This window comes from Lissotriton vulgaris, chromosome 2_1 (assembly GCF_964263255.1).
Source record: "Lissotriton vulgaris chromosome 2_1, aLisVul1.2, whole genome shotgun sequence".
NCBI lineage: Eukaryota > Metazoa > Chordata > Amphibia > Caudata > Salamandridae > Lissotriton > Lissotriton vulgaris.
In genome coordinates, this window is record NC_141687.1 from 1,672,093,670 (window position 1) to 1,672,382,027 (window position 288,358).

Here is a 288,358-nt window from a genome sequence, read left to right on the forward strand (position 1 = left end):
ATATCAGCAAGGTTCATAATAGTAGCATCCACAAGTTGGGATAACTCCTTGTAATAACCTGCCGGATTTTTCCGGGGGTCAGGCAAAGATTGTTTCACCTGCAAAACTTCCGATCGCTTCCATGGGAGGTGTATCCAAACTCTCTGGAAGTGTGGCAAAATTGCAGGGTTAGCAGCAGCATTATGTGGCATCCACACTGGGGGAACTTCTCGCATGGGATACTGACCAGCTTGTGCTTTCGAGTCATCGGAGTCGTCGTCAAATGACACTCGAGGAGGCACTGTAGATCTAAAAGCTAACAAACGCTCTAATGCACGTCGTACATCACAGCCTACAATCATACCGTTCGAAAACTGATTCTGAAGTTCAGTCGTATCGGGCGGTACATTATCTACCTCATCATTATCCCATTCTTCTCTCAAAGATTTACACATTTCCTCAAACACGAATCTTTGTGTGGGCTCATTGAACTGGGAAAACGTATCGAACACTATGCGCGGAGTGTACTTAGCAGGATGTCTAATCCACCTACGTGCCATAGTGACTAGCGTCTCACTCTCTCTACCTCCAGGCATTTGACTTCGTCTCTGAGAGACATCAGAGGCATCGGACTCAAGTAATGATCCGAAAAGCGGAGAATAGAGATTAGCAACAGCATTAGGTATACGACTACGAACAGAAGGAAAAGTACAGGAGCAACAATATTAGAAGTAAACATAGGAACAGTAGGAGTAGCCAAGATAGCAGGAGTAGAAGTAACAATAGACTGAGAAGGTACAGACAAAGCAGCAGTAGGAAGAAGAGCGGGTAAGGGAGCAGGGACAACTTGAGGAACAAGAGGATTCGGAGGAACAGGACCAACGACAGGCTGACCAGCAGCCGCCGGAACAACAGGTGGAGGAACAGGAGGAACTACAGAGGCTGTAGTACCCTGTGCATAAGGAGGTGGTGATTTTAATAAATAGGATAACAAAGGATCCTCTGTCGATTCCTCTCCCTTCTTATCGGAACTTGACTAGACTTCATAACATCGGTCTAGGGGGGACGGTGCTCAACTGGTTTCGTTCCTTTCTGGCCAACCGCCGGCAGACGGTCTGGGTCCCACCCGGGTCCGCCGAGATGCCGCCATTGGGAGTCGGAGTGCCTCAGGGCTCTGTACTGAGCCCCACTCTATTTAACATCCTTATGACCCCTCTGGCGACACTGGCGGAGTCCTACGGGGCCCGGATCGTCTCTTATGCTGACGACACCCAGCTTCTATTCACCTGTCGTAAGAGCGAAGAGTTCGATGGAGAAAGGATCTGCGAGTGCCTTGGGGCTGTCTTTAGCTGGTTTTCACACAACAGCCTCAAATGCAACTCGGACAAATCCGAAATACTATTCTTCGGATGCCCATCAGAACCAGATTGGCAGGGATGGTGGCCTGCTGACATGTTCCCTCCCACTCAGTCCTCTAAGTGGGCTAAGAACCTGGGGGTTAAAATTGACAACGAGCTCTCGCTCAAATCCCAGGTTTCCACTCTTACGGGAACATGCTTTGGGATACTCAGAATGTTGCGCAAGTTCTTTCCCCTTCTCTCGGAGGAACATCGGAGGATCACTGTTCAGGCACTCATAGGGTCCAGATTGGACTATGCAAATGTCCTATATCTGGGTCTGCCTGAATACCTCCTCCAGCGTTTGCAGGTTACTCAGAACGCTGCTGCTCGTGCAATTTTTGGCCTGCACCGCCGCACCAGTGCCTCCAATCTCCTCGTATCCCTTCACTGGCTTCCGGTGCGGAAGAGGATACTTTTCAAGGCCATGACTCTCGCCCATAAGGCCTTGCATGGCAATGGTGCCAAATATCTTCAGAGGAGGCTGGACTTCTATCGACCTGTACGATCCCTCAGGTCAGAAGCTTTGGCTTTGGCTCGGGTGCCACGCATCAAAAGGGCTCGGCTAGGCGGCCGGTCCTTTAGCTTTCTTGCTCCGCAGCTATGAAATTCCTTACCGGTGTCCTTGCGAAACACCGCTAACCTGCTTGCCTTCAGAAAAGACTTAAAAACCTGGCTGTTCACTGGATAATCTGCCCCCTCTTTAGGCCCCTGCTCTTTTTACTGTTATGTTTTCCAGCTCTTTCTTTGGTCTGGAGCACAAAAGCGCCGGGACACTCCTTTGGAGTAGCCGTTGCGCTATAAAAGTCCCATTTAACATAACATAACATAACTGTAAAACCGGATAACATTTATCCACCGCCATACGATGCAATCTAGTAAAAACTTCCTTTTCCTTCTCGTCTTTGTCTCGCTGATATTGTTCTGCACTTTGCATCATCGTAATGATACCGTCTCTTATTTTTCTTTATCTGCTTAATTTCTTTCTGTTTGGCCTCTTTTCGCCATAACCGAAAGGAATCAAACATGGCCGGCCTAGCTTTCTTTTTAAACAATTGTTCTTCGAGATTATCTAAAATCTCAGTTTCAAAACTACCATGGGGTGGCCAACTAAGGACACCATCGTTTTTAGTATAACGGATTCAATATTCATTATATACAATAGTGCCCACTCCGTGTCGACTATAGAGCTCATAAATCGGAGTTCCAACTGGAGGTATCGGACACGAGTCCTCCAACCGGGAATCCGTGCGGCAACAGTTAAGAAAACCAAACAAAGTACTACGGCCAGGCATCGTGCACACTAACCGAGTTTACAAACTTCAAGGGTTATCAGATTACGATATCCTCGCAAAAATACGAGACCCTCGGTTTTTGGCAATTGCAATCGTCAAAGAAAACCCAACAACTAAGAACCAACAACTAAGAACCACAAATGCAATGGAACCATGCAACAACCAAGTTTCAACAACAACAAGCAAGGATTCTGGGAGCGACCCACAAATACTTAACTGAAAGAACAATGGTGTCACCAGGAAGGCCCGTCTATCGTCTCGCCTTACAAAGGACTACGCCAGGCTCCAAAACAGGTCGACAGTCAGGGCATCAGTCCGTCGCAGCCGTCAGGAGGCGGGAATCTTCGCGGGAAAAATCTTCGGACCACTTATTTTGACAACAGGATGGATGAAGCGGGGTGCACCTTCCCTCGGAGATTTCACACGAAGTTCCTCAAGATCGTCAGGCTTTGGACCGGTACCGCTGATGTCGCCCCACGTTGGGCGCCAACTGAAGGACTGGGCTATTCTATATCTACCTATACCACCCAGCTTCAGCGGTTAGGCAGAGAAGTAGACACTGTGGTAGGTGCTGTATTCTGAATGCTGTGGGATAGTTGCTTTAGGTCGTTGTAGGCTTGGAAGTAGAAGATCACCTTGAATGCCCTGCTTGCAGTTGCTGGCACTTTACAGCTGTTGGTATGTGGATACACAGTGCTCTTGTGTAGCAGCCACAGAATAACTGATGGAATGGCAGCCAAAGCAGGCTTGCGGTGCCAAAGGCGATGAAGAGATGGAGGGGTGGGCAGATTGGCAGCAAGGCACAGGGAGGGCTATAGTGGTCAGGAGACATAGTGTATAGACAGAGTCAGGCAAACAAATGAGTCTAGGTGAACCAGATAAAACCAGGTGGGGACCACAGCCTGCTTATTAGCCCGCTTAATGGCTTCCTGAAGGACTGGGCTATTCTAAGGCCCAGCGGTGCCAGGGGACAACACCTGAAACCTTCGTGGGTTACCTGTTCCGGCGTACAAATCACAGAGACACGGGACACTTCCTTCGGCGTCAAAGATCAGCGTTTATTTACTGCAGGGATACAGAGATCGCAAGAAGTACAACGAAGTGTAGGTTCTGAGAGTCTGCTTCGAATTGCAAAAGTGGATCGCTCCTTTTATACACATTTTCGTCATTGCACAACATGGCGAACAAAAGGTTACAACTCAGTTCCCACAGTAAACTTCAAAAGGGTTGCATTCATGTTTTCAGAAGCCCGGAACATAATTACAGTAGCATTGCCGGTTCCCAACTGTAAAAGCACATTATCTGTCCATTAGGCACATTCCATTCTAGCTGTAAACGAGCTAAAAGAAGAGACAGAAACAGGTGCAAGGAAGACAAAGACAGACAACAGATTGAAAAGAGTGTAGGGGCAATATCGGAAGCGTGATCGCAGGATCAAAGGATTCGAGCCTAACACATGCAAGGCTGAATTAATAGACCGACACGGCAAGATGAGCCTCGAGCGGAGCCATCTGCCTTTGCCGTGTCATCCACCTAGTCATAAAGACACACTCAAAGGATATGCATCTTCCGCAAGAGCTTGGGAAACCCAGGGTCATGAAGCGGACATTGTCCGTTAGCCGGCTACGTGAGGGCAAGAAACAAAATGGATGCCATATCTAAAATGGAACCCGTGGGTTCAGATGGAGAAACCCACGAATAAGACGAACGCTGCAAAGTAGCGTAGCGAAAACGCGTACACCCACTAAACTCGTCATTTGCGGTTCATAGATACCAAACTCGTCCATATTCGAAGAAGCCCTAAACGTCATTACGATTATCACGGAACCTCATTCCTTAGCTGGTTATTGGCTTTTTACAGTCTGTCTATCAGCCTACTTGATGGCTTTATTAAAAGTCTATTGTGGGTGAATAGTGCCATATTAGTCTTGATAGTAGAGACGGGCACTTCATGGCCTATCAGCCCAGGCAACGGGGATTGCACTGTCAGTGAGGAATAGTACAGGCATAATTATGGTGGTTGTACCCTCAAAGCCCCAGTCTCGGTCAGAGAAACGGGTGCATCAGGGCCTATCAGCATAGGCCGTGGAGTTTGCTTTCCCGGCACTGCCACAATGGTCACATGTGTAGATCAGTGGGCAGGAATAGCACTGTTAAGGCGTAAAAGAAGGCTCGCGGGGTGGACATAGCACATTGGTCCAACAAGGTCGCTGAAAAGGCAAGGTCTGTAGTGCTCGCTGAATACTCAATAGGATAGGGTATGCGGATGGCTCACACACACTCCAGTCTGGTTGCTGATCAAGTAGCCGATGTTGCCATCTTAGCAGGTGTAGCGGTTTCACATGGCTCGTTGGGGAAGCACACTTCTCGGGGTCCTGGAGCGTCAAAACTCTCAAATAAGGTGCTCCTTCATAATGGGGTGCGGGGCCTTACAGCAGGATTATTTAAAATTGGTGAGGGCCGGGGGAGTCGGGCTGCGAAGCCGCGGACTCAGAAAAGAGCAGCCATCTTGAATGGACTCTAAGCCACACCCTCCAAAGCTTGTATTCTCAAATGGACTGGAAGGGCACGAAGGATGGAGTGTAATCGGTGTAGAACAGAATTAAACAAGAAGCATAAGCAGCAGGTTAATGTTGTTAAAATGTAATTGAATGTAGAAACAGCTAATGGGCAAAAAAAACATTAAGGAAGGTTGCAAGTGGAACAGAAAGTTGGAGAGGGCGTGGTCTTCCAGATGGACAACAGTTGTGTATTGTGGTTGTTTTCAAATAACACTGTCAGCAGGCTCCAAACTCTTCACAGGGGCAGTATTGAAGCTAGTACCAATCGCCCACCAGCCAGTGTCTCCGCTGCAAGAGCAAAGTACACCAGCCGGCGGGAAAGAGGAAGTGGAAGAGAAAGAAGAGACACCTTGAATCCACGGCCACCTGCACTGGCTGTTGGACTGCGGGTTGACTTCTGCTGACTGTCCAATGGAGTACCTAATGCACAGAAGGGAGAAATAAACAACTACCCACCTATTCTCACTATACTCTATAGTAAATAAAGAGCTGGTCCTACCAGTGGGCTTCAAGGCAATTGCAACTCTTCATGATAAGTGGAGATAGTTCTGCAGGAACCTTCTTTCTAGGGTTTTAAAGAAAACTAACATTACTCTCTTATCCTATTAATTCTATTGCACTAGTTAGAGCTAAAGAGATTTCTAAATACCTGAAAAGGCTTCTGCTCTTGTTAGGTAATGGGGTTCTGTGAAGAATGTCGCTGAATTGAATTAGACTATTAATCAGTCTTGAAAGTTCTTCAATCCTCTCGAAGCGTGCAAAAAGGAACAAGGTAGGTGCAGGGGGAAAAGGAAAGGATAGGAGAAGCGCAGGTTAACTCAAACGCTGCAATATTCCAGGAAATGCGCAGTCTTACTGTCTGACTCTCTGCTGATATCTTCTGTAGTTCCTCAGCTGACAGTTCTGAACAAAGGACAACTGTTACACTGTAGGCTGTAGACTCGACTCCTCCGTCGACGCTAAGCAAGGGAAGCTCTGGAGGGCTGAAAGCTCACTGTTCTGGAAAGGTAACTATGAAATTGAGTCCCGCAACTCCCGTCAGGAAAACTTGACGCGGAGCGGCGGACTTCAGCTGCGGCTTCACGAAAATCCGTCGTTGAAGTGCGCAGTTTCAAACTCGCACTCCCTCCACATACACTAGACAGCAAGAGCGCTCTAGAATTGAAAACTGCCACAGCAGCGGCCATCTTAAGAGAAGGTCTCAGATTATTCTAACGGGGATAATGGCAAAGATATCGAGCACAATTACAGGGTATAAATAAAAGGGAAAATTCAAGGGGAGTTAAAGGCTGAAGATAACTGGCAATATTTACAAGTAATACAAGGATCTTTTACAGTGGGCAAGGATACCAAACATTTACCCGATTGGGTTTTGGATTGGTTCGAGTACTAGACCGCTGCTTGGAGGAACATAAAGCAGCAATTCTGTGAATCCTGACAGTACCCCCTCTCAAAGACCGATTTATCGGTCCAGGCTTGAGCGGGTGCCGAACATGGAATCTCTTAATCAGTTGGGGAGCGTGAATGTGAGATACTGGTTCCCAAGATCTGTCTTCGGGCCATAACCTTTCCAATCCACTAAATATTGCAGTTTCCCTTTCTTAAATTTGGAATCGAGGATGTCCTTAACTTCATACTCAGAATGGCCTTGAATATTAAGGGAATCTGGAGGTTTACTCAAACGCATCTGAGGTTTAGTCTTTTTCAATAAGGACACGTGAAAGACCGGGTGGATACATATTTTGGTTGGTAATTTCAATCTCACTGTCACTGGACCCAAGACTTTCTCTACTGAATAGGGACCCACAAACCTAGGCTGAAACTTCCTATTTCCCTTCAAATGCAAATTCTTTGTAGAAAGCCAAACCTGATCTCCCACCCGATATTGTGGAGCGGGTTTACTATGTCGATCTGCAAATTTCTTATAAGAGTTCTTAGCCTTTATTAGATTTTGTTCTGCAGATTTATGTAGGGAGACTATATCTGTAATCAAATCTTTAACTGCAGGAACCTCTAAATCTTCCTGAGTAACAAAGAGATTAGGATGTCGCCCTAGATTCAAATAAAAGGGTGAGTAACCAGTAGATGAACTCTTAGCATTGTTACTAGCAAACTCAGCCATCCACAACCTGTCTGACCAGTCACCTCCCTGATCCATGAGAAACAGACGGAGATATTGTTCCAACTCTTGATTGATTCGTTCGGTCTGACCATCAGACTCAGGGTGGTAACTGGTGGACAATCTACCCTCAATTCCTAGACCCTTTAGGAAAGCCTGCCAAAAGCGAGAAATAAATTGAGGACCTCTGTCAGAAACCACAATTTTGGGAACTCCATTAACCTTACTATATTTTCACTGAAGGCTCTGGCTAACTCAGAAGCAGTAGGATTACCAGATATTGGAATAAAATGACTCATCTTAGTGAACGTATCCACAATCACCAAAATAGTGTCAAAACCTTTGCTGATAGGCAACTCTACAATGAGGTCCATAGAAATGGTGTGCCAAGGATGAGTATGAGTAGGATGGGGCTGCAATAACCCCTGAGGAGACTTCTATTTGGTTTACTTTGTGCACATAACTCACACGACTGCACACATTGTTTGACATGAGAGGACAACCCAGGCCACCAAAAATAACGCTGCACCAAATCCAAGGTCTTGGCAATGTCTTTATGGCCAGCTAGAGGATGATCATGACAATCTTGTATAGCCTTCTGTTGGAGAGTTGACATGGGTAGATATAAGGCTTCCTTCAGATAAGGTAATTGTTGAAAACAACGTCTTCCTTCTCCCAATTGAACCCATTCCTGAATTTCCTCCGGAGACAAACTCTTTCTAACCTCTTCTTGAAAATTGTCTACAGAAAGAGTGCAAACAATCTTTGTTTCAGGAATAATTGGTTGAGGATTCACCAGATGTTCATACTCCTCCGTATTTAATCGGGACAAGGCGTCCGCTTTTCCATTCTTGGTTCCTGGGCGATAAGTAATCACGAAATCAAAGTCTGCAAAATATAAAGACCAACGCAATTGTTGTGGAGTTGAGGTCTTGGCTGTCTTTTAAAAACTGCAGATTCTTGTGATCTGAAAACACAGTAACAGTGTGTTTGGCTCCCAGCAAATAATGTCTCCAATCTTCAAAGGAGTCTTTTACAGCTAACAGTTCTTTTTCCGTGATAGTGTAATTCAACTCTGCTGGATTGAGCTTCCTAGAACGGTATGCCACCAGATGAAGTTGGCCGGTCTTTGGATGTCGCTGGATGTTCCTTCCTCATCAGGGACTGTGGTTCAACTTTTTCCCCTGACTATTTTTCGAATAAATGTCTATCATATGATGTGTAATATATTCGAGAAATTCGTTTGAACACTTTTGTATGTACACGAAAAAACTCATAAATATATGCTAACAAATAAGAAAAAATAAAAGATTGATTCAAAGATACAGATGACTAAAAAAGTGGTCTTTTGAATTGAGTGAAGGATACCTCAATTTCTAACTTGCTAACTAGTGTGCGCAGTACTGGCAGTCTTTTTTGGTAACATTCATAGACTTTAAAGCAGTAACCCTCTTGCGGTGGCTTTAGACATGAAATGGTGCGTTTGTTTGAAATAATGTCTGAACGACTGTCCAGCTAGAGCTTGTTATTTTGCTTGAACATCCACACAAAAATGTTTTGTAAATTTATGTGGCTTCATTCATGTTGCTGCTTTGCAAATGTTACTAAGATGGATATTTCCCAAAAAGGTCGTGGTTGCCCCTTTGTTCCTTGTCGAATGAGGCCATGACATAGTGGTTAATGTTAGTTTTGCTTTAGGTGACAAATACATATGACAATCCATCTAGCTATACTTTCTTATGAAATAGCCTTTCCTTTATGTGGATTTGTAAACTAAACATATAGTTGTTGTGCTTTCCTGAAGGGTTTTAGACGCTCCAAGTAGTACAGAAGTGCCTGTTTAACATCCAGTGTATGTAATGCACTATCTGCGACAGTCTCTGGTTTTAGAACAAAAGCTGGTAACTAAAGTTTGATTTAAATGGAAAGGAGATACAACTTTAGGTAAGTACTTTGGATTTGTGCTTAAACGCACATGGTCTGGAAACACTTGGAAATATGGGTCTTCCAAAGTGTGCCCATGTATTTCACTAGCCCTTGGAGATGAATGAGTGGGAGAGGAGGAAAAGCGTAAGCAAATATCCCCGACTAGTTCATCCAAAGAACGTTCCCTTTGGATAATGGGTGGTGTGGGTACTGGATGCAAAGCTTTGCATTTTGAGTTTTTGGCGGCGGTGAACAGGTCTATTGCAGGGGTTTCCTACCGTTGGAATTATTCTTTCAGTAATGCAGTGTGTATTGCCCACTCGTGAACTTCTTGTTGTGTCTTGCTGAGCAGGTGTGCAATAGAGTTCTCCTGCCCCGTTTCAGGATGTAATGCATTGCAGTCATATTGTCTGTTCATAGGACAGCTTTCCCTGCAATGTTGGTTTTGAGAGCCATGTAGATGGCTAGAAGCTCCAGCATGTTGATGAGCATCGTCTGTTGTTGTGAGGTCCAGTGTCTCTAAACCGTAATGTCTTTTATATGAGTACCCTACCCCATGAGTGTTGCATCGGTTGTGATGATCACTTGCAAGATTGGGTCCCTGAATGCTCTTCCCTTTAATATGTTTGAGATGTTCCCATGGACGTCATTTAGAGGTCACCAGAGATTGCAGTTGCAACCCATAGCTTATGCCTTGCTACTCCTGGCACTGCCATTGCAACACCTGGCCTCAGAGATGAAAGAATCAGTGCCAAGTACACAGGAGTGTCTTGCATGATCTGAATCAGGCTCGAACCTTGTTTTCAGCTCATTATTATTACATTAATAGTGAATAATATTTTTTTATTCAAAAGGAGTGTAATAACAAGTGGAGCAGCAAAATCTGGACCTTCACTGGCATTTTAGATAAGAAAAATGAAATGGTTTTAATGTAGGTTGTGTGCGTGCTTGTGGGAGAGAGTGTGTATATGTGTAAGCATGTATGTTTGTAGATGGGACAGTGGATATGTGTGTGTCAAAATGAGTGTGTCAAGGAGAGTGATTGAGTGATTCAGGGTGAGAGTGAGTGAACAAGAGTAGGTGAAAGTGAATGAGTGCAAATCAGTGCTAATGATACAATAAGTGTGAATAAGTGAATGTATGTGAGCAGGTGGTGTTATCCTTGCAGATCCGCTGTTGAAGCTGGCATGCTTCTTGGCCTATAGAAGCACCCTTGACAAAATATTGGCAATAGAGGCAATACTTGCATATGGGATACCCTCTGCAAGATGCTTACTGCTGTCACTCTGTAGGTAAATTTTGGCATTGAGCACCCATGACAAAATGCCAGTGCTGGTCTCCTGGAGGAAATCCTTTGAATAGTTGACACCTGTGGCTACTTGCTGCTGATGGCACATTGGAGGAAATGCTTGGCATATGAAGAAACAACTGTAGCGAGGGCATGGAGCCATCCATGACAAAATTAGGTCCTTGACATATTAGACATAATCTTTGAGATAAGGGACCTCCATAGTGCAAGAGAAACCTTATTGGGAACATTCTGGCACTGGCATATTGTATGTCATGTTTGGGCAAAAGTTGCCACCATGTCAAAATGCTGGTCCTAGAAATGGCAATGAAAGTACTTTTTTTTACCCAAGGGGGCACCCATAGGACATTATAAAAACATAATTTAGTGAACTTAAGGGGTCTGTCAGAATTCAGTAGCTTGGCACACCATGAAATGACTTGAATAGTTAGTGAGTTTTTTATAAGAGCCTATGGCTTTTTAGCAAATTTATGTTAAAATAGGCATTAAAATGATGCACCAGAAAAGCCCATTTTTTCAAACTTTTTTTTCAGAGGAGAAACCCAATGCTTTGTTCTCCCCCAGAAGAATATATAATATTAATTATACAATGATGTAAATTCAGCTATGTGAAATATTGTGATGTGATCAGGATTAAGGGTATGTGACTCACTTTTTGATTCGATGCAGGGTCAAAGGTCATCGGAGGTCACTTCCTGTGACATTAAGACCAAAGGGTATATGATGTCACTTCCACTACCCCAAGAATTTTGGTAAATCGAAGTCAATGGGTGTTCCGCCATTGTAGCGCTTGAAGGACCTTGGGTGAAACCAACACTACACCTTCCATGTGTCTCCCTCCCCCTCCGGTAACAATTCCAATGTTAAACACTCTTGTAGGGGTCTCATGTGCAGTCGTTCATGTGGCACTATTGCTATGCATGATGTCATCCCTAGTAGGCGCATCACTATTTTGACTGGGAGGTGATGATATGGCTGAAAAAGACCCAGTTGGTTCTGGAGATAGAGAACTCTTTGGGGATTGGGGTAAGCTGTTCCCGATACTGAATTAAGTATCCTACTAGGTAAGGTTGCACCTGGAGTGGTTGGAGATGTGATTTTGTTGCGTTGATGGTGAAGTAGGTGGATTGCTTTATGAGTGTCTACTAGACATTCGGCTTTGGTGGACTTTTGATCCCCCAGTAGTCACAATAGAGGGAAGACATTTATGTTTTCTCTTCTTAATTTTGCTGCTAATGCGAAGCATTTTGTGAACACCCTTGGGGCTGTTGTTACTTCAAACTGTAGCACAATATCTACTTGCCACAAATCGTAGGTATTTGTAGTGCGCTGGATGGATTGGTATCTGGAAGTATGCGTCCTTCATGTCTAATGCAGTCATGAATTCTCCCTATTGTAGTAGTGGCATTACATCTTGCAATGTGATCATATGAAGTGTTCCGATAGTATGCATCAATTGAGCAGTTGCAGTTCCAGAATGGGCCATGGTGAGTCTTCTTCATTTGGTACGAGGAAATAAAGGGAGTAGCCTCCTTTGTTGTGATGTGTTGTAATCTAATTTATCTTAGTACATCCTCTTAGACAGCTGCTCAGCAAGGATGAATGAGTTGTGTGTGTAGAATGTTAGAATGCCTGATGTCAGTGTGTTTGGAATGCGTGAGAGTGCTTGCTTGTGTGGGAGAATGACAGTTGGAGAGAGTGGGCTGAGCAGCGGTCATGCAGCTCCTGGTGGGATTCCCTTTACCAACTAAGTTACCTTCTTAAGATCTTCTATGAAACAACTATGGACTACAAATAAACCTCTACATGATTATACCACTTGGCTACACCTTGTCATCTATCCAGATTTAACTTTCAACATGATGTTTGAGTGGGACTAGTTCTATGGCCCCTTATAGTATTAACGCCTTTACTTCTTCTTTTAGCAGATGTAGATGGTGTGGATTTAACATCTGCCTGATTATTTGTAGTACCCATTGATCGGATGTTGTGGTGTTTGGACACAAGTGGTGGAATTGTTGAAGCCTTCCTCCCACATGTGTTTTGTGTTCGGGTAGGGGGTTGGGTGGGTGGGGGGGGTAAGTGTGGGCAAGTCATTTACTTGGTGGTGCCATTGTTGGGAGTACCTTTACCTTGGCCCCTAGTTTTGTAGCCTGCACGATAGAATCCATGCCCTTGCTGGGGATGTTGCAGGAGCGGATATGTATTGCTTTCTGGGGTAGAGACTTTTGCTGCCCCATGTCCCTGATAACACCGAAAGGGCTGTTTGTTTTGAGGTGTTGTCTATAAGTCATCCATGGATTTGGCTTTGTCTGTGTCATTTTCTATTTGTTCTAACTGTATGCTCACACTGGGCCCAGAAAGGTTTTCTCCATTGAATGGGGTATTAAGAATATGCTGCTGCACCTCTGGTTTCAACCCTGATATGGAAAGCCAAGCATGTCTATGGAGCATGAATGATGTATTAATGCACCTTGAAGCAGTGTCAGTTCCATCTACTGCAAATTTGATTGTTGCATTTGATATCTGCCTTCTTTCATTTACCAGGTCTTCCCCTCATTCTTTTGTATTCATCTGGGAGATGTTGCATCAGGTCGTGCATCTCATCCCAGATAGCCCTAATGTACCGGGAAAGTAGGCCGACTGGCACTCTTCCAGCGGTTTGTGTGCCCCACTGCTATTCTTTACCTGCTGCATCAATTATTTAGCCTCTTTGTCTGGAGGAAGCGACTCTCCAGTATCTTGCGCTCCACTCTTTTCGTGACTGTGGTGACAAGGGAATCTGCTGGGGGATGTCCCTGTATGTAAATAGAGTAACTTGGAGATTGCCTATATAAATATATATTTCTTTTCGATGAATCAGTTAGGACACTGATTTGACTGGGCCTTTGGATACATTGAGGACGGATCCATTCAATGGCAGATATTGAATTGTGTGCTATGTTCATGAAAGGTTTTCCACTAGGAAGTCATTTGGCTCCTCTGTAGTGTGCATGGGAATTTGTGGTACTCTACTGCTCTTTGGATACTGTGGTGTCAGTATGTCTCATCTGGCGGAGACGCATTAGTAGGTACTGGTAGCTCCATGTTTGGGTCGGGCAGGACCACATCATAATCATCCCATGGGTCAGGGGTATAGTGGGTGTCCTGTGTTCTTGGGAATCTGTGTTTTGTATCTCCCCTCTTACTTCTCCTGTAGAGAAGAGAAGTGTGTTTGTGGGGACTCTGGGGGGCTAAAAGTCATTGGCTTGTGGCCTTGTGCCACTATTTTTGGTGGAGGCTGTTGCAAGGATTGCTCCTAAGCTTGTGTCTTGGCATTTTCCTTACGTTTTTCCTTCGTAAATTGTTGCAGTCCTTCAAAAATGCCTTGGTCTTCACCAGCTGTTTATGTTGGGGTCTTATTTCTTTGAAGCTGGTGGTGTGTACTCAGAAACTGTGTGTGTCTTTGGAACCCGAGAGATGAGACTTTTCTTCTGGCTAGAAGAGTGTCCGTATTGTTTTTCAGTCCTCAGAACAGAGGACTGTTTCAATTCTGATGCGCCTGAGCTAAAGCATTTTTTCAGATCCCTAGATTTTTTTTCAGATTCACAGCCTGCTTGGCATCCTTTGGTGCCGATCTGTGTGCCCATGCAGACTTTTGCTTTGGTGCTAGTGGCTCAGACTTGTGCTTAGGTGTTGGTGCCTAAGCCGTCCCCATGCTGTGGCCTTATAGCCCGATTGGGATGGAGTACATTCTCATCCCTTCTGAATTTTGAGGTGTGCTCACTGTGTTGGCCTGAGCCCGAGGGCTGTGGCACACCTTCGCATGGCAGGGGTGGGGGTGAGTGTTTGATCTTCTTTACATAGTCGACAATTCTCACAATACATGGTGTCGGCCTGGTCCTAGGCCTAGATCCAGGGATCAGCCTCAACGATATGGGCACCCCATCCTGCACTTGTGAATGTTCTTCCCCAGAGGATGAATCAGAAGCAACACAGTGGGAGCTGGCAACAACCACTCCCCATATCAGAGCAGCTGCTCTGTTGTCCACATTACTGTTAGGCGAGAACTCCACCTGGGCCGCCAGTTCCATAGTTCATACCTGTAGTGATCGACGCCTGGTTCAAAGTGTTTTTTTTTTTTTTAACATTGTGCAAGCTGTGCACTCATCATCTTTTTGCTTCGGTGATGGGCACAATTTACACACCTTTTGTATGTCAGTGTGTGCATTCGGCCCTGCACTGAGGGCACAGTTGGGAGATTTTCTTTTTTACCTCCATCACCCAGAGACGGTCATTCTTGACAGGCGTGTGTGTATTAGACACCAGGTAAGTGGTCACCATCTCCTAGAACCCATGGATGTGGTCTACTGGATCTCTGGTCGCATCCTTTTGTGATCTCAGGCCGCTTAGGGGTCGAACCTGAGCTTGATGGCAGAAAACAACGTTATAACAAAGGAGCAGTTGAACATGCGCAATACCTCGAGGGGGAGGAGAAAAGCTGCTGATCATAAAACTTCCTCGAGAAAAACAATTTCTAGGGTCCGTGCCCATCACCAGATGACGGGAGCATGAATAACGTGTATTGCAGCCAACACATGCTACCAATTGTAGGTTTTTGGTCGATGTCACAGTGAGTCATAGAAACTCCGCACATTCTTATGCCCACCACGGAAGTAGAAAATGCTTTGTAATCCAGCACATCAGTACCAAATCGCCATTTGGTGGACTAATGCACAGCACGTGAACCTAGACAAGAAAATACAGGTTTTTAGGAACAGAATGTGGAGATGAGAAGACTCGGACACTGAATTTTAAATATGGAAGGTGAAACAGCAATGGAGGTACCAATAATCTTTATTTTCGAAGACAAAAGAAACAATTCAAGTTTTTATAGTCCTGGTTAGAAAACAGGCAAAGATCTACACCTGCTGCTGCCATCCTGCAGGCGGAAGGTCGCACATTGATGTTGCTGTAACAGCCATGACCTAAGGACCAGCAGAATTTGCACTTATACAAAAGTAAACAAAAAGGTACAAAGGAACCCTCTTCCTCCCTCCATCACAAAACTTTCAAGCATTGGACACAAACTTTGGTTTCTAGCAATAAACACAATACATTCTTTAGTCTCCATACTACATTCTTTTTGCTGTTTTATTCTCTGAATTTTGCACCGTTTGGGGATCTCACGATCCTTAGCCTGGGTTCTCGTTTGACTGTCCTCAGAACAAAGACGGAATTCACCATGTCCTGAGCAGCAAGGTCAGAGGTCAGCTTCCCTGAGATGCAGATGGAGAGTGTTTTGCACCCCAATTCTGCAGAGCCCACCCCTGGACTCTCAACTTTGATACCATTTTCTGCCACGTTTAATGTAACGTTATTGGTCTCACCCAACCAACCCCTGGGCCAGAAGCAGGAAATGATTGTTGAGTTCGCGAGATGCTCCTTACGATTGTCGTAGTACTGGTTCCCTGGTTTAAAAAAATTAGCACAACTACATACAATTATCACAAGAATGTGTTTTCTTTTCCTGGTGTCACGGCTAAGTCAGTGGTCACTTTAGAACAATTAGTTGAAGTGTTGGGTGGTTTAATTACCAGTGGGAACGTGTTAGTCTGCAGCTAGCCCAAGTGTTGTGTGCATCATAGTGATTTCGGCCTAGTCTGTCGGTAGGATCTGATCAATACTGGTGACTGAACATAGATTATACATTGAAGGGAACTAGACTTGCATAGCTAGAGCCAAGCCTATACCAATAGGATTTGGTCTCTATTGGTTCGATCTAAATCGGTACTGGTTACGAGAGCCAGACTTTGTATTGGTAGAGGCAGATATGTATTGTTGGAACATAGTCTCCACTGATCTGATTACATCTGTAATAGTGATACAACTTCGAATTGGTTATGCTTTCGACAACCACAAAAATAATTATAGGTGTGGCCCGGCTAACATCTGTGCATTGTATTGTTCGTTTGCCAGCAAAAACAAGAAGAAAAAATAAAATCAATAGATGCTCTACCACGACATACAGCATAACCAGAAGGAATAAGCCACGCGAGTCCACATTTAAGGGCTGATCTCTCCAGTGCAATTTTTTTCTTTAAATAATACAAAAAATGTTTTGTGTTTTTGGCAAATTATTCTACAAATCTGTAAACACTTGAGTCGGAGGTCAACAAAGCTAGGAATACAAGACATACTGTTAGAACTGTAGCTGCCAGCTGCTCATTCAGAAAAATTCAACACTCATCCATTCTCTCGACAGACATTAAACTAAGCGGGACAGTCGGTTCTTTATGGCGACGAGAGGGCAGTTTGGGACTGTAGGACACCCAGTGCTTGAGAGCACATGACCGATCCCCACCCCCAATGAGGTAGATTTGTACAGATTGCAGAGTAATTTATGGAGCGTTTGTTGCCCTTTCGAAGCCATACAAGGACCAATCATGTGCTGATGAGAGCACAAAAAAGAGGAGGAGCTTCTAATGTATGAAATCTGGTGACTTGATATCAATAGAGAAGGCGCTGTGAAGGGGTGATAGGAAAAAAATAGGCACTACAGAGGTGTCCCACTAAGCACTGGTGCCGCTACAGAAACACTCTGACCCATCGGCGCTCTCTGGTCACAGGGTCTTGGACATCTTTAAAGTACCTCTTGAGCCTGGTTCTGCTTTACCTCAAATTCTCCTCTTTGTTTCATGCTCTGCCACAGTCACTTGAGACAGCCTATACATACCACAACTATGCAGTCAAGCCGTCCCTGGGGGGTACACAAATTACAACACTTGGAGGGAAGGGGTCTTCACATCTATATATGGATGGCGTTGCACCTACCTAGATATAAGATTGAGAAGGAAGCATCAAGTCACAGTACAGAGGGAGACTACCCATGTCTAGCCACTTACTTCTGTTCATGGTTTCACTAAGCGTCAGCGCACATCAAGCTGCAGAAAACCTCTTCAATTGCGGTACGCAGAATAAGTAAAGGCGGACCAGCAGATAGTAATAGTTGGCCTTGTGAATGTGAAGAGGTGGGAGTCATGGAGTGGGGGCCTAGTGACTGTGGGCTTCAACTGAACTTTTTGACATGAGGGACCCCAGTCAAAATTGTATATGGCCTCTAGGTTTCCACAGGTCGAGATCTTTAAGTGTGGACAATTCAGGCGGTGATTGTGTCAAGAAAAGGTCGCCTTATTTGGGGCTGACGGTGCTGGACAAGTGCTGTAAATGGAGAGCAAGCATACTGTTGCTTCAAGTGGGATGCTAAGCTTTCTTTGGGGCAGGACTTTGGTCGTTTTGTAGTTGGCAGTCCTACTTGCATGGAACTCAATTTCAGATTTCACTTGGTGCAAAACCTTCTGGAATGCTCTGTTCAGTTTGAATCATCATAGTAGACAGCCACACTAGGGCCATAGCTATCCTAATAAATAATGCACCAGCTTTGCAGTCGGAGTCTCCTTGCCCAAAATGTTTTTCAAGCTACACACTGTGGGAAGATCCAACAATTGCATGCAGTAAGGGGTGTAACAGGGTTCTGATCCATGTCATAAGTGGTCAGGTTACAGGCACTTACTTCAAATCAACATTGACAGTTAACTATATTCTACTTCTAAAGTAATCAGATTGCAGGCTTAAAAATAGTAACATGTGTTGCAAAACTTGTTTAGACCTCCTGTAAGTATCAAGTTGAGCAGAGGGAGGATCCTGTGTGCCTATGGAGTGATCACTGCGACCGCAGAGCAAGGTGATCTTGGTGCACAGCTGTGCGAGGATCAGGGTGTGAGGGGATTTTTTAACCAGACCAGTGAGCCATGTACCCATCTAATCCATGGCTACATGAAAGCAAAGGGCTGTGTGTGACCTGCCTCAGAAAAACGTACTGCGACTCTGTTGATGCCTTCAAAGTACCCTAGGCAACCTTAAGGAATATGTATAAGTACCCTCTCTTCTCTCAATCACACACACACACACACACACACACACAAACACACACACACACACACACACACACACACACACACAAACACAAACACACACGCACGTAAAACGCAAAGTCCCTCAAACCAGCCATACATAAAGCCACTCATCCCGCCAACAACAAAACAGCCTGCGTCCCTAAATTCTGCATATGCATCCAGTGCTAGGCAGCGGCCGGGCAAACCTCCTAAGGGGTTGCGGTCAAAACACTGCTCCCTGAGATCATCCAATAACCTGAGAATACATTGCGGGATAGATGTCCCTTTGATTAAAATATACAAAAATAAAAGATGTAATATTTATACTTAAAAATATACAAAATAAAATGCAGGCCTTCAGTACGCTTTGTGTGTTCTGGCATTAGCAGGTTGGCCCTTCCACTAGAAACCGGACTGAAAGGGCTACAGAACATCAAATAAGTTAAGAGGGCAGGAGAAGTCAAATGGTTCAGGGGGCCGCACCTGGGCAAAGATTTCAACGAATATTCATAATTCAGAGGTCACACTTGGGCCCTGTGTGGGAAAACATTAAGGATAGTTAGAGACCCTGGGATGAGAAGCCTCAGATAAAGCCTTGGTAGAAAAAAGTAAATTAAAAAAAAATTTATAACAAGTACAGTTATATCTGCAATACATGGGCCCTTATAGTAGAAATAACTTAAGATAGTCAGAAATTACCACACCTGCACTCTCAGCATAAACATTTCCGGCCATTTGTAAGAAAAAAAGAATCAACAAATAAATTAGAAGAAGCAGGGCGAGGTAAAGGGGTCACGCATTGACCCCTAGAGGGAATGCTTTGGATAATGTTAGTTAGAATGTCCCGATATGGGCCCTAAAACAATATTAGTAACCAGACAGGGGGCACACCTAGGCCTTAGGTAAGAAGAGAGTCTGTTCTAGTGTTCTTGTAAGCAAAGAGATTATGGCCACAAGTAGCAGCCTCCGGGATGAGTGGTGGCTTAAATAACCTTAGAAAGGAAGTCAGGGACACTGTGGAGCTTGTGGGGAAAGCTCGGATGGAAGTGGCAAGGAAGCAGCACACAGACCCACGGGAAATGTGTTGCGCAAGAAGAAAATCGAGCTGTACATGAGCACTTTCAGTAAACATCTCAGATGTTAGTAAGGATGTAGCTGCCCTTTCAAATGATTTTCAACGTAATTTAAGGACACACCAGTGCTCTCTGAGGATACTGTTAGTAAGGGCCACATTTAGTTACTCAAAGCGTGACCTTTGAATATCTTCAAAGGATATGAGGGAGAACACATTGGCATTTAAAGGAAAGTCCTCACAGCTTTCTAGGAACACATGAGTTGTGTTTGAACTTCAACAAAGTCCTTAGAATCTTCATGGGAAGAAGCTGTGGCCACAGTGAGTGCCCGAGAGGAATTCTGTGGCAGTTACAGGGATCCATGGGCCAACAAAAGGTCCCTTAGAGTCCACAGGAGATGCCAGAGACCCATGGGGAAAGCCTGGCTCTCTTAGAGGAATTCAGTGTCCTGCCTTCTCCACACAAGTCCCCAGGAGGGAACAGCCCTCACCAATATCAAAGGAGGCGGCAGCAGCAATGATTGATGCAAAATAAAACCAGAACAGGGCAAGACCTTCAATAAACTATAAAAATCTGTTTTAAATTAAATAAAAGCAATTTTTAAAAAAGCAATGTGCAGGACTTTCCTATGAGGTTTCACAGGATGGGGCAGACTCACGTCACAGCATTAGGTCTGCGCACATAGATAATAGGGGTTCGGGGGCCATGCGGGAATCTTCCAGTGTCTTATCACGAACACAGAAAGTGCAAGGTTGTGGGGATGAGGGCATATATTTTCTTAGCCAAGGAAAACATAGGTGAGGCCTGGAATACAGTTTCTGGATTTCAGTACTTGCTTCCCTTGCGCAGACTTGCTTACAGATGTCGGAAGCAGCAGTTCCGGATCTTCAGTCTCATCATTAAGCGCTCCCCTCCCTCCTTTGTGGTTAAATATTGGAAGGGTTGGGCACATATCTTGGTGTCCTTGTGGTTGCTGCCGCCTTCACCAGATCTGACACCAATGATCTCGAAATAGACATCTGCTACTCCGCTTACCTTGTATTAAGCCGCCATAGACACGCCTGTGCAGTCCCCACCCTTCCAGTTCACATGGTCATGCCTGGGAAATTTGGACAGTTTTCCTTTGCCTAATTAATATGGGTATCTCAATGTAAGAGAAAATTTCACGCAATCTTCAGCCAAGGATCATCGAAAATGCAATTCCTTCCTAGACACTCACTAGCCTTCCAAGTTAGGGCACTAATGCCGACACTGTGGCAGGCAATCTTTGTGGCTAAAGCTTCTTAACAAAAGCTTTCTCCCCCCCCCTAAGATTACAACACTATTAGTAGAGTCTGGCAAATTATCAAAGATTCTTACTTGCATTGAAATTTCACGGTGGTAAAGGCCACAGCCCATTCCCAGAACTATGAAAAATTCCCTAAGAAATTAGCCCCTGAAAAAGGCAAGGGCCACCCCAGCCTGGGAAATCTGTTTTGAAAGATAAATCATACAAAGAAACAGAAGCTGCAAGGACAAATGAAATGTCGATTTCGAAAGAGCACAGGAAGGAAACTTTTCCCACAAATCCTTCACCAACATCTCAGAACATAGCCTGATTCAAAGTATCTATTTTTGCCAAAGGCACACACCTTGCATCACTTGCCCTGGCAACAAGTTAACTTTACATTTCCACAGCTACTGGGCATGACTAGCAGAGGCCACCTCTCCTTGGATGTCCTCTGTCGTTCTAGCTTCCGGTACTGCACAGCTAAACTAGCAGCTGATAGCTCGGCAGCCTAAAGCCCCTCCATTGATCATGGCTATTTCCAATGTGAGAAGCACAGCTGCCAGCTTAGATTAGCTGTTTATGAGAACAACGTAACCTGGGTTAGTGGCCACAGTGGAGTTTGTAAGGTTCTGGAATGAAGTATAAAAGGCAGTGGCAAGAGACATTGTAGGCATGGGAGTAGTGTAAGACAGAGCAAACCTGAGATTTTTTTTAAACAAAATTAAGGAGGAATTCCCTAGAGTCACTTAGTCTGGGAAGGAGCAGCCATCTTCTCATGCCCTCAAAAACACTTCTCTTCGGGCGTTATTCACCCGTCACGGTGTGGTCCACGAGCCTCTCCCTATGTAGATCTTCCTCCTTTGGCGGTGAAGTGGGAGTTTGTGGAGAGCCAGGCATGAGTTGGGCCTTGCTTGGGCAATTTACCACCATGTGATTGAGGCTTTGGCAAAAATGGCACTTCTTGGGTTGCGGTGGGAGCTTGCATTCTTTGGCATGATGGTCGAGTCCCCCACAGTTATAACACCTTGAGAAGAAGATGACAAAGAGACCAAAGGTTAATTCTCATCACAAACTAAATATTGTTATTTCAGTTTACAAGACAGGTGATAATCTATGCACGCTACAATAATTACCAAGTCCTCTTTCAGCTTCTGGCACTATGAGGCAATGTTCTGGCACAATTGACCCATTCTTGATGCCCTCCCTAATATGCACTGTAATTTAGTTACATATAAGGAAAAGGATTCTTCTATGTAAGAAATGGTTTGCAGCTTGAGCCTGGTTTTAATCCATCATCATTCTTTAGCTCACTCCGCCACCCCCAGTTCCGACATGGCCATATGCAAATTGTGTCGAAAATAACTATGTTATGCATAGTGCTTTATAGTGTGTTTTCCAAAAGTATTGAAAGATGAGGAATGGATTTCTTACTTGTAAATATAGTTTTGCAGCTTGAATCTTCTCTAGATTTGCATGCTGTACATTATCCGCCCATGTAGTGGTCTTCCTAGTCCATCTGACCCCCTTCGTTTTCAATCATTTCATGGCTAGCCCATACTCCTGAGAAGTCAGAGGTATGCCCTGGAAGCCCCTATATGTGGTCGCCATCTTCAGATTCTTCTTTCACCTTGGTGAGTTCTATAGTTTTTAGGTCTCGCCTAGCATGCAGCGCGCATGCGCTGCTCGCGCTGCAAGACATTGTGAGAGAGGACATTTTAGAAGGAGGCATTTTCAATGGATGGTGTTATCGGTTCTGGTAAATGGTGGCCTCTCATTGAAAATGAGGCTTCTTTGTTACCGCCCTTTCTCCTTTTGGGCCGGCCCATCCAGACTGGATCGTTTGCTTCACTGCGGTCGTAAAGCAATTTCTTATCTAAAGGAGGTGTGTTATCTAAACAAGCTGTGAAGCAAAGGATTCAGTCTGGATGAGCTGTCCCAAAAGGAGGAAGGGTGCAGGCAGGCACAACAGGCATGGCACGCTTTCACTTTCCAATTCCGTTGTGTGGCAACTGCATTTTCCAAATGTTCTAAGTGAGGAACGTAAGTTTTCGTGGTATTGGCCTGGGACGGTCACTCAGTCTACCACGATGTCGGGCACAAATACCTCTCACACTGTTACCAGTCACCCCTTCATCCTGCCTTCAACCTCCTTTCCTCCCAGACTCCTTTAACCCCTTCCATTATGTTGCCCTCACATCCTGCCAGCCCGCAGACACCAAAGTCCAGCTGCCCACAAGCCACTATTGCTCGGTCTATTGAAATATTTCAGATCTGGCAAAGACCACTCCAGCCACAAGAAGACTCCGCTTTCATTCCCTTCATTTGTCTCTCTTCTCCCAGTCTAAGTCATGGTTACCCATTTGGCTTGTTCCCCTTAGTGCGGTCAGCGTTCTTATGGCAGTGTAAAGCACTATACAAATAAGACCCTGGCAGCCATGACACACCTGGAGCGCAAGCTCAACTTCCCCGATTGCCTCGTGGCAGCCCACAGCTTTGTTACGAAAAACGCACTTTCAAATACCATTGCATGGCGACAGCTTGTTCCAAATGCTTCAAGTGAGGAGCGTAAGTTTTCTTTGGATTGGCCTGGGACGGAAGAGAAACATGGTCACGTGATTCAAGGACACAAACGCTAATTCTAGGCATTTTAGCTGTAATGCACTCTGCTCCTCTGCTGCTATACATTTGGTTTTACAGCTGTCTGAAACCAGATCCCCTGAGTCCAGGTCCGGTTAGTGAGGGCTTCAGACTTGTGGCCGCGGAAGTTTCAGAGGTGGCTAGTCTATGGAGTGCCCGAGCGAACGACAAACCCCGGCCAAGTGAGCCTCGCTCAGTGGAACCCTTGCTACATTGCTGTATTCTCAGAGTTAGCCTAGGAGTCAAATGAATCCAAGAATATTCAAGCAAACCCGCATTTAATCAAGCAATAATCCATGACGGTCTGCGTCTTGACCACACACAAAGTTCCATGGCTAAGATATGTAAAGAAATAGATCGAATTTTTAGGGACAGCAGACTGCTTTCACAATCGCAACTTCTTACCGCCATCACCAACATCAGTTAAAACACAATCTTTAAACTACACTTAAAGAGCAAAGAGAACGTGCACAGGTGGGCAAGAAGAGAGTGGCAGAATACCTCCCCCTAGTAACTACTGAATGCATTGAACCTTACCTTTTGTTCCCCATAACCGCTTTGCCGCGGCAGACATTCCGCCGGGGTGTGGCCGAATCAGACGTTTGCGCAGATCGGACGGACCCCTGGCCGTCTGACGCATCAAAAAGGTTAAACCATACGCAAAGGTATTACCTGACAAGGTTCAGGTTCAGTATAGCTCATTTCCTGGTTTCCTATCCCAGTAATGTATATCATGACTCCCTTCCTGAACCCTGCCCATGTGACTAAACTTCCATCCAGAATATGCTGCATTTTTTTCTTTTTTTTGTTGATTATACATTGAACCGCAGAAAGAATTCATAATCCTACTCCTAAAGACCTAAAACATCAGAAGATGTAGGCCAGCATTCAATCAGAGTTGGCACAGTACGCCTGACTCCAAAATGGTGGCACGGGGGACAATGCGAACAGAGAGAGTGCAGTGCTGCTAATTTGAAGTAGCTTGTTTTACTCAGTAATTGTTTCTTCCTATCACATGCCTTCGCTATAGTTCTTGGATTTTTTTTTCATTTGGCATCTCTATATCTATTACTCTACATCCTCCATATATGTCTCTATGCCTTCCTCATACTGTCTTCTCTGTGCCTTATTTCCCTATCTTGCATGTCTAGTCATTTCTTCTTCTCTCTCTGCATTGTAAATGCTTGTTTGAGTTTCCTGCTTCTTTGTACATACCGTCTCTAACCCATAATTCCAAATCACCTCATTTATTGAGGAGGCTGGAGGCTCGTATGCGAATCCAGAAAATTCTTCAAGCTGCAAAACTATTCCCAGAGGTAAGTAATAACGAATAGTTTCTAACCTGTCGGTGTAGTTTTGCAGCTTGAAGATTTTTCTGGATTCACTATGCTGTGCATTATTCCGCGGTCTAGTGGTTGGGTCCGGAATCGTAGTCTTTTCTTTGTTTTTGTTTTTTTCGTAGCCCAGGTGGGCGTCGACGTCCCACCTTTTGGTGTCCGTCCTGTGACGTCGGCATGCTTCCTGCGGAAGCTCCCACCCTTGGGCGCCATCTTCGGATTCTTTTCCGTTTGTGTTCTGTTTCCGAATTGTATGGCAATGCTTTAATCTTATTCTCTTTCAGCACTGTTTTCCTTGAAGTTCCATGAAGTATTAATTATACATTTTTTTTTTGTTAACCACCTCTTTTCTCCAGCCTCATCTTTCTGGCGGAGTTGGGTGGGTTCGCTAGTGAATCCAGAAAGATCTTCAAGCTGCAAAACTACATCGACAGGGAAGAAACGATTAGTTTTGCAGCGTGAATCTTTCTGGATTCACTATGCTGTGCATAGACTTCGTAGCGGTTTGTTGTTATTGTGGCGGCTGGGTGGAAGAGGAGCTTGTGTTCTTGAATATGTGCTGAAGCACTTTCTGTCCCACTTGTGCTTCCTTGTTCCTTTGTATGTCCACACAGTAGTGTTTTGTGAACGTGTGCACAGAAGCCCATGTTGCCGCCAGGCATACGTCCTGAATGGGAGTGTTTGCCAAGAAGGCTATTGTAGCTCCCTTCTTTCTTGTTGAATGGGCCCTTGGCCCCTCTACTAGTTCTTGTCCAGCTTGTTTGTGGCAGAATTGTATAGTTTGCGCGATCCATCGTGCAATTGTTCCTTTAGTAACAGCTTTCCCCATGAAACTTTCAGCAAAGGAGACAAAAACTGTTCTGTTTTTCTGTGATCTTTAGTTCTCTCTATGTAATGCATGACCGCACGTCTCGCATCCAGAGTGTGCAGTGCCCTTTCTGCTTTTGTTGTTTCTATTTTGGGTGATATAAACCGTGACCTATGTATTACTGCTGTTCGATATTTATACGCACTCCCACAGATATTGGTTTGCTCTTCTTTTCTCCTTGGTGTTTCTTTCATGTGTACTTTATATTATTTTATGGAACCTAATAATGGTACTATACTTGGTTACTTTCTAGTCTCTCTTTCTTTTCTAGTGCTAATAACACTGGTAGTGCTATGCGACTTTCTCACTACTCACAACTTTTGGGTTTCCTCTACACTTTGATCTTAGTGTGGAATGATCACTGACTGGTTATGGTTGGTTGAGAATCATGATCAGTGCTTATACTCTGGCATTGGTTTTTCCATTGGCTATGTTGATGTGAATTTGATGAATACTGACGAAGAATTCTCTGATGTGTGACGAGAAAAGATAAAGGAAAATAAAAAAGGAATTAACTTTTTGGACTATTGAAAGTACATTTCTTTTCTCTAAAGACTCTATGAAGACTTTTTGTGCTCGGGAACTATCTACTCTTTGTCTTTGAATCCTCTGATTCCACAGAAGATTCCCCTTGGGGACGCAGGTGGCCGCTTTCCCCTGTTCCCTTGAGCCATCTCACTTGGAAAATACTATATTGGTTGCAATTGCGCAAACACTACCCAGCCACCCTTTGTTCTGTACTGCTTTTGTTGTTGGTTTTTGAAAACAACTCTGTATTTGAATCGTCTGGTTGATGTGGAACTTGGACACCACCTTTGTCATAAAGTGTGGGTCCGTTCTCATCACCACCCTGTCGTTGTGAATTTGTATGTAAGGTTCCTGTAGTGTTAACGCCGGCAGCTCGCTTACTCTGCGTAGCGAGGTGATAGGCTGCTAGGTGTACCCTTAGCGATGATGAGCTCAGGTTAGTCTCGAGCAGGTGTGTAAGGTACTTAAGGACTGTAGAGTCTCTTTTCATCTTGTTGTGCAGACCCTCCTTTTTGCACCATAATGTGAACCTCTTCCATTTGGCCAAGTAGCATTTGGCCAAGTAGCACTTACGTGTGCTTGGTCTTCTTGCCTCTCGAAGTACCCTTAGGGTTTTCTCAGGTAGCTTTAGGTGCGCAAACTATGTCCTCAGGAGCAAGGCTGCTAGGCTGAGATTTTCTAGCTCTGGATGCAACACCTCTCCGTTTTGCATGGAGAGTAGGTCTTTCCTTCTCCCAAATTTGTGAGGTGCACTCTGTGTCATTTCCATAATCTGCGAGTACCATATTTGTCTGGCCCACTGGGGTGCGACCAGTATGAGGGTCATGTTGCTTGTCCTGCACTTGCTGAGTACCTTGTGTATCAGGGGAATCGGCGGAAAAGCGTAGGCAAATGTCTTTGACCAGCTTATCCATAGGGCATTCCCCAGGGACCCCTCCCCTGGTTGCCTCGATGTGAAGTGTTGGCATTTCGCATTCTGGTTTGTTGCAAACAGGTCTATTGACGGTGTTTCCCACCTGTCAAACAGTCTTTGTTTCTTGTGCAGTCAGCTCCCATTCGTGCGAGGTCGATGTCTGTCTGCTGAGCCAGTCCACTTCCACGTTGTCTTTTCCTGGCAGATGTTTCGCCAGTAGATCTATTTTCAATGGTATTGCCCATTTCCATATTTCTTGCGCTAGCTCTGACAGCGGTGCGGATTGTGTTCCTCCCTGTTTGTTTATGTAGAACATCGCTGTTGTGTTGTCCGTCTGGATCAGCACTGTTTGATTGTACAACTTTGTCTGGAAGGCTTTCATAGCTAGGAGAACGGTCTTTAGTTCTAGGCAATTGATGTGTTTTACCGCAACTGCTTGTGTCCATAAGCCCCTCACGCGTAGTTTTTCCATGTGTGCTCCCCATCCCTTTTGGGATGCGTCCGTGGTGATGGTCACTGTTGGTGTTGGTGGGGTTAGAAGTTTCCCTTTTGTTATGTTTTCTTTGTTCCACCATGATATCTCCTCTTGCACTGCGTGCGTTACAACCACTAGGTCCTCCCAAACCCCGTCGCTTGTGACCATTGGTCCTGCAGCCACTCCTGGAGTGGTCTCATGTGTAGTCGGACATTTGGTATTATGTGGATGCATGAGGCCATCATGCCCATCATTTTGCTCACCGTCCTCACTGTCAGAGCTTGCCCCTTCTGGTAGAGGCGCGCCTCCTTCAACAATGCCGTTGTTCTCTTCTCGCTGGGGAACACCTTCCCCTGAACGGTGTCGATTTGTGCCCCCAGAAATATCTTGACCTGTTGTGGGTTTATGGAGGATTTCATCCAGTGAATGGAGAAACCTAGGGCGATTAGTGTGTCTGTCACTCTCTGAGCGTGCTGTTTGCAAGTGTTGTATGACTTTGCCTTTATGAGGCAATCGTCTAGGTAAGGGTTTACGTGTATCCCCTCCCTCCTTGAGCTAATCGTCTAGGTAAGGGTATACGTGTATCCCCTCCCTCCTTAAGTGGGCTGCGACTGCTGCTAGACACTTTGTGAACACCCTTGGTGCTGATTTTAGTCCGAAGGCCAATGCCGTGAATTGGTAGTGGTATGAGTGGATTGCAAATCGTAGCAGAAGCTTGAGCCGTCTGTTCATTGGAATGTGTAGGTAGGCATCCTTTAGGTCTATGGTGACCATGAAGTCCCCTGTTAGAATCTGTGGGAGTACTTCTTGCAGGGATGTCATTTTGAATTTGTGTTTTTATGAATTTGTTGAGGAACCTTAGGTCCAGGATGGGTCTCATTGTTTCGTCTACTTTGGGTACTAGGAAGTACATAGAGTACACCCCCTTGTTCCTTTCCATGGGAGGTACAGGCTCGATAGCCTCCTTTAGTAGCGGTTCCTCTGCTTCCCTCTGAAGAAGCTCTAGTTCTTTTTTGTTAGTGCTCTTTTCTTTGGTCTTCTGCTTGGTGGTGTTTTTTCTAACTCTATGCAGTACCCATACTGAATTGTGTTGATGATCCATTTGTCCGTTGAAATGTTTCTCCACTCCTGGAGGAAGAGTTTTAATCTTCCTCCCACTGGTGTTACGTGCTCGTGGTGTTTCGGTGCGTGAGACTCCTGTTTTTTGTTTCTGTGCTCCACCCTTGGAGTTTTTTGTAGGGTGTGCACTGTCAATGAGGCCGAGTCACTTGGAGGTGGTTTGCTGTCCACCCCTCCTGGTGTTTCCACATCCAACCACTCTCCCGCGAAAGGACTGGCCCCTATGTTGGTATTGCCATTGTTGTTTTTGATGGCCATGTTGTGTATGGGTGTCGCTTTGGTGGGAATGTTGGAAGGACTGATGCAACGTTCCCGGCTGGTTCCCACCTCTCCCGTGTGGTCTCCTTGACAGGGTCCCTCTCTTCGCTTCCCTGAATTGCAAGGCCCCCATGGATCTTGCGGTGTCATTATCCTTTTTGAGCTGTGAGAGCTTGTCGTCCACTATTGCACCGAACAGTGTCTTACCGTTGAACGGAGTGTTCAGGATGTGTTGCACCTCTGGTTTAAAGCCTGATATTCTGAGCCAGGCTTGTCTTCTTTCTGTGATGCCCAGCATCATAAGCCTGCTGGCCGTGTCTGCCCCGTCCAGTGCTGTTTTTAGGCAAGAGTTTGCCAAGTTCTTCCCCTACTAGGTGCGAAGCCCTTTGTTGGTGCTCCTGAGGGAGGTGTTTCACCAACTGCCCCAGTTCCTCCATGATCTGGTAATCAGACCCTCCAGTTTATCGCGATTTCGCGATTCACGAAAAAATCGCGAAATCGGCAGATTACCGCGATGGCCGCGATAATAACCGTATTGGCCGCGAAATTTACAAAAAAGTGTCTCTCAGCAAAACAAACAATGGCTGTTATTGGCTGGCTGTGAGCCGCGCCCCCCCCCCCCCTCACCCCCCTCACTCGTGTGTGTCAGCAGCTTCCCGGGACACACACAGACAGTCAGTTTTCGAGCTGCCGGCCGCCGAGTACTTCACAGGTCATTCAAAGACCTTTCAGTTGTTAATGAGGCTTTCTTTTTCAACCCTCTTTGACCCCTCTGCCTAGGGCTGGAATAATTAGCCACCCCCCGTAACTGAAAAGCTCATGGCACACACCCATTCTGAAGACGAGATCAGCTTTTATCTCGGGTTTGTTTTTTTCAACAGCGATCTGTGAGCCATTATATCACGCATTTAATTTATACCAGCCTAAGAAACCTGCACGATTCAGATGAAGAATCTACCAACAGTCATTCAAGTGAGAGGGTTTAAATGCAGCAGAAAAAAATCCTGGAGGGCACTACATACATTAACTCAAGTATGATACGAGGATTTTTTAAAAGATCATTACTCCCGACCGGCAGTCCCCCGGATGTAAACATCTAATAACACTGTTCTGTATTCCCACATCTTACAAAAACTTTTATTAGTTAGTGGAGTTGTACCATAATACTTTTACGGTTCAATTTCTATGAATAACACCTCTCCTGTACATTTCTGTGAATAATACTATACCTGAAAATATCCGTGATTAAATCTAGACATTTTTAATTTATGCTGCACACTTCATTAAACAGATGTGTTGGAGGCACGTGTAAATCGTGTTTTTAAGGAACTGGTACGTATTTGAAAAGTTTGTTAATGGCGCAGAGTGCATCTTTCGACATCTGCGTGCAAATAATGGTAACTCTGCCGCCGGAAAGTTTATAGTCTCATTTTAGTAGGCGCTCATATATTTAAACATTAATATTCATTTGTTTTAATGCCCTTCTGCTATTTTCACTCATTTGCTGATCGTCATTTGTTTTTAACATATGATAAATTCTCCAGGAACAGGAAGGAGACAGCATAGGCTAATCCCAGGCACTGACGCCACGTTCCAAGAGATATGTCAAAGTCTCCAAGTCTTGCGTCGTCTGTGTGAAAAGTCACATCCCGGACTACGGAAAGGTGGGCCTTTTCGAGTTATTAGTTGCTCCTTTAGTTTCACATTGCCTTTGGTCCTTATCAGCCTGAATTCGGGAGTGCTTACAAACGTGCAAAAGGCTTTTAAAAGGGAACATATGTATTGCATTGAAAAAATGCCACAGGTGAGATGCACACAAATATAATACACTCTCGAAATACTGTTATAAATCTATGGTCTACATCTCTTGTGTGTTATCAAATACAAGTCTAGAAAGGGGGCTGGACAGGCAAATTGGCAGATTATATGGTTTACGCTAGGCACTCCAGGTGCACTGCTGGCATATTGTAACCATAAATGAGTTGACATTATCACTGAATTAGGTTAGCCAGGATGGACAGAAACATTCAGTAAATTATAACAGCAACATTTACAAAAAATTCGCGTAGGGGAGCAACGCAAGTCTTTTTGATTCGCTGCATTACGCCGCCAGCCCATGAAGACATGTCAGGCCGGGTTGACACACACGACGGGGGGGCTAAAGCCCCGTGCGCCCAATGGGTGTTGCGCGCCTGACCGTCCATCACGACGAGGCATAAGTAGGGCCGTGAGCCAAAGGGTGTGCATCACGGTGGACTCGGGTGAACTCTGCATTTGACATCTCGCTCGGTCACGCCATCACCTACTCCAGGTCTGGTTCGACAACAAGCAGAGCACGCACTTCAAGAGACCAATGGTGCGGACTGTCCAATGACGTCACGCCCCTGGAATACTTCACCACTTCATTTCCCCACGACCAGCACCAGGATTTGACACGTTGAGAATTCCCAAACCATATCCAGAGATACACTCGAATATCTGTACATGCTTTTCGAGGGAAACAAAGTGTCTACATAGTAAATAAACCAAATATACATAGCTTCATATTGTTAAATAACTAAAAAAACTAAGATATCTGTGTTTGTTGTAGGAAAAATGGCCAAATAAAATGCCGCAAAATTGCCGCTAAATTTCCATATTTGTGCCGCTAAATTTCCATTTTTGTGCCGCTAAATTTGCTAATCCATGCCGCTATATCCTGGGGGGTCTGGGTAATGGTGTCTGTTGAGTAGTGCATTGGAATTAGCCATTGGAATTAGCCATGCGCCAGTGCATAGCGGCATTCCTTTCGATCTTCCTTCCTGTTAGGTCCATCCTTCTGCTCTCTTTATCAGGGGGTGGACCCGAAGTAGTTGGCACATTGGCCCTTCTTACGGTTGCCGTGATGATAGAGTCAGCAGTGACCGTCCCCTGTATGTAGGCTGGGTCCTTTGAAGAGTGCTTGTATTTTTTTCTCCGTCCTTGGCGTGACAGGTTTACAAGTAGCAGGCTCCTTGAATGCCTCTCTTCCTTGCCCTTTGATGCTTTCAAGCATTGGCAGGTACTGGCTCCTAGTGTGCATTGAAAGTAGTGTCTCTACTAGGAATTCCCCTTTCGGCACCTCCTCTTCGAGCTTGACCCTGAACGCTGTTGCAGCGTTCTTGGTGCATTCATTATAGAGCCCAATGTCGTCCGGTGGCGAGGGCCTCGCTGGAGCCGTGTCCTGTGTATCAGAGTATGTTGATTCTTGGTACACCGTCTGTTCGTCATCTCTGTCCTCCTCGTAATAGGCATTATCATCTTCCTGATATGCCAGATCTTCCAAGCTCTCAGACGCTTGTTCTACTTCGCAATCTTCCTCTTCTTATTCGACCACATGTACTTCTGGTGACTTTGGCCTTGAGGGAATTGTGTAAGATTTCATTTTTTCTTCGAAATCTTTCTTTCGCTGCAGAATGTTCTCCATCTCTGCTTCCAGTCTCCTCTTCTTTCTTTCCATCCCCGCCGCCTGTTCGGCGTCGAGTGGTTGTGCCGGTCTCTATGGCGCGCTAGCTGGCGCCGAGATGGGTTTCGGCGTCAAGAGTCGTTTCGGCGGCGACGCTGTTTTCGGCGTCGAGGCTGGTCTTGCGTCTTTCGTCGTCGACTTCGAAGATGTTTTCGTAGTCGAGCGCTCCTTTTCTTGGAGGCTTTTCGACGACTTTGGTTGGTCGCCGTCCCTCGGCGCCTTCTGAGAGGATCCGCTGGGCCTGGATGTCGCTGCGGGCGCCGAAGTTCTCGGCGTCTACGCTTTCGGGTTCCTGGCCGCGTATTTGAGAGTCTTGGGTGGACTTTCGAGAGTCTTTCGGGCCTTTTTGGGGCGTCGATTCTCCTACCTTTTCAGTAGTCTTCTTATTATCGTCTCTGCGACCGTGTAGCCGATGTCTTCTTCGGCCACGTAATCCTCCTCATCGGTCGAGAGTCCCAGGTCTCGGAGGGACGGAGGTTGGCCCTTGCCCTGCATGGTGTAGTTTGCAATTCTTTGCCTCTCTCACTCGAAGGGTCTTCGGGGTGAATGCGGAGCAGGCGTTGCAATCTCTGCTTTCGCGTTTGACCAGCAGGCAGAGGTTACAAACTGGGTGTTGGTCCTTCTGCGTGTACTTATGATGGCAGTTGCAGCAGAATTTGAATGGTGTGTTGTCCATGCCCTGCGTTCAGGGGGCCCCCTGATTGCGCATTCTCCTCTGGACGTCGAAGACTCTCGAAATTTTCCCCTTTCTTAGTCTTCCTTTCGATGGTGTAGTCTTCCTTCGTCTTTTCCAATGTTTTTTCTCCAAAAACTCGAGTCTTGCATCTTCTTTTCTCCAAATCTCTGGAGCCCTCTCGGGAACGATCCAGACCCAACGGCGGAAAAAAGAATCTGAAGATGGCGCCCAAGGGTGGGAGCTTCCGCAGGAAGCATGCCGATGTCACAGGACTGACACCAAAAGGTGAGACGCCGACGCCCACCTGGGCTACGAAAAAAAACCCAAAAAAAAACCACAAAGAAAAGACTACGATTCCGGACCCAACCACTACACCGCGGAATAATGCACAGCATAGTGAATCCAGAAAGATTCACACTGCAAAAATTTGTTTTGCAGTGTGAATCTTTTCTGGATTCACACCCAGGGTATTGATTTTGTAGCAGGATTCCCACTCCTTGGAAGGCTTGGTTGAGAGGAGTGTGTATTCACGTACAGATATTTAAGTACCTGCTGTCACACTTGTGCCTCCTTGTTGGACAGAATATACTTATAATAGTGTTTTGTGAAACTATGTACGATGACCATGTAGCCACCATACACAGGGTGCTTATGGAAACGTTAGCCAAGAATGTCAGTGTTGCTCCTTTTTAGGTCGAGGACCGAGAAGGCTGCGCTTGCGCAGTCTCTGGGAGGAGAATTAATGCTTCTTAGTATGGCTGTAGAACCCGCCTCCCTGCCCAGTTTCTCCTCCATTGGCTGGCTTCCTAAACGGAGGCCAGCCATTGGAGGAGAGAGCCGTCACTCAGATTTAGCCCCGTCTTTTTCGGATTCGTGGGCGTACGTTTTGCTGTTCTTTAGACAGTGACGTCAACACAAACAGCAAAACACGCCCCCGAATGCGAAAATTACCATGCTTTCTCCGAGGCATTTCTGCTTTGCCTCGGAGAAAGACGGTGGTGGTTTCCAGAGCTGCTCCGCTCGTCCCCCCTCCCTCCGCAGCTCTCCTTCGTCCCGCTCCCACCCCCCTCCCTCCGCTTTGCTTGGAAAAAAAGACTATTTTCTAGGGTTTCCACCTTGGACAAGCTTTTAATTTCACTCGTTTCCACAGACTTGCAAGGAGAGAACCCCAGCTGGTAAGACAGGCGCGAGGACGCATTCATGTTTTCTATTTTGAATAATACATGCCGCGCATTATTTCCTGGGGCAGAGCTCGGCAGCGGCGGACCCGTGATAGCAAAGCATGCCCCACAATGTACGAAGGCTATCCGGTAACAGGACTTGGTGTGACAGGGTGGGTGAGTGATGGGCGCGGGAATGCTCATGTCTTGTAACATTGCACATCATGTTGGCAGTGCCGTGTTTCCTTTCAAGTGCCTAATTGTACCGGAATAGTTGAATACAATGTTATCTGGTTCGCGGACAGCCTAATTAGGAAGCTCAGCTGCACTTAGCTCGCAGGCGGGCAGGAAATGTTATTGTGTGTGCAGTTGCAGGCAGAGAGACTCACCCGTGTCTCTCTTGATTGTTTACTTTAGCCCTGGAAGCTGCTTTCCTCAGCAGCATTCTGCTTTCTCTCTCACACTTACAATTACTTAAACGGCGCACGGCTCACTTCACAGGCCTGGACGCGCTGTGTGGCTTTAGTCAGCAGGCGCAGCTGAGAAGAAGTAATTTGATACCAATGCAAGAGTGCAGCCTTCTTCCAGGCCTCCCCTTGCGCCCCTTCCCCCCATATATCTGTATTTTTCCGAGATGCCTGCATACACTGCCCAGTTATTCTAAATATAGCGGTGTCAAGGGGAAGGCGATGCAACGGAGCGCACTCCGCTGTGACTTTCTCGGAGCTTCCTTCCAACAGATGGATCCGGCCTGGAAGGGCACTGGTGGGAAGTGGCAGGGCAGCGGAGGAAGGGGCCCCGGGAAGGAAGGGTCACTGCAGTTATATAAAGCAGGACACGTTTGAATCTTCTCACAACCGGATCCATTTTGAAGTAAACACGCGGGGGTTACCTGCCAAATGGCCCCATACCATCATGCGTGTGCCTTCAGCCAGTTCTGCCTTTTCAACCAAGTACATCTGCATACTGCAGATGTTCAGACTTTCTTGTGGCAATGCCGTAAGCAACAACTAAAAGCGGCAGGCAGCGGCTGTAGAGTGCTGGCTGAAAAGCCGCAAGTGGCTCAAGGTGTCACACATGACAAGGTGACACTTGGCTGCCATCACGATATCTCCCTTCCGGTAGTCTGCAGTAACCAGTGCCACTAATTGTGGATTGGTGCCATTTTCCACAAACTCCACAATCTGCTGTATAAATTGCAGATTTCACAAAAAAAGTTTGTTTTACCTCAAACCGAGCAAAAGTTACTAAACATAAAGGTCCAGGCGTCGTTCCGTGCAATGGCACAAAGATAGCATGGGTTAACTGGTTCCCATTCAGTTGCAGATTGTTATATTCAGGTGTTAAACTGGTACTGAGAGTTTTGCCCAGACTGTCTGAATGGTTGTTTAAATGACAAAACGACAAATGTGCCTTTTCTTGCCACATAATTGTGTGAACGCTGCTACATAATGTTGTCCTTTACTCCCAGTGGCCCTAATAATAAGCCGCAGAATGCAATGAATTATGAAAAAAATGCCAAGCTGTAAACAAGGTATCCGTGTGAGAGAGAGGTCCGAAGTTCTGGGAGGTATAGTACACGTATCAAACCTACAAGTGCCTGAATACAGTGGAAACGGCAATGACTGTAGACCCAGAGGTAGACAACAAGAGCAGACCAGATGGGAAGTTGTCCTGTACCACGCACAAGACAGCTTGAAACAGTTTATTTGTTCTCGTGAAGGCACGTGAAAAGTCAATTTTCAAAGCCGTACCACTTATCATTTGTGACCTAGGCATCTTATTTCTATGTACTAGTGGAACTCGTGTTTCAAACAAAGCGTGTATGTATATATATATATATATATATATATATATATATATATATATATATATATATATATATATATATATATATATATATATATATATATATATATATATATATATATATATATGAATTTAATTGTGTTCTCAACATACTCCTTACCGCCTGAGAGTAATTTAACGAGCTGTTTTTCCCTCTCATTCTGCTGTTTGTTTTTCCTTTGGCAAGCTTTTGGCAGGAGAATCGTTCCAGTGTTGCAATTTCCCATTGATGTTTCTAGTTCGTCTATATTTTAAAATTAAACCTTGGTTGTTCTTTTGAAGAAGTTGTTTAAGGTGAACTTTCTTACTTTCATAGTTTATGTACTTACTTACCCCATCAAAATGTTTTTCACAAACACGGTAGAAGCAGTGTGAACATTCCCACCAAATAGTTCTGCCTTTGAAATCAACAAGTGTAGCTATTGGCATTGTAAATGACAATGCCATTTATTTACATATATTAAGCTATTGGCAATCTAAATGACAGTGCAATTTATGATTTAAAAAAAAAAAAAGAAATGTCATGAGCAATGCCAATAGCTCTACCTTTAATGATGCCGAGACCATTGCATTGTAAATGCTTGTTTTACATTTGGAGTGTGCTCTGGGTTTTTTACCAGCAGTGCTATTCTAGCAGTCTTGTAGCATGGGTGGATTGTGTGCACTATCTATCTTGCAATGGCCACTTTAGTTAGTGGCAAGCCTTTATTTGCAGTTGCAAAGGAAAAAAACGAATTTACTCCCCTTCTTGATTCCTTTTGTTTCCTACAAGTAATACTTGATTGCTTTCCTTATGTATAATGCATTTGGGGCCCTTTCTACCCGCATTTTTAGATGTTGGCTAAATGCAGACAATTATAAGACAAAATTGACATGGAAGTGCAAGATGACTTCTTGAAGAAACAGTGGGCTTGTCCTCATGGCTACTCTGTCCTTGTGTATTTCTACATATGGCTCTTGTATTCAGAGTGATTTAAAATTTGCTAGCCCTACATATTGACATGATGGTGATCGAAATGGCTATCTGGAGCGCATTTCAGCCCTGCTTTATATATAGGTTCAAAGGTTGTTTTTATTCCCTTAGCTTAGTCGCTGGCGCAAATGAGATAACTAATTGGTTGGTCTTCCTCATCAGTTTTCTTTCATGCATATAATGCATCACAGACCTCCTGAAGTCCAGAGTGTTTACAGCACGCTGTGCTTGCAAATTGGAGCGTTGGAAAATGCTCCAGAAGACGTATTGATTGGTTCACATGAAAACGTGACATGAAAATTTGATACAACTTGGACAGAAGTTTGGATTGGTTCTCATTGCTATCCTGTCCTGCCTAGTCATAGTTGCCAAGGTTTCAAATTGCTGTGTGTGACATTTTAAAAATTGTAGTGTAATTATGAGTGACATTTCAACTAATATGAGTGACACTTATTTGCGAGCAAAATCGGGCAATGAAGATGAGGGAAACATATAAATATAAAAAATTATACTAAAATTATGAAAATGTCACACATAGGAATCTGAAACCTTGGCAGCTGTCTAATAAAACTCTGACCTTAGCATGAACATTTAAAATGTCAGCAGCTTTTATTTTTTACTCTTTCCAAGTTTAACGAGTCACAGTGCGGCAGCTGGAGATATAAAGACTGCTGACCATGGGTCCCGCAGGCTCTCGGAGTCTGTCACACTCCTTGGCTGCAGATAGCTGATGGCAATCGGGATAAATTTCCCATAGTGATGACGGTGAAATAATCTGCTAAATGGCACTGCTGTCTCGAGAGCTGTGGTTGTTGCGCTTTTTAAATACACGCAGCACCTGCTCTCAGACTCACGCTGTGTGGGACATAACTTTCAGGGATCCCCCATGACAGAGGCTAAAAAGGCAGGAAGTGTCGAGGTCAGGAAGTGACAAGCTGAACACCGGCCTCCTCCTGTAATTATCTAACTCGTCACAGGCACAGCAATGAACTCTTGGAGGCCAGGCGAGCAGGAAATTCTGATTTAAAAAGTGAGTGTGTCATAGGAGGTAAATACATGGACCATACTTTAAATCACAGAGCGAGCGCCATCATCACTGTACAGTCCGGTAAGGTCAGATTCATGCTGCCCGCATTCTCAAGAGGTATAGTATAGTTGCAGGCACTGAATCAAACGGGCTGTGGCACACTCAAGGAAGTTGTATATTTTACTGACACCACAGTGCACAACACAAACGGTGCGAACTGTACAGCGGCAGGACTTACTTGCTGCTACCAAACTGAACATAACTGGCTTCAACCTGGCTGCCTTTAAGTGCCCTATCTCGGCTGCGCGGCCATCTGGCAAATCAGGCCTTTAAGTGGGATGAAAAAACTGGGTGGTGTCTCTCAAAGGGGCGTGACCAATGTAATTAAGGGCGTGGCCAATGTAATTAAGGGCGTGGCTTAAAACACGTAAGCTAAAAATCTGTGCTTAGCATAGTGTGCTGCCCGACTTGTATTTTGCTATTCCTATCATTGCATCCAGATGTATGATACAACAAGTAACCTCATACCTACAAGAAGTCAGGACTATTGGCTTTGTCAATGGTTGTTAGGTGCATAAGATAAATAGGCAGCAACTATGGCTTGTATATAATATTGAAAAAGCTTGGACTTAAAGCCCCGATGACACCACGACAATGCTACTGCTCCAGAGTTTCAAAAAGAGATGGGAAATCCTGAGAGAAAATTACTCTTTACAGGATTTCCCTTGCCATACAATGCTCACCTGGCATGACGTCATGCCGTAACTTCTCCACTAGTGAGAAGTGAGCATGCGCACATCGATGTGCCTGCTGTCCTTGCAGTCCTGAAAAATCCAGACTGCAAGTGCCAGGGCACAAACAGCGCCCGATCGAGAGCCATTTCGAGGCCCCCTTTAAAAAGCTGCCGGTGCTCAGCACCGGTGAGACCCGGCCCAAATCAATGCAGCCATTTGCCTGACGTGCGCACCTCACGTGATCCAAAATGCTGAGGGTGAATGTATCTCTGCAGCTGAGCCGGCCCCCAGCAGCAAGCAGTGCGGACTGGCGTTGACCCTAGCTTTGCTCAGAGTACTAATTATAATACTGCAGTCCTCCAGCCTTGACAACAGAGTGCGCGAGGTGCTATATGCGTGATATTATTTTTTATGCTGCAATGCAGGGACTAGCCTTCAAATGGGTTGGACTAACGCATGATGCGTGACACTTGACATGACTGCCTAGTAGTGATGTTATGGCTACCAGGAAGACTGTTTCTAAGTACCTGATGAACAATTTTCGAGTTAGACGCAGTTAACCGGAATCTAAGGGGGAGGCGTAAAAAAATGTTTTTGTAGCAATAGGAAGGATCATCAAATAACACCAAGAACTGACTCTGCAAGGCGCTACCGCAAAAGTGAACAAAAACCTGAGAAATTGCATTAATCCATGCTAAAAGGATTACGGGATACTGCATACATGAGAAATCCAAGAGGGTTTGAAAGTTCCGCTGTAAATAAGAAACCATTTTGATACTTTTAGTCACCGTTTCCTAGCACGCCACGAGGTGGCAGCAGATTACAAATATCAGAATCTATTAATGCGGCACTCGGCAGAACAACGTACATCGGCGCCTCAAAGTCGAATTAATTGACAACAAATTTTTAAAATGCATTTATTAAACACTAATATGATAATCATTTCAATAGAATTTTTTTAACGTTTTTAAACATTTAAACAAATAACAAATTCGTCAGGCGGTGATTTAAGAAGCGAAATCAAACCTTGTACTGAAGTACTTTTGCATCTAGTTTGGATTAATTTAACGTACCGATTTCTGGCCTCAACTAATGTCGAATTAGGGCATACAAACAAAACATGCTGCAAATCTTGCACTTCTCCATTTCAGAGATCACAAATACTAGTGGCATTTTTTTTATCTAGAAGTCAATGATTTAAGGGGGGAATCCAAAGCCGTAAAAAAATAATTCATCGCCACCTAAAACACGTAATTTATCAGCAGCTCACATGAACGAAATCATTTTTTTTCTTGCCCCTTTCCCGTCACGTTGCGCTGAGCCATGATCGACCGACAACCATACCAGTGCCAGAAAAAAAGCGATGCATCAAAGTCTTTCAGACACCCGTCTGTGGTGAGCTTGACATGTGACTGCGACGGGGAGTCTACTGAACACACAAACCCTTATTGATGCTCACATAGCAATGTAAAGCCCAATGAAGGAAGTGGTCAGGATCAATAGGCTTGCAAGATGTCGATACCATACCCGCAAATATAGAAGCCTTTTTGTGCACATCATGACTGTCGTTTAGTTTACCTGCTGCAAAGCTCCCGCTTTGGCCACATACATGCACAGTTTACAGCATGGGTACTCGCAAACATTATACCATGGGCATAAAAGTATTGTCTGTAGTGTGCTCGAGAATCGCACTGATGCTGGAGTGGGGATCAAAAGGGTGAGGGGTTGGGAGGGTGGGTGGTAAAAGGAGTGTAAGTGGTAAATGAGTGTAAGTGGGAACGAACCTCCCAAATAGCGTGGACTGTGCATTGGAGTTGTTCACACTGCCCCCTCTAAAATAAGCCCCAAGTATCTAGAAAAGATATAGGTTTAAAAAGGTTTGTCAGTACTGTGTTACCCGTTATCTGAGTTGGCATCTCTCGTCCTGGATTAAGACTGGTCTACTTGATATTGCCATCTTTGGCGAGTTCGTTGTAAAAAGGAAGTCAGTTGATTAATTAATTAGAAGGAAATAGAATCTTCAGCCCAATAAAAAAAAAAATCTTCAACCTTCACCTGTCATTTTCAGGTGTTTTTAGAAACAGGATCAGTTAAGGTACTGAGTATAAAAAAAAAATCCTTACAAAGATCCTCTCAAAAAGGCGTACAATGCACTGAAGGTTGGCAGATACAATCACCCATTGTACAGTAGGAAAGTTTCAGCTATGGCATTAGGAGACCATTTTTATTATTAATCTTGGTCTTACCACTTTGCCAAAATAGGCTCTCTGTGAACTCTATAAAAAAAAATCTGGGCAGGGCCACAATACTGTGGCAAATCTTCAGTGAGAGTAGTCAGAGTCTCACCATCGGAATCCCCTACCTCCTAGTTGTTGCGTAACACGCAAGTTGAAACTATGGGACAAGACACAATTTTTATTAATCCTGGCTTCTCTGGAGATAAATTTGGTGTTCATTTTTTTCTCAGAAATAGTAAGAACTAAAACGAAACTAAAACATTGGGGGTGCATGCGATTACACAACAGGACTGAATCCCAACAAGCATTTTTTCTGATAGATACTTCTAACCACAGATTCTAAGCTTATGAATATCCCCGGGCTCCAGAAACTCAGAAAGCACTGTTCCTGTGTGCCGATAGGGTTTGCCGTGCAACTCTGTGCTGATGTAATATCTTTTCCCCACCTTCAGATGCATATTTAGAGCTCCATTCACTGCAAGCTCATCCGCAATCGTGGAGGAGCGACAGCAGCCAGGCGGGAGACACCCCACTGACCCCATGATCTTTCCTGCCAACTCAGGCCAATCCCCATGCTGCTCTGCAGCACATGGATTGGCTAGGAGGCTGTCCCATGGGCTGCTGGAATCCAGGAAGAGGCCAGAAGGAGTGACGCGACGCAGGAGTCGGCGTCAGGTACGTTTTTTTAATCAACATTTCTTCAACGCACCCCTCCCTCCCGACTCACCAGCCTTTGTTAATAGTGGCCACCACTGGCTCCATTTCGCTTTTACCTTCATTTCTTAAAGAGAATTACTCTTTTAAAATTCTACTGGTGTCTAAGGGAGCAGGTCACCCCTAAGACTACAAGGTTTAAACCTTGTTGGGACTGTCACAAACAGATGTCTGTGATAGATCCCCATGTGGTGTGCCTCTGGTATTTGGGCATGGTGTTTTGACTACAAGGGCTGTGATGACAGTACCTAGAAAAATCCAAAATCTATCCGAGAAAGTGAACCGAATGTCTAGATTGCAGAATACCACAAGACTCCACGCAGGTCCTGCTTCCGAAGTAATTCTTGCAGCAGATCTTCTTTCTAGCAAAATCTTCAGGAAAGTCCATAAACAAACACAAGAAGTCCAAGTTGGACTTGGTCCCTTTCCGTCACTCTCTTCATCCAGAGATGGAGCGAGGGAGTCACAGTGTTTTTAGATCTCGCTCCAGCTTAAACGAGTAGCTCATTCCAATTTTGATCACAATGAACCCAGAGTTTATTGGTTTTAATGACATCACAACAGGTCGATCGATGCCTTTTGAGAGCCAGCACCTTCAGGACACTTCTGGCTCCCTCTGGTGCGCATCTGGGCCCCAGGGACTTGCAGGGGCCTCAAGTTAGGTTACTGCTAACAGATCCATCCTCTGTGCTGTCTGTGCCCTCAAACACCCTTCAGGTTACACATACATGCAGACGCTGGGTCTGGAGCGGAGCTCTGCGCAATCCGTTGAACGTTAATGCCAGCACAGACACTGCAGGATGAGGATCCACAACCTAGCAGTGTGTCTGACTGAGTCAAATTTATCTTAATCATGACTGCACCCAGATCCAGATATGGTACAGCCAATACTTAATCCCCGATTCCTACACCATTACACCATACCACTACCGAACATTTACACCCAGACCTTCCATCAACTTTTTGGTTCGTACTCTGACCAAAGTCAACCCTATGGAGATGACGGTGGGGGGTTTTGGGGACGAGCTTACCCCACCCTACGATGATGACAACTGGTACATGGACCTAGAGGATGCCTGTGGATTGGATACCACACCAGATATTGGTTTGATGCCACCCTGGTCTAGCAACAGAAGAAAGCATGTCCTTTGTGACAGTAATTAGATAAGCTGGTGAAGGCCCCGACTGGTGTGTATTGAGGTCCTTTAGCCCAGCCAGGAACAGACTGAACCCCTTCTACCTTTTAATGAGGCTCTCACTGATACGCTCATCCACACTTTAATAAAGCTAGGTTCTAAACTGCAGTATAACCTATTAAATCAAACTTCAAATGTTGTACAGTGCACATCCAGAGTAGATTCCTTGGTAGTGTTCTTTTCTTTCAACTTCCTCCAAGGATTGCTTTTTCAATAGCTTTTTATCTACGGATGTAGATTTTCAATTATTGTCCTTTTAAGCTCTTACCGTGGCTTTACATTCAGTAATATATACTGTAGTTCTATACAGTATCAATATTGTATTATGCTTTCCATTTATCAGGGGTTATTTCTCTCTACTCCTGGAGAACCCACTTAATCTGCCCCCTACAGGTGTTACAGGGCCTTCTTTCCCAGAATCACTTCTTGGCTGTGGCCATCTTTGCTGGGGTGGCCGTACCCTCTGTCTCGGATGGGCTGTTTCTGCTAAAGCTGATTCTGCCATGCCGTGCTTGACCCCTCTTTGGTACTGACTGAAAGGGACTATATTTGTTGTGCGGCCAGTTGGAATCCGCTCCTGCTCAGATGGGTGTCAAAGGTACCACTAAACTTAGAATTATATATTTTATTGTTTGATTAATAAAAATCATTACAATAGTGGACATACAACAATAAAACATATCAAAAATAAATACAGCCCTTAGTTTATTAATAGGATCACATTGAAATAGCAAGTCATAAGGAGTTGTGATAGTTAACGATAAAAATAGTTAGTTTGAGGCCTAATCAGTACCCATTAAAAGTTTTGTAATCTCTCTAAATTTATGCTATGTGAATTTGGACTGCATTGGGGCAAAGCCCATTTAGTTTAATCATGGTTACATAGCTATAATAATTCATTTAGTTTTAATATCTTACTAAAAAGAATAGATAAGACACTAAACATTACTGGACACCTACTGACAGTTCCATTAGCAATACATTTCAGTGTGTAAATGTCTAAACCCCAGTGGGGAATGAGAAGAAACTAAGGTGGTATCACAAGGTTTGGCTCTGCAGCTATCGGAGGGTGTAGTAAAGTGAGCAGATTAGTGTCTCAATTGTGTTAGAGCAGCCCTGTACTAGTGGGCCGTTAACTCACTGGGTCTCACATTGGGGCAGCCTTTTTGCCACTCCTATAACAAACTTATTGAACCAGACTTAAGCATTGCATTATCTGGGTTCATGGATGTAAGAATGGCTTGTCGACCGGTACGGACGCCAAGTTTGTTACACTCGCCCCGTAACAGAGTCTTCCGGTCTTTAAGAAACGCAGGGCCGGGACATACCACGTGCTCTATTAATTCCTTACTGTTCCCGCACCCCCTACACATTGTGTTATAATTTGTGCAGCACCAGCCTGGTAAATGGTGCAAGAAAGGCCATTCTACCATTTTGGGGGCCAGAAATATTTTTTTTCCAAAACACCGCATAAGTACATGACAGGTATGGCGCTGCAGTCCCTGGCTTAAATCCGGATAAAGCTGTAAAGGCGTGCCTGTGTTGTGCCAATTGTGCTCTGTCCGAGTGGAAGGACCAGGAACGGACAATCCTTTTGATATATATTTTGAGTCTGCTGGGATGGACTGGAGCTCCATATTTCTTCTGCTTCCAGAAGTTGTAGAGAATCTGGTAGATAGCGTTGGTGTGGTCGTCCCAGCTGACTAGTTGATATTTCCTGCCACAAGATAGCCGCCAGGTTTGCGTCTCTAGACATGCGTAGATAAATGCTCCGACCCCAACCACCCTATGATCTTGGAGACCAAACTCAAGTTGTATTTGGTCAGGGGATGAGGTTTTTGGTTAACTCAGCACTAGCTTAAAAATTCTTTTTATTTCATTCACCAGGCTGTTATTTTCCCCAGCATTATCTCCTGACCGTAGGAAAGGTAGCTAGAGATTTTTGCCTTCATAACGGTTATTAAAGGAATCTGGCTTGGGTCGGACAGCTGCCTTGCGAGTTTCATAAGTGCTACCTGAATGGTCAGAGCTTTATCTTCAACCTCATCTCTGTGTTTTGTAAACGTGCCCCTTCTGTCCATGTGGACCCCTAAGTATTTATAGGAGTCAGTCCTTTCAATACTTTTGCCATTATAATGCCAAACATCACTTTGATATTTCCTAGACCCATAGGTGATGACCTTTATGACCTTTGTCTTTAATAGATTGAATTCCAACTCATTTTTAGTGGTATAAAAGGACAACCAGTCAAGTAGTCTCTGTAAGCCAAACCCAGTATGGCCGAGCAGGACGAGATCGTCTGTGTTCAATAAATTGCTGATTTGGCTCAGCCGAGTTTTGGGGAATGGGAGTTAACATCTTCAAGTAGCTGCGATAGATCCAGGATAAAAAGGAGGGGCGCCAGCACAAACCCTCGTTTTTCTCCACTTTATATTTGTATTTTTCTAGACATGTGAGATCAATGTCCCAGTTCTAAGCCGATCCATGTGTTTGTGTGTAACTGGATTATAGCTTTTAAGAGTGAAGACTGAATCCCCATTTCTGCAGCTTGAACGAATAGTTTCTTACCTGTCGGTGTAGTTTTGCAGCTTGAAGATCTTTCTGGATTCACTATGCTGTGCATATTCCGCGGTCTTGTGGTTGGGTCCGGATTCGTAGTCTTTTCTTTGTTTTTTTTGTTTTTTTTTCGTAGCCCTTGTTGGCGTCGGCGTCACACCTCCTCGGGTGCATTTCCGGTGACGTCGGCATGCTTCCTGCGGAAGCTCCCACTCTTGGGCGCCATCTTCGGATTCTTTTTTCCGTGTTTCTTTCTTTTCCGAAGCAATGGCAATGTTCTATTCAGGTGATAATTTCTTTACCACTTGTCCTTATATTCTCTTACTTCTCCTCCTATTTTCCTTTTTTTTTTTTTTTGACCACCTCTTCTCTCTCCAGCCTCATCTTTCTGGCGGAGGTGGGTGGGTTCGCTAGTGAATCCAGAAAGATCTTCAAGCTGCAAAACTACACCGACAGGTAAGAAACTATTCGTTTTGCAGCGTGAATCTTTCTGGATTCACTATGCTGTGCATAGATTTCGTAGCGGTTTCTCATTTCCGTGGCGGCTGGGTGGAAGATGAGCTCTGGTTTCTGAATATATGCTGGAGCACCCTTTGTCCGACTTGTGCTTCTTTGTTCATCTGAACATCCACGCAATAGTGCTTCGTGAATGTGTGCACCGAAGCCCATGTTGCCGCCAGGCATATGTCTTGTATGGGTGTATTGGCCAGGAAGGCTATTGTAGCCCCCTTTTTTCTAGTGGAATGGGCGCGTGCCCCCTCTGCCAGTTCTTCTCCTGCCCTTTTGTGGCAGAGTTGGATTGTTTGCGCGATCCATCGTGCAATAGTGGTCTTAGTCACTGCCTTGCCCATGTAACTGTTGGCGAACGACACAAAGAACGGTTTCGCTTTCCTGTGTCCTTTTGTCCTTTCAATGTAATGCATGACCGCCCTTCTGGCGTCCAGGGTGTGCAGAGCTCGCTCTGCGCTAGTGGTTGGTGTTTGGAAAAAACTTGGTATCTGTATGGACTGGTTCATGTGGAACTTGGACACCACCTTCGGCATGAAGTGTGGGTCGGTCCTCATCACCACCCTGTCATTGTGTATTTGTAAGTAGGGCTCCTGTAGCGTTAGCGCTTGCAGCTCGCTCACTCTGCGTAAGGACGTAATAGCAACCAGGAAAGCAGTTTTCATAGTTAGCATCTTCAAGGAGGCCTTGTGAAGCGGCTCGAAGGGCTCCTTCATGAGTTCCGTCAGGACCACGTTTAGGTTCCATGCCGGTGGTGGCACCCGCTTGGGTGGTGCAATCCTTTTTGCTCCTTCCAGGAACCTCTTTACAACTTGTGATGTGAAGAAGCTTCTGCCCATCTCACCCCTTGTGTATGCCACTATAGCCGCCAGGTGAACTCTCAAGGAGGACGAGCTGAGGTTTTTCTCCAGTAAGTGTGTCAGGTACTTCAGTACCGTGGAGTCCTTTCTCATTTTATTGTGGAGTCTCTCCCTCCTGCACCACATCGTGAATCTTTTCCACTTTGCGACATAGCACTTCCTTGTGCTGGGCCTTCGTGCCTCCCTAAGGACCCTGAGGGTGCTCTCTGGCAGTCTCAAATGTGCGAACTCTATGTCCTCAGGAGCCATGCTACTAGGCTCATGCTCTCTGGTTCTGGGTGCAGCACCTCTCCGTTCTGCATGGAGAGCAGGTCTTTTCTTCTGCCGAATCTGTGGGGTGCACACTGCGCCATCTCCATGATCTGCGAGTACCATGTCTGCCTCGCCCACTGTGGCGCGACCAGTATCAGGGTCATGGTGCTCGCTCTGCACTTGCTCAGTACTCTGTGTATCAGTGGTATCGGGGGAAAAGCGTACGCAAATTTCCCGGACCAATCTATCCATAGGGCATTCCCAAGGGACCCTTCTTCGTGTTGTCTGGATGCGAAGTTTCGGCATTTCGCATTCTGGCGTGTTGCAAACAGGTCCACTGATGGCGTTCCCCACCTGTTGAACAGCCTCCTTGTCTCCTGAGCATTGAGCTCCCACTCGTGGGTTGCCGAGGTCTGTCTGCTCAGTCAGTCTGCCTGAATGTTCTCCTTCCCTGGTAGGTGTATGGCTAGCAGGTCTATCTGGAGAGGGATGGCCCACCTCCATATCTCCTGCGCCAGCGTCGAAAGCGTTGTTGACTGTGTTCCACCCTGTATGTTGATGTAGAACATCGCCGTGGTGTTGTCTGTCTGTAGCAACACCCTTTGCCTGTACAGTCTTGTCTGGAAGGCTTTCAGTGCAAGGAAGATTGTCTTCAATTCGAGGTAATTGATGTGCTTTGTCGCATCTGCTGGCGTCCAAAGACCCCTCACTTTGAGTTCTTCCATGTGAGCGCCCCATCCCTTCAGGGATGCGTCCGTGGTGATGGTCACTGTCGGAGTTGGGAGTGTTAGAGGCTGTCCCCTTGTTAAGTTGTCCAAGGTCCACCATGTCATCTCCTTCTGCACTGCGTGCGTCACCACCACAAGATCCTCCCAACTGCCAGAAGCCTGTGACCATTGTTCCTGGAGCCATTCTTGCATGGGTCTCATGTGGAGCCGCACATTCGGCACTAGGTGGATGCACGATGCCATCATCCCCATGATCTTGCTCGCAGTCCTCACTGTCCGAGCTTGTCCCTTCCGGTAGAGGAGAGTTTCCTTGACCAGTGCCCTTGCTCTCTTCTCGCTGGGGAACACTTTGCCCTGTAAAGTGTTGATCTCTGCCCCCAGGAAGATCTTCACTTGCTCCGGCTCCATTGATGATTTCTTCCAATGGACGGAGAACCCCAGGTTTAGGAGTGTGCTCGTCACTGTATGTGCATGCTGCTTGCACTTCTGGTACGAGTTTGCTTTCACCAGCCAGTCGTCCAGGTAAGGGTATACGTGTATCCCCTGTCTTCATAAGTGCGCTGCGACTGTCGCGAGGCACTTCGTGAATACCCTTGGTGCTGATTTCAGTCCGAAGGCCAGCGTTGTGAACTGATAGTGGCCTCCTCCGATTGCGAACCTGAGCATATGCTTGTGCTTCTCGTTCATCGGTATGTGTAAGTAGGCGTCCTTGAGGTCTATCGTGACCATGAAGTCTCCGACCTGCAATTGTGGCAGCACCTCCTGCAGGGAGGTCATTTTGAACTTTTGTGTTCTTATGAATTTGTTGAGGAACCTTAGGTCTAGGATGGGTCTCATCTTGTCGTCGACCTTTGGTACTAGGAAGTACGTTGAGTATATTCCCTTGTTCCTTTCCCATAAGGGAACTCTTTCTATGGCCTGTTTTTGTAGAAGTTCTTGCACTTCTTCCTGAAGCCTCGCCAGCTGTTCTCTTGCTGATGGCTTCCCCCTTGGTTTTCTGTTTGTTAGCTTTCTCTCCAACTCCTAGCAGTATCCGAATTGGATGATGTTTAGGATCCATTTGTCTGATGTTATTTCTCTCCATTCTTGGAGATAGAACTTTAATCTTCCTCCCACTGGTGTCATGTGGTCGTAGGTCTTTAGATCGTCCTGACCCCTTTGTACGAGGTGCCCACTGGGATCTTTTCTGTGGTCGGGCACCCGGAGGTGTCTGAAGTCACTTCGAGGTGGGCTGCTGCCCCCCTCTTCTATTCTGGCCACGGCCATTTCTCCCTCGAAAGGACTCACCTCTTGGCTGGTATTGCCAGGACTGCTTCTGGTGACCTTGCTGAGCCTGCGAGTCTGCCTGGTGCGTCTGCTGGAAGGCTTGGTGCGATGTACCTGGCTGGTTTCCACCTCTCCCGCCAGGCCTCCGTGCCGGGGTGCCTCTTCTGTTGCCTCTGAACTGCAATGCCTCCATGGATCTTGCCGTCTCGTTATCTTTTTTGAGTTGGCATAGTTTCTCGTCAACTGTTCAACGGCGGAACGCTTTTCGGAGCAACAGTGTGTTCAGGATACTGTGTTGTACCTCGGGTTTGAACCCTGAGATCCTGAGCCAGGCGTGTCTCCTTTCCGTGACACCCATCATCATGAGCCTGCTGGCGGTGTCTGCCCCGTCCAGGGCCGTCTTAAGGCAAGAATTTGCCGAGTTTTCCCCTTCTTCGATCAATTTTTCGGCCTTCTGCCTGGCATCCTGGGGTAGGTCCTTCACCAACTGCCCCAGCCCCTCCATGATCTGGTACATGTGCCTGTTTAACAGGGCGTTGGAATTAGCCATGCGCCAGTGGGTTGCGGCATTTCGCTCGATCCTTCTCCCCACCAGATCCATCCTCTTGCTCTCCTTATCCAGTGGTGGGCCCGAGGTAGTGGATACGCTCGCCCTCTTCCTAGCTGTGGCCGTGATAATGGAGTCAGCGGAGACCTCGCCTCGAATGTAGGCCGGGTCCTTTGAGGAGTGTTTGTATTTTTTCTCTGTTCTGGGAGTTACCGCCTTGCATGTTGCGGGCTCTTTGAACGCTTCCTTTCCCTGAGCCAAGACGCTCTCGAGCATTGGAAGGAACTGGCTTCTCGTTTGTGTTGGGAGCAATGTCTCTAGCAGGAAGTCTGCTTTCTTCTTTTCCCCGTCGAGCTTTAGCTTGAATGCAGTTGCGGCAGATTGTATCGCCGAGTTGTATGCCCCGATGTGGTCCGGCGGCGAGGGTCTCGAGGGGTATGAGTCACCGCCTCTTCCGGGCTCTCGGTGTCGACGTCTAGGTAATCCTCCTCGCGTGGGTCAGAGGTGGCCGACTCGGCGTCCAACCTATTGCCCTCATCGTCCTCATAGCTGTAATCCTCGTAGGGATTCTCTTCACCTTCCTGGTGGTCGACCATCTCGTCGCTAGGCACATGGTAGTCGACATGTTCTTCTTCCTCTTCGACCAGATCTAGCACGGCGTGCTTGGTCTTGTGTGGAATATTGAAGGCACTCATCTCGGCGGCGGCATCTTTTCTCCGCTGCAAGAGGCTCACCATTTCGGCTTCTAGCTGACGTCTTTTCCTTTCCATCTCGGCCGCGTTTTCGGCTTCGGAACGCTCGGCCATTCTCTTCGTCGCCTGGTTCGGCGGCGAGATTTTCGGCGTCGACGGCTTGGACGTCAAACTGGTTTTCGGGTCCTTGGACGGTGCCGAGGCTTTAGGGTCTTTCTCCCTAGACGTCGATCGGTCCCTTTCGGCGACGATCTTCGACGCTTTCTGCTGGTCAACAGCTTTTGGCGCCAGGGACTCCTTCTCCGAGGATCCGCTGGGCCTGCTTGTGGTCGCGGACGGCAGATGTCGCTGCGTCGGCGCCTTCGGGCTCTTGGCCTCGTACTTTCGAGACTCAGGGTCTCTCGTGTTCTTGTGGGACGTCGAGTCTCCTACCTTATCAGGTGTCTTCTTGTAATCGGTCTCTACGACCGTGTAGCTGTCTTCGGCGGCAGCGTTGTCCTCCTCCTCTGAGGACATCCCCAGCTCGTACAGCGATGGCGTCGGGGATTTTCCTTTGAGGGTGGCGTGTGCTACCCTCTGTCTCTTCCTCACACGAAGGGTCTTCTGAGCGAAGACGGCGCAGGCGCTGCAGTCCTCGCTTCTGTGTTCTACCGGTAGGCAAAGGTTGCAAACCGGGTGCTGGTCTTTCTGCGCGTACTTGTGTCTGCAGTTCGGGCAGAACTTGAACGGCGTGTTGTCCATCCTCGTGCGTTCAGGCATCCCTGACCGCGTGGACGTCGACAATCGTCGAAGTTCTCGAGGTTTTCACCTTCTTATCTCCTCGTCAATGTTCTGTGAAGTCTTCTTTAGTCTTCTTCTTCCAATATCTCCTCCAACTTCCACTCTTTTCAGTACTTTCTCCAAAAATGTCTGGAGCCCAACGGGAACGATCCAGACCCGACCGCGGAAAAAAAGAATCTGAAGATGGCGCCCAAGAGTGGGAGCTTCCGCAGGAAGCATGCCGACGTCACCGGAAATGCACCCGAGGAGGTGTGACGCCGACGCCCACAAGGGCTACGAAAAAAAAAAAAAAAAAAAAAAGAGAAAAGACTACGAATCCGGACCCAACCACAAGACCGCGGAATATGCACAGCATAGTGAATCCAGAAAGATTCACGCTGCAAACCCATAGTTGTCCCCTGGGCACACGGTCGAAAGCAGCCTTGAAGTCAACAAAGCAGCAGTGAGTTATTCCAGAGGCCGCTGCTTTGTTCAACATGGCTGATATTGTATGCAGGTTTATTATGGTTCATGATTTTGCCACAAATCCTGTCTGATTAAAAGGCAGAATATGTTTTTTTATGGCCCACAATGACAGGTCTTGAAGCAACAAACTGGCAGAATATTTTGATTCAACATCCAGGAGGGCAATCATCCTGTCGTTTTTGGGGTCTGATCGCTTGCCACCTTTGTGTATTGGATGAACGCTTGCTCTGCACCAGGATTCGGGGTTGAGCTGGTTAGACCAGCAGTAACTAAATAAGGGTGCCAGGTGTTTAGCCCATAGATCAGTATCCTGTTCATACAGAGCCTGGGGAAGCCCGTTTAGGCCGGGTGCCTCATCTGAAAGGTCTTTGGTTATAATTCATGCTGTTCGAGTCGTCAATGCTTATAATGTTTTTGATACCGGTTAAGGGGTCACATCTTGCTCGAGCAGCGATTTGGTTTCAGTTGCTGGTGACAATAGGATTACCAGGTCTTCACGTTGCTCAGATATCCCAGCTTGAGTAGTGCCAAGGGGGAACTGCAATTGACTTGAATTGATCTGTACGCCAGATGTTGAAAATTTGGCCAATGGGCCATCTTCCTTTTCTGAGGTTTTGAAACGAGCAGTTAAGAAAGATCCATTCATCTTCATGGATATTTGCTTTGCTTGGTTCTCCTTGATTATATGTTCCCCCATTCACAAGAGACCAAAATGTCTTGGAGTTATAATTTTTGCTTGCATGGACTAATTTTATCCAAAACTGTTTGTACCTTTTTTTCCCTCTAGAGATATTGCTTGCCTAAGTACGTTTTGGGCTTGCTTGTAGATGTTAAGTAGCAAGTCATCCATTGTACACCTCCGTACTTGTCTAAGTGAGGAGTTGGGTAAGGTTTTTAATTTCCTCAGTTGTTATAGTGTGGTTACCTACTTTGTTTTTTCACAGAGTATATGAGCAATGGACTTGAAAAAAATTTCCCATGATGGGTAGGCGGAGTATCATCAAGACTCCTTGTGTCAAGTTGCGCTCTACATTTTGTCATTATTTTCGATATTGTAGCGTCTGACCATTTTAGCCTTTTAAGGTTCTCTGTGTGGATTCCTCTTGTTGTCCAAATGTTCACAGCATGCCATGCTACTCAAAAGATCATGGTGATAAGTTGAGGTCGATGGTTGCTGTCTCCACGTGTAACAATGTTGTAGTTTTCAATCAATGGGAACATTTCCTTATTACATATGGTGTAGTCTAAAAAGGAGTTGGTGTAGTCTAAAAAGGAGTGGGTGCAGCCATTTCTTCTTGTACAGTTTGGGGGTTTCCGTGAGAAAACGTCCATTCAAGATGATGTAGCCTAGGACACTGAGCTGTAGCACCAGGTGTTCGCAAAGTTTACTATATCTGTTACCAATAGGCTTTGTTTGTGCCGGAGTGTATTGATATATTGAGTCGTACTCCTCAGGGAGTTTTTGGAGAAGGTTTGTGTTAAAATCACCAGATATTAAACAGACTAGGTTTCCTTGATCCCTTAATAGATTACAAATGATCCAGGTCAGATGATCCAACTTGGACCTTTTCTCCCTGGCACTTGGTGAAATATATACATTGATCAGAAGCAGTTGTTCAAAGGGTTTCTGACTTTTATGCCGGTAATCCAGTCTCCCTCAAATGTTAATTGGTCAAGATTCACATTTAGCTTGCTGGCTACATAAATTGAGAGTCCTTCACTTGGTCTGCCGAACTTGTGCGATCTCTTGGCTGGAGACCTGTATTCCAAGTATCCGTCTATTGGGAGACTGACCTCTGACCATGTTTCCAGTGAGTGTGACCTCATGATTTTTTTAAGAACTTTATCACATCTTGTGACTGAAGTTTCGTAATGAGGCCATTATATTCCATGAACACACTGAGAAATCGGGTTGAGCACTGGTTCAATTGGGATTTCTACCAGAGAGGGCAGCTGGCAGCCAAACTCAGTCAGCCTTAAAAGCTTTAGACTTCTCTGTTGCCAATTGATTGGTTCCTGCGGGGGCTCGACTTTGAGCAGATTATAATATTGATTTTGGTGGATTTCTGGTGTTATCTAGGGCAGCCATGGATTTGGCAAGTACTGACTGGTACAGAGGCTCTGTTGAGGTAACTAGGTTGATACCCCATTTGTTAAATTGATCAATCCTTGATATTACTAGCTGTTTAATTGCTAGGGATGCTAGGGTGATTAACGTTGGTTCAGTGGTTTGTTTACCTGCAGTAGATATGAATTCAATGGATGTAATGTTGCTGGATTCAACACGATGTGGGTCAGGAATAAATGTGAACAGTTTGAAGATGTTCCCTTTGTTAAAAATGTCATGTGGTCCTTGGGTGATATATTCCGGGATGAATTGCAATTTGGATATTGAATTTGTTGTAATCCGGTCCTGACCAGGGACCATATGGATGCTCTTATCCTTTATCTTATCCTTGATCTCTAAAAACGTTACTGTTCCCTTAAATCTGGCCTGACACTTCTTTTGCCATTACTGCAAGCACTGGGATGCCTCCGGGTAGCAATGTGCTATAGAAATACTACTCAATTTCAATCAGGCTTGGTCGACCCTCCTTTGAATGATAGTTACCACTAAATTGTAGGCTCTCATTTCTTTAGATGTCTCACGGTCTTTCTTCAGTTGCTGTAATATTTAATCTACTTGCAGATCCAAATAGACTTCCCCCAGTAAAGCACATATTAATAAGGGAGGCTTGAGTATCTTGTTTGAATCCCAAGACGCTCAGCTGTACAGGTCTCCTAAGCTTACTGTCTATGCACATTTCTCTGCGGGCTGTCTGCTGCATTCACTGCTGATTTAGACCTATTTGTAATGTTCTTGCCTTCCAGTTCATGGTTTGTGCACTTTTCTTGCATTGGTCTAGGAAATTTAGCATTTAATCCTAAATCTCCTCCCACTGCATTGGCCTTATATCGTTAAGTAGGCATTTTAATTTACTATTCGCCATTGTGTTGCAGCAGCTCTCTCCATTTTCCTTTCCACAATATCTATTGTTTTACTTTTCATATATACAAGTGGTGCACCTACGGAGTTAGAGATTATAAAATCTGCTGGAGCATCACTCTTAATATGTGCTGGATCTCCTGTGGAGGGTTTGTATTTTTATTTTTTAACTGGGCATTACCACTCGTGAGGAGTCCGGCTCTTTAAAGGCTTCCTTGCCCTGATCTGTGAGGTTATGCAGTATTGAGCATTGAATATATATATATATATATATATATATATATATATATATATATATATATATATATATATATATTCGTTCCACCAATCTCCACAATAAAGAAGAACACAGGACGCCCAGAGCTTCCGTTCAGGAATTTATTACGGCAGATGAAGTCTCCATGACGCGTTTCGCCAATAAGGCTTATATATTTTTTGTCAGGAGTAGGGTCTTTAGAATGAAACCTAACTCTGTGTATTCCTCAGTCCCTTACCTGTGATTGGTAGGCACCCAGGCTCCCCATAGCCAATCAACGCTGCAATGCAGCGTGTGATTGGTCTGAGCACCGTGGTTTGGCACTCCGATGGGGAATGGAAGCCTCAGCATGTTCTCTACCCACGCTGCAATGCAGCCTGGGTGCAGATCATGCTAAGCATGCATGAATGTCTGGCTGGCCCCAGTGGGCACTCACCCCCCCTGTGCAGCCCTGCCCCACCCCACAAAACAGCCCCAGCACAGAAAAGTAAAACTATAATAACATCGTGTCATTATAATTTTATTTCTCCTTTTTAGCTGTGCTGGAAGGCAGTGGGGCGACACTCCTCTGTCTTAGCGGAGGAGCCGCCCCTGGTATTCCTCTTGCAATTATAGTCACCAAGTAGCAGCTTCTATTTGTTATGATCACTGCATTATATACAGAGCTGTCATCTGGTGGTGGTGGCGGCCTCGAGAGTGAATAGTCACTACAGTCCTCTGGGGAATTGTACTTAAGTCTTTACAACCAGTCGGCAGCATGTTGTTTCTAATATAGGTTTGTAATGTTCTTCAGTTGTCTTAGAAGTGTTCGGGTTTCTCCTCTTGACATTCTTAAGATATTGGGCTACAAGTCTATCTATTCTTCTACCGCCTGTGTTCTAGGCAGTTGACAGAAAATATTAAATAAATTGTTTAATTGTCGAACTCCTTCTGTAATATAGCTGCCATCCACTTTTTTTCCCTCTCTACTTTGAGCGCACGCTGTTTGGCATCTAAGGAGTTTTTATTTTCTTGGACAACTTAGCTTTTCCTTCAATTCCTTATCTTTACACCTATCTCTATCTCCTGCCACAATTCAGTCGGATTTTTAAAGTCTGTCCCCAACTGGACTGTTTGGTCTCATCGTTCCCGTCAGTTGCTGGTGGTTTTGAGGGATGTTTTCCGATCTTCACGTCTAAAGATTTTGGCTCGGTTCCTGAGCAACCCAGAGGCATTGGGGCATTTGTCTTTTAGTATGAGGGTGTCCTTTGGCCCTTCCTCCATTTCAAGGGTGACATTTTTCACCGACGTAGGACACTTACCCTGAGCTACCTCAGTTACTCGAGCATTTACAGTAGTGCGACAAACTAATCTCCATAAGCGATTCCAGTTAAGTCTGCGTCTGCTTTCTGACATAGTGTTCCCACCCTTGTTTTCCCCCTTACCTTAGAAGTTCTAGGAAAGAAGTTGTTGCAGGTCATGCATGCCTCAGACTTATGGTCCATGGGTAGGAAAGCAAAGGTTGCACATCTTGCACCCGTTCTTTTGAACAAGTGCGTGGTGCCAATTAGGAAAGAATATTTGTATTGTCCATCTTTTAAATAAAATAAAAAATAAAAAGTACAGCCAATCACTGACAATATATTCTCCATCCTAGGTGGTGGTGGCAGTGGTCGAACCCTAAACGAAAAAACTTGGTTTTCCACCCTTTTCTTTTTCTGTATTTTTCAGCACCTTTTGATGTCTGCTGTCAATCTTGAAGGAAGTTTACTCTGCTTCTGTCAGTGACTGTTTAGTGCTTTGGATCTTGCTTCCAGTAGTGGCTGGTATCAGAGGAAAGTGGTGTGGGGTGGAGGGCAGCGGAGGGGGGGGGGGGGCGGGGGGGACGACAACAACATCAAAAGAAAAAAAAAAGAAAAAAAAAAAAGAACTTACCTGCCGCCCGCCACATAGCAGGTCTTCTGCTCCTTTTGTGGCTCCATTGCGGGCACAGGTGCCCAGACTCCCCTGTGGCAAATCCTGAAGCTGCTCTCATACAGGAGAGCAGCTTCAGGATTGGCCTGACCGCCCTAGATGTGCGCTCTCAGGGAGACTGAGAACCTGTGCTTGCTGTCTCCAACTTGGTAACGCAGCTCGGGTTGGAGACAGCTTCAGTGCGCATGCCAGTTTGTCCGGTCTAAGATAGTGGGCCAAACCGATATGCGCACTGATAGCAGTGCATACCACTCCCCTTCAGTGCCTGTCACCCCCACGGCCCGCCCCCAATACTCTGCCAGGAAACAAAATAAAAAGATAATAAACTTGTGTTTATTATCAAGGGTGGAGGGGGTGGTACACTGCTCTCAGTCGTGGCCAGCGGGGATGTTAATTTAATTAAAAGAAAAAATAAAAGATAATTAAATGTACCGTCCCAGGTCTTCTATGTTGTCCTCCTCTCTAGTACCAGGAAGTAGAAGCAGGCAGCCAGGCTCTCTCCCTCTCCTAAACCAATCGCAATGCTGCTCAAGCAGCGTTGCGATTGGTCGGGACTCCTACCAGCCAGAGGCTAATGAGGCCATTTTCTCCATGTAGGCTGCTACATGGAGAATTGGCAGAGTGTGCATGACCCGTCGGCCCCCTGGGGCCGTCCAAACCAAACAGTCTTTGCACACTCTGGAGTGGGCAGGCACACCACTCCTCCCCTCCTCTCGGAGCAGCCCCGCTCACCCGCCCGCAACCAAACATAAAATGATAATAACGGGAAGTTATTACCATTTTATGTTTCTGCTTCTCGCACTGCAGGGAGGCGACGCTACTCCGCACTAGTGGAGGAGCTGCCCCTGGCTGCTCTGCCACAGCAGAGGAGACGCCACTGCTTGTTTCCAAAGCAAATAGCAAATAACACGAAAAAAACGCAAATGTGGAGACCATGCATCTTGGGCGTCTGTCTGACATCCTGGGGGTAGGCAGCGATTAGACACATAAGAGTGGTCCAAAACAAGATGCAATTCTGAACCCAGCCACTAGATGGGAGAATAATGCAAAGTTTGCGGATCCAGAAGAAATGTAGGTCACAAAGCTAAACCCACTAAAAGTACGCAGTTCTCTTTCTTTAGCATTTTTGGGGGATATTAATGTTATTGCAACTTTGAACCACACACCAAGCAGTTTCTATCTCAAAAGATTCCAAGAATGCTCAGCTAGAGTTGGCACATCTGCTGGGGGGAAAAAAAAATACCAGCCGTAAAAATCAGACGAGTTACAGTACCTATTTGCACCAGGGGAGCAACATGGAGATGACGCTTTGTTTGCTGGCAGCAGAAGAACTGGCATCGCACAGACGAGGTATTCACTTCCCACGTCCCAGCACTCGAGCCAATCCAGTGTTGTCAGACCACAACACAGAGATGAGAACCCCAAAATCAATTTGATGTCAACACAGATAGCTTCCGATGCAGGCAGAGAGCTCCCCAACTCTGTAGGAATCTTGTCCTAACTGCACCCATGCAAGTGTTTGCATCTCAGAGTTCTACTCCCTGAAACCATGTCTACTCTTTATCCTCACCGGTCTCCCTTGGATCTTCTCTTCTGCTGGCTCTTGCCCTCGATGCACGTGGAGAGCTCCCCAGACTCTGCAGGGGTCTTGCCCCGTCAGCACCCCTTGCAGGTGTCTGCAGTTCTACTCCCTGCAACCTTTGCTTCCTTGTCCTCACCTGTCTCTCTTGATTCTTCTCTTATGTTAGCTCTAGCCCCTAGGCCTTCTCTCGCTTCCGATGCAAGTAGAGAGCTCCCCAGACTCTGCACCCCTTGCAAGTGCCCAACTTGCCCTGACAGCACACCTTGCAAGTGTCTGCACCTCACAGTTCTACTCCCAGCAACCCTTGCTTCCCTGTTCTCACCTGTCTCCCTTGGTTCTTCTCTTCTGTTGGCTCTAGCCCCTAGGCCTTCTCTCGCTTCCGATGCAAGTAGAGAGCTCCTTAGACTCTGCAGGGGTCTTGCCCTGACAGCACACCTTGCAAGTGTCTGCACCTCACAGTTCTACTCCCAGCAACCCTTGCTTCCTTGTCCTCACCGGTCTCCCTTGGTTCTTCACTTCTGTTGGCTCTAGCCCCTGGACCTTCTCTCGCTTCCGATGCAAGTAGAGAGCTCCTTAGACTCTGCAGGGGTCTTGCCCTGACAGCACACCTTGCAAGTGTCTGCACCTCACAGTTCTACTCCCAGCAACCCTTGCTTCCTTGTCCTCACCGGTCTCCCTTGGTTCTTCACTTCTGTTGGCTCTAGCCCCTGGACCTTCTCTCGCTTCCGATGCAAGTAGAGAGCTCCTTAGACTCTGCAGGGGTCTTGCCCTGACAGCACACCTTGCAAGTTTCTGCACCTCACAGTTCTACTCCCAGCAACCCTTGCTTCCTTGTCCTCACCGGTCTCCCTTGGTTCTTCACTTCTGTTGGCTCTAGCCCCTGGACCTTCTCTCGCTTCCGATGCAAGTAGAGAGCTCCTTAGACTCTGCAGGGGTCTTGCCCTGACAGCACACCTTGCAAGTGTCTGCACCTCACAGTTCAACTCCCAGCAACCCTTGCTTCCTTGTCCTCACCGGTCTCCCTTGGTTCTTCACTTCTGTTGGCTCTAGCCCCTGGACCTTCTCTCGCTTCCGATGCAAGTAGAGAGCTCCTTAGACTCTGCAGGGGTCTTGCCCTGACAGCACACCTTGCAAGTGTCTGCACCTCAGGGATCTACTCCTTGCAACCTTTTCTTTTTTGTCCTCACCTGTCTCCCTTGGATCTTCTCTTCTGCTGGATCTTGCCCTCGATGCAGGTAGAGAGCTCCCCAGACTCTGCAGGGGTCTTGCCCTGACAGCACCCCTTGCAAGTGTCGGCACCTCAGGGATCTACTCCTTGCAACCTCTTCCTTTTTGTCCTCACCTGTCTCCCTTGGATCTTCTCTTCTGCACGCTCTTGCCCTTGGGCCTTCTCTCGCTTCCGATGCAGGTAGCTCCCCCTGGTCCCGTCACACGCAGAGACTCCAAACCTTTGGCAGATTTCTTGAAGGTGAACTCCACCTGCTCGCCTTCCTTCAGGCTGCGGAAGCCATCCATGTGCAACTTACTCTGAAAGAGATGGAGTGGATGTCAGCTTTACACCAACAAAAAAGCAGCATGGCATGAGCAGCAGTAAGCAAGGCAACATTTACACATGCTGAATATGCACAGCAGGGAAAGTAGCCATGCAAGCTTTCCTCGCAGCACAGATAGGTACAGCACAGACAGCAGTGCAACATGGATGTCAATTCACCAAAATAAAAGCAGTAGACAACCTTTGTCTACCAATCACCCCAGAGAGCTGGCATTTTCTCCCACCCACAACCACTTCTCCACCAGCCTCCTATTTACTACTGGGTGGCTGGGAGGATAATGAGTGGAAAGTGGAGAAAGTAAACAGTACTTCCTTTATAGCAGTTTAGTTTCTGTCACTACTTTCAATTACCCCCTCCTTCCCACAGCTCTGATGCCTACGGGTCAAGATTGTACTTAATAAAACGCTCTATAAAATAAAAATTACCCCGGAGACAGAGGTCGGTGCCAAATGAGCCACCCGCCACACACATGAAGGGTAGAACATGCGCCGCAGCAGTGCAGGCTACACTCAGCAGAGGCAGACTGTGTCAAAAGTTGGCTTATTTAAACCAAGAACACGTGGCACCCCTTATGTGAGACGAATAAATCAGTATTAGTAAATATTAAAATCCAGTAAGATTTTATATCTAGGCTTTTTGCTTTAAAAACAATTGTAATGATTCATATAAAAAAAATTGACAAATGCATTTCAAGACTTTTCTTGTCCCTCTATCAGTTTCTAGAGTTATTAATTTGGGAGGGTGTCGCCCCTACCAACATAATATATCCCCCCCGGCCAGGTCAAAATACAGTTAAGAGAGGATCTTGCCTCCGCAACAAGCAGCTATAGTTCAAGCAGCAGGCAATCTCCAGAGAAGTGTGAGCTATGTTCAAGCAGTACCAATAATTTTTATGTTAAGAACACAACACAATAAAATTCCCAAACCAATTTAGAGATGGTCTTACATCTCTTCTATGCCCTGTACGAACAGTGATTAATCCCTCCATAATTTACTGTCACTGCAATGCTTAATACAGTGCTCCATATCTAAATAGGATCATATGCTTCTTCCACGCTTGTTATTCAAAGCCTTGTACTGTGCTGTGAAACCTAGAAAGGTTTGAGATTGTGCAACAGAAAAGAAACTGGTTACTCATCTATAACAGCGGTTTCACAGTGTACATTATTCCGCCCTCTAATGGTTGGGTCCAGAAGTACTGACTTAGTAAATGTTTTCATTACTGGGCATCAACCATAAGTGAGGTCTAAGATGTTGAGCGTTTGCCCACAATACCCCAGGGCACTAACTTCATGTTCTTTTTTTAAAAACTCCATTCTGTCCTATATTTTTCACCTTCCTCCTTGGCCAGGGGAACAAGGTTATACAGATAGATTGGTAAACACTGTGTGAAAGCAAGGCAGGAACAATAATAGGGAAGCCTTACTAGGCTGGTACCCACAAGAATCAGAACCCAGGATGACCTGTGCCACCAAACTTTCGACACTTATAAGATACAATATATTTAAAACATTGGTACATTGTACAAAAGGACCCCAATGTATCCAAACCACTGTTCTATGTCAAAACAAGCATTTGCAATGTAATAGGTCTCGCATTATTAAAGTTAGAGCTATTGGCATTGTAAATGGCAATGCCTTTTATTTATGTTTTTGCTTTTAAAACATAAATAAAAGGCATTGTCATTTACAATGCTAATAGCTTAAACTTTCGCAAAAGTGAGACCTATTGCATTGCAAATGCTTGTTTAAAGGACGCCCCAGACACTTCTTCCCCAACCTGCCAACCTTCAGCGATAGGACAAAACTGCAAGCTTATCTTAGCAAGTCCATACCTGAATACAGCGTGCTTCGAAGAGCAGCACATGCGCTGCTCAGGATCAACCTAAAAAGTCTCTGTTTTAATAGCATTATACAATATGCTCGGGTATACAGGAAAGAGTTGGCAGTGTTGGATAGTTTCAGGGGCTATTCATTCGTTTTTGTGTTAAGCGCTACACATGGAACATTGTTTAATGTAATTGATACCTAGTGTTAATTTGTTCTTTTTTTCAGTGACTTTGCGTGCGTGTGCATATATGTGTGTGTGTGTGTGTGTGTGTGTGTGTGTGTGTTTATGTGTTTGTGTGTGTTTGTATGTACGTATGTGTGTATGTATGTATGTGTGTGTATGTATGTGTGTGTGTGTGTGTGTGTGTGTGTGTGTGTGTGTATGTATGTATGTATGTATGTGTGTGTGTGTGTGTGTGTGTGTGTGTGTTTCTCTGCAGATTATAGGTTCACATCTCTGCTGGGCAGCCTCTGCCTTTCATCTTTGGTGTCATTCTCCCTCTGACACGTCATTGGTTTCACACGAGTCTCACTGTGGTGAGAGTTCTGCAGGAGAGTATCAGGGGTACTGGGTCTCTGGATGACAGTTTGTGTGGAATAATGTTTTTACTAGAAAAGTGCTTTAGACCGATGACCCCAGAGCCTGCTCCGTTCCAGTGTGTGGTGAGATTTTTAGGATGTGGGGGCTCTGAAGCGACAAGTTTTATAGTGCTTGGGAGCGCTGTATTCACCTGCCTAGCGCTTGGGAGCGCTTCATTTCCCTGAAGTGCCTGGGAGCGCTTTGTTGCAGGAGGCCAGTGCCCACCCGGCATTGGCCGCGGGATTTGCCTCCTTAGCGCTTGAGAGCGCTGTGTTTGCCGTTGAAGCGCGTGGTGCTCCAAGCCGGTGCCTACCCGGCATTTGCCCCAAATTGCGGCGTATTTCCACTTGTAGCGAGTGTCACCTCGCTTTATAATTAAATTCTGGAGGGAGCCTACCCCTGTGTTCCCCCGCATCACCGCCGCAGCCCGGTACAAACCGAACATCGCCGCCGGCCTGCGACCAGGAAGTCAGGCAGGCCGGGCGGGACAACTGGAAACCGGAAGTAGGAGGGCGGGAGCCTACCCCGCCTCCCACGAAAGAGCCGCGGCTGTTTTGAGCACCGGAGCAGGTAGGAGCCTACCCTGCGCACCGGTGCACTCGCCCTTAGAAGGAGGGAGGAAGAGTCCTGCTGCCAGCGCCTTCCACGAGGCTCCCAGGAGTGAGGGAGAGCCCGTGGTAACCGGCATAGAGGAGCCCTGCAGCTGCCGATGAGAGGAGAGCCGCCGCACCAAGGAAGCCGGTGAGTGGGGCTTCGCCTTGTTGCTGAGCTGCGAGGGCGGGGGGCATGTGTGTGCGCGTGCGGCTGCGGGGGGCTGTGTATGTGTGTGAGCGTGCGTGTGTGTGTGTGTATGTGTCTTGGATTCTGTGTGTATGCGTGTGTGTATGCGTGTGCGTTTAAACGAGGCCGATGACTGTGGGGGGGGGGGGAGGGGGTGAGCGAGCGTCTGTCTGTCTGTGTGTGTATATGCGCGCGCATGTGTGCCAACTTCAAGAAATCGGAGGGATGTGCACGGCGCGGCGCGGGACAGAACGTGCGCGTTTGTGCACCCAAATCCGGAAGAAAAGCTCGTAACACCCTCTTGTCCCTAATTCCCCCGAGACGGGCGGCTATACGTCTCCAGCTGGACGCATCCTTCAAATGCTATTCCAGCGAGACGTAAAAAGGAAGAACCACCATGATGTGGTGCCACTCACCAGACAATGGGTGAGACCAAAAACAGAGATCCAAAAGCAAATGAGAACTATTGTAAAGGACGCCTCAGAGCCCTCAAACAGTGAAATAAACAGCACTGAGTCTTGTGTCAGTGCTTTCGTGGTTTTATTTTCTCCTACATTTCTTTATGGATCCTCTAGAAAACGTGTTCATCCTTGAAAGTATGTGCCATCGGCTTCATCAGGGCTATATGTTACAATGTTGAATCAGAAGTACGTTTTCAAAAGAAGATCGATAGCGGACAGTGTGCCCTTTCTCCTTACTATATAAACTTCAGATAGTCCATTGTGTAGACATCATGGGATAAGAGGGTCCATTGTTTCCAGACGAGTACTTAATACACATTGATGGCCAGTCAATTGCAGAGGGAAAGCAGACCTTCCTCTACTCAATCTGGTGTTGCCCCAGGTCCAGCCAGGGAGGAGCTGAGCTAAGTCTTTCCTACTTCAAGCCAGAACTGCTACACCAAGGAGGGTTGCAGGAGGTCTTTGTGACACCAGCCACATACCACTCCATTTCTCACGACAGGCGAACAGGGTGTGAAGTACAACAGGGAAGATACTGGCACCTAGGCCCTCTGCACCACAAGAGTGAGGACTTTCCTTCACGCGAGGAGAATACCTTTTATAGAAAGATAGTTACTACTTCACCAAAGGAATAAGCCATTTTTCTTGCTACCTTGTAAGTCAAAAGGGGTTTCTCGTTATTTTTTCAGATTATACACACATACATGGTTGTGAATGTGAATAAATCCTATACACCGTCTCCACAGCCTGCATGATTTCCGACAGAGATACAAAGTTCAATTTCTGGCCTTTTTGTTGCGTGACAAAAGGACTGCCCAGCATGACTAGGCCTGAACTATTATGGGACGGATTACAAGCCAGGCGGAATTAAATTAAATGCATGCTTGCTTCTTATTATCTATGGTTAGGTTTCGGAAGAACCCGACCAGATTTTTCCAGCTGAAAAAAACAAGTTGCATGAGACTCCAGCTGCAAGTCTAATTACTTTTAATTCGTATCAGGGGAAGCACAAAGTGGCTCCACCCACTTCAACAATAAATAAATAAATAAATCCTACCTCTTTCACTTCCATTTACCACTTCCTAGAGGAGGCAGTAAATGTATGCAGTAAAGCATGGTTTTATGGCCAAGTAGGAAAAAAATTAAAGAAATCCACCCCGTACGGCAGTTCCCCATTCCATGCATGGCCTTCAACTTGGGGCTCAACTGGGATCCCTGGCTTGCACTTCACCTAGCTCTGCTCGATGACTTCCCCCTTCATTCTGGGATTGATGTCCAGTGCTCTCCCTCCATCCTCATGTAAACTCTTGTATGGCCCCTTTTGGCCCAAACTCAATTCTTGGAGCCATCTGTGCTGGCATTTTGACGGCTAGCCTTCCTAGACACTCAAACACCAACCAAGAGATGAGGAGTGATGGAACAGTTACACCTCCAAAGGGTAGAAGTCAGACACTCCTGCTAGGCACAATGATGGTATGTTTGATTATTCACTATTTATTACTATGAGTCTAAGCAGGTGGTTGCTGTTGGATTTGTGGATTGCAGACTACACCCTCTCACATTAACATAATTTAAATTACTCTGGTGTAATTTACTTGTCTTTCATAGCAACAGTATTATGTCTTGCAAAGCTACGCATCCTAGTCCACCGTATTCTTTGAACAGAACATAGCACATACACCGATTACAATACAGGCATGTTTTAAATAACTGATAGTAAGAGGAACCCATTAGTAGGTGGGGAGAAAGAGGGAAGATATATGGAAAAGGGAAAAAAGAAGAAAAACGTTATACCTTTAGTCCTCTACAGAAAGTAGAGGGTAAATAAACAAATGTGGATTTGTTCAACCCATTAAAGTCACCAACATGTTTCTGCCTAATGGACTCTGGGAAGCACATTACTAGGAATTCATTGGGACCAACTTACCTCATCAGCCAATCAACAGCAATTGCTGAAATGAACAACAAGTCAAAATAAAAGACAGCCGGTCATCTATTAATTGAATCACATACTGGCTGTTCTTCAGGACTCACTTTTTTGGGTTAAGACGCCCCTACTCAGCGCACACGGTCAACACAAACGGGCACCCAGGCTGGGACTGGTTTCAAGTATCCTGCCATGCCGAGGAGACTTTGTATTTTCTCACACTTATTAGTCAGACTGATAGGGTCTTAGATGCAAGAGTGGCGAGAACCACTAGACAAGGTAAACTTGTCTTCAAGATAAGCAGCAGCGGTTCCTGTGGGTGTGTTGGGCAGAAAGCGTCAGAAATGAAATGGTAGCAAAATGATGTTATTACCATTTTAGGTTTTACACTTTTTGCCAGTAAACAGAGTGCGAGGATAGGGCGGGGTCAGTGCTTCACTGCTGCCAATGATTGGCAGCAGTGAGGAGGGACCACATAGGTTTGCATTGCGCATGCTGGTTTGGCCCGCTACCTTGCCACAGCCAAACTGACATGCACAATTCAAAGCTCTCCAACCTGGCTATCTTGGACAACTGGCTTGGAGAGCAGGCACAGGCATACTGTGCCTTTTGGAGCGTAGAGCCAGCCCGCTCCAGCCAATCAAGATGCTTTACAACAGGTTCTTGAATGTATGAGAGAGTTGGCTGTGGGCTTCGCACTCGGAAGATGTACTGCAGAACAACGACATACTGCAGATCAAGTGGCAGTGAAAGGTAAGTGATGTTTTATGTGTATACTATTGTGTATTTGTTATGTTGTATGTGTTATGTGCATTGGTGTATTATGTGTACTTATGTGCATTTTCTTTGCACCCCCCCCCCCAATGTGATTTGCCACCAACCATCACTGAAGATAAGTGGGTATGTTGGTCGAGGTGGCTTTGTAAATGATGAAGCTTCATAAGCTGATGTGGGCTGGCAATGGGAGCCAGAGGAGTTTTATGAAGATGTGGGTCATATGATATTTCTTTAAGCCAAAGACGAGCATGCTGCAGCATGTAAGATGCCCTTAATGGGTGCCACGGTGGAGTCTGCAAGACCATGGAGGAGGGTGTTCTTAACATCTATATGCAAGATAATAAGGGCTTGAACAGCAATTATTAAGTAGCTTTCTGGAAGAAACAGCTTCAGTATCTTTAGAAGCAAGAGCCGACACCAGGCTGTCTGTTTTTGTAATATGTTCCTTAAGGGGGAGGTTGTTGTCCAGGATGAATCAGAGTGACTTGGCATTCAGTGAAAGTTGGGGGTCCATGATAACTGATCACTGATATCAGCTATCACACTGTTTTGGTTATTTTAATAATCTTCAAGCTATTGTTTAATTTTGCAATGTTTATTTTTTCTGAATTGCACGATAGTGGGTTGATTTTACTAGCACTTTATTTCTTAAAGATGACCATGAGGACTAACAGAACAATAGAGGGAGCTCCGGGACACAGTTTATATGAAGAAATTCCCCAAAAAGTTTATAAAATCTGCCAGCAACACTTAATTTTGCCCACCAGAGTATCAATTACATTCGAGGGAACAAAACAGGGTACCCATGCATTCATTTGTTGCACAGTAAATGCCTTCTAATCAAGACAGAAGGGTCCAGATCTCTTTTCTAGTTGTACGTGATGTATGCAGCGCCCTATGCCACTTAGATGTGGGGTTCCTCAGGGTTCATCCTTGAGGCCCACTCTTTTGAATGTTTACATGAGCCCCTTGGCTGAGGCTGTCAAACCCTTTGGCATTCAGTTTATCACCTATGTTGATGAAACTCAGCCGATTGTCTCCTCCAACCAAATGGACAAAGCTGAATCTGATCTATCGGGCTGTCTTGAAAGGGTGTCAGCCTGGATGGAAGGCTGTTACCTTAAACTTAATGGGGCTAAAACAGAGCTGATTTTCTTGGGTAAAGCCTCCCCCTGAAGGTTAGCTCATTCTGGCCCAGTTGTCTGGGTCCAAAGTCCCCTTCCAAAGAACAGATCAAGAGCGTTGGTGTATGGCTGGACCACAATCTAAACTTCAAGGAGCAGGCACGGAAGGTGGCAGGTAGTTATGGGATTTTGATGATGATCAGGAAAATCCTTCCCCTAATGCCTTTCAATGCCAGGAGACTGTTGGTTTAAGCGTCCATTCTCTCAGCTTGATTACGCCAATGACCTATATCTAGGATCTCCGTAGTCAACTATAAAAAAACTGCACACTGTACAAAATTGTGCTGCACGCCTTGTTATGCAGGCCCCTAAATAGGGAATCCGCAAAGCCTTCTATTGCCACCCTTCATTGGCTCCTGGTTGTGGAAAGAGTCCAGTTTAAAGCATTGTGAATTGCTCATAAGACTAGGTCATCCAAGGGGCCACCCATTATACGGTCTATTATCTCCCCTACTGTCCCAATAGGTCCTTGTACTCCGGTATAAGTACCTGGCAGTAGTTCCCAGGACAAAAAGGTCCTGGAGTGGGGGCAGTCTGTTTTCTTATAATGTTGCGAAACTGTGGAACCAGCTTCCCAATCATATTAGTCTTGAGGGCAACTATTTGACTTTTCGAAAACTTCTGAAAACTTTTCCGTTTCCTTGAAGACCGTTTTGAAGTTCTACGATGACACCGCTTAAAGCGCTGGGATGCCTTTGGGTAGCCATGTGCTTTAGAAATGCAGATTCATTCATTCAGGTTTGTTTCACTGGTTCTGGGTGACTTCCTCATGCCCTGACTGAGCTATACTTCTGATGAGCTGTCATGAGAGGCAAACCCATGCTTTATTTGACTATAGATGGGCAAGTAGTGCAGATTACCAATGCTTACTGTGCAAACAATGTATTGCAGTTTAAAGTCAATTTCTGGCTCAAGATGGAGTGCATTTTGCAAATTCAAAATCTCAAGGCTGAGCCAGTAAACTGGTGGGCAAAATCTTTTGCAGGAATTCTACCCTCTTCATCTAAAATGGTAGCTTTAAAGTTTGCATGATTTATTCCACATCCCATGCCTCCGATCAGTTTGCTTTAATAAGGAGGAGCAAAGATGCACAAGAGTACCTGAATACATTTGTTCTGCTAATTAAGCATACAGATGGGAGAAGGAATTCTCAAAATAAGATGTGTTGCCAATGTTGGATCTATGCATGTGACGGAGCATATTCGGCATTTGTTTGTATACACTTAAATTCTGCAGCATATTGAGCATAGGGATAGCTAAAACAGAATTACCCCTCTCCCTTAAACATTTTTAGGTCACGCCTGAGCCAACGCATGCTAGCCTGGCAAGACTTTTAGTAAGGCTTTAAAAAATGCTGTCATGGCCGGACTAGAGCTTGAGTGCATGTGAGCGGGCTTTGAGTGCCTCTCTCCATGACTCAATTACATTAAATGTAAAGTGCCGGTGCCGCGATTGTAGCAAAAGTAAAGAAAAAGAAACTTTAAATCTTTACATTTCCTATAATCGTGGCACCCGCGCTTTACTTTTAACATCAAAAGTAAAGCGCGGGTTCCACGATCATAGCTAAAGTAAAGAAAAAGAAAAAAACATCTATTTCTGTACTTTTGCTATAATCGCGGCACCCTCCTTCAATGTTAAAAGTTAAGCGCGGGTGCCCCTATTATAAAAATAATTAAAGAAATAATCTATTTCTTTACTTTTGCTATAATCGCAGTACCCGTGCTTTACTTTCAACATTAAAAGTAATACGCGGAGCCGTGATTATAGCAAAAGAAAAGAAATAGAAAAAAACATCTATTTCTTTACTTTTCCTACAATCGCGGCACCCGTGCATCACTTTTAATGTTAAAAGTAAAGCGCCGCTGCCAAAAGCGAGACCTATTGGCTATGCCAATTCTTGTTGGCATAAGCTGATAAAACTTGAAATGGAGACCTATTTTTAGGTTTTGCTTCCACAGTGTTTGCGAAATCTCTTGTATTTGAAAAAATAAAAAACAAATAAAACAACCTAAAAGGGGGTTAGAGCCCACCCATTACTTACCTTTATATACCCTTGGCTAGATCCCACATGGCTCCCACGTCATGCTCGTAAATTATACTATTCATAATATTGCAGCTCCATCTAGTGCTAGTCGATCTAATGAATTGCGTTGCAAAAGGTACTGTGTTCTCAACGTGGTCGTTGTAACAACCACATTGTTATGGAACGAGATGTAATATTCATCAGAGACTCCTTCATGCCTCAGTGTTCCTCCTGGGCTTTGAGTCTTGGTCCAGCGATGGAACCTGGATCAAGTACTTCTTGCACTGACCAGTTTCCTTCCATTGCAAGCTCCTGAAGCTACTCTTTTTTTCTTTCTAACAAACCCCTGTCTGTTTTGACCCCCCCCCCCCCCCCCCACTCCTCCTGCAGTCTGCTTGGTTTCCTGCCACTGACATCCCTTGTATCTTTTATGGAGGGTTTCCTTTCCCCACCCACCCTTGCGTGGGTGGGGAAAGGAAACCCTCCATAAAAGATACAAGGGATGTCGGTGTACACTATCCACTGCCAACAACGTTGACCCCACTGGATGGGAGTAGGGTGTATCAGCAAGATGCGGGTAAAGTTGTTCTGACACCAGAGGGTTATGCTGAGGAGCCCGCAGTGTCTTAAATTCCCTGTCATCCTGTGTTGCCTGTGAGAAGCGGGTGCAAAGAGCCCAGTGCTTTGGCATGGACAGGTCTTGCACATCCCTGCAGTATTGGGCCGGTGTGTGCCCGAAAAGCAGGGAACTTTCACTGCTCCTCATCTGCTTGGTCTTTAGAGGTAGAAATTCTCATGTAAACAATATCTTATCCCTTGTGGTTCCAACAATTTGGCATTTTTTTATTCAGTTGGACAGTAGTAAACATGCATGTCTACGTCTCACAACACTTTTATTGTGTGCTCTTTTGTGCACAGTAGCGGCTGCTACCAGACCTGGGTGGTGAGGCGGGTGGGGGTGGAGGTGGAGGGGCGGGACAGACATTTTTCTTTAAAAGACCCCCCCCTCCTGTAATGGCATGCCACCGCCTCTCCTCTTATTTTCCTTATTTCTGCAGTCCCGGTCAGCAGCAGGAAGCACCCGGCTCCGAAGCTCCCCTGAGCCAATCACAATGCTGCAATGCAGCGTTGCAATTGGTCTCGGTGTCGTGGTTTGGTGATCAGACAGGGAATGGGAAGCTTTGCATGTTCCTCACCAGACTGCGCAGATGCAAAGTGCGCAGGACTGTTTGGCCGGCCCAAAAGGGATTGCCAAGCAGTCATGCGCACTTAGGGCGTGTAAACCACTTCTCCATCTGCTCTGGCCAGCCCCACCCCGAAAGCCACTGACAAATAGGAAAAATCAAATGAGAATAACAGTAGTCATTTTATTTTTCCTGTTGTTTAGTGGGGCTATGCTCCTTTTGGTGAGGAGACGCTACTGTTTGTGCATATGAAAACACCATGAATGCTACAATCCTGCCTTCGCATGTGCGGTGTATTTGACGCCTCTGTTCTCTTTGTGTAAATGCCCGTCAACAAATATTATGCAAGCACAATAGTGCATAAACAACTTAAAAAAACAGATCATGTTTGTGCAAAACCAGTAGCACCTCAGAGCCAATCATTAGAGACTTGTACCTAAAATCCGGGATGCTTCTTATGTACAATCTTTTGTAAACACAGTGACCCTCAGAAAAAGCTTCCTGAAATGACATTTTCCCAACAAATATGAAAAGCCCCGGTTAGCGGACATATGCCACGTTTTGAAAAAGATAGATTTTTTTTTAATCATAAAATTTTCACCGACTAAAATTAGAACTGCTATTTAGAATGCAATTTTGCATCATGGTGTGGAAGAGTCACTATTCTCAACGCCTCATAAATATCCCTCATTTTAAGGTTTCGCCTGTGAAGCACTTGGAAAATCGCTTGTAACAGAAACAAGCATTGGCAAAGCCAAAAGGTTTTGCCTCTGCAAAATCTATAGGTTTCATCTAGCCTTTCATTCTTAAAGGTAGTTGGGGTTGGGCAAGGCTAACTTTCATTTTCACAAAAGGTGGTGGAAGGATGCTTGCTACAAGTCTAACCAGGTAGCGGTTCAATTTTAGATCCACTGACGTTACATTTACCTTTTTTTTTTTAATAGAAGGCATAGTTCCTACGGCAGCAACTTATGTCAAAGATACTATCCACTTCATCAATATCATTAAGATGGAAACCTTCATTCCTGAAACCGAGTTCTTTGTTACTCTAGACATACAGTCATTGTAAACAGATATACCCCAAGACGGAGGTATACAGGTCATAAGAGACCATCTAAATTCCACAACAATGCCCACTGCAGTCCGAAACAGACTTTATAATCCCTCTACTTTAAATTGCCTTAACCTGAAACTACTTTTTGTTTGGAAAGGGATGTTACCGCTAACAAAAAGGGATTGTTTTTACTTCCGACTTTGCAATACTGTTTGTTGACAACATTGAAACCAAATACATTCTTAATATGACAAACCGCTTCATGCACAAGATACGCATTTGGAAAAGATATATTTATTAGGTCCTTATGACCTGGTAAGGCTCTGAACCAGAAATGATACTTTTCTGTGAAAGGCTTAATAAATGCCATCCAGATTTGACATGTACAAAACACGACTGCAATACGGAAATGGACTACCTTGATGTCACAGTGAAAACAAGTGACAACTAACTGTAAACTAAATTATTCAGAAAACCAACTGAAAGGAACACTTGATTACAGTATTCCAGCTGCCACACACACCCAAGAGCTCGAAGAGATGGCCTCCCCTAAGGACAGTTCCTACGTATTCGCTGGAACTGCAAATAGAAGGAAGACTTATTTAGAGAGGCGGAGATCTTTTCTACCAAACTTATGGAAAGAGATTACCGTAGGAGGCGTATCAAACGCTCTCTGAAACGTGCATGGAACGCACGCACCCACACACACACACACACACACACCTACTTCTTGAAACTAATAACAAAAATCCATTAAACAGAATTATGTGTCACGACCTTCTGCCCAATCACCAAGAAAGTATCCAAAAGTATTTAAAAAAAAACATTGAAATATTCTATCCACTACTAGTTTTCCCACTGATGCACTACTTTTCTCTTTCAGGAGGTGACATAATATCAAAGATAATTTGTTAAGAGCCCATAAGGCCGCACCAAAAGACAATACAATCATAGGCCGACCCCCCATGTAGAGCCTTCATAAATGTGGTACCGGTCTCGTGTGCAATCAAACAGCAAACACCAAAACGTTTGACCATGAGAATGTCCGCCAGACCCGGACTTTTTTCTTCAATTGCAATACCGCCAAAGCTGTGCATTGTATTCGGTGTATATGCAATCGAATATACACTGGGCAAACTACCGAAAAGGTTAAGTCATGCATTTTTCAACACAAAAGCAGAATTTGCTGCAAAGTCACAACTGCGCCACTTCTCGAACACTTCATAGAACAAGCATTGGCGTAGCCAGTAGGTCTCGCCTTTGGGGCGTTATAAGTGTTTAGCTATTGGTTTTGTTAACGTTTTTAATATGTGTTGTAGAGCTTTGTGAATGTTGTGCAGCATGTTGACAATTTAGAAGTTATAATAAAAAGTGTTAACTATTTCTGTCACCTTATATCTAACCGACAAAACATTATATACAACTGAAGTATTGTACTAAAACCAAAATTAATACAAAAAAATGTGTTCTTATTTATTTGTATATGCAATCCATATAGTTTAGACTGGCATAGAGTGGCGTGGAATTGAGTGTCAGGGACTGGTGTAGATTAGAGCAGCGTAGAGTGGAGTGGCAAAGATAGGAATAGAATGGACTGGCATAGAGTGGGGTGGAGTACAGTAGAGTGGCGTGGTGTAGAGTGAAGTGGAGTAGAGTAGAGCCGAGCGGAGCAAGTAAAGAGGGAAAGCTCCAGGGAATGGACAATATTAGCAATTGAATAAGAAGTCAGCAAATGACAGTGAAAGCCAACCAATGGTAATCAATGGGAGGACTTTAAGCCCACTGTAAATTCACGGGAAGCTGGGTCTTTTGCACCTTCATGGGTATGGGTGACATCAGAGACCACTCAAACGCTGCTCCCTCTGTCTACGTGATGCCACTCAGAACCCCCAGATGAAAAACATTCCCATATGCCCATCTATGATTCTATATGTTGCATCTTATCTGCTTTTAAATTAATGACTTGTGTTTTGTAATAATGGGGCTAACCGGTGTGCAAAAACACAAACCGTAGTTACTCTTATTGTTTTCTTTTTGTACATTCTAGCATGAGTGGAAACGGAGCCGACTGTCAAGTTTTTGTAGCCTAAGTCAGCTCTGTGGAATTTAAAGCGGTGATTAGACACCTCCATGGCAAACGCTCAACCAGCTGAGCTAGCCTGGTCAGGCTTAATCGTCCGTGTTCTTTGCATTTTACAGTTCTTTGCATTTTACAGGTCTCCACTGTCTCCCACGGCCTCAATACATCGCCAACTGGAGTAAAGGGATTGATATCACGTGACTAGCGTTGCAGAGGGCTGATAGCGTAAGCGCAAACCAGAAGATGTCAAATTTCTATTGAGTGGTACCCCTGAGCATTATTAAGAAAAGCTCCGCTCGCCCAGGAGCCATCTTGAAGTTATTACACTGGATACAACCCATACTGCTACAGCCACTCCGAATAAAAGGGGACTTTCAGTACTACAAGAGAGTCCGACCTGTAGACATATGTAAAGACAGAAGGGCCTTTGTGCTGTGTATTTTTCTAGGTAGTGAACATACATTGGTTACTGAACAGTTGTGACTAGCCGCTGAGTGGGAGACAGCTTACACGGGCGGAAACCACTTGCTCTCCAAGTCAAGACAAAGGACATGCCAGTCCATGGCTTTCTTTTCACTCAATGTTGTTTTTCAGAAGAACCAATATCATAATTCATTAGCGTGATAAATGTAAGTCAGGGACAGGTCTTTGGTGATATGTAACACATGGTAACGTTGATGGTAAATTACTTTTAGTCTGATTTACGGCCCTATGTTAAGGATTAAGAGTTGGGTATGATCTCTTTCCCACCCAAAAGGTCCCACAGATGTTACAGATTTGCTGTTGTTTCGGTAACATAACAATCACTATAACAACTGAAGATGGTGCCAGAGATGCTGCCACGGTCTGTGAAACTCAAGTTAAACAAGTATTTGCAATGCAATAGGTCTCGCATTAGGAAAGTTTGAGCTATTGGTCTTGTAAATGACAATTTTTTTTATTTATGTCTTGTTTTTGAAAATAGCTAAATTAATAGCTTTGTCATTTACTTTTTTTTTTTTTGTTTTTGTTTTTGTAAGACCTTTATTTCACATTTGTCCATCATCATACAGGGTGCATTGCATGGCCCACAGAGGGGCTAATCAAATAGTCAAGAAACAGAGTGATACGGCATGAATGACACAGCCATTGAGCTGGCAACCCGGGGGTCCAGCGGCAGTATACATGATGGAATCAGCATTGTCATTTGGAATTGCCCATAATAAATGATCAGTCTAATTTTCTCTTTTTTTTTTTTGTAACAGTAGAAATGTGTCATTCAGGCAAGCATCGCGGTCGTCGCAGCTTGTTCCCCGGGACCTCACCTAGGTGTGTGTAGAGCTGTATAAGTGCATAGCAATGCGTGGGTCTCAGGGTGGTTGTAGGTATGGCTCGCATTTGCAATGCTCTACCGTGCATGACAATCAGTGTGTGGTATAGCTCACTGAGGCATAAGACTACCGGTGAAGGCTCGCGAGTCCAGGTCGCAGCCCTAAAAGCGATGTCCACATGTGCGGCAGCAGGGCATGCACACCAATCCTCAGGTCCCAGGCGCAGCGGTCAGTCAGTGTTAGGACAGGTTCACTTCGCCTTGCCGCATGTATGTTCACTGCGTGCGCCGGAGCCCCAAGCGTCAGTACCTCTTCGTACTCCAGGTGTAGCATGCGTTTCGTAGTGTGCTGCCGCCTAGTGTTCGCTCTATCCTCAGTGTCCATATCGAGAGCTAAGTGTAAGTCTGGTCGGGGAACTTGACCAGCGGTGAAACTATCCCCCACGCGTCATAACGGCAGGGGAGAACTGGGGTCGGGTAATGTATCGCGGTCAAGGAGTGGGTGGAGGGGGGGCATGAAGGAGATCGTGTGGTGTAGCGGGGGGGTAAGCAGCCAGAGGGACCAGGGCTAGGAGGACAGAAGCTGTGTGTGGGGGGGTGCGGGGGGAGGGGAGATGGTGCACTTCCGGGCAAGGTCTCGGCATGTGAGTGCGCCCAGCGCGTCTATGAGGCAGGCGGTGGTCGCCTTAGGTCATCTCATGTTCCTGGCAGGCCTCCTGATACGTCTGGCGGAGATCGTCCCAGAGCTGGGCGATGGGGAACTTGCGTAGTCCCGCCGTTTCCTCCCTCAGGAGCACAGCACTTTCCGCTCGCGCCCAGTTAGTGAAGGACGTTCGCCAGTGCTGTGTGTGGGGAGGGGTAGCAGATTTCCAATGCTTGGTGAGCAGGCGTTTGGCTGTGATGAGGCCCATGTCCCAAAAGCGCGCTTGCACTTTGTTGGACTTAGTGCGATGGTATAACCCCAGAACGCACGCTTTCCAGGTGTGTGGTAGCCTCTCTTCAGCTCCATGTGAGAGGAGTTTCAGGACTACTTCCCAGTATTCCCTCACCTCAGAGCAGTGCCACAGCATGTGTAGCAAGTCCGCTCCCGGTAGAGAGCAGCGCTGGCAGGCCGCATCCGCAAGCGGGAAGTACCTATTGATTTTATCCGGCGTGAGGTATGCGCGCTGGAGCAAATAGTACTGTATAATCTTAAAGCGGGAGTTTCTAGGGATGTTGGTCGGTCCCGCCAAGACCATCGCCCACTCCTTATCGGTCCAGTCCCGGCCCCTGTCCGCCGCCCATTTGTCACGCAGCGGCTGTGTAGAAGGTTGCGAGTGTGTCTGTAACGCCTGCGCCAGCCAGTGTATGATGTGCGATCCGTTGCCCATGACATGCAGGTACTGGATATAGCAATGCATCGGGAGTTCTTCCGTCACTTCACCCCAGGAGGCTGTGAGCGTGCGCAGTAGCGACGCGTGCTGCAAGAACTGCCCAGCCGGGAGATCTGCGCTGTCAGCCAGGGCTGCGAAGGTAAGCAATTCTCCTTCAGCGTACAGGTCGCTCAGCGTGTCCACCCCCGCCCGTGCCCATGCTTCCAAGCGCGTTTCCGTGAGGATCCCCGCCGGGGTCGGTGTGCCCAGCAGTGGTATGACCGGGGCATACGGCTTGGTCGCTCTGGTAAGGCGTAGGCACCTCAGGAAACATTCCCGTGCCACCGCCACGTGCAGCTGGGAGGGGCATCGTGCTTGGGTGAGCGGGTGAAACAGTGTATTAATCTGCGTTTGCGTCCATGCAGCCTCGTTTTCCGAGGCCGTATCCTCAAGATATTGGCCACTCAGCCAGTACGCCACCCATTGCGTCTGTGCCGCAAGGTAATACAGCTCTAGGTTGGGAACTGACAATCCTCCCGAGTCAGTTGGCATGTACATCTTCGTCAGTGCTACTCGTGGGCGGCCGCTGTTCCATATAAGGTCGCGGAGTAGCACCTCTAGGTCTCTAAATATCCTGGTTGGGACATAAGTGGGTATGTTCGCGAAATAGAGTAGCCGGGGCAACACAATCATTTTAGACAGAGCTATGCGGCTTGGGACATTAAGTGGGAGGGTATTCCAAAAGCGGACTTGCGCCCGTATCGAGGCGATCGTCTAAACGAGGTTCCCCTCCAAGATATCCAGCGGGTTCCGATAAATCTGTATTCCCAGATAGTGAAAGGAGGTGGGGTACCACTGTAATCTGCCTCCGCCCAGTTGCACGTCACACTCGGGCGTGTCTGGGCCAAAGGGGTAGGCCCCAGATTTGGACCAGTTGACCCTGAGGCCCGACATCTCCTCAAATGCAGCAAAGACGGCAGTGAGAGAGGTGGGGATTGCGGTTATGTCCCTGACGTATAGGAGCAGGTCGTCTGCATACAACGACACCGCATGTAGACCATCCGCCAGTGGGATGCCCCAATCTGGCCCCTGTGCTCTAAGAATCGTGGCTAGAGGTTCCATGGCCAGGGAAAACAGCAGCGGGGACAGAGGACAGCCCTGTCTAGTGCCTCTGCGCACCCGGATGGCATTGGAGTGTAGTTGGCCCGTGCGTACCCTGACCAATGGTTTGTCGTACAACAAGTCCACCATGGCCTCGTATCCTTCTCCCAGTTGGAACTTCTCCGTGACCGCTCGCAGGTATGGCCACTCCACGGAGTCAAAGGCCTTCTCCAGATCGAGAATGAGGCAGCCCGCTCTGGGCCACTGCCGGATGGCATATTCCTGCACTCGGAAGAGGCGACGGATGTTGTGGGAGGTGTGGCGCTTTGGGACAAAGTCATTCTGATCTTGATGCACCAAATGAGGCACATGGGGAGCCAGCCTTCGGGCCAGTGTGGAAGCCAGTATTTTGTAGTCCGTGTTAAGCAACGCCAGGGGGCGGTATGAGCCCACTCTGGTGCCGTCTTTGTCCGGCTTCAGGATGGAGATCAGATTAGCCTCGTTCAGCGTCGGGGGCAGGATGGAGTCCTCCGCTGCTGCATTGTACATCTTTAGAAGCTCTGGAATAAGAATATCCGAGCCGGCCTTGTAAAACTCCGCCGGGAGTCCATCAGGGCCCGGTGCTTTGCCGTTGGACAGGTGGAAGATTGCCTCACGGAGTTCGTCCGCCGCAAGAGGGGCCCCTAGTTCGTTCTGTTGCGCCACTGTCAAGTGTGGCATCTGTAAAGGGGCAAGGTAGCCGGCAATGTCTGGGTGCGGGATTGGCAGTCTGGAGCGGTACAGCAAGGTATAATGCGCAACAAAGGTGTCGTGTATGCGGCGCTGTGTGTACACAGTAGTCCCGCCCGCCTCCTGTATGGCCGTCACAGGGGCCGCGCGGTCCTCCTGAGAAATCAGCCAGGCCAAGAGCCTACCAGGCCTGTCACTAAGGTGATGTGTCCTCGATGAGTGTGCAGCATAATTGATGTGTTTGAGGCGTTCCAGCAGCGCCGCGTGCTCTGCGCGCGCCTCCAGCAGTGGAGCCTCGTCACCCCCCACCGCGTCTCCCTCCCTGGCAAGCAAGCCTGTTTCTAGTCCGGTAAGGTCATGTTCCAGTTGGTGCTTAATCTGGCCCTGTGTCCGCAAGCAGTGTCCGCGCACCACCACCTTAAACGCATCCCATTCCACTTGGGGAGAGGACGCCGTGCCTGTGTTGTCCTCAAAGTACTGAGCAGTGCATGCGAGTAGGGAGTCGCGGAAGGGTGCATCCATTAGCAGCGCGGGCTGCATTCGCTAGGTGGGCACAGGGGGCAGCGGCTGCTCCCAAGTGATAAATAGAAGAAGGTGAGGGTTGTGGTCGGAGTGAGTGCGGCCCATGTAGTATGTGTCCGTCACGTGGGGCAGTATGTCAGTGGACGCCATGAACCTATCAAGGCGGACGTGGAGGCCATGCGCGCCTGAATAATACGAGTACACCCTCGCGCCTGGGTTGCGTGTTCTCCAGATATCATGTAGGTCCCATCGCGTCGCCCACTCTAGTAGGTCTTTCGTGGCATTTCTCGTAGGGGCATGTAGTGGGGGGGGGGGGGGCAGGGAGCGGTCTAATGTCATGTCCAAGGTGCAGTTGTAGTCGCCACCCAACACCCATGAAGACTCCCGCCAGATCGCCATCGTTTGCGATTGGCGGTCCAGGAAGCCACCCTGATCAACATTAGGGGAGTATAGAGATACCAGCGCTACCTGATGCCCATCTAGCCTGCCCCGCATGGCTGCAAATCTGCCCTCGTCGTCAATCGCAGCTTCCTCGCACACCCAAGGAGTCCCCGGGCGGACCCATATCAGCGCCCCTCGCGCGTACGAGGAATACTCCGTGGCGTACAGTTTCCCCCGCCATCTACGGTGTAGTGCCCTCACTTCTGTCCCGTTCAGATGCGTTTCCTGTAGCAGCGCGACGTTAATCTTGTGACGTTTCAGGTATGAGTATATGTGGTAACGCCTAGCCGGTGTGTGCATTCCCCTAACATTCCAGGTACATATCTGTATGCTAGCCATCTGTGTCGTGGTAGCCAGGGTCTTTAGTGTCCGCCCCACACCGCCCCCACAACAGTCCATCCCGCCCGCCGCTATGCATCACCCCCGCTTCTAAAATGTAGTCGATGTCTCTCGTACTGTGCCTTAGCCTCCAGCAAGGTATGGGGACAGGGAAGAAAGGGAAAACATATAGCCACAACATGGCAACAGGGAATGTAATTCCAAAAGGTCGGCTGCACAACATGTCGCCGTCCAAACACTAATGAGCTCGCAAACTATACAGTCCTGGGGGGTAAAAAGTGACTTGTAACTAGCAACAGGTACAGCATTGTAGTCCCTATGGGAGCCATGTGTCCCTCCCGGGCAAGGTATGGAGCCCGCTGCGGATCAGGAGCTGCCCAGTGACCGTCACCCAACGCGGCGTTAGCGGCCCGCCCCAGCAGCCACAGCAGGGGCTATAGTTCCATAAGGGGGGGCGCCTCTCCCACGAGCGGCTCCTGTTGTGGCAAATGTTCGAAGCAGTTCCGCAAGCCAATTGTTCAAGTCTGCGCTGAGGGCAATCCGATCATGCGCATAAAAACGAAAATAGTACTTACAGTGCCTGGTGTCTCCCCCAGTGGCAGCAGCAATCTCTCTCACCATTCAAGGGGTCCGTAATCCACCCAGTAAGGAGTCAGATCAGCCAAGCGGTGGGTCGTACAGCGTCACATCTCGTGGTGAGCAGGAGGGGACAATTCTGATCACATGTTAACCAAAGAGGTCCGCCGTTTGGGGTGTGACGTCCGGGGGTCCCCCCGATTGCTGGGTGTCTGGGATGCCGTAGATCGCCTCGTCGTCCGTCAGTGATGCAGCTGGGCTTGTGCCAGGGTGCGGCGATTGCGCAGGGGAGATGTTAAGTTCCGCAGCTCTGCGTAGCGCATCCCGTTGCTCCTGCAAAATAAGGTCCACGGACGGGGAGTGGGTCGAGGCGGATCCGGGCTGCAGCGGCGTCGGAGTCTTGCGGCGGCGCCGACGTCGAGGTCCTCGGTTCTTCTCCATGGTAGAGGTCCCCTGCGCTCTCCGCGGAGCCTCAGGCATACCCCCATCCAGCCAGGCCTCCACCTCATCGGGACTCGTGAAGAAGTGCGTCTTGTCCTGTGCCACCACTCTCAGTTTGGCAGGGAATAGGAGCGAATATTTCAGGTTCACTTGGCGCAGTCGCTTTTTCACCGCCAGGAAGTTGTGTCTCTGTCTCTGGACCTGCACTGTGTAGTCCGGGAAGAACATCACAGTGGCGTTCTCAATGGTAACGTCTCCCATCTTCCTGGCTTCACGAAGTATGGCGTCGCGGTCCCTGTAGTTGAGGACGCAAAGGATGAATGGTCTAGGATTGGAGCCAGGGGGCAGGGGTCTCGTGGGAACACGATGGGCTCTCTCCACCACAAAGTAAGACGAAAGTGTACCTTCCGGCAGCAGATCTCTCAACCAGTCTTCCACATGTCGGGCTGGGTCTGTCCCTTCCCACTTCTCCGGAATACCCACTATGCGAATGTTGTTTCGTCGCGCCCTTCCTTCCGCATCCTCCGCACGGTCCTCCAGGAACTCCACTCTGTTTAGGAGATCTTGTACTTGCCTGTCCACCTGTGTGACCTTGGGCTCAACGGTTGCCATCGTGCCTTCCAGCGCCGAAGTGCGGTCCTGTAGCTTCTTGTGGTCGCCCCTGAGGTGAGTGAGATATATCGCCACTCCATCTATCCTAGCCTCCAGGGAGGTGCGTGTCTGCTGGAGTGAGTTTTCCATGCATTCAATGGCGGCTAGGACACTGTCAAGCTTCGACGCCACCTGGTCCGCATCCATCTTGGCCGTCGCCTTCGTCTGCTTCCCCTTCGTTTGCGTGTTGCCTGCTCCGGTACGTGTTTTCACGCCTCCAGACATGAGCCAGGCAGTGCTTGTGTCGTCGACCCTCCTGTCTCCGTGAGGGGCAGAGTGTCCGGGCCTGGTGCAACGGCGGAAGGGCGACGGGGAGCGCCGGGTCCCTATGCAGTTGCTGCTCCCCTTTCGCACAGCGAGCGCGGCGGCTTCTCAGAGGACCTGTGTCACAGCCGTGGGGCAGCGCCTGTGTGTTGGGAGGGCCCCGTGGGCGTCCCCGGCAGCGTGGAACGGCCTCCTCGGCTCCGCAGGTCAAAGGTCCGGTATGTGCGCCCCCGGTCCACTCCTGGCGGGCGCCTTTCCCGTCCTCCTCCGACCCCTGCAGGGCCAACTCGGGTTAGGGACGCAGTCGGAGCGGTCAGATCAGCAGGGCGGTGGGGGGAGGGGAGTGTAGTAGGTTATTCAGGCCAATCATTCATTACCCTCAGGTTCATTAGGTCCGAGTGCGTCCCAGGCGCTCCAAGTACTGTTAAGTGTGCCTCCCAGCAGGGGCTGCAGCCACGTGTTGCGCCGCCTGGTTCCGATGGTGGACGTCGCCTAGTCCGCCAGGTGCACAGTCCAGAGATGCAGCCTGGCCACTACAAGTGTCCGAGCAGGCACAGACCTCCCGCCCTACCATCAGTCCCGAGGCAGCGTCTGTTTCCGCCCCGCAGGGAGTCGCCCCGGGGCAGCGGCGCGGCAGTCGGGCCGAACCGCCCGGCGTCGCAGCCGTAGAGGCAGTGGGCAGTAGCTCGGGGCCAGGTCCACCAGGCGCCGCGTCAGTACTCGCGGTCACACTGATCGTAGATGCCGGGAGTCGGGCGGCCCCGCCCGTGTGGGCCAGTCTGGAGGCAACCTCCAAGTTGTGCGTTGCTGGGCCCCGCTAGTGTGTCTCTTCGGGCTGCCTGTGGGGCTCCAGGTGGTCTCCGGTCCGCCGATGGGCCCGGGTAGTGTCTGGCAGTTGCGCGGAGCCTCCGCCGCCGCGCTTCCTCCGATAATCTCCCTCACGGGGCCTCCTCAGGAAGGTGAAGCCCCGGCCTCTTGTGATTCCTCTACCCGGCAGGGTCCAGGGCCGGGCGGCCACAGTCTCTCGGCAGATCGCGGTGCAGAGCCCCGCCTCCAAAGTCCTCAATAAGCCAGCAGGGCCCCAGGCGGTCCCCAGCCTGTAGGCAGGTGTCAGGTAGCCGTTCGGCGCCTCCGTCTCCGCGCCGCTACCAGCAGGTCTCCCCACGGGGCCCTCACAGGGGAGTGAAGCCGCGGCCTCGCGTGATCTCGCCTCCCGGCAGGGTCTAAGCTCGGGCGGCAGCTGGTACCCGGGAAATCACGGTGCGGAGCCCCGTGTCCAACTTCCTCGAAATTCGCACAGCTTGTGCCCGTGGGTCATGGGCAGGTCCGCCTGCAGTTTCGGGGCTGCAGCGGCAGAATTGGCGGAGAAATGGCCCAGTATAGGGAGGCTCAAACCGGAGCTCTACCCAGGCACGTCCTGCAGCATCGCGTGTCAAGCCACGCCCCCAATAGCTTTGTCATTTACAATGCCAATAGTTATAACTTTTGCAAATGTGACACCTATAGCATTTGTAATGCAACATGTTTTGTATTTACGTGACTTAGATGTATTGATATTACAAATATCAATGGCTTTTAATTTTTTTAAATAATACTTAAATAAAAGTGATTGTAATTTATAATGGCAATAGCTTAAACTTTTGTTAACAACTTTTGTGAAGATTATGTTCAGTGTATTTTATTGTGACGAAAATCCAAGAACAGAAGTGAAATATTAACATCTTTTTGTGACATTTGTAATAAAGCTTGCAACATTGAGAGAACATAAATGAACCAGTGATGCTGTGGTTGCGCTGAGTGATGCTGTGGTTGCGCTGAGTGGTACTGCTGTGGTGCAGAGTGGTACTGCTGTGGTGCAGAGTGGTACTGCTGTGGTGCAGAGTGGTACTGCTGTGGTGCAGAGTGGTACTGCTGTGGTGCAGAGTGGTACTGCTGTGGTGCAGAGTGGTACTGCTGTGGTGCAGAGTGGTACTGCTGTGGTGCAGAGTGGTACTGCTGTGGTTGCGCTGAGTGGTACTGCTGTGGTTGCGCTGAGTGGTACTGCTGTGGTGCAGAGTGGTACTGCTGTGGTGCAGAGTGGTACTGCTGTGGTGCAGAGTGGTACTGCTGTGGTGCAGAGTGGTACTGCTGTGGTGCAGAGTGGTACTGCTGTGGTGCAGAGTGGTACTGCTGTGGTGCAGAGTGGTACTGCTGTGGTGCAGAGTGGTACTGCTGTGGTGCAGAGTGGTACTGCTGTGGTGCAGAGTGGTACTGCTGTGGTTGCGCTGAGTGGTACTGCTGTGGTGCAGAGTGGTACTGCTGTGGTGCAGAGTGGTACTGCTGTGGTGCAGAGTGGTACTGCTGTGGTGCAGAGTGGTACTGCTGTGGTGCAGAGTGGTACTGCTGTGGTGCAGAGTGGTACTGCTGTGGTGCAGAGTGGTACTGCTGTGGTGCAGAGTGGTACTGCTGTGGTGCAGAGTGGTACTGCTGTGGTGCAGAGTGGTACTGCTGTGGTGCAGAGTGGTACTGCTGTGGTGCAGAGTGGTACTGCTGTGGTGCAGAGTGGTACTGCTGTGGTGCAGAGTGGTACTGCTGTGGTGCAGAGTGGTACTGCTGTGGTGCAGAGTGGTACTGCTGTGGTGCAGAGTGGTACTGCTGTGGTGCAGAGTGGTACTGCTGTGGTGCAGAGTGGTACTGCTGTGGTGCAGAGTGGTACTGCTGTGGTGCAGAGTGGTACTGCTGTGGTGCAGAGTGGTACTGCTGTGGTGCCGAGTGGTACTGCTGTGGTGCAGAGTGGTACTGCTGTGGTGCAGAGTGGTACTGCTGTGGTGCAGAGTGGTACTGCTGTGGTGCAGAGTGGTACTGCTGTGGTGCAGAGTGGTACTGCTGTGGTGCAGAGTGGTACTGCTGTGGTGCAGAGTGGTACTGCTGTGGTGCAGAGTGGTACTGCTGTGGTGCAGAGTGGTACTGCTGTGGTGCAGAGTGGTACTGCTGTGGTGCAGAGTGGTACTGCGGTGTAGAGTGATAATGCGGTGGTGCAGAGTGATAATGTGGTGGTGCCGAGTGGTGCTGCAGAGTGATAATGTGGTGGTGCCGAGTGGTGCTGCAGAGTGATAATGTGGTGGTGCCGAGTGGTGCTGCAGAGTGATAATGTGGTGGTGCCGAGTGGTGCTGCAGAGGGATAATGTGGTGGTGCCGAGGGATAATGTGGTGGTGCCGAGGGATAATGTGGTGGTGCCGAGGGATAATGTGGTGGTGCCGAGGGATAATGTGGTGGTGCCGAGGGATAATGTGGTGGTGCCGAGGGATAATGTGGTGGTGCCGAGGGATAATGTGGTGGTGCCGAGGGATAATGTGGTGGTGCCGAGGGATAATGTGGTGGTGCCGAGGGATAATGTGGTGGTGCCGAGGGATAATGTGGTGGTGCCGAGGGATAATGTGGTGGTGCCGAGGGATAATGTGGTGGTGCCGAGGGATAATGTGGTGGTGCCGAGGGATAATGTGGTGGTGCCGAGGGATAATGTGGTGGTGCCGAGGGATAATGTGGTGGTGCCGAGGGATAATGTGGTGGTGCCGAGGGATAATGTGGTGGTGCCGAGGGATAATGTGGTGGTGCCGAGGGATAATGTGGTGGTGCCGAGGGATAATGTGGTGGTGCCGAGGGATAATGTGGTGGTGCCGAGGGATAATGTGGTGGTGCCGAGGGATAATGTGGTGGTGCCGAGGGATAATGTGGTGGTGCCGAGGGATAATGTGGTGGTGCCGAGGGATAATGTGGTGGTGCCGAGGGATAATGGGGTGGTGCCGAGTGATAATGGGGTGGTGCCGAGTGATAATGGGGTGGTGCCGAGTGATAATGGGGTGGTGCCGAGTGATAATGGGGTGGTGCTGAGTGATAATGGGGTGGTGCTGAGTGATAATGGGGTGGTGCTGAGTGATGCTGGGGTAGCGCCGAGTGATGATGTGGTGATGCAGAGGGCAGACTGGCACAAACATGGGAAGTAAAGTCCCCAGCAGTGCGGCAGGGCTCACTCCACCACTGGCAGCAACAATCAGGATGCAGGAAGAGTTGGCAGCTTATTATTACACATATAATTTCATTCCAGGATGGTAACTCTTTGCAGTGTTTAACTTTTTTACTTTATTATTTGATAGCAAGCATACCCATGCCAATACACTTATTGAGTTTGTATGTGTTGTTAATGGGTGAGTAAGCTGAGGTAACAATGCGTCAGTGGGCAGATGAATGGGTGTATGAGTGCAAGGATGAATGGCAGAGGGCATTGTATGAGGAGTTGAGTGCCTAAATTCACCAGTGCCTGAAGCGGTATTTCAGCCTATAAACGATTTACGAAGCTCGTTTCGGACCCTTTTACATATTGAACCTTGCCTGTGGAGGGGCCATGGAATCGACGGTGGGTGGCTGCAAAGAAAAGTTGGGATTGAGATCAATTTACAATAAAGGGGCGCTCTGGGCTGGGGTGAACAGAAGGGTTCATCCCAGCCACTGCAGCGCGTGAAGCCAGGGCACATAACGTAAATATTAGCGGGTGTGAAAGAAAGTTCAGGAGAAATGTGTCTCAATTCATACCATATGTAGCTCTGACCCCAGGGCCTCCCAACAATCGGAGAACTGAAAACAACGCCTGGAACAGATGCAGAGGGAAGTACGAGAACTACATGTTCATCGTCGGCACTTTTGGCTCAGATTCATTTTTAAAACTATCCATAGTGATGGGAAAACTGCTTATTATTTACTAAAACCATCCAGGAGTTAGGACTAGTTCTCTATTTTTGTGGGACTAGTGAACCAGCAGATGGAGAAAGTGTGACAGGGATAATATAAACCCCCAGGCAACGGTGGAAAACCAGAGCGAAAGGCGGGCGGGGAGCACCAATTGTCGAAGGAAAGTCAGAGTGGGTGAAAAGGACGGGAGTGCGAAGGGAAGCTGCGCGGAGATAGGAGGAAAGCGGAGACCAGATGGCTGGAGTGCAGACGGCCCATTCACGAAATGCAGTTTGCTAAACAAATTGTGCAAATGACTCCAAAGATGCTGCACCCATCTTTAATCAAATTAGACATGCGAAGAGTATTAAAATAACAACATGAGTGAAAACAGTACAGTAGCATCTTAATGACATAGTGAAAATGATGGGAGTGTTGGACAGAGATAATGGCCAATATTGTTCGTTGCATATAGTGCGGTCGTGGTGTCTGATGGCCACTTCAAAGCACTAAGAGACAGTGTAGGTTTTATTGCTAAGGGTTGCTTGAGTGGCTTTGCGCATTTTGCATCATGCCCACGGGAGTTTGAAAAGGAAGTAACTTGAAGAAATGCTGCGAGTTACTTTGCGCCAGTCTGGGGCAGCTGAGTTACGTGTGCCGAGCTGGTTTACGAACAGAAGAAGCTGGTGGGGGAAGCGGAGACGGGGAGAAAGAGAGAAGAAAGCTGCGCAGGGAGGATTTAGGAAAACAGAGTGGGGAGAAACGGATGAGAGGCTGCGGTATGGAAAGAGGAGGGAGGCATGGTCCGACAGGAGAGGAGGAGAGCGAAAAAAAAACCAAGCTCTGCTCCTAACAAAGCATCCGAAAGCGGCCGAAAGGGGAGAAAGGAGGGGTGTATGTAAGCTGAGGTGACTATAAGGGCTGCTGTGGAGGGGACGGGTGAGCAAGACAGAGGCAGAGCAAGCCAGCGATGTGGAGGAGGACGGGGGTGCGAAGGGAAGCTGCGAGGAGAAAGGAGGGAAGCGGAGCCCAGATGGCTGGAGTGCAGACGGCCCATTCACGAAATGCAGTTTGCTAAACAAATTGTGCAAATGACTTCAAAGATGGTGCGCCCATCTTTAATCAAATTAGACATGCGAAGAGTATTAAAATAACAACATGAGTGAAAACAGTACAGTAGCATCTTAATGACATAGTGAAAATGATGGGAGCATTGGACAGAGATAATGGCCAATATTGTTCGTTGTATATAGTGCTGTTGTGGTGCCTGATGGCCACTTCAAAGCACTCTGAGACAGTGTAGGTTTAATGCCAAGGGTTGCTTGAGTGGCTTTGCGCACTTTTGCATCATGCCCCCGGGAGTTTGAAAAGGAAGTAACTTGAAGCAATGCTGTGCGTTACTTCGCGCCAGTCCGGGGCAGCTGAGTTGTGTGTGCTGAGCTTGTTTACGAACAGGAGAAGCTGGTGGGGGAAGCGGAGACGGGGAGAAAGAGAGAAGAAAGCTGAGCAGGGAGGGTTTAGGAAAACAGAGTGGAGGAGTGGGGAGAAACGGACGAGAGTCTGCGGTACGGAAGGAGAGGAGGGAGGCATGGTCCGACAGGAGAGGAGGAGAGCGAAAATAAAATTGAAAGCAGGGGGAGAAATGTGAGACACGGCCTGGCGGCCGTGAAAGTGAAAGTAATTAGGGGGGGCGAGCGCATGCTGGGGGAAGCTTCAGATGCCTGTGGGGGGTGGGGGGAGGCTGATTGCTTTGATGTGGACTCGTGTTCCGCCCGAGTGCACCACACGAACTGTAGGAAATCCGCAATGGTTTCAGACCTTGGTTTGGCCTCTATACTCTTGTCCTATTATCCCTTGCAAAATAGGCGAGACCTAAAAAGTTGTAACTCACAGTGAACTACTATCAGATATAATGCATGTTTTGATGCCATCTTGTGGCCACTTTTAATATTGCAAGCATCGGTATAAACACACTGGCATATTGTGCTTGTGCTGGCATCCAACGACATCCGGGCAGTCACTAGTTTTGAACCTGGACACGGACAGGGGTCGAAACTTCAAGGCCGGCCTGAGCAGGGGGCATCAGTGTTACTGGATGCTGCTGTGACTGTGGGTAAAGCACAACAGTGGTTTTAAAGTATTTTGAGGGGTCGAGTTGTTCATCATTACAACCCCATAACAAAGTGTTTTGATATGAAAATATTTGTCTTTGACCCTATGTACATTTATTGCTTATACAAAGTTTGTGCGTGCATTTTTGTGTCTCCTGGCTGGATAAAACTCAGAGATGGATTTCCCTGTGAACCATTGTTTATATAAACATATTCACATACATTTAGAGAACCTGGGGAAATTGGTTACCCTTTTTTTCTTATACAAAATTCTAACCACTGGCAATTTCTCGGAGTAGCAGTCCAACCCATCATTCTTTTGGCCACCATGCCACCTCAGATTATGCCATGTGCAAATCAGTCTTGAGCCTGCTCCAAAGGGAACAATCTAGGCTGAACTGCCAAGCCAGGTCCTCTCTGAACCGAAATACAAGCAACCCAAGATCCTAAGTACCTCAGATGTGGGTGCATTGCTTATTGTGCCGTTGGAACCAAGCTGTAAAAAAAATGTTTTAATCAATATTTGTAAAGCGCAAACTACTCACCCCTACGGGTCTCAAGGCGCTGGGGGCCGTTGTGGAAATTAAGTGAGCTATTGCCCAGAGTCACATGGTGCTGAGCTGCCACCAGAGCCGGGGATCGAACCCTGTGCTCCAAAGTGAGCTGCCCTGGCCGCTGCACCACACCTCTCTGTACATGAGGAATGACCCCTAATCAGGGCAAAACAGGTCCTAGGTTGCTCGTGTTCCAATTAAGGGAGGACCTGGCCTGGCAGTTCGGGCTAATCAGTTCCTAGTGGAGCACGGCCAAGACAAATTTACATATGGCAGGGTCCAAAACAAAGTGGTGCGATGGGCAAAAAAACATGGACTGGAATTCGGCCCGAGTGATTGGCAGTGGCGGAGATTAAATTTAAGCATTCCATCCACAACCTTGTTGTTGCCCTTGACTTTATTTTTAAGAATAGAGAAAATCAAGTTAGTGGTGCGAGCAGAATAAACAGAGTCTATAATATGTAAATTAAGTTCAACACACTTGAGACACGCAAGATCATGCACACCACATCTGCTTACATTACACTATATGCAGGGCCAGTAGAATCATGCAGTTCACTTTATTTTCTGCATCATAATGGATTTGCCGCATTTACCACATAATCCTATGTAATCAGCATAATTTGCAGATGTTAACCAAAACATGTTTCCGATTCAAACAGATCAAAAGTGACTAAAATTGCAACTGCGTGTGATGCAGCACAGTGGCAGGCCACCTTCAGTTTCTGATGGCTGCATTTAGGTGTTCAATTTGAGGCGTAACCTTTGCGCATACAGTGCTAACGTGCAAAAAAGGAAACGACTAAAGAGAAGAAATACTGCTTCAAAAGGTATCGCGGTATTCGCATGTTCCTGCCGCATACATTAGGAACTCCTGCTGCATTATTTGGTCCGCCCTTGCCGCATACTTCCAAAGACCCTGGCTGTGTTCACGGTGCTCGCAGGGCTGTGCAGTGCACAGCATCTAGTACAGCAAAGGTGTGGCAGGGCTTGCTTCCCGGGTGGAATTACGGATGGGACGGCCCCCTCCAGCAGCCCTAAAAATAACAGTCCGTCTTTACACTACCAGGATGCTGCGACATTCCTGCAATTCCAGAGCAGAGGTGGTGGAGGGGGGTAGGGCGGCACAGACTTGTAACTGGAAATCCGAGGAGGTCGGACATTTACAACCCCATAATTGAAACACTTCCTCCTCTACTTGCCACCCAAAACAATCCCCCACTGACCTGTGTGGCCGCGGACGTCCTGCTCCCCTCGCCCACTCTCAGATCGAGGTAAAGTCATATCCGGAGGTACGTTTATCATAGCGTTGTAGCGTGGGGCAAGGTTGGCGCGGCACTAAAGTTAGATTGATCATGCCGCACCTCCTTGGGCGGCCCGCACTTACCTGCCGTCTCGGGGCGGCAACGCCCCCCCCCCCCCTCCTACAATGCGGCCGTGGCGGGACGGCAACCGGCGGAACCTCGCCACTGCCAGCACCCAACTCTTCAATGTGACCACGTATGTGCCAATGGACTCAATGACCCACGGACACAACAAACTGAGCCACATATGTGCCCATGGACACAACAAACTGAATGGCATCTGTGCCCACAAACATAACTAACTGAATCACATCTGTTCTCACGAAAACACCAGAAGAGACAAACTGGGTCACAAGGGTTCCCAATCCCATTGACACAACAAACGGAGCCGCATCTGCACCAGTGGACACAACGAACTGAGCCACATATATGCCAATGGGCACCATACAGGGTGACCTGATTTTGAGAAGTACAAACCGAGACAGGCAGACACACAAGTAGGACTAAACGCTGATAATTATCAAGTTATAAATTTGGTCTGTCTCCGTTTTGGCATAGCCTCATTATATTATATAAATATATATACATACATACATACACACACACAAATATACAAATATACACACACACACACACACACACCCATTATATATACACACACACACACACATATATACATACATACATACTCCTCTTGCAAAGCTGAAAAAGAGAATTGAGGGTATGCTCGGCGCATGTAAAGCGGATAATGTTTATATATGTTATTATCCTTCAGGGACCACCTGAGCAGCCATCATGTTTCTCTGGAGAGGTGAGGCACAGGAGAGCACAAGGCGGGAGTGGGGGGCGCGAAAGGGGGGCAGGGTTGACCCCCTGGCCCTTCTCGGGGGGTCCCGGGGGGACCACCAAGTGCAAAAAAAAAGATTATTTTTTTTAATCGCGGGGTACGCGCAAAGTACGCGCACCGTACGCGTGCGGTGTGCGTACCCCTCGATTTTTTTTCTTGAATTTTTTTTGCTCTTGGGGGTCCTTCTGGGACCCCCTGAGAAGGGCTAGAGGGTTGGGGGGTCTCTACCCTGCCCCCTTTTCGTGTTTTCCACTTTTGTTTTGGGCTCTCTTGTGCCTCAGTTCTCCTGAAAAACAAGATGGTGGCCAACACTTCCTGGTTTGGACAGTTTGGAATGTTGACAGTCGACTGCCAGCCAATCAGAAACCCGCTCGCGCACGTAAGGGTACGCGCACGTACGCGTACAGTACGCGTAAAGTGCACGTACGGTGAGCGCATATAGATATATAATTTGCTCAAATTCAATTTTCTCAACAACTACTGGAGGGATTCTCACCAAATATAGAAAAGGCACTACTGCATACCTGTCCCTACCATTTTGCCAAGTTTGGTGTAATTCCGTTCAGCCGTTCGGGCTGTAGCCATGTCTAAAGGTCCAATGGAAAATGCCATTTGAAAAATTCCAAATTAAATTTTCTCAAGAACTACTGGAGGGATTTTCACCAAACATAGCAAAGGCACATGTGCATACCAGGCCCTACCATTTTGCCAAGTTTAGTGTAATTCCATTCAGCCGTTCGGGCTGTAGCCGTCTCTAAAGGTCCCTATGGAAATTAACATGGGGAAAACACGTTTTGGGACCCCCCTTTCGGCCCCCGCTTGACAAATCCCCCCGAAACTTTCAGGGAAGGAGCAGAGCGGAGCTGGCCAAAATTCTGGAAAATTACACGCAGATTCCTCAATTGGCGCCAAAGTTATTCCCAATAGAATGTTGAGCACATATAGATATATAATTTGCTCAAATTCAATTTTCTCAACAACTACTGGAGGGATTTTCACCAAATGAAGAAAAGGCACTACTGCATACCTGTCCCTACCATTTTGCCAAGTTTGGTGTAATTCCGTTCAGCCGTTCGAGCTATAGCCTTGTCAGAATGTCCCTATGGAAATTAACATGGGGAAAACACGTTTTGGGACCCCCCTTTTTTCTTGGCCCCCGCCAAAGTTATTCCCAATAGAATGTTCGAAATTTCCTATGGTAACTAGGTCCTGACTATATATACACCTACTGGTGACTGCCAGTAGGTAATATATATATATATATATATTCACTGAAAAAACCATAGGTTTCACACCAGTTATAGTTAGCTGGAAATTTTACTGATATAAAACCATTGAAATTCCCACGTTATAGTTAGTTGGACTCACTATAACTTGCGCGCCTGCAATGCACTGCTGATGACGTCACATATTACATCACTCATGACATGGTCAGTGACATCACTCATGACATCACTGATGACACCATCCAAAGAATGTGTGTCTTTCTGAAAAAATAAATATGTTTTATATATGAGTGTGTATACATATGTTTTATTCTAGTATATGGAGTATTGATTTATATAAGTGAGTAAATGTGAGAGTGAGAGATTGTAAGAGTTCCTGTTTAAATAAGTATGTGATTCTATAAGTGATTGTTTAAGAGAGTAAGTATGTGTAAGTTTCCTTAGGAATAAGGTGGTAGTGTGTGTATAGCTGTATATGCAAATAAATGGATGTTCAATAGTTTTTTTGCATGTGTGAGTATATGTGTGAGTAACTTTTGGAAGACTGTCGGTGTGTTAACGGATGTAAAGGTGTTTCACTACATATGATAAGTGAGTATATGTATGAATGACTATATAGAACTGTTGGTGAATGAGTAAATGTGTATATAAATGGTTGAATTACTGAATTGGTTGTTGTAACTGGTATAGGTATCGCCACTTTTTTGTAAATGTTAGTTTCTATTTTTGAATATGTGTTTCAGGGGTTACATTACACTGAAAGGAGGTCAGTCACTCTGTCACAGGGATGGTGTCATCAGTGATGTCATGAGTGATGTCACTGACCATGTCATGAGTGATGTAATATGTGACGTCATCAGCAGTGCATTGCAGGCGCGCAAGTTATAGTGAGTCCAACTAACTATAACGTGGGAATTTCAATGGTTTTATATCAGTAAAATTTCCAGCTAACTATAACTGGTGTGAAACCTATGGTTTTTTCAGTGAATTTAATAGGTTTTTTAAATGCTAATTCCTAACTATAACTGGTGTGAAACCTATGGTTTTTTCAGTGAATTTCATAGGTTTTTTAAATGCTAATTCCTAACTATAACTGGTGTGAAACCTATGGTTTTTTCAGTGAATTTCATAGTTTTTTAAATGCTAATTCCTTTGTATATCGAGTTTCTAACCTTTTTTTTTTTTACAATTTGCTGTTTTTTTTAAAGTATTTATTTTTTTTTATATTTTTTTTCTTTTGCGCTCTGGGTGCGCGCTCCGGGAAGCTTTCAGCTAAGCTCTCCTGTAAGCTTCTCCGAGAGCTCATCTGAAAGCGCACCCAGAGCGCAACTGTCGTTCGTGATAAAAAATATGAATGAAAAGTTAATAATAATGCAAAACATTTCGTACCATACAAATAAAATTTGTTTTTTTTAATATGGAAAATGATTATGCATTTCTATAAAAGATTGATGACGTCACTTCGGCGCGCAACGTAAGTGCCCTCGGAAGCGCATACGTGCGCGGCGCATAAACGCACGGAAAAGCGCCTACGATCGCGCCACGTTTGCGACCCGGAAGCGCCTACGATCGCGCTGCGTAAACGCACCCGGAAGTGCTCCGGAGCGCGCAGCGTAAACGCATCGGGTCATGTGACCCTAAAATAACACTTTTCATTGGTTGCTAACAGTTTTTTTTTACAATGAATGAAATCCCCACCCATTTCCTTCACTTCTTCTTTCACTTTTGTGACTGAAAGACCTGCCTTTTTTGCTGCTCCATATTCCTGGATTCATCATGGCTGCCAGACTATCCAGCAGTGAAGATGATTTCATTGATGAAGAGCCTCCTACCCCAAAGGTGAAGGAACATTTCATCTGGAAATTTTTTAAGTTTCCAGAAGGCCAGAAGAAGGTGAATGCACCAAAAGTAGAGTGCAGGATCTGCAAACAGGTCCTGTCACGGGGTAACCCCCAAAAAAAATACTCTTTTGGCAACTTCACCATGATTCGCCATGTGGAGAGGAGGCACCCCCAGAATTTTGCCCGGGAAAGTGTCAGGGCTCTGGCACAGGAGGTTCCCAGAGATGGGGCCTCTACATCAACAGGAGGAGCAACTTCTTCTGGAAGAGAACAATCTCAGGGGCAGGTAGCAAACATTCAACCTGCATTCAACCATGGGGTCGTCAGATGCAGATACTGCAATCAACTCCTCACCTATGGGGAGCAAAGTGTCCTGCTCATGGTTCGGGCATTGGAGAACCATCACTGCCCTTCCCACCCCTAATTTTTTTCTTTTCTTTTTGCTCCTGTTGAGCAGTTTCTATTCCCTGTTTTTGTTCCTCTTCAGTTAAAAGAAGAAAACCAAAAGTTCTTTTCAGAACTACCTCCAATTCTCATCAAAGAGCTATATTCTTAAAAAATGAAGAGTAAGTGAAATATAGTGCATTGATAATTGAAAGGAGAATGAGTAAGAAAGAACAGAAAGGTATGAGAGGTGAAAGGAAGTGAAGTAGGAGGACTGAAAGAAGGTGAGTGTTAGAAAAGAAAGTTATGACACAGTGAATAAACTGGAGGCCTCATTTCTGAAAAGTGACGCATCGCTACGTGAAAATAGCGATGCGTCACTTTTCTGGACGCACTCCTTATGACATTCCAGATATGTCATATTTAATATATGACTAATCAATTCGCAAGGAGTTACAGATATGTCAGTATTTCTGACATATCTGTAAACACAAAAGTAACGCATTGCAGGAGTGCGTCACAAAAGTGACGCAACTCCAATAATGTGTCCTTTCACATGGAAAAAGCACCATGTGAAAGGTTTGCTGTGAAGCAGGCGCAAGATTTTGGCGCAACTGCATCCTAAAAGTGACGCACTGCGTCATTATTACCAAGCTTTTTGCAAGGAACACCCCCTCTGCATGCATTATACCTGACACTATTTTTTAAAAAGTGACGCATCTAGGTACATGGGTCACTTTTTAAAACTCTGCGCCATATTGTATCTGCATCAGGTATAATGTATGCAGAGGGGGCAATCCCTCGCAAAAAGCTTGGTAATAACAACGTACTGAAATCTATGAGATTTCCCTGCGTCACTTTTAGGATGCTATTGCGTCAAAATTTTGCGCCGGCCTCGCATCACTTTTATGTTTACACATATGTCAGAAATACTGACGTATCTGTAACTCCTTGCAACATGATTCGTCATACATTAAATATGACACATCTGGAATGTCATAAGGACTGTGGACAGAAAAGTGACGCATCACACCAGCAGTGTAATAAAATGTGCCTCGTTGCACTATATTTAAAGGATGCAACAGCATCCTAAAAGTGACGCAGTGAAATCTCAAACATTTCACTGCGTCGCTATTACAAAGCTTTTAGTGGGAGAACACCCCCTCTGCATGCATTATACCTCACGCAGATATAATGTGGCGCTTGATTTTAAAAAGTGACCCATCTACCTAGATACCTCACTTTTTAAATATAACGCAACGCAACACATTTTTTTACACTACTGGTGCAATGCGTCACTTTTCTGTGCGCACTCCTTATGACATTCCAAGTAACGCATTGCTGGAGTGCGTCACAAAAGTGACGCAACTCCAGTAATGTGTCCTTTCAAATGGGGAAAGCAGCATATGAAAGGTCTTGCCTCAGTCTAACACCTGCTGTAAAGCAGGCACAAGATTTTGACGCAACAGCATCCTAAAACTGACGCAGTGAAATCTCAAAGATTTCACTGCGTCGCTATTACAAAGCTTTTTGCGGGAGAACACCCCCTCTGCATGCATTATACCTGACGCTATTTTTAAAAAGTGACGCATCTAGGTACATGGGTCACTTTTTAAAACTCTGCGCCATATTGTATCTGCAACATGATTCGTCATACATTAAATATGACACATCTGGAATGTCATAAGGAGTGCGCACAGAAAAGTGACGCATAACACCAGCAGTGTAATAAAATGTACCTCGTTGCACTATATTTAAAAAGTGACGCATCTAGATAGATGCGTCACTTTTTAAATATTGCATAACAATGCGCATTTTTTTACACCGCTGGTGCGTCACAAAAATTGACGCACAGGAAGCGCAAAACTAACAGCGCAAGGCCTTCATAAATATGGTCCTGGATTTTCCCCGTGCTTCGCCGGTGCGCGTACCATGCGCTTCCCCCGCGCAAAACGAAAAAAAAATGTTAATGCCCTGCAGGACCCTATTTTAGTCCCTACATCAAACCTAAGGGGTCAGAGGGGGTCTACTCTTCCCCCTTATGGTCATTTGCCCCTTTTTTTTTCAAACCCCTTGTGTCTCGATTTTACCGAGACACAAGATGGCGGCCGCTCCGCACTGTTTAGAATGTTTACAGACAACTGAGATCCAATCAGCTTCCTGCGCGCAAGTCGCGTGTCGCGCCTGGAGCGCACTCCGGTGCGCGCACGGGAGAGCGCCTATAGATATATATATTTTTTTGAACCTAAATTACTCAAAATCCACTGGAGCACATATCTTGAGACATAGCAAAGGCACATCGGGCTACCAGTCCCTACAATTTTGCCAAGTTTGGTGGAAATCCATTCAGCCGTTCGGGCTAAAAGTGAAATCGACCGCCCTATGGAAATTAACATGGGGAAAACGCGTTTTGGGACCCCCCTTTTATCTCGGCCCCCGCTTGACGAATCCCCCCCAAACTTTCAGGGAAGGACCGGACCGCCATGAGACCATTTTCCTGAAAATTTCAGGCAGATTCGTCAACCGGCGCCAAAGTTATTCAAAATAGAATGTTGAGATTTAACATTGAAAATTATCCTAACTATAACTACCTACTGGCGACCGCCAGTAGGTAATATATATATATATATATATATATATATATATATATATATATATATAGTCCCGCAGGGATCATCATTAAGCCCGACGCTATTTGACGTCTATATGAGGCCGCTGGCTGAGATCGTCCGCCCGTTTGGTATTAAGATCGTTACCTACGCGGACGATACTCAGCTGGTGGTCTCCCTGGCACAGGCAGATGGTCCCTCGGTGAATGTAGATCTCGCAGGTTGCCTGGAGATGGTCAAGAGCTGGATGACCAAGTCTTGTCTCAAACTAAATGGAGACAAGACCGAGCTCATGCTCCTGGGTCACACTGTACCATCTACCATAGACACTCTCTGGCCCCCCAGCTTAGGTCCTGCCCCAGCTCCCAAAGACGCCATTAAGAGCCTTGGTGTCTGGCTCGACAGGTCCCTGTCCTTCGACCAACAGGCAACTAAACTCTCTGCCACCTGTTTCGGTATCCTGAGAGTCATCAGGAAGATCCTGCCTCTACTTCCCTTTGAAGCAAGAAAAACCGTGGTTCTGGGCCTGATCCAATCGCGGCTGGACTATGGAAATGCATTGTATCTCGGAGCCCCTGACTTCACCCTACGCAAACTGCAACTAATACAGAACTGCGCAGCCAGAACGCTTTTACAAATCCCCCGCAGATCCTCAGTAAAGCCCGGACTAAGGAAACTGCACTGGCTCCCGTAAGGGAAAGAGTATATTTTAAATCACTCTGCATTGCACACCAGACCCTCTGGTCTTTAGGTCCGGCAATCAATCTCCCTCTCATCACACCCTACCTCCCCACAAGACAGTTGCGCTCCACTTCTGCAAATCTAGCCATGGTGCCGCAAATAAAGAAATCAAGGTCCGGAGGCCGTTCCTTCTCCTACAATGTGGCTAGGAGGTGAAACGCCCTGCCTCAACATCTCAGATCTAACCCTGATATTCTTTCCTTCCGCAAAGAGCTGAAAACCCTCCTGTTCACCATATAACTATGGAGCGGAATCTGCCTTTTCCTAACTCGAACTTCAGTTGGTATGTTCAGCGCTTGGACGCCTCAGGGCAGCTACCTGCGCTTTAGAAATCTGAATTTATATATATATATATATATATATATATATATATATATATATATATATATATATATATATATATATATATATATAACTTCCAATCCTGGATCCGAAAATACAAACAGACGCTGACACCGTGGGATCTTAACATCGGTCGTATCCCCCTGTGCGTGGTAGCAATATGCGACCGTGGGCTGCCATAGGAGGTGAACCAATATTGGCATAGCAGCCAACGCGCATCCAGCGGGCTGCCCACGCCATCCAACAGGGTTCTGTATGTACGGCGAAAACCATGCTCGGTGGAAGTTAGCATAGAGCCTCTGCAAACAGGCAAAGCAATATTCTGGGAGACAGCCCCTACTTCTCCCCAGCCTCCTGCCTATCCTGCGGCCCTCTCTCAGGCTGTCGGGCATGCCTCCCGTCCGGCTGCCGCTCTGGGGGCCTCTGCCACTTCCGTTTTGCCCTGTGGTCCTGCAACATGCCGGATCTCCTGGATCACCAGCTGCCGTGTGTTGTGTGTAGCCCCCGATCGGCAACAATCGCCTGACTCCAATATGGCGTCCATTGTTGAAAACGGCCGACGGAGCCGATCCTGGATATCTGGGGGTGTACAGCACCATCGGGACAGAGGTGAGCAGCGGACCACGCGCTTCCAGGGACAAACCTAAAGGGATTTTCTCTCTCTGCAGCAAGGACATAATTAACACACGAGGGTAATCACCCAACCGTTGCTTTGGACTGCCTTTCTCCCCCCGGACTTGCAGCACTCTTCCTGGACTTTCAGACTTGGACCTCTGTGTTCCCCGCCATTTTCTCTCTATGACTCACTTCTTCTTCTACCTTTCTACTCCGCCTTTTTAGCGATCTCTCACCTCCCCCTCTCTGTCCTAGTGACCTCTCTATTGTCTCTCCTGATGCCTACTTGTGACTATCTGCTTCCCTCTCTGGTTTGTCTCACTTTCCTGCCCTTCTCTGTCCCTCCCTTGGTGATGTGACTTTAAAACCAGTCTTACCCCCTCCCTATGTATATAGAGATAACTCTAATCACTAGTATATACAGTTGATGTGACTTTTAGAGTATATCCATGTGTATCCGTCATGACTTCAAACAAATTAGTTGTAAAGGGGCAGCTGAAATTCCAGGAGCCTAGTCCCGACAGCTCGACGACTTCGGAGGGCTGGATGTGGTCCCCCGCTACACGGCGGAGGAGGGCACTGGACATCGAATGCTGTCTTATGTAAAGCGCTTTGATAACCTAATCGGTTCAAGATCCTGAAATGTGCAACGTAACTGATTCTATGTAAACTGCTGTGATAACATGTAACGGAACTGGTGTTATGTAAAGCGCTCTGATAACCTAATCGGTTCAAGTTCGCGCTATAGAAAACTCTAAAAATAAATAAATAAATGTTATCTTGTTCATTCATGCAGCTATGGAGGAGGTCAGATGTCAACATCATAGCCTTCTAAATGAGCGCATCTCTACAGATTTAGAAGGATTTATTAACATTACATATGGCAGGACCTCCACCTTCAACACCCCGCCTGGAACTGACCTACTGCGCTGCTTGAAACAAAAAATACAATTACAAAAGTTATTTCAGACTTTTGCGGCCGCGAGCATACCTCTCACTTCTCCTTTTCGGGGTGAGATGACATTTGCCGCAAAAACTGGGACATCTATTCAAAATTAAGAAAAGCGTCACGACGCCAGGACAGTCATCAGAAGACAGGCACTATCCGGGGAAACCCGGGACATCAGGTCACCATAGAAGACACGAGGTCCCAAACTGAACCCCTCTGTGTCATTGGACACAATAGAAGACACGAACTGAGACCACAGACAACGACCTGAACCCCATCTCTGCATATAAAGTCAACAAACTGAGCCCAAACACGACGAACTGAACCACTTCAGTATCCAGTGACACAACAGAAAACCTAAACAGAGCCACATATGTGGGACCCATGTCATTTTAAGCGACAGACAAGTGGTATGAAGAGCAACTCTACCAAGCTATAAATGCCAGGTGTTCACTGCTGAGCTAACAGGAACACAAGTCAAATACACAGATACAAGGTTTCTTCTTTAAGATCCTGTTCTTTGGACTGGTCCAGGATTCTGTGCATACAACCACGTCTGCAGTGGGGAGATAGGGCAGTGCCTTGTCCTTGACTGTCCAGTGGCAGCTGTGGATGCCCAGCTATGGGCCAGCTCCGTGGGAAGCAGAGAATCACAACTAATGGTCAATGCCGAACCAGAGGCTTGCTTTTAACAAGCATTGGCATAGCACATAGGTCTCGCCTTGGGCACCTTATAAGTGTTTATCCATGCAACAGTTGATGTTGTTGCACCAAGGATATTGTGCTGCATAACTAAACACTTATAAGGTTCCAAAAGCGAGACCTATTGGCTATGCCAATGCTTGTTTACTGTTAGTGCCCATTTTGTAACCATTAGGGTTTTCATAGAATGTTTTTGGACGGCCTGGGGGGGTGATGCAGGGGGGGGGGGTTGCACGTCGTTCGCAATTTAAAAATACATTGGCTGAAAGCAAAAGTATTATTTCACATAGCACACATTACCATACTAGTCCCTGGCAGTGAAGGAAATACTTTGCATGCGAAAGTAAGAGAGAAAGCAGAAGAGTGACATGAAATAAAAGCGAACAACGTCTTCAAATAAAGAGCAGATGGGGGACCATGAAATAGCACTTCGTAATGATACAGAAGCAGCATCTAGAATGGCTAAGCAAGAAAGTACGTACACTAAAACTGAGCAGACAAAAGACACTGAGCATAGGACTGAATGAAAGTGCACCAAAGTGATGGGGGAGATCATTGTGGAAATATGTGATAGAGCAGGGAGGGGACATTTGCACCTGGGAAAATGGAGACTGAAAGAGCCAGTGCTCCCGACGGGGGAGAGCATCTAGTTAGCTTAGAGCTGTATTTGTAAGCTCTCCTCTGAGTATGGAGGGGGGTGGGGGGGAGAGACGAAACCGACGGGGGAGATCATCTAGTTAGAACAGGGGCCTTTTTGAAAGGGAGAGGGCATTTACAGCACAGTTTGAATGCTTTAAGGAAAAAAACGGGACGTTTAAAAGACCGGTAGTGGGAGTTCACAGCTCGGGCAATGGCTGACTGTCATTTGTAATCGGTAGTCGTTGTTGCCTGCTGCTCTCAGTAGACGAGTCTTTGCTTGATTTTCTTTCAGCGCTGGTCTGTATTTGCCCCTCAAAGCAGAGGTGACGAGAAGGGCGGGGGTAGAAGGGTGGAGATAGTGCAAGCAGAGGAGCCTGAATAAAGCGGATGAGGAGGTAGGGGGAGAAGGGAGGGGGGGGGGGGAGAGTGCGAACAGAGGAGCCATCAGAACAAGGCTTAATGAGATAAGAAAGGCAGATGGCGGCTGCGCGTGTTCACACTCACATGCACGCAAGCTTTAGGCCAGGAAAAGCTTGTGGGTAGCACTTTGAAAAGCCCCTTACTAAAAGTCGAATGCGCTGCTCTAGGCTCGACCTAAAAAGAGATACATTTTACTATATGTTTACAGGATAATAACTGGTTAAAGGATGCCCTAAAGCTCTCTTCCCCACACGGGTCCCAAAATCACAACCCTAGCAAGCATCGCACACAAGTCGCCCTCTGCCTCACCAGCTTCGGGAAGAGAGGACCTACGTATGGAAGCATACTGTGATGACAGGAGGTGTGGGAAGAGGATATACAGGCAGGGGGGGTCTACGATGAGAAACTGTTAGTGCCTTGGTATGTAAGGCAGGCAGCCAGTCCTAATGTTACTCACCTGAACATGCTGTAATAACCGCGCAGTTCGACAGTCCTCTGCAGAGGTTTCACTTCCAGCAAGAGCGCAGTCACTGAAGAGCTGCCAAGTTGGTCGTAGGCGGAGGCCGGTGTCGCTCATCGCGGATATATCCTTGTCTTGCTGGGTCTACCTGGGAGGGGAGACCAGCACCACTCAGGCACACACTCAGAAAAGCGATGATCAGTTCTCCGGGAAAGTACATTTTCAAAGACCTAATTACAGGGGTCCTGTGGTGGGAGCGCCATTTTGATTTACAGAACCACAATCCAGCGCCCAAACGCAAATATAACTTTGCTAAGTCTCAAATGTCTTGAGTGACCTGGGCTTAGAGCGTTTTCATGGGCTTCCAGCCTGGGTAGACTTTCTAGAGACAGCTTGGTGTCAAGGGATGCATTTCTTCCAGCCAAACTGGGCAGGAGAAAATGGCTCCTTTTAAGAGCTTCTATGTTGGAATAAGGATATTTGTAGACTATCATGATCTCTCTCGAGCGAGTATCTGAGTCATGAATGTTTCATAGGTCTCCCTTTACACTCTAGTACTATCAAGACCTCATTAACTGGGATTGCCTGGGCTTTACACTTATGAACCTGGGGGTGGGTAGGGGTAGGGGTGGGGGTGGGGAGGGTAGGGTTATAGACCTTATTCTCATGGCACCGAAAAAAGCTGTACTCCAAATAATTAGATGAAGGCATTCAGAAACATGACATTTATTAAGTGCATCTGAATTTGGTTTTCTTTTGGTTCAGTCAACGCGTTTACGTAGCGAGAATGTAAATAAGCATTTGCTATGCAACAGGTCTCACATTAGTTAGAGTTATTGGGGTTGTAATTACATCTCGCTTAATGGTTTTGTTTGGAGAGTAGTGAATGTATTTCACATGGAAGCAAGGAAATTGCAGAAAGCCACTCCTGGACAGGTTTCCTAGTCAGCATACTCCCGCCAACCGGGGACACTTCCGACAGCGGCTTGAAACCCGTACAGTGCCACTAGCGCTTCCAAAGATGCACCACAGTACGGTGAGAGCACAGCCAAAGATATGGGTTTCCTAGGGTCCTGCAACTTAGAGGAGACGCACTGGACATCTGGGGTTATGACAGAAATCTGACACTTCACACCACCATATGTGCCAGATATGAATAGTGCACCGTTCCAGGGGGCTCCTGTCCTCGCGTCGTGGCACCAGTCTGTGCATCACTATCGGAACGACAACACTGCAGAGTTTTACACTGATTATAAAAGGTGTCCCCTTGAAAAACCTATTATGAAAAATACACTAAAAATAAATAATCTACAAAATTGCCTCTGACACCAGACGCACTGCTGCTTCAATTAAAAGAGCGAGAGGCTGACCGTATGAACAGGATGTTGTGCATATTCCCAGTGTTAAGCGCACAGTGCACACCTGCAAGCACTAGCATCCCACAATTATTTTCTAACTTGCAGGACCCAACTGACTAGGTCAGCAGATATTCTCCAAGCCATTTCCCCTGAGTTTTTGCTTTCTTCCATCCAGGTTTTGACTCGGTTTTTGCTGGTGTAGTGTTTCTGCACACTTTTTGCATTGCTTATCAGTGGTAAAGTGCACGTGCTCCTGTGGTAAAGTAGGTTATGGATTGGTGTTTCCATGATTGGCTGTTTGGTTTTCTTGTCAGCCCCTAGTAAAGTGCACGGAGTGGGCCTGGGAGTAAAGTGCACAGAGTGGGCCTGGGAGTGAAGTGCTATGCGTGGGCCTGTGCACACACTGGCAAGTCCCTAACCTTCCCTTTTCTTACATGTCAGGCACCTCTAAAGTAGGCCCCCAAAGTACCCCTGTGGGCAGGGTGCAGTGTATGTGAAAGGTAGGACATGCCCTGGTGTGTGTGGCATGTCCCGATAGTGAATTACAGCCCATTTTGTTTTTCACTATTGCAAGGCTACCTGTTCCCTCTAGGACAGAATGGGAAGTTTGTTTAGAACATCTTATAAACCTTACTGGCCCTGGGAACTAGGTGGGAAAATATCATTTAGAATGCCTGAACTCAGAATCTAACAATGCATCTTTTAGTGAGGTGATTTTTACTTCTGCGTTTGAAAATACCACTTTTAGGAAGTAGGCATTTTCTTGCTCAGCCATCCCGTGTACCTCTGCTGGAATGTGGATTGCCTGTCTGGGTTTTGGACGCCAGATGGCTGGTAAGCAAGGGTGGCTCCCGATAGTCTAGGTAGGTCAGGAAAGGACTGAATAGACCTGGGCTGCGAAGGGGGAAGAGGAAGGAGATTTCCTTGCACCTCAAGGGGCCCGGTCTACCTCTGACAATGCCGTCTCCACCCCCTGCCGGGAAATCACACCAGAGATGGCAGAACTGGTTCTGGCTGGGCACAGACACCCTCTGCCTAGAGATCAAAGTATTTTTGGATACAAATACTGGGGCCCAGACCCCTGAACTTTAGAACTCTATTTGATCAAGAAGACTGCCAAGAAAAAAAGAGCCGGAGAAGCGGTGAGGAGGGACTACCACTTTGCTGTGGGCTTTGCTGTGTTGACCTACAATGGCTGCTTCGGTCTTGGGCAGTGAAAGGACTGGACTGAACTTCCTGCAATCTACTATTGCGAGTTTCTCCAAGGGCTTGAGGTAGAGCTTGCCCCCTGTTCAAGAAGTCTCAGGAACAGCAAAGACTTCAAGCTCTTCTGTCCTCAGCACTGGGAACAGTGAGTTTTGTGTTGCGACAGAAGAAAAGAAACTCGATGAAGTCTATGATGCCGCTGCTGACTCCATGTCCTGAAGGCACCACAGAGGGCACCGCCGCACCGCGACCCTGTTCTCACCAACGACACATGCTGATGCCGCCACCAAGTTGCTGCTCGCACCTCGACCTGTGGTCACCATAGTCCGCACCGCCCTGCTTCACACTGAAGCCTGGGCACCACAGAGAGCTCCGCCGCAAAGCTGCACAGCGACCCTGGTCTCCCAGATGATGCCTGCTGATGCCGCCACAGAGCAGTTGCTCGCACCGCGACCTCGGAGCACCGTACTCCGCCTCGCCTCACGGCGATGCCTTGGCCTCCCCGATCCTGCCGCTCCATGCAGAAATCGACACGGCTGCTTGCACCATGGTTCGAGGGAACACCTCGTAAAGTTACACAGTGCACTGCCCTCATCCCGCACCGCAGCCTTGGCCTACTGACGCCGGCACCATCGACTCCTGTGCATCAGCCGACGACAGCGCTTCAGCACGACAACGCCGATGCATGGACTGTGACCTGCCAGCACGGTGACGAGCACTGCCTTCACCTCACACTACGACCCTGGTCTCAACGTCTACGCCATTTGATGCAGCCACTCCTCGCACTGCGACCTGAGGGCACTGCAAGCTGCACCGCAGCACTCGACGCCTGCCTACGCCAGCGCTCCTGATCCCAACAGAAAGGAGCTCGACCTTCAAGGGCCTCGGCGCCCTGCATCTCTAACCGGTACTGTTTGCGGGTCTACCCGACACTGTAGCTGGTCCGCGACCAGCCTGAACTGTTTGGATTGTTTGTTCACACGTGATAGCCCGGGACGGAGCCATCGACATCAAGGAACTGTTTTTAAAGCGTATTTTGATAACTGTAAATTTGTAAGTACTGTATTGTGGATTCTTATAGTTTTTGGTCTTGTATATAAAAATATTGGCTATTTTTCTAAACTGGTGTAGTGTCCTTTTGTAGTGCTTACACTGAATTACTGTAGTTTATGCGCTAATGTTTAACACACTGACTCTAAGATAAGCCTGACTGCTCGTGCCAAGCTACCAAGGGGGTGAGCAGGGGTTATTTTAGGAGTGTAACTCTTCTCCTGACTAGGAAGAGGGGTCCCTACTTGGACAAAGGTGCAAGCCCTTGCAAACTAGAGACCACCATTTCTAACAATTGCCTTCAGCATATGGCGGAATATAGGGGCTAAATGAGAAACCCTGCCCCCCTCGCCGCTGCTTCATACAGCTTCCAGGGCTAACAATAATATCGCAAAACAATGCTTAGCAAACCTCTCCATCAGCCTTGTTCTCTAGAATCCCTTTAAAGCACACAGGAGTCTAGCCTCCCGGAGTTTGCAGTTCAAACTGTTAGTAAAAATGGCCAAAAACATCGCTGCAGCAGTGGGAGTCCGTGAAAGCCAAGGCAGGGAGTTGTTACCATAGGTGCAGTTACAGCACAGCCTCAGGAGCAGCAGGATCTGCATCTCAGACTCCCTGGAGCGGCCTGGGGCTCTCACCTGCGTGTGCATCTCACTGCGCTCTGTCTATAGCACGCGCCGGGCTCTGACCAGCACCGGCACACAATAGAGGGGGTAGGGGCCCGAAAAAGGGAGGGAAGGAGTGAGCGAGGGACGAATGGGCTCCAAATTTGAAAGAGGGGATTGTATGGAAGTGTTTCTTCAGCAGCAGCACAAAGAATCTGTGTCTTAAGGTGCCACATGAGCGAGAAGAAGGAAATAGAGGAAAGCAAGGAATGCCAGACTGGGGATGAGAGAATACCACAGGAAAGAAAGTGAAAGCATGCAATGCACGCATTGTGCCTCACACATAGTACTACAGAGACGCCCTGTGCGTGCACATCTGCTGTCTGGGCAGGCACGGCAAACAGGAGACAGGGAGGGAACAAACTTGCCTCCCTTCCAATCAAAAGCGTGCCAATGCAAAGCATGGGTGGAGCTTCCACCCCGATTCGGAGGCAAAAACAATGACAATAGATCTCGCAAGCGAGCAGCGCATGCGCTGCGACACTAGGCGAGACCTAAAAATTAACAAATGATGAATCAGGTTTTTAAAGGAGGGGGGACATGAATAATCTTAGAAAAAACCCTCTACCGTAGGAAATCCACCCACAGGCTTTGTAAAACTTTGTTGTTGGGACTATATTTTTACACACCCATCAAATATATGATTAAACTACCCAGGCTATCACCTTATTAGGATGGAGCAAGGTTACCATCTTAGGGAACAAACCAGATAGCACTTGTGCCACCACTTGTCAAACAGCATCCCCAAGTACTGCTGGACCCCACCAAGAGTTGGCAATGTCGCGATGTGGTGCTTACTGGGTAAAAATAATAAACACATGCATGCCAGTTCCCAAAGTATGCAGGCAGAGCTGTTGAATTCCAGGTTATCACCATCACGTTCTCAGCACGTTTTCCTGATTTCCTAGATGTCTACAAGGTGGTGTAACTCCACGATACGCTTATTTCATTAATACACTTGAACAGTCATTTTCAAGAGGTTCCCTAGCATCTTTAAAAACATGCTTTGTTTGTATGCAAAGACAGAAAGGGTCTCTCAAGTACCCAGCATATCATTTTTAGGTATTGGCTGTAGATGGCGTGCATGAGCCGTCTTGGACCAAGACATGCTGTATCTACTGTTGTGAGCTTCAACGCACCCGTAGGCTTGACATTTTCTGGCTACCACATCATTCAGTTATTCCTTCTCCTCATTGGACCATGGCATGCATGAGTCATGCCTCTTCCTGACTTTAGCCATCTCTGAGCGCAACAACCAAGTACTGCTAAACATATGCAGTGGTCATTTTAGGGCATTGCTTAGGGACTCCTATTTCCACTATGCACAACACATTTCAGCATCTCACAGTTCCACTCTACACAATTCGCCACAACATTCTACTGGATGCCACATAATTACAATAAAACATCTTCTACTCCACATATTTCCACTGTGCGCCATGCCACATAATTCCACTTTCACTTTATACCACTCCATGTAACATATTCACACTTCACATAATTACACTCCACGTAAACAATTCAACTCCAGATAATTTGACTACACAATTCCACTTCAAGCTACATAATTGCAATTCACATATATACTCTCAGCTGCAAAACACAATTACACTCCATAAAATTCAGCTGCACACCATGGCACATAATTCAACTCCACACCACTTAATTCCACACAACACCGCACAATTCAGCGCCACACAATTCCACACCACTCAACATAATTCTACTCCGCACAATACCACTCCAAAGAATTCAACTCCACATAAATACACTTAACACCATGCCATATAATTCAATCCAACATAATTCCACTCAACACCACAACACAAAATTAAACTCCACACAATTACACACCAACCCACAAAATCCCACTCCACATCAAATAATTGGAATCCACACAATATAAGTCATGACACATAATTGCACTCCACTCCATGCCAACCCACACAATGCACTCTACGTAAATCCACACCATACAACTTAATTCCACTCCACATAATTCCACTCCGTGCCATGCAACATATTTACATTACACATATTTCAACTACACACCACATACATCCACTCCACAACACATGGCTAAAAGACATTGACAATGCCAATAGCGCTCGGTTTGCCGAGACCTATTGGCTTTGCCAATGCTCGAAGGGTTTGAGATGTCTGGAGAATGCATTCGTATGGATGCTTATGAGGTAATGGCAAAACATGAAAGTAATTTGAGTTGTGGATATGTTAGTCAGTTATTTGGATTGAGAAGGGTTGGGGAGGGGTAGAAAGGGGCAAAAGGTTTGCATTTATATAGTGCTGGTAACCCTGATGTTGTGTTGAAATGCTTTATTGGCGAGTAGCACGCTACTCTGGAACCCATAAAGGATTAGTGGTGAATTAGTATAGTGGAATATGGAATTTGGGAAGTGAACATGTTAGTATATTATTATGATTGAAAAGGATAGTGGAGGGACAGAAGAGTGAAAGATTTTTTTTGAGGTCATAGCAGTAAGAGGAGGCTTTTGGATGAGTAAAAAGGGGTTTTTGAGGGGAAGAGTTAGAAGGAAGAGTTTAGAAAGGTTTGTTTTGAGGGATCGGTATAATAAAAGGTGTCAGATAATTCAAGGAGGGGTAGAGCAGGAGAGAGTCTAGAAAGGGTTATTTTGAGGATCATAGTAGTGGTATGGGGTTTGGGATAAATGAGAGTGTGCACGTAGAGGATATATTGATAGATGTATATGGTGAGAGATAGGGTAGTGCATTGGAAAGAGTAGTAGAAAGAATTTTGAGAGGAGTCAGAAGGTTGGGCTAAAAGATATATTGAGAGAAGTATAGGCTGGGAAATATGGTAGGGCATTTGATATGCTAAATTAGAAGAAAGTGATACATATATAGATCCATAAGTACATTGAAAATATACAGATGCATAAAGGAGGTAAGTATTTGTAGATTAAAGATACTGATAGAGGTACAGGATGAGAAATAGGGTAGTACATTGAATATGCTTTTTCAGGAGAAAAGTAACAGACCCACAGACCCAAGTACATGGAAGGTACATAGATGCACAATGGAAGTAAGTACATGTAGACCAAATATGATTTTTATTTATTTATTTATTTTCAACAACATAATTAGTCTACCTGTTTATACAAAGCAATACACAAAGATAGGTACATATCTATAGTGAAATTAAATGCTTATATACAGAGGAATATGTTGTAAATTTCGGTTTGCGTATGGTGCCTATGCAGCATTGCTATTTTTCCATTACCTCAACCAGGTATAAATTGAGATGTATAGTATTCCCAGAACAAATCATAAAGCACAGCACAATGTAATAATGAAATCATAAACAAGTTACCAAATGCAAAATTATAAAAACACACACGATCAGCGACACGAAGCAGCAAAAAATGTAAAGAATTGGTTCTAGCTGGGATTGTATGGGTTTGTAGAGGTCACATCAATTGCGATCCACTCAAAGTAGGACACAACCAGCAAATAATATCACAGGCGAGTAACCCTGGTTAATATGGAGAAAATTAAGGAGGCAGACTCTATTGTTCGGATCAAATGCATGTTAAAATGTTTAATATTTTCTACATACTGTTTGGGGCAGATGCACACACAAGCATTAGCAAAGCCAACAGGTCTCAACAAGCATAAATATTCACTGAAAAATACCCACAAAGTTTAATGTAACCTTATAGTTAGGTGAATTTGTCAGTGACAGCATTTTAAAAAATGTTTTTTATATAGCGTGAACTAGAACCGAATCGGATATCAGAGCGCTTTACATAGCACCAGTTGTGTTACATGAGGACACACATTCATTTTAGGCACAGGGAGATTAAGTGATTTGTCCAGAATCACAGGAGGTTTTGGCGTCGTTACCGAGACTTGAACCCAGATCCCCAGGTCCGAGGTCGAGCGCCCTAGCCGTTAGGCCAACTCCATTAATGTTCTGAACTGAACTTCACCAGTTATCGTTTGCAGAGCTAACTATAACTTGCGCCCCGCCATACACTGCTTATGACCTCACATATTACACCACTCATAATATGTTTTATGACCTCATTTATGACATCACTAATGACATCATCCATGCTTTTTTGGTACACATTGCTTTATAAACTGGTATAGCAGAGCTCTGAAAGAAAGTACAAAAAAAGCTCAGAAGAATATGAGGCACCATTAATGTAATCACAGAAACAACTCCCTTAGGCGTAGAAAGCATTGGGTATGTGCCACATCGACCCTATACCATACATTTCACGGGTAGCGTAGTTCACACCAACAATCAACCACAGATTTTTTATTTAAACATCTGTTTGAGTTTTTTGTAAATAAGCACCTGCTTACATATTACATATATAAAATATACACAATTCTACAGGATCTTAACAGCCTTGATGTACAAGCACTAGTTATAACTGTTTTATCGTCTCCTGTCCTCTAGCTGATCATATTGTGCATTACATTAGTATGTTTCTCGGGGATTCTCACTGGAGTCCAATAGCCTGAGCTTTGCTAAGACCACTGATTCAAATCTGCTACACAATGTTTAATGTGCCTACACCCCAGTGGTCTGAGCATACTAAAAGGATAACATTAGGTTTGATGTTCCCCCTTGAGCTTATGCAATACTGTGGTAACAATGCAGAAACAATCAACCACAGATATATGGGAAGCAATCTTTGCATATTGCATTCAATCTGTATACAATTGTTTAGGAAAAGCCAAGTTACAGAAAAAAAATAAAACTGAATTTCCTTCCAAAATGAATGCCCTACTACAGACAGCTTTAATCTGTATCAAACCCCGGACAGTCACCAAACCTACTTTGAGAAATGAAGTTGGTATGAGAAGAGAGGTGGGTACTGTAAACAGTATACACTACAGAGAGTGTTTACCCTGTATCCCACTGTGCGAAGACAGTAAAACTCATGAGAAATACACTAGAGTATGAAAAAGTATCTACTAAGAACAGTGTACACTCTGCAACACTAGTATACACTATTTGATTCAAGTAAGCAACGCCTCGAGGTGCTCAAAATTATACTACCTGCATTCTTTATACTGTGGCAAACACTTTACAGAAAATAAGCACATGTACTTTTTTTTTTTTTTCTAAATATATTTTTATTGCAGGAATTACCCAAAGTTACATGCCGGTCCAAGACACATCACCAGTACCAATTAAAAGAAAGAAACCCCAATAATGACATACTTCCACCACACAACCATTCAGCCCACATCCCGGAGGCTGGGCGGCGTTTACGTTGAACCCATGTATGAGGGTCTTGCGGTCTTCTGGTGTCGACCTAAATAATTGAAAAGTCCTCTTCTGCTTTTCTAAACAACTTGAAAACACCACTCTCCTCCCACCCAACCTAACCCCCCAGAGGTCCATGGGCCAACCATACAGTATGAAGATCTTCGATGCCAGTGGAAGCTTACTCCGTGACCCTCAGCCTCTATCCACCAAAACCCCCCTCCCACCCCGCCATCGGTGCACTATTGTGTGTGTCGAGAGCTTGTGGTAGGAAACCCTCCCTTCTATATGGAAGATCGTTTCGGAGTATTTCTACAGGGACGGAGGCTGTTCACCGTCATCACTATCGGATTCACTGGAAGTGCTGTAATCGCGCAGGGTCTGCACCAAAGTCTCCCACTCCTGTGCTGTCTCTAATGCCTTCTCGTTCTGCTGCCGCCTCGCCAGTTGGTATCTCAGGGTGCTCTCTCCCGTAGCCCATTTTAGAAGTTCATTGCGCCATTTAGTGCCTGTTGGACCAACCAGTGCTTTCCAATGCCTAGTTATCTCCCGCTTTGCCAGTATGAGCCCCAGGTCAATAAACTTACTGGAGAGTTTGTTCTTCAAGCGCTGCGAGGCCCTAGGGCGGTTATGCGCTATACAAATGCAATTTTTCATTTCATTTCAGGAGTGTGAGGGAACCAATGCAGGATCCCAACCGCAGCGTCAAATATTAGGGTCCTCCCAGTAACCCCATTAAGAGTGTCTCCTATCAGCGACCAATATGAGGACAGCGCAGGGCAGGACCATAACATGTGTATAAGGTCAGCCGCGGGCGTCAGGCATCTGGGGCAGGCCGCCGTGTCTGAGGCAAAGTATTTCTGTATTTTCTCCGGGGTCAAGTAGGCCCGATGAAGTATAAAAAAGTGAACCAACTGAAATCGAGCGTGATGCGTTCCCTTCCAGGCTCGGCGCATCAGGTGTGCCCACGTAGTCTCCGGTATGTCTTTTCCAATGTCAGCCTCCCACCGAGTCCTGAGTGTATCTAGCGGGGGTAGCCCCTCATTGATCATTCTGGAATACAAGCACGTTACTGCTTTGACCGTCCCCGACGACATCATGATATATTGGCACGCTGCCGACGTCGGTGGTTCCTCCAGACCCTTTTGCCAGTGCGTCTGGATCGCCCTCGTGACCGGCGCGTGAAGCAGGAAATCACCTCGGGGGATATGAAAGCGGTCCAGAATCTCTTGAAAGGGCAACAACACTCCATCCTCATAGAGGTCACCCACCAGTTGTAGCCCCACGTCTTCCCAATGCCTCAATCGTGACCATTCAGAAAAGGGGGTGGTGATGAACAGAGTGTCTGAATTAAGCAGACCACTCTTACCCAGTCCAAAGATCAGGGCTTGATCCATCACCGTTATTTATCTCACTGCACCATCCCAGCTCAGAACCTGGCTATATGCAAATCAGTCTGTCCCTGGCCCAGTGCATCATGGGAACAGGGCAGACTAAACTACCAAGCCAATTCTTCACCAGAAAGGAGACAAGCTACCGGGGACCGGTTTCTGGCATTTCAGCCTTCTTCGGCCCGGCTTGCTTGAATCCTGATGGTGCAGTGAGAAAGGGACTCATGTCTGAGTATACCCTGCCACACCTATAGTGGCCAAAAACGATTCAGAAAAGGGGGTGGTGATGAACAGAGTGTCTGAATTAAGCAGACCACTCTTACCCAGTCCAAAGATCAGGGCTTGATCCATCACCGTTATTTATCTCACTGCACCATCCCAGCTCAGAACCTGGCTATATGCAAATCAGTCTGTCCCTGGCCCAGTGCATCATGGGAACAGGGCAGACTAAACTACCAAGCCAATTCTTCACCAGAAAGGAGACAAGCTACCGGGGACCGGTTTCTGGCATTTCAGCCTTCTTCGGCCCGGCTTGCTTGAATCCTGATGGTGCAGTGAGAAAGGGACTCATGTCGGAGTATACCCTGCCACACCTATAGTGGCCAAAAACGATTCAGAAAAGGGGGTGGTGATGAACAGAGTGTCTGAATTAAGCAGACCACTCTTACCAGGACAGGAACAGACTAATTTGCATATAGCCAGGTTCTGAGCTGGGATGGTGCAGTGAGCTAAAAAACGGTGTTGGATCTAGCCCTGATCTCTTGACTGGGTGAGAGTATTCTGCTTAATTCAGAAACTCTGTCCATCACCACCCCTTGTTGTTAAATCAATCATGACCAATCGCCACCGTGTGGCAAGGCAGTGAGCATCCCCAATGGGATCTCCGGAGCATACGGGCGTTTCAGCTCCGCCCGGCCATGTACTCTGTTCCAGCGCGACCGTATGGTGCGTTCTTCGTGCGTGAGGTCCCTCAGGGCTAACCTTTGTTGTAGTGCGATGTAGGATATAATATGTCTGGGCATGCCACGCCCCCTCTCCTCCTCCGGGCCTCGAAACTCCTGCGCCACAGCCTGGGTGTAAACCTGCAACTGGGCAGCCAAATAGTATTTTTCCAAGTCGGGCACCGTCAGCCCCCCCTCCGATTTCGGCCTCATCAGGGTCTTGAGCGCTACTCTGCGGCGGCCCGATCCACAGAGGAATGTCACTAGCATGGAATTCAAGGTCCGGAAGGTGGCCGGCGGGACCCAGACCGGGAGCGTCCTAAAGTAATATAGCAGCCAGGGGAGCGCCACCATTTTCAGCAGTGCGATGCGTCCTGCCACCGATAGCGGTAGGGTGGCCCAAAAGCCCATACTGCCCTTCAGTGCTCGAACACAACGGGCGATATTGCCATTGAGGATATCAGCAGGGTCGTGATATACGTACACCCCTAGGTATTTGAGGCAGCTAGGCTCCCATCTAATCCCTCTGGCTGTGTCAGGTCGGGGCTCCCCCCTTCGTACCGGGAACAGGCAGGTTTTGGCCCAGTTCACTCTAAGGCCCGAGAGTTCCCTGAATGTCGTAAGTGCTGTGTCAGCCCCGGCCAAGGCTTCGCCTGCATCCTCAAGAAAGAGCAACAGGTCGTCGGCGTAGAGGGAGATGTGCTGGTGCCCCGTCGAAGTTCGCAACCCCTTGAAGTGGGCCCCAGTACGAATCGATAGCGCCAGGGGTTCTACAGCGAGCGCAAAGAGCAGGGGGGGGACAACGAGCATCCCTGCCTCGTACCACGTTCCACTGGGTATTGTTGGGAAATCAGTGGGCCCAATCTCACTCAGGCCATCGCCGAAGCATATAGTACCGTGGTCCACCGCAGAAACCCCTCCCCAGACCGAAGTGTACGAGCACTCTACGGAGGTATTCCCACTCCAAGCTGTCGAAAGCCTTTTCTAGGTCAATCGAGAGGATTAAGGGGCATGGGTTTCCTCCAGTAGGCGGAACAGGCGGTCGGATATTCATTGTCGTGTTACGTTTGGGGATGAATCCCGCCTGATCGTCATGCACCAAGGCGCTCATGTGACCCAACAATCTCGATGCTAGTATGCTGCTCAAAATCTTGTAGTCAACCGTGAGCATCGAAAGCGGTCGGTAAGATGCCGGGTCATTGCCCTCCCTGTCAGGTTTGAGTAGGGGGACCACCAAGGCCTCGCGCATCGAACCGGGGAGGCGTCCCAGGCGCTTCGCTTCCTTATACACCACCAATAGTCGGGGGCCAGGAGGTCCGCATAGGTGGAGTAAAACTCCACCGGAAGGCCGTCTAGGCCTGGAGTCTTGTTTCTCGCCATCCCTTTTATGGCGCTGCGGATTTCCCCTAGCTCCACGCCTCTTCCCAAATCTTTTGCCTGTTCAGGCTCTAGAGCGGGGATCGACAGGCCCTGCAAGTATTCATCGATCGGGGCAACGTCCTGCGTTAGTCTACTGCGGTATAGCCTTTCATAGTAGCGCAGGTAGCAATCAAGGATCTCGGGTTGGGTACATACCTCGTTGCCCTCCGCGGTACTCATGGCCGTCGTAGGGGTAGTACGCCTCGTGGGGTTGGCCAGCCAAGCCAGGAGCGCTCCTGATTTATCCCCCTCCGCTAGTGACCTGGTCAAGTAGGCCTTATAGTCGAAGCTACGTAGTCGTTCGACCTCCACAGCTACCACTTCCCTCGCTGCCGAGGCCTGCCCCTGAAGTTCCAGGTGGCCAGGGCGAAGAAGCTCCATCTCACGGAGTCTCCGGTCAGCGTTAGCCAGGTCGTCCAGAATGACTCGCCGCATCCCCACCTTCTTTGTTATGCAATATCCCCTAACCACTACTTTAAATGCATCCCATTCCGTGGCCCTCGTCCCAGCCGTGCCCTCATTCTCCGCGAAGTACTCAGCGATTTTATCTTCCAGATCCGTCTTAAACACCAGATCTTCCAATATCGTGGGCGCAGCTTCCAAGTGGGCACACTAGGGGCGCCTGGAAACCATCTAAAATCTGCTAGTAGGGGATTGTAATCAGGAGATGGTCCTCGTCAGGTACTCAGATCTCACGGTCACGGACAGTAGTTCCGCCGATCCCAACAGCCCATCCAGCCGCACGTGCAGCTCATGCATGCCAGAAAAGTGAGAGTAGTCTCGGATGTGCGGGTGTTGTGCTCGCCAAATGTCCGTCAGTCCCCACTGAACCTGCCACTCCCTCCTACCTTTGGCCACTCGGCGGACCGGCGAGTCCGGAAGGGGGGATGCGATCGGTCGAGATCGACATCCACCACCGAATTAAAGTCTCCCCCTAACAAGAGGGGTCCCGATAAATAGTGGGCCAGGGAGCCCGACAGCGCGGTCAGGAAAGCGAGTTGGTCCACGTTAGGCGCGTAGATGCAGCAAATGTTCAGAGCTCTGCCCCCTAGTTTACCGGCAATTGCCACGAATCGTCCCTCCGGAGCCACCACGGATTTAGTACCCCCGCCCGCACTCAGATCAACACGCCTCTCGCATAAGCTGAATATGTGGTGCAGTATACCTGCCCTCTCCACCTACGCTGCAGCGCCAATCCTTCTAACTTAGTGAGGTGTGTCTCCTGTAGCAGCGCAATCTGTACCCCTCTGCGCACTAGGTAAGCGTGGATCTTATGGCGCCTGGACATGGTGTGAAGGCCTCGCACTTTCCAAGTGATACATTTCAAATTGGTTAAATCAGCCATTGTCCCATAGTGTCTCATCTAGTTTCCCCCAACAATGCTCAAGTACGATCAATCCCACTGTTAGTCCCACACCAATGGCAGTTCCCCCTCCCAACAACAGCAGAACTCCCCCCAACCCCTTACTCCCCCCCACCCTCCCCAGAACAGGTCCCAAATAGTACCATCTAGTTCCCATCCAAACCTTACCCTCAGAAAAACCACCCCTCCCAACTAACCTGACGGTAGCCACCGCAGGTGTGCCTTAAGGGCTGAGTGGGGGGGTGGGGGGGGGGGTGGGGTCGAGCGTCGATAGGGGACCTCCACACCTCGATGCTACAGAGCCTTGACCGAGCCCCAGGTCATAAAGGTCGGGAAGAAGGTGCGACCCCCCCAACCCACCCGGTGATCAGTTATCCAACAGCTCCCACCAGGGTCCCCCCCACTCCCGCCACCCCCCCCCTCTGACCAGAACCGGCTCACCCGGGTTCATCCCTGTCCATCCAACAGGCCCTCCGCCGAATCAGGGGTAATCACAGGTAAGTTCACACTGTCAGTCTCAGAGTCTTCAGTGTCTGATTGGCCCCCACCTCCACCAGTTTCGGAGTCTTCCGTGATGGGTCCGCCTTGGGAGCCAGATATGTTGGAGACCATCTCCAGCACCCCTTGTCGCTCCGCCGCAGTCTCCACCGTCGAGGGTTTGCCCGATCTACCACGGCGGCTCCGGATTCTCTTAGATCTCTGCTGATGGCCAATTTCCGATGTGGATTGGAAGGAGGAACCAAAGCCGTCTTTCCCAGCTCTGTATAGCTCAAGCCAACTGCATACGTCCTCCGGATTATCGAAAAATTTGGTCGTGTCGTCCAGGATGATGCGGAGTTTCACCGGAAACAGCAAGGAGTACTGAATGCTCTCACTCCGCAGTTCCCGTTTGATCGCCAGGAAGGAGGCCCGCTTTCTCTGGGTTTCGTAGGTGTAGTCCGGAAAAATGTTCACTTGACTGTTCGCCACCTGGTACGGGTCCATTTTGCCTGGCGGCGTTGAGGAGATCCCGGTCACGGAAATGCAGTAGCCTCGCCACCACCGGGCGTGGGGATCGGCCCTGTTGTGGTGGTCTGGCCGGCACCCTGTGTGCCCGCTCCAAGGTGTAGAAGGAGGCGAGCCCCTCGGGCGCTACCACAGTTCGAAGCCAGTCCTCTAGGTAGGCCACCATGTCGCCATTTTCAATCTTCGCCGGTAGGCCCACCACGCGAATGTTATTCCTCCTATTCCGCCCCTCCGCGTCCTCCGCTCGTCTCTCCAGGTCCCCAATGCGGGATAGGGCATCCTTCATGGCAGCGGCCAGGAACTTTTGCGCGGGCTCCAAGATTCCCACCGAGCTCTCCACTTCCTTGACTCTGTCCGAGAGCTTACGGTGATCCGCTCTGAGCAGGCCCAGACTTGTCGCGACCTGAGCAATGTCCTGTTGCAGGGCCGATCGTGTGTCTGCAATCGCCTCCAAGATTCTATCGAATTGTTGCTGTAGGTGCGGGCCCCCCCGATTTCTCTGGATCTAGCCGGTCGTCTTTGTCAGGAGCCTCTGTGTCTGAGACGGCCTGAGTGCCACCCTTAGCACCCTTTGGTTTCTCCATGTCGGTCGAGTTCTCCAATTGGGAGCCTAGCAGGCGCCCAGCCGGAAAGGGGGTCCGGCAAAGTGTCTCCAATCACTGGTCGTGGGTCTGTGTCGCCGTGGGTTATTGACCGGATCCCAACGCAGTGGTGCGAGATTCCCCCACCAATCGGTCACCCAGTTGTCTGCAGCGATTTCGTCTCCGGGAGCAAGCAGAGGAGGGGGAGGGGGGGGGGGGGGGGAACGGCCGCCGCCGGACAACAGAGTCCCGCCGGGGTCGGCCAAGGCCTCCAGGCACCGTTGTCTCCGTCTCCAGCCACCGATCCCGCCGAACTCCCAGCAAGTGTGTCCAAATAGTATTCAGCCACTCACGGTGTCCCTCAGGTCTCGGGGGGGGGGGGGTCCGAATTCCCCCCAACTCAATGGCACTGAGCACGTCCGCCGTCAGCCTCGGGAGCAAGACTGAGTAGGTCCGCTCCGGGAAGCTCGGCGCGGCCAACTACGGCCCACGTCGCACAGGGCCTTCGCAGTGCCGATGGAGCGGGCAGCGACCCCAGCAGACGCCGCCCGGAGGGTTACCCGGTGTCCGTGGCCGCCCAGGCGGTCCGCCGCAACGTTGCTTCTCCGATGGGGAAAGCGGAGAGAGAAAAGGTCCGGAGCCGGCGGCCTCCCCAGGCCCGTAGCGCTCCCTGGGGCTACGGAGACGGAGCGGGCGCCATCTTGAGCTCCGCTCCGCTCGCCTCGTAGTTTCGTATTCTCCCTCTGCCAGTTGGTTTTCAGGTCTCTCCAGGCGTCCCCCCCCCCCCCCCCCCCCCCCCCCCCGAGTCAGCCCCCGCGGCGCTCCTCCGTTTGGGGGGGGTCGGGCGCCTGTGTCCCCCGGGAATCAGGATAATTGCGGGCTCGGTCTCGGAGCAGAGCGTTCAGGCGACCACCGCCATCGGCGCCCAAGCCACGCCCCGAAAATAAGCACATGTACATAGCTTAATTTGTGGTGCACATAGTCTTCAATGCTAAATAGAAATTGTCATGCTGGGATGATTGGGTCGAATAACTTAAGGCTGCTTACAATACTTAAATGTTTTAGGTAGAATCTTTGCCCCGTTGCAAACTTTCTGCAGAGCCTAATAACGTGTGTGGAACATGCTGGACACAAGTTGTCAACTGTCACCTGCACACAGGGTTTCTCTTCAATGCAAACATGTATAACATGTTCAATACCTCTACACACCTATGATGCATTAGGAGGACATGCGTTTTGTAAACACACCCATCAGCTGGACACAGGCTGTACAAAATTAGTGACGGGTAGCTACCATATTACTTTTGTACCTATGTCAACTGTAATTCAAACTAACACTCATTGAATTATCTCCTCAGTGAGGTCATTTGAAATATCATCAGTAATGTCACAGAACAGTTTATGAGTGACGTAATATGTAAGGTCATAAACAGTGCATGGGGGTGCGCAAGTTATAGTTAGCTCTGCTAATTGTAACTGGTGAGTTTGTGTTTTTTTCCCTTTTATGATCACAACGTTAAGGTCACTGACAAATTTACCCAACTAGAACGTCCTATGTTTTTTTCCCCAGTAAATTTATAAAGTCTTTTTTTCGGTTGTGTTTTTTTTTTTAAATAATGCAAAAACTTTCACAGCTTACTATCTTACTTTAACCTTTGTTTTTTCCAGTGAGATATATATATTACATATATACACACACACACACACACACGTAAACAAACATGCTCATACATTTAGGTGCTACACCTATTTAGACATAGCTATAGGGTATAGCTGAAACGCGTCAAGTACCGGTTTGCAAAAAACTCAACCCCTGCTCTTTGGCTGCCCTTCAAAGTGCCAGTGTCTTTCTTTAATGTGGAAGGCTTGTGTTGGAGCTGGTTAATCATATATATGTTACCATGTGCACACATATGAAAACCCAAAACATTTTAACCTTAAAAAATTAAGTTTCGGTTGTAATCTAATTATGTGGCATCTGTGGAACTCCTGGTCAATCTCCTACTGCCCACTGCAGACCTCCTCCCATCCATGTGAGAGTCACCCACGTGTTTTATCAAACACCACCGCATCTAGTAAATGTGTGTCTCCATGTTTTTTAAAAATATTGCCAGGTGGCATTTTGTTAGACATTGAAAAATGCTTCCGTTCAGAATGGTAAAGTTAAGATTGTAGACCACCGTTAAGGATTTTTAAATGTGGTGTCAAAGGCAATGTTTATTTAGTAATAATTCACAAAACAGGATTGGCTTTAAAATAAAACGTCCGCTACGCCAAGTTGGCGCTTGCGAGATGCATTGCTTCGATCTCCCGACGTAGAAGCAGCCATTAAATCAACCATCCTGGAATATATATAGCGATTAATGATCAAAAGATATGCCACTTTCCGCGGTTTGGGAGGCGCTTAAACTGGTGGTGCAAGGGGTTCTTATAGCGAAGGCAGTCTTCGAGAATAAAACTAGACAAACGAAACGTTAATTGCTAGAGGCATCAGTACAGGAACTCTAGGCCATACACAAGAGCACAGGAACCCCCCCTCCCACCCCCGAGTCTGGCGGCAATTAGAGAGGGAGAGACTCCAGCTCCGTTGCCTAGACCGAGCAGAACACGCTGTGGTCCATTTAAAGTACACATTTTTTGTGGGCTCCAACAAAGGTGGCCGTATGCTAGCCCATTGTCTTCATAGCCAGCAGGAAGCCTATGCTGTGAAGACGCTCCGCGACAGTAGTGGCCGATTTATCTCTGGTTCCGCCGATATCGTCTCGACATTTCGAGATTTTTACATCTCTCTCTACACAGCTGATCCTTCCTGATGTCATGATCCTTCTTTCTACCTCGGTGGTGCTGCGGTGACACCTCTGACAGCGGGAGAGTCCACTGCCTTGGACTCGCCCATCCGCATAGAAGAAGTAATTTCTGCAATTGTGCTTCTGAAGTTGCAGAAAGCCCCAGGGCCTAACGGCTTCAGTGCCCTTTTTTGTAGGACTTATTGTGTCAAACTCTCCCCATTACTTACCCGTTTAACTCATTCGCAGAAACCGGGTCCCACACCCCATCCATGTTGCAAGCGTCTATCTCCGTCATCCTCAAGCCGCGCAAAGATCCGGAACTTTGTAGTTCCTATAGTCCAATCTCACTCTTAAACATTGATGCCAAACTTTTTTCTAGCATCTTGGTGCACAGACTTGACCGCATATGCCGGGTCTTGTGGACCCGGATCAATCCGGTTTCAACCTGGGCGGCACTGTGGGGACAACACCAAGTGTATATGTCACCTGATTGATAAAGTGCACTGATCAAAAGAAGAAGCCCCTCTGTTGGCAATTGACGCAGAGAAGGCATTTCATTGTGTGCATTGGCCTTACTTCTTTGCCACATTAGAGCTTTTTGGTCTGGGTCCGCGGTTCCGGAGCTGGGTAGGGAGTATCTATAGTGCGCCCCAGGCGTCGGTACGGGTCAATGGAGTCCGCTCTGACCAGTTTAGCGTTGGGCGCGGTACGAGACAAGGCTGTCCCCTCTCGCCCCTACTTCTCGCCCTCTATATCGAGCCATTGGCCCAACGACTCCGCGACCACCCTCTTGCACGAGGCATTCCCTTTGGCCTCGACCACCACCTTATTAGCTTATACGCAGACTACCTCATCTTTTCGGTGGCACACCCGCTGACCTCTCTGCCGGCTATCGTGGACGACCTCCAGCTGTTTAGTCAGTTCTCAGTCTTTCAAATCAATATGATGAAATCACAAATACTCAATCTAACGGCCTCGCAGCAGACGGTGAGGGTACTCCGCAATCGCTTTACTTTTGAGTGGGTGACGGAAGGCATTACCTACTTGGGGCTGGTCCTCCACGGAAGCTTGGCTCAGACGGCGGATCGTAATTACTCGATCTTTTTTAAACGGATTCGCGAGGATATGACTCGTTGGTGCCGTCTTCCTCTGACTTGGTTTGGGAGACTGGCTGCGGTTAAAATGAAGGTGGTTCCACGGGCACTGTTTTTGTTCCAAACGCTGCCACTGGAATCCCACCTCGCACGCACTGGTGCAGATGCAGTCAGCAATTGAGGAATTTGTCTGGGGCTCAACCACACCACGTCTGCGGAAAACTCAGCTTCAACGTCCTAAGAAATATGGTGGCCTAGCCTTCCCTAATATTTCACAATATTTACAGGCTTCGAAATTACTTTGACAGAGAAATATTGGGTCTTTGTGGACCAGTCGGTAGCTGGTCACCACATTTGGTGTGACGCATGGCTGCCAAGACAGGATCGGGCTTGGGGCCTGTACTCCTCCCAGTTTACAAGCCCCACACTGCGTGCTTTGGACAAGGTCTCCCATAAGGAAACTTGACCACATTTCCATCTCCCATGATGCCGCTTTTCATGAACCCGGCTTTTCAACCGGGGGTGAATAACAGTGCTACCTCCTGATGGAGTGAAGGGGGCTGTAAACGATTGGGGCACCTCTTAGACCTCTGTGGCCTCATCCCCTTCAAGGAACTTCAGACTACAACTTGCCTGCAACCCATCTGTACTTGCATTCCCAAATGACTCACTGAATCTCTGACTCTGCGACGCACTCCGTAGCGTTTCGCCTGTTGCCCTTCGAGAAATGGCTGATGACCAAGAAAGACGACAAACACCTTATCTCTGAAATGTATTCCTGCCTTTCCTCCGCCCTCCCTCGCCATTGCACTGCGGGTCCGAATTGGAGCGCGAGCTTTCAGACAAGGAATGGGAGGACATTTTCTACTGCGCACACCACACAACGTTTTCCTCGAGCCTCACACAAACTGCCTACAAGTATGCAACATATTGGTATTATACCCCCAATAGGCTTAACTGGCAACCCCACTGCGATGGCCTCTGCTGATGTGGTAGTCCGGGGACACAGATTCATTTCCTTTGGCATTGCCCCAAACTGACCAGCTATTGGGAACAGATCCTGGATGATATTGACGCTGCCTTTGATACCTTTATCCCCTGGCGTACAGACTTAGGCCTTCCAAACGCAATCACCTTTCCTCAGCGCTCGCTTAGGGGGGAGACAAATGGTGCTGGCACTGAACGCTGCATTACGGGTTATTTTGGTGAGGTAATCAAACAGAGTCCCGGAGCACATTCACTGGGTGCATCAACTCTGGAGCCTCCTGGCCATGGAGAAGCTCTCTATGACAGCTACTGGGAAGAGCGAAACCTTTGCCAAAACCTGGGCTCCCTTTCTATCTATTCTCACCACTGAATTTCGAGAGCTGTCCCGTCCACAATATCGCCGTATTTTGAAACTGGTCCCTGAGAACATCTCTGTACTCCCTTGAGATCACGCGGCACACGTCCATTTCCATTTCCCTCGGGGATAGACCCCGAACCATTCCACAGAGCACGGGCTGTTGATTTCCCCTTTCCCTCTGGTGTGTTTTTTTTTTTCTTCCCTGGATTAGCTCACTGAGGAGGCGGGGGGGGGGGGCATCATTGGGTTCCGGGTTGTTCTCAGGTTGTTGGTTTTTGTAGTTTCTATGTTGATGATTTATCTGGGGCTTATCCCAAAGTGCCCGACGCCCTTCGGGTTCCTTTCACAGCTCCAGAACAGCCTTGACTATCACCCGCTCTCTAGATAAGCCTTTAACACAGGACATTGGATACTGCATTCTTTCAGACGCGGCCGGCCCTGTTGGGTTGTAGGTGGCTGGCTGTGTTTAACATTCGATATTCATGCTCACATTGTCCCTTGATTTGCCTATCCTGTCAATGCTTTGCCGGCCCACTGTGTTGTAGGCACCCCAATCTTGTTTTTCGCGCAATAAGCCATCAATAAAAAAGATTTAATACTAAAATAAAATGTCCATCCATCATGGGTGGATTACATTTATTTTTATGCGAGTGGGGGGAAAAAAGGGCAATGACAGCAGCTGTTGCCAATTGTGTAATTCTGTAGATGCATGCATGCTTGCATGCATGGAACTACAGAATGAGGCCGGCGCCCTTTACCACTCCTTTATTTACTGACTACCGATGGTGCACACCACTTGAATAAATACCCTCCCCCCAAAAAAAAGTATTTTCTGCACAAATGGGCAAAGTAAATCTATTAAAGCATTGGCAATGCCAAAAGGTCTTTTGTGTCAGATGGTTTTAGGCACTCAATAAACCATCATATATGCACTCTGCCACTAACCTTCGCAATCATGCATTCATTCGCTCATCCTCCAATTCATTCCAGCACTCATCCTCAGACACAACCACAATAAGAACACACAAACTCAACAACATATGGAAGATACATTAGAATAAAAGTAGAAAAAAGAAAACATGCTGCAGTCTAAACATAGTGGACATATACTTGCAATAACGAAACTAGCAAATGTCTGTCTTGCAGAGACATTGTAAACCACCCAACAGCTGTTTTAAACTTAGAGATGAGTGAGCCAACAAATGAACAGGGAGAGCCGAGCCGAGGGTACGACTCAGATCTTGGAGGTCCTTCTGAACCTTTAAAATATTTTCTAAATAAATTGCACAACAAACGTGACATATGGTAGAGTCTCATCAAAATTCAATAAAATGTGCATTTCTTTATCATGTGGAAGCTAAAACATTAATAAGATCTATTACAACACTGCACTGAGAAGTACATAATAAAATGGTATTTTAGTACAACTTGTAGTCTGAACTCACATATTTGAGAGTACTTTCATACGTGATAATGAAGAAAGAACAAAAAAATGTTTTGCTTAAAATCATCTGAAGGATGCAGAGGGAAGTAACTCGCCACCCTCACGCGTCCTGTAGCCTTACTTTTAACCGCTGGTGACGGCCCAGTTATTAAAATTTAATTTACCCTCGGGCACTGGGACCACCACCAAGCCGTTTTAAATCACAACTCACCCAACCTCACTCCACTCTCAGCAATATACCAGCTCCGCTGTAATCAGGCGTCGTAGCACACCCGGGACATACTAGGTGTCACTGGGTGGGCCCGATGATGAAGCATGCCACCAACTAGGTTGGTGGGTGAGGGCTTCATGAATACACCAACAAGGTGCCCGTGACAGAACTAATTTGAGTACTGTAACACTTTGGTCAACTTAAGCTAGTCCTCTTTGTTTGATAATAAATTAGCAACATGAAGTTGTGACTTTTTAAATGTACTTTCTCTGGACAATACTGAACCGCATTGTTTTAAGTTGACACTAACTATAACAATAAACTACAACAAATGTCTGTTTAAATTAACCAAATGAACATTTGTTTCAGGTAAATGCTATCGTTCCAGCTAACGCGCTAAATAACAATTAGTGGCAGGAACATACCGCAGGCGCTTGAAAACAGAAACGTGGAGCATGCCGACAATTCAGTGAAACAAGCCCTGTACACACCGCATTTCCTCACCAGTGCCATTTCCCCGGGTGATTTTTGAGAAATTCAGTGCACGATTACTAAATGTAACCAGTTGCACCTTGACATTTAAACATGGAATGATACTAAATTGTGACTGCGTCTTTTTGAAGAGGAAGGTATCATTGTATTCACACATAAGGAACACAAGGGTCAGATTTATAAAAGTTTTACTCCGAGCGCTACAATCCGTTTCAAACACACACTGAGCCCAGACACTGTAGAGTGGTAACCTCCCCCATAACGCTGGCAGGGATAACGCTTTGAAGAGAATGGCAGAATAGCTCAAAGATCAAAACGAACAGCATATTTGTGGCAACTCAAGCGGCTAGAAAAGACGACGCACCAACTTTAATTAGCCGCATATATCGTCGCAGGTGTTTGTTCGGTCGTAGAATAATATAGCCGACACTGCTCCCAAAAACAACGAGCCATTTTAGCGCACAACACAGAAAACAAGAAACAAGAAAAAACGGCACACAAAAAAAAAAAAATGCCGGCCGCAAACATCCGAAAATTTCGGATTTGGGGGCGTGTTTTTGCCGTTCTGAGTGACGGGTGACGTCACAGTCGAAAGAACGCAACCCCCACCGCCCCCCGAATCCGAAAGAGACGGGGCTTCATTGGAGTGAGGCCCCTCTCCACCAATGGCTGTCCTCCGTTTAGGAAGCCAGCCAATGGAGGAGACAGGAGGAGAGAGGCGGGTTCAAGCCCCCATACTCCAAAACATTAAATCTCCTCCCGGAGACTGCGCAAGCGCAGCCTTCGGTCCTCGACCTAAAAACACAGGAAGACAGTGGAACCTGTTCTTCTGCCCAATAAGAAGCAAGGAAATCAGAGTGAATTGAATGCCAACCAATTGTAAGTGATGGATGGGCTTTACGCCCTTTTTAAGTTTTTTGTTTACAAGAGATTTCGCAAGCATTCTGCAGGCATACACTGAAAAGAGGAGAAGCAAAGAAATCAAAGTAGAAGTATAAAAGGAGAGCATTGAAAACTAATGGACTGGCCAATTAGCCCAGACTCTAAAGTGCATTCATTTTCAGGTGGATGTACATGTGGTCATTCACAGGGGAAGAGAACGAATGATAGATGTGGGCTGAACTATTACTCCAGGAAGTAAGCAAGCAGTCATGGATGGAAGCATCACTCAACCAAAACCCTCCCACCCTCTCATTGGACCCAAACCAAGCGGCCACCAATCTCGGGCAATGGATCACCCACAGTGCTGACGAATTAGCACCCCTGAAAAAACACCAGATCAAATCAGACAGCAAAAAGGCTCCCTGGTTCAACGATGACCTTAAAAAAAAAATCAAAGAAGCTATGCCGCACCCTGGAGAAAACATGGAGAAAAAACCCAACCACCGACAACATGTCCACCCTCAAGGCTGCCACCCGCAAACACCACCAACTGATTCGATCCGCTAAGAAATCAGCATTCAAGGATCGTCTTGACAACAACAATCACAACAGCAAGGAACTTTTCAACATCGTCAAAGATTTCACCAACCCCACCGCAGCATCTAACGACATCAATCCCTCCCAAGACCTCTGCAATGCGTTATCCTCCTTCTACAACAAAATTGCCGACATCCACAACAGCTTCGAGAATACTCCCAGCTTTCAACACCCCCCCCCTCCCCCACCCCCCTCAGATCCTACTCCGCCAACTAACAACCTCACCGCCTGGAACCCAATCACCACTGAAGACACCCTCCGCCTAATGAACTCCATCCACTCTGCCTCGCCAACCGACCCCTGCCCCCACCACATCTTCAACAAAGCGAACTCCATCATCGCACCCCATCTCCGTGATGTCATCTACTGCTCATTCAACTCTGCCACCTTTCCAGAAAGCTGGAAACACGCCGAACTCAGCGCCCTTCTGAAGAAACCCACAGCAGACCCCTCTGAACTTAAAAACTACTGACCCATATCCCTCCTCCCATTCCCGGCCAAAGTCATCGAGAAAGCCGTCAACAACCAGCTCGCCGCCTTCCTTGAATCAAACAACTCCCTCGATCCATCTCAATCCGGATTCCGAGCCAAACACAGCACCGAAACCGCCCTCATTGCAGCAACAGACGACATCCGAACACTACTGGAGAACGGTGAAACTGTGGCCCTCATTCTACTCGACCTCTCCGCCGCTTCCGACACAGTCTGCCACAGCACCCTTATACAGCGCCTCAGCAACATCGGAATACAAGGAAAAGCATTGGACTGGATCACCTCATTCCTCGCTGGGAGAACTCAAAGAGTCCGACTTCCCCCATTCAACTCTGAGGCCACTGAAGTCATCTGTGGAGTTCCACAAGGATCTTCACTCAGTCCCACCCTCTTCAACGTGTACATGAGTCCACTCGCCTCCATCGCGCGTCAACACAACCTTAACATCATCTCTTACGCCGATGACACCCAGTTAATCCTCTCCCTCACCAAAGACCCTAACACTGCCAAAACCAATCTCCACGAAGGCATGAAAGAAGTAGCCGAATGGATGAAACATAGCCGTCTAAAACTCAACTCGGACAAAACGGAGGTGCTCATCCTAGGATCTTTCCCCTCTGCCTGGGACGACTCCTGGTGGCCTTCCGCCCTGGGCACAGCACCCACAGACCATGCACGTAACCTTGGCTTCATCCTAGACTCCTCTCTCTCGATGTCCAGACAAGTCAACGCAGTCTCATCATCCTGCTTCAACGTACTTCGCATTCTCAAAAAGATCTTCCGTTGGATCCCCCTCGAGACAAGAAAGACTGTCACCCACGCACTGGTCACGAGTCGACTGGACTATGGTAACACACTATACGCCGGAATCACAGCAAAATTACAGAAAAAACCCCAACGCATCCAAAACGCATCAGCGAGACTCATATTAGACATCCCTCGCCAAGATCACATCACCGGACACCTAAAAGACCTCCACTGGCTTCCCGTCAACAAAAGAATTACATTCTGCCTTCTCACCCACGCACACAAAGCCCTCTACAATCTAGGACCCGAATGCCTCAACACTCGACTGTCCTTCTACAAACCCACCCGCCAACTAAGATCGTCCAATCAAGCCCTCGCCGCTGTCCCGCGCATCCGAAAATCCACCATGGGTGGCAGATCCTTCTCCTTCCTTGCTGCCAAGAACTGGAACTCACTCCCCACTCACCTCCGCCTTACCCAGAACCACATCTCCTTCAGAAAAGAACTTAAAACCTGGCTATTCGACAAATAATGAACCCCCTACCCAAGCGCCTTGAGACGCTCTGGGTGAGCAGTGCGCTATACAAATACCTGAACTTGAACTTGAACTAGAGTGCAACTGACATACAGACAAACTGGTGGCAGAAAAGAGCTGAACAAAAGGCCCTCTATGTTTCCCTATGGAAATATATTAAAGTATGAATTTATCTTTCGAGTACAAGATCTGGCATAACGCCAAGAAGAGATTCTAGCAAAAATCATTACAGCACATTTTTTCTACCCCTGCTTTTTGTCGGAGGCAGCAACCAACACCAAAGTGCTTCCCTACAGAGGTAATGTGTGACATTTCATGCATCACAATACCCATCTGTATACTTTAATAAAGAAAAATAACAATCACCCCTTAAATGCTTGTTGATTTTAAAACCTATGCCTTTCACAGTCAATAGGTCAGGATTAATTTGTTTATATAAACTTTTGATGCTAACTAAACAAATAAGACCTGTGGCATCAGACATAGTATTTTCTTGGTGAACCTATCAGTCCTCTGTTATCATTGCTGTGTCTCCATAACAAGCTGAGGCCTCCTGTACTGAGCTTAGCCTTTCCCGCAAGGCTACCATCAGGCACACAATGCTAAAATTACAAATATGTACAAAATAACGTTTTTAAAATAATACATAATCCTAACTATTAGAGCCTAATAAGGATTACCATAGTGCCGATTGTCTATGGCCGAGGTTTGTTCAGGTGGGGTACCAACACTAAAACCATTGCATACTTCGGTAATCTGTGAGATTGCATGTAACAAAATACCAGCCTAAAGACTTTAGCACCGTATAATAACCATTACCCTTAAAGGCCTATTGTATTTAACAAGTGTTTTTCACAATAAGCAAGGCCAACTTGTTTTCTCATACCTTTTCATTATTAGCAGGTCACACCCCAGAAATAACACACACATTTTCCTAGTGAACTGATAAGGCCTCTGACAATTACCAATGACTTGGTACTATATCTGATACCCGCGGTCTAGCCAGCTCTATATAAAAAAATAATAATTATATTATATTATATATATATATACACACACACACACACACACATACACACACATATATACACACACAACACACAGGCCGACTGAAGTGTGCAAAAGCTGGCAGCCATCAGACATGCATTTATAAAATTACAAATGGATACAAAATTACTGTTGCCAAATGAATATATAACTCTACTTAATAGGGCTTAACAAGAGTTACCACAGTGACATTCTACATACAGGGTTTTCAGAAAGGGTGACCAACACCAAAACCCTTGCCTAATATGTTAATGTGTGGGATTACATGTAATCAAAACTTTGCTTCAGTCTGTAACATAATATGATAACAATCTACTGTTAGGGGCCGATTGGCTTTACCATATGCTTGTCAAAATAAAGGAAATCTGGCCTACTGCCTTTGTAATAACACGTCATAATGAACCCGACCTATGGCATCTGGCAGAACATTCCCCTGCACGTCAACCAAGCCTACAGCGGTCTTCAATGGCGTGTTACCATAACCAACTCACACCTACTGTACTGAGAATAATCTTTCTTAAAGTCAACCCGAAGGCATACAGCTATAAAAAGTCAAACGTATACAAAATAACAGCTGGTAAATCAATATGCTAGCTCTCGTAAGAGCCTAACAAGGAGCGGTGCACTGCATCTCTTCCATCCCCATAGTTTGTTCCGGTGGTTCAGCAACACTCTAAGAACCCTTGCCTACTACGGAAACCTGTGAAACTTCCATGTGTGAAAATACCTGCCTACGCGATGAGCACCTGTAATAACAATCCATCACTAAAAGCTTATTGTCTTTAACACATGCTTTTCACAATAAGTGGGTCAGGCCTACTGGCTGCTTTGTGATAACGTTTCATGATAAACAGATGAAACCTATGCAATCTGGCATGACTTTTCGCAATGAAGCAATGAAGACTGTACCCAGGGTCACTGGAATTGTGCCACCTGGGTGGAGTAGCAAGGTTGACTAAATTACATGGCATAATGCAGCCCAATTCGTCATAGTATTACCTTACTATTTTGCTTTTTCTCCACATGTTAACAATATCTGGGCAAAGGTTTCAGCTCAATAGTTCCAGTTTGACACCCAAATGAAGCAATAAGCAACAGAAAGGGGACCAAAACATATCAAATGGTCTTTAACTGCATGCCAATATGTGTTGTCATTTTTTATAAATAACTTTTGCTCTGTTTTGAGCTAGTTTTAGTTGAAATCTGCAGATTATGCAGCAGATGATGCATGATGTGGCAAAAGAAGCAAATCCATAATTATGCAGAAAACTCTGTGGCTGAAAAATTGCATAATTCAAGTGGCCCTGCCTATACTCTTCATCATTGACTTTACACCTCACCCAACACCAACCTATTCAAGTGCACATAAACGGGCAACCATCATGCATACAGTTATAGAGTTACTTTCACTCTCGTTCTCTGCTTTCTTGCGTCCTTTCCCTTGTCCCTTTCCCTTCACGTCTCTTTTTGTCTCTGCCTCGGTTTCCCTTTCTTTATCTATTTCTTACCTTAACTCTCTCTTCCCTCGCTAGGGGCATTGAGTTGCAACAGACCATAAGATGTATTTGCTATTCTAAAATACTACAGGGTTCATAAACAGGGAGACAAGTTGGGTCATATCAGAAACAAAAGCAAGTCTGGTTGGCAACGCTGTATGGTGCACGGATTCCAACCCTCCCCAATCCTTGATAATGACAGAATACCTTAGTGTATTATGTGCCACTGACATCTTCAGATGCATCCCAACCAACACCAGAAAGACAGTCAGTCAGGCCCTCATCACCCAGCAGCCTCAACTACAGCAACACCCTCTACATCAGCATCTCCACCCCGCTCCTCACAAGACTCCAGACCGTACAGAACGCTGCAGCCAGACTCATCCTGGACCTCCCCAAATGAACTTCTAGACCCCCCCACCACCACCTGAGAGACCTCCACGGGCTCCCTATCCAGAAAAGATGCCAGTTCAAGATCCTCGTGCATGCCTACAGAGCCCTCCATGACCCAGGACATGCCTACCTCAGCCATCGACTGAACTTACACCAACCCGCTAGACACCTGCGCTCTGCTTCACTCGAACTCGCACTCACTTCCTGCATCCGTTGCAGCGGTGACCGCTCCTTTTCCTACAATGCTGCCAAGACCTGGAACTACCTTGCCCCCAGCTCTCTACAGCCCCCTCGCCTGCCAGACTTCAGCAAGAGACTCAAGACCTGGCTCTTCAATAGATTCCATGTGCCCAGATGCCCCGAATGGCGACAGTGCTGCGGTTTATAAATGCTGTTTGACTGGGACTATCAGCCCACATATTTGAATTCAGGCTGGGTTAACCTAGCCTTTATTCACCTACTCTCATATTGTGAACAGATCCAGGATCGGTCTGTCTAGAAGAGCAACCAAGAATGGGCGGCTTAACCCCTTCCATGCTGATGACGGCCCCCATCCGTCATGCATCACGGTGCTCGTGTGCTCATGACGGCTGGGGGCCGTCATAAAGCCATTGATTCTTTAAAAGCCTAGCACACGAGCAAAATCGGCCCAGCATGGAAGGGGTTAAAGGGGGGGGTGTGGGGATATCATTCTACTTTTTTTTAAAAAGAAATATTTCCATAAAAATGCTTGACGACAGGTGTCGTCCCTCCTACCTTCCTGAAGCCTGTTTGCTTGACTTTCTTTCTCAGTGCAGTAGATTTTAGGGTGTTGTGTCTGACGTAACAAGAGGATGAGAACAGTCATTTGATCATAGAAATGTCAGACCTGTACTTGAATCTACTCTCCCACACTTTGTGTGACCCTTGGCAAATCGCATCCACCCGTTTCTCAATTCCTGTATCCGCCAAAAACTATAAAGGCTTAGAAGCAGGCTAAACGCCAGGTAGCCACGCACTTCATATAATTTCATATCCTGGATTGATTCTTTTGATCAATAGACTTCACCTAGTGTGCCCTACTTAACCCTTTTAGGCAGGAGTGTTGCGAAGGGGCTTAGAATCCTGCAGGCGCCAATGCACCACAAGAGAGCTGGAATGTGGGATGCAAACAGAACCAGCTTTTCTGACCGTGGCTTTCTATCCTTCAGTGCTGAATTTGTGCCAGTGATTCGCACCAGAACTTAATTATCCGGGCCGGGTCTACACGCGTTGCTGCACGTAATTTAATTTACCTCACTACGCCATTACGCGACTTCGCAGTGACACAGTGTGTTACAGTTACTGTGTTGAACTAGTTTGAATCTGATTCTTCAAGTTCTTCTCAATCTAAAGATGCTGTTGATGCAGTGGCACTGTGGCCCAGGCTTAGTTCAGTGTTGCCGCCTTGCCAGCCCAGTGGGCGGGACACTAAGTTGGGCTAGATTTTGGACTTCTGCAGGGGTTGGGGCTGTGCGCAGCAGCCGGCGCAGATTTTTTCAGATTCATTGCACGCGCATTCGCTGCATTGCCACGCCCCAGCGTAGCCGCATGCGACCGTACCCCACCACTGAGTCATCGTGGGTAGTTCCGCAGCCGTTCAGTGGTTCAAGAACAGTTCGGTTCACACAAAGTGAAAGTTTGAGAGCCAGCAAGCCCTACCGGCCAAGCCAGACGACGAAGGAATTGGCGAATTTGGCATTGAGGAGTAGGCGCTGCCAGTAAGTACTAGTGGCCAGTAAAGGCACCAGGTGAGGCAGGGTCTGGCAGGCCCAATCAGTTAACTTAAAATAAAGCTGCGCAGCAGCCTAAGGCAGTATGCGATTATGATACATTGATTCGACTGATATGTTGATGTCATGTGGCGGCTGCGGCCCTTAGTTTGATGTTGCCCGCCTGACCCGGGCTGGATTTTGGTTCTGTAACCGACCTTCTACAATCAAATCTGCTGGGTTGGGGCTGGGCACGGCAGCCAGCAGGCACAGATTTTTTCATATTCATTGTGCGCACATTCGCTGCATTACATTTGCCACAGTCAGCAACCCCTGGATGGACTAAAGAAAGATGGGGACAGGATACATATGAGGTCATAGAAGGTGCTGAGAGGGAAGATGATGGTGTAAAAATACACCAGAGAAGTAGATATACGAGCTGCTTCTGGTCAATGCATTCTGCACCGAGGATACTACTACACCAGATGCATGGCACGCACAGACACGCGCCAACATACCCGCGAGACTGCACCCCACCACCCTAGAGTCATCGTGCGATGCGTGGTTCAGCGAGTGCCCGCCGTTCAGTGGTTTAAAAACTTCCCACTAAGTGAAAGTCTCATAGCCAGGCAGCAAGCAAGCGCGACTGGCCCGGCCGGACGATGTTGTTGCGGTTGAGGAGTAGGCGCCCGCCGCTGCCAGTGAGTACTACTAGTACTGGCCACCAGTAACAGCACCAGGTGGGGGAGACCTGTCCCTGGCAGGCCCAATCAGTTAACTGCGCAGCAGCCTATGGCAGTATGCAGTCAGTGTGTGTCCCGGGCCAGCTGAACAGACCGAATCGGTAACTTAAGTTTTACTTGACAGTTACTGTGACACAGTAGTTAAGCAGTACGGAAGAAGTTAAATTAGTTAAGTTAACTACTAGTAGCGTAAGCGCAGTTGCCATGCCACCATCACCATGGTCATGAATATGCCGTCCTGTGGCGTGGTGGCCCATGCTTTGTTTGGGTGCGTGACTCCACAGTCCACTCTCGCAATCCATCAAGTTAAAAAAAATAGTTCAAGTTAAAAAATTTGTATAGCGCACTACTCACCCAGAGGGTCTCAAGGCGCTTGAGGGAGGGGGGGGGGTGCTTTACTTATCAAATATCCAAGGTTTTAGTTGTTTTCTGAAGGAGAGGTGGTTCTGTGTAAGGCGGAGGTCGGAGGGGAGAGAATTCCAGGTCTTGGCCGCTAAGTAGGAGAAGGATCTTCCCCCCATGGTGGATCATTGGATGCGTGGAATAGCGGCGAGGGCTTGATTGGACGATCGTAGTTGGCGGGTGGGGGTGTGAAAGGACAGGCGCGTGTTGAGGCATTCGGGTCCTAGGTTGTAGAGGGCTTTGTGTGCGTGGGTTAGGAGACTGAACGTTATCCTCTTGTTGACGGGGAGCCAGTGGAGGTCTTTTAGGTGACCGGAAATGTGAGCATGGCGGGGGATGTTTAGGATGAGTCTGGCTGAGGCGTTCTGGATGCGTTGGAGTTTTTTCTGTAGTTTGTCTGTCGTTCCGGCGTAAAGGGTGTTTCCGTAGTCCAGTCGGCTTGTGACCAGTGCATGGGTGATCGTCTTTCTTGTTTCGGTGGGGATCCAGCGGAAGATTTTTTTTGTGCATACGTAGAATGTTGAAGCAGGATGATGAGACGGCGTTGACTTGTCTGGTCATCGAGAGGGAGGAGTACAGGATGAAGCCCAGGTTACGTGCGTGGTCCGTTGGTATGGGTGTGTTTCCCAGGGCCGGTGGCCACCATGAGTCGTCCCAGGCGGAGGGGGATGATCCTAAGATGAGGACTTCCGTTTTGTCCGAGTTCAGTTTTAAGCGGCTGTTCTTCATCCACTCGGCTACTTCTTTCATCCCTTCGTGTACGTTGGTTTTGGCGGGGTTTGGGTCTTTGGTGAAGGAGAGGATCAGCTGGGTGTCGTCTGCGTAGGAGGATGTTGAGGTTGTGTAGGCGTGCTATGGATGCGAGGGGACTCGTGTATACGTTGAAGAGGGTAGGACTGAGTGATGATCCTTGTGGTACGCCGCAGATGACTTCGGTGGCCTCTGATCTGAAAGGGTTGAGGCGGACTCTCTGGGTTCTTCCGGCGAGGAACGAGATGATCCAGTCCAATGCTTTTCCTTGTATTCCGACGTTGTTGAGGCGTTGTATAAGGGTGCTATGACAGACTGTGTCGAAGGCTGCGGAGAGGTCAAGTAGGATGAGGGCAGCTGTTTCTCCGTTGTCCAGTAGAGTTCGAATATCGTCTGTTGCTGCGATGAGGCCGGTCTCGGTGCTGTGTTTGGCTCGGAAGCTGGACTGTGAAGGGTCGAGGGATTTGTTGGATTCGAGGAAGGTGGCAAGCTGACTGTTGACGGCTTTCTCAATGACTTTGGCAGGGAATGGGAGGAGCAAAATGGGGCGGTAGTTCTTAAGTTCAGTGGGGTCTGCTGTGGGTTTCTTCAGGAGGGCGCTGAGTTCGGCATGTTTCCAGCTTTCCGGGAAGGTAGCGGAGTTGAGGGAGCAGTTGATGACGTCTCGGAGATGGGGTGCGATAATGGAGTCTGCTTTGTTGAAAATGTGGTGGGGACAAGGGTCGGTTGGCGATCCTGAGTGGATGGAGTTCATCAGGCGGATTGTGTCTTCAGTGGTGATTGGGTCCCAGGCGCAAAGGTTGTTGGAGGGGGGTTTTAGTTCGGAGGAGGGTGGGGTGGACTGGTCTCCAAAGCTGTTATGTATGTCAGCGATTTTGTTGTGGAAGAACGAGGCTAGAGAGTCGCAGAGGTTTTGGGAGGGAGTGATGTCGTTGGTGCCGGCGGTGGGGTTGGTAAACTCTTTGACGATGTTGAATAGTTCCTTGCTGTTGTGGGCGTTGTTGTTGAGTCGATCCTTGAGTGCTGATTTCTTGGTGTATCGGATCAGTTGGTGGTGTTTGCGGGTGGCGTTCTTGAAGGTGGTCAGGTTGTCAGTGGTTGGGTTTTTTCGCCAGGCTTTCTCGAGGATGCGACAGATCTTCTTGGATTTCTTAAGGTCATCATTGAACCAGGGGGCTTTTTTGCTACCTTGCTTGATTTGATGGTTTTTCAAGGGTGCTAATTTGTCAGCGCTGTGGGTGATCCATTGTGCGAGGTTGGTGGCTGCTTGGATTGGGTCCGATGATTTGGCAGGAGGGTTTTGGTGAAGTGATGTGAGGAGCTGGTCGGTGGTAATTTTGTTCCAGTTTCTGCAGGGAATTGGTTGAGGGTGGTTGTGGGTCGCCGTCTTTTTGTAGTTGAAGTGAACGCAGCTGTGGTCCGTCCAGTGGAGAGCTGTGGTGTGATTGAAGGAGATGTGCTTGCTGGAGGTGAAGATTGGGTCGAGCATGTGCCCGGCATAGTGGGTGGGGGTGTCAACGAGTTGTTTGAGTCCAAGATTGGTGAGGTTGTCTAGAAGGGTGGTGGTGTTGCTGTCATTGTTCTTTTCCAGGTGGAAGTTGAGGTCACCCAGTAGAATGTAGTCCTCGGAGGGGAGGGCGTGTGGGCTGATGAAGTCAGTGATGTCTTGACTGTTCAGAGAAAACACAGACCTTGAACAAACTCCTGTAAGAACACTGGGTTTTGGACAAGATGCTTGCCTGCAGGGCAGTTTCATTTCTATGGGTTGCTTCATGTGACTGACTGCCTGGCATCAACACGTCCTCAGTTATGTTGAATAATAAGGTCATAAGAAAGAACTTCTCTCTTGTAACTGAAGATAACAGATTGTGGTGTGCAATTCATCATCGGCGGCCCTAAGCCATGTCCCCTGTGCCGACTGTGACTGGGCTCTTCATTGCCATTAATATTGCAAATACGCATTTGAGTTGTGTATCACTTGATGCATTTATTTAGCATATTTATAAATACATAAAAAGGTTAAACATGTTAAAATGCAACTAAACATTAATTCTTGAAAACCATTAACAAAATAGCATTGCATTACACATTATTTGTGTTCAATGGTGAGCGCCAGCTTACAGTTAAAGTTTTATTTTGTTTGGCAAAGGTCATAAAAAAATATTGGGTTAAGATTATGTTTTTCTAACTGAAACGGCACATGAAAGAAAGAAGATGCATATTTACCAATATTAAAAACGCTTCTATCTACTTGATAGAATGATTGTTGATGGTCATATGAAAGCAGCATATATTAATTATTTTGGTGACTATTGATCGAAAAACAAACTGATGGAAAAGGTTTGATCGAAAATCAATGTTATTCATTTCAAGTTACACATAAATGACGATTCAATCAAACATGATAAAAAAGCAAAAACAGGGCATATACAATGTACCTACACAGTTTCTTGAGCACTTTGGGATGTATAAGATTGGTAATTCACAACATGTATTCCTACATCCTATAACAGTATGATTTATGTAGCCCTCGAATGTTCGTGAGGAATTAAAATACAATGGTTTCAAATGAAAGCAAAAAGAGAATGTCAAGCAGTGTATTTTGAATAAAACAGTTTCTATGAAAATGTTTCTTTAAAAAAATATATTAAAGTATTTTCATTTCGACCATTTCCTTTCATTGAAAACATCCAGATTCAAACACAAATTATTGCACTAATGTGAGGGTAAGTTCTTTTAGTCACACTAAAAACCGGCCATTTTGACTAGAAGCGTTCTTTTTTTTTTAATGACCGACAGGAAGTTCAGCCCAAAATGGATTTCTCCACTCTATTACAGAAAAAATGCCATGATTGTCAGTGACTGATTTAAGGCGTATCGAGGTCTCCCAATCAAACTCATTCTTTTTTTATTTGCCCCTCTCGGATATGAAGATTCTGGATAAACATGTGCTTATGTAACGGCTGCTTTTACAATTAAGAGGGTTGGTACTCTTATTATCCCAGTATGGGTAGATATCTGAGCACGGAATAGAAAGTGCGTCATGAACGTTGCACACAGATTTCTGCTGCAGGCGCGTGAACCCATTGTTCTGTGTGGCACACAGCCACCATGTCTGCTAGAAATTTTATGGACTGTTCATTGCTTAGTGACGATACCACAAGGGAGCACACTTGTCATAGCATAGCGCGCCCTCTGCTTAACAAGACTAATTTCGGCTTTGCAATGAATTATGGTGGCACTTTTTTTTCATATTTCTGGGTCCAGTCAAAGAGAAGTACTTTCATGTTTTAAAGCTTAATCACACAACCTGAGAAGTGTTTTTTTTCCCCCATCAACTTAAATAGTATTTATTTCTAATATATGAATCCTTGGTGTTATATTCTCCGAGACCTCGCAATTCCTGTCTTTATTCCTTTAGTTTCGAAGAAGTAGTCGTGCATGTTTTGTGGAGGTATTAGTTTTCATTCAATTTGCCTCAAATACTGTCAGTTGAAATATTTTATTGTGTTAGATCGTTCATTCTTTAATGGATGTACCCATCAATGTCCATATTACTCCGATAATCATGGTAAACAGTGAGATTTGTTTTTTAAAGCAGGTGGTGCGTCATGGGTTATTTTATGTTTTTGACCAGCACGTACATTTTTTAAGCAGTGATTTTGAGTTGGTTGGAGCAGTAGGTACTATAAAGCCCTCTCCATAAAATCCCACACTGTAGGGTTAGAATTCACCCCTTGCGATAAATAATACCCCTTCGGAGTTTTGGTGAAGATCATGCGCGTTTTGATGTCTGCACCAAAATCCAAGTAAGGGAAAAAGCACCCCGTTTCAACTTTGCATATTGCACCCAGTAAGTACCAGTGTTAGAAATATTAACCATCACGGAATCCCAACCCCTACAAACTAGTTTGTGCCGGGGTCGGAAAACACCAGCCAACTCGTATTCAGGACTAATATGAGCCCAAGGCCATGAATGTTTACCTTCATTACCAAGAATCGGTCTCCAAGCTAAGGTGATCACGCTAGTTCCGAGGCGCCATTTCTTAGCGTCTCATGTGCAGGGGTGTAACTCACTTCATGTGTCCAAATTTAATAGCGCCGGGGTACTCTTAGAAGCAGCTGGGCGCTTTTCAGAACTGTATCATTAATGTATTCAAATGTGCCGCCTCTCCTCTATTTTACGAGTCTGGCTATAGTGCCGCTTGTGGTGCCCCGTGCTGGATTTGGCGTCCCTCCTTTCATGCGCCACGTGCCTGGTGCTCCCTCCTCTATGGCTGCGTCCTCGGGTCACAGTCTCTTCCTCGGGAGGGGCTTCACAGCCCCCGAGGCCAGCATTCCTGGCGCAGATGCCGGCCTGGGCCATAGGCTGTCAGGGGCTGGCTCTGCCATGGAGATGTAAATGCCCTGCGAGCGGATAAAGGCGCTGCGGTGGGGGTGGTTGACCCCCAGTCGGGCCTTATTCACTCCAGGTTCCTGTCATAAAGACATTAGGGGCTGAAGGGCCAGTGTCCTGGGCTGTAACCGCTTCCTGCAGCTCTCAGTCACATATGTAAATAGAAGGGACTGCCCCCGAAGCAGATGGTTTGGGCCTTTGTCGGGGACCTGCCCCCGCCTCGTGTGATCCTCCCCCACCAAGGCGCCCGGGCAGATGTGTCCATCAATCTGCCTGTGTCCAGTTCCTGCAGGTTACGGGCCGTCATTGATCTGACCCCAGACATCCGCATGGGGGGTGGGGAGCAAGGGCAGGAGAATCAGGGGTTCGCGAAGGCCTCAAGTGACCACAGCTCTGCCATTACACCTCTTTGATGAACTGCCTCACGCACGGAGATGTCTTGACGTCATACCACGCACAGTACGTGGACGCGCAAGGCCCACGCAATACACTTCTACCTAGGCCCGCAGTGTCCACTACCAGGACGCAGCTCTCCACTAAAGCAAGCCAAACATTCTCAGAAGGGCGCGACGGAGACTGAAGCAGAGTGGCTTTTTGACACACCCCAATAATCTGACCGACAGACCTACATTGAACCTTAATCCAGATCAGCGTGTGCCGTACCAGGCCCAGAACCCACACAACTCTGCCGCAACCAGCAAGGCACCAATATGGGCTGGCACAATACCTCGCCTTTTCAGAACTGTGCCCCACGCCCAGCCCGGTTATCCCAGAGTTCAGATCATATACCGCTCAACCAATGCACACCTGCACCCTCCAATACTCAAGTATTTAAAAGACTCACCCAAAACCCCTCACGTCTGCTGAGCACCCACTACTAGGGTCTAAAGTGACTTCTTAGGAAGTAGAGTATTTTTGGGCGGGAAAAAAGTAGTTTCATTTTAAAACATAGGTACATGTAGTGTACTAGGTTGATCCCCTGTAGTCGAAATGTGTATAAATGAAGAGATGCATTTTGTACCTCTTTCGAACAGGAAGCAATAATCGGAGAGCATCTTTTCGCACATGACATTGATGACGTCACTGATCTGTACATGTTCCAAAAGGGCAGTCTCAGGTGGGAACGCTTAAACAAGTCTCAAGCAGGCCCACAACACGTCACTGATCTGTACAATATATCAATAAGACAGTGAGGGGAAAAACCACCCGACTCCTGTAAGTGTTCAGTTATTACACCCTTGTTTGCATGACATCACTGCCAATCTCACGGACTTGCACTGTTCAGTAGGGCCCTGGGGAGATTCACCCAGTCCACAATAGTAGTCACTTCTTCTATGACGTCCCTGCTGATGCCACAGATCTAACGTGTCAGGGTGACAATGTGGATGCAAGTTTAACAGACGTCTGCGTCCCTACACAAGATTCCACTCACCTGGAGTGATTTGTGTAGGCCCTTCCGGGCAGAAAATTGGCAATGTGTATACACTGGGGGTGGGTAACAGTTCCTCAGAACTCAAAGAAGTAGTAACCAAATTATGGTTTGTAAGACTAACAGGTTGGGTCACTGATCGGGATGGGGGGGGAATTCCTCCGATTGGATATAGTGCACTCACACACCCTTGCGAGTGTCATGCTTCATCATTGGGCGTTGCTCCTCGTGGGGGTGGCACTGCAGTCCCTCACGGGCCCCGCAAGAGGGCTCTTTAGCGGAGATCTTATAAGGAGACGCTGCAGTTGTGCATTTGGTGTGTGGTCCTAGGGAAGAAGATGAGTGGGTGTTTTAAAATTACCAAATGGTACCCAGAACCTGTGTTTATTCATGGGTCCGTATGGTAAATTAAAAGGGTGTGGATCCTGGAGCTCCTCTAAAAACAAATACAGAGGGCGGATGTGTGACTAACCGCTGCTCTCAGGATGAGTGCCGTAGTGAATAAACCATCACGATCAGAGACCCAACCTAAGTCTTACAAATCATAATTTGGTTACTACTTAGAGTTCTGAGGAACTGTTACCCCCACAGTGAATACACGTTATCTTGTGGGAGCAAGGGTACTGGACCTCCTTTCTTTCTAAATTGCTCCCGGCCCCCAATCCTTTTTTTTGTGATATAAAGAAAATTGGCAAGCCTCAGCCCTCAGGATATGCTCCTGTGTAGCTAGAGTAGCAAAACTACACAAATTACGTCACTGGCCTTTACAGTAGGACAGGGTGATGGAAACCACTACCCCAAAACAAACAGTAGTGGGAAAAAAATACGAAAGAGTCAGGACAGGCTCTGGCGTGTGTTGCCTTCTATTTATTTTGGGAGGTATGTTCGGATTATGTGGAGAAATACAGCCTTATTGCATTACACAATCAATAAATTCAGTGCTTCCCCCTTAGTAGCCCTGCTCTCGATATAACCAATTTTAAGATTTGATAATATCTGCACTATTAGGGAACACAAGCACAAAATGACATTGATGCACAGCCCTCCCAGGTGGTACTTTTGGTGTAGATTTCATTTTCTATCGGTTTTTATCCCCTAACCTGCGAGAATTTGAAAATAACCTATTAAGTTGCTGATAACCTCTAATTTTTATGGTACGGGCTGGACAGATGAGAGGCTTAAAATGGCTGTCACATGGGTATACTCTTGCTACGCAGATGCATTCTACCTGCTACGCTGACAAACCTTACAGTTATATATGCAGCATTACAGATTGCATGAGATATGTACACTAGCTTAATGAGTATGGAGTAGTAATCAAGGCTCTCCCACTCCCAACATTGGTAGTGCAATGCGGGGACCAAAGCATTAGCCGATCTCCCCCAGGGTGACTTCGCACAATAGAACGGGCCACGGGACAGGATAGGTGGTGAAGATAATGTGGGATGGGCGCAGCGGTATGTTATATAGTTAGGTTTTTGTGCGGGAAGGCACTTGTTGAAGCAGTACCAAGAGTGCTTAGGGAATTTGAGTGACAGGAATAACTTCAGTCAGGTAAGGTTTTAGTGAACTTTATGTTTATAAATCACCTCTATATATAGGTGATGGAGGTTGAGGAAGTAATACATTAATGAAGAAATATGTAAGGCGAAAAAGGTTATGTGAAGCAGTGAGGGAGGACCCATTAAAACCAGACGTACCGGGGGAGGCATGGGTGGGTGTAGAATGTCCTAATAGGAGGGTGACTGGTGGTGTAGTGGCAGCATGCTTGTCGGTAGTTAACCGCATGCGCGCTAGCGCAATTCCGCTCCTGTGCGGAGTTTTTTAAAACCGCACTTTACGTGAAGAGCTGGGCTCGTCATCAGCGTGCGAGGAGGCTACGCCATGACGAGCCCAGCTCGTCATGAGCGTGGAAGGGGTTAATAAAAAAGTTAGAGAGGAGCGAGAGGTAAAAAGTAAAAAAAAAAAAATTAACAAAGCAGTGGGTAGCAGTCTGAGGTTTTATGGTAACTTGCAGAGAAAAACAAAGTTTTCATGGTGGAGAGTACGGAGCAGTGAAATCGCGCTGACCCACTAACGAGAAAGAGGCGGGTCGTTGGAGGATTGTCATGGAGTTAGGGAGGAGCCCAGAGAGCGGGGCTAGTTATGATGGGCGTCCAGGAATGTGGAAGAGGTCAGGGGGAGTGGCGCTATGTGAATCCAATGCACTACCTTTGGAGGAGGCGGGTCCTTTATCCCATGGGCCAGCTGATGTGACTGTATCAGGCAGCAGCAGAGAGTGTGGAGAAATGCCCGCTTATATAGTACGAGTTGCAGCCTTGAGCCAGAGGGAAAAAGTAGGCAGTTTGTAGAGTCTGTGGAAACTAATTTGAGAGGTGGGGCGGAGGAGGAATTATTTGTGAAGGTAAGTGGACAACCCCCCCAAATTGGCAGGAGAGATTTCTTGTGAGAAGAGGAATCTCTATAGCATGTTGGAGGATAAAGTAAACATGCTGCACTCAGACAGTTTCCAGGACTTATGGAAAATGTAGTTCTGCACACATCGTGTAATTTTGAAGAGCTTGGAAATAAAAGTACTGTCAAGGCATCAAGAGACAAATTGTCAAAAAACACAAATTTTACACACAATGTTTTTGATCTGGGGCAAAATTTCTGGAATTTAGAAGTTGAGAGAAAAACAGAGCAAATGAGCAAGGACAGAGGAGCTACTTTCAGAGGTTTTAAGGGGATACATGTAGAGAAACAGACATTCTCAAGTGGTTGAGGAAGACAACAGAGGTAAGACAGGACAATGGGTATGGGTGGAGGATAGGGATATGAAATTTACAAGGAATAATAAAGATAATGCAGGTAGAGAGCTTGGCACTGCAGCACATTCAGGCTAATTTGGCCTAAAGAATAGGACGACAGTAAGACGAGCAGATGCAGACTGTCAGAACAGAATAGAAACCAACAGAGCATGAAGTGGCTCCAACACGTTGGTCAGAAGAAAAGAGAAGGTCAATAGTGGATTGTCCATCAACGGAGCAGTTGAAACAGAAGTCAGCATCGCAATCGAGGTTGTATGATGGAGGAGTTGGGGATGGTGAAAGACCAGGTCCGAGTGGTTGTGGTTATAAAAATGATTATGATGAGAATTTGGATTATGAAGCAACAGTAAGGAGGAGGGCGATTTGAGAGAATGGGAATGTGAGGAACGCAAGAAAGGTATGATTGGAAATAAGGGGATTATTGGGTGAAAATTGTTTTTAGTATCTTGCAAAAGTCTGGAGCGGACCAAGCAATTATACAAGAGGGAAGGAATTGGAATCAACAGACATGAGAAGCTGAAGAAACTCAAAGTTGGTCATCACAACTGACAACATGTAGGGCATCATGGTGGTCAGTGTTGGGGGGAGCACTGATAATGGTACTACAGATGCAAAAAGATCAATTGGAGTGGAGGGGGGATAAGTTGGTTAAGGATTGTGGAACAGACACACAAGTGGACAATAATGTTCTTAATAACCCTCGAGGAAGAGGATCCCCAAAAAATATAATGTGCAATAAACAGATACAAAGTGATAAAGTGGAAAATAACTATAAGCGTGATAACAAGAAAGATGGAGAAGAATCTTATACGCATATACATAAAAGGTTGCTATATATAGGTATTGCAATGCCTTCAAGTTCTCACTTAGAAAAAATAAAAAGTAGCATATGGAAGCATGAGTTCATAGATGTATCCTAATTGTTACACAGGGGCATACAAGCAATAAAAGGCTTCAAGGAAAAGGAGGGGGAGTTAGCTAAAAGGTCAAAGGTCCCATACACAATAGAAAATTGGACATCATTATTTTTAATGTATGCAAGTATATATTGTGAGAGACATCAGGATAGAGCAGTAGCAATTTTAAAATATATGTACATTGTACTGAAAGCACAAAAGCATTTTGGAGGATATGTTTGGTTGCGCTACGATGAGGAGTTCAGGGCCAGGGTCAGTCTAAACAATGATGAGCCATGGGGAGACGTCAAGGCTTCCTGTTGCAAAAGTACAAGAAATAAGGTAATTTTTGCTCTCAGTAATCGAGGGGGAAAAAAAGGGCGCAGCTCAGGAAGAGACAAATTAGTAGACTACATTTTTCATGGCGAGTAGTCAGAATGGGAAGGACATTTCGAAGACGTACAGGTCTATGTCTGGAGCTTATGTACCTCACCACAGGATAAGAAATTTCCATGGCTATTAGGTCGAATCTGGGTATTTGGTTCAAGTTTCTTGATGATTTCAATGGTGTTTTGTTGTATTTTGTGATGAAGACGTTATAAGGCAGGTTTAATCTGATGCTGCAGGTTTCAGAGGTTTTTGTATATAATGGTATGGTTGTTGTTGCACAAAGAGCACAAAAAGGTTATACTGTGCCCATGGTTGACACATGGGCACAGTATAGCCTTTTTAGAATTATTCCCTTTAGATGTGGCTTTATACGCCTTTGGTGAAGAATTCAGAAATAGGCCAGTTTTGTTTAATGTGGACAATATGGCAGTAGTAGATTTGGTAAACAAGCAAAAAGTGAGAGATTTGAGAATATTGCCTTTATTAAGAGCCTCTATACTGAAATGTTTACAACTTAATAAGAAAGGTTTAAAAAGGGTTGATTAAGGAATAACAGAGCAAAAAATTGGAAACCCGTGACTTTTGACCTGTTGCAGCAGTTATTACAGTAAACTTTGTTGTTAAAATGAGTTTTAAAATGTATTATTTAGGTTATGTCTGTTGTGGTTTTTCTAGAGCGCCATTAGAGAGTCTGAGTTACTAGGTTTGAGAGGGCAGATAGGCATAAAAAGTGAGTAGATCGTTTTGAAACACAATAGATTATGGAATTGTTTAACAACATCTAAAACAGATCAATTGGGAAGAGGTAATTGGATATGCTTAAGCAAGAGTGGGATTGATGGTAGCTGCCCAGTATAGGAATGGCAACATTTTCAAAACAGATTAGGAAGTGGGAAAATTGAAATTTTCTGTCATGCAGATGGTAAAAGATTTACTAATGCAAACAAATTAGGGATATTAAGAATAGCATTAAATCAATTAAGAAAAGATCCTAGGCATTCCGCAACACATTTTAGTATTGGGGCGGCAACTGAGGCTGCAAAACTGGGTTAGTCATGGCCAGAGATAAGGATTAGGAGATGGAAATCAAAATGTTACGAGCGATACGTAAAAAAATATTCATTTATTGCATTCAATTATGCGAATTCCTTTTTCTTTTAATTTTGGTTATGTTAATTGTCCATGGTCTGTAAAAATGATTACCTGAATAGTGGAACATTACAGCAAATTTATGGCCACACTCTTGGACTCCCAAGTACCAAACATGAGATGGTATGGAAAGGAAAAAGTGAGATGTGCTGGGGGAGTCGGCTGCATATTTTAGCTGAACTCTGCTGGATAAGAGGACGCCCGACTATGTTAATAATTCTTCTAGGTGAAAATGATTTAGTCCAATTATCTGGTTTAACATTGATAAAGCAAATGAAAAGTTGCCTTATCGGTTATAAAAAAAATCAAATTGAGGAGGTATAAGCTTAATATGGACGAAATTGATATCACAAAAGCAGTGGTGTGGAGCGAGGAGTCATGCACCAATAGACAAGGCAAGAAGAAAGTTGAATAGGGCAGTGAGAGTTTTTTGTTCCAACATGGGAATCACAGTATTGGCTCATGGATATTTAACTGAAAGTGATGGACATCCGTTTCATTCCAACGGGGGTTCATTTATCACAAATGGGGGAAGCATACTATTTGTTGGAAATTCGGGAATTGTTTGCAAAAGTATGGAATGAGAAACTCTGGTGTTTTAGCAACACATTATGAGTCCAAAGATATAGCAGCAGCTTTTTGTGGGGGCAGGAAAACTCTTCAGTTTTCCTGTGTGACTTTTTTTTAGGGGAGGATGGTCAGAGGACAGAACACAGGGGAGGTGAAGAGTAAATGTTGTGGCTTTAACCAACACTAGAGCAGATCGTTTGGAGATGCTTGATGGGGGGTGGGGGGGGGTCATGAGACTGGGGAATGCAAGGAAATAGCAGTGAATCAAAGAAGAAGGCAAAAAGGTGGAAGAGCATTTTTTTAAGCAATGTTGAGCAAATTGGGGAATTAAAGGGTGGGGGGACGTTTAGACTGTTTATGTATAAGTCAGGTTGAGATATTTACAATATTTGTATTTATGAAGTTATGCTTCATACCTGTCTTAATAAAGTGGCCTTCTTTGCTAATAAAGAGAGTGGTATGAGATGTATTGTGCCAACAGCAGCGGAGCTAACGCAGAGGTTCTCGCCCCTCCAGCTGCGAGCGGTGCATGAGCCACATAAGGATTACTGACTGCTCTCCTGCTACCATGTGCTGCACACACTGGACAAACACTGAGAAAGTGGCCGAGCTTCCTCCTCAAGCTCGCCTTTTTGGAACACTAACCAAGGGGCGACATAGGCAACCTGTTGTCTGTTTAATAAGGATTTCTCTTTGCCGCCAGTGCACGGTGGTTAGACTATCGTGGGAACCTATCAAATTACCAATCAATATGTGCAAGGCTGCTGCAGCACTGACAGTAAACCCGAGAGGTGTAAAAAGGACCCGAGAGATGCACAAGGGGCTGGTTACTGTTTCTCCATAGGGAAGCAGTCCTTTAACCCAGTGCTATTTTCTAGCCCTTTTCACAAATCCTGTGGACTTGAGGAAAAATGCAATAGTCAGCCGGCACCCTCAGGCCAAGTAAAATATAGAAGTAACCCTTCTTTGCACAAATGGCAATTAATGTTACCAATTGCTCAACCTGTCCTACATCGCAGAAAGGAGCTCTGGACAGCTTTCTGAACCTGACCTGAGTGGTTCGCTTGAAAACAGAATAAAGATAAGACAATTGCGACATCTTGATTTGTGGTATCTTCCCTTGACCCCTTACTTTTCCACAACATGGAACACTTTCAATTGCAAGGTTCTAAAGTGACTGTGAGGCATTGAGGGAATAGTAGGCGTTGTGAAGTGGGCTCATGCTGTGGATGAGATGTGTAATAAAAACTGGAATGGATCACAGTTTTTTCTCCATGATTTATGTTATCTCACACTGACGAGGAGAATGGGATTTAACCTTTCAACACCCCAACAAGCTGTTCGAGCCGCCGACAGTCCAAAGAACAACACGTGTAACAAACACCATGAACATAAATCCAAGTACAAAATTGAGTTCCTTGAAGAGGTATTTAGAAGAGAAGGATTGCCAAGCTCTCTTCTCTCAGATAATGGGGTGCAACTCTGTTCTGGAGACATGCAAGAGTACCTGGCGAGTAACTGTACATGGCATCGCCTTGGTGCCCTATATCACCCAAAAACAAATTGGTTTGTGGAAAGGTTTGATAAAACTTTAGAAAAAGGGATACATTTAGTGTGGCTCACTGGTTAGAGGCGGCAGACCCGAGAGCAGAGGACGACCCGGGACCAGGGTTCGATTCCCGGCGCGGCAGGTTTCTGGACCAGGGTCAGCGGACTCGATAATTCTCTCGCCTCGGTGCCCACTCTGATCAGCGATCACACTCGGCAACTCTGGGCATTAGCTTGCCTCATCTTCACTAACGGCCCCACCAGACCGCCGGGGATGCCTGGTCTCACCCTGGAGATACCCATTAAGGGACCATCTCTCAGGGAAGCCAGGAAGGGTTTCGCAGCGGTCGAAGCGCCTTGGACCCTACGGGTAAGTAGTGCGCTATATAAATGCCTATACATTTACATACATTTAGCTAGAACCAACAGCCTAAACTGGAAAGAAGAAGTGTTCCATAGGTGGTTAGCCTACCTTTTAACTCTGAATCAAACTACAGACAGGACTCCCTTTAAACTGTTAAGAGTAAGAATACCCAATTCAAAGTTAGTTCCGGTTTGGATAAAGTGGCAGAAAGGGTGGGTAGATATAGACACTGTGCAATCCTGGAGACAGAGTTAATACTACAAACGGGAAGGAATAAAAATGAAGGAACTACCTGCTATGCAAACAAAATAGTGTTAACAATAACAAATCCATGTGCAGAAGTGTTGACAGACACACAAAAGTTTGGGAGGACGAGTATGTCTTGGGAAGCGTTACTCACAGAACAAGTAGTGGCACAATTTCTCCACCTAGTTATCTAAAAGATTATGTCAACAAATAGCCAACAGACCCGTTGGTTGTTTATCCTTCATAACTTCCTCCATCCCTGATGAGGGATGGAGTTTCTTTTTGCCGAATGTTTACCTTCTATGACAACTATTGTTATCGAAATATTTTCATGTGTACCCTGGCTTTTAATAAGGTTCTTCATTATTTCAGTAGGATGGGAAGGGGTGTGGTATCTTGATGTGTGGTGTCTTCCCTTGACCCCTTCCTTTCCCGCAACATGGAACCATCCCAAATGCAAGGTTCTAGAATGTGAGGCTTTGAGCTGAAAGAACAGGGGGCACTGCAAAGGGGACTCATGCGGGGGATGGGGTGTTGTGTAATAAAGACTTGAATAGATCACGTTTGCCGCTCCATGATTTAGGTGGTCCCACAAGAATGAAGTGGGGAAAAAAATACAATTCAAAGTTACAATGGACTTATTTGGTATTGAGACTGAACTAACTGTATAGTTGGTATTAAGATGAACCCCTCTAAAGAAGATTTAGTCAAAGACCACATATCCTTGTCGAGAAGTGGTGAGAATCTGGCATACCCGATACAAAGTTGCACCATCAACTCATTGAGTATGCATAAGCCAGATTCCCTTAGAACAATTGACTAGTAATCCTACCTGGTGTACGAAGACATCCACTGGGGGGTCAAGACCAGCCCCATCGCTGCTGGTCATTGCTAGGAAACCAAATCCCATACGGACATTGAACCACTTGCAGACGCCCGAGCCCCGCGACAGGGGCTCCCCGTCTTCACCCTCGGGCTCTGGTCCGTCTTCTGGCTCATCGAGGGACTTTAAGCAGCCTCCTGCTGAGGAAAGAGGGGGGTCAGCAGGGATGAGGCTACACAACCAACTTAAAGTAACAATCTCTTTACTGGTGTGGAATGAGAGGAGACATAATGGTCAGTTTGAGCGTTTGCCTAAAATGTTACTTTGGAGATGCGAAGGATGATGGTGTATTGTGGTGGCTATGTTGAGGATAATGGTTGCTTTTGAGTGATGTGTCTGGCGGTTAGTATGGAGAAGTGTAGAGTGATTAACTTTGGGGTGTCACATTTAGTAGTTAAGTTGGAGATGTGTCTTGTGGTTACTTGGAGGTGATGTGTCTAGCAGTTCATATGGACATTGTACTTAACTTGGCAATGCACTTTACTAGTTACTGTGGAGATGCAGTCCGATAACATTGCACTGGGGCGTTGTGCCTAATGATTATGTTGAACGAGTGTTGAGTAGTTATTACCAAGATAGTGGAAAGTGTGGATATGTGGTCTGATGGTTGCTTTGGGGTTAGGTGGTATTTCTAGCAATTAATATGGAGATGTGGTCTAATTGGGAAGTTGGATAAGTGCCTAGAAGACATGGTATAGGAGAAGTCCCAAGGAGACATGACCAGGTGCTTAATTGGAGGTGAAGTGTGCAGTGGCGGAATAGGGTAAGATGAGGCCACAAGTTTTCAATTGGTTGGCTGTGGAATCAGAGAATATTTGATAGACAATGGGGTGAGCCTGTGTCCCTCAGACCTGGGTATAGTTATTCAAAAAGTACAGTGGTTCTGTCGGGTATAACCACGATATTTCTTTTTATCATAATTTTAATTTCAAAGACAAGTTATTTACTGCAAAAAGCATTCAAGGGGAACACACAACAAGGATTCAGAAACCACAATTGAATCAGGTGTGCATGTTTTATGAGAATTTCATCATTTTGTTTCACATATATACAAGATAATTATGCAACAAAAGGCTGCCAACGGTGTGAAAATCAAAGTGAATTGTGATCAAGTGACATTGCGTAAGCAGTGGCAAGTTGAGTGCATAGTATATACAAGGCGGTTAAAATATGTACATGTTTGTAAGAGCCCAGGGTAAACACCAATACAATGGCCCTGTCGCTCTAATTGCTTTCAATGTTGTGCAAGCAGGGCCTTGAACTGAACCAGGAGATTGTCGACGTTTCAACCCGATATGTGCGATAATAAAGCATCAGGTGGGTCTTCATCAGGACTGGAGTTGGGGAGTGGCAGCCTAACAATAACCGGAGCAATTGTTAGGCTGCCACTCCCCAACTCCAGTCCTTGTTGTGTGTTCCCCTGGAATGCTTTTTGCAGTAAATAACTTGTCTTTGAAATTATAATTGTGATAAAAAGAAATATTGTTGTTATACCCGACAGAACCAATGTACTTTTTGCATGTGGAATCAGAGGAAGCAAGTTCTACTTCCAGTTTCTCTACATGAAAAAAAAAATCATGAGAAAAATCACTATCCCCTAGTTCCTACAATTGACCGCAAAGAAAACTAAGCACCTCTTGCCAACCCTGACATCTTTAAACTAGCTCTTAACTGATAAACACATTGCACACCTAGGATGACATGTGCAGGGCCACTAGAATCATGCTGCAGAGGAGGGCCATATTACGTGTCCGGCTTGAGTAAAATATGTAGTAAGAAAAAGCAAATTATACGGCGTTATATTGCACATTTTGTGATGGTATTACTTCCTTATTTTGCCATTTTACACTTGTAAACAATATCTGAGCATTGCTTGCACCCAATTAGTACCAGTTTTACCCCCAAATAAAGCAATAAGCAACAGAAAGGTGACCAGTCAACCTTTACAAAGGGCCTTCCACTATGCTGCAAGACGTGTTGCTGCGTTTTAGTAACTTTTCAATCATTTGAGCGAGAAGCGATTTTTTGTTGATATCTGTAGATTATGCAGTAGATGATAGTTTATGTGACAAAACTAAAATTATGCAAAAAACGATGTGGCCGCACAGTTGCATAATTCCAGTGGCCCTGGGCATGTGTAACATACAAGATGGCACTCGATAGCACGGCAAGTTATTTGCTAAACAACTCGATGTCCTAGGGAAAAATCAAAATTCCTGAAACAAAGGAGGACAGGTGCTTTAAATTCCACAACACAAGCAGAAAAAAACTCTCTTCACAAGCCATTCTCAGGGACAGCACAGAAGATTTGGAACAACATTGCACTGCTCTCAAAGGTGCCTTTATTCATCATGGTCAAGAGAAGAATAACAATGTCTACTGCAACGTTGAATCAATACCTAGCTCCCCGCCACTACTCCGACTCGCAACTGTAATCCAGGATCAACCTACATAACTCTACCCTGGATTACATCCCTTTTTACAAATGAGGAATAATATCCACTTAGAGCATCACAGGTGTGTTTATAGTGGTCTTGCAACTCTACTGTATCAACCTGCTTCTCTATGACAAGTAATATTGGTACAAGTGATATAACGTGTACCCTATAATGTGTATATATATATATATATATATATATATATATATATATATATATATACATACACACACACATATACACACACACTCTGTATTCTCTTCATTCGACTTAATGTGATCCGTAAAATACAACCCTCTAGTAAAAAATGAAAATCTACAGGGTGAGTGAAAAGCTCTAGCCATAGGTTTGGTGAAGGGTTCACATTTTTAGGGTGATGCGAGTCTACAGGTTAAGAAGACACGAGCACCCCTCGATATGACCTGCTATATGCAGGCTAAGCAGAGACCATCAGCTACATGGCAAAGAGACTTATCTATAGGTTACTGTTTCTGGTGTCACAATGGGGCAGGACATGCAGGTTTTAGGTGTTTAGTTAGTCAAAATCCACACTGGTCTGTTAATTAGTGGCCAGTTTATCAGGTCTGATCTGTGAACACTCAACAGGGGGTAAATGTAGGGGATGCGGTGCTTATCGCATGACTCCAAATAAACCCCAAATCTACAGGTTAAGGATAGAGCCTGGCCCCCACTATCTGAGTGAAATAGATCTGCTATCCATGAGCTAAGGAAAGGTCCCCTCAGCTGTTTGTCAGAGACAGCCCAACCTACATGCCAGAGACGTCTCATTCTACAGAGGTTAAAAGAGCCCGCCGGCGCCGAGAGAGGTGAATACCTGGTGTGGGAGACATTTGGTCGTATTGTTGAACTGCTGAATGAAACTAGGAATGCTGTAGTCGGATCTTGGATTCCTGCAGGTCACACTGTGTGTGACGCGTGGCAAATGTTCTGCTCGTTCTCCTGCACCTTGCCCGATTATCCACAAAATAAATGTATTAAAAAATGTTGAGAGTTGTATCTCTCTCAACGCTTGTGTTGCGGAGGCTGGGCGTCTGGAGTTGCGTGCGCAAAAAATCAGAGGCCTAGCGCGGTGATTTTAACGATCGGGTGCAATAAATACAGACTAGGTACAGCAATGTGACAGGTGAGAAGTATAAACTGTGCTATGCAGCTCTCTGCCATCCGCCGGTGTGTGCTGGCATCGCATGGCATCTGCATTCCAAGCCTAGCACGCCCAACGCTGCCTCGTGTCACGTGACGCCGTCAGCGTTTGTACTTCTGGGTTTTTGAGCTCACCTGTACAGTGTTAAAAGCGAAAGTACAATCCCCAGCAGCTACAACAAGCCATCGTTAGGTTGTCTAGAAGGCCATGACATTAACCTACTAGCTTGCCTATTGTTCTCAGCTTCCTACCCTCCTCCCGGCTTCTAGGCCCTTGCCAATCCAAACTCGAGCGAGGTACTTCAAAACTGGAAATGTCACCCATCGTTGTTAATGCCAATACTACCCCCAATCTCCCAAGGAAATGGTCGTGGGACTCCAGTAATCGACTGCAAACGGCAGCAAATGCCCTTCTTGTTCGGTTGACCAGATCTTAAGAACCCAAAACCGGGTCATTTTGCAAAAATAGAAAAAAGGACTACAATTTCACATCATCGGAGTGGTGCATAATGACAGCTCTAATCAACAAAGGAACAGAGGACACAGAAGAGGCACTAAAAAAATGTCATTTTTGAAACAAACATCCTAACTGTTAATTAAATTGCTTACTTATTACAGCTGCTAACTAGCACAGCTTTAGAACACCTTGAAAAAAAAAAGTGCCTCCATGTTTTCAGTCGACCCCCTTAAAAACAGGGCAAGAGTCAAATATCCCGAAAACTGCCGGAGCAGCTGGTGAAAACCCGGGACTGTCCCTGCAAATCCTGGACCCCTGGTCACCCCGCCTCGTGTTAAAAATACACTCTCCCATCTAGCGGCCAGAACACCAGTCAAAAATAGGTGCCCGCCAATTCCCACGCTTAAACTTCTCCAATAGCTCATTCTGCATTTTTCCCGACGCTAATCTGTCCTACATCCCGTATTTACAACTCACTCTCTTAAAGAGACCCCGTCAAATTATTTCGCCCTCTCCTACATGATGAGAAACCCGTGCGCCAGAGCGCTGAAGGTACCAAGCAAGCTACAACCCCTGCTCCCACCCCAGGGCCGCATACCTTGGGCATTAGTGAGTCCCAGCTCCATGTGTGAGGACCCCCGTGGCGTGCCCTACTCTGCTGCAGCCACACTGTCCTCAGCCAGAACCCAGAGCTCCGGGTCAACGGGACACCGGTTCCAGGCCTGGGCTTCCTTTTCACTCGTCATTGCCTTCAGGTGTGCCGCCGCGGTAGAAAGACCCGAGACTATAAATCCCAGAATGCACGCGTGTGCTGGGCAAAAAGCAGGTTTCCCTACACCGGTAAGTATCCACGTACTGCAGCGCCAAACTGACACCAACAGGAGGAGGAATAACACGTCTAGCCACCGGTGCTGGCACTAGTTTCAAAGAAGGGGTGGGTTGCTGCACCCCGGAGTTCCATACCCAGGAGTCAATAGCCAACACACCGGGCCCACCCAGGAGCACAGTGCCCGGCCTGGACACTGCCAATTAGCCCTTAGACAAATGGCGCCTACACACCCCAGAACAACTACCAGCATTCGCTCTGGAGCTATCCATGCATCTTATCATACAGACTTCTACAGACCCCCCAAATCCCGCCCGCGCATCCCCTTTGAGCCCAGGTTCCATAGAGATGCCGCCTCTGGACTCGTGCCGGCCCGCCCGAATCCACGACTGCTTCCTTACTTTTCAGTAACCCCCCCCCCCCCTCTTTATCAAGAGTTGGTCCGACCCAGGAGACTCCAATTCCCCTAGATAGGCACCCTAACCCACTCCAGGGAACATTCACGAGCCCCTACAGCCATGATGGCCACACTGACCCATTTTCACTTCAAGCAGCTTTTATCCCCTCCTCCCCCAAGCAAATATAAGAAGACACTGTAATTAGGACTGCCCATGTACTGTATCACCCCTCCCCCGTAACACGTAAAGAGACAGCTGGCCTTCACCGTGTTCGAGACACTCCATGCCCATCGCAGTCCATGTAGGAAACGCTCAGGCAGTGCCCGGGACAGGAAGCACGCACCCCTTTCCCAGGACGTATGGGCATACATTTAAGACTTAAACTCCATTCTCACTACAATAATCAACATGCCCTCCCATTGGATAAATACCAGCCCCCCAACCCCTAAATAGAGATTGTCCCACCCATGTACCCCCAAGAAGTCGGAGACCCTCACCTGTGTGTTGGTTGGAGACCGAGCCCATCCTGGCCCTCTGCAGCCCGGGCCTTTCCCAGCTCTCCCCCTCCACAGCCTACGGGCTCTCCCAGCGCCCCACCCCACACCACTGAAAACCTCAGGCCAGTCCTGATCACATCTCCACCGGCACAATGGAGGGGGAGGGGGGCCCGACTCTGAAAGGATCCCAAATTCAGCAATACAATGGCAGGCTCCTGCCCTTGCTTCCTCCTCCCGCCCCTTCCTGGACCAAGCAGACCCCCCTCCCCTCATCAAGCAGCCACTAGAGCCCCGGACATCCCAAAATCACTCCTCGGGCCTCGCCACACCCAGAAGTAGTTGACACCCCAAAAAGTCAAGATTGCAAATAGTCCCTTTCAGATAGAGAAGGCCCCCAACGAGGCAGGACCCTCTCCCTGATGGCTGCACACGATGCATCTGATCTCTACATGCTCCCCAAACCTCATTTCGCAGATGACGTACACCCAGTACATGCGTACCCCATCAACCAACTGCAATACATGCAGAGCGCCCACCTTCTGCCGTACGGCTTTGTATGAAAGCACCCAGACCTATTGGGAATGCCGTCTCCCCACCTCTAAAAAATAGCCTGCTGTCATGCTGCCTTTTCTTTCAATGAAGCCCCCCCCCAAAAAAAAAATAGCCTGCTGTCAAGCTGCCTTTTCTTTCAATGAATGCCCCCCCCCAAAAAAATAGCCTGCTGTCAAGCTGCCTTCTCTCCTAATGGATGCCCCCCCCCAAATCCCCCCCGATGCTGGTCCCATGAGCAGTCACCTTCGGCCATGCTGCCCCCCTTGGGGCTTCTTTGCCCTCTTCAGCTCAGGAGCCCCTGCTAGACGCCTTGGCACGCAGACCCCCATGGACAATGGACATTGGGGGCATCCTCATATCCTGGGTGTCCCACGCCTTGTGCCCTGCCCCTCTTTCCCTGTCGGTCAAAGGCACGTGACGACGGCCCTGGGAATAATCTCACATTCCAGGGGTTTGGGGTATCTCTGGGTGGGGGCCTGGACCCGGCCAATCAGGGCCCAGAGGCTACCTGTCAAATCAGCAATGGATTACCCCTCCTTTCCTTGCCCCCTCCCCCATGGCTCCTTCCTCCCCTGGCCAATTTGGCTGCAAACTGACCAGCCTGACATGACCCGCCCCTCCCCCTCCGAGGCTGTGGACATGAAAGGGCTCACAGCATTTGGGCTGGGAAAGTGTTTTTTTTTTTTTTTGGTTGCAGGCAGGCCTGCCCAGGGTGGGGGGTCTTATCTGGAGGGAGAGGAGGGGACAGATAACAGTGCTGTGTGCTCACTTGTCAGCGCCGTGCTCAGTAGGAGCCGCAGCCGGGCCTTAATCACTCACACAAGAGGCCATTAATGGCTGCGGATCCAGGTGACGGAACAGCTGCACAAAGGATGCTTTTATGGAGGCATCTTGAGCCACCGCACAAGACAGGCAATGGGCAGAGAGGGGTTATCATCATACAGGCGCACAGGAAGTGAATGGATACAGGAGAGGGATACAGGAGAGAGAGGACGATTAGGAGCGCATTGGAAACAGCCGGAGGCACAAGGGAAGTGTGGGCGAGACCACTGGAGGCAAGAGGGAAGTGCGGGCGAGACCACCAGAGAGAGGCACAGGGCGAACGACAACCACTCTCGCACTAGGCATACGGGGGAATAGGGGATATCTGGGGCACAGGGTAAATACAGGAGAGGTCACAGGAGGCACACTGTTAACAGTAGAGGTCATAGGTGACACGGGGGGAATAACAATGGCGCTCACTGAAGGTACCGGAGAAATCTAGAGGATGACGGGAAATCCAGGCGATAACGCTGGATGCGCGGGAGAACCAGCAGGGGCGCGAGGGAAAACCAAACGAGACCACCGTGGGAGGGGGGCATCCTTGAAGGTACAGGGGAAAAGGAGGAGATCACCCCGAATCACAGGGTTGATCGACAGAGACAGAGGGAGAGAAGGCGTTGGAGCCCACGGGGAAAACATAGAAATCACAGGGTAACACAGGCGGGCTCACCGGTGGCGCGAGGGGACGAATGATGACGGGGCAGAACAAATAACAAATCCCACCCAGGGGCTTTAACTGTACCCATAGGGCCATAGGTGAGATCATCGGAGGGACAGGCAGTATTCCAGGGGATCAAGGGTAACAGGGGAGCTCAGCTCGCATCAACCACCGGCGGGGGATGCAAAATTCAGAAGAGTTCATTTGATGACTGAATATTCAGGGAAAGCAGACGAGATCACAGAAGCTAGAGAGATAGTTGGCGACACAGGGGAGATAGCTAGAGGGACACGGGGAATCAGTGGAGGTACAGGCTACATCCCCGAAGCAGGGTCGGACTAGCCTACAGAGGGCAATCACTCAGGGCCTGAAGGGCTGCTGTGAGTGGTCAGTGTGAGGGCCGGTTTTCTGGCTTGATCGTTGTGAACGTTTCAGGATCGTCACTGCCTATGCAAAAGAGTACATTTAGCTGGTGTGAAAATCTGCAATGCATTGGCCCTTCTGGACCCTTGCTGGACACCCCCATGCTGCAGACATTCTTATCCACACCTGCTGCACGTAGCAATAACGATTGTCCTAACTATTGCCTCCTAGTTTTTTCTGCCTTCTAGCATATCTTAATGCCCTGTGGCGTCACCTACAGTCAATCTAAACTTTTAAAAGAGGGGGATCCAAGATAAAGTTAGAATGACCAGATCCATGCCAGAGTTTCAGGATGCACTGTAAAAGGAGCGAGTCCCACTCCTCGCCAGGTGCACAGCTTAAGTGTTCATGGCATTGCAAAATATTCCACCAAATGAATCATTTATTCTCTTCTTCTTTATTATGCATCACAATCATCAAAACTTTTCAAAACTTTTTTCATTCTTCTTGCTTTTGCGCATGTCACAAGGGGGAACGCTTACATTTTCGCTCAACTCTAAATGAGGCAGAAATGCTAATCCAAGCCTTCTTCTGCGCCACAAAAGCATATGTAAGTTTTGTCCATGTACATAAAACTCGTTTACCCAATGCATTTCGGGCCTTTTGTTTGGCCCTTCGTCAGGTGTTATCTAAAATGCAAAATACATGATTTAGACTATGTTTTACCCAATCCCTCTCAACATCAAATACACATAACAAATCATGGCTGTCTCATAAATCAACGTGTTCCCGCTAAAAAACGTAGCGTAATGCTACATATTTCCATGAATACCTCTACTCTCCTCCATCCCTTTCCCTTCCCTTTCTACGTTCTCATTCTTTCATCTGCGTAGACATTTTTGAACAGGTATGCACAAGTTATAATGGTAAATGAGTGGGGTAGTGGGTATATTACAAAGAATACCGTCATATGGAAGGTGGTGCACAGGGGAAGGAGTGTTTCAAAGGGGTGATGGGGGGAGAGTGAACGTTGGAAAGGAAGGTTTTAGAGCACATGGGGGAGGAAGGATCGAGAGGATACACGAAGAGGGAAAGGCATGGAGGAGAGTAGAGGTATTCATGGAAATATGTAGCATTACTCTACGTTTTTTAGCGGGAACACGTTAATTTATGAGACAGCCATGATTTGTTATGTGTATTTGATGTTGAGAGGGATTGGGTAAAACATAGTCTAAATCATGTATTTTGCATTTTAGATAACCCCTGACGAAGGGCCAAACAAAAGGCCCGAAATGCATTGGGTAAACGAGTTTTATGTACATGGACAAAACTTGCATATGCTTTCGTGGCGCAGAAGAAGGCTTGGATTAGCATTTCTGCCTCATTTAGAGTTGAGCGAAAATGTAAGCGTTCCCCCTTGTGACATGCGCAAAAGCAAGAAGAATGAAAAAAGTTTTGATGATTGTGATGCATAATAAAGAAGAAGAGAATAAATGATTCATTTGGTGGCATATTTTGCAATGCCATGAACACTTAAGCTGTGCACCCGGCGAGGAGTGGGACTCGCTCCTTTTACAGTGCATTTTTATTCAACAACGTGGCAGGGCTGTCCGCGTTTTCCGGGGAGTTGCACGCGACAGAAGAGAACAAAGGGATTAACACTACATAATTGGAAGAAAAGAAGGTGTGCACCGTGTCATCTTTTCAGTGCAGTTTGACATTTTTCAGCCCACCGACCAAGGAGCACCCATCGTAGAACATTGATAAAATTTGATAAAGGACAAAAAACGTCACAAGTGGGACAATGGTTCAATCATTTGTTCATAAGTTTTCATAAGACGTATTAATCATGCATGATACACAGAGGACGTCATATGTTTTAATATTGGTAACATAACGAGAACACGCAAACATTGGGGACATATAACTACACCTCGCATATCGAGGCAAATGATCAACGTGAGTTTAACATCTACAGGAGGGCGGTGCATTCATGATGAATACTTAGTGAGATGGTGAGGATCGGAATGTTTTGTTTAGGATTAAGGATGCCTGATATTTGGAAGAGGTTTGCACATGAGGTGCATCATGGGTTTTGTAGGCGGTGATTAAGTGGGGAGGGTGGAATAGCAGCGTGGGAAGGAAAAGACGGACTAATTGTATACAGGTGTGTCAGAAGAGCGGAAACAACTTGTGGTTTAAGTAGTTGGTTTCACAGTATGAAAAACAGGAGTTCAACACTGGTTCGTTGTGGAAGCAGATGAAAGAATGAGAACGTAGACATTTTTGAACAGGTATGCACAAGCTATAATGGTAAATGAGTGGGGTAGTGGGTATATTACAAAGAATACCGTCATATGGAAGGTGGTGCACAGGGGAAGGAGTGTTTCAAAGGGGTGATGGGGGGAGAATGAACGTTGGAAAGGAAGGTTTTAGAACACATGGGGGAGGAAGGATCGAGAGGATACACGAAGAGGGAAAGGCATGGAGGAGAGTAGAGGTATTCATGGAAATATGTAGCATTACGCTACGTTTTTTAACGGGAACACGTTGATTTATGAGACAGCCATGATTTGTTATGTGTATTTGATGTTGAGAGGGATTGGGTAAAACATAGTCTAAATCATGTATTTTGCATTTTAGATAACACCTGACGAAGGGCCAAACAAAAGGCCCGAAATGCATTGGGTAAACGAGTTTTATGTACATGGACAAAACTTACATATGCTTTTGTGGCGCAGAAGAAGGCTTGGATTAGCATTTCTGCCTCATTTAGAGTTGAGCGAAAATGTACGCGATCCCCCTTGTGACATGCGCAAAAGCAAGAAGAATCAAAAAAGTTTTGAAAAAGTTTTGATGATTGTGATGCATAATAAAGAAGAAGAGAATAAATGATTCATTTGGTGGCATATTTTGCAATGCCATGAACACTTAAGCTGTGCACTCGGCGAGGAGTGGGACTCGCTCCTTTTACAGTGCATTTTCATTCAACAACGTGGCAGGGCTGTCTGCGTTTTCCGGGGAGTTGCACGCGACAGAAGAGAACAAAGGGATTAACACTACATAATTGGAAGAAAAGAAGGTGTGCACCGTGTCATCTTTTCAGTGCAGAGTTTCAGGATGGCCACTGTAAGCGTTTCTATACTTTGTCGTTAAGTAACTATATCAAACAGTCATTGACAGTAGCACAATAAGCGTTTTATTCACGCGTCAAAAAGAGTAAACAGTTCAGAATACTTGGCAGTAAATAACAAAGTGTGCAGGGCGCGGTCTTTGGAGTTTGGGGAAGCAGTTTTCGATCTCTCTCTTTCCTCGTCACTCTTCCTCGTAGGTCACTCGTACCAGCGTCTCCCAAAAGGCAAACAGAGTAACACTACCGTCACAAACTGTATATATTCTTAAAGCTCTATGCGTGCACCCGTCACCAATAACTTGAGTCACCGAGGCTAGTGGTATTTCTAAGTAGTAGGAAGGGTCGGGGTAGTGAGGACTTGGGGAGGGAAAGAAAATAGTGTTTCGCATGCAGCGTGCACAACTTTATTTGTGCCACAAGCCCAACAGTCCTGTGCCCTCCAACTTCCTCCTCCACCGTTCTCCCCATGTCACTTGCCTGGGGCTACGAACCCTGGTGACCGTAGCAATGGGTATCGCGGTGTCCTGTGGCTTGGAGGGACAGCCGGATACGAGCGCGGTGTGTGTTGGGGAAACCTCCTGTGGGTCAGCTCCGCTGCTCCGTCGTTTCGTCGACTCCGTGTCTCCAGCGCCTGGACTCTCCACTCCGTCTCCACGTGTTCCGTCTTCTGATGCCCTATCCTGCTGAGCTTCGCCTCCTCTCCTCCCGTCGTCCGTCGCAGCCTCCTCCTCACCGGCTCTCTCATCACCCGGCTGCGGCCCACAGCTGAGCAAACGGCTCTCTCTCAGCTCCTGTCCGGGCCTCTTCTCCTCCCCTGCTTCGTAGACTAGACCGCTCAATGCTTCTCGCTGGAGTGGACCAATGGACACCATCTTGAAGATCCCTGTAGCCTGGGTGATAGGATGCTCTCTATCACATTGCCTCTCTTCTGGAGATGGACGATCGGGCCATTCAGCTGTCGGAAATCTGGAGAGATAATCTACATTCCCTTGGAACTTTCCCAGCATATGCAGAGTCTGAAATGAAAAAGGCTGTAAGGCTAAAAACCATCTTAATACTTTAGCATTGGTTTCCTTATTGGTTGCTAACCAAGTTAGGGGAGCATGATCTGTAACTAAAAAGAAAGTCCTTCCCAACAAATAGTACTGTAAGGATTCCATAGCCCACTTGATGGCCAAACATTCTTTTTCCATGGTGGCATAACGTGTCTCTCTTGGGAATAGTTTGTGACTCAGAAACAGCACTGGTTTTAGCAGGCCTTGATTATCTGGTTGAGATAATACAGCTCCCAGTCCTTTATCTGAGGCGTCTGTTTGCAAAACAAATGTCTTTTTGTAGTCGGGACAAGTCAAAATTGGGGCCTGGCATAGTATATTCTTTAGGACTTCAAAGCTTTTCTCTTGTGTTGGACCCCACCCGATTTTGGCTTTTGAAGGTTTTCCTCTCAATAAGTCCGTGAGAGGGCTGGCCACGTCAGATAGCTGGGGAATGAATCTTCGATAATATCCGACTAACCCTAGGAAAGCTCGTACCTCTTTTCTGGTGGTCGGTCTGGGAATATCTTTGATAGCTTCCAGTTTGTCAACTTGGGGTTTTAAGGTCCCTTCACTTATGGTGTAACCTAAATAGTTTATTTGATGGGTGCCCAGAGTAGTCTTCTTTGGATTCATAGTTAATCCTGCCTGAGGCAAGGTCTCAAATACGTTTTTTAGGTGTTCTAGATGGGTTCTCCAACCAGGGCTATACACAACAATGTCATTCAGGTAAGCAACGGCATAATTTTGATGAGTTTTTAGTAATATGTCCATAAGTCTCTGAAAGGTGGCCTGTGCTCCATGTAGCCCAAATGGCATCACTTTGAACTGGTATAACCCTGAGGATGTAGAGAAGGCTGTCTTCTCTTGAGCTGCCTCAGTCAGGGGTATTTGCCAATAGCCCTTTGTTAAGTCAATGGTGGACATCACCCTAGCCTCCCCTAGTTTCTCAATTAGTTCGTCTACTCGAGGCATCGGATAATTGTCAAATTTGGAATGAGCATTTACTTGGCGGAAGTCAATGCAGAAACGCATACTGCCATCCGGTTTCGGCACTAAAACTATGGGGGAACGCCAGTTACTCTTGGAAGGTTCAATGATACCTGCCAGTAGCATCTTTTCTATTTCCTGTTCTACCGCTTCTCCCCTAGCCTCAGGTATGCAATAGGGTCTCACATTCACCACTCTTCCTGGTGGGGTAACAATATCATGGGCTACCAAGGACGTTTTCCCCGGTTTTCCTGAACTAAGTTCGGAGTACTGGTCAAGTAGTCGCTCTAACTGCCGATTTTCTTCTAAAGATAATCAGGGACCCATGGCTGGTCGTTCCTCCTGTTCGCCCCTCCCCATCTCCTGAGGTAACTCTAGTGGGGTGATGGTTACATGATTTATGGATTGGACTACCTCTGTCTCTTGGGATCCTGTACTTGGTTCCTCCCATTTCTTTAGTAAGTTAATGTGGTATGTTTGTCCCACCTTGTTAGTGTGTGGTACTGCTACTCTATATGAAACTGGTGTAACTTTCTGTGTAATGGTATATGGTCCTTGCCATGTAGCCAATAGTTTCTTATCCAAAGAGGGGAGTAGAATCAGTACCTTGTCTCCCACCCTCAGTTCCCTCAACTGACTTTTCTTATCATATCGCTCTTTTTGTCTATTTTGTGCTGTGTCCATGTTTTGGTGGACAGTATCCAATAGGGTGGCTAAGGTTTCTTTAAGGGTCTGCATGTATCCTAACAGCGGTTTTCCCTCATCCTCTTCCTCAGTCCACTGTTCAGCAGCCATGTCGAGTAAAGTACGGGGTTTCCTCCCAAATAGCAACTCGAATGGTGAGAATCCCGTGGATTTCTGCTCATGTGTTCTAATAGCAAATAGTACTAAACGCAACTTCCTGTTCCAATCCTTCCCTGTCTCGCTTATCAGCTTCTTCAGGATGGTCTTAATCGTTCGGTTATACCTTTCCACTAAACCGTCTGTCTGGGGGTGATAGACTGCCTTTCTAATCTGTTGTACCCCCAAAAGGGAACATACTTCCTTCATGAGTTTTTCCATAAAAGGAGTTCCTTGGTCGGTCAACAATTCCAACGGAAATCCTACTCGGGAGAAGAAAGATATCATAGCCTGAGCCACAGTTAGTGTAGTCATGCTTGTCAGAGGTATAGCCTCCGGATATCTTGTTGCATAGTCTACTAGCACTAAGATATATTGATGCCCTCCGGCTGAAGGAATTAACGGACCTACCAAGTCTATCCCTACACGCTGAAATGCAACATCAATAATGGGTGAAGGACAGAGAGGTACTTTCCGGTCTTTTGAGGGATTTATCAACTGACACTTTGGGCATGTGGCACAGAACCTAACAGTTTCTCGAAACACTCCTGGCCAGTAAAATTGATCCAGTACATATTTCAGGGTTAATTCCTGTCCGTAGTGACCCCCACCCATCTGGTTGTGTGCTAATTGCAAAGTTTGCTTTTGAAAGGCTACTGGGACCAATAACTGTTCTACCCTTCCACTTGTCCCTTCACTTATTCGATACAGTAATCCCTGTTTTATACAACAATAGGGTCCTTCCTTCTCTGAGTCATTCTCTTGCACTTGATTCCAGGCATTCGTAAGGGTGCTGTCATCTTTCTGAGCTGCACAGAAACTTTGTGCAGGATATCTCCACGCTCTGGGGAAGAAAGTAAACATGAAGCAAAAGACTGACAGGCACTGGCATACTTCTCTTTGTCCCTTCTTTTCTCATTCTTCGACTTATGTTCTCGGTCTCTGGGTTGAACTAGGTTTTCACTAGAAAAAGGAGCCTCCTGTAACCATTCTGCTCTGGCTTCTTGCTCCGAGGCTTCCATTAAATAGTCATGAAAGTTGGGCAGGTCCGTTCCTAACAAAATATTTTCAGGAAGTCAGGGAACTACCTCCACCCTCTGGACTTGTGGATAACCGTCTATTTCAAGTAAGACTTCGGCTAAAGGATATTCTTTAACATCTCCATGAACACAGAAAACTAGAACGGTTTCTCCTTCACTTAGAGAGTAAATCAGGGGTACCAAGTCTTGTACTACTACTGTATGGTGGCATCCTGTGTCTAGAAAAGCTTCAATATGTTTCCCGTTTAATCGGATGGCTTTCTTGTATGTCTTTCTACATAGACCCGTGACCAAAACTCGCCCTCGGGACCAACCCACTTCCATTGGTTCGGAGCCGTCATTGTTTAAGGGACAGTTTCGTGATATATGCCCCCACTCTGCACATCTAAAGCATTGAGGTCCCATCTGAACAGGGAGGTTGGTTTTTGGGAAGGGTTTTGTTGTGGGTTTAGTGGTAGGAAAAGAACGTTTTTCTACACTGTCATTGAGAGCTCGGGGTGCAGGAAATACAATGGGGGTTCTCCCAGTAGGGGCTTTGAAGTCTGGAGACCTATGATAAGCACAACTAGTTCAATAGCAGATTGAGACGTTAGTCCAGGGTGTTGCTTCAACCAGGCTCTAGTATTGGTTGGTAAAGCCTCCAGATACTGTTCCAGAAAAACTTGTTCTGTAACCTCTTCTATGGTGGCAATATGGGGATGCAGCCACCTGTTTACCAAGTCTCGGACCCTATAAAATAATGCTCGGGGATTGTCACCTGTAACCCATTTCTACTTACGAAAGCGTGTCCTATAATACTCTTGGTCAAACCCTAATCTCTCGAGGATTGCCTTCTTTATCTCTGGATAGGGAGTTACTCCAGCTTGGTTAGCCACTTGGTACCCCGCCTGTAGCTCCCCAGATAATAACGGTGCTACATATTGTCCCCACCTGTCTGCAGGCCAAGTAGCTGTGGTAGCAACTCTTTCAAAATTGGTGAAGAAGAAGTCAGGATCTTCTCCTTCTTGGAATTTTTGTATCACACTACCAGGGATATTAGGGTGCACCCGGGCATTAGAAATTGCATCTGTAAGACGGAGAATAGCTGTATCTTGGACTTTCTGGTTACTTGTCAACAACACTGCTTGCTCTTTTAAAGCCTCTTGAAACGACTCTTTCTTTTTGGGCATTCTTATTCTGTTGCTCAAACACTAATTGCAAATGTCTCTGACCTTCTGCCAGCTGTGTTATCATATCTTGCACAGTCACTGATTGCGTCATTTTGTATCAAATGACAGTATCCCACTTCTGACACCACTGTAAGCGTTTCTATACTTTGTCCTTAAGTAACTATATCAAACAGTCATTGACAGTAGCACAATAAGCGTTTTATTCACGCGTCAAAAAGAGTAAACAGTTCAGAATACTTGGCAGTAAATAACAGTGTGCAGGGTGCGGTCTTTGGAGTTTGGGAAAGCAGTTTTCGGTCTCTCTCTTTCCTCGTCACTCTTCCTCATAGGTCACTCGTACCAGCGTCTCCCTAAAGGCAAACAGAGTAACACTACCGTCACGAACTGTATATATTCTTAAAGCTCTATGCGTGCACCCGTCACCAATAACTTGGGTCACCGAGGCTAGTGGTATTTCTAAGTAGGAGGAAGGGTCGGGGTAGTGAGGACTAGGGGAGGGAAAGAAAATAGTGTTTCGCATGCAGCGTGCACAACTTTATTTATGCCACAAGCCCAACAGTCCTGTGCCCTCCAACCTCCTCCTCCACCGTTCTCCCCACGTCACTTGCCTGGGGCTACGGTCCCTGGTGACCGTAGCAATGGGTATCGCGGGTGAGCTGGGGTGAGGGATGTGAAAAGCTATTGCCATAGTTGAATGCCACTAAGTTATACTAGTGTGCCACTCTATGTTTGCAGACTTAGCTGTGATTTTGTTGGAAAGCTTGAACAAGCATCGATAATGCAATTTCTTCTTATGAAGGGAACTAGACTTTTAAGAACATGTTGTATATATTTTGTGGGCTTCAGCCCACCCATAGGCTGCCCATTTGTTGGCTCCATCGTCGCTCTCCTATTTTTTCTCCCCATTTGTCCATGGCATTAATTTGTTATGCCTCTTCCAGTATTTGGCCCTCCCCAAGAGCAGGGACCAAGTACTATATCAATCCACTGGTCACCATTCTAGCAACTGTTTTACAAACTACTTTTTTTTCTTTGTTGAAAAGTAATTCGCAAGATCCGCCCAGTTTTCACTCCATTCGAACTCCTCTGTAAACAGGCCGGTAAATCTTGTTCTTATCTTGTCACATTTGCTGTGCATGCAAATACTGAGGTCAAATGTCAGGCACTGTTTGCCTGTCCACTGTGCATGTTCAGCTCTCTCCAGACTCACACATGCATATTGTAAGTCTTGTTTTCTGTACACACAAATTAATCTGTGCATCATGTCTGCATCATTTTTATCTCTCTTTCACTTTCACAGTTCCTTCGACTTGTAAATACTGCGATGTTCCAACAGTGTTCGAGGCAGTGACATGGATACATGAGCCCAGACACTCTTGCACTTTCTCTTTCTATCATTCCCTTACTATCAAATGTGGTCTGGTGAGCTGCACTTATCGCACTCAAAAAAGCAACATTTGGAAAACAGCCAATTTTGTGCAAAAACAAATATTTGCTGATTGTCACATTAACATGTTTTCATTTCATGCAAATGCGAGCCACAGAGCGTCCTCTGGTGCCATCTGTTGTCCACGAGATAAGCCGCCCATGCTTGTTTAAGATTCCGATCATTCTATCGGGTGCAATGTGCTATTTCTTTCCCTAAGTTCTTTTCCCCTGCCATGTTCCCTCTCTCCTCTTTCAATGTGAACATTTCTGTGGCTAGACAATGGCCTATGCTGAGTAATGGAAGTGGTGAGACAGGGAAAGACAAAGATACAAGGTGAAAGCAGTAGTAAGAGAGATGTGGTAGCAAGATAGGAAAGGTAGGGTGATGGAAGCTAAAGAGAGTAAGGTGAGGTAGCTAGAAGAAAGATACAAACAAGCAATAGCAATGCAAAAGGTCTCACATTACTGAAAGTTTGAGCTATTGGCGTTGCTAATATTATTGCAACACCAATAGTTCAAACTTTAAGTAATGCGAGAACTATTGCATTGAAAATCAATCAGGGCACCCGCCGTTCAGCTTGAAACATCTTAAGCTAAAGCGTGGGTGCTGCCATTGCTTCAAATCGTGGCACCTGCGCTTTAGGTTAAGATGTTTAAAGCTAAAGCGCGGGTGCCACCATTGCTACAAAAGTAAACATATAGAAAACAAATGGTGGCAGCACCCTTTTTTTCTATTTACTTTTTTTACAATAGCGGCACACACGCTTTAGCTTTAAACATCTCAAGCTAAAGCGCAGGTGTCTCGATTGCTTCAAAAGTAAAGAAATAGAAAAATGAGGCGTGGGATTCGTTTTTTTCTATTTTTTTTACTTTTGAAGCAATAGAGGCACCCCTGCTTTAGTTTAAGACATTTAAAGATAAAGTGGGGTGTGCTGCTAATGTAAGAAACGTAAAGAAACACAAAAAGAGGCATGCAGCTGAATGGCAAGCTGCAAATAACAAAAGAAAAGTGCGGCCGCCATTATTGGAGGTAAGGCGCGCCGTGCTGGTTAAATTAATACATTTAAAACAAGCATTGGCATAGCCAATAGGTCTCGCATTTGGGACCTTATAAATGTTTAGCCATGCAACAGTTGGTATTGTTGCACCAAGGATATTCTGCTGCATAACTAAATACTTATAGGGCCCAAAAAGCGAGACCTATTGGCTATGCCAATGCTTGTTTGTTTTTTGTTGCTGTTTTGTTTAAGGTGCCAGATCTACAATAGCTGGACATGATTTTTGTTAACAGTTCTTTGCATCAAATGAATTTGTCTTCATTGCTCTGAATGTTGTTTCCATTCTGGTTGTAGGAAGCAGTCATTCCCGGGGGTGTGGGGGCTGCCTTGCTGTGCGCATGCGCCAAACTTTGCAAATGAGAAAAAGCATGGTGCAGGCGCAATTTACAAATGTGGAGTGAGTGAGCCCCAGGCAGCATGACTCACTCATACAGGAGTTCATGCACTGCAAACTCAGCATGGTTTAAGGAACCTCGACCCACTCCCCCCAGGCATCAAACACATATTTACCATGAAACTTGGAGAAGAGCCTGCCTGCTGCACTAACGGCTGGTGGTGTGTGTGCCTGGTGAAAGCGTGCACAGACGGCTGGTGGTGTGTGTACCCGGTGAAAGCGTGCACTGACGGCTGGTGGTGTGAGTGCCCGGTGAAAGCGTGCACTGACTACTGGTGGTGTGCCTGGTAAAAGTGTACACTGATGGTGTGTGTGCCTGGTGGAAGCGTGCACTGACGGCTGGTGGTGTGTGTGCCTGGTGGAAGCATGCACTAACGCTGGTGGTGTGTGCCTGGTAGAAAAGTGCACTGACGGCTGGTGGTGTGTGTGCCTGTTGGAAGCGTGCACTGACGGCTGGTGGTGTGTGCCTGGTGAAAGCATACACTGATCGCTGGTGGTGTGTGTGCCTGGTGGAAGCGTGCACTGACGACTGATGGTGTGTGTGCCTGGTGGAAGCAGGAACATTCACAGTGATAGAAGACACAAATGAAACTGACGAAGAGGGAGGGGGAGAAGGGAGGGGGAGTGCAAGCAGAGGAGCAGGATTCACAGCTAGAAGACACAAATGAAGCTGACCAGGAGGGAGGGGGAAAAGAGAGAGGGGTAGGGCAAGCAGAGGAGCCTGATTACAGCAATAAAAACACAGATGGCAGCTGTGCACATGCACAAGCTCGTGAACGCAAGCTGTAGGCTTGCAAAAGCCTCTGGTGGCATTTTTAAAAGCCACTTACTAAATGTCTCGAAGAGACAGCACATGCGCTGTCTCAGGCAAAACCTAAAAATCGTTGGGGCAGAGCGTATTAGAAAGGGATTTAATAAAATAGTGCTCAAGGCTATAATTAAAACATCCTGAGTAACAACATGTAGCAGGCCATCCTCATGGGAGGTACAACAAGATAAACGGCGGTACTAAGGAGAGACTACTAAGCCTATTGACCAATGAAAAGCCACCATTTACAAAGGACAGTAACAGGAACCAATTAAAAAGATGGACGGGGCTTCATGCCCATATCCTGAATAAAAAACACAAAAAGGTAACCTGGCTCCGTTCTGTCTTCAACTCCTATTACTAATGGAGTAACAAACAGCCTACTCTCTTTTCAGTTAAAATGGATTTTTTTTTAAACCATTCCTTTTTTTGGTAGTCTTTAATGTAGTCAAAAAAGTTGGTAAATGACTGAGAATAAAAGAAACACCTATTTCTCAAATTGACATACAGAACACAACATATATATTAACCCCTTCGATGCTGATGACGGAGCGGTTCCGTCATCAGTATCGGTTGGGCTGTGCTGATGACGGAACCGCTCCGTCATCAGTACAGCCCTGGGGGAGAGCGCTGGCGCTCCCCCCCCTGTGCAGCGATCTTGGGGTTTTTTGCTGGGGTGGCATCGGAAGACTTTCCGCTGCCACCCCCTGGCCCCCCCACGCTTCCTGGTGACATCAGCGCGCACAGCGCGCGCCGACGTCATCAGGAAGCGCTGGACGCGCTGGAAGCCATTTGTTTCCAGCGCGTCCAGGAACAAGGTCGGTGTTTGGTGCTCCGGTGGGGCGGGGGGGGCCATTTCTCGGTGCCTTGAGGCATCAGGGGGGAGGAAACACTGTTTCCTCTCCCCTGATGTCCCAATGCTGGGCATTACTGGTTCAGGATCGCGCACAGCGTCGCGATCCTGCACCAGTAATGCCCCCACTAGACACCAGGGATGTTTTTTGTTGGAAAGGAAGCGACCCCTTGGGCAAGGGTCGCTTCCAGGGGGAATTATGTTATAATTCAGACTTTTCTGCCCCCCCTGGGTCGACATCGCTCGTTTTAGCGAGCGATCTCGACCCAGGGGGGGCAGAAAAGCCCACTAGACACCAGGGATTGTTTACGTTACGTTTACGTTTGAAAAGGAAGCGACCCCTTGGGCAAGGGTCGCTTCCAGGGGCAAATATTTTGAAATTCAGACTTTTCTGCCCCCCCTGGGTCGACATCGCTCGTTTTAGCGAGCGATCTCGACCCAGGGGGGGCAGAAAAGCCCACTAGACACCAGGGATTTATGTATAATTGTAAAGGAAGCGACCCCTTGGGGAAGGGTCGCTTCCAGGGGCAATATTTTTATAATTCAGACTTTTCTGCCCCCCCTGGGTCGACATCGCTCGTTTTAGCGAGCGATCTCGACCCAGGGGGGGCAGAAAAGCCCACTAGACACCAGGGATTTATGTATAATTGTAAAGGAAGCGACCCCTTGGGGAAGGGTCGCTTCCAGGGGCAATATTTTTATAATTCAGACTTTTCTGCCCCCCCTGGGTCGACATCGCTCGTTTTAGCGAGCGATCTCGACCCAGGGGGGGCAGAAAAGCCCACTAGACACCAGGGATTTATGTATAATTGTAAAGGAAGCGACCCCTTGGGCAAGGGTCGCTTCCAGGGGCAGTTATTTTGTCATTCAGACTTTTCTGCCCCCCCTGGGTCGACATCGCTCGTTTTAGCGAGCGATCTCGACCCAGGGGGGGCAGAAAAGCCCACTAGACACCATGGATTTATGTATAGTTGTAAAGGAAGCGACCCCTTGGGGAAGGGTCGCTTCCTAGGGCCATCATTTTTCAATGCAGACTTTTCTGCCCCCCCCTGGGTGCAGATCGCCCATGTTAGTGCGTTATCTGGACCCAGGGGGGGCAGAAAAGCCCACTAGACACCAGGGATTTATTTCTAATTGTAAAGGAAGCGACCCCCTTGGGGAAGGGTCGCTTCCTAGTGGCCCATAATTTTTTGTAGACTTGTCTGCCCCCCCCTGGGGGCAGATCACCCATTTTTTGGGCCACATCTGGACCCAGGGGGGGTAGAAAAGCCCACTAGACACCAGGGATTTTAGTATATTTATAACGGAAGCGACCCCTTGGGCAAGGGTCGCTTCCAGGGGTTTATAATGATTTATAATCTTCCCCCCTTGGGGACAGACACCCCATTTGTGACATACCCTGTGACATAGCCTGTTGTAATGTGTGTTGTTTTTTTTTCTCTTTAGAGTGTTGCAGTGTGCGGTTCCGTTACTGGTTGTTCTGCTGTTTCTGTAGTTGTATGTGTTTGGTAAGAGACCTCTTTTTTGTTCAATTGTACTGTGATTGTATTTTTTTGAAAAGTGTGTAGTAAAATACGAGTATGTTTGGTTTCTGATTGTAAAACATGTTTTGCATTTGTTTTTGATGTGTCCTTCTGTAGATGTAAGTGTGTTTTTTTCTTCTTTCTAGTGGGATATCGTTGCCCCTTTGCTGTGTCTTTGCAGAGTAGGTGCTGGTGAGTGTAGTTGTGTCTTGTAAGTGAATTGTATATATTTTCTAAATTAGTTTTTTTTTTGGAAAAGGCTTACATTTTTCATCTTACTTTGCGCAGTGTTGGGGTTGTTGTTGTTTGTGCAGACTCCTTTATTTGTAAGGATAATGGCTAGCCGCCGGATTACTGCTCAGCAAGTTGTTGGATTGCTTTTTGATTCTTCCTCTGACCATGGTCCAGAGTCTGACTCTGATTCTGAACCAGAGGTGGGAGGTGAAGATTCAGGTAGTGAGTTTTCTCTACACATGGCTTCATCTGATGATGAAGACACTCTGAGTGCTGATGAAGCTACTTTTGGTGTGGATGATGTGCCTGTGGTTGCGGAGGACATTGCTGCGCCTGTGGTTGCAGAGGACATTGTTGTGTCTGTGGTTGCGGAGGACATTCCTGTGCCAATAGTGCGGCAAGAGACATCTGGGCTGCAGCCTGGGGTTGCTAGTATTCCTGTTGGTGCAGTAAGACGAGAGGCAGCTGGGCGGCAGCCTGCGGCTGCAAGACTTGATGTTGAAAGTTCTGACCTCTGGGTTGCACCAGGCATGGTGCAGCCGGCATTGCCTGAATTTACTGGTGTTCCAGGGTGTAGGGTGAACACAGAAAACTTTTTGCCTATTGATTTTTTCAAGTTGTTTATGGATGATGTGTTTGTGGCAGAGATTGTAGAGCAGACTAATTTGTATGCTGAAAATTTTTTGAGGGTGAACAGTGCCAGCCTTAAGCCCCACGCTAGAGCTACCCGGTGGACTCCCACAAATTTGGAGGAGATGAAAAAGTTTTTGGGTTTAACTTTTTTGATGGGCTTGCTTAGGAAACCATCAATGGCTTCATATTGGTCTACTAGTCCCTTGATGGCTACAGCTATATTTCCGGCAGTCATGAGTCGTGATCGGTATTTGCTTCTGCTTCGGATGATGCATTTTGTTGACAATAGTCTTGCTTTGCCACGAGATCACCCTGATTGTGACCGTCTTTTCAAGATTCGGCCTGTCATTGATCATTTCGTTGATCGATTTTCTGAGATCTTTTATCCTGGGAAAGAAATTGCAGTGGACGAGTCTTTGCTGTTGTTCAAAGGTCGCTTGGTATTTTGGCAATACATTCCTAGTAAGAGGGCACGCTATGGAATCAAACTGTATATGCTGTGTGACAGTGAGACTGGATATGTCTCTAATTTCAGGGTGTACACTGGTAAGGAATCCAGGATTAACCCCCCTGGTTGTCCGTCGACTTTTGGAGTGACTGAGAAAATTGTGTGGGAACTTGGTCGTGGATTGTTTAACAAAGGCCATCATTTGTATGTTGATAACTTCTACACTGGTGTGCGGTTGTTCAGGGAATTGGGCAAAGTGGACACTGTTGCTTGTGGCACAATCCGCTCAAACCGTAAAGGTTTCCCAAAAGAACTTGTGTGTCAGAAGCTTGCTCGGGGACAGTGTAGTGCATTGCGTTGTGAGGAGCTTCTAGCTGTGAAGTTTTCAGACAGGAGAGATGTCTACATGTTGACTACAATACATGATGAAAGCACTGAACCGGTGACTGTTTGGGGTCAGGTTGCAGAAGTGCGCAAACCTGTGTGCATAATGCACTACAATAAGTACATGGGTGGTGTTGACAGAGTAGATCAGAGGTTGGAACCGTATGCTGCTCTTCGTAAGGCTTACATTTGGTACAAGAAGTTGGCTATCCATCTTTTCCACTTGGCAACCTTTAATGCTTTTGTTGTGTTCCAGAAATCCTGTCCCCAGTCAAAGATTACTTTTGAAAAGTTTCAGGAGTCTGTAATAGGCAGCCTTGTTTTAGTTGAACATGCAAGTGTTCCTAGAGTTGGAGTGGTGGAGGATATTGCCAGATTGAAAGATCGCCATTTTCCTGGTCAAATTCCTCCTACAACCTCAAAAGACTTTCCCAGTCGGAGATGTAGAGTCTGTTGGCGAAGAGGTTTGCGGAAGGAGGTTCGTATGTACTGCCCTGACTGCCCTTCAAACCCCGGGCTGTGTGTACCTGCTTGTTATAGATTGTACCACACGCAAAAGAATTTTTGGGAGTATCAATGAGTGGTAAAGTGAACTGGTTGGTCTTATTGTTCAGTTTCAAAGTTTGCATTTGTGTAGTCTTTTTAGTGTAGTTGTTGAGTTAGTAGATTTGTATCAATTTGCAATTTGTTTTTGTTTTTCTTTCATTTTCAAAAAAAACTAAAGTATGATGTTGGTTTGCGTGTAGTGTCCTTGTCTGACGGTGTGCATGGTTTGGCGCTTGGCTGCCGGTGTCTGTGGACTGGTGCTTGTCTGGCGGTGTCTGTGGACTGGTGCTTGTCTGGCGGTGTGCGTGGTCTGGTGTTTTGTTGGCCATGTGCGTGCTCTTGCGCTTGCCTGGTGTTGTGTTTGGATTTGTCCTTGGCTGGTGGTGTGCGTGGAGTGGTGCTTGGCTGGTGGTGTGCGTGGAGTGGCGCTTGGCTGGTGGTGTGCGTGGAGTGATACTTGGCTGTCTGTGCACGAAGTGGTGCTTGGCTGGCGGTGTGTGTGGAGTTGCGCTTGGCTGGTGGTGTGTGTGGAGTGACGCTTGGCTGGTGGTGTGTGTGGAGTGGCGCTTGGCTGGTGGTGTGCGTGGAGTGCTACTTGGCTGTCTGTGCACGGAGTGGTGCTTGTCTGGTGGTGTGTGTGGAGTGGTACTTGCCTGTCGGTGTGCGCTGAGTGGTGTTTGGCTGGCGGTGTGCATGGTCTGGTGCTTGGATGGTGGTGCGCGTGGAGTGGCGCTTGGCTGGCGGTGTGTGTGGAGTGGTACTTGGCTGTCTGTGCACGGAGTGGTGCTTGGCTGGCGTTGTGTGTGGAGTGCCCCTTGGCTTGCAGTGTGCATGGTGTGTTGCTTGGCTGGTGGTGTGTGTGGAGTGGTACTTGGCTGTCGGTGTGCGCTGAGTGGTGTTTGGCTAGTGGTGTGCATGGTCTGGTGCTTGGGTGGTGGTGGTGTCGGTGGACTGGCGCTCGGCTGGCGGTGTGTGAGTAGTTACTTTGGTCACTACACACACTGCTAGGTGAGTGACACTCCACGCAGTCCATCATTTTGTGTTGTTGAAATTTCAGAAATGTGGGCGTGTGAAAGTGATGGGCCCTTGAATGGCGCTGTCTGCTGGTGGGAGTGTTGAAATGTGATGGGTCCGCGGCTGGCGGTGTGAATGTTTTGTATGTGTCACACGTACGAAAGGTGTATGAATGGCCTGTAAAGAGGTTGGTGCCTTGACGTGGCTTTACAGCTCACGAGCTGTGAGTCAGTGGTTCAGTTTATCATACTTTCAATTATACGCAGTGTATTTCATTTTTTTGAAATTACTTGCAAATACAATTGTATGTACAGAATCATCACTCACCCTCGTGCCAAATCCAACCAGAATGTGTGTGTGCTTGCGGATTTGATGGCTGTGCAGTAATGTTTGTCTTTTATCTCTTTCTGAAGTAGGGTGTACCTTGTCCCTTATTGTGATTGTTGTAATGTGTTGCTGTTCTTTCCGGATGGTGTCAATGGTCTGGTTTGTATCAGGTATGAAAGGCGCGTGAATGGCCTGTAAAACGGTTGGTGCCTTGTCGTGGCTTTACAGCTCACGAGTTGCGAGTCACTGGTTCGGTTTTTATGCATTTATTTATTGACAGAGCATTTCATTTTTTGAAATATCTTGTTAATTAAATTTTATGTACTGAACCATCACTCGCCCTCGTGCCAAATCCAACCTGTATGTGTGTGTCTTTGAGGAATAGTTAGCCGTGCCTTGAATGTTTGACTTTTGAGTAACTCTGTTACGGTGTACATTATAGCCATAAATAACTTACTAAATTTAGTTATTATTGTTAAACCATGGAAGTATATGGTCATGTCTTTCTGGTGAATTCTATTGTTGATTTTTATCCAGAATCTCCTGCAAACTTGAAATTGTCTGTCACAATTTCCTTGAATCACACGCTCTCAAATTGAAAACTTAATTCTCCACTGTACGATTTGGACCGTTTCCTGTTGCAGCCACTATGCCTACCCACGCAAGTGAGGTACCATTTTTATCGGGAGACCTGGGGGAACGCTGGGTGGAAGGAAATTTGTGTGTGCCCAGTGATGCCACGCTTTCCCATGCAAAAAAGTGTGAAAAAAATGATTTTTTTTAGCTAAAATTGAGGTTTGCAAGGGATTCTGGGTAAAGGAACGTTGGAGGATCCATGCAAGCCATACCTCCTTGGAAGCCCCCGGGTGTCTACTTTTCAGAAATGTGTGGGTTTGGTAGGTTTCCCTAGATGGCCGTCTAGCACGGGGCCAAAAACCCAGGTAACCCCTCTTGCAAAAGCTGGTGGTATTGAATGTCAATCCCACCAGCTTTTGAAAGAGGGGTTACCTGGGTTTTTGGCCCCGTGCGAGACGGCCATGTAGGAAAACCTACCAAACCCACACATTTATGAAAAGTAGACACCCGGGGGCTTCCAAGGAGGTATGGCTTGCGTGGATCCTCCAACGTTCCTTTACCCAGAATCCCTTGCAAACCTCAATTTTTGCAGAAAAAGTAAGTTTTTTCACACTTTTTTGTGTGGGAAAGCGTGGCGTCACTGGGCTCACACAAATTTCCTCCCACCCAGCGTTCCCCCAGGTCTCCCGATAAAAATGGTACCTCACTTGCGTGGGTAGGCATAGTGGCTGCAACAGGAAACGGTCCAAATCGTACGGTGGAGAAATTGCAATACCCAAATGCAAAACAACCTTGATTTTGGGGGGGGGGGCACCTGAGTCTTTGGCCCGGGGCTCGGTGGTATTCTTTGGAAACTACCAAACCCAAACAGTTCTGAAAAGTAGACACCCGGGGGAGTCCAGGGAGATATGGCATGCATAGGTCCCCCAATGTTTTCCTACCCAGAACTCCTTGCAAACCTTAAAATTAGGTAAAAATATCACTTTTCCAAACTTTTTTGCGTGGGATCTCCGTGCCGGCAAAAATGTCCTACCACCCAGCGTTCCCCTTGTTCTCCCGAGTAAAAGGATACCTCACTTGTGTGGGTGGGCTAAAGGCCTGTGACTAAGGCAGGGGGGCTTAATTTGTTACACTGAAATACTACTTTTTTCAACATTCGTTTTTGGCCTGTTCTGCTTTGGGGCACCCACACAAGTGAGGTATCCTTTTACTCGGGAGAACAAGGGGAGCGCTGGGTGGTAGGACATTTTTGCCGGCACGGTGATTCCACGCAAAAAAGTTTGAAAAAGTGATTATTTTACCTAATTTTAAGGTTTGCAAGGTGTTCTGGGTAGGAAAACGTTCGGGGACCCACGCATGCCATACCTCCCTGGACTCCCCCGGGGGTCTACTTTTCAGAACTGTTTGGGTTTTGTACTTTCCAAAGAATACCACCGAGCCCCGGGCCAAAAACTCAGGTGCCCCCCCCCCAAAATCAAGGTTGTTTCGCAATTTGGGATTGTAAATTCACCACCGTACAATTTGAACCATTTCCTTTCGCAGCCACTATGCCTACCCACGCAAGTGAGGTACCATTTTTCTCGGGAGACCTGGGGGAACACTGGGTGGGAGGAAATTTGTGTGAGCCCAGTGACGCCACGCTTTCCCACACAAAAAAGTGTGAAAAAACTGACTTTTTCTGCAAAAATTGAGGTTTGCAAGGGATTCTGGGTAAAGGAACGTTGGAGGATCCACGCAAGCCATACCTCCTTGGAAGCCCCCGGGTGTCTACTTTTCATAAATGTGTGGGTTTGGTAGGTTTTCCTACATGGCCGTCTCGCACGGGGCCAAAAACCCAGGTAACCCCTCTTTCAAAAGCTGGTGGGATTGACATTCAATACCACCAGCTTTTGCAAGAGGGGTTACCTGGGTTTTTGGCCCCGTGCGAGACGGCCATGTCGGGAAACCTACCAAACCCACACATTTCTGAAAAGTAGACACCCGGGGGCTTCCAAGGAGGTATGGCTTGCGTGGATTCTCCAACGTTCCTTTACCCGGAATCCCTTGCAAACCTCAATTTTTGATGGAAAAATCAGTTTTTACACACTTTTTTTGTGTGGGAAAGCGTGGCGTCACTGGGCTCACACAAATTTCCTCCCACCCAGCGTTCCCCCAGGTCTCCCGAGAAAAATGGTACCTCACTTGCGTGGGTAGGCATAGTGGCTGCGAAAGGAAATGGTTCAAATTGTACGGTGGTGAATTTACAATCCCAAATTGCGAAACAACCTTGATTTTGGGGGGGGGGGCACCTGAGTTTTTGGCCCGGGGCTCGGTGGTATTCTTTGGAAAGTACAAAACCCAAACAGTTCTGAAAAGTAGACCCCCGGGGGAGTCCAGGGAGGTATGGCATGCGTGGGTCCCCGAACGTTTTCCTACCCAGAACACCTTGCAAACCTTAAAATTAGGTAAAATAATCACTTTTTCAAACTTTTTTGCGTGGAATCACCGTGCCGGCAAAAATGTCCTACCACCCAGCGCTCCCCTTGTTCTCCCGAGTAAAAGGATACCTCACTTGTGTGGGTGCCCCAAAGCAGAACAGGCCAAAAACGAATGTTGAAAAAAGTAGTATTTCAGTGTAACAAATTAAGCCCCCCTGCCTTAGTCACAGGCCTTTAGCCCACCCACACAAGTGAGGTATCCTTTTACTCGGGAGAACAAGGGGAACGCTGGGTGGTAGGACATTTTTGCCGGCACGGAGATCCCACGCAAAAAAGTTTGGAAAAGTGATATTTTTACCTAATTTTAAGGTTTGCAAGGTGTTCTGGGTAGGAAAACGTTCGGGGACCCACGCATGCCATACCTCCCTGGACTCCCCCGGGGGTCTACTTTTCAGAACTGTTTGGGTTTTGTACTTTCCAAAGAATACCACCGAGCCCCGGGCCAAAAACTCAGGTGCCCCCCCCCCAAAATCAAGGTTGTTTCGCAATTTGGGATTGTAAATTCACCACCGTACAATTTGAACCATTTCCTTTCGCAGCCACTATGCCTACCCACGCAAGTGAGGTACCATTTTTCTCGGGAGACCTGGGGGAACGCTGGGTGGGAGGAAATTTGTGTGAGCCCAGTGACGCCACGCTTTCCCACACAAAAAAGTGTGAAAAAACTGACTTTTTCTGCAAAAATTGAGGTTTGCAAGGGATTCTGGGTAAAGGAACGTTGGAGGATCCACGCAAGCCATACCTCCTTGGAAGCCCCCGGGTGTCTACTTTTCATAAATGTGTGGGTTTGGTAGGTTTTCCTACATGGCCGTCTTGCACGGGGCCAAAAACCCAGGTAACCCCTCTTTCAAAAGCTGGTGGGATTGACATTCAATACCACCAGCTTTTGCAAGAGGGGTTACCTGGGTTTTTGGCCCCGTGCGAGACGGCCATGTCGGGAAACCTACCAAACCCACACATTTCTGAAAAGTAGACACCCGGGGGCTTCCAAGGAGGTATGGCTTGCGTGGATTCTCCAACGTTCCTTTACCCGGAATCCCTTGCAAACCTCAATTTTTGATGGAAAAATCAGTTTTTACACACTTTTTTTGTGTGGGAAAGCGTGGCGTCACTGGGCTCACACAAATTTCCTCCCACCCAGCGTTCCCCCAGGTCTCCCGATAAAAATGGTACCTCACTTGCGTGGGTAGGCATAGTGGCTGCAACAGGAAACGGTCCAAATCGTACGGTGGAGACATTACAATAACCAATAGCAAGATTACCTTCTTTTTTGGGGGGGGGGACTGAGTTTTTGGACCGGGGCTCGGCGGGCATCTTTGGAAACTACCAAACCCAAACAGTTCTGAAAACTAGACACCCGGGGGAGTCCAGGGAGGTATGGCATGCGTGGGTCCCCCAATGTTTTCCTACCCAGAAATCCCTGCAAACCACAAGTTTAGGTTAAAAAAACAGTTTTCCATACATTTTTGCGTGGGATCGCCGTGTCGGCACAAATGTTCTACCACCCTGCGTTCCCCTTGTTCTCCCGAGTAAAATGATACCTCACTTGTGTGGGTGGGCCAAAGGCCTGTGACTAAGGCAGGGGGGCTTAATTTGTTACACTGAAATACTACTTTTTTCAACATTCGTTTTTGGCCTGTTCTGCTTTGGGGCACCCACACAAGTGAGGTATCCTTTTACTCGGGAGAACAAGGGGAGCGCTGGGTGGTAGGACATTTTTGCCGGCACGGTGATTCCACGCAAAAAAGTTTGAAAAAGTGATTATTTTACCTAATTTTAAGGTTTGCAAGGTGTTCTGGGTAGGAAAACGTTCAGGGACCCACGCATGCCATACCTCCCTGGACTCCCCCGGGGGTCTACTTTTCAGAACTGTTTGGGTTTTGTACTTTCCAAAGAATACCACCGAGCCCCGGGCCAAAAACTCAGGTGCCCCCCCCCCCCAAAATCAAGGTTGTTTTGCAATTTGGGATTGTAAATTCACCACCGTACAATTTGAACCATTTCCTTTCGCAGCCACTATGCCTACCCACGCAAGTGAGGTACCATTTTTCTCGGGAGACCTGGGGGAACGCTGGGTGGGTGGAAATTTGTTGATGCACGCAGATTCCGGAACTTTCCACCACAGAAATGTGAGGAAAATGTGTTTTTTTTCTCCAATTTCTTAGCTTTGCAAGGGATTCTGGGTAAGAGAACCTGGGGGTAGGCAGTCGAGTGACCCCATCCTAAATTCCCCTGGGTGTCTACGTTTCAAAAATGTATAGGTTTGCTAGGTTTCCCTAGGTGCCGGCAGAGCTAGGGTTCAAAAACAAAAGGTAGTCTCTTTGCCCAAAACGTGCACAATTTCACTGAAAAATTGAGTTGTGACCACGTTGCGTTTTGCACTGTTTCCTGTCGCAGCCACTATGCCTACCCAGGCAAGTGAGGTACCATTTTTCTCGGGAGACCTAGGGGAACGCTGGGTGGGTGGAAATTTGTTGATCCACGCAGATTCCGGAACTTTCCACCACAGAAATGTGAGGAAAATGCGTTTTCTTTCCAATTTCTTAGCTTTGCAAGGGATTCTGGGTAAGAGAACCTGGGGGTAGGCAGTTGAGTGACCCCATCCTGAATTCCCCTGGGTGTCTACTTTTCAAAAATGTATAGGTTTGCTAGGTTTCCCTAGGTGCCGGCAGAGCTAGGGTTCAAAAACAAAAGGTAGTCTCTTTGCCCAAAACGTGCACAATTTCACTGAAAAATTGAGTTGTGACCACGTTGCGTTTTGCACTGTTTCCTGTCGCAGCCACTATGCCTACCCAGGCAAGTGAGGTACCATTTTTCTCGGGAGACCTGGGGGAACGCTGGGTGGGTGGAAATTTGTTGATCCACGCAGATTCCGGAACTTTCCACCACAGAAATGTGAGGAAAATGCGTTTTTTTTTCCAATTTCGTAGCTTTGCAAGGGATTCTGGGTAAGAGAACCTGGGGGTAGGCAGTCGAGTGACCCCATCCTGAATTCCCCTGGGTGTCTACTTTTCAAAAATGTATAGGTTTGCTAGGTTTCCCTAGGTGCCGGCAGAGCTAGGGTTCAAAAACAAAAGGTAGTCTCTTTGCCCAAAACGTGCACAATTTCACTGAAAAATTGAGTTGTGACCACGTTGCGTTTTGCACTGTTTCCTGTCGCAGCCACTATGCCTACCCAGGCAAGTGAGGTACCATTTTTCTCGGGAGACCTGGGGGAACGCTGGGTGGGTGGAAATTTGTTGATCCACGCAGATTCCGGAACTTTCCACCACAGAAATGTGAGGAAAATGCGTTTTTTTTTCCAATTTCTAAGCTTTGCAAGGGATTCTGGGTAAGAGAACCTGGGGGTAGGCAGTCGAGTGACCCCATCCTGAATTCCCCTGGGTGTCTACTTTTCACAAATGTATAGGTTTGCTAGGTTTCCCTAGGTGCCGGCAGAGCTAGGGTTCAAAAACAAAAGGTAGTCTCTTTGCCCAAAACGTGCACAATTTCACTGAAAAATTGAGTTGTGACCACGTTGCGTTTTGCACTGTTTCCTGTCGCATCCACTATGCCTACCCAGGCAAGTGAGGTACCATTTTTCTCGGGAGACCTGGGGGAACGCTGGGTGGGTGGAAATTTGTTGATCCACGCAGATTCCGGAACTTTCCACCACAGAAATGTGAGGAAAATGCGTTTTTTTTTCCAATTTCGTAGCTTTGCAAGGGATTCTGGGTAAGAGAACCTGGGGGTAGGCAGTCGAGTGACCCCATCCTGAATTCCCCTGGGTGTCTACTTTTCAAAAATGTATAGGTTTGCTAGGTTTCCCTAGGTGCCGGCAGAGCTAGGGTTCAAAAACAAAAGGTAGTCTCTTTGCCCAAAACGTGCACAATTTCACTGAAAAATTGAGTTGTGACCACGTTGCGTTTTGCACTGTTTCCTGTCGCAGCCACTATGCCTACCCAGGCAAGTGAGGTACCATTTTTCTCGGGAGACCTGGGGGAACGCTGGGTGGGTGGAAATTTGTTGATCCACGCAGATTCCGGAACTTTCCACCACAGAAATGTGAGGAAAATGCGTTTTTTTTTCCAATTTCTAAGCTTTGCAAGGGATTCTGGGTAAGAGAACCTGGGGGTAGGCAGTCGAGTGACCCCATCCTGAATTCCCCTGGGTGTCTACTTTTCACAAATGTATAGGTTTGCTAGGTTTCCCTAGGTGCCGGCAGAGCTAGGGTTCAAAAACAAAAGGTAGTCTCTTTGCCCAAAACGTGCACAATTTCACTGAAAAATTGAGTTGTGACCACGTTGCGTTTTGCACTGTTTCCTGTCGCAGCCACTATGCCTACCCAGGCAAGTGAGGTACCATTTTTCTCGGGAGACCTGGGGGAACGCTGGGTGGGTGGAAATTTGTTGATCCACGCAGAATCCGGAACTTTCCACCACAGAAATGTGAGGAAAATGCGTTTTTTTTTCCAATTTCTTAGCTTTGCAAGGGATTCTGGGTAAGAGAACCTGGGGGTAGGCAGTTGAGTGACCCCATCCTGAATTCCCCTGGGTGTCTACTTTTCAAAAATGTATAGGTTTGCTAGGTTTCCCTAGGTGCCGGCAGAGCTAGGGTCCAAAAACAAAAGGTAGTCTCTTTGCCCAAAACGTGCACAATTTCACTGAAAAATTGAGTTGTGACCACGTTGCGTTTTGCACTGTTTCCTGTCGCAGCCACTATGCCTACCCAGGCAAGTGAGGTACCATTTTTCTCGGGAGACCTGGGGGAACGCTGGGTGGGTGGAAATTTGTTGATCCACGCAGATTCCGGAACTTTCCACCACAGAAATGTGAGGAAAATGCGTTTTTTTTCTCCAATTTCTTAGCTTTGCAAGGGATTCTGGGTAAGAGAACCTGGGGGTAGGCAGTCGAGTGACCCCATCCTGAATTCCCCTGGGTGTCTACTTTTCACAAATGTATAGGTTTGCTAGGTTTCCCTAGGTGCCGGCAGAGCTAGGGTTCAAAAACAAAAGGTAGTCTCTTTGCCCAAAACGTGCACAATTTCACTGAAAAATTGAGTTGTGACCACGTTGCGTTGTGCACTGTTTCCTGTCGCAGCCACTATGCCTACCCAGGCATGTGAGGTACCATTTTTCTCGGGAGACCTGGGGGAACGCTGGGTGGGTGGAAATTTGTTGATCCACGCAGATTCCGGAACTTTCCACCACAGAAATGTGAGGAAAATGCGTTTTTTTTTCCAATTTCTTAGCTTTGCAAGGGATTCTGGGTAAGAGAACCTGGGGGTAGGCAGTCGAGTGACCCCATCCTGAATTCCCCTGGGTGTCTACTTTTCACAAATGTATAGGTTTGCTAGGTTTCCCTAGGTGCCGGCAGAGCTAGGGTTCAAAAACAAAAGGTAGTCTCTTTGCCCAAAACGTGCACAATTTCACTGAAAAATTGAGTTGTGACCACGTTGCGTTTTGCACTATTTCCTGTCGCAGCCACTATGCCTACCCAGGCAAGTGAGGTACCATTTTTCTCGGGAGACCTGGGGGAACGCTGGGTGGGTGGAAATTTGTTGATCCACGCAGATTCCGGAACTTTCCACCACAGAAATGTGAGGAAAATGCGTTTTTTTTCCAATTTCTTAGCTTTGCAAGGGATTCTGGGTAAGAGAACCTGGGGGTAGGCAGTCGAGTGACCCCATCCTGAATTCCCCTGGGTGTCTACTTTTCAAAAATGTATAGGTTTGCTAGGTTTCCCTAGGTGCCGGCAGAGCTAGGGTTCAAAAACAAAAGGTAGTCTCTTTGCCCAAAACGTGCACAATTTCACTGAAAAATTGAGTTGTGACCACGTTGCGTTTTGCACTGTTTCCTGTCGCAGCCACTATGCCTACCCAGGCAAGTGAGGTACCATTTTTCTCGGGACACCTGGGGGAACGCTGGGTGGGTGGAAATTTGTTGATCCACGCAGATTCCGGAACTTTCCACCACAGAAATGTGAGGAAAATGCATTTTTTTTTCCAATTTCTTAGCTTTGCAAGGGATTCTGGGTAAGAGAACCTGGGGGTAGGCAGTCGAGTGACCCCATCCTGAATTCCCCTGGGTGTCTACTTTTCACAAATGTATCGGTTTGCTAGGTTTCCCTAGGTGCCGGCAGAGCTAGGGTTCAAAAACAAAAGGTAGTCTCTTTGCCCAAAACGTGCACAATTTCACTGAAAAATTGAGTTGTGACCACGTTGCGTTTTGCACTGTTTCCTGTCGCAGCCACTATGCCTACCCAGGCAAGTGAGGTACCATTTTTCTCGGGAGACCTGGGGGAACGCTGGGTGGGTGGAAATTTGTTGATCCACGCAGATTCCGGAACTTTCCACCACAGAAATGTGAGGAAAATGCGTTTTTTTTCAAATTTCTTAGCTTTGCAAGGGATTCTGGGTAAGAGAACCTGGGGGTAGGTAGTCGACTGACCCCATCCTGAATTCCCCTGGGTATCTACTTTTCAAAAATGTATAGGTTTGCTAGGTTTCCCTAAGTGCTGGCAGAGCTAGGGCTCAAAAACAAAAGGTAGTCTCTTTGACCAAAGAGCGCAAGATTTCACTGGGAAATTGAGGTGCGACCACGTTGCGTTTTGCGCTGTTTCGTGTCGCAGCCACTATGCCTACCCACGCAAGTGAGGTACCATTGTTTTCGGGAGACCTGGGGGAACACTGGGTGGGTGGAAATTTGTTGATCCAAGCAGATTCCAGAACTTTCCTCCACAGAAATGTGAGGAAAATGTGTTTTTTTTTGTCAAATTCGTAGGTTTGCAAGGGATTCTGGGTAACAAGACCTGGTGGTAGGCAGTCAAGTCACCCCATCCTGAATTCCCCTGGGTGTCTACTTTTCAAAAATGTATAGGTTTGCTAGGTTTCTCTAGGTGCCGGCAGAGCCAGGGTGCAAAAACTACAGGTAGGCACTTTGCTAAAAAAGGGTCAATTTGTAACTGCAAAATTTAGGTGTCACCACTTTGCATTTTGCGCCGTTTCCTGTCGCAGGCACAAGGGCGACCCACACAAGTGAGGTACCGTTTTTATCGGGAGACTTGGGGTAATTCAGATTTGTAAATCAACTGTTATTACCAATTGAGCTTTTGCGCATTTCTCCCTTTCAATGAAAGACATTGTGTAAAAAAAAAAAAAATTTTGAAAAATGACCAATAATTCTCATGCTAGTATGAGTATTCCCAATTTTGTAAATTAGCAATAATATACTGTTTCTGAACTCTATATTTTGTACCCAATTCAGAAATACATAGGTGTCTTTCATACAGATTTTTCCATGTATACATTTTCCAAGACAAAGTGCTCTATACCCAGTAAATGAAAAAATACCATTGCAAGTTGCTGCTCAGTTTTTGGATCTGGGTTCGTCGGTTTCTTGGTGAAACTACAAGTCCTATATATCCCCACAACCAGGAAGGTCTAACGGATGTAACGGTATATTGATTTCTAAGACCTGTCAAAACTAGAAAAAGTTATAGGTGAAAACGTTGAGACAAAAGGCTGTTTTTTTCAACAAATTTTCAATTATTCCAATATTTAACTGTTAGTTTCTATAAAGAAACCTTCATGGATTTAGACAAATGACCCCTTTCTGAATTCAGAATTCTGCCTACTTTTTGAAAATGTACAGCTTTCTAGGATCCATTATTGCTTTCAAACTCATTTCTACCATTAACTGGAAGGAGGTGGAAAGCTCTAAAAATAGCAAAAATAGGCTATGTCCCAGAAAAATGCCAAAACTGTGTGAAAATGTCGGTTCTCTGACAAAAGACTGTCATTTCCTAAAAGCTGAGAAAATGGAGATTTCAGCCCCACAAACCCTTTTTTGATAACATTTTCAGGGAAAAACCCAGAGGCTTTCATTTGCAGGCCGTTTTTCCCATTTTTCTGAAAAAAACAAAAAAATCACTATATTTTGGTTAATTTCTGGGACCCCTCCAAGGTAATCCACAAACCCTGGGCACCTTTAGAATCCACATGATGTTGGAAGAAAAGGACGCAAATTTGGCGTGGATACCTTATGTGGTCAAAAAGTTACAAGGGCCTAAGCGCGCACTACCCCAAATCGCCAAAAAAGGGCTTAGCACAGGAGGGGAAAAGGCCTAGCAGCGAAGGGGTTAAACAATTCACAAAGGACTGTGCTCATAAACATCAATAGACATACACACCATGGAAAACTTTTTTCCTTCAACAAATTACATTAGACTAAAAATCATCAAACTTCAATGTACATTAATTCAATGCCAAAACATTTACCATTTGCATCATACCCATGAAAATACGACTGATAATCATGTAAATATCCAATTTTATGGACCAAACCTATTTTATCAACGGGGATATTTTGTGAGTGTCCTGAATACAGCATGTCTCGAAAAGACAGTGCAAGCCCTGCCTAGGTGAGACCTAAAAAGTGCGAAGAGGAAGAAGGAGGTGGGGGAAAGCAGGTAGAGAGGTACGTTTTTAGAGCAAGAGAAGCGGAATTGTGGGATACACCCAGGGCAAGGGAGAGGCAAGGTAGAAAGAAGGGAGGCATTAAAAGGTAGAGGTAGATACATGGGTGTGACACCTCCAAAAGAAATGCATGACTTGGAAGTTGGGTCTGGTATCTCTGTGTCGATTTTTCTCATAATGAGCCAATAATGAAGGGCAAAATAGTGAACTTTTATGTAAATGGAAGAGAGAAAACAGATACCCATCTGGTGGCTGAATTTCAAAATGTAAAACCATGTAACCTCAAATCAATACCGGATTCCCTGCTTGTCTAAATTGTATGATCATATGCACATATTTTATTTCGCAGAGACCCCTTTTTCTTTAACACATATGAGCACATTTTTAAATGCTATAATTCAGGAGGTATGCTTTACACGCAGCTCTAAAATGTGATCTAATAGACAGCACTATTGCTCCAATTATAATAATGTCTGTCTTTGCAGTGATATATTCTAATGTACTTAGGTGAAATGCTTCCATATATAAAGAAATATGAATTTTGACATGGGTCGCTTGTGCATGGACTCTTGGAGCCAAGCCAAACCAATGGCTCATTTCTGGCTCGGCCTGCCCTATTAATCTGTGTGAGTGCCTTCCTTTATTTGCAACTCATGTTTAGTGCATAGGGCCATCAGTCACTAGATAACATTATTTGTAAAAGGCGAGGACTGGAGACTTAGAGCCATGCCCACATGGACCGATTTGACAACTCTACCATCAGGACTCCTTGTAGCAGAGATGAAGAAGAGTGTGTGCAGGGATAATACTTTCAAACAAAGTGATCCAGGGCTTGGACTCTAGGCCATTCTCTTGTACATGACAATAGTCATGAATTCCCAGGTAGAACTAAGGCCCAGGTGGGATGGGCAGAGGTGCAGCTTTAGCGGGGTGTTTGGGATGTGACACCCCTCAAATGCATTCTTGGTATGGTAGTTTGGGTCTTGGGTCCCTGAGTCAGGTCTGCTATGTTTGTTTCAGTTTTTCTCCTCATCTCATTTCACTTAGATGTTTTTATCTGCTTATATTTTGGATTAGGAACATAAATAAATATAGGGACTGGTTTACCAAAAAAGAAATACATCTGCACCTATAGAAGAAGTCCTTTATTGGGAACAATTTTGTTACTTTTTGGAATCACAAATATTTCCAGTAGTAGGCTTCGAAAGCAGAGGTGTTTTCGACTTGTCAGGCATACTACTGAGTCAGGACGCTAGGGCGCGCAACACAACTTATCTGCACCACCACCTGTAAGGAGGGGCAGTGCATCGCAGACCTTGCTTCAACTCTTCCCCTCTCCCGGGGATCCCTTTGGCACCATAGATCAGGTAAAAGTTTAACAGAAAGGAGGAAGATGTGTTGTACATGTAATTCAGGAATATCACTGTTTTTCCTCACAGCCTTTCCCCTCAACCATCTAAATCGACACCCACCTTGGGAGATTTATTGTCATTAGCCTTAGCTACTCTGGAGATGAACTTGCCTCCAAGGCCGTCTTTTGCCCAAACTCTTGCAAGACTTCTTTATTTCATGAGATCCAGAAGTCTTGGTGACCATTTTGAAAAGCAGAGACTATTTATACATTGCTCGACGGGTTCTCGATGTTTCGTATTGAGAATCTCTACTTGGACCTCCACTGTCCAGAAAGGCCTTTAAATCCCTACCCAGAACCTGTAAGAGCTAGTGGCATTCTTTTTCATCTTGTTTAGGGTGATGGCCCATGCTATCAGGAAGTTTTATATTGAACTTGAGTCCACATAGACAACTATAGTTGGGCCTATAATGGACTCCAACTGAGTGAATTTTCTATAAGAGGTTTGAGAGAGAAGGGGTTGCATTCCTGTTTCTTTGAGTGCGCCGTGTACCAAACTGTACCTGTTGTTAGCCCGCAACATCATAACATTTGTTGTGTGTTTGATGCAAGACTTGCGAGTGAGAAAAGCTAATTGGTTTCATAACTCTGGTCAGAGGTGTTAAGGCTGTAGGGCAGAGCGTCCAAACCAGTCACGCACACTCTCCCTTTTTGTCATGTAGGCTGCAGGCAGCCTGCATGGAGAAAACGGCAAACTCATAGACACCTGTGTGATTGGCCTCCCAGCCAATCACAATGCTGCCAGTGCAGCAGTGTGATTGCTTTAGGGCAGGGGAGGGAGGCTACAGCGGCTGCTTCCTGTGAGGATGAAACAGGACCTGACCAGCGAAGATAAGTTTTATTTTATTTAAAATTTACCCCCGCGAGTCATGCCAGGTGCCCCTGGTAGAGTGTGTGTGAATGTGTATAATTGTTCATTGTGGAACCAGCGGTCCTTAAGAGGTCAGTGTAACTTAGAACTTTTATGTGTAGTACACACATCGTGTGTGATGTTTGAACACCCTCCATAAGTATCCGCATTCGGTGACAACCTCCTTTGATCATAGGTCTAGTTCTTAACGCAAATCTGCGTATTTAAAGGTTCAACTACCCTTATGAGTTTTTTGTGGGTCCTCAGAGAGAAAAAGCAATCCACTCTGAGAGTCAACAGGGAAGCATAGTGAAGGCGCACTCTGGCAAGTCTACCTTTTCAAATGCAACAGAGAATGTAGGCTGGGGGTTTGGTTTAATTTTGAGAGCCCTCGTCTGGTCTGTGTACTTCTCCTTAATAGGGAAAAAAAAAGTTAGAAAGGACCTCCCAAGAATCCGGTATCCAACCCGTGGTAGCATCCTCTGCTATGGTGAAAAGACAACTTGTGTGGACCTATTAAGTACCAAGTTAGTAAACCTAACCTATCTCTTTTCCCACAGGGAGACCTGTACCTGTGTTTTTCTCACTTTATTTTAGTTTGCTATTTTGTCTAGACCCTTCTTCCCTTGTGCTAACCCATTAACAGCAGTATATATTCAATATCCCGCAGCAGCAGTGTGTGCACGAGGATCCCATTCTGTCTCTTCATTCCCGGACAACTGGAAGATCAGAAGAAACAACTCTCCGCTGTTCTGACATACTGGCAATCAAACACTCAAAAGGTGATGAGATGAATGCCTGGAGATAGACTAACCATTGACAATCGCTTGAGGTACCATTCCAACTCATCATTTTTCCCCCACTGTGTAATTCAGACAGAGACCTACCTAATGCAAATCAGTACTGACATTGTTCTTCATGGAACCAGTCCATCCCGAAACTTGATCATCTCACCCCTCCACCCTGCAGCCCTCTGCTTTTTTAGTTGCCAAGTTTGAGATTCACACCCCCTGATTCTCACTGACTAGACTACGCCCTGGGTAAATCGGCGGAAGGGTCAGGTAGCAAGATTATTATAAAGAGAGCAGTAAGTGAATGAGGGGGCAATTTCAGAAGACAGGTCATGTTGAGTGAATAAAGAACAGTGAAAGGTAGAGCGATCGAGGGATGAAGGTTTGAAAGGCAGATAAAGTGTACAGAGAAAAGAGGAGCAGTAGAGAAATACACGAGGTACAAAATGAGAGTTGAGGTTGATACAGAGAGAACGTACGGTAAAGAGAGAGTTGTGTTAACATATGCTTTTCAGAACAAAGGTCAGACTTGCTTTCCTTGCTGTAACTTTTCACAATGAACAGATCAGACCTATTGAGTCTAATATACTTTTTCAAGAATCCGGTCCATGGCATTGGTTCCTGGCTTGTCACTATAACCAACTAAGATATAAAGTATTGGGCATACACTTTGCAACAATTCAAAAAGAGCAATATAAGAATCATTTGTTTTGCAGAAGCAGACACCTCACCAACAAAAGTTTGTAGAGAAGATCAACACATGGACAGAGTCTGGCCCCCTTTCTCATTGCTGCTTTTTAAACCTCTGTTTCTTGTCATCAATAAGTTCTGGTGACAGCTCAGTCTAGCTATACCCAAAGAGGTAGAGAAAGATATACATAGCAAGAAAGGAGTAAGATATGGAAGGAGACGAGGGAAAGAGAATTCAGGTAGAAAGACAAGAAAGAGAGGTGGTGATGTAGTGAATTAATTTTGAGGTAAGTTGAGAAGTTAGGTAGGTAGAACATTATTAGTTGGTAAGTGAGATGTCCGGTTGAAAGAGAGAGGAGGTATAGAAAGATGTGCCGCAAAAAGAGATGCGAGAGTGAGGCAAAATAGATAGAAAAGAGACACAGGGAGCAGTGGAGTGAGTTGTAGAGAGAGGATTGAGGTAAAAAGAAAGCTGAGTTAGAGAGGGAATAGAGAGATAGTGATTTAGAGGAAGGCCCAAAGAGAGGTAGAGAGAAAGAGTTATTGTCCGGTGAGAGAGAGAGGTAGGTAGAGACATACTCCAAGAAAGAGATGAGGTAGATATAGTCGAGGTACAGAGTATAGATACAGACAGGGTACACATCGATGAAGAGAGAGAGCAATCAAGAGATAGATTTGAGGTAGAAGAGGCAAGATCAGTTAAAGAGAGAGACACGAGACAGAAAGAATCCTTTATAAAATTAAATGAAACCAACAGCCTATGAGTGCATGGGTTACAGTTAACATGCAGTTCTATGAATGATACATACAGAGTGGTCAAACTAGAAAAGAATCCCTCCGCTCGAGTTCCAAACATATGTTAATGGTACCTCGAGCAAAAAGAGCAAGACTAGGCGGTAAGGTTTTCTCCCATCTTGGCCCCCGTTACTGAAACAAACTGCCCTTACCTCTGAGACAGTGTACAGACCACCTACAATTTAGGAAGGTGCTTAAAACTACTCTTTTTGGTACCTGTTAGATTGCTGGGCCCACACATCTACCCCATGCTCTACTTAGCGCAGAGATACCCCTCCGGGGGTCGATTCTAGCACTATATAAACACAACAAATGCATAAATAAATAAATAAATAAATATGTTTTTCTCCACACCACTATTACTATTATAATAGGAATCTGGACTGATCGATTAACTTTCCCAGGTCCCCCTTAGAGAGTGGAAACTGGGCAATTGCCCACTTTGGCCATGCCTTCAAACATCTCTGGGCATTAGCAGAGGAGATATGCTAAATGAGCTTCACATCCCTTCCAACTCTGTGCGGGTGGGGTCCTGCAGGAAGGGGCCTATTTAAACTGAAAAGGATGAAGTCCTCTGACGCTGCCACTGGTTGCAGGGGAGATCTCAGGAGGCTCATCTGAAAAAGAAGAGAATATTTGGGCCACATGGGGGAAAAGTATGGCTCTGAAAGCTTCCTTGGAACCCACAGTGTGAAGTGCTCATGGGGGGACTGAATGCGAGAGGGAGAGTCAGAGAGGTCAGAGTGTGATGGGAGAGATTATTGGACACAGTATGATGAGGTAAATAGGTGTGAGAGGAGGCATTTGGGGATGTGAATTTGATTTGGGGTAACAACATGGACACAGAATGTAAGTAGGCAGATCCCAAGGGCACATACTATTAATGTGGAGATCACTGAGGCATATCATGCATGAGATCATGGGGACACTGAATGTGAATGAGGAGATCATTGAGGGTTTATAATATGTGTGATGGGATGACAGGGCCACAGAAGGTGAGTGGGGTGTGTGGAGATCATCAGGCCTGAAAATATGTGTTAGAAGCTTACAGGTGGGAAATCATGTGAGGGGGGAGATCGTATGGACACAGAATGTACAGGGGGAGCTAATAGGGTGAGAGAATTTGAGTGTGGAGTTTACAGGGGCACATGATGTGAGCGGGAAGGTTCCAAACCTCGGCGTAAAGGTTCCTGTCTCACACACAGCCACGTCAGCCTTGTCTGTTGATAACAGGGTCTCTGCCCCCTACACTTTAACATTGATACCATTTACGTGTGTATGGCCCATCTGCTCCCTCATCCTTATAACATATTACGTTAAGCAGGGCACTCTGGGGAATGGGAGAGCCTCCCCAGACCTTCTCACTGACTCGAGTTGCATTGCCTCAATATGAAGAGTCATTGAGGGGGACCACTGATTAGCCAAGTTTACAACCAGCAGAGCTGCTGGTAGTACCTCAAATGATCTCCAGAAGTGTATCTATTTGAAAATGTCCTACCTGGAGGGTTCTAGAGATATAGATTTTTGAAGAAACAAATACTTACAAATACAACCACAAACAAGCACTGGTCAACAAAAACTTTGCAAACGTTTGAAAAGTTTGAAACAGGTTGTTTGGTGACGTCAGCCTGATGTGGGCGACCAATTCCAACAGGGCAGAGGTCTAGGAGTCCAGTAAGGTTACTTTGAACAGTTACCTGGCTAGCAGAGCCTTTTTCAGTCCTTTTTCAGCCTTGAGGAAATTACCATCATAGACAACATGGAGTGGTCTTGATGCAGATGATGCAGGAGAAAAGATGCTCAAAGATGCTCCTGGTGCTGTGTGGTCAATGGTTGAGATGTTCTTGATCCCTCAGTCCATGGGTGGGGTGAGGCGACTTTGACCACAGAACTTGGGGTCCCACAATGTCCCCTTTGCATCAGTAGAAGGCCAGCTGCTGCTGGGTTACCAATCTCAAGACACTGCTTTGATCTGGGGTTGGGAATCAACTTTTTCTCGAGCCAGGAGCTATAGGCACAGTCCAGACTCACTAGCCCTAAAGTGCAGCAGGTGCATTCCTTCCAAATATGCAGTCTCTCTTTGTGCAGCTTTAAAGGCAGCAGGGCAGTCCTCTTTAGGTCCTCTCTCCAAATCTAACATGTACTGAGGCTCAGGGTGACAGGTATGCCAGTTTTACCCCCACAAAGTGCCCAGAGAGGACAATGCAGTCACTACCCAATGGGCTAGTAGGTCCCCTCCTCTTTGGTGACAATGTTCCTGTGAATTGTGGCATTTGGCAATCCCAGAGTGCAGTATTCTTCTCTCAGCTGTCAGGAGCTTCGTAGCCCACCCTAGAGGTGTGGCTACCTAAGAGGTACACACCCATGGGAAAAACGGTTGGGGAACGGGTTTTACCTCTCTGTCCCTGTCTCTACCTTGTCAACTGGAACAAAAGTATCCTGCTTCAAAGGCAGCGTCCCCTTTGAAGCTCGCCTTTTGGGCTAATACCCCAAGTAGCTTTCCTGGGAGAGGTGGTCACACCTCACTTTGCTGCAACTGCCTTTGCTCCCAAGCCTGGGAGTCATACACACATCTCCCCATGTGGGCAGAAAGCTGTCTGTTGGCCACGGCTTTCTGTAAAGTCACTGGATCAGCTGGGGCACAGAGTGGCAACTTTCTAAAAGTTGCTCAACTCTAATAGTGACATTAATCTCAACTTGGGCATCAAGTCTGATTTAAAGCTGCGATTAATTTGATACCTTATCGGACCCATATAGTCCCATTCACAATGTAGCCAGGCTGGGACCAGTTGTTAACCAATGGGGCTACTATCTTTCATCAGTACAACAACAACTTTTAAGAGTTTTGCTGCTAAGGCATATACAAACCTGTATGTCTTGCTCAATAATATACTGTTCTCTCCCATAAGGCTTGATAAGTCTTCCTTAGGGGAGACATACATATAATATTAATGGCAAACTTGAACTAGCAGTGTACATACTGCCCTTTTTTTAGGTTTCGCCTATTATCATTCGCTTGCGAATGTAATAGGCGAAAATTCAAGGGCTTGATCGACTAGTGAAACCACTGCGGTTTCTTCACAGTGCATGTGAGGTCACGTGACCACAAAAGCGGGTCACGTGACCACACAAGCACGAGCATCTCCCTAATCCGCCTGCCCCCACCAGGCTCTCCCGCCCTCATCCGGCTTCCCTCCGCGCATCTGCCTGCCACACTTCTCCCCTCGCACGCACTCCCGCCCCCCCACCAGGCTCTCCCGCCCCATCCGACTTCCCTTGTCTCCCTACCCGCAGTTTAATCGTGGTAAGTTTGTTGGTGTTAGGAGCTTAGAATTCCATGTTTGACTCTCGGTATGATGCCATAGCTTGTTTCCTTAATTTCCACGCACTTCTCTCGTCATGTTTCTGCTGCACACCTTTCCTTATCCTATCCTTATCGTAAACACAGAAACCCCCGCCCCCATCCGGCTTCCCTCCGCGCATCTGCCTGCCTGGTGCTTGCGCTCCGTCATATCAGCTAGGGTTTATACTTTGTCGGACGGAGCGCAGCGGACAGCAGACTTGAAACTGGAAATGAGAAAATCTCTCTATCTCATCTTTCTTTTCCTCTTCATTCCTTCTGTCCCTTTCCATCTTAGTGTATCCATTTCCTCTCCTTATCTTTGTTTCCTTCCTCTTCCTCTCACAATACTTTTTTTCTAATGTAAAACTCGTTTGGTTCTTTCCATACTTCTCGCACCCCGTCTTTATTTCTCATCTTTAACCCCTCGCGAAATTCACATTCTCCAAACCCAGTGGGCCGCGGGGGTCAGTACATTCCACTGTAGGTGCTAATTAAGCATTAATGACTCCCTGCCGTTGTCATAAGAGGGGAGGTGCCCACTGGCCAGCGAACCGTGCTCAAACTGCAGCAGGAAGACGCTAAGATAAAAGTACGAATGCCCAAGCCTGCCATTAGGCAGGGTGCTGGCTCCTAGGGCCCGGCGCAGGCCGCAGCATCACTCTGGGACCACTTCCGACTCCCATACAGCACACACAAGTTGTAAAAACAAATATATATCACGTCGTGTCCAATACACAGTACAGGATGTCAGACACGCATCAATGGCTCATGCTGCAGGTTTCACAGGCATGGCATATAAATTAGAACAGAAGTTCGGTGGGCCTTGTTTAAGCATACAGGTATTCCATGTGTTTCCACCTATGACCGGCATATTATTTAATGTTGTAAATCAAAACTAACACGTCCCTTTCTTACGCAAAACATTAAATTCTTATTAATTCTGAACGTGTTTGCGCTTTCCAAAAAAGTGCCTTCGGCACTGCGCTCAAAGGTGGATACATTGTCTGAACAGTAAAATACGAAACACATATGTACATCTCGGGGGATGTACCCCGCTTTCACACAGTTCAATCCAAATGTTGTTCTTTTTGTATGACATGAACGTCAATCCCACAAGTTGGTGACAACCTATAATCAAACTCAAATGGTTGTCCTCAGGACAGATCAACCGTTTGGTTTAATGCCTCCATACTGGATACATTCATTAGCCAGATTGTCCAACCCAGTGTCACTTCAGGGTTCACGGTTCGAGAAGGACCAATCCTTCGTCAATTCTCAAAGCTGCGTCCAAACCTCTCTGCCTACGGATCGCAACAGAAACCGGAACACTTCACCGGATTACCACCAGTCTTCCACGCAGACTGGGTAATGGATCCAATATTGAGGGGGAGGGGGTTGGGTTAAACCAAAGTTGATCTGCCTTGAGAGACAATTTGATTTATATTTTGGACTGAAAAATCGACACTAACTCTGGGATTGTCCTTCATATAATAAATTACAAGAAGGAACATGATTTGGATTGAACGTTTGAACGGTGTGAAAACAGAGGCCGTCCCAGAGTCAAATTTTATTGTTCACATTTTTTTCCCCTATGAGCACTGCGTCGTCTGCACTTTTTTGTAAAGCATGATGACAACCGTAGGGGTGAATAAGAATATAATCTTTCAGATATTTAATGGTCTTCTTCGTTTTGACTTACATCGTTAAAATGCAGATCACAGGTGCAGACATATTGAATGCAGCAGTGCTATTCATTTCAATTTGTTATTGTTTTCAATACAAAACAGATGTCCAGAGAAGCAATAATAGAACGTATCAATGATCTGAGGACATAGTAATATAATTGGGGAGAAACGACTCATATATATACTTTTGGTCACATGATATTCAGAAAGCTTCTCTGGTCACACAACTAAGGAAACGAGAGAACAGAGGATAAAGGAGGACAGGAAAAGAAAAGACGAGAGGCCTGGTGTGGACGTAACTGCCTACATGTAAGAGTGCAAGAGGCTAAAATGTGAATGCACCTGTGTTTAAGAGACCCGTGGAACTTCCGTTCTAATTTATATCCTGATGCCGGTACGCAGATGTGTCAGCAACAGATGTAGGCATTCTTTACATGCATTTCACATGTCGAAGTAAAACTCTACTTTCGCCTCGATTATAGTGTTTCACCTTGAAAAAACAGTGGCACTGTTCGAGTTGGTGGCACCCAGCAGAACACAGGCGCCAGGACTTCACACTACCTAAAATACATGGGGTGGGCCGGCAATGGCCATTTACTACATGCACACGAAACAAGCACTGGCAACACCAACAGGTCTGACGTTGTTCTGACTTTGCTAAATCTTACATTTTTATACATAGACAAATGACACACAAGGGGCCAGGTAGCAGTGTTGTAGAAACTGCCAATCCCTCACCCAATCAATGCAAGTGTGGTCTAAAATACACAATTGATATTTTTTGTAATGTAGAAGCACTGTAGCCTGCATGAAGACTCCTGGCCTGTATATTTTTTTTGCGGGGGTGGTTAAGAAGGTGGCAACTGCACGTGAATTATGCCCCGCTTCAGCTTTGATACCAAAATGAGCACGCCGGTATCCTACCGTGCATTTTCTTTAACTTCCATTATTCTGTAAGGCTGCGGTAAGGTGCAGTTTCTTGGGTGGGTTCAAGGTTCTGTTTTGTGTTATCTGTCAGTGACCAAGCTTACTGTGGTAAAACAAACCCATGGTACTGCACACATTAGCTTGCTACTAGCCTCAATTCGTTAAGCCCGGTGTTCTATTTGTTTTAAGCACAGAGGAATGTACTGACGCAAACACACTTAAACAATGCACTCACAGCCTGGGTTCTGTGGATCCGCCTAAACCGCTGCAGCGGAGACTGCTTTCCCGTGGGCCGTTTTTGAAGTGAGTGGAAAAGAAATCCCCACGCGTAAAATGGGGATTTCAGATGCCATCGCCAACTTTTATTAAGGGTGTCGGGCGGCTTTCATCGCGTATAAGCGCAGGTTCGCGGCCGGCTGGGGGCAGTGTTCTTGTTGGTCACGTGGAGCCCACACCGTCTATAGCCTAGCCTCGCTGTGACCCGAACTCTGCTCTATAAACTGCGTCAGGAAACACGGCACAAAGTTAACCAAAAAAAAGCACTGGCGTTGCCAATAGGTTTCGCATTTGGAAAGTTAGAGCTATTGGTTTTGTAAATGACATTTTATATTTATATATCGTTATTGGCATTGTCAATAACAATATATAAATATAAAATGTCATTTACAAAACCAATAGCTCCAACTTTCCAAATGCGAAACCTATTGGCAACGCCAGTGCTTGTTTTAACTGAGTTTCATATAGTGCAAACTTGTCCTAAAGGTATTGGGTATCAGAGTGCTTTACTTAGCGCCAGTTGTGTTACATCAGGACACATTCATTTTTGTTAGGCACAGGCAGATTAAGTGATTTGCCCAGAATCACAGGATGTTCAGCGTCTTTGCCGAGGCTCGAACCCTGTTCCTTAGATACGAGGTCAACTGCCCTAGCCGTTAGGCCAACTCCAGTGGCAGACTGGTGACCATTTTGCCGTTTGTCATACACAGAGTGGCGCAAGCAGTGCTACAGCCCTGGGTGGACACTTTGCCTTACATGCCTTTAGTACCACGTAATAGGGACTTATAAGTAGGCCTTGCAAATTGTGGACAACCAATTTGCCATACTTTTTGTAATGGGTCAGAACACTGTCACTGGAGTCTGGTTAGCAGGCCTCAGTGCACTCTCAGAGTTGAAAAACCAGCAGCTAATAGGCTAAATGGGGCAAAAGGTGATGGGGGAATCTGCAAAAATGCCTGATTCCTTACACACTCTATACTGCGCTCAAGGATTACAAGCATACTAACAGGAATCTTTTTCACTTCCAAGAATTCTAATCCTTACCGCTAGTACTCTTTGCCTGGTGGGTGTCCACTTTGGGCACCTGTGCACGTTCCATTACATCCATTCCTTATCGGCGAGTGTCTGCTTGCGTGTCCATTACACCGTGTTGGCATCCTTTTACAGTGGATTTGAGCATTCAAGTTACTGGGTGGGTGTTAATGTCTTGCGACTTCTAGGATCCACTCAGAGTGGGTGTCCTCTTCTGGTAGATTTCCAATGCTCTCTTCGTGTGGGCGTATCCAAAAACTGCTGGGAGCTTCTACATTCTGTTTTCGTTTAAGAAAACTGTTGTCACTGGGACAAACTGTGTCTGTGTTTGGGACCCCGAGCAGAAATGTGCAGGTTGGGGGAGGCACAGTTGCTCTGATTTTGATGGTTTGGGGCCAGATAGGGCACCATTTGGTGGAAAAGAGAGGAGAGTGGCATTGGCAAAATACAAGAGAGTCCCTTCAAAAATGACAGGAACAGAACTGTTCATAAACCTGCGTTGGCAAGGCAATAATAAGAAATTATTGTTGAATACCACTAGTGATGGCTTGTGTATTTCTTTGTGTGACTCCATTGTTCGTGGTGCCCTGCTTTAGCCTAGGATATTCTGTGATGAGTGTTCTAAGCCAGGGTGCTGTTCCAACCTGTACTGTTCCAATAGTTACTTGCTAGAACTACCACCAGCAGTCAGTCAAAGATGGCGGCCATTCTACCACAGGGCCGCTGACTTTCACGGGTAAAGAAGTCTGCCTTCTTCAGAGTGTTACTCTTGGTGCACATTTTCCCTGTCATGATGTGCTATCGAAGGTAAGATAGAACCCGATTGGAAACTGACACACAAAGGAGAAACTCCTTGCACTTTATGCTTTAATAAAATCTTTTTAGTATTTTACAAGCAAATTCACAATGTAGAAAGTTGCTTGTGTAAAACAAAATAGAATGCAAAGCAAGCCAAAAAGTGGACTCACAAAACTGCTCCTGACATGTCGGTGGGCACACATTCTTCAGAAAATAATTGCCAAGTGAGGCAATCAAACCATAATAGATTAGGCATACCGCCCTGGGATTGATGGAGGCGAGGTCTCTATTTCCATGACAGAGTCGATGAACTGTCCACCGGGACCTAAGTGAACTACTTGCATTTTTGCTCATTCAAGAATTTATTTTTCAATTCTGTTCAAATATTGGCACATCCATTTTACAAACAGTACAGTATTTTCAAGCGGTAATATTACTGCTAATCGCCACAATTTTAACAAATTAGTATTTTAATTAAATAGTAGACACAGAAACTAGTTGTTTAATAAAACACATAATTAAAAAATATTATTTGTTTTCATATAATTATTAATAACAATAACTGTTTGAGGTAAAAAAACAGAAGAACCCAGGCCCTAATTTCAAATTTTGGTGAATGCAAACTGTTACATTTGACAAAGATCTATGGAAAGCAACTTCTAAATGCATTTTTAAGATTACCCAGACTGATACATTTCATTTTTTTTTCACAAATGACATATAAACATAGTAACATAGTTGCCTACCGAATAATTGATCATCCAAAAATAAATACATTTTAATTTATTTTCAGCGTTTTAGGAAACACATTTTGAGATTTGGAAAGCAGTTTTGGGCACAAATGTACATAAGCATTATTTTGAGACCAAATGTGTAAGTCCTAGAAAGTTAACATATGCATCAAATTTGAAACCTTCGGGGCCAAATGGCAGCTATTTCCTTTTAATGAGGAGAGAGGTATTCCATATTGACTCCTGAATATTGGGACCAAAATATCAACAAAGTATGTGTTGGTAAATACAGGCTTATTTTACTTAACTCCACATAGGCTTATTTTACTTAACTGCACATAGTTTTACTTTTGCCACTAAATCTACAAGATTTATATAGTTAATCAATCAAATTAAATTGTAATTTCACGTAGATCATAGGAATAGTAAATCTATACTTACCTATATGCACTTACTTCGATATTGTGGCAAGAAATTTTAGCAGCACAATGTTTCAATATTTCAATATACAACCTGAGGGTCTAACCCTAAGCAGTACAATTTGGACCATAGGCGCTCTATGTAATTTTGTACCATGTGATCCCACCATCTGCAGTGTGAAATAAAAGATAGTTGGGTGGGCTTACAGATAGGATTTCTAGCCTTTGTGCAAAAGTTATTTGAATATGTCAACTGATTATGGGGAACTTTATACTGCTGCTTAGTGGGAACAGATCTGTGTCTAGACTCTTTATAATTCTATGGCAGGACCGGAGGCTTCTGATTATGCTATCTCATTTCTTTACTGCAAAACACAGCAGCCAATGAAAGTAAAACTACAGTAGTAAAAAGCCACAATACCCATGAGGCTTTGAACCACGCCTCTAACATTACAGCCAATCACAGCATAAATCAGCATACAAAGTAGAGAGACACTAATCTAGCCTCCTCTTTCTTTGCGCGAATCAGTCCAATAAGAACAAACAGAGTCTTAAACTCTCAACGGAGAGATGAACAGCTCCTGTTGGAATTCTCAACGGAGAATAATCCATAACCAGCGAAGGCACCCGCTTTCTGTCAGGAAGGTACAGCAGCTCCATCCGGAGAAGACATTCAACTCTTGTTAGAATCATTTCCTAAAACAGAAAAACAAGTTTGAGAAAGGGAGCCTACAACTTCATTTCTCATCGGGTGGGCATAAAAGTTGTTAAACAACATAACATCAAACAACTTTACAGTTGCATAACTGTCCCAACAGGTGGGATAATCCTCGCCTCCGTGTCCTTAATAGAATCTAAAATTCTTGTTGCGATAGCTAGAAATGTTTGTATTCTATGGCAGGACCGAAGGCTTCTGATTATGCTGGTTCAAAGCTCATCAATCACAGCATCAGAAACATGAGGAATAGGTTTATAATAAAAAAACTTTAAACATTGAATCAGAATACCAATCAGCTGCTTTGAGGATGTCTTCCAAACGGGATCCTAACAAATATGCTTTAGAGGCCATGGCTCCCCTAGCGGAATGAGCACTATAAACAGAAATGTCAATGCTAGCCTCTGACATCACCCAACGAACCCACCTGGCTAAGGTAGCAGCAGCGACTGGTTTGAATGGTTTCTGAACAGAAATAAGTAATTGACCCAAAGGCTCAGCTCTGTGTGCAATAGTACGTTCCTCATAACACTTTAAACACTGTAATACGCATAATTTGTTATTATGTGGAAAAGCAGGATACTCCACTGAACGAGACATGGTCTTAGTCCGTCTTGTGATAACAAAAGAAACACCCTGTGGAGAAAACATCCTACCAGCTAAGTCTAAGGCTCTAACATCCGATACTCTACGACATGCTATGAGACACAGTAACATTGTAAGCTTAGCAGAAAGCTGTTTCAAAGACAGATCACCATTATCGGGCCAGGATTCCAAAAGCGAGAGAACTTTAGTAACATTCCATGAAGTGGAATACCTGGGCCTAGGAGGGTTAGCCACACGGACACCCTTAAGTAACTTACAAACCAGAAGTTCTTGCAGTTCCAATGGAAAGGGCAGTGGTACTGGTACCGCTCGCTCCCCTTTGGTCTCTCCTCAGCTCCTTGGGTGTTCACCAAGCTCCTCAAGCCAGTGGTCTCTCATCTTCGAGAAATGGGGGTGCGTCTTATTGTGTAATTGGACGACATGCTAATTCTGGCGCAGGATCGGAATCTTCTCCTCACTCATCTGGAATGGACGATGTCCCTGTAACAGAATCTGGGGTTCGTCATCAATGTAAAAAAATCAGTGATGCTTCCAGGTCAGCAGATGGAATTTCTGGGTTTCCTGATAGATTTAGTTTCTGCTCAGCTCCTTCTCCCGGCGAGCAAAATGAGGTCTATAAAGAGAGAGATCAGAACCACCCTGTCCAAGGAAGTGATTTCCTCGCGAGTTCTAGCGAGGATTGTGGGTCTTCTGGCATCCTCGATTCAAGCCATTTTCCCAGGTCCTTTACACTACAGAGCCCTTCAGAGACTAAAAATCTTTAACATTCAAAGGAAATTTCATTATGATCCTCTCATTCCCCTATCTCCGGAAGCTCAAGAGAAGCTTCAGTGGTGGCTGGAGCACATGACAGCCTGGAATGGGCGAGCACTTTTTGGCCACCGGCCCGGACGTGGTTGTCGAGTCCGAAGCCAGCCAATGGGGTTGGGGCGCTCGTTGTGGGAAATTTACCACAGGAGGATGATGGTCAGCAGAAGAGCTAAGGTTGCACATAAACTGTCTAGCGTTGTTGGCAGGGTCCTTTGCCATCAAGTCTATCTCACCCCTGAAGAGCAATTGTTGCATCCTGCTTCGAATGGACAATGTCTCAGCGGTGAGATACATCAATCGATTAGGGGGGACGAAGTCCCGCATGCTAATCCACATTGTGATGGAATTTTGGCATTTTTGCCTGGATCGCAAGATCTCTGTAGTGGCAGAGTACCTTCTGGGGAAATTGCAGATTGGAATTCCCGGTTCCTTCGGGATTTCAGCGACTGGAGGCTTCACCCCTCGCTGTTTGCTCAGATCATGATTATGCGAGGCCCATGCCAGATAGATCTGTTTGCATCTCGCCTCAATGCCCAACTTCCCCTGTTCTTCAGTTGGAGACCGGACCCGATGGCGATGGGAAAGGATGCGTTCCTACAACATTGGGGGCAACAGAGGAATTATGCTTTTCCTCCCTTTGCACTGATTCAGAGGGTGGCGGTCTTTGTCCGTCGTCAGAGGGCTTCTCTACTGTTGGTGACTCCGTTTTGGTCAACTCAGTCGTGGTTTCCCACCCTGTTGGAGTTATTTGTGGACCTTACTTTCAGGCTTCCAGTTTTCCCGACTCTTCTCCAGGACCCAGTGGGGGCGAGCCACCCGTTGGTCTTGCAGAACTAGTTGACACTGATGGTGTGGACGCTCTCAGGAGACATGAGAGCATGGCAGGCCTTTCACAGGCATCTGCCAGCTTTATGTTATGTTATGTTAAGTGTTGCTTATAAAGCGCACTGACACCGGAGCTTCCTGGCGCTGGTAGACAGAACAGAGTGAGGAGAAGGTAGAGGTAACAGAATCTACGTGGGGGTAGGAAAAAGGTGAGTTTTTAGCATTTTCCTGAAGTTGAGAAAAGAGGAGCAGGATTTGATAGAGAGAGGGAGGAGGTTCCAGAGCCCAGGGGCCAACTGGGAGAACCGGCGTCCGCCGAATCTCTTAGTTTTGCTCCTGGGGATGATCAACAAGTCAAGGTGGGCAGATCGAAGATGACGTGTAGGACAGTAAGGGTGGATGGTAGATTTCAGGAAAGCAGGGGAAGGGCAATGAAGTGCCTTGAAGGTAAGACAAGCTACCTTGAAGGCAGCCCTTCGCTCGACCGGGAGCCAATGCAAATTCATAAGCAAAGGTTTAGCTGATTGCCATCTGGGTGTTCCATGGATCAGGCGGGCAGCCTGGTTCTGGACGATTTGGAGGCGTTGAGTCAGGTATTGTGGTAGACCGTGATAGATGGCGTTGGAAAAATCCAGACGGGAAAGTACCAGCGAAATAACAGTTTGGGTGAGTGCTGCCGGGGGAAGAAAGTGGCGGATTTTGCGGATCCTCCGAAGTTGAAACATACAGGAGGAAACCACCGCTCCCACCTGAGCCTTGAGAGAAAGCTCGGTGTCAATGATGACACCTAGACTTTTTACTGTTTTTGCAGGGACGGGGGGGAGCCAAACTCTGGAGGCCAGAACTGTGGACCCCAGTAGGTGGAGCTGAGTCCAGGAAGTAGGAGCTCAGTTTTACCGGGGTTCAACTTCAATTGGTTCTGGTTCATCCAGAGTTGGATATGAGTCATGGCTCCATGAAAAGTATTGATGGCATTTGGTGAGTTGAGGGGGAAGATGATCTGGAGATCGTCAGCGTAGTTGATGCAGCAAGCGTGGGCTCCTTCCACCTGGAAATGATATTCTGCTTCATGGAAGAGATGGGTGGGTTGGTGCCTTTAAAGACAAGTGGATCCTGTGGGATCAAATATAACTGAAGTTTTGAATTTCTTGTCAGAATGTGCTGAATCGGGCCTGTCTTACAGGTCAGTCAATAACTTACGATCCACCATTTCAGCTGGACATGACCAGATTGATGGGAAACCTGTGGGGATGCATCCCCTGGTTTGTAAGTTACTTAAGGGTCGTCCGTGTGGCTAACCCTCCTCGGCCCAGGTATTCCACTTTATGGGATGTTACTAAAGTTCTCTCGCTTTTGGAATCCTGTCCCGATAATGATGATCTGTCTTTGAAACAGCTTTCTGCTAAGCTTACAATGTTACTGTGTCTCATAGCATGTCGTAGGGTATCGGATGTTAGAGCCTTAGACTTAGCTGGTAGGATGTTTTTCCCACAGGATGTTTCTTTTGTTATCACAAGACGGACTAAGACCATGTCTCGTTCAGTTCAGTATCCTGCTTTTCCACATAATAACAAATGATGCGTATTACAGTGTTTAAAGTGTTATGAGGAACGTACTATTGCACACAGAGCTGAGCCTTTGGGTCAATTACTTATTTCTGTTCAGAAACCGTTCAAACCAGTCGCTTCTGCTACCTTAGCCAGGTGGGTTCGTTGGGTGATGTCAGAGGCTGGCATTGACATTTGTGTTTATGGTGCTCATTCCGCTAGGGGAGCCATGGCCTCTAAAGCATATTTGTTAGGATCCAGTTTGGAAGACATCCTCAAAGCAGCTAATTGGTCTTCTGATTCAATGTTTAAAGTTTTTTTATTATAAACCTATCCCTCATGTTTCTGATGCTGTGATTGATGAGCTTTGAACCAGCATAATCAGAAGCCTTCGGTCCTGCCATAGAATACAAACATTTCTAGCTATCGCAATAAGAATTTTAGATTCTATTAAGGACACGGAGGCGAGGATTATCCCACCCATTGGGACAGTTATGTAACTGTAAAGTTGTTTGATGTTATGTTGTTTAACAACTTTTATGCCCACCCGATGAGAAATGAAGTTGTGGGCTCCCTTTCTCAAACTTGTTTTTCTGTTTTAGGAAATGATTCTAACAAGAGTTGAATGTCTTCTCCGGATGGAGCTGCTGTACTTTCCTGACAGAAAGTGGGTGCCTTCGCTGGTTATGGATTATTCTCTGTTGAGAATTGCTACAGTAACTGTTCATCTCTCCGTTGAGAGTTTAAGACTTTGTTTGTTCTTGTTGGACTGATTCGCGCAAAGAAAGAGGAGGCCAGATTAATGTCTCTCTACTTTGTATGCTGATTTATGCTCTGATTGGCTGTAATGTTAGAGGCGTGGTTCAAAGCCTCATGGGTATTGTGGTTTTTTACTACTATAGTTTTACTTTCATTGACTGCTGTGTTTTGCAGTAAAGAAATGAGAAAGCATAATCCTCGCCTCCGTGTCCTTAATAGAATCTAAAATTCTTTTTGCAATAGCTAGAACATTTTGTATTCTCCTTTGGTTGACAATCACCATACCAGAACCCTCTCCTCCCCCAGCCCAGGCAATAGCAACTCTCCCGGATCTATGACGTGGGTCATAACATCCTTCTAGGATCCCGCCTCCTCCTCTGATTGGCTGACCCTTGTTACTGTCAGCCTATTAGAATAGGAGGTGGGATGTCAAGTACTGCTTCTTTCGGTCTGTGCTGGATTCGTATTTCCTCCCTTCCTTCAACCAGCTGCAGCCGGCCCCGAGAGACACGTCCCGGAGAAACACTGTGACCAAGCTGAAAATGATGAGTACAAGTGCGCCTTTCCTCGTTTGTCAAGCTGCCTTATAGGCCTGGTGCCTCAGCATCTGCCTCCCATGAATGCCAAATTTACAGTCTAATGCGATAAATGGAACGCTCCTCTAATTCACCGGCCGCCACTAGTCTGCCCCCATAATTCATACCTCAAATATAACTAGCCTACAATTACTAGACTTAATACTCTTAGCTCCTTCCCTGTCACACATGTTCAGGATAGGCCACATTGTATTTTCATTAGCAGAGAGATAATTGTTACTCAGTGATGTAAAGTTCTCTTCCCTGGCAGGCCCATGCACCCCAAGGGCAGCAGTAGCCTTCAATGATAACGTCAAAATGTTTACTAAGTCAATCTTTCTGCCCTGGTGTGACCTCGACTAACATTTTCTCCTAGTATACTACGTTGTGAACATCACCATCATTTCCAAACTTCAGATTTGTGATCTTATTTGTGCTGCATTCAGATTGTGGCATACTGATAAATTCTTATGTACACACACTACAAACTCCCACACCATTTCTTCTTAGGTGGTTAACCTTTTTATTGTATAAAAATTACCCTTATGTACTTCTGCATCCCCATCCAGTGGCGACATGCATAGTAAGCTCAAGAATCCATCATCCCTCTGTGCAGTAGCTAGGTAGTGTCCAACCCTTCCTGATAGGCAAAGAGCAATTTTCAATATCCGAGAATGGTTTCTGCTCAAATGTAGTCTTCCACTAGCATTGTGTCACAATTCCTGAAGCGATTAAAGGATCTGGAGATCGTTTGCTATGGTCTCGCCTGTCAATTTCCAGCCAGGGAAAGTCTGTAACTTTCAGTAAAAGGAGTATTCCACTTGCAATAATTTATTGAGGAGATTTATAAAGTGCTGCACGCAGCCTTCCAGCTGGAAAGAAGTAAATAAATATTTGCTTGCAACCCATATTCCATGTGGAGTTCAGCTGAAGGCCAGGCTGAATAATTTTGTTTGTCAGGCGTGCGCGGAAATGCATGTGATTGGGTTCAGCTCTCACCTGCAGGCAAAGGGGTTTTCATCATTTGGATTCTTGCAAGCTCTGTGAATTACCCCCATGTTTCATTCACTTGGACGATCATTGGTTTATCAGAACTTTACTTGTGGTGTGGTGAGATGTCAGTTCCTGTAGTTTTGCAGGGACTTTGCCTCAGTTTTATCAATGATGCATAATGCCTTGAATTTAATCCTGGTATCTAGTGGAAGCCAATCGAATGCTTTGATAGGAGATTTGATGTGGTCCCACCTCCGACGATTAAGGCACAATCTAATTGCCTTGTTCTTTAGCGTTGGAACCTCGCATTGAGTTTTATGGTGAGACAAGAGTAGAAGATATGATCGTCTAGCGTTCTTGTCAATTCAACTCTATGGTCGGTGCTTAGAAGAGGGAGAATTTTTTTGCAGCCGTGAGGGTTGCTTGGTCAAGCCTTGCATTCTCTTAACTTGAGTGGGTGTCCACGATAGTGCCCGGGATTCTTACTTGGGTTTATTTATTTATTTATTTATTTTATTTTAATGTTTTATAGAGCGCAAACTTGACCCGTGAGGGTATCAGAGGAAGGCACTGAGACTGGAGGTTAATCGAAGGGCCATGGTTGGGGCTCGGTTTCTAGAGCTAAACAAATCTCGTTTTTGGAGCCATTCATGGAAGGAATGCTGTTACAGCACGAAATTTTGTTGGTTGGGTTCCCTGAAGTGTTTTCAAAATGTAAGCAGATCTGTGGGTCATAAGTACTCATCTAGAAGTTCACGTGGTACTGACTGAGGAGCAAAACATTTCACACGTGGATGACTGAAATGATCCAACACTGACTTTTTGTCTGAGTTTGTGAAAAATGATTGGTTCTGTTGCAACACGAGACAAGACGCCCCTAATTAGTGTTGGAACAGGGAAACAGCATTTACATTGCATGCGCTACAATGCATGCGATTACAACAGGGTCGTTTCTACGACTTGCTATAGGGGCCCGTTAAACTAAGAAATAGTATAATTTACTATTCCAACACCTTCACTACTGTTCCACATACTGGAGTTGGAATAGTAATTATACTATTCTTACGTCCAGCACGCCCCCTACAGCAAGTCGTAGAAACAACTTGCGATGTAATGGGTTGCGTTGTAACAACGCGGTCATTGTAACGACTGCGTTGTAATCGCATCGATGTAGTGCATGCGATGTAACATTGCATATTCATTGGAGCCTTTCCATTAGAGTTGAATGGTTGGAAGTGTCATCATCCAAGCACAGAAGGACCACTTCCTTCATGTTGGCAATTCCGGGTTTTGGTCTCCCTCATAGGACAGAATGAATCTAGACTGGTGGTCATGCAGAAGATGTTTTTATTCAATGTACTATTTTTTTTCTGATAAACAATTTTATTGGTTTTTAGGCATAAAATAAACAAAACAAAACTGAGTGACACTGTGATACATAAGACATTGTGATACAGCCACTACAAATGTCCCCGTCTGATCCAGCAACGGATTAAAGCTAAAGCTAAAAACTCTCCCGACTCATGTCTGCATCAGATCAGTCCAGTAAACCCAACCATTTGCTCCATATGTGTCCATGTTTGGCTGGACAGCCTCTTGCCTCATACACAGTTCTTTCTTGAACGGCACACCAGTCCAGTCCCTTACGCCATTTCAAAACGGAAGGGGCTGCCGATTCCTTCCACACCGCCGCAACGTGTCTTTTAGCCGTCATTATGGTCGTTCCCAGGAGCAGCTTGTCGGCACGGAAGCCATCCAACCTGTCCATCAACCCCAGAAAAAGAGTCAGAGGGCTATGGGGGACTGCCCAGCCTAGGATAGCACTCATTTTGTCTACAATTGACACCCAATAAGTAGAGAGGATGGGGCAGGACCAAACCATATAGTAAAAATCAGCTGGGTCATCTGTACACCGGGGGCATCTTGGGGATGGGAGGCATCCTGCTTTGTACAGCCTCACAGGAGTAAGATATGCACAGTGAAGATAGTAAATTTGAATGAGGTGAAGCCTAGCCGAAATGGTTAGCACCCTGAAGGCCATCAATGCATCTCTCCTGTCCTCCTCCTCCAAGGGGCCAACCCATTGCTTCCAGTGGGCCCTGAGGGGGCCAAGAGTGGATTGGGGTGTTGTTTATCAAGTAACAGTAGATCTGTGCTATTCCTCCCCTTCCCTCCCCAAATCCACCATAAAGAGCCTACCTTCCTTTGGACTAAACTCTGGGATTGCTGTGTGATCAGGGATGTGGACGTCTAGGGCATGTCGCATTTGGAGTTATTTATAGAATTGAGTAGCATGCAAGGAATATGTTTGCTGTAGTTCATGGAAGGGGGTCGGTGATCGCCTTTCCACACATCCCCCAACTGGATTATACTGATAAGCTCCCATTTCTGAAAGCCCACTAACGTCCCACCTGTCGCAACCATGCGCTGTGCCATAGGGGCGTCTGTGGTGTAAGTTTGATATCCCATTGAGTGCGTTGCTTTTCAGTCCATCAAGCAAGGAGGGCCGTTCGGGTGACAGCTGGTAGAGTGAAAGAAATTGGAGCCCCATACAACATGGCTTGTACCCGGGAGAATCTGAGGCTCCCCACCTTCAGTCAGTAGGCCGGGTCCGACCATCCGCTATTAAACCAGTCACGAATCATCAAGAGGCGTGTGGCCAGGTAGTATAGAAGGGGGTTCGTCATTCCCATTCCCCCATCGTAAGAGAGGGATTTACAGTACACGAGGGTCAATCGCGATCTTGAGCCCCCCCCAGAGGAACGTCATGATCGCTCCGTCCAGCCCACAGACCCAACTGCAGGGGAGGTGAAATGGGAAATTCTGAAGTACATCTAGGCTACGAGGCAGGATCATCATTTTGAATAATACAACCCTACCGAAGGTCGTTCTTTGCACGTTTGAGAAGCATTTTTCTTGTGCTGCTTGCTTTTTCAAGGGGCTGCTATGGAGTCTCCAGGAAGCCCTGCGCTTGGTTCTGTTCCTCTGTTAACACCTTTATTCTTCTCCATGATTCGAGCGCACTTTCTCACCCTTGGACTCACACCAATTCCAGGCTTTCTGAGTGTTTTATCTCCCTCAAGACTTTCCGTTTTGCCCGAAACTTTAGTGCATATTTAGCCCAAGGTGCTGGAGCTATTGTTTTACAGAACTGTATGGTAACCTTTGCCTCTGTACTTCTGCTGTGCAATCAGGAAAAATTGTGATGGAATTGTTCTCTACCTGCCACAGACCCTTGGGTCTGTCAATTTGTAGTATGTTGTCTCTATTGCGGAAGTTGAACAATCTGGTCTTGAGGGTGTGCCAGGTGAGGTGGTCTTCCAGCAACTAAATGTGAGAGCCCCACAGAGAGGAAAGCCATTGGCTTACCACCTAGTACCATGTTTACAAGCCTTTGTTTCATATAAGGGGCTAGATCCTGCCCTTCGATTCTTTCTGGTCGACCCACCACCCTAACATTGTTTAATCGCGAGCATACTTCCACGTCATCTGCCCTATGCTACTGCAGCTCTGCTTCGTTTTGCAGGGCCTCAATCTGTGCAGTGGTCACAGCTGGCTGCATTGTCGAGAGGGTAGTTGCGTGTGTGTTTGCTTTGACTTTACTTTTTGTTTTGTTCTTCTCGAAGGATACTTACATCAATCATTAAGGCGGCTAATTCCAGACCAGTGATTTCTTCATGCTCTTGAAATTTGTAAGAAGCTCTGTAAATTTCTCACTATTATCTTGTTGCATACGTTCCACTGCAGTTGTTGACTGAGACAGTGAGGCACTAGCCATATCTATGGAGGTCAGTGATAGTTCTTCGCCAGTTTTGGGCTATTTTTGTTTCACATTTGTAACGCTGGAAACAGTGTCCAACAAGTAGTGTAGCTGTAACAAGTGTCCCTGCTGTGCGGTGGGGTATTAAGAATAGACTGGCTCCTTGCCGTGTTGACAGCTACTCAATACTGCCAGTATCAAGCACCACTCCTCTTCTGCCAAAATGTACTGTCCATTGGCTGCAGCAGCAGGGTGCGGCGCATAATATTGCTTTCTTCTTTAAAGGGCCAGTACTCCATCCCAAGTCCAGTGTGAATCCCAGTGTTCCTGTGGCTCCCGGGGGCTGACTGTTGTGGTCAGTAATCATACTGAGTAGAATGAGGGGGTCCGATCTAGGAGAGGACCCAGTGGGGACTAAGCATCTGTCTGGAGTGGATACCCCTGGAGTGGGTTGTCTCCTCGGGGTGTGACGGAGAGCCAGACCCTCACCCTTGTGGCCTCTACTGTAGATCAAAGCAATCTGTGACCAGAGCCTGTGGTAGCTAGCCCCCTAGGGAATACAGCAACGCATTACCACTCTCTCCACTCCTCCATCATCAGCTTCATGCAAACGCATGTAGCAGGTGTGCACCCACCTAAAGGCCCCTGGTCACCTCTGCACTCATACTGTCTCCTCTCTAGCCCCCATGACAGGAGGTCGGGCCCACTGGGGCTGCCAGTGTCACCAGAGGGTGGAGCCCTGACCGCCTCTTCCAGGACCATTCAAGTGCATCATCTCTCAGGGGCCTACGGCCTTGGACATCCTTGCCAAGTGTCTGGCCCGAACATTGCCATATTACCCAGGACCCACACCACACACCGCAGTCCACCCACGTGGCATGGGTAGTTCTCCGGCTCAGCAGCGCAAAAGCTGCAGAAGCCACTGTGGGCACGCTCTACCAGGCCATCTCCGCCACCTCCAACAAGTAGGCTTCAGGCACATCACACAGGCCCCGAGCATAGCAGCCGTTTAGTACTCCCCACCATCAAGACCTCAGGTGCACTTCCGGACCTCTCCCTGGCTTTTGCTGCACTGGAAAGGGGGAGAGCAATCGTCTTGAATCAAGATCTCTGCACTGCCGTGATGGAGCTCGCAACTATACAACGGTGCTGGTCGCCATCTTGGGCACGATCTCCCTGAAAGAAAACGTTCAGGTTGTCAGCTTTTCTGAAGAAAAACACAACAGATCAAATACCAGTTTTACATATTTTTGCTGAAATTCTTTAGGGAGGATCATATCTTCATAATCCCTTTATCAGATTTTAATTCAGACATTTATTTCATCTAAAACATGTTATACTTATCTGTAAAAACCCTAAAATATTCTGAGGTACAGACCAAGAAGCTGATTTCTGCAGATGGAGTGTCCTCTGTTGAGATGGCAGAGGACATTACCTCTGCCATCCTACGGGATCTCCACCCACAAACTTTTGAGATGCCCGCCGGCTCTATGGACATCTCGCCATATTGACAGGAACTGCTGTTCTGGCACTACTTGTCATTGTTGGAAAGGTTTGATGGACAGTATCATTAGCTTGCTGTCAAACTTTTCAAAAACGTTTTTGGTTTTTCAAAAACAAACTCCTAAAGTAGGAGTTTGTTTTTGAAACATAAAAACTAATGCCCTCCTCACCCTGGGAGTTTACTTCAAGAGTGTGGGGGTTATTTTGGGTTCATAGAATAGATTTTTAAGTAGTTGTTTCTCACTGTCACTGGCACAAGTGTCACATAACGCCACCTCTTTGTTGCTTTGCCATATCATGAAATCCAGGGAATACCTTTTGTGGACAGATCACACATGCTTCTTGCAACTGGGTGGACAAATCTTTAACAATGGAATCAACTCGAATAAGTCCCAACGGGAAAGATACAGGAGGGAGAGGATTTTGTATCTGAATTAATGTAAATACTTTGGAGTTCTGTCCTTTCTGCTCAGCCATCATGGGATTATGTCTGCCAATGTTTTTAGAATAAAACTATTTTATTAAAACTATGCTGACTGGTACGATGTCTGCCTGTTATGCTCTCCACGCCAATGCTTGCAAATATCTAATGCTTCGAAATGCCTTAATTTCTGTATTTCTCAAGGAATGCAATGCAGGCTTTATATCAGTTGCTGCTGAGATGACTAACCTCTTTTAAACTGAAGAGGTGCAAAGGTTTGAAGGAGTCTGTCAGTGCCTGTGTACCATACAGCTTGAAAAGTGGTAAGAACTTCCAGAGTTTTGATCCAAATATCCACATTTTCCTGTGATAGACCTTTTTAGATGCTTGAGAAATAAATAGGAGTTAACATCATTCAAGAGTTCAATTTACAGTGTAGCCCATTTTGTTATGCAGTGAAGACCCGACAGCCGATAAATAGGAATAAATATAGGTTTATAACAAATTCAAAGTCAAATTTATGTACACAAGTCTTAAGAATATATTGTAAATATACAGAATCACTATTGGCAGGCCAAATCTTCTGACAAAGTTTAGTCTCAACAGCATAAAACATACAAGGAATTCAGTAATAACAATACAGAAAATAAGGGGCAAAATATGATGATCACTATATGATTTCCAGTCATCTTGACTATACGTGAGTAATTCTAGATTATTTAAACAAAGTAACATTGGTTGGGGAAACTCTAATTAGATCCAGTAAAGCAGGAAGGTATCAGCATTGTAGAGACTTCTGTAGAAGTTCATCAAAATTATGAGTATTGAATAGCATAAAGCCACACAACAGAAATACAGCAAAGAGGCCTGTACCCCTCTGACTCTATTCAGAAATATGCCTAAAGCTAAAGTGTGACCCCAATTAAAACTCCACAGAACATTCAATAATCCACATCATGTTTCCCAGTACTTATCCACTTTCTCACAGTAGAACTTGGCAACCTCATTCGATACTCCCATCTCATGGTCAGAACATCCGCACGTCGTTGGATTCCTCCCGTCTCTAGGTATACCATGAATAGGTGTCCCTTTGTTCTTTAGCGCCTCTCATCCTTGCCAAATGTTCTTCTCCAGAGCCTCACTATCTCTCAAATACAATGTGGCTTTCACTGACTATGAGATTATTTGAACACACCTGCAAAGAAGAAGAAAACATTGCAACCTCCGCAAACTTTTACGTTGAAGATTAAACATTAGAGTCCAAATGCCTAAGGCCGTTGGTCAAGCTAACGCAGAAAACACTTCAATACACATTTAGGTGCATGGTTATAGATACATATACAGTTATAAAATAAATGCAGGGTACTATTCAAATGAATATGTGAGTATATGTAGAGTTAACAAAATTACTCAAACTACACAAATGGAGATATATATGAAAACTGCAATTTGGTATCCCTATAAGGAAAACATTAGTATGCACATTTATGTAAATATCTGAATTATACAGCAAACGTACCTTCAGTATTCCGGTTAAGTGTACCACTTTACATTAAGGATATTAAAGCACACAAATGTAGGGTACTACATGCACGTATATGTGGCATGCTCAAGACATAAAAGGGTGGAGGCAAAATTCCGCTGCTCCAGAACGAAGGCTTCTTCAGTGTAATGGCTAAAGCTCAATGTCGCGCTTTCTTTACATTTGAGTTGCGCTACCAGACAGAGGAACTTCTGGACACAAGCTTCTTCACCTCCAGCTTGACAGGGCCTCAAAAACTCAAAATGGATGACCCCGGATGAGCGCATGGATATCCAGCTGGCAGTACAGTAGGTGTGCAGCAGAAATACCTCGCAGGTCCCTGCTGTGTGCAGAGGTGCCATGAACACCTGCTTTGTTCGTTGCACTATATGTACTATGTCGTGGCGTGGGTGGGAATCCTGGCAGTGGGCACTAGGGCCTTGCATCACACCTTCACCCCCGTTGCTTCCCACACTTACTCAAATTGGCGTCCCTAGGAGCGCACTTGTATTTGAGCACTCCAGTCGATGCCTTCCGCCATCTTTTCTGGAACCTTTGGAATGTGAGACACGCAGCTTCTTTGCAGAAGCCCATCGCACACATTCAGCGCTGCCTTTAGTGCTGGTGGTCCTCTGGCTCTGGGCAACAGTCTTTTTTGGCACCCCCCATGACCTACTTCTCCATTCATTCTCTCACTAACACTTTCCAACAGACAGTGCACTGCATCTCTCCGTTGCCTCTCTCTACATTTCATTTTCTATAACACAACTCAAAGTTCACTCACACTCAGTTCTGTGATCTGCACGGTGCACATTCTTTGCATCAGGCACATTAACCTTCAGCTCTACTTTAGGATGAGTCTAAACTGCCACTAGACACAATTCTATGCCGATCACCATTAGGAACAGTAATCACCAGAGTTGATTTGACATTTTATTATTGCCTGAAAACTTTTAGATGCACAGGAAGTTTACGTCCTTTTAATCCAAGTTACTTCTAAACGCAGCGTCCCCCTCCAAAGTCGGTGCCAGGTGCGACTGCACCAGTCGCACCGGCCTTAAGCCACACACTGGAACTCCTAAAGAGAGGCCCACCCCTCCCAATAGCCTAATAATGGTCTACGGATTCCACCTGAACTTGTTACGAAAAGGTCACTGGTGTGGTGGGGACTTGTGTCACAAGTTGTGTGTGATGTTGCCAGGCACCCAGATTGCCAACGTGATGTTGCCAAATACACAGTTTCCACAGTGAGTGCTTTTCCCAGGCAAACGATTTCACCACAGTACTTTTATGAAGCACAAAGTTTCATCATTTTCAGGATCGTAGGCACGCCATTTTATCACAGGGGAGTTCAGAGGTCACTGTGGCGATATTACCCATCACATAACTGCACCATGGTGGTCCTAGAAGACACATTCGGAGATACAAGGCTATGGGGATTGCAGCTGGGTGCTATACAGATACAAAATAGCATTACATTATATAAGATCACTAAAAAGGTGTTCCCATGCACATCATTTAAGTATTGTGGGCTGTCTACGTCACAGCACCACTATTGCGATGTGTGCATAGACATTTAATATTACAGCTAAAATGTTATTATTCAAGCAGCATTACAGTTGTGTTGTTAAAAACCACAATCCCATTACTGTGATGTCACCAACCATGCAGTGCCAGCCGTACACTGTTGCACAGGCACGCACAGACTTTTTAAACCGTTTGATTTTCCCAGCCACACAAGACAACAACCTCATCATTAGAATATTAACAGTCACACAACCTCTTCATTAGAATATTAACAGTCACACAATCTCATCATTGTTATGTTCCTAGGCAGAGAAATCTACCATAGTAAAATGCTGCTGTTCCCAGCAACACAATTCTTTCATTGTGACGTTAAAGGCACACAACTGCACTACGAAATATTACCATTTGGGATATCCACGCATTTTAATACGCTCTTATCCACTTGAGGATGACCTCTGACCCTTCCACTGGTTCGCGTGACCCCTGCACCACGTGCTCACCTTTGTCGCATACCTACTTCCGCCCTCTCTCTCCACCCGCGAGGCCACCCGCCCACCCCGCAGCCCCCGCCTTTCCCCCCTTGCACCGGAATGCTCACCTTTCCAGGCAGAGTAAGTAACAGGACCCCGCTTCCTCGCCCCTGGGAAACCCCTGAGTCTCTGGCAGGAATGCCGCCCCGGCCTCACCTTTCCAGGCAGAGGAAGCGGCGGGGGCCCAGGGCGGCGCGAACACAAACAGCCTGGAAATGCTTGGGATTCCAGAGAATTTAAGGGAAGCCCAGAGACGAGGCGTGAGTCATAGGACTTGGGGGAAGGGAGGTAGGTGGGGTCATTGTATTTTTTTTGCAATCCAGTACTTGAAATAGGAAAAACATACTTCGAGATTCTATAAACTGGGGATTAACAGGTGGCACCAGAAAGGGGTATAGTTTACGAAGGGGCGGAGTCATGTAAGAGTCAATTTATACATTTGTCTTTTAAAAGCAAAGAGATTGGAAATATGGACAACCGTGGGAGTAAACCAGTTCTAGCTTAGTTAACTGGTCACAAAAAGGTTGCATTTTAAAATATCTCCTAGGCTAGGTCTAAGGCTACTGCTGCGGAGAGGTTTGTGCGCGCAGTGTTTTTGAGAGGCTTATAATAACAGTAAGATAACTCTGGTGTTATTGCACTTGCTGGAGAGATCCTCTTTGTGGCCTGTCGTGGTTTTGATTTATCATAAAGTAGCCTAGAGGGTTGATGTGCCTGCTGCAGAGCACAGCGTGTAACATGCATATAACTGATTTGCATTTTATGTAGCTAGCTCAGTGGGTTTGCATTTTTGTCACAGAAATACTTGCAGTTCATAGGAAGGGCTGCTGGAACTATGAAGCAGGACAGGACCAAATTAGTGGCACGGTTGACTAAATTATGCAGCAAAAAAAGGCAAAATATGCAACGTAATGCAGCACATTTTGCAAACGTATTACTTGATAATGCTATCATTTTTAGGTCTCGCCTGTCGATGCGCATGCGCATCGAGCTTGCGAGACTATGGGGGCTTATCCACTCTTTAACCAACTTGCAAGGAATCGTGGCGATTCCTTGCAGTGCATGAGAAATTTAAGCTCAATGCGCATGCGCATTGAGCTTAAAAGCGCGTGCACATGCCCCCAGCCGCCTGCCTTGCCTACTCTCTCTCTCTCACAGCCTCCCCCAGCTCCGCCCCCTCACTTCTTGATTGCACGGCCGCTAGGCCGTGCCTCCCCTACTCTCCTCCTCCTACTCTCCTCCCCTCGCCGTCTGTTCCCGCACTCCTCCCACACCCCCGCTCCGCCCCCTCCCCTGCCTGCCATGTCGCGTCGCATTTCTCCTCCCCCCTCCCCACAGCAATGCCCTCCGTTTTGACTCGCTGCCTCCTCCTTGTTGTATCTGTTTTGTAACGCTCGTAATCCTAAATCCTTATACTTTGCAACCAGTTCTCATGTAGATCGCTCTGACATCTTCCGGTAAAATTTGCGCTATATAAACTCGTATAATTAAAATAATATAAATAATATAAAAATTTCTGCGAGCAGCCACTTCAGGATATTCCTCCACAGTGCAAGGCGCCTGTTGCGGATCTGCCCGCTCTTGAGGCCTGAGACGGCTGGCTATTCCCTGGCGTTGTTGTTGGCTGGCGGATGGGGTAGATGTTTCTTGGCCTGACTCCCCCCGCTCCGCCCCCTCCCCTGCCTGCCATGTCGCGTCGCATTTCTCCTCCCCCCTCCCCACAGCAATGCCCTCCGTTTTGACTCGCTGCCTCCTCCTTGTTGTATCTGTTTTGTAACGATCGTAATCCTAAATCCTTATACTTTGCAACCAGTTCTCATGTAGATCGCTCTGACACCTTCCGCTGTGCGGGAGAGTAATACTGTGCAGGCCAGGGCTAAACTATAGGCCGCCGTCTGTGTAATCTCCTGCCATCGCCATCTGTTCCCCCTCCCCAGCCGGCAACACCTCCCCTCTCTCACCCCGCACTATCAATGTAATGGTTTGAAAAATGTTGACAAGCTGGCAAATCCAATCACGCGGAGAGAGCCGTGGCTGCACATTGAGGATGCAACTGTCGGCACAGAGTCACAAGTCTTTACCATCACTGACCCGAGTGGATTTTTTTTAAAACATGCCTTGTCATTTTGGATCTCAGGTGCTGGAAAACCAGGATTATAAACTGACAGAATATTTCAATAAATGAAGGATTACCTTAAGTGGCAGCATTTAAATAGCGATCATGTAAGTGTGTCGTTCATGACCTGTTCCCTTAGGGTCCTTTCACTTAAAGCCAGAAGCCAGACAACGTGATCAATGGTTACATAATCAATAGGATTTTTCATATCCCCACGGGAATTATTCACAGGGTAAGTGGTCGAACAGCTCAATATTGATCAAAAAGGCAGCGTTTTAAAATTAACAGTTAATCATTTACAGAACGTGAGAGGATTTTGAAATCTCATTGGCTGACACGGACGTCAATCAAAATAGTACGGGATTCAAACAAAAAATAGAACGCAATAACTTAAATACTTTAATATAATTATGGGACAGGCACACAAGCACACACACCACAATCACACACAAACACCCTCACACACCCTCACCCTCACACACCCTCACTCACTCACACCCACCCTCACCCCCCACCCTTAGAACACACGCACCCTCACTAACCCTCACACACACACCCTCACACACCCTCACACTCACACACCCTTACCCACCACCACCCTCACTCACACACCTTCACACCCTCAACCCCTCACCCTCACTCACCCTCACCCTCACTCACCCACACTCACCCTCACCCTCACTCACCCTCAACGCCTCACCCTCGCTCACCCTCAACCCCTCACCCTCGCTCACCCTCAACCCCTCACCCTCACTCACCCTCAACCCCTCACCCTCACCCTCACACCCTCAACCCTTCACCCTCAATCCCTCACTCTCACTCACCCTCACTCTCACTCACCCTCACTCTCACTCACCCTCAACACCTCAGCCTCACCCTCACTCACCCTCACCCTCACTCACCCTCAACCCCTCACCCTCACTCACCCTCACTCACCCTCACTCACCCTCACCCACCCACACTCACCCTCACTCACCCTCACCCTCACCCTCACCCTCACTTACCCTCAACCCTTCACCCTCAACCCCTCACTCACCCTCACTCTCACTCATCCTCACTCACCCTCAACCCCTCAGCATCACCCTCACTCACCCTCACTCACCCTCAACCCCTCACCTACCCTCACCCTCACTCACCCTCAACCCCTCACCCTCACTCACCCTCAACACCTCACCCTCACTCACCCTCAACACCTCACCCTCACTCACCCTCAACTCCTCACCCTCAACCCCTCACTCACCCTCACTCACCCTCACCCACACTCACCCTCACCCTCACTCACCCTCAACGCCTCACCCTCACTCACCCTCAAACCCTCACCCTCACTCACCCTCAACCCCTCACCCTCACCCTCACACCCTCAACCCTTCACCCTCAACCCCTCACTCACCCTCACTCACCCTCAACACCTCAGCCGCACCCTCACTCACCCTCACTCACACTCACTCACCCTCAACCCCTCACCCTCACTCTCCCTCAACCCCTCACCCTCACCCTCACTCACCCTCAACCCCTCACCCTAAACCCCTCACTCACCCTCACGCTCACCCACCCTCACTCACCCTCAACACCTCACCCTCACTCACCCTCAACACATCACCCTCACTCACCCTCAACCCCTCACCCTCAACCCCTCACTCACCCTCACTCTCACTCATCCTCACTCACCCTCAACCCCTCACCCTCACTCACCCTCAACCCCTCACTCACCCTCAGCCCCTCACCCTCAACCCCTCACCCTCACTCACCCTCACCCTCACCCTCACTCACCCTCAACCCCTCACCCTCACTCACCCTCACTCACCCTCACCCTCACTCACCCTCAACACCTCACCCTCACTCACCCTCACCCTCAACACACTATCACACTACAACCACACACAAACACTTACCACCACAGCACCACTCATCACCACTACAGCATTACTCAGCAGACAAAGGTCATACAATCAAAACATGTACGCTTTTAACAGGCACACACACCAACAGCTATCAATGGACGCTTTCACCAGGCATACACACACAACAGTCATCAGTACTGCAGTAGTATGTATGAATGAGACTGTTGGTGTGCGAAATACGGATGTGGTGGTGCAGAGTGATCCTGTGTTGTTGCTCAATGGTACTGTGGGGGTGCAGAATGATAAAGTGGTATTGCTGCGTGTTGCATTGGTGGACATCAGTGATGACGTTGTTGGGAAAGTGCAACTGTTGTGGTGCTGAGTTATGCTGTGGTGGTAATCATTGAACACCAACACAGCACCACTCATCACCAGCACAGAACAACACATCACAACAACAGCATTACTAAGCACCACACTAACATCACTCAGCAACACACCAACATCACTCTACACCACCACAACAGCATCATTCAACAACAACACACTATCACACTACAACCACACACAAACACTTACCACCACAGCACCACTCATCACCACTACAGCATTAATCAGCAGACAAACGTCATACAATCAAAACATGTACGCTTTTAACAGGCACACACACCAACAGCTATCAATGGACGCTTTCACCAGGCATACACACACAACAGTCATCAGTACTGCAGTAGTATGTATGAATGAGACTGTTGGTGTGCTAAATACGGCTGTGGTGGTGCAGAGTGATGCTGTGTTGTTGCTCAATGGTACTGTGGGGGTGCAGAATAATAAACTGGTATTGCTGCGTGTTGCATTCGTGGACATCAGTGATGCCGTTGTTGGGAGAAGTGCAACTGTTGTGGTGCTGAGTTATGCTGTGGTGGTAATTATTGAACACCAACACAGCACCACTCATCACTAGCACAGAACAACACATCACAACAACAGCATTACTAAGCACCACACTAACATCACTCAGCAACACAGCAACATCACTCTGCACCACCACAACAGCATCATTCAACAACAACACACTATCACACTACAACCACACACAAACACTTACCACCACAACACCACTCATCACCACTACAGCATTACTCAGCAGACAAACGTCATACAATCCAAACATGTACGCTTTTAACAGGCACACACACCAACAGCTAGCAATGGACGCTTTCACCAGGCGTACAACAGTCATCAGTGCATCCTTTCACCAGGCATACACCCACACAAACAGGCATCAGTCCACGCTTTCAACAGTCACACACACCACCGGCCGTAAGTGCACGCTTTCTAACCATTTTTTAACGTAGCACACACAATTACAGCTATACAAGCATGCTTTGGTGCTGTACAGTACTGCAGTAGTATGTATAAATGAGACTGTGGGTGTGCTAAATACGGCTCTAGTGGGGCAGAGTGATGATCTGATGTTGCTCAATGGTACAGTGGGGGTGCAGAATGATAATGTGCTATTGCTGCGTGTTGCATAAATGGACCTCAGTGATGCCGTTGTTAGGATCAGTGCTACTGTTGTGGTGCGGAGTTATACTGTGGTGGTAATCATTGGACAACACTCTACAACGACACTGCACCACTCATCCCCAACACTCATCAGCACTACAACATTACTCACCAGACAAACGTCACAAAAAAAGAACATAAACAGTGCATACATACTACCAATAAAAATACTTCAATGTGAACAACAAAAGGACAATGCAAAGCTGCGAAACAAAACACGTACGGCGAAACGCAAAACAAAAATAGCCAACAGCAACATAAAAATATTTTTTTACAGGAGGCGAGTTCACACGGAAGTACACTACAGGACCCGCATACCAAAACGACACGCGCAAACATAACTCAATGCATGGCAAAAAAACGAACTAAATAGCAGCCATTGATAACATACAAAACACACTCTAAAGAAAGGAGCCGGACAGAAAACAAGTGCGAGCAAAGCAAGACCCCAAACAATAATTACATTCACATCACAAAAAGCAAAATCATAGACAAAAGTGTAACAACTCACAAACACACTCTTTAATAATATGAAAATAAAATAGTAATTACCTGTCGATCGTAGCAGCTCATTCACTGAAATGTAGAGAATAAAAAAACAACACACAAAGAGAACATAAACAGTGCATACATAATACGTTTAACTAAAACAATAAAAAAACAAAAAGGGCAAAGCATAGCCGCGAAACAAGTCACATACGGGTCAAAACCACACATAAACAAGCCAAGTCGGAGAAACAATAAACATCAGAGTGCGAGCTCAGGCGAAACGAAACTACAGGAACTACATACCAGGAAGACACTAGCAAACATTAGTCAATGCATGGCGAACAATCAACTTAAAGACGAGCCAGTAATAGCATAAATAACAAGAAAAATGCCAGCCACAAGGCAAGTGCGACCGAAATAATTGGAAAATCCAAAATTACATTACATTCACAGAAATAAAAACTTATACAATTTTAAGGACCAAATAACAAAGTCACTCTTTATATATATTTTTACTAAAAAGGGAATTAGCTGTCGCACGTAGCACATCAGTGACTAAAGTATAGAAATCCAACAAACTACACACAAACAGCCACAGTGCTCACTCACCCTCACTCACCCTCAACCACTCACCCTCACTCATGCTCACCCTCACTCACCCTCACTCACCCTCACCCTCACTCACCCTCAACCCCTCACCCTCACTCACCCTCAACCCCTCACTCACCCTCACTCTCACTCATCCTCACTCACCCTCAACCCCTCACCCTCACTCACCCTCACCCACCCTCAACACCTCACCCTAACTCACCCTCACTCTCACTCACCCTCAACCCCTCACTCACCCTCAACCCCTCACCCTCACTCTCCCTCAACCCCTCACCCTCACCCTCACTCACCCTCACTCACCCTCACCCTCACTCACCCTCACCCTCAACCTCACTCACCCTCACTCACCCTCAACCTCACTCACCCTCACCCACCCTCAACTCCTCATCCTCACTCACCCTCACCCTCACTCACCCTCAACCCCTCACCCTCATTCACCCTCAACCCCTCACCCTCACTCACCCTCACCCACCCTCACTCACCCTCACCCTCACCCTCACTCACCCTCAACCCCTCACCCTCACTCACCCTCAACCCCTCACCCACACCATCACTCACCCTCACTCACCCTCAACCCCTCACCCTCAACCCCTCACACTCAACCCCTCACCCTCACCCTCACTCACCCTCAACCTCACTCACCCTCACCCACCCTCAACTCCTCATCCTCACTCACCCTCACTTTTTTTTTGTAACATCATTTTTATTGCATCACCAAAATAATTGTACAGACATTAGAACCAAAATTATAAGTCCACCTGAAACAAGAAATGACATTGTCCATTGTTCTCCATTCCGAGAGGCCCGCCCCCTTCTTAGGCGCAGCTCGGCCTCCGTCCATTAGTAGTCCTTGTAATACCTTACATTGCCCGACCTTAGTAGTACCAAAGTAATGCTGGGTTGCTTTTGTGATTTTCACCCCTCCCCCACCCCATAATTTCGATCCCCAACAGCCCGCCAATTCCAGCTTCCTTCCCCCCCCCGTGGTCGCGCTGTGCTAAATCACTGTCGTACGAACGTCTGTTATGGCGTAGGAAGTACATACATTCACTAAGGTGTGTCCCCCGGTAAGGTGACAGGGTTAGCCACATCCAGCTCCTCCACGTCCTCCCGCTCCTCGTCAGCTGTTTCTCGGAGCGCCTGCACCATCATTTCCCACGCAGTCGCCCTCTCCATAGCCTTCTCATCATTCGTTCTCCAGGCCACCTGGTACCTCAAGGTGCTCTCACACGCCGCCCACCGCAGGCATTCCCCATACCATCTTTTATATGTGGGCCCTGTCCTCGATTTCCAATTTCTCGTTATCTCCCGCTTAGCCAGAATGAGCCCTAAGTCTATAAATTTGCTGGTAGTCTTATTTCTAGGCGTGTGTGGAAACCAATGGAGGACCCCCACTGCTTTCGTGTACTGAATGTCCCTGTCTGTTGCACTGTTGAGGGTCCTCCCAATTTCCTGCCAGTAGTCCCCCAGGGAGGGGCAATCCCATAACATGTGACCCAAGTCCGCCCCAACTGTATTGCACTTGGGGCACGCGGCTTGTTCCACCCCAAAATATTGTCGTATTTTCCCCGGCGTGAGGTATGCCCTGTGAATGATGTAGAAATGGATTAACTGAAACCTGGCGTTCCTCGAGCTTTTCCGTACTCGCCTCAGCAACTGGCCCCAGGTCGTATCAGGGATCTCCAATTGGAGGTCCAGCTCCCATTTGGCCTTCAGAACCGCCAGAGGCTGTAGGGCCTCCCGCAGCATCCTGGAGTACAAGCAGGTGACGGCCTTAAAGGTCCCTGCTGCCATCATCGTGTATTGACATGCCATAGAGGCGCCCGGTTCCTGCAATCCTTCCCCCCAGTGAGCCTGCATGGCGCCCGTGACTGCCGCATGTAACAAGTAGTCGCCCCTCGGCAGGTCGAACCGCTCCTGCAGTTCCTGAAACGGCAGCAGTACCCCATCCTCGTATAAGTCGCCCAGCATGTGTATCCCCGCCTCCTCCCACCCCAGCAGGCGCGACCAGTCCCCTCCGTGAGGGAGGGCCGTAACCATCCCCAACGGGATTTCAGGAGCATACATAAGGCGGACCCCCGCTCGCTTACGTGCCCGGTTCCAGCAGAGTCGGAACGTCTGCTCCTCAACTGTCAGGTCCCCAACCAGGAGCTTCTGGTGCAGTGTGATGTACGCCAGAACGTGCCGCGGGGTACCTTCTGCTCTCGCTTCCTCAGGGCCTCTATACACTCTCGCGACCTCCTGAGTGAAGACCTGCAACTGCGCCGCCAGATAATACCCTTCAAAATCAGGCACCGCCAATCCTCCTTCATCCTTGGGGCGTAGCAGAGCGTCCAGCGCTATGCGCCTCCTCCCCGTGCCCCAGAAGAACGCTATGACCAGAGATCTCAGGCGCCGAAAAATAGAGCTCGGGATCCACACCGGGAGCGTCCTAAAATAATACAACAGCCTGGGCAGGGCCACCATCTTAAGCAGGGAGATCCGACCAGCCAGGGATAGCGGCAGCGTAGACCAGAAATCCATGCTCCCTCGCAGAGCATTAATACAACGGGTGATGTTACCTTCCAGCAGATCCGCCGGAGTGTGATAGATATAAACTCCCAGGTAATGCAGACAGTGCGGTTCCCATCGGAGTTCCTGCGCCGTGAGTGGGCACGGTTCTCCTGATCGCAGGGGGAATAAGCAGGACTTAGGCCAGTTGACCCTCAGGCCTGATAACCGGCCGAACCGCTCCAACAGCCGTCTAGCCCCCAAAAGCTCCGGTCCCGCGTTAGCCAAAAACATCAGCAGATCATCTGCGTATAAAGAAATGAGATGTGGCCTGCCCCTATACGATAATCCGGCATAGTGGCGGCCCGACCTGGCCTCCACAGCGAAGGGTTCCATCGCCAGGGCAAACAAGAGAGGAGATAGGGAGCACCCCTGCCTAGTGCCTCGCCGGACAGGGTATTGCCTCGAGATCAGAGTGCCCACCCGGACTCTCGCTACCGCGTCAGTGTACAAGACCTTGGTCCAGTTTATGTATCCGTCCCCCAGCCCGAAGCGCCGCATCACCTCATACAAGTACCCCCATTCAAGACTGTCGAAGGCCTTCTCTATGTCAATGGAGAGAACAAATGGAGAGACGGCGCCCGGACAGTCTGCTCCCATCAATCTCGTAAGCCTTCGGATATTGTGGGCGGTGTTGCGCGTCGGGATGAAGCCGCACTGGTCCTTATGAACAAGGTCAGTCATGTGCACTAGCAGCCTGTTGGCAAGAATTTTACTCAGGATCTTGTAGTCCGTTGTCAGCATGGACAACGGACGGTAGGAGGATAAAGCCGCTCCCTCTCTGCCCGGTTTTAAGAGCGGGATCATGATGGCTTCACTCATGGAGCCCGGGAGCCGACCCCTCGATTGTGCCTCGTTCTAGACTTCTCGCAGCCGGGGAGCAAGGTACTCCAGATATTTACTATAGAACTCGATCAGGAGTCCGTCGAGACCCGGGGTCTTATTCCTGGCCATTTGTTTTACTGCACACCCTATCTCCCCGATCGTAATGGGCCGACCCAGCTCCTCTGCCTCTGAGTCTTCCACCCTCGGCAGTTGTAAACCGTCCAAGAACTCGCCCAGCTCATCCATCCCCCCTGTTTCTCCGCTCTCATAGAGACCCTCATAATACGCCCGAAACTTATTCAGTATCCCGGGTTGGGTATGGCAGGGCTCCTCCCCTGTCTCCTGGATCATCATGATCGGCATGCCCCTCCTGACTGGGTTAGCAAGCCACGCCAGCATAGACCCCGCCTTATCGCCTTCCGCATGCGCTCTTGTCATGTACGCTTTATGATCATAGCTGCGCAGCCGTTCCAGTTCCACTGCCAGCCCCTCCCTGGCCCCACTAAGCCCCTCCTGCAACTCAGGGTGATTCGGGCGACCCTTCTCCAGATCCCTCAACCGCGTCTCAGCCTTCTCCAAATCATCCATCAAAGTCTTGCGAGCCCCAGCCGTGTGTCCAATACAGTGCCCTCGCACCACCACCTTAAACGCATCCCACTCCACCGCCCTCGTGGAGGCCGAGCCACTGTTCTCCTCAAAATAACACTCTATACAGTCTCCAAGGGCCTCCCTGAACAACAAGTCATCCAGGGTATCAGGTTGCAGGCGCCATGTTGGTACGCAGTTAACGGCCACCATCCAGTTCAGGGATAACAACAAAGGGTTGTGGTCCGACATCGTCCGGGCCAAATATTCCGCCCCCCCCACCGCAGAAAGTACAGATGATGAACACAGAAACGCGTCCAGCCTAACATGTAGATCATGCAACTGCGAGTGAAAGGAGTAGTCCCTAGTAGTAGGGTGTAACGCCCTCCATGCATCCGTGAGGGCCCAACTCTCCTGCCACTCCAGCCTGCGCTTGGCCACCCTATGCGCTGGGGACGCGCGCAGTGGGGGATGGGACCTATCCAAAACCACATCCTCAACCGAATTGAAATCCCCCCCAAGGAGCACCGGCCCCGCCAAATAGCCCGCCAGTTTACCCGAGAGTACGGACAAAAATGCGGGCAGATCCACATTGGGGGCGTACACACTGCAGAGAGACACTACCCTGCCTCTTAGCCTCCCCTCCACCGCCACATATCTGCCCTCAGGGTCCACCAATGATTTAGTAACCTGGAAGGGAACCCCCGCTCGTATCCAAATCAGCGCCCCCCTTGCAAAAGCTGAGAACGTCGTATTGAACAGCTGTCCCCTCCATCGCCTCTGTAGCGCAATCCCTTCTTGCTTATTAAGATGTGTTTCTTGCAGGAACGCTATGTGCACCCCCCTACGCTTGAGGTATGCCTGAACTTTATGCCTACGTGTCATGGACTGCATACCCCGCACATTCCAGGACACACATTTCAATGCCCCGGTACTAGCCATTCCCCTTCGCCCATCCAGACCGAACAATAGAAATCATTGACCTCGCACGTTCCTCGACCACGGACCAACCCCCCCACCCTCTCCAAACAGGAAGCCAAACCCCCCCTCCAACAACAACACCCAGAGCAACCCCAACTGCTCTCAATTCCCACCCCCCCAGGACAGGCCCCCCCGCAAATGGAAGTACCCCCATCCAAACCAACACTCCCGACCACCCCTCAAAGAAAGGCAGTAATGTTCGCAGTCTCCACTGCGATGACCTTAAGGGCCAGTAGGGCGCGGATCGATGCGAAAGGTTCGTGAAAGCAAATCAGTCCCGCATTCTCCACCCCACAATCCCCACATCATAGCGCCCCGAAACCTCCTGTGACAGTGTTCCGCTGCCACGGGCCCAACGCCCCGGTGTCCAACCAGCGAGTCCGCTCCACTAGTCCAGGTTAACACGCCTCAAGGATCTCCTCCGAAGTCTGCGGCGTCACGATAGGGCCTCGGGCTCCACCAAATTCCGAGAGTCCCGTCTCTGAGCCCGTGCCCGGGTCCTCCGATTCCGTGCCCTTCCCGGACTGGCTTCTGGCAGTTTTGGATAAGTTCGCCACTGCCTGTAGAGCCGCCTGCCTCTCCGTCTCCGTCTGCGACACCGAAGGCCTGCCGGTCCTCCTGCGGTTCTTCCTGACCCGTTGAGATTTCCTGATCGGTTGTGCCACCTTAGCCTCCTCCTCCCTGGCCTTGGCGCCATCTGTTCCCGCTTTGTAAGTGTCCCACCAGGCCCAGGCGTCCGCCGAGGACGTAAAGAAGAGTGTCTGTTCATCCACCACCACTCTCAGCTTCGCCGGGAAGAGCAGGGAGTACTTGATGCCTTCATCGCGGAGCTCCCGCTTAAGGGACAGGAAATTAGCCCTGAGCTTCTGCGTCTCAAACGTATAGTCTGGGAACATAGTGACCCTGTTGTTGTCCACTTGAAAGGGTCCTGCCTCCCTCGCTCTCCGCAGTAACCAGTCTCTGTCCCTGTAATGGAGCAACTTGAACACCACTGGGCGGGGCGGAAGGCCCGGGGCCGGCGGACGCGCTGGGACCCTATGCGCTCGCTCAAGGGAGAAGAAGGGGGACAATCCCTCTGGTGCCACCTCAGTTCGTAACCAGTTGTCGAGATAGCCCACCATATCATCTCCTTCGATTTTTTCCGGCAGGCCTACGAGGCGTACGTTGTTGCGCCTATTCCGGTTTTCCGCGTCCTCAGCCCTCCGTTCCAGCACCTTCAATCGATCCATCACATCTGCCATCTGCGCCTTCACCGCTGCATGGCTTGGGGCCAATTCCTGAACCGTGATTTCCACGGACTTCACCCTGTCCTTGAGCTTATCGTGGTCAGCTTTCAGGAGTCCCAAGCCCATCGCCACCTGGGCTATGTCCTGCTGCAAGGCGTCCTTTGTGGTGGCGATGGCCTCCAGGATACGGTCCTGCATACGCTGCAGCGCCGACTGGTCTCGATCCGCTCCTTCTGTGGCTTCGGTGTCGGTCGCACCATCCCCCTTCCCTTTCGGCTTCCCCATCTGGGCTGGAACGAGTGATGGCCTCCAAAGCTGCCTCCGTCCCCGCTCCGCACTTCGCAGGGCCTCGCCCCTAGGAAAGTCCCCCTGTAGCAGTAGTGGGAAAGGCCCGCCGCGTTCCACGCCTTGAGCACCACTCTAGACTCTGGGGCCAAAGCCGCCTCCCGGGATCAGGGTTTCCGACGGACCGTTGAGCCGTCTGGCGCCAGTCGTGCTCAGAGATCTGGGGTCATCGTCACTGGGTTGTCGCCACGATGTCGCCGCCACTACCAAGGGTTCGGCTCCCATCCACAGCCGGTGGCGCGTGAAAGGTCCGCTCCAGAACCCCGAGAGAGGCCAGATGCAGCCACCTACACCTCTTATCGGAGAAAAGTAGCAGCCCTTAAAGTGGCTCCGGGCCTGCGTCTCCGTCGTCCCCGTCCTTCACGCCACCGCCGCCATCTTAGCTCGATGACTTCACGCCTGGGTCCAACTTTCAGATTCAAATACCGGGCTGGGAACAGTCTCGAGTCGACCGCCGTCGGCGCCGGACCCTCCGTGGCACCTTCCAGTATCGGATTATATCAGTTTCGTCGGGGTCCGACCAGATATTCAGGATATTTTTCAGGATCGGGCGCGGAGCTCCGAGCTCACGCTGCCTACCTCCTCGGCATCCAAGCCACGCCCCCCACTCACCCTCACCCTCACTCACCCTCAACCCCTCACCCTCATTCACCCTCAACCCCTCACCCTCAGTCACCCTCACCCACCCTCACTCACCCTCACCCTCAACCCCTCACCCTCACTCACCCTCAACCCCTCACCCACACCATCACTCACCCTCACTCACCCTCACTCACCCTCAACCCCTCACACTCAACCCCTCACCCTCACCCTCACTCACCCTCACAACACATATTGTGTTACAATAGGTGTCACATTTGCAAAAGATACAACTATTGGCATTGTAAATAACAAAGCTATTAATTCGCTATTTTCAAAACAAGCACATAAATAAAAAATTTGACCTTTACAATACCAATAGCTCAAACTTTCATAATGCGAGACATATTGCATTACTGTGCTTCTCTCCCCTGCTGCACTCTCCTGCTCTCTAAAGATGTGGCCTAACGACAAGAGCTGCCATCTAAGTCACGTAAATACAAAACATGTTGCATTCCAAATGCTATAAGTGTCACATTTGCAAAAGTTATAACTATTGCCATTGTAAATGACAAAGCCATCAATTTAGCAATTTTAAAAACAAACAAATACATAAAAAATGTCATTTACAAGACAAATAAATCAAACTTTTCTAATGCAAGACCTATTTCATACAAACATTCACGGATCAAGGGGACTTTCACACACACACTATTACGTCTCCTTGGGTTGCATTTTGACGCACACACAACACGCAACACATACTAAATTACACGCACACACAAAAAAGAAAAAATGACACCAAGTTCGAGGAACAAGAGGGATGGCTAGCTTTACTTTCAAAAGACTTGTGTCAAAACAAATACAAAAAAGAAAAAAAAACACATTCAGCTGGCCTACTATTTCCCCACATCCCTCTACAGCGTGATACCATCACACTCCCACAACCTCCATCACGCACCATCACTCAGCAACACACCCTCACTCACAACGTCAACAGCCTTTCCCTCACACACACTCAATCGTCCTCACCCACTCACCATCACACACCATAACTCAACAACACCCCCAAACACTCCCACCCCCTCACACCCCCTCACCCTCACAAACACTCACCCTCACCCACAGTCACACACTCAACCTTCAAACTCACACACCCTCACTCACCTTGACACCCTCACAACACTCAGCCTCACTCACGCTCAAACTATCACCTTCACTCACCCACACCTATCATCACACACTATCACATACCATTACCCTCACATTCACACACCCTCACACCATCACCCTCACACCCACACTCATACTGACACCGTCACCCTCACTCACCCTCACACAACATCACACACCCTCACACCCCCTAAAAATCACATCCAATCACCCTCACACAGTCCAAGTCCACCCTCACAACCCTCAAAACCTCACTCATACTCACATCGTCACCCTCACTCACCCTCACACACCATCACACACACTCACACCCCCTGACCCTCACACCCACTCACCCTCACACCGTCAAATACAACACTCCTACTACACCATAAAAGTACAATACCACACTACAACTCTACACTCCAAATACAACTCCACCCTCAAACTCCACACAAAAACAACGTTAGTCAACATTTACACCCACCCCCTCATCCTCACACACAAACTCACAACACTCACACCATCACTCATACTAAAACAGTCACCCTCAATCACTCTCACACACCATCACGCAGCCTCAAACACCCAAAGACTCACATCCAATCACCCTCACACTCACACAGTCCAAGTCCACCCTCCAACTACACCCTATACCTACAATACCACCCTACAACTCTACACTCCAACTACAACTCTACTCTCCAAATTCACACATAAATAACGTAAGGCAACATTTATTTTAATATGTAAAATTCAGATTACACACTTGTAGCTATTAAAACATTCAAACTTAATGCAACGCAAGGACAGTGCAGCAATTAATACACAAAAATAAAAAAAGGGATTGTAAAATACAACAGTTCTTTCACAAAGATCCTAAATGCACACAAAATAGACAAACATATCAATACACAGCAAAAATACAACAATTTTTAAGTGGACAAAGTGAGCTAAAGGGAAAAAATTCACAACAGAAAGCACTTACTAAAGTAAGGGGAAATAAACAAGTAAACAATGCCAGAAAACATCAAAAACACAAAAAAAAACCGTCATCACAAAAGCACAAGACTCTGGTGTTGCTCTGACTGATGCTGCTGTTGCACGAAGTGTTTTTGGTGGTGCTAAGTGCACAACAACAGGAACACCGTACACCACAACAGCATCAAAAAACATCAAAAGAGCACTACTCAACAACACAACAACCAACGCCCATTGCCCACGCAGCTGTTCACAAAAAATTAGGGAACTACTGAAAATACAAAAACATCCTAAGACGTCTACCCTTATGCCCATAAATTACAAGCAACACCCTTATTCTCACTATTGCAAACATCAAAGATAGTTCACATACACATTCTAATCTAACACATACTAAGCTACAAAACATGTTTGGGGAAGAAAATAGACTGCATACAGTACTACAAATTTACACATACTATGGCAAACTACAAAAGGCTCACATGCACTCACCCTCACACTCACACCGTCAAAGTCCAGTCTCCAACTACATCCTATAACTACAATACAACTCTACAACTCTACACTCCAAATACAACTCCAGCCTCCAACTGTACACATAAACATCGTTAAGCAAATATTTGAATAAAACGTAAAAAGAGGATTACACACTTGCAGCTAGTCCAAAATGCAAACTTAAAGCAACGCAAGGAGGGTGCAGCTATTAATACACAAATATGCAAACAGGGAATCTGAAATAAAACAATTCTTTCACAAAACGCAAAAAATACACACATTACATCACTGTACATCCTCTTAATACATTGCGAGGGATAATAAATTCAGCAAATACACAAAGTTTCCTTTAATACATCGAGTACATCAATAACATATAATCTGCCTACTTCAGCATCACAGCAAAAAAACATTGCAAACACAACATACATAAATAGATTATAAAATAAATAGCACTTCAAAGTTCACATAACAGCTCTTCTACGTCAAATAACAAACACCAGCAAAAAATACATTACATTACAGTTTTAGAAAACATATGCATTACATATCAACAATTAAAAACAAGACTTTAATTTACATTACATTACAAACATTTACAAATATTACGATCGGGAAAACAAAAATTGTCAACTTATAAAAACACACTCCTATTCAGTTGTTCACTTAAAGATAGTATAGATACTACATTACATTACATAAAAAAAGACTTTAGAATACATTCTTACCTGTCAAACGACGCAGCAACAGCACAGGAACAAGAACACGCCTTCCGCGCACCAACATTCTCGATCTCTGGGGAATTTCACCGTTGACGTAAGCAAATCGGAACGCTACGTCAAAAACGTCGCGCTCCGATTGGCTAGAAAAAAACGTCAAAAAAACGTAAACACTCACAATACAAAAAAAAACTAGAACGCTAACCTAGGAGACGTCAAGGTGACGCATTGCGTCGGCCATTTAAAAAAAAAAAATTAATTACAGGTCTCATCAAACACCTAAAACACACATAACACCACACAGTAAGTAAAAAACATACACAGTTCGATTACATACAAATATACACATAAGGAAGGACAATTACAAAGGGAAGATCTATCACGTTTTTTTTACACAACACATATTAAATAATTAATATTAACATACACACACTCATAACATCAACCTCACACACCAAAAATATCACACTCCTTCACACACACACAATCACCCTGAAACAACATCTCCCTCACACACCATCACACACCTTCAGCCTCACACCCACTTACTCACACTCACCCTCACACACACTCACACCCCCTCACACTCACACACACTCACACACCCTCACACACCCTCACTCACCCTCACTCACCCTCACCCACACTCACCCTCACTCACCCTCAACCCCTCACCCTCACTCACCCTCAACCCCTCACCCTCAACCCTTCACCCTCAACCCCTCACTCACCCTCACTCTCACTCACCCTCACTCAGCCTCAACTACTCCCCCTCACCCTCACTCACCCTCACCCTCACTCACCCTCAACACCTCACCCTCACTAACCATCAACCCCTCACCCTCACCCTCACACCCTCAACACTTCACCCTCAACCCCTCACTCACCCTCACTCTCACTCACCCTCACTCACCCTCAACACCTCAGCCTCACCCTCACTCACCCTCACCCACACTCACCCTCACTCACCCTCAACCACTCACCCTCACTCACCCTCAACCCCTCACCCTCATCCCCAATCACCCTCAACCCCTCACCCTCACCCTCACTCACCCTCAACACCTCACCCTAACTCACCCTCACCCTCACTCAACCTCAACCCCTCACTCACCCTCACCCTCACTCACCCTCAACTCCTCACCCTCACTCACCCTCAACACCTCACCCTCACTCACCCTCACTCACCCTCACCACCCTCAACCCCTCGCCCTCACCCTCACCCTCACTCACCCTCACCCTCACTCACCCTCACCCACCCTCAACCCCTCACCCTCACCCTCACTCACCCTCACCCTCACTCACCCTCAACTCCTCACCCTCACCCTCACTCACCCTCAACCCCTCACCCTCAACCCCTCACTCACCCTCACTCTCACTCATCCTCACTCACCCTCAACACCTCACCCTCACTCACCCTCAACCCCTCACTCTAACTCACCCTCACCCTCACTCACCCTCAACCCCTCACCCTCAACCCTCACTCACCCTCACCCTCACTCAACCTCAACACCTCACTCACCCTCACCCTCACTCACCCTAAACTCCTCACCCTCAACACCTCACTCACCCTCACTCTCACTCATCCTCACTCACCCTCAACACCTCACCCTCACTCACCCTCAACGCCTCACCCTAACTCACCCTCACCCTCACTCACCCTCAACCCCTCACTCACCCTCACCCTCACTCACCCTCAACACCTCACCCTCAACCTCAACCCCTCACCCTCACTCACCCTCACCCTCACTCCCCCTCACTCACCCTCACCCTCACTCACCCTCAACCCCTCACCCTCACTTACCCTCACCCTCACTCACCCTCACTCACCCTCAGCCTCACTCACCCTCACCCACACTCACCCTCACTCACCCTCAACCACTCACCCTCACTCACCCTCACTCTCACTCATCCTCACTCACCCTCAACCCCTCACCCTCACACTCACTCTCCCTCAACACCTCACCCTAACTCACCCTCACCCTCACTCAACCTCAACCCCTCACTCACCCTCACCCTCACTCACCCTCAACTCCTCACCCTCACTCACCCTCAACACCTCACCCTCACTCACCCTCACTCACCCTCACCCTCACCACCCTCAACCCCTCACCCTCACCCTCACCCTCACTCACCCTCACCCTCACTCACCCTCACCCTCACTCACCCTCAACCCCTCACCCTAACTCACCCTCACCCTCACTCAACCTCAACCCCTCACTCACCCTCACCCTCATTCATCCTCACTCACCCTCAACACCTCACCCTCACTCACCCTCAACTCCTCACCCTAACTCACCCTCACCCTCACTCACCCTCAACCCCTCACTCACCCTCACCCTCACTCACCCTCAACACCTCACCCTCAACCTCAACCCCTCACCCTCACTCACCCTCACCCTCACTCATCCACACTCACCCTCACCCTCACTCACCCTCACTCTCACTCACCCTCAACCCCTCACCCTCACTCACCCTCACTCACCCTCAACCCCTCACCCTCACTCACCCTCACACAGTGCAATAGGTCTCAGACCATTTCAGTTAGAGCTTTTAGAAATGTTTATGGCTTTTTTTATTTGTAATTCTTTAGCATAGGCTACAGGAAACAAAAATGATAAACATGTACAAAAAAAACCCATAAACAATTTTAAAAGCACTAACTCCAATGGTGCGAGACCTATTGCATTTCCAATGCTTGTTACATATGTTAACATTGACAGGGCAAATGCCTTCTTCATTAGCACAGTTTTAGCATTTAAATACAGCAATAAACAAATAAAAAGTCACCAGTCAACATTTGCATAGGGTCTTCCACTGACCGGCACTACATGTTGTTGCAATTTAAGTAATTTTTAATCCGTTTGAGCTAAAAACAAGATATTTTTTGTTTAAATCTACAGATTATGCGGCAGATGATGGATTATGTGGCAAAAGCGGCAAATCAGTGGCATAACAAAGGCCCCCACAGTGCGGGGAGCCCCCCCACCCCCAGCTCCAGGGGTCGCCCTCAGCACAGAACCCTGGCCTGAGAGCTCCTGAGTGAGTCCAGAGGGGGGTCCCTTCCATGTACTTTGCAGGGGGGCCGGTCAAGTTTCGTTACGCCATTGCAGCAAATCCATAATTTTGTAGAAAAGGATGCAGACGCAGTTACATAATTCCAGTGGCCCTGTTCATAAATTACAATCCTAATATAGCACAGTTCTCTATGAACTGGCATCAAGGAGGTGCACATAAACTGCAAGGCTTAACATTCTAATCTTATTTTTTTCCTCAACCTTTTTTGCTATTTTAAGGTTGCTAAAAAGAGTTTCCTTGGGTTGTGTTAAAGTGTTTAGTATAGATAATCCCAACCATGGTGTTACATTTTGAATCCTGACTTTGTGTTGCTGCGAACCAAGCACTCTTAATGTATAATGCCTACCAGTATGGATTATTTATGATACCTACACATTATAGCCCCTATTGTCTTGTGCAACAATTCCTCTAACACTCACATCGCTAATGTAGACCACCACTTTACTAACCAAGTCAACTGTATCACCAGCCACAGCCAAAACCCCACTAGTCAATAACACCTTAACACTAGCCATGACTATGTTATCACCAACTTGAACCACAATTTACCAGGCAGGACTGTAACATCACCAGCCACAACTGTTATATCACCAGCCACAACTGTCACATTTTGAGCCAGTACTGTCACAACACCAGCCAGGACCGTTGCATCACCATCCAGGACTATTACATCACCAGCCAGGACTGTTGCATCACCATGCAGGACTATTAGATCACCAGCCAGGGCTGTTGCATCACCATCCAGGACTTTAGATCACTAGCCAGGGCTCTTGCATTACCATCCAGGACTATTACATCACCAGCCTGGACTGTTGCATCAGCAGCCTGGACTATTACATCACCAGCCCGGACTGTTGCATCTCACCAGCCAGGATTATTACATCACCAGCCAGGACTTTTGTTTAACCAGCCAGGACTATTACATCATCAGCCAGGACTATTGCATTAGCAGCCTGGACTATTACATCACCAGCCTGGACTGTTGCTTCTCACCAGCCAGGACTATTGTTTAACCAGCCAGGACTATTGTTTAACCAGCCAGGACTATTACATCACCAGACAGGACTGTTGCATCAGCAGCCTGGACTATTACATCACCAGCCTGGACTGTTGCATCTCACCAGCCAGGACTATTACATCACCAGACAGGACTATTTCTTCACCAGCCAGGACTGTTGCTTGTTGCATCACCAACGAGGACTGTTGCATCACCAGCAAGGACTTTCACATTACTAACTATCAGGTCATTACCCTGACTGCCTGGTGACCAGCTTGGTCCATAACTTCACCAGCCAAGACTGCCACATCACCAGCAGGTCTGTTATGCCATCAGTCAGGAAAGCTGCATTACTTACTAGCCAGAACATCCACATCACTACCCGTATGACGTCATAACCAGCCGTCACAGCCACGTGTAGCCCGTGGTATTCCCTGTTGCCCTGAGTGATCAACCTGGGGCACAGAGATGGTTGTAGTTTCCTTTCCCAACAGATCAGCAGCAAAGGAGAGAGAGAGCCTCTGTAAACAGAGAGGGGCTGATCAAAACTGATGCCCGAGTAGGTGGTGTGCAGTTTATTTAATTTATTTATAACGTTTTATATAGTGCTAGCTAGACCCGTAGGTATCAGAGCGCTTTACATACACAAAGGAAAAGAAAGATTGCATAACATCGCAGGACATGAGGATGCATAAAGATGTAAGCAAAAACATAATACGTATGTATCCAGTGAGAGGAGAGAGACCCAGGGGGTTGACACAGTCAGATAACCACCACCCTTGAAGGTCAAAGTGAGGCGGGAGAGCATTATGTTATTGATGTCTAGGATGGTTGACTTGGTCAGACATACATTTCATTTTCTATAGCACTACTCATAGTTCACTCACACTCAGTTATGTGATCTGCATGGTACACATTTTTTGCATCAGGCACATTACCCTTCCGCTCTACTTTAGAATGAGTCAAAACTGCCACTAGACAAAATTCCGATCTCTCACCAGTAGGAACATTAATCACCAGAGTTATTTTGACAATTTATTTTTGCCTGAAAACTGCTAGATGCACAGGAAGTTTATGTGTTTTTACGTGTTTTTAATCCAAGTTACTTATAAACACAGCGTCCCCCACCAAAGTCAGCGACAGGTGCGGCTGCACCGGTCGCACCGCAATAAAGCCGGCTCTGTACACACTGGAACTCCTAAAGAGAGGCCCACCCCTCCCAGTAGCCTACACATGGTATACGGATTTCACCAGAGTTATTTTGACATTTTATTGTTGCCTGACAACTGCTAGATACAGTGCAGTGTTATCCAAAGTTATCTGCATCTGTATTCGCCTTCATCCCACAGAGATTGCACACTATATGATAATGTGGAACAACTAATGACTTAAAGGGACGTGAAACATACAAGTCTCTGTAAAATCAATTCAATGCTGCACACATCACTGACGTGTAGCACAGTTCTGTTGTAAGGTGCCTTGAGTTCTCGCTAAGGTATGCATTTGTTGGTACGAAGATCATTCCCCGCTATGGCGTTGTAAGAACACCCAGTCAGGTGTTTCCAAGACTCCAGTAGGCGCTAATCTGAATGAACACACTCCTTCTAAGGCCTTTCCCTGCTCCTTCAAGACTGTCTACCTGCCACAATGTTCCAAGCATTCCTCATAATGCCAATACCTAAACTTTGTCCTGCAAGAAACAAAGAACCCTGGTGAGCACCAGGACACCACCAAATACACTAAAATTGATGCGGGCACTGCAGAATCTCTGCCCAGGGGTTCATGCTAAACATGCGTCTTGAGACCAGCCAACGCCAGGAAACATGCTTTCTGAAGTGCTTAGCTGGAACATCGATCATGGAAGAGGAATCGGAACCAGTGAGCGGCTCATTACTCACAGATGTGGGAAAGGCGATGGCATCTTTTTTCTGGGGTTGTCTTCCGCACCTAGGTCCATTCATGGCTTCCAGTGCCTACTTTGGGGGCTCTGCGCACACCACTTTTACTTCTACCGTCATACCTTATAGTGCTTGCCTGACAGGGGCACACCTTGGTTGCCTGGCCAAGCACTGGATGGTTCTAAAGCCATGGGGCCTGCTCCCCTGGTGCCATGCTCCCTCCTTAGAGAGTGGGGCTTGTATCGCTTCACTTCATTAAAGAACCTCTCAGACCCACAGGGAAAGGGACCCTCTATGGCTCTCACCCACCTGCGCTCCATTTACCATGCACATGCCTTTATGACGGGCATTCTGAAGTGTGGAGATGTGAGGGGCCTCGTGAAATGGCACTGGTCGTGTTTGGACATTGTTCATGGCCCTTTGCTGATGGTAACTGTATAGGAAGACAGTCTGGAGCAGGCAGGCAGGCAGTGTGCCAGGGTTGCACTGCTACAGTGCAGTGTGTCATAATGCATGACCCTTGTTTCAAACTGAAAGGCATTTACGCACTGATCTATAGAATCTGTTTTTGTTGTTGTTCTAATTGGCAGTACTTGAATGTGCTGTAATGGGTGATCACCAGCGCGTCATTGACTGATGTCCAGTGCTTTAAATGGGCCGGTACTGAGGACCAGCGCTTTTTAGGTCTCGGCCTGCGATGGCTGCGCACATGCGCACTCTCGCTGGCGAGACTTAATGACTTAGAGTGAGTTTCACTAGCGAGGTTAAGCCCGCCTCTCTTTTCCTTTGGCTGGCGTCACCGTTCATGCAAAACGGTGACCAGCCTTTGGAAAAGAGGTCCCAGTGACGTACTTCCTTCTCTTTAAGCCCCGTCCTTTTAAGACTGGCTTCCTTGACTTACTGCTGTGGTAAAAGGTTTCTTTTCTTCTTTATGGTGCGAAACAGATGGCCCCATAAAGAAGATAAGGAACCTTTTACTCCAGCAGTAAGTTGGGCTCTAAAAGAGAAAGCAGCACATTTTGGTGAGCTACTTTAACTATATTCGCGGCACCCACGCTTTTACTTTTAATGTTACAAGTCAAGCGCGGGTGCCCGATTATACCAAAAGTAAAGAAATAAATGTTTTTTTACTTTTGGTATAATCGCGACACCCGCGCTTTACTTGTAACATTAAAAGTAAAAGTGCTGGTGCCGCGATTATACCAAAAGTAAAGAAATAGAAAAAAACATCTTTTGGTATAATTGCGGCACCTGTGCTTTACTTTTAATGTTACAAGTAAAGCGCAGGTGCCGCGATTGTAACATTTAGAGTAAAGCGCGGGTGCTTTATCGTATAAAGCTGAAGGATTTGGTGAAAGGCTTTCTTGACAGACTGAAGAGATGTGGCAAATCTAGTTATTAGGTGCAGTGGGGCAACTGGTTTAGTTGAAGCAAACAAGTACTACAATTCCAATAATGCATTAATTTATTAAATGAAACCCCAACATAGTTAACTGGTCGTGTCAAGATGGAACAATAGCAATGCCTTGCCAATGGGCGCCTAATGACTTATCCGCCGAAGTCACCGTGAATTGACTTTTGAAGGCAGTGACTGCAATAATTGCTGCCGGCGGCGGCCTGGATAGCGGCAATTGGGGCTGAGGCGGTGTGAGGGACCCGCGTACACTTACAACTTACTCTTTTAGCGCTGCTGCCTACGGCACGGGCAGCCCAGAGTTTACACACCCGAAGACTGCACGCTTTCCCTTTTTCAGGAGAAGCGTGGCTGAGTCTCAGTTAGCACTGCTGCTGAAGAGGCAGTTGGCAGAGCTTAACAAACATCCATTTGATTAAGTATTTAGCCTAATTGTGCTTGAGAAATTGATGGCAAAATAATGAAGCACTTGAAATGTGAAATCATACATTTTTTAAGGATTTTTTGAAAGGAATATCCCTGAGCAGTTAAAATACGTACTCATAATGGTGTCAGTTTTAAAATAGATTAATTTAGTTGTTAATATGGGCGGGAACCTCAACACTTCCAACATGGACTCATCATTTATGTACTGCTGGGCGCAGCTGATGTTTGTTTTTTCAGAGTCATAAGAGTCCAATGGCTTACCATCTCAGCGCAACTATCGCTAATTCCGTGAAATATCAATTCAGCAAATGTGACTGGGCGCGCCATTAAAAGAAATCCAATGTATGTCCTTACTTATAAATTACGTTGTTTAGGATTAAGAAATGTAATATGCTACAGACCTGAAGAACAATTAAAGTTCTTTTAGACTTTCCCACATGCTTCCAGATATATACCTTCCCAAGATGGCCGCAGCACGCGTGTGTTTTATGTTTCGCTCATTCCGCGCTAGTGTCTGTCTCCATCGGTAAGTGATACAGGAAACTGCACTAAAGTGAACGGTGCCCCGGGAGGCTCAAACCCTTTCCCTGCAGGTGTTCACTCTTGTGTACACGTTTTGTTGTTACTGGTGCTGTTAGTTTCAACAATGGCCAAAAAAAAAAGATGCCAGGATGACTTTCAGAAAGTGCAGCTAAAAGTGGGCAAAAACAAGCTTAGACTGGAGGACAGCACCCAGTCTAACTTCAGGACAAAGGTGATCCATTTGCCGGAACAGCTGCGATGCCTCAATAAGCAACAGTCTCAACCCACCAACATCCGCAACTTAAGAGTGCAGGTGAGAAGGAACAAGTCAGGGCGATAAACACACTTATGTTGGGGACGTATTAACTGGCGAACATGGCCCACATTTAAAGCTATCTAATTCACTAATGGGGGGCACTTTTCTGTAGGTTCCTGGGTCTAAAGTGATTGTGTGGCCCCTAAACTCGTCGACCCGCTACGCCGTGTGAAGCTAAGAAAATTGCTTTTGAAAGGACTCTAGCATACAGGCCAACATTTAGAAGAGTAAAGTGGGATATAAAAAAAAGTATAAATACAGCATACATTCCAACATTTAGAAGAGTAAAGTGGGATCTAAAAAAAGTATAAATAATAATAATCGGGAGAATGTATTTCCCCCCATTGAGAATATTTGAAGTAGAGGCAATATCTGGATGGAGAGAGTCAGAATGCAGCCATTTTTGGCTTTAAAAAATCTGTAGTCTCCCACCTGAAGTGAGTATATTGGCGTCAGTGGCTTAACAAAAGTCGTAGGGGCCCCCCTGCAAGGTGCACAGAGGGGCCCGCTCCGGATTTAATCCGGAGCTCTTTGGCATGAGTACAGTGCTGAGGGGGCCCCCTGCAGCCCCTGGGCCCCCGCATTGCGGGGGATGCGGGGGCCTGTGTTACGCCCCTGATTGGCGTATATGCTGTAGCTAGATTTCAGTGGGCTGATTCAGTGGCTGCCTACAACATTTTGAGCAGTTGCAACATCGAGGCTGAGATTGCATACATTGAAAACCTTTTCAAGTGGGTGGTTTCTTTGTGGCAGTCTAGACAGGCCATAGTCATTTAGACTGTGGCTACTTGCTCCAAATAACTACACAACCCTGCCTAGTGCCAAGCATTGGAGGTTAGAATAACGCATTTAGGGAGGATTTCTCCTCATTACTGCAAGATTGTCACGCAACTAGAGCTAGTAGGTGTTCGGTCTAACCGTGCCTCTGGGTTTGCGGGCCTGCACATTTTCCAAGTTTGCCCTTTACATAGTGAAATAAGTCTCTGTGCAGCCTGCTGTTTGGGCCTATCAGAGGTTGCTTCCCAAGGTTACCTTACACAGGTGCTCCTCACTGGTATAGATTTTATTGCAAGTGTTCTTTTAGAGGTTTTGTGTGTGAGAGTAAAATGAATTGTCCCCACTGATGTGATGGAAGTCCCACCAGATAGAGGTTCTGGCACTTGTCATATCCAGTATAGAGAAGAATGAGCTGTCTCCACCCCATGTCCGCCTCGCAATTAAACTCACTACTGCATATCAGCAGGAGGAGGATCTGCAACTGCAGGTCAGTCCAGATTCTGTGCATTCTGTGCAGAAATAAAAATTCCTACATTGGGGGCACATATGTTGAGGAGTATCTGTATTCCATCTGATCTGCCTATCACCGACATTAGGTGCCATGAGTTCTCTACTACTCACTCTCTACTCTCTACTACTCGCTCTCTACCTCTTACCTCTCTACCTCTCGCGCTACCTCTCGCTCTACCTCTCTCTCTGCCTCTCTCTCTACCTCTCTCTGGCTCTTTCTCTACTACTCTCTACCTCTCTACCCGCACACACATATATATATACATATGCATTTATATATATGTATGTGTATGTATGTGTGTATATATATATATATATATATATATATATATATATATATATATATACACACACACATACATACACATACATATATATATATGCATATCTATATAAATGCATGCATACTCTCTACTACTCACATATGTATGTGTATAAACATATACATATGCACATACATATATAAACAGATATAAACATATATAAACATCTGCATATCTATATAAATACCAATATTAATGCATCCATACATATACATACATATGCATGGTATGTACATAAACATTTAAAAAAACACTAATAATAGCAAAGCTAAAAGCTACCTATTTACAAACAAAATTTCTTAAGCTTATCTAAAGCCGAGACCGTTGCATTGCAAATGCTTGTTTATTTTGAGAGGAAGAGTACCTGCACTTCTCAAGAGAAATGCAATGCTTTTAATTGGAGAGTACCAACACTTCTCAGAAACAAGCAGATACTCTGCTATAGAGTACCTGCACTTATACTTTTCCATTTCAAGCACAGCTGATGTCCTGGAACTCACAACCAATATTGTCTAGCTCACCCACTGGCACCTACCACAGTGCCCAAAGGCCATACATTGGTTGCATAGAAGCGCTTGATAAAAATAATAATATTAATACTTAGCTGTGCCACCGGGCCAGAATCTCTGCTTGTGCGATGTGTCGTTTGCTCTGCCATGCAGTGACCAGGGGCTCAGTCAGCCAGGGTCGGGGCTGCTGCACCACCCGCAACAGGTCCCACACAGGAGCTGGAGCAAGATCACCGCCGACCAGCTCACCACCTCCCTCAGCCAGAACCCACCTGCCAGCACACCGGACCACAATGAAGCAGCCCGCAACTTCACGCAGTGGCTGACCGTCTGCGCCGACGACCTCGCACCACTGAAGAACCCGCCCAGCAAACCCAGAAGCAAGAAGGCTCCCTGGTTCACCGACGAACTCAAAGACTCCAAGAAGACCTGCCGCACCCTCGAGAAAGCCTGGCTCCACGACCGGACCACTGACAACATGACCGCCCTCAAACACGCGACCCGCAAGCACCACCAGCTCATCCGCACCACCAAGAAGAAATCACTGAAGGATCGACTGGAAAACAATGCCCACGACAGCAAGGAACTCTTCAGCATCGTCAAGGAGTTCTTCAACCACAGCACCAGCAACAACGACATCACCCCTTCACAAGATCTCTGCGACTCCCTCGCCTCATTCTTCCACCGCAAGATTGCCGACATCCACAACAGCTTCGGCGCACCAACCACGCACCCAACCGCCGAACCAACGCACCCCACCGCCACCCTCCGCACCTGGACCACGGTGACCACCGAAGACACAGCCCGCGCGATGAACACCATCCACTCCGGATCTCCGACTGACCCCTGCCCCCACCACGTCTTCAACAAGGCCGACTCTACCATCGCACCCCAACTCCGAGACGTCATCAACACCTCCTTCGACACCGCCACCTTCCCGGAGAGCTGGAAGCACGCTGAGCTCAGCGCCCTACTGAAGAAACCAACAGCGGACCCCACCGACCTCAAAATCTTCCGCCCCATCTCGCTCTTCCCTTTTCCTGCCAAAGTCATCGAGAAGATCGCCAACAGACAACTTGCCACCTTCCTCGAGACGAATGGATCCCTCGACCCCTCGCAGTCCGGTTTCAGAGCCAACCACAGCACAGAGACCGCCCTCATCGCAGCCACCGACGACATCCGAGCCCTTCTCGACAATGGGGAAACAGCGGCACTCATCCTCCTGGACCTCTCCGCAGCGTTTGACACGGTCTGCCACCGCACCGTAGTCCAACGCCTCAGCAACACCGGCATCCAAGAGAAGGCACTGAAGTGGATCATCTCGTTCCTCGCCGGAAGAACACAGAGAGTCCGCCTCCCCCCGTTTCGATCCGAGGCCACCGAAGTCATCTGCGGAGTCCCGCAAGGATCATCACTCAGCCCCACCCTCTTCAACGTCTACATGAGACCTCTCGCCACCATCGCACGCCAACACAACCTCAATATCATCTCCTACGCCGATGACACCCAGCTTATCCTCTCCCTCACCAGAGACCCCGACACCCCCAGAACCAGCCTCCACGAAGGGATGAAAGACGTCGTCGAGTGGATGAAGAACAGCCGCCTGAAACTGAACTCAGACAAGACGGAAGTCCTCATCCTGGGACCATCACCCTCCGTCTGGGATGACTCCTGTTGGCCCCCAGCCCTGGGCACCGCCCCCAAGCCTACAGACCACGCACGCAACCTGGGCTTCATCCTGGACTCCTCCCTCTCGATGACCAGACAAGTCAACGCCGTCTCCTCTTCATGCTTTCACACCCTCCGCATGCTCCGCAAGATCTTCCGATGGATCCCGAGCGAAACCAGGAAGATGGTCCCCCAGGTCCTCGTCACAAGCCGACTGGACTACGGAAACACCCTCTACGCCGGAACCAAAGCCAAGCTACAGAAAAGACTCCAACGCAGCCAGAACGCCTCCGCCCGACTCATCCTGGACATCCCCCAACGCAACCACATCTCCGGCCACCTGAGGGACATGCACTGGCTCCCCGTCAACAAGAGGATCACGTTCTGGCTCCTCACCCACGCACACAAGTCTCTCCACGACCTGGGCCCCAAGTACCTCAACGACCGCCTGACCTTCCACACGCCCACCCGCCGGCTACGGTCTGCCAGCCTCGCCCTCGCCGCCGTACCACGCATCCGAAGAGCCACCGCCGGAGGCAGATCCTTCTCCTACCTGGCGGCCAAGACATGGAACTTCCGCCCCATCCACCTTCGGCTGACCCAGGACCACCTCGCCTTCAGGAGACAACTCAAAACCTGGCTGTTCGAGCAGTAGCATACTCCTTCCCCAAGCGCCTTGAGACCCTTCCGGGTGAGTAGCACGCTATACAAGTGTCATGATTGATTGACTGCAGTAGTTATCAGTGCTTCTTACCTATTTTAAAAGCTCTTTCTGGTCTGAAGTGAGTAGCCTGACCCTCTGCTTTCGGTCCACCCTCTATGATAACCGGAACATTTGCTACATTTGCTCAAATTTGAGAGGACAGAATCTAAAAGAAAACTGTGACTCTCCTGGTAACTTGTGTTGCCTGGTTATGTCATGGATTTGTAGAGCGCTCAAATACCCGAAGAAGTCACTCTAGACGTGAGACACTGTGCTTGAGGACAGACAGACACGGTTTTCTCAGGACTGATATTGTTCCTGAGGTGGAAGGCCAGCCAGAAGGTCCAAGGCGCTCTGCTTGGGGGAGGGGTAGCCAGGACTTTCAGGAAGACCGCAACTGGTTTTGCCTTGTGCCTGGCACTACCACCACAGAAACCAGAGAAATAACATTGTACTACTTCCCATTTTGGGACCATCTCCTAAAGACACTCTTGTCCTATCCGCCATTTTAGCGACCTTGGTCCGTACCTCCGGTCCAGCCGGTCTCTAGCTGGGTGACCTTTCGATCATCTATATTCTCCAAGGATCTACTCATCGATTGTGAATAATGCCGATGTCCCTGATCCCATCACTCATCATCCCCTCCCCTACCTCTTCCCTCCCTCACTCTCTTTCTACCTCCCCTGTTCATTTCCTCTCTCCCCTGAATTTCTCTCCCCCTGCACGCTTTGTCCCTATGCCTGAGCCGTGCTTCTGTAACTAATACATATATGTATATGTAATATATAATTGTCCAAGCCTAATCGCTGTTAAAATGCAATCCTGGGTGAATTTACTATTTGTATATATAGAATTCTAACCACTAGTATATGTAGTAGACCTTTGTACTTACTACCATTCCTATGTGATTTTGAGTTTTTCTGTTTGTATCTCTTCCTTGAGTGAATTTACAACTTGTACATTTGCAATTTTCTTCTGTTTGTATCTTTGAATGACTTTACAACTTGTACATTTGCAATTTTTCTGTTTGTATCTCTTATGTAACTCATGCAATCCAAAGTCCTTATGTAACACAGCTTGTTCTTTTGTGAAGCGCTCTGACACTGTTTGTCCGCGCTATATATATAAAATCACATAAAATAAAATAAATAAAATAAAAAACTTAATTCAGCTTGTATTTACTGGACTTTCAATTCAAATAATAGTTGTTTGCCTGAGTCCCAGCCTCCGCCTCAGGTTGCATCCAATGCATCCAATGTATCACCTCTTTATAAAGAGGACAAATAATTTCCTGTCCCTAAAAATGAGTGCTGGGGGCCACCAGGGTCCACCGGCTCACATTAGCTGCGGCATATGGGGGCACAAGTATTACGACGATGGTCCTTACACAAGGCTGCCCGCCTTGTCTCAAAGTCAATAGCAGTGGCGTAGCTGGGGGGGGGGGGGGGTGGGGGAGGGCACCATTTTTGAGGCAGCCGCGCAACACTGGAGGCCCGTTGCGGCCGCAGCGGCCTTAATAATTTATTTGGGATAGTCAGTGTCCCAAATAAATTATTAAGGCGGTCTCCAGTGCTGGGTACCACGTAACATATGAAGCTAATTTGGGCTCAGAGCCAGCAGCGTGATTAGACTTTCAGGTGTCCAAATTGTTGCCTTGCACCATTCTTCCCTAATCAAAAAAAAATAGATGCTACGAAGCAATTTAAAGTTAACGTAGGATATACACATACATTTAAAAAGACACCTTCCGTGTGAAATGCGAAACTACTGGTCCTAAAATGCAAAGTTTCACTAACTAAAAGTGCCAGTGCAGGGTGAAGGGAATAGTGAGCTAGGCAACTAGGCTAGGGCAGCTCCCTAATCTCTCACCATCCCTGGCTCCCAGAGGCACCCCAAAAACCACAGTGCCTGTTCACATCTGGTGACCAGAACGCTCTCAATGATGGCAGAATAGTGTGTCAAAATTCATTACTCTAAATCAAAACAAAACCAAGAATTACATGAATTGTTAAATGGCCAGACCAGAACCATGACATTATGTGGCAATCCTACTCCAAAAGTGATGCTCATCTCTAAATGTCCTGAGCACACTTAGGTTGGAACAGAGAATTGTATTGTTGATTTTAAAAATACAAGTATCAGTGCAATAGGAAAGGCAGCTCTTCACATAGGCAACAGCCGCCTCGGGCGCAGCTGCAAAAAAGTACAAAAAAGTTTGCAGACTCCATGAGGCTGCAGCAGTGCACCCGTGACCCACTCACTCTCTCTGAGAGCTGGCTCCGAATCCCAGCCCTTCTCTGAAGGAGCCCCCACCCTTTCCTCCCCACCCCGGGCCGGATCACAGTGTAAGCAAGTGACTCCGTGGCTGGCCTGCCTGGAGAACCTGACCTTATGGGCCAGGCGGCGCAGGGCACGCCTAAGATCTCCGGGTTCACCTGCCTTGGCAGACAGAGACACGAGACACTCTGTTAGGCGTAGAAAAGCAGATTTATTAGCTGCAGCTAAGCACAGTTGTCCGGTGAGTACACCAATGGTAGGTTCTCAGGAGACTGCCACTTAATTCCGTGGCGCACAGTCTATTATAGTACACAAGTTTACAATGACAACTCCCAAAACATACAAAACTGACAAATAGGAATGATTTGAAAACAAGCTATCGAATGTCTAAAACACACCCTTCTTTCAGACCCTGTGCGCTCTCCTCCCTCAAGTTAATCAACACTAGTGCCCGTAATTCAATTTGCAGGTGGTAGAACATGTTTGAATGCTTCAAAAGATAGTTTATATAACAAGAGAACACACGAAGAGAATAGCGAAGGTCAGTTAAACAAGATATAGTCAAGAAGAATGGTGGGACCCAAACAGTGGAGTAAGACATGGATTAATCAGTCTAGACATGGATTTACAGACTCGGCAAACCCTGACATCGGTTTCGTAAACATGGGCAAGAGTTACTCTTTAACGAGAGAGACACGCAGCAGCTGAAAAGGCAAAAACATTGGATTCACCACGTCCGCCGTGCTGCCTGAGTGAGGCAACACAAAATGGCGGTTAAACACAAAATAGCGGCTAGATACGAAGCGGAGTCGAAAACCACATAACCTCAGACCCTCCTTTTGCCATACTCAGGCAAAGCACAAAAAGACTCATGTTAGTCTGAGTCGATATCAATGGTCATGAGGTCATTGAGTTGTTGCTGCAACATCATTCTAATATTTTCTGTTTTCTGTGTTACTGGCTTAGAAACACACACAGTGGCACAAAGTCCGCAAATGGCTGGACCACACTGTAAACAAAGACAACAAGAAAAGATGATCGCTAGAACCGCTCCAAGAAAAGTTAACACTTTCCATCCCCATGTGGACAGTAGTCCCCAAAACCATCCCATCACAGAACAATCTCCAGTGTCCTGATGAATGGACTCGGAGATGACATGTAGCTTAGAAATGGCTTGGAATACTGTAGGGGCATTATCAGGAACGTAAACGCAGCAACTAGACCCAATCAATTTACGGACTCCTCCTCTATCTGCAAGGACAATGTCTAGAACCATTCGGTTCTGCAAGGTCATAAGGCGATCCGCCTGCAGTTCAGCTGTCAAATTACTCAATGCTCCAGAAGTTACGTTTATGTTAGCATCGACCACACGAACTAGGGGTCTGATGTTTTTACTATTAACCACTGGACCCCAAAAAGGAAGAAACCCTTTCAGAAAATCTCCTCCCTCTTGTCCGGCTGTGTCTTCCGCATCAATAACCCCTCTACCAAATCTTTTTCTATGGTGTTCTGCAGGAGCAGTATATGTCGGAGGAAGAAGAAAGGCTATATAACATGTTCCCGAGAAATATATGGGAAGCCATGTATAAGCTTGTCGTGGCAGATAAAGTATGTACCTTGAGATGGCATTAACGGTGAAGAAATCAAGGGTGTATAAACGTATGTGTGGGAACAATTACTCTTTTCTTGCTTAATTTTGGTATTCTGGCCATTTATTTGTAAACACAAATTACCTCCTTGGGGTAAAACCCAAATTGGTGCAAATCTCGTCTGTTTAACCTTGTCAGTAAGACTAGTGATATAACGAGTCATATTCCATCCATCATATGCTCTCTTCTCATCCTTGGGAATTTTACCAATATCAGCGATTTTTGCCATGGAGTCTATTCCCTTTATCAAAGGACTGTGACTGAAATCCACTCCACCATTATAGGACCCACCAAGAGGATATCGGAGTTGGTTCTGGTATGTATTAGAAAACATAGCCAGATAAGCCCAAGCAGAACCTTCATACGAAAATGGAAGGACTAAATACGGCATCCCTCTCTCTGTATTATGTGGTATGAGCCCACAAAACCAACAATCAGTAGTATTTACTACCAATTGATGCTGATTTAACAATTGGATAAATGAATTGTTGAGATATTCCATTCTTCTCATCTGCTCATGGTCTGGGAGTGAGTAAAATTTGTGCGGAGAAATAGTAGTAGAGGAAATCAAAGAAGTAGAAGTAGGAACAGGTGCCAGCTGTATACTGTGTACGATCCATCTTACACATGCTAATAAACTACATAAACATACTAAAATACATAATACTATGCCACAACGCCTGATTAATAATTTCTTTTCATTATCTTAATAACATCCCCTTTTCCTGCGCTATCCATTACTCTAAAGTTTAGAAACAACAAGGGGCCCCAATTAAGTCAGCATAGGACCTCGGGGAACATACTTTATGAAACAACAACGGTCCCATGCAAGTGATTCAATACACGAAAATGAATATGGACGAGATCAGTACCATATTTAGAGTGACATGTCCAGCCGGACAGAGGTCTTCAATTTTTTACTCAATTGACAAATTTACATTTACAAAAGGATTACCTTCAACAAATCACCAGTGTGGGGCACAAGCCTGTACCCAAACACAGTCGGGTCAGATACAGAAGGTGACAAAGAACAGGGCTTTTAAGGCAAACGCAAGGTATTCTGTAAGAATTCAGTGTACAGAAAATTCACAAAGGCACCATTACATATACACAATATATCAGTCATACGTTTTTTGTATATGGTGCACAACAAGTCGACGGCGTTTTGATCCCACTTTTAAATCATGGGGACCATCATCAGGACATTAATTAATGCCTTATTGATCTAAGCCTCTAATGCCTAAGGAGGAAGGAAAGAAACATACATATATTTAAGGACATATACTTAAAAATTACATGTTATATGGGTGACTTAGTGAACCATAATAAGTGTATTTTACCAAAAGTGGGGGGTGGGGGGAAAAATTATGTACATTATGGGGCCATGTGCACTCCTAGTTCCGGATTGGTAGAGTTGGTGACTAAGTTCTACCTGTGTTGATGGTGGCTAAGTGGTGAGCCTACGGGTGGCTGGTGCATTTGCGTGAAAATTCATTATTGCCGAGGTGTAGAGATCATGGAAACAGCAGATTCATCGAACGTATGGTGAAATTCAATTTGATCTCGGAAGCAGAAACGTGATAATAAGATATATAGTGCGCCGAGTGACATTTTGAACATACTGCCGAATGAGAAGTGAAGCCGCTCGCCGAGGTTAAAATTGGGCTTTAGCAGCGCGGATAAGTAGGGCGCCGAGTGAAACATGCGTGAGAAGTGAAACGCGCAATAAAAAGGGGGGCTCACCGGGAAGTATGAGATACCCGGGAGTAATGAGGAGCAGTAACCTAGATAAGTACCCGGTGGAGGCGAGTACTGCCTTGCAAGATACAAGAGGGGGAGAATAAGTGCCAGTCATTTTTCGGTGGCCGGTATGCAGGCAGAAATGAGGCGGGTCTTACCACAATCGGGCGTAGTACTGGGGAGTCGCGTTGCCTGATAGCAGTTGCCGCGGGGCCAGGAGCAACCTGTATTCAAAATAATTGGGCGCGTTAGGAAGAACAGAGATACGGTGGCTGCCGTAACCCTTCAGAGCAGAGACTTATCGGGTCAGACGGTACAGTGGATCGCTTCCTGGCTTCCTCGTGGGGAATGCAGAGTACGATGTTAAAATGGCCATAACGGCAGTGCTGATTGGGCAGAGCTTCAGGGGGAGTGTCGGGGCATAAAAATAAAAGAGGGGCTCGTCATGGCGGCCATATTGGAGTGCTCAGGTGGGGTAGGGTAAATAAATAAAGTGCAAGTGAACCATGCATGGCGCAGTGAACATTGCAAAAAGTTTAGTAGCCACTTGGCAGATAAGAACATTTAGAAAACCACAATATATACATCTGAAAACCCCATTTTTGGAGTTACAATGGAGACTAGATTAAGGAAGTCCAGTCCTATTCGAGGTTGAGTCCAGAATTGAGGCTGTCCGTTTTTAGTATCCACTTGAGCTCTTCTCTGTTTAGCATCCGTGTCAGATCACCACCTCTTGGTGGTATGATGATTTGGCTGATTACAGTCCAACGTATATCATTTTCCGTGTGTCCTTTAGTGGAGAAATGTTCGACCAAGGGGGCATTAGCTGTGCCACAGCGAATCCTACTCCGATGTTGTGAGATTCTTAGCTTGAGTTTTTTGTTTGGTCTGGCCTGGCCCACGTAAATGAGGTCGCATGGGCAGAAAATTGCATAAATGATATTGCAACTGTTGCAGTTTGTAAATGTCTTTAGTTCATTCTTAACATCTTTAAATACAAATTCCTTGCATTCAATGGAAAAGTCACAAACAACACATGACCCACACTTTGAATGGCCTCGGAGGGGTGGTAGGGACCAATAATCATTGAGCGTGGTATTTACAGTGGATGTGGAGGGGAGGGCTGCCCTGACCAATTGGTCCTTAAGGTTTTTACTTTTTTTTAAAGCAAATAAAGGGGATTCCCACTCCAGCTGCCCAGAGTTAAGTATGTGCCAGTTTTTTTTGATACTTTGTTTTACACGATTGGAGACAGTAGAAAAGGTAGTGACACAGACCAACTTGTCAGTAGATTGTTTGGGTTTGGGCTCCAATAGAGTCTCACGGGGCAGTACCATGCCCTCTTCATTGAGTTCTTTATTAGGCGTCTTGGATAGCCTCTATTTCTAAGTTTAACAAAAAAGGTGTTAGCCTCAGTGCAGTAGTCCTCTTTTTTGAAACAATTACGTCTAAGCCTCAAAAATTGTGAGTAGGGTAAGCTGTCTCTCAGGGCCCTGGGATGACAGCTACTGTAGCTTTCTAACGTGTTTCTTTCTGTAGACTTGCGAAAGAGGGATGTATATAGTGCACCATCTTGATGTTGGATGGTTAAGTCTAAGAAGGGAATATGGGACTTGCTGTGAGTCAGAGTAAATGTGAGGCCATTGCAGTTATTGTTAAGCCAGTGTAGGAGGCCCGGGAAAACATCGACCGGTCATTATGTGAACTTCTTTCTAAAAGATTTTGTACCTGAAACCAAATGCTTCATCCGCGACAGCATGCATCTGATTAATCTAATAGAGAACCATCCTTTCAATCCTGATAATGAGACTCTATGTACTCTTGACGTGGAGTCTCTTTATACAAACATATCACAGAGAGACTCACTTCTAGTAATGGAAACTATACTCAACAGCAGACCTCGCCCACATGCAGTACCTACTCTATTTACAGTACAGCTTCTGGAGATCTGCCTCACCCAGAACTTCTTTTTGTTTGACACCCAATATTACCAGCAAGTCCGTGGCACTTCCATGGGGGCTATTTTTGCCCCTACCCTAGCCATCCTATATATGGATTGGCTAGAATGCAATATCATCCTCGCAGATAGCAATCCATTCCATTGGCGGCTGCTTACATGGAAACGTTACATTGATGATATTTTTATCATCTGGGGTGGCCCGGTCGATGTTTTCCCGGGCCGCCTACACTGGCTTAACAATAACTGCAATGGCCTTACATTTACTCTGACTCACAGCAGTTCCCATATTCCCTTCTTAGACTTAACCATCCAACATCAAGATGGTGCACTATATACATCCCTCTTTCGCAAACCTACAGAAAGAAACACGTTACTAAGCTACAGTAGCTGTCATCCCAGGGCCCTGAGAGACAGCTTACCCTACTCACAATTTTTGAGGCTTAGACGTAATTGTTTCAAAAAAGAGGACTACTTCACTGAGGCTAACACCCTTTTTGTTAAACTTAGAAATAGAGGCTATCCAAGACACCTAATAAAGAACTCAATGAAGAGGGCATGGTACTGCCCCCGTGAGACTCTATTGGAGCCCAAACCCAAACAATCTACTGACAAGTTGGTCTGTGTCACTACCTTTTCTACTGTCTCCAATCGTGTAAAACAAAGTATAAAAAAAAACTGGCACATACTTAACTCTGCGCAGCTGGAGTGGGAATCTCCTTTATTTGCTTTAAAAAAAAGTAAAAACCTTAAGGACCAATTGGTCAGGGCAGCCCTCCCCTCCACATCCACTGTAAATACCACGCTCAATGATTATTGGTCCCTACCACCCCTCCGAGGCCATTCAAAGTGTGGGTCATGTGTTGTTTGTGACTTTTCCATTGAATGCAAGGAATTTGTATTTAAAGATGTTAAGAATGAACTAAAGACATTTACAAACTGCAACAGTTGCAATATCATTTATGCAATTTTCTGCCCATGCGACCTCATTTACGTGGGCCAGACCAAACAAAAATCAGCTAAGAATCTCACAACATCGGAGTAGGATTCGCTGTGGCACAGCTAATGCCCCCTTGGTCGAACATTTCTCCACTAAAGGACACACGGAAAATGATATACGTTGGACTGTAATCAGCCAAATCATCATACCACCAAGAGGTGGTGATCTGACACGGATGCTAAACAGAGAAGAGCTCAAGTGGATACTAAAAACGGACAGCCTCAATTCTGGACTCAACCTCCAAGAGGACTGGACTTCCTTAATCTAGTCTCCATTGTAACTCCAAAAATGGGGTTTTCAGATGTATATAATGTGGTTTTCTAAATGTTCTTATCTGCCAAGTGGCTACTAAACGTTTTGCAATGTTCACTGCGCCATGCATGGTTCACTTGCACTTTATTTATTTACCCTACCCCACCTGAGCACTCCAATATGGCCGCCATGACGAGCCCCTCTTTTATTTTTATGCCCGACACTCCCCCTGAAGCTCTGCCCAATCAGCACTGCAGTTATGGCCATTTTAACATCGTACTCTGCATTCCCCACGAGGAAGCCAGGAAGCCATCCACTGCACCGTCTGACCCGGTAAGTCTTTGCTCTGAAGGGTTACGGCAGCCACCGTATCTCTATTCTTCCTAACGCGCCCAATTATTTTGAATACAGGTTGCTCCTGGCCCCGCGGCAACTGCTATCAGGCAACGCGACTCCCCAGTACTACGCCCGATTGTGGTAAGACCCGCCTCATTTCTGCCTGCATACCGGCCACCGAAAAATGACTGGCACTTATTCTCCCCCTCTTGTATCTTGCAGGGCAGTACTCGCCTCCACCAGGTACCTATCTAGGTTACTGCTCCTCATTACTCCCGGGTATCTCATACTTCCCGGTGAGCCCCCCTTTTTATTGCGCGTTTCACTTCTCACGCATGTTTCACTCGGCGCCCTACTTATCCGCGCTGCTAAAGCCCAATTTTAACCTCAGCGAGCGGCTTCACTTCTCATTCGGGCAGTATGTTCAACATGTCACTCGGCTCACTGTATATCTTATTATCACGTTTCCGCTTCCGAGATCAAATTAAATTTCACCATACTTTCGACGAATCTGCTGTTTCCATGATCTCTACACCTCGGCAATAATGAATTTTCACGCAAATGCACCAGCCATCCGTAGGCTCACCACTTAGCCACCATCAACACAGGTAGAACTGAGTCACCAACTGTACCAATCCGGAACTAGGAGTGCACATGGCCCCATAATGTACATAATTTTTCCCCCCACCCCCCACTTTTGGTAAAATACACTTATTATGGTTCACTAAGTCACCCATATAACATGTAATTCTTAAGTATATGTCCTTAAATATATGTATGTTTCTTTCCTTCCTCCTTAGGCATTAGAGGCTTAGATCAATAAGGCATTAATTAATGTCCTGATGATGGTACCCATGATTTAAAAGTGGGATCGAAACGCCGTCGACTTGTTGTGCACCATATACAAAAAACTTATGACTGATATATTGTGTATATGTAATGGTGCCTTTGTGAATTTTCTGTACACTGAATTCTAACGGAAACCTTGCGTTTGCCTTAAAAGCCCTGTTCTTTGTCACCTTCTGTATCTGACCCGACTGTGTTTGGGTACAGGCTTGTGCCCCACACTGGTGATTTGTTGAAGGTAATCCTTTTGTAAATGTAAATTTGTCAATTGAGTAAAAAATTGAAGACCTCTGTCCGGCTGGACCTGTCACTCTAAATATAGTACTGATCTCGTCCATATTCATTTTCGTGTATTGAATCACTTGCATAGGACCGTTGTTTCATAAAAAAAAAAATCCATTACTCTAAAGGCGTTGCTCACGATAATCTTCCTTAATCACTTGGCTGTGATTGTTAGCCGTCCTATGACACTGCAAGTCCTGTTGACCTAGTCACTATTCAGGTCACAGCCTAAGACTCCTATCGTGACCCTGCAACTTGATGGATAATGGAAAAGGAATGTTTTTTCTTTTTAATAAAGGCAAAATTATAAAACACTGAATTTAATTGTCTTTAGGCAACCTTTTTCTTAGGTTGTACCGTGCCTTGCCAGGTATCATTTGGTCCTTAAATAAAGTCTCGAGATCCGATGTATTTAGTCGTAAGTGTGAAGGTACAGCTTTCTGCAAAACGTCGTCGTCCTCTTTCTCAGAACTAGTCCAATCCAGGCGTGCACTGCTGAATGGTACACATCTGGGTATTTTCTCACAGTCACTATCACCAACACCTTTTCGGACCCATTGGTCATAAGGTAAAGGTACCCTTTTGCAGTGCACGCCGTGGATCCAGTTTTTCTTTCCGACGACCTTCACTGCTGTATGGGTGATTAGTAGAAATTGTCTCGGCGGCCCCCAACGAGGTTCCAGATTCTTTTTCCTCTGGAAATTTTTCAGACAAACCCAGTCCCCAGGTTGGATGGAGTGTCCTGGATCTGAGGAGGCCTCCGGCAAAGCGTTTTGGACCTGTTGATGAATAATACGCACTTTAGTGGTGAGGTCATACAAATAATCAACCAACAATTGATACGGAATATCTGAATATTTCTTGGGTCGAGGGACTCCCCAGACATTGGCTGGGCGTCCAAAAACAATCTCGTATGGGCTAAGCCCCAAACGAGAATGGACAGTCGTTCTTGTTGAGAGAAGTGCCAAAGGCAAGGCATCAGGCCAGGAAAGGCCTGTGCTGGTCTGAATCTTTGCTAACTTAAGTTTGAGAGTGCCATTGTAACACTCTACCAAACCCGCTGACTGAGGGTGGTTTGCCGCATGAAATTTCAGTCTAATACCAAGACCCACACACACTTTCTGCATAACCTGACCTACAAATTCACTCCCATTGTCACTCCAGACAATGTGCGGCAAACCAAACCTCGGGAAGAATTCCTTCAGAAGGACTTTGGCAGTAGACAAAGCAGTATTGTTTACCGGGTAAGCCTCTAGCCATCTGGAAAAGGCACAAACCACCACCAGGACATACTTAAGATTGTTGAAACGTTCCATATGGATGTAATCTATTTGCAGTACCTCAATAGGATACAGAGGGGGAGCAAAGTGACCTGCTGGAGTTGGAGTTCCCTTTCCTGGATTATGCATCAAGCAAACAATACAATGCTTCACTACATTTTCTGCACATTTAGGAATACTGTCATTCTGCCATACTGGAGCTAGGAGTTTACATATACCCCTTGCATTAATATGGGCTGGTCCATGATCCATAGTAACTACAGGTAATACATACGCATCTGGTAACAACCATCGCTGATGCTCTGACAATTCCGTCCAACATCCCATCGTATCCAACATTCCCGTACTCTCTCTCCACTTACTCAATTCTTTCTCAGTTGCCTTCTTCTGAATCCTTTTCACGCTTTCTACGGTATCTTCACATATACCAACATCTGCGACCCATCTTGCCGGTCCTGCAACATAAATGCGACTTTCAAAATTTTGTGCCGTTTCCGTCGCTATTTCATCCGCAAATGCATTTCCTCGACCCACGTCATCAGTGATCTTTTTATGCGCACTACACTTCACAATCGCTATTTGAGTAGGCTAAGCAAGTGATTCAAGAAGGTCAGTCACCAACTGGCCATGCTGTATTTTAGTGCCGTGGGAGGTAAAGAATCCTCTTTCTCTCCACAAACGGCCGAAGCTATGGGCAACGCCAAAAGCGTATTGACTATCCGTATAAACAGTCACTCTCTTCCCTTTCGCCAACACACATGCTCTCGTCAACGCAATCAACTCTGCAGCTTGCGCTGAATTCTGTGAAATGCGTGCAGTTTCTTCTATTGTATGTAGAGTTGTAACAGCATAAGCTGCTGTCGTCTCGCCATTAGGAAGCTTGAAACAAGACCCATCTACCCACCGGATCCCATCCGGATCCGTAAGTGGTGTATCTTTCAAATCAATTTGACCTTTAGTTTCTTCTTCCATATGAAGAAAACAATCATGCTGATCGTGTACATTTTTCTCATCCAAAACAAGCAACAATGTTGCTGGATTCAGAACATTACATCTCCTGATATGTATGAGACTAGCTAAAAGCGTCAACTCATATCCAGACAAACGGGCACTCGTTAAGTGCTGGGTTTTTGTCCTGTTTAAGTGAGTATCTACTGCGTGTGGCACCATAACATTAAGAGTATGATCCAACACCAATCCAGCAGATTGACGAATGGAAATCGCTGCTGCCCTGTTGCTCTAAGACAACTGGGTAATGCCTTGGCGACTGGATCTAATGTAGCCGAAAAATAGGCACATGGCCTTTGTTTGTCTCCAAATTGTTGTGTCAAGACTGATAATGCACAACCTTCTCTTTCATGAACATAGAGTGTAAAAGGTTTCCTGTAATCTGGAGTACCCAACACAGGAGCCGAACACAAAGCAGTACGTAAGTCAGAAAAACTCTTTTGACATTCATCAGTCCAAGGAAGAGGTTGGGGCGTATCTTTCAGAGTGAGTGCCAACAAAGGTTTAGCTAGTAGGGAAAAATTTGGAATCCACTGTCTACAATAAGAGGTAATGCCTAAGAAAGCACGCACCTCTCTTTGTGTGGATGGTACAGACATTTGTGCAATTGCATGGATACGTTCTGGGGTCAATCACCTTCCCTCCTTCGACAAGAGATGACCTAAATAGGTAACCTCTTGGCGACAATATTGCAACTTAGAAAGTGACACTTTTTGGTGTAGATCAAACAAATGTCGCAAAAGTGACAGTTGCATTCTTACAGACATCTTCTGAATCAGCAGCCACTAACAAATTATCCACATACTCGATAAGAGTAGCACCTGATGGCAAAGAAAAGGTGTCAAGCTGAGATTTCAGAGCATGACTATAGATGGAGGGACTCTCACAATAGCCTTGAGGTGCATGTTTAAATCGAAAACTTCGGCCTTCGAGAGAGAAACCAAAGAGATCCCTACTTTCCTCAGCAATGGGGATGCTAAAGAAAGCATTTTTTAGATCAATAACCGAAAACCAAGCTGCCGAAGCAGGAATCCTAGTAAGCAAAGCAGTAATATCCGGAACAACGGGAAACTGAGGGACAACAATTTTGTTGACCTCTCAGAGATCTATCACAAAACGATACACAGGTGGCTGAGAAGGATCAGTACGCTTAAGAATAGGCAGAACAGGACTATTACAAACATTTCCTCTGGTCTCCTCGACCACACCCTTCTGAACCAAGTCATGAACAATAGCCAACAAAGCTCTCTCACCATCATTAGAGATTTTGTATTGTAGAATACGTGGTAACTTAACATCAGGCTTCACAGTAATCACATAAGATGGAATTTGAAGCAAACCAACATCATTCGGACCCGTAGCCCAAAGCGTAGCAGGAAGCGAACGCAGTTCGAGTGGCAGTTGATCTTTAGATACATACATTGGAGAAGTGAACTTATCACCTAAAGTAGGATGTACACCAGAGGGTGAGCAATACAATGTGGCATGCAGACGTTTCAATAAGTCCAAACCCAATAAATTCTCTCCGCAACCCGTCGTCAAAAGAATTGGAGCTTCTAAATCGTACGGACCAATGGAAATGGGCAAAGGACAAGAAACAGCGTTGCTAACTGGGGCGCCAGAGAATCCCACAAAAACATTTGTTAAGCCAGACAAAGGTGCCCCAGGGAGTTTGGAATGCATAATAGAACTTCTCATTGCACCGCACCAGTATCCAAAAGAAATGGTTCTGTAACACCCAATGCTACAACATTAACATAAGGTCCATCCTGATCCACTGGAACTGATACGACTCCCTTACTCTGTCTATGGCTGTCCTAGCAAGTGAGGAAATCAGCATTCTCACTATCTGTGCAATAATCGTCATTGTAATATTGTGCAGACTGAGAATTCCGCTGGTCAAAGTAATTTGTAGAGTCCTGAGACGATGCACCACACCCTCTACCTCTGGACACTGACCGAGAATCTCCACGACCCAGTGGCGCTAATGATCCGCCATAACGCTGAAACAAAACCGGACAACTTTTCTTAAAATGACCTTCCTCTTTACAATAGGCGCATTGATTAGGACCCAACGGAAATCGCGGTACTGAAGATACAGGTTTTTGCAACAGCTTCTGAAACTGTGGAGGCTGTTGAAATTGGGGCTGAGCAGAACGAGGAGGATAAGCCTGTTGCAGAAGAACCTTCGTTTTTAATTCTTTAGTCTTTTTCTCCACTTTTCCTTATCTTCCCTATCCCTATTCTCATAATATTGAGCAGTAGCTAATATCTGGGCAGTTGAAGAAACAGCCCATGAGCTCTCAGATTGTTTCAATTTATGAGATAATTCTGGAAGTAAATTAAAAACTAATTTATCTACAAATAATCGCTGTCCACCTTCAGTACTCATATCTTGACCACTATGGTCGATGAAAGTCTCTTCGAAACGAGTAAAGAAATCGGAGACGCTTTCATCAATCTTTTGTTTGCACGCTGCTAACTTATCCCAGTTAACGCGTACAGCAGGCATCATTGTTTTCATAAGATCTATTATTCTACCGGGCAACTCTGTAATCAGATCATCAGGTTTGGCACCACCTATTTGTCCTGCAGCTGCGGCTGTAATAGCAGCCCAATTACCACCTAAAGCTTGACCATGGTCTTGTCTACGAATTGTAGCCCATAAAGCTTGTGGGACTACATTTCCCATAAGTAAATGAATATCTGCCAAATTCATAATACATGCATTAACAGTCTGAGACAATTCTTTATAATACCCAGCAGGATTCTTACGAGGGTTCGGTAAGGACTGCTTAAGTGCCAACACTTCTGAACTTTTCCAAGGATCATGCACCCATATGCGCAAGGACAGGCGGATGAGCGTTTGAGTCTGCCTCTCTCGATATTGGAGGAACTTCTCGCATAGGATATTGTGTCATTTTACGACGAACCGCAGGACCAGGCTCAAGAGAATTTTGAGAGAAAAAGGAAGATCGGAAAGTAACAAGCTTCTGAACAGCAGGCTCTACATCAGGACCCACAATAAGTCCCTTATCAAATTGATCCCGTACTTCGAATAAATCCTGAGGAGGTGAATCCAAATCCATATCTTCCCACCCTTTGATAAGAGTGTTGCACATAGTATTAAAGACAAACCTCTGCCTAGGCGCGTTCCATTGCAGAAAGGTGTCTAAAATATCACGCACACTATACTGTAGACTACTCATGATCCAATTACGAGCAAGAGAATCTAACTTAGTCTGTTCTTCCAAATCTGGAATCTGGCTACGAGATTGTCTTCGAGATGAAGCAGGAGAAAAGAAAAGAGGTCCAAGAAAAGGTGGTAGAAGACCAGAAACAGTTTCAACTAAATGTTGTTGAGCTGCAGGGGAATCTGATACTAGAACAGGAGACAACGTATTCTGTAAAACAGGAGAAGAACCAGTAGCAAAAGAAGGTAAAGGTAAAGGAGACTGAAGCACAGAAGATTGTGGCACAGAAGTCGGTGGCAAAGGGGGAGGAGATGGAATCACAGGAAGAGGCAATTGTGCAGGAACCAGAACAGCTGGATTAGCAACAGGTTGTAATGGAGGTGCATTAGCACCTAACACATAAGGTGGAGGTAACGTCAATAGATGGGACACGAAAGGATCTTCATCATAACCCTTACCCTTTGAGGCAGTAGGTTACACAGGATAACATCTGTCTATTGCCATACGATGCTGTCTTTCCAAAATCTCAACCAACTGATAAGCTTCATCGTTTTTAAACTGTTGGGCAGCCTGCAAAATCGTCATATTCTGTTCTTTCTTCATTTGCTTAATTTCTTTCTGTTTGGCTTCTTTACGCCAGAGGCGGAAAGAGTCAAACATTGCTGGCCGGGCTTTTCTCTTAACCCCTTCGATGCTGATGACGAGCTCAGCTCGTCATCACCCACGGGTGGCGTGTGCTGATGACGAGCTGAGCTCGTCATGTATCGCGGTAATTTAAAAATTGCCGCACAGCGCAAAAATCGCCGCACAGCGATGCGGTTAAATAAAATCGCTTCCAAATTATCTAGTATATCAGGCTCAAAGGTGCCATTTTGTGGCCACCGTCAGACACCATCTTTCCTAGTATATCGAATCCATGTTTCATTAAAAATAATAGGACCAAGACCATGTTTTGAATAGAGCTGGTAAGTGGGAGTTCCAACCGGAAGAATCGGACAAGAATCCTCTAGCCGAGAATCCCTAAAACAACCAAAACAACAAAATTTCCTAAACTTACTAAATCCAGGCATTTTGTAACGAACTGGACTTCTTACAAACGTCAAGGGATTTTTAGACAATATAGTCACAGCACAAACGTACTTACCCGTTGGCTTTGGTTAGTGCACTAATCGAATAGCAAAAAACAAAAACAAAAAGTGGGTGCTACCCATGAATACTTAACTAAATGTTTTCTCATGCCAACAGATGTCCGTCTAACGTCTCGCGATACTGATCATCACCAGGGGGCCAAGGCAGGGCGACAGTCAGGGCAGCAGTCGTCAGCAGCCATCGGGAAGGAGTAGCCGCGCTTCAAAAGACCTTCGGTCCACTTCGACATACAGGGGTCGCTCACGTGGTTCGCGAAATCCTCCGGAATTTTCTTGCAAAGCTCCTCATGACCCTTCGGCAAAACTACTACCACTGAAGCCACCCACACGTTGGGCCGCCAATTGGAGAACCTGACCTTATGGGCCAGGCGGCGCAGGGCACGCCTAAGATCTCCGGGTTCACCTGCCTTGGCAGACAGAGACACGAGACACTCTGTTAGGCGTAGAAAATCAGATTTATCAGCTGCAGCTAAGCACAGTTGTCCTGTAAGTACACCAATGGTAGGTTCTCAGGAGACTGCCACTTAATTCCGTGGCGCACAGTCTATTATAGTACACAAGTTTACAATGACAACTCCCAAAACATACAAAACTGACAAGTAGGAATAGTTTGAAAACACCCTTCTTTCAGACCCTGTGTGCTCTCCTCCCCTCAAGTTAATCAACAATAGTGCCCGTAATTCAATTTGCAGGTGGTAGAACATGTTTGAATGCTTCAAAAGATAGTTTATGTAACAAGAGAACACACGAAGAGAATAGCGAAGGTCAGTTAAACAAGATAAAGTCAAGAAGAATGGTGGGACCCAAACAGTGGAGTAAGACATGGATTAATCAGGCTAGACATGGATTTACAGACTCGGCAAACCCTGACATCGGTTTCGTAAACATGGGCAAGAGTTACTCTTTAACGAGAGAGACACGTGGCAGCAGAAAAGGCAAAAACATCGCGTCCACCACGTCCGCCGTGCTGCCTGAGTGAGGCAACACAAAATGGTGGTTACACACAAAATGGCGGCTAGATACGAAGCGGAGTCGAAAACCACGTAACCTCAGGCCGGTGTTCACAGTTCCGGCCTGGCTCAACAGGACTGTGGCTCCAAAGAGCGCCCCCACTTCAGGCTGACAGAGATGCACTTTTACAAGCTGGTTTTGTGTCCCAAGAGCACATGTCTTTTCATTCGAAGGGAGTTGGTTGCTGCTGCTTAGAAGTAATGACAGGGCGCGACCCCTGGTTGTTGCCTTTGGGCCACCAGAGTGGGCTGTGTATCCAGTCTGTGTTGGCAAGGTGGAGCTGACCCCTTTGTGCTGTGTTTAGTTCTAAGGGCACACAGTGAGTCATTCCCTCTGAATAATTAATTTGCTGCTTTTGAAAGGTAAAGATTCACAGGCTTCGACGCTGTTAAGTTGGCTTTGGGTTCCCAGAGCACATCACGTTTGGGGGTACTATGATGTATGGTCATTTAAATGTGAGCTGTAGATGATGGATCCATGAACAGTGTCATGCATGTGCATGTTTGCATTGTGCTGAGGGGTAATTGTTCACACAGCTCTCTGATGGATGCCACATATGGTTTTTCTGAGTCCCCAGATAGATCATGCAGTCTGTGTGTTCTCTTTTGTACTGCCAGTCACCGGTGTATTCAACTGTGTAGCCTTTGACCGTGTCATGTATGTGCATGTAACTTGCATGATCAAGGTAACTATTAGCAGCAATAGTACGTGTCTCTCTGACATTTTTCAAGTGCTCACTGTCCCTTTTCCCCAGCACCCCCCCCCCCCCCCCCAAAGGGCGGCAATCTGAGGGATAGCCCTGGGCGCCACAAGCTCTAGCTACGCCCCTGGTCAATAGTGTGTGCTGCAGAAGCCATTACTATGACGTCAACCGTCTTCAGTCTCTGTAACAGATGGCCTCAGGTGATTCACAACCTGAAACTTCTTAAGATGTTCGCACCATTTCTTGGGGGTAACAAAGACGTCAGTGGTTATCTATCTGTTCTGATAATGCGAACGAAATATATATTTCTGATGACATCACTTTTACATCACAAGCAGTGAATGACAGAGCCCCTCTCTACCATAACTTCTTTACCAATATAAAAATGTCAAATTCCTTTATCCATCTGTTTCATATGGACCGGAGATACTTCAAGTGATGGGAGGAGGAGGGGTCGCGGCAGACTTCGGCATCATGGCGCGGGCTCACCACAGTTCTGCTGCTGTGTAAGGCCATCTCTGACATAAGGCACAGCAGCTCACGCAGACATGGAACTTGGCAGCGCCCTGCACTCGGAGCGTTGCCTCTCCCTCGAGTGTTCTCATCCACTTAGCAGGTTTCTATAGAGTGCAATGATGCACAGTGGGTCCAGTAGAGATGAAGGTGCAGGCAAATTGCACGGACTGGTGTTTATTAGAATAGCACAACAGACAGTGTGTGCCAACAGAATAGATCCAGGCAGGAGGCTCTTCTTTTTTAGCCATATTTTTTAGGTCTCGCCTGAGCCAATGCGCTTGCACTGCTTTGCGCATTGCTCCGGTGAGATTATAGTAAGGGGAAAAGAACAGTCTACCAAAACGACACAGTTCATGGGATCTATGCGCGTGCACAACGCCAGCCACGTCACACACAGCCATTTGTCTGTGCCTCGCATCAGACTTCAAAGGCTGCCTCCCCCCCCCAATCAGACTTCAAAGGCTGCCGCTCCCCCGCCCCCCGCATCAGACTTCAAAGGAATGCGCTCCCGCTCCCCTGCCCTCCCCCACCACAGCAATACCGAGAGCTTGTCTCCACCTGCTCTCCCGTGTGCTTGCATCTTCATTCCTTGGCCCTGGGTGTTTTCCGTATTCTCCCATTCAATGCCTTCTCGACCCTGTACTTGATTGCTGTCCAAGCTCCAGCCCTCGTTGCCTCTAACATTTGTTTTCCTGTTTCCCCTTGCTTTTTCCCGGCTCTCCGCTCTCAAACACGAGAGACTCCTCCTCCTAGGTGACCTAAACTATCATTTTGACGACCCTAAGAACACCGAAGCTCGGGAAATTAAACAGGAGCTAGCCGGCATTCAGATGCTTCTTAAATCAGAAAGACCCACTCCCTGTCAGGGCCATCTCCTAGATCCTATCTTTGCCAACTGGGATACCCTAACCGTAGAGCCCCCCACTCTGGTAATATGGTCAGACCATTTCTTAGTCACTTTCCGGGTGGCGGTCCATATAATGGATCCCAGAAGGAACATAGCTCCACCAATAAACAAAGGAAATGGGCAAAATTCTCCACTGAGGCTTTTAATAAAATCATAACATCAGGAGGCCCCCCCGAAGGCAAAGATACAGAATCCGCCTGCTTACAATTGAATCAACGAATCCTAAAGGCGCTAGATTGCACAGCGCCATGGACTCATAAGGCTCCGTCCGGCAAGGAGATCCAAATCCGCCCCCTGGTTCAACACTGAACTCCGAGGCCAAAAGCAAAATGTAAAAGCTTAGAGAGGAAATGGTGGAAACATTACCTCGAGACAGAAAGAGCTGATTATAAGAATAATTTAAAGATATACCACGCACTCATTCGAAAAACTAGGAAATCTTACTTCTGTACGAGAATCAAAGACGCTGACAACTCCATGAAGGAAATGTTCCTAGTATATAGGGAACTCTCTGATCTCATCCTACTAGCGGCCCCCATGACTGGATCAGCTAAAATGTGTAATTTAATAGCCGAGTTCTTTGCTAGCAAAGTAGAAAAAATCTGCGCGGGCTTCCCAGACACTGCCAGAGTAGGCGAGGGACAGGCAGACAACATCCTACAGATACAGGAGAATAATTGCCTCTCGGCATTTCTAGTACCTTCCCAGGAAACCATATGCTACATAGCAAACTGCATTAAATCAGGATCACCGAGCAATCCAGCAACCCCTAAAAAACTCCATGGCAGCATAACCACCCTGGAGCCTTACATTAGTCATCTCCTTGCTCTCTCCTTTAGTACAGGACGAGTCCCCATCTCATGGAAAAAAGCGACTGTCCTTCCCCTGAGGAAAAAACCCAACATTAGTTTAGAAAAACTGGACAACCTTCGACCTATCTCCCTCCTCCCCTACTTTGCAAAAATTGCTGAGAAAGCAGTGAACAAACAACTCTCTGCATTTGCTGAAACCAATGGACTGCTCCACCCCTCACAGTCGGGATTTCGAGCTCTTCACTCAACCGAGTCGGACCTGCTGTCTTCAACAGAAGCTATACAAAGATATGCAGATGAGGGCCAGACGGCGGCACTGATTCTCCTCGATCTCAGTGCCGCTTTCAACACTGTAGCTCATCACACACTGCTACAGTGTCTTAAAAAGGGAGGGGAATGGCTTCAATCATTCCTAACTGATCGAACCTTCCAGGTCGCCCAGGGCCAGTTCAGGTCCAAAGAAATAAAACTAAATCAGGGCGTGCCACAAGGCTCCAGTCTCAGCCCCACCCTATTCAATCTTTACGTGGCCCCCGTAGGAGGAATCACAGATACATATGGGGTTGAGATAGTATTGTATGCTGACGATACGCAACTGATTGTGACCCTAACACAACCAGAGAAGCAAAGCTCTAACAACTTCGCGTCTTGTATGCAGAAGATGGCACTGTGGATGGCAGACAACTGCCTCCGCCTTAATGGAAATAAGACGGAGGTATTGATCATAGGTAAATCCTCATCAGTATGGACCTCAGCCTGGTGGCCGGAAGAACTGGGTGAACTACCCACACCAAGTAATTTAGTAAAGAACTTAGGGTTCTGGCTAGACAAAAACCTAACGTTCGACCACCAAACCAAACAAGTGGCAGGCACCTGTTTTGGGATACTGCGGGTCCTTAGGAAAATGCTGGACCTTATGCCCATACCAGTACGCCAAACCCTTGTCCATAGTCTTATAACATCCAGGCTGGACTATGGAAATGTACTGTATCTAGGGGCCACCAAAAAAAAAGCCTCTTAAGACTACAACGATTACAAAACGCAGCGGCCCGCTTGATCCTACAACTACCCTGAAGAGCATCATCAAAAAAAGCACTGAAAACCCTTCACTGGCTCCCGATTAGGGAACGGGTGACTTTTAAAGCCCTATGTGTAGGACATCGCATCCTGCATGGTAGAGGCCCAAGATATCTGCATGGCCTTCTGAAACGGTACGAATCCACCTGCCAGCTTAGATCATGCGGCACAGGGCAAGTACAAGTCCCGAAGGTCAAAACAGCCAGAATGGGTGGAAAGTCTTTTAGAGTCAAGACTGCCAGGACATGGATTTTAAAAAACAGGGATGTCCCCACGAGAGAACAGTCTTCGACTGAATTTCACACCTGGTTCTTAAGTTCTAGGGTGAACATTTCATTCCAGAAGAAAGACATTTATGAAGCATGCCATTAATATGGCGGGAGAGGTAAAGTTACAATGATTTATACTCTACTTCTATCAGTATATGGTAAAACCAATTACTTGCTTGTATCCCTAAAGATGCCAAATTCCTAAGGAGATAACTGTTATACACCCTTGTTCGAACTGTAGTTATTTAGTACTTCCCACCATGAACACAATATTTGATTTTTGCACAAACAAGCATAAACATGACACAATGCCAGCACAGCAGAAGATCAAAATAAAATTAAAATTAAAAAAATTTAAAATTTTTTTTTCCACACCATGAGTTACTCTGTCAAACATTTAAAATACAATATCCCCCCAGTCCCCTATTAGCCTGTGCGGGGTCCTCCTTTACTTTCTAACTGCCAGGACATGGAACCAGTTGCCAGAAAAACTGCGTATGGAACCCTCTGAGCCACACTTTAGAAGAGACCTGAAAACAGTCCTCTCCCCCAAGGACTAAGACCGGAATTAAGATCTTTTCGCAATCACGCCATGAACTCTTGGAAACATCTGTAGCATTTTCAGCGCAGGGACACACTTGCTAGTGTAACCATGCACTTTACAAAGCACTCAACCCTGCGTGTTCTTAGCTTCAGTCTCTGTGCTGCTGCACCACATCACTCAGAGACACCAACACATCACTCAGGGGCACCACCACATCCCTCAGGGACACCACCACATCACTCAGGGACACCACCACATCACTCAGGGACACCACCACATCACTCAGGGGCTTCACTACATCACTCAGGGGCACCACTCACGGGCACCACCACATCACTCAGGGACACCACCACATCACTCAGGGACACCACCACATCACTCAGGGGCACCACCGCATCACTCAGGGGCACCACCACATCACTCAGGGGCACCACCACATCACTCAGGGACAACACCACATCACTCAGGGACACCACCACATCACTCAGGGACACCACCACATCACTCAGGGGCTTCACCACATCACTCAGGGGCACCACTCACGGGCACCACCACATCACTCAGGGGCACCACCACATTACTCAGGGGCACCACCACATCACTCAGGGGCACCGCCATATCACTCAGGGGCACCACCACATCACTCGGGGACACCACCACATCACTCGGGGACACCACCACATCACTCAGGGACACCACCACATCACTCAGGGACACCACCACATCACTCAGGGGTACCTCTCAGAGGCACCACCACATCACTCAGGAACACCACCACATCACCCAGGGACACCACCACATCACTCAGGGACACCACCACATCACTCAGGCCACCACATCACTAAGGGACACCTCCACATCACTCAGGGACACCACCACATCACTCAGGAACACCGCCGCATCACTCAGGAACACCGCCACATCACTCAGGGACACCGCCACATCACTCAGGGACACCACCACATCACTCGGGGACACCACCACATCACTCGGGGACACCACCACATCACTCAGGGACACCACCACATCACTCAGGGGTACCACTCAGAGGCACCACCACATCACTCAGGAACACCACCACATCACCCAGGGACACCACCACATCACTCAGGGTCAGGAACACCACCACATTACTTGGGGACACCACCACATCACTCGGAGGCACCACTACATCACTCAGGGGCACCACTACATCACTCAGGGGCACCACCACATCACTCAGGGACACCACCACATCACTCAGGAACACCACCACATCACCCAGGGACACCACCACATCACTCAGGATCAGGGACACCACCACATTACTTGGGGACACCACCACAACACTCGGGGGCACCACTACATCACTCAGGGGCACCACCACATCACTCAGGGACACTACCACATCACTCCAGACCACTTCCACATCACTCAGTGACACCACCACATCACTCAGGGACACTACCACATCACTCAGGAACACCACCACATCACCCAGGGACACCACCACATCACTCAGGATCAGGGACACCACCACATCACTCAGGGGCACCACCACATCACTCAGGGGCACCACCACATCACTCAGGGGCACCACCACATCACTCAGGGACACCACCACATCACTCGGGGACACCACCACATCACTCGGGGACACCACCACATCACTCGGGGACACCACCACAGCACTCGGGGACACCACCACATCACTCGGGGACACCGCCACATCACTCGGGGACACCGCCACATCACTCGGGGACACCGCCACATCACTCGGGGACACAGCCACATCACTCAGGGGCACCACCACATCACCCAGGGACACCACCACATCACTCAGGATCAGGAACACCACCACATTACTTGGGGACACCACCACATCACTCGGGGGCACCACTACATCACTCAGGGGCACCGCCACATCACTCAGGGACACTACCACATCACTCAGGAACACCACCACATCACCCAGGGACACCACCACATCACTCAGGATCAGGAACACCACCACATTACTTGGGGACACCACCACATCACTCGGGGGCACCACTACATCACTCAGGGGCACCACCACATCACTCAGGGACACTACCACATCACTCCGGAACACCACCACGTCACTCAGGAACACCACCACATCACTCAGGAACACCACCACATTACTCAGGGGCACCGCCACATCACTCAGGGGCACCGCCACATCACTCAGGGGCACCACCACATCACTCGGGGACACCACCACATCACTCGGGGACACCACCACATCACTCGGGGACACCACCACATCACTCGGGGACACGGCCACATCACTCAGGGACACCTCCCCATCACTCAGGGGCACCAACACATCACTCAGGGGCACCAGCACATCACTCAGGCACACCATCACATCGCTCAGGGGCACCATCACATCACTCAGGGACACCACCACATCACTCAGGGACAGCACCACATCACTCAGGGACAACACTACATCACTCAGGGACAACACCACATCACTCAGGGACAACACCACATCACTCAGGGACAACACCACATCACTCAGGGACAACACCACATCACTCAGGGACACCACCACATCACTCAGGGGCACCACTCAGGGACACCACCACATCACTCAGGGACACCACCACATTATTCAGGGACACCACCACATCACTCGGGGACATCGCCACATCACTCGGGGATACCACCACATCACTCAGGAACACCATCACATCACTCAGGGACACCACCACATCACTCAGGGGCACCATCACGTCACTCAGGGGCACCACTCAGTGGCACCACCACATCACTGGGGGACACCACCACATCACTGGGGGACACCACCACATCACTGGGGGACACCACCACATCACTGGGGGACACCACCACATCACTGGGGGACACCACCACATCACTCGGGGACACCACCACATCCCTCAGGAACACCACCACATCACTCAGGGACACCAGGACATCACTCTGGGACACCACCACATCACTCAGGGGCATCACCACATCACTCAGGGGCACCACCACATCCCTCAGGAACACCACCACATCACTCAGGGACACCAGGACATCACTCTGGGACACCACCACATTACTCAGGGACACCACCACATTACTCAGGGACACCACCACATCACTCAGGGACATCGCCACATCACTCGGGGACACCACCACATCACTCAGGGGCACCACCACATCACTCAGGGACACCACCACATCACTCAGGGACAGCACCACATCATTCGGGGACACCACCACATCACTCAGGGACACCCCCACATCACTCGGGGACACCCCCACATCACTCGGGGACACCACCACATCACTCAGGGGCACCACCACATCACTCAGGAGCACCACCACATCACTCAGGAGCACCACCACATCACTCAGGAGCACCACCACATCACTCAGGGACACCACCACATCACTCAGGAGCACCACCACATCACTCAGGGACACCACCACATCACTCAGGGGCACCACCACATCACTCGGGAACAGCACCACATCACTCGGGGACACCACCACATCACTCGGGGACACCACCACATCACTCGGGACACCACCACATCAGTTAGGGGCACCACTCAGGGGCACCACCACATCACTCAGGGGCACCACCACATCACTCAGGGGCACCACCACATCACTCAGGAGTACCACCACATCACTCAGGGACACCACCATATCACTCAGGGACAGCACCACATCACTCGGGGACATCGCCACATCACTCAGGGACATCGCCACATCACTCGGGGACATCGCCACATCACTCAGGGACACCGCCACATCACTCAGGGACAACACCACATCACTCAGGGACAACACCACATCACTCAGGGGCAACACAACATAACTCAGGGACAACACCACATCACTCAGGGACACCACCACATCACTCAGGAGTACCACCACATCACTCAGGGACACCACCATATCACTCAGGGACAGCACCACATCACTCGGGGACATCGCCACATCACTCGGGGACATCGCCACATCACTCTGGGACACCGCCACATCACTCAGGGACAACACCACATCACTCAGGGACAACACCACATCACTCAGGGACAACACCACATCACTCAGGGGCAACACAACATAACTCAGGGGCACCACCACATCACTCAGGGACACCACCACGTCACTCAGGGACACCACCACATCACTCTAATACACCACCACATCACTCAGCCCAACCACATCATCACTCAGCACCACAACAGCACTGTCCTTACTTGCTACCAACAAGCATTGCCATAACCAATAAGACTCGCATTAGGAAAGTGTAAGCTATTGGCTTTGTGAATAATGATGCTATTAATTTATATATTTTCAAAGCCAACACATATTAAAAAAATGTGTAATTTACAATACCAATAGCTCACACTTTGCTAATGCGAGACCTATTGCATTGCAAATGCTTGTTTTGGTAGGCACGGGGAGATTAAGTGATTTACCCATAATTAAAGGATGTTGAACTGTCACAGAGACTGGAACATGGTTCTCCAGTGCCACAGTCAGCAGCTCTGACCGTTACACCACATCCTCTGCCCTTAACGCCACATAGCCCCTTACGCCAACAACTCTCAGAGATGTCTGACCTTAACTGGCTGACAGGGCCACGTTTGAAGTGGCCCTGTCTCAGCGTCTGGCATTGCAGGGGTCATTAGCTGATTATGACTGAGCCCTGTCTTCTCCGAATAGGAAGCGCATGAGGATTCTTGAAGGACAAGATGGCGGAGGGAGGGGCTGGGTGATCTATAGCAGACAGAGGAAACGACCATCGCATTCCAGAGAGGTGGGTTAATTACCCCACAGGGAGGCAACAATAAGGCGCGAGACACCCTCCACCGGGATATGGCGGCCATAAACTCCAACTTCACAGAGGTACATTCCCCTGCCGTCCTTCAATGTGTTCCCCCCCCCCCCACCCTCCCCAGCTCCCGCCACATGGGCCCGCCAGACGCCGGGGCTACTGAAGATGTCAGTGGGAAACACCTCACCCCCCAGAGACCCCCAGTGGCATTTGAACTAAAGTTAATGTTTAGACACAGCATGGCGATTCCCAGCCCTGAACTCTATTGATAGCCGTGGGACTATTGGTGCCTGGAAAGAGTGAGACGCTTCAAAGAGGGAGATTTGCACTCAGTGAGAGAGGCTGGGCCCCAGTGTGTCTCGCCACTAATTAAGCGAGAATTTGACTTAACAAAGAGTGAGGCGGTCGTGGGTGTGAAGAATATTAACAACCATGTGGGACTGTAGTCCTGTACAAAAAAGTGAGACTGTTCGCTAAGATTTGACTGGCCCCGACGAGACAGAGCTCCAAGACGTGACTCCAATGTTTCCCATGGGTGAGACTGTTTTCCAAGGTGTAAAACTCACTTAGGTCGAGGACAGTACTCCAAAGCGTGAAACTGGCACCCAGCGAGCTAATCTGCGTTTCAAGTTGCGTGACTCTTACCAAACAAGTGAACCTATATTCCTAGGAGTGAGGCTCACTCCGAGTGAGTGAGGTTATATTTCATGATGTGAGAGAAATGCAGTTGTATTTACTAGTAAAGTGGCTAAGCATTTCGGTAAGCCAGGAAGGCTAACCACATGCCCCGTCACTTTAGAAACAGAAGGCTGCGCCATATTTCCAAGAATATGGTGCAACACTGCGTTTCCCCCTGCGCTAGTGCTACATTTATCTGCCTAGCGCCAACGCAGGCTCCTTTGCACCATAGTGCAAAGGTGTCTGAGTTGCAGGGGAAGATTGTTTATGTGCAGGAAGGGACACCTTCCTGCATATAAACAAATCTTGGTGTTTTGCTCACATGGAAACAGCAACAAAAAAAACGAGGAGAAATTAAACATTTCTCCTCGTTCCCCCAGGGTAAGACCAGGTTTTCCCTGGTCTTAATTTTGGCACAGCCCCATATTTACGCCACTCTTGTAAAAGTGGGGCAACGTCCGAATCAATGGGTGTTGGGGTGGAACACCCACAGCAACACCCAATGCCCTCCCTTTTCATGCTAAGCATAGCGTGAAAGGGGGGCGTTATTTACAAGGCAGCGTTAAGCTACGTTAAGTGGCTTAACGCTGCCTTGTAAATATGGCGAAGCAGATATCTCCACCACAACATCGAGAAAAGTGACGTTGTGGTGGCAATAGAGACTTGTAAATAGTCCCCAAAGTATCATGAAAAAACAGCACAAAAAGCATTGTCCTTTGTCAGATGGTAGATCTAAGGAGATATTCATCCATCGGATAAATTGCATAACATGAAATCGAGGTGACAATTCCAGATTCTTCACTTGATCACATAGTCTGATCAGAGGCAAATAACTTTGCCGCCTTTGATGGACCAACTTGAAGTACTTCAGTTCAGGGTGTGTGTTCATCTATTTTAAAGAACAAGCAAGGTAAGGGATTGCCCAGGGGGCACACCTTGCAAGTGGCTCCGCCATTAAGTGACCGCTCTCTTTTTCCTTCCTCGCTTTTTAGGTCTCGCGACCTATCGATGTGCGCAAGCGCATCGAGCGGAGCGAGAATTCAAGTGGCGAAAACATCGTCAAACTAAGGGCTTTCAGCCCCGCGGTTTTCATGAAGTTCACGTGAACAAGCACGCGCATTCAGGGCCAGCCCAGCACATCAAAGGGCTTCTCCTCCCCTAATTATTCATGGCCGGCCGCAGGCCGGCCGTACTCTCAGTTTACCAAGCCCGCCCCTTCAGTTTCCCAAGCCCGCCCCCATCCTCCACGCATCTCCTTTCACCATGCCTGCACTCTATACAGCCCAGCACATCAAAGGGCTTCTCCTCCCCTAGGGCTTCTCCTCCCCTAATTATTCATGGCCGGCCGCAGGCCGGCCGTACTCTCAGTTTCCCTTGCCTTGCATGCAGTGAGAGGAAACAACCCCCCAAGACCCACAGCTGGCCGTGTACAAGACGCCACCCTTTTCAGACATGCAATTTTGCACAGTGCCTTCCACCGCCTGCATTGTCGTCCTGACCCAAGTGATCTCCCATGTCTAGAAACCGCTATTCTTTTCCCTGGGCCACAGTTGACAACAAACCTTGTGTCGGCCCCCTGACTTTTCTCCAGCGCCTTGAAAATTACTAAGTGAGGAAACAACCCCCCAAGACCCACAGCTGGCCGTGTACAAGACGCCACCCTTTTCAGACATGCAATTTTGCACGGTGCCTTCCACCGCCTGCATTGTCGTCCTGACCCAAGTGATCTCCCATGTCTAGAAACCGCTATTCTTTTCCCTGGGCCACAGTTGACAACAAACCTTGTGTCGGCCCCCTGACTTTTCTCCAGCGCCTTGAAAATTACTAAGTGAGGAAACAACCCCCCAAGACCCACAGCTGGCCGTGTACAAGACGCCACCCTTTTCAGACATGCAATTTTGCATAGTGCCTTCCACCGCCTGCATTGTCGTCCTGACCCAAGTGATCTCCCATGTCTAGAAACCGCTATTCTTTTCCCTGGGCCACAGTTGACAACAAACCTTGTGTCGGCCCCCTGACTTTTCTCCAGCGCCTTGAAAATTACTAAGTGCAGTGGAGAGAGCACTAGCGCCGCCAGTGACCATGAAGGATGCTTTTCCTGGACACCGGAATGAGCCATGGCAAACAGTCTGAGGAAGACTCACGCCGCACTGTAGAGGAGGTATCGGTTATTGAACCATGGACTGCTGAAAAGTGCCTGCAATTCTGACCGCAGCAGCATAGGCCCCTCCCCAGCTCTGAGCACTTCATCACTCGAACGGATGGTGGCCGCTGAAGAAAGCAGCTTCATGAAAAGGAAAATAAAATCAGGCCATAATGCACTGAATTGAAAAAGATCAAACTACGCAACTACTTAAAAATGAGGACGATCAAATGTAGGGTGCTAGTAAAATCCGAATCACAGCCTTAAACGTGACTTTTAGTCTGCTCTCCCAATGAATTTCCACTGTTTAACTTCGTCATGGGGGGGGGGGGTGTTTAATATCGCCACATCAAAGGCATCAATCACCCTCCCACAGGCTTCCCCAGCGCTGCCCCGCCCCCTGCTTCACGGCCAGGCCATCTGTTCCCAGCAGCAGCATTTCTCCTGCGCCAGGCCACATCAAAGGCTCTGTGCCACTTTCACCCACACAGCACCACTTTCAGACACGCAACGCCACTCACACCCACGCAAGCCCACTATCACCCACGCAACACCACACTCACCCACGCAACGCCACTCACCCAAGCAACACCACTCACACACGCAACGCAACTCATCCACGCAACGCAACTCATCCACTCAACCCCACTCATCCACACAACGCCACTCATCCACGCAATGCCACTCATCCACGCAACCCCACTCATCCACGCAACCCCACTCATCCACGCAACCCCACTCATCCACGCAACCCCACTCATCCACGCAACGCCACTCATTCATGCAACGCCACTCACACATGCAACGCCACTCACCCACGCAACGCCACTCACCCACGCAACACCACTCACACATGCAACGCCACTCATCCAAGCAACGCCACTCATCCACGCAACGCCACTCACACATGCAACGCCACTCACACATGCAACGCAACTCACCCACACAACCCCACTCATCCATGCAACGCCACTCACACATGCAATGCCACTCACACATGCAATGCCACTCACACATGCAACGCCACTCACACATGCAACGCCACTCACCCACGCAACGCCACTCACCCACGCAACGCCACTCACCCACGCAACGCCACTCACCCACGCAACGCCACTCATCCACGCAACACCACTCATCCACGCAACGCCACTCACACATGCAACGCCACTCACCCACGCAACACTACTCACACATGCAACGCCACTCACCCACGCAACGCCACTCACTCACTCACTCACGCAAAGCCACTCACACCCACGCAGTGCCACTTTCACCCACACAGCACCACTTTCAGACACGCAACACCACTCACACCCACGCAAGCCCACTATCACCCACGCAACGCCACTCACACCCACGCAGTGCCACTTTCACCCACACTGTGCAGTGCACAATAGGTCTCGTAGTAGGAAAGTTGGAGCTATTGCTTTTGTAAATGACAAAGCCCTTTATGTTTTTAAAATGAAAACAAAAATAAAAGGCATTGTTATTTGCAATTGTAATAGCTCAAACTTTCCTACTGCAAGACCTATTGGCAACGCCAGTGCTTGTTTTTTACTTCAGTCTCTTCCACCTTCTGCCCATCTCTACCTCCGAGCTTTAATCTCACTACCTCTACCACTCTTTACCTTGTTAGCTGTATTTCTCTACCTCACTTTTGAACCTCCCTAACTCAGTTCTTTCATCTCTCACCTATCCTGACCTCACCCTACTTTACCTTGCGCCCTATTTTTCTGTCTACATCCCTATAACTCACTCTTCACCTCGTCTTCCTCAGTCTACATTGCCTCTATTTCTGTCCTCTCTTTCTGCCACACCTTTCACTACTTCTCCTTTCTCTCTCTGCTGCATTCATCAATTAATATGCAGTTCTCTCTGTACCTTGCTTCTTTTTCTGTCCCTCTCTGACTACCTCCATGCCACATTTCTGTATTGCCTTCTATCTCTCTTTTTATGCTTCACCTGGTTATGTTGCATGTCTCTTGCCTTCCTTCACCTTATCTTCATCGCACCTCTTTTACTTCATCCATCTCCTCTCTCAATATATCTTTGAATCGCTACCTACTCCCTCTCAAGTCTCTCTGCCTCATTCTCTGTCTACTTCACTCGTCTCAAAAACACATTGCTGTACCGTACCTCACTCAACCTCTCTATCTTATAAACTCACCCCCATCACTCTGTTCCTTTTTTCTACATCTCAGCCGCTCTTCCTCTTCTTTCTACAGCAACTCCCTATCTACCTCTGCCCTCTCTCTGCAACTCACTGCTCTGCTTCCAGCTCCTCCCTTCATATGTGTCCTCCATCTCTCCTTTAACCTAATTTCTTCTTATGTCTCCTATCAGCCTATCTTTCTATACATCCCCTCTTTGTAGCAGGGCTAGACTAGGGAACCAAAGGTGGCCCTGGCAGAAATGCTCACAATTGCCTGCTCTACTCATCCTCTCGTGTTCTATCTCTTTCCATCCATCGATTCTCTCCATCTCTTCTCTCTCTCTTCTCCCTCTCTGATATCTTTCTACCTACCGTCTTCCTCACCCTCTCTTTTCTCTCTTTTGAAGCTTTCCCATGCCTGTTGCGAGCAACCTAGGGAAGCTAGGGAAAGTGATGGAGGCACCAGTGGCAGCCCTGGGCTTTCACTCCCCTTTCTAACTCAGCCCTCTCGTCCCCACCTCTGCCTTCCCCATTTCTTCCTCCACCTCACATCTCAATCCCTGCCTCATCTCTGTCTTCTCTGCCTCTCTTTTTCACACCACCTGACCTCTTTTTAATTTTTTTTATTTATTTAAAAGGTTTTATATAGCGCTGGCTAGACCCAGAGGTATCAAAGTGCTTTACATGGGTATCAGACAATAAATTGCAGGTTACAGCTTTACAACGGTTACACAGTTATTAGAGCATGGCAATTTTAGTTACAAGTATAGTTGAGACAAACAAGAAGTAACAAATAGGTAGGGGAAAAAGCTGGCAAGGGGAGATATTCCGGGGAGTGGGAGGGTAAGAGCAGGGGAAGTAGACAGAGAGTGGAGGAGGAAAAGAGGAGGGGAGGGTTAGAGACACGGCATGGCAAGAGGAAGGGGGGTGGGGGGGGGGAGGTGGGGGTGACAGGGACACAAACCGGTAGGCGAGTCAAAGCTGCGCCCAAAGTCCAGAAGCTGTGATCCCAGGGGGAGTGGTATCATTTCCTCATCTCTGTTTGCGAAAGGCTCCCTAAGCACAGTGTACTCTTTCAGAGGGGTCTCTGAGACTCCAAGGCCTATTTACTGGATCATTCCCCAAAAACGGGAGAGGGAGTGCTTTGGTAAGGGGTGCCATACCATACCTCAATTGTGAGTGGCTCACTTGGCGATGTGGACTCTCTCCGCGGGTATTCTGAGACTCCAGCGTATATAACTTGGATCTTTCCCCAAAAAGGGGAGAAGGAGTGCTTAGTCAAAGGGCTCAAAAGGACAGGGGGCTAGGTGGTGAAAACAGGCATGGGGAGATATTCCAGGGAATGGGGGGGTTTAGGAGCAGGGGAAGTAGACAGAGAGTGGAGGAGGGAAAGAGGAGGGGAGGATTAGAGACACAGCAAGGCAAGAGGAGGGGGAGGGTGACGGGGACACAAACCGGTAGGCGAGTCAAAGCTACACCCAAAGACCAGTGAGCTGTGAAACCAGGGGGTGTGGTATCATTTCCCCATCTCTGTTGCGAGAGGCTCCCTAAGCGCAGTAGACTCCCTCAGAGGGATCTCTGAAACTCCAAGGCCTTGGAGGGGAACATGGCCGCCGGAAGCTAACGGCCGTGACAGAGAGCTCCTGTACTGGCGTCTGGAAGAGGCTAACGTACTTTAACGTCCTGAGAAGAAAATGCCGAGGTGTTTTGATATGATGCACTTTTGAAAGAAGTAACCAGTCTTATTTCCACTTTTAGACTCACCATTTGCCGCCGGGCTGCACTTTGCCGACTTTGCCGATTTCTTGGCCGGGCTGCCGATCCTGTTTCGGGCCGGTGTTTGCCGGTTGTATTTTGCTGATTTCTGCCGCCCTGGTCTGAGCCTTGGTTTGCCGGGTGCGCCTTGCCGGTTTCTTTCTGCTGCCGCGGCCGGGCTGCTGCCCCTGGATCGGGCTTGTGTTCGCACCCTGCATCCGGCCCACAGCCGCTGCCCCGCTCTGCTTCCGCGTCTTGCGTAGCGTGCAGGGAGGAGTTCACGCTTGTACCTGGGTTTCGGTGTCCAGCCTATGACCACTGTCCTGCCCTTCCTGACTCCCTGCAGGCTTCTACCGGTCCCTGCATTTTGCACGGAGGCATTTTTTTTTCTTTGGTGTGGAGTTTCGTGGTGCCCTGGGAGCTGGGCTGAGTTTGTTGCATGCAAGAGCAGATGCTGGCTTGGTGTCTGTGGATTTCTTGGCCTGTTTCACCTACCTGCACCCCGCATTCTCTTTTGATGGTGAGAGGTTCTAGGCGTCGGGCGTTCGGATGGTGCAGGGTGGCGGGGTGGTGTCGGAGCTTTCTTGCAGTCACACTTTTGGTGCTGCCAGAGTGTGGAAGCGGAGGGCCCTTCTGCTCCAACCTCGTTTACCCATGGGTGCGGTACTGACTTCATTTTTTCATATCTCTCGGCAGACAGCGGGTTTACAGGACCTACAGGATTTACACGATCTGCATAATTTAAAGGACACCAAACCAACGCAAGGAGAGGTAGGAGACGAGAGGGAGGATGGGTACGTGAGTAAGAAGGGCAAGGCAACATTAAATAACATATGTCCCCTTCCATTATCCAGGGGATACACATTGCATACATTAAAAAATTCTGTACCTCAATTAATCTATCGTATGGAGAAGGGAGCAGGTAGCAACCCTGAGAGTAAAGAGAGTTCAGTTAAAGAAATAACTTCCTGTGAGCCTGGGGTTTGTAGGTACACGCTACGTAACAGGCCCACCAGCAGCCTAGCTGTAATTACGAAGCCAAAAATTGTTTCACCTCCTATAGTGGTAGTTAGGACTACCACTAGACAGGCAGTAGGTGCTTCTATAGGTGCCTTTGCTGCAGAGGGAACATCCCCAGGCAAGGGAAAAGGTCGTAAGAAAAAACCTAGGGGAAGCTCCAGAGTTAAAATTACGTCTTCACTGAAATCTTTCTATAATGTTATCTCCACCAGTACAGTGGTGTCTGGACAGAATAACCACACAGATAATAGCTTAAAGGATAAGGACAACCGTAAGGACAAGGCGGTGGCTTTAAACATGGCAACTGCTTCCATCCCGGCCACAACTCTGGTAACTACAACTATAGCCTCTGGTACCACCGTGAACTTGGTGGTTAGCGAGCTAAGCACCCAACCCTCCAATAAACCATTTGATACTGTGAAGGGCTCGTCCGTGCAGGACCATATAGTATCTGTCCACCCGTCAATAGAGCTATCAAATAGCTTTTCGGCATTAGAGATTCAGCAAACTGAGCAGGTAGATGCCCCAATAACTTTAGTGAAAGAGGGCGGGTCTCACTTTGAACTGCAGAAGCACGGAACTCCTGAGTTACCTAAATAATCTTCTTTGTTACTCTTACCATCTGCCCAGTCTGCTCATTCTGTACCTGGTTCTTCGGATATGGCTGGCCCTCCTGGGACGCTGGCCGATATTCTGTTAAGCCTGAAGGATGACATCAGTAGGAGGTTTACTACCTCAGAGGCTAATTAGGAAGCTATCCAGGTCTCTTGCGAAGCACTCGCCCAGAAAGTAGAAGAGGTCTCTCAAAGAACGGATGCTCTCGAGGCAGAATTACCAAAAATAAGGGAAATCCTGAGTGCATCTTCTGCTTCGATGAGTAAAATGGTTAAACAGTATCAAATCAGGAGCTGAAAGATGATATAGAGCGGTTAGAAAATCGCTCAAGGAAGAATAACCTGAAAATTCTGAATGTCCCGGAAGATTTAGAAGGGAACGATTTAAAGAACTTTGTTGTTTCCCTCTTGAAGGATACTATCCTGAAAGACTCAGAGGAAATTGGTGTGGACTTGTGAATGGATATTCAGAGGGTTCACCACGACCCATTTAGAAGGGTTCAAGGAAGAGAACGCCCTAGAAAAATTCTAGTGAACTTTCTTACATTCACCATGAAGGAGAGGATTCTGTCTCTTGCTCTGAAAGCTGGTCACTTAAAATGTAGTTCTTTCTCCACTGCATTTTCCTTTTCTATCTGCTCGGATGTTTCCCATATTACGGCCACTAAGCAATGGGAACTGGGAAAGAGAATGACGACTTTGAACACTCTGGGGGCTAAGACCCAACTGAGATTTCCCGCATCGCTACGTATAATGTGGAATAATCACATGTATAACATACGTCAAATTGAAGAGGTCGATTCCCTAATAGAGAAAATAAGAGAGGAAAGCGGGGGCGAGAGCAGTGGTGGAGGTGGATGTGTTAGTAAGTGTTAGTAAGGTGTCATTTTTTTCCTGAAAAGGATAGATGTTTATGGTGTATAGCCGAGAATTTAGTTAACTAAAGCAAGTAGGTAATGCCACACGTCGGGGGGGGGGAGGTTCTCTGTCTAAGGGCATTGCCCAGAGAAAAGGGAGGGTTCCCCATGGGAGTAGAGGGCCGAGGGGGATCACGAGCTGGACAGAGGGCGGGTGTTAGGGAGGATGTCAGGGGGAGCATGGGTGGGGTTGCAGCGGGAGAAAAAAAAAACAAGTCCTTTTTTCACCGTAGCTGTCAGTGGAAATATACTTTTATCCTGTTTAAAGATGAAGGGAAACCTGATAGAGAATGATAGTGAATGAAATAAAGCTCCTGTCATGGAACGTTAATGGTCTACAATGCCCCAGAAGACAGAGGATAATAATGAAATATTTAGAGCAATTCGCTGCACAGGTTATCCTTTTACAAGAAACCCATTTAGGCTATCTTGAAGCAAGAGCCATGTTTAGTAAATATAAATGGGTGGAGAGTTTTCATTGTTTAGAGCAAACTGTGCACAATAAAGGAGTAGTGATTCTATTTAGATCTAACTCAGATTGCTCCATTAAGGATACGTTAACTGATCAATCTGGGCGGTGGAATTTGGTGCAGGTGGTGATGGGGGGCGGGGGGGGGGGGGGGGAGGTGGAACTGGCCATAGTGTCCTATTACGGTCCTAATGTTGACGACCCGGTCTGTCTCCTTAAAGTGCAGGCCATATTGGCTGAAGTCACCATGCCAATAATAATGGGTGGAGATTTCAATATCCTTCTTAACCCCGCCAAAGATAGGTCTAATCTCAGTCGCTCTGTGACATCTTAACGCATGCGTTGGACAATGATTAACATGATGCATGAGCTTGGATTGGTGGATCTATGGAGCGTAAAGAAGGAGGGTGAACCGAGTTTTACTTTTTTTAGTAAAAAATACAGCCACTCTTCCAGATTAGACTATATTCTTACAGATAGGTCATGTCTGGAGCATTGTCTGATCATGCCCCAATAATCTTCCTTTATCGTAAAGGGAAATCAACTACTGCTCCCAGGTGGACATTAAAAAGGGCAATGTTGGCTAATGAAGAGTTAAAAAGAACTATTAAATCATCAACTGTGGAGTATTTCACTGAGAATCTGGGTTCAACATCATTGGAGTATGTTTGGGATGCGTTTAAGGCCCATACCCGTGGTGTATTGCACAGATGGAAAAGCTCTAAAAATAGGGAAGAAAGGTTAGAACTTAAAAAGGTGGAGGAGGAGATCTCTAGACTGGAAAGGGTTAGATCTAACTGTTCCTCTGATAATCTGTCACAAGTCCTTAAGGACTTGGAGGGTCTTCGCTTCACCTATAGGGATAAGTTAGATCAAAAGCTTAAAGCCCAATGGGCGGTCTACAATATGGATAACTTTGAATATGGCGAAAAGGCAGGAGCTACCCTAGCTCGGAAGATCAAAAGTGATAGAGTTAGGAATAATATTAATAAGCTAATGGTAGATGAGAGTGGTACGATATCCAGTCTCCAGTAAGATATGCAGAGATGTCTCCTGTGTGTTGGTTTTCCACTCTTTATAAAGGAGACAGGGCTCCCTCTACCATCTCAATTCAAGATTGGTTGAAAAGTAAAGCCTTACCTAGCTTGTTGAGGGACGGGATTTGCTAGAACATCCAATCTCTGATGATGAAATAAGAATCTGTTTAAGGAAGCGGAAGGACACAAATCAAAGCACTTGGTCTGTGCGCAGCTGAACGAAAAGTGAGTGGCAAGTGCTGCCCAATGAGAAGGCTTGGGTTCCAAGCCAATTATCAGACAAGAGAGAGCGCATGTGCTAGCTCATGCACTTGCAGGCTTGACCCAAAAAGTGTGAGCACAAACAGGGAGCTGAGATTGTTCCACAGCCGCCCTGGCTCACTGCGATGGGATCAAACAGACAGAAAGCGCCTTGAGACCTCGCGGTGATAAGCTGTGCTATATAAGTATCTCTGACATTGACATTGACATTGACAGAAAATGCAAGCAAATTAAATGGTGTGGTGTTTGGACACTCTCTTAGTTTATTTGGAGATGGGGAAGGACATCATAGACACTTCTGCACTGCATCTAATTGCCTCTGCCTTGTTAAGTTCCCATTGGTCCTATCGTTCATTTCTGCAGGCACACTCGAGCCAGGGATTGGATAGCAGATGTTGCCGTCCTTGACAACAAAGCTGGAGAAAAACTGGATAAAAATATAAAGCTAGAGAAAACTGGATAACATAAAATAAAGTGTACATGGAAATAGGGAGGTAAAAATCACATCTCCTCCCCTGCCTCACTGCTAGAGTCAGTTTCAACTGGGCAGAGAATAGACATTATTCATAGCAGCAGTTCAAGGGAGCTAGAAATAAATTGTGGATCTGGTGCCAGCACTTTTTGGTTGGCAAGAAGAGGGTGAGACCAGCTGATGCTGACCTGCTCTCAAGTCCCTCACATTCTCCAATTAAGCTCTCATGCGAGAGACAATCGACTACATCAAGATTAAGGAAGTAAGTAGCACAACATACGGGCATTAGATGACAAGTTCCGACATGGGGTGGTACAAGTTTTGTGTGTGTTAGGTGGACAACTGGGAGAGGAGGGGCACCGATGAGGGAAAAGGAGTTGAGCAAATTCTTTACCTGAGAGGATGTGGTCTCACTTGTAGACTGCCGACTTTGGTGCTGGAGACCAGGGTTCGAGCCTCAGGGTTGAATCCACATCCTGTGATTCTGGGCATATCACTTAATCTCCCCGTGCTTACCAAAAGAATAAAAATGAATGTGTCCTTTTGTAACATAACTTGTGCTCATGTAAAGCGCTCCAATACTTTCTGGTCGAGTTCGCGCTATATAAATCTGCAACAAAGAAAGAAAAAAACGCAGGAAGAGATGGATAGTGCAATGGCAGGATAAGGTGGCATTCTGAAAAAGCGGTCTATCTGTCGGGAAAGTCAAGAATGCCAGTTTGGCACGGCGGGGGTTGGGTCTGCCTGTGGGATGGTAGCGCAGTCTGGAGGAAGTCCGGATCCTTTAGGGGAGGGGTAGTTGTAGTCAACTCAGTATCTGGTCTGAGCTAACTTGTGTAGCTGTAGGGACGTACAGCCAAGGGAGCAGCCAGAAAATTGAAATACCCCCCACTTAAAACCAACGTTCTGATGGCACCAAGCACACAATGCAATTTATCCAGAACCTCCATAGAAGAGCTCCCTTGTCACTCGTATCCATGCATCTATCTATCATTATTTCACACTTCATCTACCTGCTGATATCCACCATTCTGTCATACATTCATTCTTTCATCCATTATTCAATCTTTCACCATTCTATCCTTCCATTAGCCATTCCACCCACCTATCCATCCATTCACAGATCCATCATCTATGCTTCCATCCATCCATAAATCATCCACCCATACATCCATAATTTGACTTACCCATCCATCAATAACACCTTTCGGCCATCAATTGTTCCTTTTGTTCATCCATCCATCATTCATATATCCTCTCAGATTTCTATTTACTCTGCCATCCTTTTACCCACCCATCCATCCTCTCAGATTTTCATTTAGTCTGCCATCCATCCATCTATTCATCCAACCATCCATCCATCTCAGATTTCCAGGTACTCTGTCATCCTTTCATTCACTCGTCCATCCACCCAGCCACCCATTCTCTCACCCACTCAGCCACACATCATT

The 288,358-nt window shown here is 47.0% G+C and overlaps 1 protein-coding gene across 2 annotated transcripts; it reads right to left on the reverse strand.

Annotated features, from left to right (window-relative positions):
* Positions 1-21,279: 21,279 nt before the first annotated feature.
* Positions 21,280-156,000, reverse strand: LIN28A (lin-28 RNA binding posttranscriptional regulator A). Of its 2 annotated transcripts, none has more exons than XM_086958909.1 (4): positions 155,973-156,000; positions 150,145-150,335; positions 59,820-60,004; positions 21,280-21,887 (listed from the first exon to the last, which is right to left on the reverse strand). In XM_086958909.1, the coding sequence occupies exons 1-4, from the start codon at positions 155,998-156,000 to the stop codon at positions 21,668-21,670; spliced, it is 624 nt and encodes a 207-aa protein (XP_086815035.1). In that variant the 3' UTR covers positions 21,280-21,667. The 2 variants fall into 2 exon arrangements, with proteins under 2 accessions (XP_086815035.1, XP_086815036.1); XM_086958910.1 differs by lacking the exon at positions 155,973-156,000 and adding an exon at positions 154,850-154,877.
* Between the last annotated feature and the right edge of the window lie 132,358 nt (positions 156,001-288,358).

What these genes read in the sequence shown, in the direction of transcription:
- LIN28A (XM_086958909.1), bottom strand. Translation starts at nt 156,000, where the DNA reads ATGGGCTCGGTCTCCAACCAACACACAG. An exon ending in GGTCTCCAACCAACACACAG is followed by an intron (nt 150,336 to 155,972) that starts GTGAGGGTCTCC and finishes CTCTTTCCTCAG; the next exon opens with CAGGAGGCTGCTTAAAGTCC. An exon ending in TGGATGTCTTCGTACACCAG is followed by an intron (nt 60,005 to 150,144) that starts GTAGGATTACTA and finishes CATCTCTTTCAG; the next exon opens with AGTAAGTTGCACATGGATGG.